Source organism: Natrix helvetica (assembly GCF_964273705.1).
Source record: "Natrix helvetica genome assembly, chromosome: 1".
Taxonomy (NCBI): Eukaryota; Metazoa; Chordata; class Lepidosauria; order Squamata; family Natricidae; genus Natrix; species Natrix helvetica.
In genome coordinates this window covers 39227912-39516269 of record NC_138548.1, presented here as the reverse complement: position 1 = coordinate 39516269, position 288358 = coordinate 39227912, and the positions used below count along the sequence as shown (strand labels likewise).

The window sequence follows — 288358 nt, the reverse complement described above, 5'->3', positions numbered from 1 at the left end:
GCAGTACTTGGTGTAAAATCTTAGGGACAGAGTAAGGAACTCAAATGCATACTATAGAACAGGAAGTTCCTTGCTTGAGAATTGCACTTCTGAGTCAGAACTGAACATGAGTCAGCAATTCAGCCTGGCAGCCAAAGAGGAAAACTTAGTTATTTGGCTGCATCCCTTTCATAGCACAGGAAGTTATTCTACCCGCTCTGTTGGGTATAATATACTGGCTGGGGAAGTCTGGGAGTTGAAGTCCACATACCTTGAAGTTGCTGAGGTTGGGAAACGAACAATGACCTTGGTTCATGGACTTCATACTTGAAAAGGATCCAGGCAAGCTGGAAAAGACATAAAGTGAGGCAATGAAGCTAATTTTGGGACTGGAAATTTATTCCTTCAAGAAGAGGCTGAGGGAAATGAGCATGCTGAATGGAAGTACAGGTCATCCTCTACTTACAACCACACTTGAGTCCAAAATTTCTATAGCTAAATGAAACATTTGTTAAGTGAGTATTGCCCCATTTTACAACCTTTCTTGCCACAGCTGTAAAATGAATCATTGCAGTTGTTAAGTTAGTAACACGGTTGTTAAGTGAAATCTGGTTTCCCCATTGATTTTGCTCATGAGAAGGTCGCAAAAGGTGATCACATGACTCCAGCACACTGCAACCGTCATAAGTATGAGTCAGTTGCCAAGGGTCTGAATTTTGATCACATGTCCATGGGGATGCTACAGTGGTCGTAAGTGTGAAAACGGCCATAAGTAACTTTTTTAGTGCCGCTGTAACTTCAAAGTCACTAAATGAATTGTTGTAAGTAGATGACTACCTGAATAGTTCAAATACCGGAACCACAGAAGATCATGATTTCTTCCCTATTGATGAAGAAGGCAGAACTTGGAAGGCAGGACTTGGAATAACTTGTCTTAAGTTATAGGAAAACTGATTTTGGTTGAATGTTAGGAATGCTTTATATGAATAGCTTTAGTGATTAACCCATAGGGCATATCAAAGCACAAGGTTTAAACACATATCACCAATAAAATCCTATACAAACAATTTAAAATAAAAGTAGGGTAAAATACAACAGTTATAGGATAAGATACAATATATGTCACGTTTCCTAAAAAGGCCCTAATTGAGTCATGAATATTGAGCCAAGTTTCAATAGAAAACTAGTCATTTATTAGGAGGACCATAAGCAAGACCTTTTCGCAGTCAGATCTAAGCTTCGTTGAGTTATAGCTGAACTTTACCCCTGTTCCTTCCCTCCCCCTCAGTTTGTGTCATAAATCACATTCCCCAATGAGGTGCACCCTTCCCAAGCCTGCTGCAGTAATCTGAGATCCAACCTTAGCTGAAAGTATGTGTGGAATGCGCTCTCCCCCTTCTCTCACTATGGCAACGTTAGGTTTTGACAATATAATTTAATATATAAGTATGTTAAATAGAATAGAATGACATACAATTATACTTCTTTTTAGCAATAAAAGCGGTTTGATGGCAAGATCAGTTGCCAAGGGGTGTGTATGTGATTGGCTTTCCATTACTGAACATGGCTAGACACGGATCTTTTCATTTGGACTTCTGCACTGATCAATGATTTGATCTAGTGCAGATTTCAATGTCTTGTACTAATCCTATTATTTTATTAATACAGACTTTATGGTGTACAGTCACAGACATCTGCAGATGAAGGACAAAGATAAAGCAGGTGTTGTAATATTGTGATGGAAACTCCATTCCTTACTTATTTATGGGCTATATAACATCACAAAAGAGCAGTTTGGTGTAGTGGTCAAGGCAGTGGGCTAGAATCCAGGAGACCACAACTTCTGTTCTGGTCCTGCCTTAGAGCTGTGGTGGCGCAGTGATTAGAATGCAGTATTGCAGGCTAACTCTGCTTATGTTTCTAGGAGTTCGATTCCTTTGTTCCTGACCAGCTCTTGGTTGACTTAGCCTTCCATCCTTTTGAGGTCAGTAAAATGAGGAGCCAGATTGTTGGGGGCAATATGCTGACACTATAAACCGTGTAGAGAGGACTGCAGAACACAGTGAAACTGTATATAAGTCTAAGTGCTATTCCTATTGCTTAGGTACAAAGCCATCTGGGTGATCTTGCTGGAAACCTAAGCACAGTCTGACAGTGTAAGTAACCTTCACTACAGCGTCTTCTCTTTCTCTTTATGTATCTATCCCTGAATCATTTACCAGTCATCCACATATTATAGAGTAGGTCTTTATTTTATAATATCTTCATTCTAGAAATCCTATTCTTTTCTATAACCAGAATGTGCTTATCCGTCAGTAAAGCGGTTTAGCATCAGGACAGGAGAAGTGAGCTACTTTGGCCATGAAGGGGCTGCATGGTGAGACAATAGCTGTGTGTTTCACAGTTGAAGCAATTAACACACATGGCAATTTAGAAGCCTCCCCCCCCAAGTCCATTTAGTTCAAGGTCAATATTACTTTCCCTCATCACCACCTGTGCTATCTAATGTGCTGTATCAAAGGAGGCTCACAAATGAAACATGAAATTAAGATGGCCGCTTCTCCAGCTTGATGATTTCCATTGGTTTTCACAATTCCCCTGATGAGTTTCACCTGACGTAGCAAAGCTTTCCTAGCTGTTTCCTGAAACAGAGAAGCAATCCAAGCAATTGGTGATAGCAATGTGCAAGCAGCCTGCTGCTTTTCTTAATAGGGGTCAAGCTGAATGATCGCAAAGTCTCCAGCTTTTACTATTGTTCAGTGGGAAACAGCTGAAGGATACTTGTAAATGCCTCTTAACTTCTGTTGCCATTCCCTTTCTCAAGATTGATGTTATATCAAAGCTCAGAAATTGACCCTGGAGCAGTACAAATGAAGAGGATACTCCAGAAGAGCAAGAGAAGAACAGGTGAGTTCATCTCTCACTGAATGGAAAGCAAGCACCTTCCTGTTTTGTTCAATCTGCAAGCAGGTCTGTGCTTGCCTTGGTCCTTCGACTAAGCATTTGAGCACTACGTTTGATCGTGTACCTCTGAGGTGGTATTTGGGAAGTTTTCCAGTTGATGTTTGCGAGGAGAAAATAAGAATCCATCTTGGGCTCCAAGATCACCGCAGATGGGGACTGCAGCCAAGAAATTAAAAGACACTTGTTTCTGGGGAGAAAAGCTATGGCAAAACTAGACAGCATACTAAAAAGCAGAGACATCACCTTGCCAATAAAAGTATGGCTGTGACAGTTGGACCTTAAGAAAGGCTGAGCACCAAAAAAATTGAGGCCGTTGAACTATGGTACTGGAGAAGACTCCTGTGAGTCCCTTGGACTGCAAGATTATAAATCGGTCAGTCCTACAGGAGATCAACCCTGACTGCTCTTTAGAAGGCCAGATCCTGAAGATGAAACTTAAATACTTTGGCCACCTAATGAGAAGGAAGGACTCACTGGAGAAGAGCCCAGTGTTGGGAAAGATTGAGGGCAAAAGAAGAATGGGACGACAGAGAATGAGGTGGCTGGATGGAGTCACCGAAGCAGTCGGCGTGAGCTGAAATGGACTCCAGAGGATGGTAAAGGACAGGAAGGCGTGGAGGAATGTTGCCCATGGGGTCGCAAGTTGCAAAGTTCGACACAACTTTGCAACTAACAACAACAACAACATTCCAACACATCTAAGAGCACCAGATTGAGATTATCTGTTTTAGATCAACCTACGCCAAGTTATTTTGGGTGTGGTTAATAAATTTTAAGCCCATATTTTAGATATGTTTGTTTTCCACACCATCAGGACATTAACTAATTGTATTGCTTGGAATTTTCTAATTCATCAGATTAAATTCCTGCCTTCTGTCCTGATTGAGGACATTTATAGCCCACTCAACCCCCAAAGAGCTCAAAATGTGTCCCACAAATAACCTTCCCATTTAATTTCATATAGTTATAAGAATATTGTTGTAAGAATATGTTAAATGGTATGACGGTATCTGGCAAAGAATACCAGGTTTGTGGATAGAAATTTGAGACCTGAATAGTGAGTGGAAATATGCACCCCTAGTTCTCTGCAACCCCCAAATTTGAACCACCACACAATACTGTAAATACTTCCAGTGCTAGTGGCCAGTGTGTGTGGCCACTGCATCTCCCACTGGTTATTTCAGCAGTTTTCCTCCTGCGTGCTTATTGTAGCAAAGCTGTAAACTATGTCATTGAGATGATGTTTGGGCTCAGTAAACTGAGTCACAGCTCATTCACTCGTGCTTATGATTTAATTATAAACTACTGCTAGTGACCATCATCACACCTTCTGACTGGAAATCCTTAGTTATGTGCCTGATTCTGCAAGATAACTTTGGAACCTGGCTTCCAACCTGAGTCACCCTGAGATTTTTGGTATCCTTTCCCAAGCTAGCTTTAGATAAGCCTTGATTGATAGATTGATCTGTCTGCTCATCTCACAATGGTAATGTTGGGTGACATGCAAGGATTAAAACACAAAATCCACAGCATTCAAGAACTCCACTCATAGAGAAACACATAACCGCAACAGATTTCTGTTTTCACTGGTGCCAAGGAAAAGTGCTGGATGAGCGCCTGCTTTTCTAAGCTCTTATTATTGCATGATTTTCACTCATGTATGCTCTGATCCTCCAAAGCCTCATCAACTTGTGCAGCTAAGGTTGTTTTTCCATTTCTAATTTGCACTGCTTATTCACTGAGCCACAGAAGTGTAGGAGCTGGAGAAATACCAAGAAGTGTACAGTACAGTGTTCTCTGCTTAGGGTCTGAATTGTAATCTTTGCTCTAAATCAGCGGCCCCCAACCTTTTGGGCCCCAGAGACTGGTTCTATGGAGAAAGGTTTTTCCGTGGACTGGAGAGGACGTAGTTTTGCATGCTGCCTGCATCCACGGATGGGGCTTTGCTTGTTTGTGAAGACCAGTTGCTAGCATGCTGCAGCCCAGTGCTAATCTATGGACCATTTAGACCCCTACTCTAAATGAAACATCTTGCAACTCTGGGCAACTTACAAAAAAAGTTAAAAAGTGCTAGAAAATAGTTAAAATTAGAAAAACTGAATAGAGAACGTAAAAGTTAAAAATCATGATGATGTTAATCCTGGGGGTGAGAATCTTCTCTAACCTGTCAACCACTCTGAATGGAGAAGGCCCCTGTTTGGCCCAGACCAAACAGCAGAGCAATGGCAATGGCACTTAGACTTGTATACCACTTCACAGGGCTTTACAGCCCTCTCTAAGCAGTTTACAAAGTCAGCATATTGCCCCCAACAATCTGGGTCCTTATTTTGCCCACCGGCTCACTACTGCTGGTTCACTCATGGGTGTGCTTTGCTCGTGGGCAGGCTTTGCTCGTGGGCGCACTTTGTGCACTCGCGCTTGATGTGTGCTGCGCGTGCATGCGCAGTGCAATAAAAATTGCTCTGTGCATGCGCAGAAGCAAAAAACAAGAGAACAGGAGAAGCGGTTCGGGTGTGTGTGGCAGGCCTGGGTTGTTGCTGGTTCCAGTGACCCAGGCCACCAAACCATTTCTGGTTTGGCTGAACTGGTAGGAACCTACCACTGATGGAAGGCTGAGTCAATCTTGAGCTGGTGAGATGCGAACTGCCAAATTGCAGTCAGCCAGCAGTCAGCAGAAGTAACTTGCAGTACTGCATTCTAACCACTAAACCATTGCAGATCTCTAGCCACATTTTTAGGTTCCTCTGGAAAGCCAGGAATGTGGGGGGCAAACCTCAAATCTGGAGAGAATAGTCCAGAGATCAGAGTCCATAGCAGAAAAGGCTCTTCTCCTGGACTCCACCAGTTGAAATTCTTTGGCTGACAGGATCTGAAGTAAGTCCTTTCAACTGAAACACGTGGGGTGGGTTAGTCCCACTAGAGCAAGATGGTTCCTCAGATACCTTGGACCAGGCCATAAAGAGTTTTAAAGGTAATGACCAACATCTTGAGTAAGGCCTGAAAGCAAACTGGCAGCCATTGCAGCTCACATAACAGCAGTGTTACATGTGCCACCTGAGAGGCCTCCAGAACTATCTGTGCTACTGTGTTATATACCAATTGCAGCTTCCAAGTACTCGTCAAAGGCGCCCCATATAGAGTGCATTGCAATAATCCAACAGGGAGATGAATAAGGAATGGTGTACTACACGCCTTACGATCCAGGGAAGGGAACAACTGGTGCATAACACAAAGTTCTGAGAAGGCTCTTCCAGCCATGACTACCACCTGCTCTTTGAGCAGGAGTTGCAAGTCTAGGAGAAGCTACAGATTGCGTGCTGCGTCTGTCTGGGGTAATGCAAATCCATCCAGAACTAAGGATGATAAACCCCCAGATCCCAAGGCCCCTTGAACCCACATCCTTTTATTACATTTAAGATACAATCCTCCTTTTTGCTTTTATTAGTTTATTTATATTGCATAATATCTAGCCTTTTTTAAAAAATAAGGATGCCAACTTTTTCATTGTTTTTGCTTTTCAGCTTGTAAATGCCATCGGCATTCCATGCAGAAATATTGCAACTAAAGCATTTCCTAGATGATAATGTGTTGGGACTACAATGGAATCAGAACCTGGCATCACTGGGCAGCTATAGCAACCCCAAACCTTTGGCTGCACCCTCTGTTAATTCTAACCCTAAATTCCTGTCCAATTAATAATTATCGATCTTCAGATACTCTGCTTTTCCTTTGCCCATAATGTCTATAGAGATTCTCAGTCATCCAGGTCATGGTTGTCCCAAAGAACTGAAGAAGTTTCTTGGATGAGAGGTGCTTTTTTTTCAAGAGGCAACTGGACTTTGTTTTTCCTTGAAGACATCTCACTTCTCATCCAAGAAGCTTCTTCAGTTCTGACTGAATGGTGGGGAAGGATTTATATTCCTTGCAGTCATCTGGTTGTTAGCACTCTTTCTCGGAATTCAGAAAGAGTTCTGAGAAACTTACACTCTCCTGGTTTTTAGCTAAGCGCCTTAACTAGTAAACCAAACTAGCGATCCTTGATGTTAACTATATTGGGGTATAGACTTTCAGTAGGGCCCAATTCGTCAAAATCTGTGTTAGATATTAAGACTGGACCAATAGGCTCTACCAAGGTCCTCCATTCTGGTGGGAAAATACTTGAAGCTGATTGGCTGAGCTGTCTGACAGCTCCCTATAAAAGGGCGAGCTGTCAGATAGGCCAGCGCTGGATCTATACATAGTTTGCTGAATAAAGAGCTGTTGTTGTCACTGAAGCCTGAGTCCTGTGTCATCCGTTCACCCTATCTAACACTTTGCAATTTGGAACCTTTATGGAAACAAAGACTTTGTCTCTGAGAAGAAATACAGTTCTCTGCTCCACATTAGCTTCATAGCACTGGTGGGATTCAAATTTTTTTACTACCCGTTCTGTGGGCGTGGCTTGGTGGGTGTGGCGTGGCTTGGTGGGCGTGGCAGGGGAAGGATACTGTACAATCTCCATTCCCTCCTGATCAGCTGGGACTCGTGAGGCAGAGAAGAGATGGGGGCGGGGCCAGTCAGAGGTGGCATTTACCAGTTCTCCGAACTACTCAAAATTTCCACTACCGGTTCTCCAGAACTGGTCAGAACCTGCTGAATACCACCTCTGCTTCATAGCACTTATCAGTGACGTGCAGTCAGGTGAGGCAAGTGAGGCACAGCCTCACCACTCTCATCATGAAAAAAAAAAGTAAAAGGAAAAAGCTGAGCTAGTTGCTGCCTTACCGTGGATGACTCTGCTTAACCTCACTGGTGCTCTCCCGCCCCAAGTGTAGTGACTTCCTCCCCAGGCCCCCATTCATTTCTCTCTCTCACACACACAGCTGGATAAAACTATATAAAAATCTAGCCCAGCTTCACTGATTACAAATTTGAAAAGTCAATGTGGCTCCACCTGCAATCAAACTACACTTGGGGAGGGAGAGCACAAGCGAGCACTGAGGAGACCACAGGAGGAGGCAGGAAGCCAGGCAAAGAGCCATGCTGTAGTACACACACTTCCCCCCAGCCTCTTTCTTTTGGAAGGCTCGGCTCCCCTCCGGCTTCTCTGCCTCTCCTCTCACCCCAGCCTGCCAGCAGGAGGTGGTGGGTGGGCTTTATTGTGTTCCAGGCATTTCCCACCCAGACAGCAGGCTGCATTTGCAATGGTGGAGGTGTTTGGGAAAGGCAGCAGGGGAATGGGGGGGGGGGGGATGGCAGAGGAGCTGCTTTCAAGCCACTGGAAAAGATATCCAATCCAACTTTTGTGTATGTGTGTGGGGGTTTGTTTGAGAGTGAGTGAGAGAGGGAAGGGGTAGGAGAGATAGTCCAATCCAACTTCTGTGTGTGTGTGTGTGTGTGTGTGTGTGTGTGTGTGTGTTTGAGAGAGGGGGAGGAAGGGAGAGAGGGAGGAAGGAGGGGAAGGAGAAGAAAAAGAAAAAGAAGGAGCAAAGGAGAAAAACAAATGCTGTCGCTTTAAATTGGAACTGAGCATGCCTGGCTGTGGAATTCTGGGAGTTGAAGTCCACAAGTCTAAAAATATCTGAAACCCAGCACTGTGTCAGTGCCTCACCAGTCATAAACCTCACCGCACGTCACTGGCACTTATAGTGAAAAAGCTGCAATGAAAGCATATTTTATCTGCTACTAAAGCAGGGCAAGCATCTAAAGCACTTCTCGGGAGAAAAACAATTCAGGTTACCCTGCTTACCACCAGATTTGAAGCTCACGGATGCACAGAGCATTCCCTGAAGTACAAGCACTGATCAAGAGAAGTATGCTTGCTAGGGCATTGATCAAGGCAAGTATACTAGCTAAGTTGATTTGCCAGAGATGAAAGATACTTGGTGTGTAGGTGTGTGCATATGAAAGAGGGGGAGGGGAGAACTCCCATGTTCATTATTTTTTTGCTGAAAACGAGTTACAACTCCCTTTTTTTGTTTTAAGGCTTTTATTTATTTGCATTGCTCTTGTGCGTTTGGAAATTTAGAAGGTCGTGGTTTGCCTGGCAAGCAAGAACGGGGAAGCATCTCTTCCTTCGTTTCTGCATGTCAGCTGCTGTTAAAGGCACAGTGGAAAGTGAACTAAATGGCACCTTAAATGACCTTCTGGAGGGGAGGAATGTGCCTGTTCTCTCATTTTTTTCTCTAGTGGTGTTGGAGATACCCCTACCAGAGAGAGCCTTTTCTCATGGAGGTTTAATTAAGCCTCTTTAAAAAGGAGATACCCCATTGCCTTCACTCCTTCCTAGCAGCTGCAGTGTTTGGGATTAATGATTTCTGTTGACTCAGAAGGCATCCTTAATTAATTGGTTAGCCTGTTTTCAAATCTTACATTTTTTTTATAGAACTGCAGATGGCAAGTGCTAGCTTGGAAGAGACATTCCCCCACTGTGGGTGGGAGAGAAAAAATAATTTCATTTCTGAAATTAAACTCCCGGTAGCACATATGGCTGTAATCAGAAAAGAAAATCTTCAGTATCTTTTTAAATAGATAAGGACATTATGTGGATCTATTTAATGGCATAACATTCTTCACGTGTTTCCTAGATGAAAATCCCAATTTGTTTAAGGGAGGTAACTCAACATAAGCATGTTCAGGACTGTAGTCTTAATTGATTGACAACCCTAATATTGATGGGAAACACTTTTCTTTAAATCTGAGAAAAATACATTAGAGGCAAAAAAGAATTGATTTTTTGTAATTTTGTGGAAGACAGACACCCAGCAAGTAAAAGAGTCTTTTTGGACATATGTCATGCCATATATCAGGGGTGTCAAACTCAAGGCCCGGGGGCCGGATACAGCCCATGAGGTAGTTAGATCTGGCCCCAGAGGACCACCCTGGAAACAGCAAAGGACTGGCCCACAGTACTTCTGCCAGGAAAAATGGAATCCCGAGCACCGTTTTCGACTGTCACAGCCTCCTGCAACCCTCTGCCAATGAAAACAAAGCTCAGGAGGGCTGTTTTCTCTGGCAGAGCACTCGAGCCCCGACAGGAGTGATGTCAAGCTGGCCATGCCCACCCTGGCCACACCCACCCTGGCCATGCCCACCCTACCCTTCCGAGGTCAAACATGTGGCCCTCAATGTAATTGAGTTTGACACCCCTGCCATATATGATAAGGTATACTTGCTAAAATCCATTTTTCTTCGTATCTCTTCTAGGACTGTCTACCGAATAGACAGGTTTGATGACTGGCCGCTTAGTGACTGTTCAAAGTTATGACCCAGCTGAAAAAGGATTTACAACTCAGATTCAAAGTTCTGATGATCACCCCGCCCTCCACAGTGGTCACATGACCAAACTTTGGGCATTCGGCTGCAAAGCCATGTTTAGGGCTGCTTGCAGTGTCCCACAGTCACATGACTGCATTTTACAATGATTTTGCTGAAAAATACACTTCCTTTTTGGCAAAATTGTGCTTAGTAAAGTACTGGTTTGTTTAAGATGGTTGTGTTTACTTATCAACTGCTGCATTCACTTTACAACTGCTTTACAAATTGATGTTTGCTTTACAGTCTCTGCATTTGTTTCACAACCGTTGTCAAATACAAAATTTATGACTGACATGGCATATGACCATAATGGGTTCACTCCCTTACAGTTGTATGTTTGGGACTGAGATTTTAAAAAAGTCAAAATGGCAGCCACAATGGTGTCATTAAAGTTCTGCCAATTGTGGGATATTGACCTGATCTATAGGATCATCTATAGGACCTATGCAAGAACACACAATGTTCCAAGGGAAGTTCATGTTAAATTTCTTAGAAAGACCACAAGAGATGAGGTTCTAGGAGCTCAAAGGGGAGGACCACTAAAATATAAGGATAAAGAAATAACTATTCTTAAACAGATCCCAAAGAAAGTAAGAGATAAGAGGAGGAAATATTCCTTCTTAGCAAAAAAATATATAATAATGGGGTCTGGTTTAGGTGGCTGTTACCAGAAGGCATGTTGATTTTCTGGGAGGGCAGTAGAATTAGAATCAACACAGTGGTGGAAGCGGAGGCTTTCACTAAAAAACACAGTGCTCTCTAGGCGAAATGGGGGATGTTACACAAGAAACATACCAACCAGGCAGTGGTGGGTTTCAAAAAATTTGAACCTCTTCTGTAGGTGTGGCCTGCTTTGTGGGAGTGGCTTGCTGGCCATGTGACTGGGTGGGAGTGGCTTGGCAGTCATGTGACTGGGTGGGTGTGGTCAACTTGTAACATGTGGTGAAACTCACTTAACAACGCTCTTGCTTAGCAACCAAAATGTTGGCTCAGAAACTCTGGCATTTGAAAGCACGCAAGTCTTAAAGCTGTCAAGTTACAAGACCCTTGCACCCCTAACCCTTTAGAAAAAAACCCCAGGGGTGTTCAAACTTGACAGCTTTAAGACTTGTGGACTTCAACTCCTATAATTCCTCCTCCAGTCATGTTGGCTCAGGAACTCTGGCATTGAAATGTGCAAGTCTTAAAGCTGTCAAATTACAAGACCTTTGCACCCCTAAACCTTTAGAAAAAAACCCCTAAGGGTGTTCAAACCTGACAGCTTTAAGACTTGTGGACTTCAACTCCCAGATTTCCTCCTCTCGCTTTTCATCTTGATGATGTACGGACGGGCGGGGGAAGGGAGCTGGAACCGGTTCTAAACGGCACTGTAGATTTGTGGAACCTCTTCTATAGAAGAGGTTAGAACTGGCAGGAACCCACCCCTGCAACCAGGACAATAGAACATGACATTCTTTATTACAGATTTCTCCTCATCTTTGCTGCGCCGTGATAGCAAATCTGAGAAAGACTGAAGAAGCCAATCAGAAAATAAGTTTCCCTTTTCTGAATGGTGAACAATTGCAGAAAGAATAGATGAAGGGCGAAAATGCAGGAAGCACAACAAAAAAGCCCTCCAGTCTTTGGAATTCTGTTATTTAGCCCTCTTCGGTACTTAATTTCTCACTTTCCACTGCTTTTCAATTCCTTCAGTTGGCTTTTTAGCAATGAGCTATTTATGTATTTAGCATACTTACATGGCCACTCAGTGGCACTCAGGGTAGCAAAAAAGTAAAACCAATTTTATAACACACACACAAACACATATACACAAATGAGTCCACCCCCATCTCAATAACAGCATAAGAAACACACATGCACCAGAGGTGGTATTCAACCAGTTCTGACAGGTTTCCGGAGAACTACTGGCGGAAATTTTGAGTAGTTTGGAGAATCGGAAAATAGGCTGGCCCTGCCCATGCTGCCTCCCAGCCGATCTTCTTTTGTTGCCCTGAACAGGAGAACAGAGCTGGAAAGCAGGTTAGTGGAGTGGGGAGGAAATGGGGATTTTGCAGTAACCTTCTCCTGCCACGCCCAAGGAACCAGTAGTAAAAATTTTGGAATCCCACCACTGACATGCACCCATACCAGAGCTCCATTAATATGCTGACCCCAGTATTTGGGGGAAAGCCAGGTCTTTGGGCAGGGTTGGGGGTGTCTGTATCTTGGAGGTGGGGGAGGCTCTTTCGCATGACAAGGTCCATGATAGAGAAGGCACCAAGTGACCCCAGTCTTGTCTAGTTGAGTCACATAATCTAAACCCAATAATGAGAGGCAAAGGAAAGCAACATTCATTCCATAGATTCTCTATTGGCCCTCCCCTTGTTGATATGTTCCTGGAGTAGCCTTTTCCCCAGGCTCTGCATGACAACTGTGAGGGGGAAAAATCCTCTACATGAGCAGGAATGTCACCGCTGAATGAGCTGTAGGGCAGTTCTACTCACAATACACACACAATGCCCTGGCTGTGAGTCCATAAACACTTCCATGATGTTATGCTGATAATAACGTGGAAGAGTTTGACCAAGCTGCCTATTAGGATATTTTTAATGACTTCTGAGACAAGACAGTAGCCCTACGGATTTCCTAGTAGCTTCCCACCCCAGGATTCATCAGAGTTGGATGTGAGCAGCTAAAAAAGTCAAGCTGGCAGCCACAACAATGTGATCAAAGCTGCCTCCCTGCCCCCTTTTTGATGTACATTGGGCTTGTCAAAAAGGGGCAGGGCTGTGATCACATGTTTTGGCTGCCAGCTTGATTATTTTTCTTCAACCACTCTCCTGCTAGTTCTGCTCCTGCTCAATTTTTGTTGTTAGCCAAGCTTGGTTAGTGCTGTCATCTCCCACAGCACCTTCTATTACTGTACGTAATATAACCAAAGTGCATGAAACAGAGTAAAAAATATCTCTCTGCACTGCCTTGAAAGGTTCTTATGTGCTTGTTCTGCAAACTTCATTATAACAGGAGATTTTTAGAGAGACAGGACAATTTTCACATCAAAATATTTAAAACCCTCCGTTTTTCACATTTTATCTTTTAATTTTCTGATGAGCAAGAAATTGGATCTTGCTGATTTTCTTAAAAAAAAAACCTAATGTAATTAGGCAAGTCATATAATTGCACCTTCTCAAGGATTCTCTCACCCGTGAAGGGGATATAAGCTGGATCAGCAAGGTGGTCTTTCTGGATGCAACTTAATATTGTCCACTCAGCATGAGCATCTGAACTGTCCTCCCAACCCCCAACCCCCCCAAAGGAGGGGAAAGTAATTGGGCTGGAGAAGAGAGCAGAACTGAGCAGAGAGATAGATATCTTGGAAGAGAATGAGAGATTGATAGATCAGCAGGTAAAAATCTGAAAGAGTGGATGCAGACTGCTTTATCTGTGTTGTGTGAGTGTGTGCATGTGTTTGAAACTGCAGCAAAACTAGGTTTTCTTTTTGTAATGTTTGGGAACACATTCCCCTTTCCTTACTTGCCTCAAGCTGCTTCCTCAATTCAAATTCTTGAATTGGGGCAAATGAATTTACTGAATTTATTCTCTCTCTCCTTGCACCGTCCTCCTCCTATAACTTCTCTTTCAAGGCAGTTGCTGGGAAAAAAATAATCAAACAGTTGTTTGTCAGTTTGCAGCCAGTGGACTCCCTGCCAAAAAGAAGGGTGAAAAAGAGATTAATGTTGAAGGTTTCAGCCTTGCTCACTGCCAGGCTACAGCACTGCCAGAAAGAGTTGCAAGGATCTGCAGACAAAAGAGCTCACATCAATCCAGATTGAATTCTTCATTCCTGCAGCCACCGCAAAAAGCACGCACTGTTAGAGAGGTTGGGAAAAGCACCCAGTTGCAAAATGCTGACATGCTGTCTTTTTGATTGCACAGGTTGTAGTGGCTTTCAAATGAAAACAAAGGAATGGTGCCTTTGTAATCAAGTTGATTCCCCTCATGGTAACTATTCAGATATATAGCAAAGGTAAAGATTCCCCTCGCACATATGTGCTAGTCGTTCTTGACTCTAGGGGGCAGTGTTCATCTCCGTTTCAAAGCCGAAGAGCCAGCGCTGCCCGAAGACATCTCCAGGGTCATGTGGTTGGCATGACTAAACACCAAAGACGCATGGAAGGCTATTACCTTCCCACCAAAGGTGGTTCCTATTTTTCTACTTGCATTTTTATGTGCTTTTGAACTGCTAGGTTGGCAGAAGCTGGGACAAGTAATAGGAGCTCACTCCATTACACAGTGCTAGGGATTCGAACGGCCGGACTGCCAACCATTTCTGATCGACAAGCTCAGCGTCTTAGCCACTGAGCCATCGCATCCTTCATTCAGATATATAGATATATATATATTTTGCAAATGGCTAGATGAATGTATGTTTCATGGTCTGAAAATGTGGATCAGAAGGTATCCAAGTTGTTTATTTGCTCTCCTTTTGTGTGAAGCAATGTTTTTCAAATTTAACTATTTTAAGGCGTATGGACTTCAGCCCCCAGAATTCCCTAGTGAGCATGCTGGCTACGGAATTCTGGAGTTTGAAATCCACATACCTTAATATTGTCAAGTTGAAACATGCTGGTGTGGAATGTAGGCAGGAGGACTTTTATTTTTCTTGTACCTGAGGAAATTTAGGGGATAAGGCACTTACTGAAAAAATAATTTGGGGATTCCCTGTTAGGTCAGCTGAAGGAAGCACAGATTGCCACATGATGTTTTCTGCCTATTTCTAGCATTTTGAAGTCAGTAGAAGTTTGCTTCAGATTCTTCAGAAACTGAAGAGGAAAAAAAAGGAAGTGAGGAAGGAAAGGGGGTGAGATGGGAGTGCTCCAAATGACAAAAATGGCTGAACGGCCAATTTTATAGGCTCTTTGTAACTGAGAATTGGTTTATATACACTATGTATTTTAACATTGGTAACAAACACATTCTTCTCAAAAGTACAATGACAGGGGTTATAGAAATATAGCTGGTATCTTTTTCTGTCTGCATTGACTGCTGGCGCAGTCTACTTGTCAGCCGTAAAGCAGTAAACAAACGGAAGAATGTGCCTTAATCTAAGAAAGAGGCACTTGAATCTTTTGTTTCCTGCCACCAAAACAAATATTTCATAACCGGGACAGCCATAAAGTAATTTTAGACTCTGGACTTAGTTATTTACACAGCAGCTTTCCTAAGATGGCAACATGAATTGTTTTACTTCATTTATCACATTTTAACTCTCCTCCTACTCTGTTTTGTTTGGGGCCTTTGACTTTATGTTCTGTGATAGGTTTCCTGTCTAAGTAGGGGGTTGGACTAGAAGACCTCCAAGGTCCCTTCCAACTCTGTTATTCTATTCTATTCTATTCTATTCTATTCTATTCTATTCTATTCTATTCTATTCTATTCTTACTCCTTGAATTTATATAACCTAGTCCTGTTTTCATGGAACCAGTGATCTCTAACTGATCATACAATCTTATCTTAATTACAACATAATATCAATATTAATATAGCAATATATATTTCTTAAATGGTGGGCTGATTCACCATTTGGATTGAGCATTAGTCTAGATCAGGGTTTCCCATACTTAACAACACAAAATGTATGGACTTCAATTCCTAAAATTCCTTAGTTAAATTCCTAAATTAGCATGCCTGGAGCACCAAGGAACTACCGGAGGATGGGAAAAGAGCTGATGTGGTTCCCATCTTCAAAAAAGTGACAAAAGTAGAACCAGGAAATTACAGACAAATCAGCCTGACACCAATACCTGGGAAATCCTGGAAAAGATAATCAAGCAACAGATCTGCAAACACCTAGAAGCAAACAAAGTAATAGCCAAAAGCCAACATGGGTTTGTCAAAAACAGATAATGCCAAACCAATCTTATTTCATTCTTTGATAAAGTGACTAAATTTAGTGGATCAGTGAAATGCTGCGGTCATCATATACTTGGATTTCAGTAAGGCATTTGACAATGTAGACCACAACCTAATCTTTGTAAATTAGAAAAATGTGGGATAGACAGCATCACTACCAGATAGATTCATAAGTGGCTGACAAACTGCACTCATTGTGTAGTCCTTAATGGAACAGCATCTACATGGAGGGAAGTAAGCAGTGGGGCACTTCAAGGTTCTGTCTTAGACCAGTATTCTTTAATATTTTCATAACAAATTTCAGTGAGGGAATAGAAGGGGAACTAATCAAATTTGCAGATAACATCAAGCTGACAGGAATAGGCAACACCCCAGAAGACAGGCTCAAGATCCAGAAAGATCGCGACAGACTAACACTGGGCCCTATCTAACTGAATTAAATTCAATGGTGAGAAAAGTAAGATTTTATACCTAGACAAGAAAAACCAAATGTACAGATGCAGAATAAGTGGAACCTGGCTCAATAGCAGTAACTGCAAGAGGAATGTTAGAGTTCTGGTGGACAATCACTTCAATATGAGCCAGCAGTGTAGTGCAGCTGCCAAAAAAGCCAATGCAATCCAAGGCTGCATTAATAGAGGATGGAATCAAGGTTATGTGAAGTATTAGTACTGCTTTATAATGCTTTGATAAAACCACAATAGGAATATTGCATCCAGTTTTGGTTGCTACAGTATTAAAAAGATGTTCAAATTCTGGAAACAATGCAAAGCATTGTTTATCTAGTGAAGAGAAGGACTGGGGGTGACACAATGCCAGTGTTCCAATATGTGAGGGGCTGCCACAAAGAAGAGGGGAAGGTGTCAACCTCTTCCCCAAAGCACCTGAAGGCAGGACAAGAAGCAATGGATGGAAACTAATCAAAGAGAGAAGCAAGGGTGCTAGGGAGAAATTTCCTGACAGAACAATTAACCAGTGAAATCAGTTGACTTCAGAAGTTGTGGGTGCTCCATACTAGAGTTTTTAAGAACAGATTGGACAGCCATTTATCTAGAATGATATATGGTCTCCTGCTTGTGCAGGAGAATCCCTTCCAACTCTGTTATTCTGTTATATCTTAAAGTGGCCAAGGTTGGGAAACATTGAGATGGACTTTAGAGTTTCCTCACTCCTGCCTGTCAGGCCTGGAAGCCATCTTTTACATTAGGCCTTCAGGCCTGGCACATTTTTCTACTGTGGGAAAATGTGAGGGGGGATTATATAGAGCATAGGTGATATATAGTCAAAATAACATTCTTTTCTCAGAGAGTCAAGGACATCTTGCCCTGCAGCTGCAATGATGTGACTGGGAGGAATCTCCAGTTTTGGAGGGTGCCTGATTAGGCCATGTGATGGACCTGTGGTTGCTGGGCAGGGACTTGAATTTTCTTTTGGGTGGGGAAAACCTGGAAACTTTCAGATTCGGGTTTTCCCAGATATGCCAATATGACATCTCTAATAAAATGGAACTTTGCTCAGGCCTTGGAGTCTTCTTTCGTTGGGGGTGTTACTTTGAACCCTGACACTGCCCCTCCCTTGTCTTCAGTCAAAATAATGTGGATTTTTATGTAAAGGACTGGAAGCCATACTGAAACAATTTTAAAAAGGTTAAAAGTTAGATTTAAAAAATAATCATTTTATCTCCATCCCATATATTGAAATAATTTCCCCCCCTCATATAACCAATGGCTATTTTCCCCCATCCTTCTTGTTCAGTGCTAGGTGTGTCCATAAGATATAGTCAAAAGATCAAGATGGCAGCCACGATGGTCCCATCAAAACTTCACCCATGGGTTTTTTTGATGATTCAGTCATACCATCATGACATTTTGTACACATAGTTATGCACACCCCTTTTTAGTTCTCTGGCTCTATATGTATCCATATTCAACAACAGTTTGTGAGTAATACAATACAATACAATAGTAGAGTTGGAAGGGACCTTGGAGGTCTTCTAGTCCAACACCCTGCCTAGGCAGGAAACCCTATACCGAGTAATCTGACTCCAGCAATTTCTAGCCCTCTTCAATTGGCCTTGAATCCAAAGCTTGGAAACTTTCCCCCCATAATGGCTTTAGTATACAGCTAGAGATTATGTCTTGTCCTGAAGCAGAAAAATAACAAAGTTGTGAGAAGGACTACAGGAAGTCCTACACTTACAACCACAATTGAACCCAAAATTTCTGTTGATAAACAAGACAGTTGTTAAGTGAGTTATGCCCCATTTTACGACCTTTCTCGCCACAGTTGTTAAGTGAATCGCTGCAATTGTTAAGTGAGTAATATAGTTGTTAAATGAATCTGGCTTCTCCGTTGACTTTGCTTGTCAGAAGGTTGCAAAAGGTGATCACATGATCCAGGATGTTGCAACCATCAAAAAATACATGCCAGTTGCCACGCGGTCAAATTTTGATCATGTGGCCTTGGGGACGCTGCATCCTTTTCATAAGGATGAAAAACAGCTATGTCATTTTTTTCAGTGCTGATGTAACTTCAAAGAGTCATTAAATGAATGGTTCTAAATCAAAGACTACCTGTAATCCTAAACATGATTAAAATGTTATCCCAGAATGTAAGATGTGATCTTCAAACAGAAGATTAGGGATATATATGGAGAGATTGCCCTGGTAGTTAGCAATTGCAATTGTGCCAGCATTGTAGTGAAAGAAAATACAGCAGCTAATGCCATGAAGAGATCTTCCACACAAAAGCTTTGTGCCACTTGGGGCTTGTCTCAGGACTGGTTTGATCTCATGGCTTGGGGAGCTGAGCCAATTTATTCCTGGCTATGCATAGCTTGTGGGCAGCCTGCTATCCCAACAGCAGGAAATCTCGCCTTCCTTTGCTTCCTGGGCTCAAGCAGCTATTTGTCCCTCCCTCCCTCCCTTTCTTTTTAGCATTCGGTTTCTGGAGCTTGCCTCTTCCTCCATGCATTATTTAGAATCGTCTCCCCATCTCCAGCCACAGTAGCAATACTTAGATATAGTTAGATGATTGGGGGTGGGGGAGTGGGGGAGAGAAACCACCTGGTCGCAAAATTGCTAGAATGCTATTATTTATCTTTATAATTCACAAGGGCTTTTAAATGTGACAGATGAATAACGCAGAGGGGCTGAGAAGCCTTTGCAGGTTTTCAATACTTTCGTTTACATTTTGTTTTTTGATAGATCTCTCAATAGATGGCTTCCCTCTTTGCAATTGATCAGATCGCCTTTTTTTGCAAACAGGCAGCTGGAGGCATACAAATAAACATTTTGAAAGATGTGAAAAGTGTGTGTGTGTGTGTGTTTGTGTGGAATGAAATCCTAGAATATTATTCTCTTTAGGATGGTGTGGGGTAAGGGTGTCTTTGTTTTCTCTGTACCTCCAGTACCTTTGGAGAATGGATCGTTAAATAAAATATTTAATGTTCTTTGTATTCTCCCCCACTGGGCCACTGGAGGGAGTCCTGTTTGGCTCATAGTATTCTCCACATTTTGAGATCAGCTGAAGAGAAGAATCACAGCTTGCTTTCAAACTGCTAGATGACTGATGGTAGAACCTAAACTGTGGTAGAGGGGTAGGATACTCTATCAGTGTTCCTCAGACAGTGGACATAGAGTAGGACTAGGTGGGACACAAGGAAGTCTTGAAAAGTCTCTGTTGCTACAGAGGTGGTATTCAGGCAGTTCGCACCAGTTTGCATGAACCAATGGTGGACATTTCCCTGAGATCGAAGAACCAGTAGCAATGGCTGGCTGGCCATGCCCCCAAACCGGTCTCCTGGCCTGTCCCTCCTCACTTGTCCCACCCAGTCATCACTCGCTCAGTCGCCCTGCCCGCCTGACACTTACTCACTCGCTCGCCACTCACCCTGCTCATATGAATCCCTATATATGCCTTTGCCACATGGCCCAGCTCCCAACTATGTACCTTGCCAGTTGCCTCCGCGTCTCACCTACTTTGCTCAGCTCACTAAAGGTAAGTAAGCATCGCTCACTCTGGGTCAGGGGGCGGGGCCCCAGAGATGCGCCATTCCCTGAGGACCCTTCTTGCTGTCCTGCCATCCCTACAGCCCTGGCACTAGCTCCGCTTCCTCCCCCCCTCCTTCAGCAGCTTACCTTTTGCGGTGGCTGGTCCCGAGTCTGGAAGGCAAGCTGAAACTCCCAGCCAGCCACCATTGCTGGGAAATGGCTGGCTGGCAAAGAAGCCTCCCAGCCACCACCTCTTTGAGAACCAGTGACTGGGAGGCTTTTTTGCCAGCCAGCCGCAAGCCACCAAAAAATCCTCCTGTTGGCGAAATCCTCCGGCAGCTTTTTTGCTGCCGTCATCATCATGTTCTTCGTGCATATGTAACCCTTGGATTTTCAAAGAGGCTTCTTTGCCAGCCAGCACTTCCCCCAGGCAGCCAAAAAGTCCCCAAAATTTTTGCCACTGATTTGATGAGAGTGGCTTGAGGGGGTCATATGAGTGAGTGGATGTGAGTGACGTCAAGTTGGCCAAGTCCACTCAGTCACATGCCCCACCCACCTACCTCTGCCCTCTGAACCGGTGGCAAAAAAATTTGAAACCCACCACCGTGCTGCTGTACTTTCCATGTATGATTCCTCCCAGTTCTGTATTGCTTGCACAACACAACTGTTTTAATAGTGGCAGAAGCTACTTAGAGAGCAGGGGTGTCAAATGTGATTTCATTGAGGGCCGCATCAGGGTTGTGTTTGACCTTGGGGGGCTGGGGTGGGTGTAGCCAAGGTGGGCATGGCCAGCTCTATGTCACTCATGTCGGGAGCACCTGTGGCGGCCTGAGTGCTCTGCCAGTGAAAACGGGTTCCCTAGCTCCTTTTTTTGGCTGCAACGACCTCCTGCAACCCTCTGCCTGCAAAAGCAGAGCTCAGGAGGGCCACATGCAGCCCTTCCGAGCTCCATTTTCACTGGCAGAAGTACTGTGGGCCGGTCCTTCACTGTTTCCAGGGTGGCCTCATGGGCCAAATCTAAGCATCCCACGCTCTGGCTCCCAGCCTTGAGTATGACACCTCTGTTATAGAGTAATAGAACCATAGTCCTGGAAGAGACCTTGGAGGTCTTCTAGTCCAACCCCCTCACCAGAACAACTAGATCCAGGGCTGGGCTGCTGGGAGTTCACACAGTTTCACGCGATCCTCCAGCTAGGATTCTGCCCAGTTCGGTGAACCCCCAAATGACACCCTCTGGTGGGCCTCCCAAGCCTGGGGGAAGCAGTTTTCACCCTCTAGGAGACTCAAGGAAAGCTTCTGGAGTCTGGGGAGGGCAAGAAATGCTGCCCCGGCTGTAGTACGGGAGGCCGACTAGGCCACACCCATCATGGCCACACCCACCCAGCAACAGGGCAACAAACCCATTGGTGCAATTTTTGAAGCCCACCCCTGCCTAGATCCCTCTCATAGGTAGTACTGTTAATCCAGATACAGCCTATTTTGTACTTGAATTGTGCTTTCCCCCACTTACACTCCATCTATCTTGTCCCTTTTGAGACAAAAAGAGGCAAGCTAGCTGAAGGATAACATCTTATTCTGCTGCCATTTAACATTTATAGCCCCTTAATAATTTGTACCTTACTATAAAACACATATTAATAGCATTGTATAAATATAATAACAGAATGTGTTGCTTTCTGGAAGCTTTGGGAGACCAAGATTTGTTAGATGAATTCCTGGTATATAAAGACACAAAATGTTTATTCCCATCTAAATTTGCTGAACATTTAAAAAGCAAATATTATACCAAGAATTTTTAAGAACGTAACGTATTGCCTTTTACCTATACTAATAGACAAATATTCAAATGAAAGCAGATTTTATTTACACAATTTATAAGGAAAAGAAAACAGAAGCCTGTGACAGAAACACCCCCCCCCCCGAAAAATGGAGCGGAATATCCTCAAAGAAGCAAATGTTTGGGGGAAAAGGTAAGTCTTAATCAGGCTTAATAAGTAATTATTGCTTACTAATCTATATTTACTAACCATTATTATCAAACCATGTTTAGACCATCATAAAATGCCCAAGCAGTTTAGGTTGTTAATAAACAGCTAAGGATTTGCTGCTCACAAAAGTTCTTAATTTCATTGTTTTCTTACTTTCTTATTTATTTAAAATTAATATAATATTTTTATCTATATTGTAGTTTAGTTCATTTATTAAAAAAGTTATTATCATTGTTGTCTGCCAGAAATGAAATCGATTACTCAGCTCCTGGTCATAAAAAGCAGCATCAACATCTGCCCTCTACTTTCAGCCAGCTTTAGGACCAGAGGTGGGTTTCTGCCGGATCACCCCCGGATTGGGTGAACTGGTAGTAGCGGGGGTGGGAGGCTCCGCCCACTCCCCCGGACACTTCTGTGGAAGTGTTGCACCTGTGTGTGTGCCCAAACCAGTAATAAAAAAATTAGCAACCCACCTCTAGTCTGAACACTATCTTACAGGTGTTTTCTACAGTATTAGTTTGACACATCCTCCATTGGTCTCTTTCAACCTCCTCTCCTCCCAAGTAGGTATAGAGTCTATGCTAATTTCTAGGTTCTAAGCTGCATAAACAGATGGATAGAATCAAGATCACACAAAGTGTTAACACCACTTTATAATGCCACACTTGGAATATTGCATCCAATTTTGGTTGCCATGATGTAAAAAAAGATGTGGAGACTCTAGAAAGAGTGCAGAGAAGAGCAACAAAGATGATTAGGTGACTGGGGGCTAAAACATATGAAGAACGGCTGCAGTAACTGGGTATGTCTAGTTTAATGAAAACGGGAGACATGGTAAGAGTGTTTCAATATATCAGGGGCTGCCACAAAGAAGAGGGAGTCAAGCTATTCTCCAAAGCACCTGAGGGTAGAACAAGAAGCAATGGGTGGAAACTAATCAAGGAGAGAAGCAACTTAGAACTGAGGAGAATTTTCCTGACAGTTAGAACAATTAATCAGTGGAACAGCTTGCCTCCAGAAGTTGTGAATGCCCCAACACTGGAAGTCTTTAAGAAGATGTTGGATAGCCATTTGTCTGAAACGGTATAGGGTTTCCTGCCTAGGCAAGGGGTTAGACTAGATTAGAAGACCTCCAAGGTGTCTTCCAACTCTGTTATTCTATTCTATTCTATTCTATTCTATTCTATTCTATTCTATTCTATTCTATTCTATTCTATTCTATTCTATTCTATTCTATTCTATTCTATTCTATTCTATTCTATTCTATTCTATTCTATTCTATTCCATTCCATTCCATTCTCTTCTCTTCTCTTCTATTCTGCCAGCAGTAGCAGGAGTGGTTAAGGTGCTGGCTTACAAATCAGGAGACTGTGAGTTCTAGTCCTGCTTTAGGCTTGAAGGCCAGCTGACTGACTTTGGACCAATCACTGTCTCTCAGCTCAACTCAACTCCCAAGGTTGTTGTTGTGAAGAAAATAGGAGACGGGAGAATTAGATATGTTCACCTTCTCGAGTTATTTATAAAGTAATAAAGGCAGGATAAAAATCAATCAATCAAACAAACAAACAAACACTTTAATTTTATTTTATCATATCTTTCTGGGAGGGGAGGGTGATCTCCAGCCTGACCTTACATACAAAATGCTATTGCTGCCATCTTGATTTCCCCAGAAAATCTCTAGTTTTATGCAATAGCCAGCACTGTCGAAATAAAGAGCAAAGACAGAGAGCAATATAGAGAAGGTTATTACAGAAGATCAGAGCATAACCGATTGATGCAACCAGAGTAGCTTTATTGACAAGCCTCTGGATAAAATTGCTTACTACTTTAAATGCCATTCATTAGTGGAAAAGCAAGATGCAATTTCAATAAACCTAAATCTATAAAAGACGATTCATGCCAATTCATAATAAATATCATGGCCAGTTGTGCTAGTTTACCAGAGATTGGAATTATTGATAAATACACCTCCTTTTTCACACAGCTGTTGTTTACTCCCACATTAGCCACTGTAATTAAACACTTCACCCGTATTCCACAAAGTCATTTCAGGTCAGGAGAACCGAGCGATTGCTATGTCTTTCTGGTTCTGCCCAAGGCTGAGTTAAAAAAAAAGAAAGAACAACATCGTCCTTCATTTCGCTATATTAAGTAATGGACGAAGAAGAATACTGGTTCTGAAAAGGGCATTCTGTTCCATTAATTATTGCCCTAAAGAACCAAAGGATTTATACTTTTGCCCTTCAGACTAAGTTCCTTTCACCCAAAGCCAAAAGAAGTGACCACGACTTTCATTTCTCCTGTGTCCACTTTTTCAACAAATATGGGGCTCAATTTCACTTCTTCCAACAGTAGCACAAATGTAATTCCTAAACTATCCTTGTACCTCCAGTCTTCCAATATTCCTTTGGGACTATTAGGATTCAATATATTCATAGATGATGCTGAAGGTACAGAGCATAATTGTCAAAGGACACCATATTTTCAGGAAGGCAAAAACTTTGAAGTAGAAAGGCCTTTGTGCAAATTGAGTGAACAGAAAATAAAATAAAAACCGAAATGCAATCATATCCATTTGTATACTTATTCATTTTGAAAAGTGGTCCATAACATCAAAAGAGCTCAGAGTCACCTTATAAGGGAGAGGGGTGGCATCAAAAGTCAATAAATAAATCTCACATCATAACTTAATAGTTAAATATTACTTATCAACAATTATAAGGCAACATCTAATGCTGTAAACTGCCTAGAATCACCTCACAGTGAGATGGACAGCAGACAAATTTAATAATAATAATAACAACAACAATGCCTCTTTATATAATATATAGTAATATTAATAGACACATACTGTTTGAAAGAACAATAATTTGAATAACAATGAGACAAACACATATTCCACATAGTAGCAAAAACAAAACAACCAAAATGCCAAATGTCTGTGGAGATTCTTAGTCATCCAGATCATAATTGTCTCAAAGGTACTTTTTTCTTCAAAAAGGCAACTGAACTGTGTTTTTTTTTTCCTTTGAGGAAGAAGAATGAAATGTTTCACTTCTCATCCAAGAAGCTTCATCAGTTCTGATAATGGGGGGGATGGAAGGATTTTAAAAAGACCACTTTAACCCAAGTGGGCTTTTGGTTAAAAGACCACTTTAACCAATATTAACCATTAAACCTAAAAAACAAAAACAAAAATTTCTGGATATATTCTAGCCAGCATCTGAAATGTTTTTGTGATGCAATCAGCCATGGGTTTCCCAACTGAGGCCAGAATGAGAAAGACTAACCTTTCCCAATTGGGCACTTTTGGAAGATAACCTGATTGAGAAAAAGTGATCTAGATGAGAAGCAAGGACAACCCAGATGTAGCAGGACTCTGATATATTTTGGGGCCAAAATTTTTAATTTCACATGTACATTAGTGGATAAAAGCTAGAAGTGCATTATTGTGGCTAATCTAGAGGCCAGCTAGTTATGTTTGGAAGATTGGCAAGGAGGGGTGTGTACAACGTGGTTTATTAGCATGGGACATAACTGCAATCTGTCAAAACGTTCCTGGCAGTATAAGAGCCAAACAGAACTGCATCAGCCAAAGCCTTCTGGGTATATATACAAGTATCTACATGTATATATGTAGGTATATATATGTGTATACATATTTATGTTGCATTTTTGCTGATAAATAAATTAAGGGAGATTAGTATAGATCTATTTCAAGCTATTTAGCTCTCATCAGCTAGCCATACCCTTGCTGGGATTTGAACCTGGGCTGTTTTTATATATTGGGCAGTTATATTAACCTCTAAGCCACAAACTCTCCTCCTTTATCAGCTGAGCCAGGGGAATGATTAAGTGTTTTTCTTTTGTCAAAGCACCTGATATGCCCAAATATAGGAGGGAGCATATTGCTTCCCTTTTGCCCTTCAGCCCCACTCCAGGAGCCTTCCAGGCAGTATATTCCCTACCATATTTGGGCATACCAGGTGCTTTAACAAAAGAAAAAAAAACACTTATATATATTTATATAACATGTGTATAAGTGTGTTATGTATGTGTATGAACTTTCTTTTGAAAGGCAACAGAATTTCATTTTTAATGTGTGCCAGTGTGATCACATTAAAAAATGACAAAGATTATCTTAATCAGAGGTGGATTTTACATAATTCTACCACCAGTTTGCTGTGTACTGAAAATGTGAGCGCTGGGGCTTGCATGCATGCACGCGGCTTAGAAAACATGGCTAAATAGGACAGCATAGTGCCGGGGAGGGTGGGTGGGTGGCCACCCACTACCACTACCAGTTCGCCTGAACCAGTCCGAACCGGCTGAATATCACTACTGATCTTAATCTAAATAAAGTCAGAGGAATCTTTGGTGTTTTACTTTGAAAGCTGGGTGATAAGCCTCTGGTTGCAAGAAGGTTGAATATAGGATTCCTATGAACCCAGTTATTCCAGAATTGGACAAGTTATAACAGGCATTTGAAAAAAGGGCATTTCTCCCCAGTCAGAAGTGTTGTGTTAAGGAACTTCCCTCTAGTTAGTTGAGGCCTGTGTCCTTCTACCTTAAGATTATTTCAGAGGATGCTGACTCAGAGTGTTGATCGTGAATCCGCCCTGACAGTCTGTGGAAAAGGAATGCCAGGATATTTCACCCTTGTCTCCTTCCTCATCAATCTGGGTCGGTTTTAGGTCATTTGATTCTGCAAGAACCGATGCATTTTCCAGGCCTCTGCACAGTAGAGATAATAACTTTGCAATTGTTTGCTGCTTTCAGAATGCGATAGAGATTAGAGACACTTCACCAGTGATTCTTTTTCCACTCCAGTTTCTAGCTCACCTCTTGATCGTTAATTATGTTAATTATGGGGTTGAGGCGCCTAAAAATCCTTGGGTTTAACAACATTTTGAAGACCAAGAACTGCACTTCACATTCACTAGAGGTGCTGAAGTTTGCAACATTGTAAAGTTAGACAGAGTGTTAGAGGAGAAGTCTGAGCTTACTTTGTCTTTCATCTTTTATTATAACAAAATACTTTTCAGATGTTTCCCACTTCAAAATGGTTGGAAATTATGCCTTCAGTTTTCAGCAATCATCATTAAATGGGACACAGAAGATCAAACTAAGAATCAGGTCACAGGTTTTCAACCCTCTTTTTTATGCATCCGATTGTTCATATTGGAGATGGTTTATTTGCAAACTTCAACAATCAGAGTGTTCTTTAAAGGCATTTAAAAGAATTTGCTGTAGGTATTTTTATGATGTGTAACAAGCATGGGGATATTTTCCTTAGGGACAGGAATGTTTTAACTGGTGGTCTTTCATTCAGGCCTTTCCTCACTGCTGAGTTGAAGTGTCATCAACCCGCCCTTAAAGTAGCTGAAAAATCCCCTAGCATAAAATTTGTCACCTCGTCACTGAACCCCATCCTGCCGGTTTCAAGTCACATCAGTCACTTGCCCCATCCACATCGCCCCACCTACTTACCAGCTCCCACCGACCTTTTGGAGGCCGAGGAGGCCAAAAACAGGATGCATAGAGGCCTCAGGAAGTCAAAAATGGGTCCATTTTGGGGTGGCAGAATGGTTCTGGAGGCCGAGGAGGCAAAAAATGGGCTCGTTTTTGGCCTTCCTGGCCTCCAGATGGAGGGCCTGAGGGAGAGAGAGAGAGAGAGACGCACCCTCCCCCCTAAGGCAGCCACATCCCTTCACTAACCTGTTTTCCATCCCAGGAGCATAACAAATTAAAGTTTAATTTGTGTGTATTGTTTAATGGACTGCTAAATTGGCCATGCTCACTTGGTCACTTGATTACCTAGCCAAACCCACCCAGTCACATGACCATCTAGCCACACCCACCCAGTCACACAACCACCTAGCCATGCCCACCCAGTCACATGGCCACCTAACCACACCCAGCCAGCCAGTCCGGCCCCCCAACAGTCTGAGGGACCATGAATTGGCCCCCTGTTTGAGGTTTGAGGACCCCTGCTTTAGAGATTACTGTCTGTATTTCAATCTGTTCTTCATTGCTGACTGGAGGTTTTGTTTGGATAGCTGTTATCAATTGGTTGGTTCTCTTCTCAACCATGCCAGGAATAAAAACAGTATTCTTTCTTTTTGGTGGGTGCTTTTCACTGATATTTATTTATTAGATTTTTATCTGGCCTTTATTATCTTTATAAATAACTCAAGGTGGCAAACATGCATAATGGGCCTTCCTCCCCTTATTTTCCTCATAGCAACAGCTGTGTATGGCTGTGAGAGAGTGACTAGTCCAAAGTCACCCAGCAGGCTTCCATGACTAAGGTGGGACTAGAATTCATAGTCTCCTAGTTTCTAGGCTAGCACTTTAACTACTACACCAAACTATGCATTTTGTATGAGTCCTCATCTACTGACTTCACCACCTGCTCGACACCTTCACATCTAGTGCAACTGGGCAGGGAGACACTGGTAGAATGTGTGCCAGTTTCACCTGGTCTTAAAAAGAATTGCTCCCATGGTGGACAACAACCGGTTACTAGAGAAGAAGGGGTATTCCTGCCCAGAATGGGACAACTTACCGCAGCCAATTCACCATGCAAACTCGCCACAGTCAACTTACCATAGCCAATTGGCCTTGGTCAACTTGCCATACCCAACAGGACAATTCACCATTCTGTTGGTTGCAGAACAACTCAACAATTCAATTTAATTATTAATTTTTTTCCCATTTACATTTTATTTTGTCCCTCCTTTGGATTTCTTTCTTTAATTATTCTATTCCACTATGTCTTCTATATTAGTGTTATTCTTGTTCCACAGCAAGTTGTCCCATGGCAAAATGGTTGTGGCGGGTTGCCCATGGCCAATTGTCATAAACCCGTATGTGTATTGGGGTTAGTTAGTTATGCAAATCAGCCCATATTACAGGAAGGTTTTGTGTTCAAAGAATCAGCAGAAAGCTAAGGAGGGGCAGGAACAATGACATTACAAATGCTGTAGGATTATAATGCCCCGTCATGTGCCCCTTCCAAATGATCTCAATGGGTGCCAAATCACCACAAAACATATATCTCGTTTTCCCAACCTTTAATACAATACAATACATTACAATAGTAGAGTTGGAAGGGACCTTGGAGGTCTTCTAGTCCAACCCCCTGCCTAGGCAGGAAACCCTATACCGTTTCAGACAGATGGCTATCCAACATCTTCCTAAAGACTTCCAGTGTTGGGGCATTCACAACTTCTGGAGGCAAGCTGTTCCACTGATTAATTGTTCTGTCAGGAAGTTTCTCCTCAGTTCTAAGTTGCTTCTCTCCTTGATTAGTTTCCACCCATTGCTTCTTGTTCTACCCTCAGGTGCCTTGGAGAATAGTTTGACTCCCTCTTCTTTGTGGCAACCCCTGAGATATTGGAACACTGCTATCATGTCTCCCCTAGTCCTTCTTTCTCTTAAGCTAGACATACCTAGTTCCTGCAACCGTTCTTCATATGTTTTAGTCTCCAGTCCCCTAATCATCTTTGTTGCTCTTCTCTGCACTCTTTCTAGAGTCTCCACATCTTTTTTACATCGTGGTGACCAGAACTGAATGCAGTATTCCAAGTGTGGCCTTACCAAGGCATTATAAAGTGGTATTAACACTTCACGTGATCTTGATTCTATCCCTCTGTTGATGCAGCCTAGAACTGTGTTGGCTTTTTTGGCAGCTGCTGCACACTGCTGGCTCATATTTAAATGGTTGTCCACTAGGACTCCAAGATCCCTTTCACAGTTACTACTACTGAGCAAGGTATCACCTATACTGTACCTGTGCATTCCATTTTTTTTGCCTAAATGTAGAACCTTACTCTTTTCACCATTGAATTTCATTTTATTAGATAGTACCCAATGTTCAAGTTTGTCAAGATCCTTCTGTATCTTAAGCCTATCTTCTGGAGTGTTGGCTATTCCTGCCAGCTTGGTATCAACCATCCCCATGGTTGGCTGGGGAATTCTGAGAGCTGAAGTCCCACACATCTTAAAGTTGCAAAGGTTGGGAAACCTTGTCATATGTATAGCTAGGCTTTTGCTGGTAGAAGGGGGGAAATGTCACTTTCACTCCAGATCAGTTATTCTGACAGACAATTTGGCTAGAGATGAAGGATGAAAAGTATCATCATAAAATGATGTTAATATCATGTTAAAAACTTGGAACTGTTTTACAGTAAATTTTATATTGGGAATATTAAAGCATTTATGTTCTTCCCGCCCACGTCTTTTGGAATTTTGTACTTACAATTAAAATTCTACAATTCAGCAAAACAGATTGTCTCTGTGAGACAAATATTCCCTCTTCTTCCCTTTGCCAAGTTCTTTTTGTTATAAACTTGCCTTTTTTTTCCAGACTTCCTTCAGTCTATATGTGGAGCAAAGCCTAGGCCAGTGATGGTTAAACTTTCTGTCCTCGTGTGCCGAAATCATGTGCGCATGTGCAATAGCACGTGCATGTATGCTCACACCCACAATGCAATGCCCCCTGCCCCCTGCCCCCTGCGCATTCGCATGTGACCTCCTCTCCCATATGCATGTGCAAACCCCACTCATGGCAAGGGGGGGGGGCAAGTTCTGGAGGCTTTCCTCGAGCCTCCAGAGAGGGTGTGAAAACGGCCTCCCCTAGGCTGCGGAGACACTCCAGAGGCTGGAAACAGCCCGTTTCCAGACTTCGGGAACTTCCAAGTGTCCTGTTTTTCACCCTCCCCAGCTCCAGAGGCTTTTCTCGAGCTTCTGGGAGGTCGAAAACGGCCTCTTCCAGGCTCCGGAGACCCTCCTTGAAGCCTCCTGGCACCAAAAATGGAGCGCAAGGGGCCCCCCTGAGGTGGGCGATTGCTCGCGTGCCCGCAGAGAGAGCTCAGCATGCCACCTGTGGCACGTGTACCATAGGTTAGGCATCATGGGCCTAGGCCATCTTCAGTTATTTCATGCATCATTCCTGTAGATAGGGACTAGACAAATTAATATATTTTCTACAGTAAAAATATTGATATACTCTAGTTTATCTGCTTCTTTTCTTTTCCCGTGGAACTTTCTTTGACAAAACTATCATCACCATCATTCTAAGAAAAGGGAAAAAAACAACAACCCAAAAGCTGTTATGATATTGTTCAGCATTTCAGAATTTATATGCCTAATATTTCTAATTGCACTTACCATGTTTTACTAACTATGGGTCATTCTAAAGCCAATGGCAGAAGGTATATTTTAACCATTACTAATCTTCAACTAGCAAAATTCACTCCTAAAGATTCTCAGTTCCATTACTGTGAGCAAGAACGGATATAACCTTACAAGGGTTATTTAGATGGGCCCTGGCATGGTATTTTATTTAAAGCCAACTTCAAAGTGAGAAAACGGCTCCTCTGCCTGAAAAGGTTTTTTAGCGTTGCCTGATAAAAAATACCATGAAGAAATGAGAGAATGTGGGTTTTTTGGTGCCTTAGAGTCATTTTTAACTCTTGGTGACTGCCTGCACTAGTCCCTGCAATTTTCTTCCCCCCTCTCTCTTTTTTAAAAAGTATCTTTATTAAATTTCAGAGTCAAACTTTAAAATACAAATTAACATACATTTTCAGAACTAGTTTGTCATTGCCTTTTTACTTCCTAGGGGTGAAAAAGAGTTATTGCCCCAAGATCACCTAGCTGGCTTCGTGCCTAAGACCGGACTAGAACTCACCGTATCCAGGTTTATAACTTGATACCTTAATCACTACACCAAACTGGCTCTGAGGCAAACTTTATCTGGTCTCAAAAATTATTAAAATTTATTTGGCAATCCAGTTCATAATTTCCCTTTGGCATTAATAAGCCGTGCTAATTAATGGGCAGTTAGACTAAGAGATTTCATAGGCCATCATAAAAATGATGTCATTCTTTATGAAGTGGAAAAAGCACAGTTAAACTGGTCTGACTAGCTGAATGAGAGACCTTTATGCCAAAACAGATAGAAAAGGAAACAGTTTGAACTACTGGATATCCAGATTGCAGAATGAATAAGCACCGGTATTTCCTTCTTTAAAAGGAAATTGACCCAATTAAAAAAAAAATCTTGCTATTCTCAACAATTGCCTTTGACCAAGTTGACTGGGAATTTAAGGAGTTGGACAAACATATCTAGATGTAACAGATTGTGGAAGCTGTATAACAATTAACTCTAGCTAAGGATATGTACAGCAACGAAACTAACAGTTTTTATGAAACTTACTGGGATTTTGACAAGTTTAGCCAACTTGTGGCCCAGAGATTGCATATAATACATCCTTATTTACAGACTCAAAGTACCTTGGAATATTATGTCAAAATTCAGCAGTGCAAATCCTTCCTTCCTTCCTTCCTTCCTTCCTTCCTTCCTTCCTTCCTTCCTTCCTTCCTTCCTTCCTCTTTCTTTCTTTTTCCTTCCTTCCTTCCTTCTCTCTCTCTCTCTCTCTCTCCCTCCCTCCCACCCTCCCTTCCTTCCTTCCTTTTACTTACTTAGTATATAAACTGTTGTAATCAAAAGGACTCTGAGTGGCATCTGATCTCCCAAATCCATAATTTGGATTAAAACCAGACAAGATAAATAGGAAGATAATTGTAACATTAACAATGATGTTATCAAAAAAAGAACTTTTAAAAATGCCAGAATAAGCCTGGAAATAGGTTTAATTAAAGTTGGGTGAAGTAACAGTAATAATTATTGCTACTCTTTAATCCCACTGAAATTTTCAAATTGTGAAAATCTAAATCAGAATTTCCATGTTATTAGAAGGCTTTTTGCAGCTTTTTGCCAATCTAGGAGGTGAATCTCAGACGTCTCGCCAGAAACCATTGTAACTGCTATAGCCCAAGGAAGATTTAGGATTAACACTGTTTAGGAGGCAGAACTGTGGATAGAGTGCCCAGAATACATTTGTCCACTGAAGCTTAGTTTTATTTGACACAGGAGTTGCTCTGCAAATCCCTACAAAAGAAAGATACTCTGAGTCTTTGGCAAGGGCTCCTCCACATTCTTCTCAGTTGCTTCCACCTCAGCTGGAGGTCTTGTCACTTGTGAAACTTCCATATGGCAGGCTGCCAGGGGTGGGGTTCAACCGGTACGGCCGTACCGGATGGTGAAATTTAGCGTGCCTTCCCATACCCGTTGGTCAGGAGGCCCCGTACGGGAACGCTCCCTCCCCTCGTTCGCTCTTTCATTTGCCCCACCCATTCTCACCATGCTGCCGAAATGTTCTCAGAAGAAGAACCAGAAGAAGAAAGAACTGGTGAATGGCTGGGGTGGGGAGGATGTTGGGGAAGAGGGAAGAGGCAGAGGGGCTGCAAGAAGAATGAGTGCATCTGCACAGTCTGTGAGTTTTAAAAATGTCTGAGTGAATCCAGGAAGAGGGAAGAGGCAGAGGGACTGGAAGATACTATAGGAACACAGGCTTCCAGCCCCTCTGCCTCTTCCCTCTTCCTGGATTCACTCAGACGTTTTTAAAACACAGCCTGTGCATACGCACACACTCTTCCACTCTTTTAAAAATGTCTGAGTGACTCCAGGAAGAGGGAAGAGGCAGAGGGGCTGGAAGAGTGTGTGCTGTGCACAGGCTGTAGGTTTTAAAAACGTCTGAGTGAATCCAAGAAGAGGGAAGAGGCAGAGGGGCTGGAAGTATGTGTGTAAGGTGGTCAGTAATGTTTTTTTTTTCAAAAAAATTTATTGGTTTTTTAAAACATTTATAGGGAAAAAGGTAGGTGGAATGGTTACAAATTTTGGCAGTTGCAAGTGTGGCAGACGCCCCCTCCCTCCAAACTCATAGGTTACATCTAAATATCAAACATTAATACATATTCATAAAAGGTCAGCATATTAATTCTAGAAAAAATAATTTTCAATCAGTTTATATAGTTATGATATATAGTCTAGATATAATTTCATTATTACTTTCGGTCTGTTTATAATATTGTGGTTTTCTTATTCATTTTTGTGATCTGAGCGTTCTTTGTGTTGCCCCTTCACCCCCCGCTGGCAGAGCTCCGGCCCCTCCCGTGTCCTGTGTGACCGTAATAGTGTCTTCTGTTTTTTCTAGGTTCGCTTTATTTTTTTCCATAAAGGCCTGTGCCTCTATGGGTGTGTTGATTCTGATTCTTGTCTCCTCCCAGAATATCAGCATACCTTCAGGCATCAACCATCTAAACCACACCCCCTTCTGGTATAGTTTATTCGCCAATTGCGAATAGCTTTTCCTTTTCTCCCTAATTTTTTTGGGAATCTGCTTTTGAACGGTTATCTCCCTGTCATGGTATGTCAGTGTTTGCCCCCTTTGTACACCCAGAATTTCATCTCTTGTGCTTTTCCTAAGGAATTTAATATGAACCTCCCTGGGTACATTGTGTGTTCTAGCATATGCTGAGTTTACTCTATAAGCCAGATCTATCTCCCATTCCATCTGCTGTTTATCTTTGTGTATGTATTCAGCAAGAATATTAGTCATAATGTCCCTTATGTTTTCCCCATCTACTTCTATTACATTTTGAAATCTAAGATAAAAGGACATTCTCTCAAACTCTGTTTTCATTTGTTGGATATCAAGTTCTTTGTTTCCCTTCTGTAAGGCCTCTACCCCCCTCTCGCCTCCGCCACCCCACCCTCCACAAGGTCCAGTCTCTGTGAGTTCTTATAAATTTGGACTTGATTCTCTTTAATTTCATCTTTCATCTCCCTTAGCTGTTTCTTGATTTCCTCCTGGCCCTGTAAAATTTGTTGAAGCATTTGTTGAAGGTCCGTCTCTGTAGTCTTAGGTTGCATCAGTTCTGTTATCTTTGACTGTGTAGCTGGACTAGATGTTGCAGATGTTGGAGCAGAAGTGGCAAAGCCAGGTTTTCCAGGAGGTGGTCTTTTTGGAGACATGATGTATGAAACAAAGAGATCAGTCAGTGTAGAAACTGGGCGGTTGGGGAGGTAGAGCAGGCAGGCGAGTCCAGAAGGCAGAGGATCCAAACAGATGGGAGTTTCTTTAAGTCACTCTAGCAATAGATGAAAGTTTTTTCTCCAAAGAGTTCAGGAAATAACAATCCACAAGAGATTCCTCTGGGTGACTCGGAGACAAAGACCGGAAGCCTGAATTTTAAAGGTGGAGTCAGGTTTCACAATTCATGAAGACAACGGAAGTGTGCCATCTTGCCCTGCCAGCTTTGGGCTCAGAGGCATAGAAAAAATTTTAAAAGTTCAAAAAGTTCTCAGGTCATCAATAAGTCCTGGAACTAAGTCCCATGAAAAGCACTTTTACTGGGGTGCGGCATCGTTGGTTGGCTCTCCCCCCTCCTCCTTCCCCTGGGGGTGAGAGCAGAATTTTAACAAGCCGCTTGTCCAAGGGGGGGGGAATCCCCCTCCCTTCTAGCTGCTCCTCAAAGAGTAAATCCGAAAGGTTAACTTTTAAAGTTACTGAAAAGTCTGTCAATTCAAGAGTAAGGGAATAAAGAGAGGAAGCATCTCACCGCACCGCCGCTGCTTCCTTCAGTTTTGCATTCTCCGATCAGCATGGGGCGAGACGCTGGCGCGTCCTCCGAAACTGCTCCCTGGTGCCTGGAGCAAAGCGGAAAAGCCCCCACCAGCCGCCGCCGGTGCCAGAGCCTTCCGCGAGCCGCTCCTTCGGCAGGGCGCCTCTCCGGGGCGTCCTGTGCCCCCCCGAAGACGGGGGAAGCCCACCAAAGAGCGGGAGCGGGCAAAGTCCTTGCCCGTCGCCGTAGCCGCCGGAACCGGAAGTCAGGTGGTCAGCAATGTTGAAAACCGGCAAGGCCAGCCATATTTCCCCTGTAAGTAGCTGTTTTATTGTTTTGTGTACTTATTTTATTCTTATTTAAGTAGTAAGTGCACAAAATAATAAATTTCTTTTTTATATATCTTCTTTTTGTAGGTCATTCTTTGGGGCAAAGAATTCAGAGACATCGACTTGGCCACTCCCACCCAGTCACACGACTGCCAAGCTACTCCCACCGGGTCACATAACTGCCAAGCCACTCCCACTCAGTCACATGACTGCCAAGCTACTCCCACCTGGTCACATGATCACCAAGTCATTCCCACCCGGTCACATGACCACCAAGCCACTCCCACAAAACAGGCCAACCTACAGAATAGGTTCTAAAAAAATTTGAAACCCATCACTGCAGGCTGCCCATAGTGAATAGCAACTACTGAAGGATGTCTTAACTGGGAGTATCAAGAGAAGTAACAAGCAGGAGGGAATAGGAGCAATAGATAGCTATGACTAATCCTGCAGCAGAATGCAACTTCCTGGGGCAGCTCCCATGAACTTGCCAAAGATGCTTGCTCTCTGTGGCTTTTCCTAGAAGTTGCAATTTTAATTTTCTAGTACAAATCTCCTGATGCAGCAGTTTTCAAAAGGCATCTTCAACACATTCACCTCAGCCAGGCACAAGAACAGCTCCATAACTTTGAAACTGGTTATCTGAAAGAGTATTTTCTCATATATAAACGCCAACATCTTTTTGAGACCTTACAGTGGCTACGTTCACATGACATACTGATTTGCAATATGGTCAGCCACATATACATATCACAGCAGCAGAAAGGTACAAAGAGATTGATAGGCACTGCAACAAATTAAATTTCTCTGACATTTATCTTTTAGTCTGGCTGTATGTCTTTTCCCACTGTCTCTTCACTATTTTTCTGAAATTTACATAACTGTTTCTTCCAAAAGTGATTAATGTATTAGGAAACTGGCACCCAATAAAAGTAAAATGGCTTTGTAATACCATATTTTTTGGAGTATAGGATGCATCTTTTTCCCTAAAAAAAGAGGCTGAAAATCTGAGTGCATCTTATACACTGAATACAGCATTTTTGCCTCCCGAAACCTCGCCCCTTCGCCAAAATGGCCGTGCATAGCCTTTAGGAGGCTTCCAGAGTGCTCCTGGGGGCTGGGGAAGGCAGAAATGAGTGAAAAATGAGCCATTTTGCTCAGTTTTGCCCCACTAGTCCCCAGGAGCACTCCATAAGCCCCCTAAAGCCTATGCATGCCCTTTTTTTTGACAAAAAATGGGCCAGTTTTCACGAAAAATGGGTCACTTTTGCTCGTTTTTTGGGGGGGAGGGAAGCATCACCCAGAAGCACTCTACAAGCCTCCTAAAGGCTATTCATGCCTTTTTTTTTTTTGAAAAAAAAAACCGAGTGAAACAGCGAAAAGTGGGGCCATTTTTGGGAGGTCTGCAGAGTGCAAAAACTTTTTTAAAAAATTTGCCTCCTCAAAATCTTGGTGCGTCTTATACTCCGAAAAATATGATAGCTTGCATTTCTGTATAGCATTTCTGAAGTGGTGGTGGATTCCTATCGGTTCGGACCCAGTGGGTGGTTCCTACCAGTTCAGACCAGTTTGGCTGAACCGGCAGTGGATTGGCGGCCCTTTGTCGCTGGAATTGTCAGCAACCCAGGCCTGCCATGCCCCTGAATTGGTTCTCTGGGTGGCGCTGTAGGCACCGCCATCTTGTTTTTCAGTTCTGTGTATGCGCAGAACAATTTTAATTGCACTGTGCATGCATGCACTAAGCCCGCACTCACGCACTGCAAACAAGAGCAAACCAGCAGTTGTGCCTGCCAGAACTGATCCCCTCTAACTTCCCAAAACCATTTGCAAGAGTATCCAGAACGCATTCCTCAGATTCCAAAGATGCTCAAAGGAATTGTAGAGCTATTGGTCATCTGAACCTAGGCAATTGCTTGCAGGATTGAAATGAGTAAATTAAACAGGTCTAAGCATGAGAACAAAGTGAGTGAACTTTCAGACAACACTGAAGCAGGCAACTACCTCAGAGAAGGTTTTTTTCACAAGTGAAATCTCAATTATCTATGTTGTCCAAGGTTTTCTTGATACATCCCTGTTGTATGATTCTGTATTTTATTTCATGTTTAAATTGCACTTCTGCTTATTTGTTAGAAGCCATGCAGGGAACTATGTGACAAGAAAACATGTGAGTATGGAATAAATATAAATATAGGTTGTGTCTGAAAGCACCTTTATGGCTATCAGCACAAGAAGCATTCTATAGACAAGAAATGATAAGTTAAACATGAATGGTTAACATTGTGAGTACTAGAATTTTCTCACAGGAACTGTAAAATAAAAATCAAGAGAATATTCAATAAAAGAAAGATGTATCTGCCAATGGTTTTCTAAAGTACAATTATCAGAAAGGTTTAAGCTGGATCAAAGATTTTATGGTTTTGAAAAGGGTAAAACTGAAGCAGAACTCTTTATTAATGTTATTGCTAAAATGTATACACTTTTGTTGAAATATGAGAAAGAAGAACAAGTGAAAGAATCCATGATTACATTGACTAAAAATACCATTTATAATATACTAATGAATCAGTGGGAATGTGAATGGAAGGATTAAAATTTACATTATATTCTAATTTTAAAGAGAATTTTTTATAGAATGATGTATCATTGAACTTTGAACCAGATAAATTGTCTAGAATGTATAAAACTTCAATTTCTTGCTAAAAATGTGAACGATATGAAGGGAAATGTTTAGTGAATGTGTAAAGAAGGTTAACAATTTTGAATACGAGTACTGCACATACATTGATTCTGAAAATTTTAAAGTCTGAAGTACAATTGAAACCAGAGAGTTATCTTTTTAGACTGGTGAACAGCAACTAGCAAAAAGAAATGAATCTTTGTTTTTATATACGACAACTACAGCAAGATTATTATATACTAAACATTGGGAAAGTTTGACACTACCCACAATGGAGCAATGGTTGGTGAAGAAGATGGAATTTGCAGAGATAACTAAAGTTCTTTGATGAGAGAAAAGCCAATATCCACACTTATGTTGAGTACAGATCCTTTATATAATTTTTGCAGAAAACAGAAAAAAAATACACTTGTGGTTTGTTGCTTCAATGATTAGAAAAAGACTGGATAATAGGAAAAAAAATGAGTTTTTGTAATTATAGAGAACTTTGTAATCATACTGAATTTGCTGCAGATGAAATTGGAAGCTGCTTCTTCCTGTTTCTTTTTATCTTTCTGCATCTCTCTCTCTGTCTCTCTCTTCTCCTTAATCTGTACCAGTTGGCTTTTATGTTTTCTACACACACACACGAAAACACATGCATGCCAAAAATAAGAAGTATAATACTCCCCCCCCCCCCCGCAAATTAGCATGACAGCAATGGCTGCTGTGAAGTTAAATAACATCTGTATTTCCACAGTATACCGTAATTCTTTCAGTTTCTTTCACGGCTACCTTGCTATCACATATCACTTTTACCTATGTAATTCGCAGCTTGCTTATCTCACACAAGGATAAGCACACATTATTGTTGCTAATTAATGAGGGCAGAGTTGAACCACTGTTGCAATAGAAAGAGAGCATGTAAATATGTGCTAATGAGCAGCTGGAATGAAGCACAAAAACCTTTATCTATTTAAGTCCAATAAGTATAATGGAAATACAATATAATCAAGATACTGGCTAAAGTACTGATCTAACAATACAAATATAAATTATTTTTTATAATTACTGCCCTTAGTAAAATAAAAATCAACCTACTTACCTACCTATAATATCTACCTACCTGCCTAAGGTACCTATCTACTTATCTTTCAGATTGGAAAGTATGAGCCTGAGAAATAAGAAACATAACATTTTAACTTGTGTCCATAATATCATAAAGCATGTGCAAATGCGTGTAACATTTAAATATTACAATATGGATTTAATACAATATGCAATATCTTTGTAGGGATGCCTACATATATTTGATGTTATTTGTGTAATATTATGTTATAATTATGTATATTGCTTTTCTTCTGGATAAGAACTTAATGTAGTTAAGGACTTTTGTTTAAAAGTTAAAAAACATTTCAAAATATATCATTTAATGCACTTTTTAAAATGTATACTTTTTAGGAAGAACCATGCAACTCCCTGAGAAATTTGTACCTCACAGCTAAGACAGATCCATCTACCACTGTATATAACACATGGATTGATCTTGGGAAATGGTGCAGAAAAGTATTTTTAGAATGTTAGTCACCCAAATGTATCAATTCCTATCATATCCATACAAACATTCCAGAAGGTGATGACATTGACAGAGAAGGTCACTGGATGATGGCCAATTCAAACATGGAATTTTGAGGAATTGTGAAGAAATCCATACATTTCTAGGCAAATAGAGCCGATGAATGCATTTTCTACAAACGAGGACAAGATTTTAGCATACCATATCTTGGCTCAAAAAATTCAGACTACCATGAGATGGGAGCAGATGGTTCTATGCTATCAGTGGTGGGATTCACTTACCTTCGCTACCGGTTTGCAAATGTGAGTGTGCTCGCATGCACAGAAAGTCACGCATTACGTCCGGGTGGGTGGGAAGAGCCTCCAGCAGCCACCACTACTGCCTCGCCAGAACCGGTAAGAACTGGTAGAATACCACCACTGCCACATATGGCAGGCCTAACAAAAATTAGCATAAATATCTTTAAACACCTTAATCCACTTGCCTTCAAAGAATACCCAAGTGAAACAAAAGATTTCTGTATGGTGATAGGTTGGGAGCGTTCCTAGATAAGATAGAAATTGCACAATGTCTTTATTGTTAGAACTAATGCAGAGGGTAAGCAATCTCTCTAAGCCACTGATCATATAGGTAGTATTTGACTTATCACAATTGAGTCCCAAACTTCCATTGCTATGCACATCAGTTGTCATGTGAGTTTTCCCCATTTCATGATGTTGCTTGCCACAGCTCTCAAGGGACTCACTCAGTTGTTAAGTGAGTAATATGAATCTGGCTTCCTCACCTCTTTAAGGTGACTCAATCTGTGCTGTAAAAGAGATAGTAAAAGCACTGGCCTTTTGTTGTCATCTGGATCACTGCAACTAAGATCTGTTAGCTGAGTGTGGCTCAGTGGTGAGAGTGCAGTACTGCAGGCTACTTCTGCTGCCTGCCGACTGCCTGCAATTTGGCAGTTCAAATCTCACTAGGCTCAAGGTTGACGCATCCTTCCATCCTTTCAGGGTCATAAAATGAGAATCCAAATTGTTGGGGGCAATATGCTGACTCTGTACACCACTTAGAGAAGGCTGTAAAGCACTGTAAGGCGGTATATAAGTCTAAGTGCTATTGCAATTACTATTCATTGCAGATCTGTGATATAGTGATGGTCTGTATTCAGGCAGGGACAATGGACATCACCTACCCCTTAGTCCTGTGAACTGAAAATGAATCTGGCACTTTATATGCACAAAGCATATGCTCTATTAATCAGCTGACAGAGTAGAGCAGAGCAACTAAAATGGAACCATCTCACTGGACTTCCCTAGAATCACAGAGGATTTTTGACAAATTGGAATTCTCAAATGCTCCACGCTGCAACATATATTCTCATGGTCCATTTGTGAACATGTGGAATTGCTGAGTCAGTTTGAAATAACTGCAGCAAAAAGAATGCACTGTATTAAAAGATAGACAGAGCAGCTTTGCTTTTTGCAAAGTAAGATCAGTTGCAAATTTGATGGGAGGGTTAAGGACAGAGACATAAGCAGGATGGCGGCTCAGAAAGCAAAGCTCTTACCTACTACTCCCTCTTGCTGCGCACTGAGCCTTTCAACAGTGCATTTATTTTATTATATACAAGATGCTATAACATAATCCTGTTCCAAGCTAGTGGAACTGCATAAAGCCTTACCGAAAGACAATAAAAATTGTACTCAGAATTTACATGGACAGAAAGGCAAGTGATTAACACAAATCCAACAAGACCAGATCTTCTATTGTAACTGATGTTAATTCTATCTTGCTTTATACCTTTTTATGTTAATACTGTAAATAACTAGAATTTTTATATAATTATGGCACGATAAACATGTAATAAACACATATTTTATTATTGCTAATCACTAATTTTACTTCCTGCTGGGAAATTAGAACCATTCCAATTGATTTTCAATCATTATGAACTACACCTTTCACTCTATCCATTAACAGCTCTCTTTTTGGCAAGGAGCCCTTATTTTGTGCTACAGTATAGAAACATTTGCAAATTTGTGCAGTTTCATAATTAGTCTTTTGAGCCAAGGAGCAGAAACTTGGGTGTATTAGGTTTTCTATTCCTATCTAGAACCCCCACCCCACCCCCGAAATTTCCACTCCTTACACTTTTTTTGGCATCCATCCCACAGGTGGCTTTTGCTCTGATCACGCCATGCATTGGTTTCAGAGAACCACAAAGAAAAGAAAGACAAACTACTTGTAGAGGAACCTGTTCAAGAGCTCATGCAGTCCTACTGCTGTTCTTCCACTCACGAAAGTTTTGCTCCAGGTTTTCACTATCTTTAGTTATTAATTTTTTAGTGTGCAAAACTGTAATCTGAAATAATGCCTTTTACATAGGGAAGAGTGCTTTTGGATCTGCCAGTACCCACCTTATAAAGATAAAGGTTCCCCTCGCACATATGTGCTAATTGTTCCCAATTCTAGGGGGCAGTGCTCATCTCCGTGTCAAGGCCGAAGAGCCAGCGCTGTCTGAAGACGTTCTCCGTGGTCATGTGGCTGGCATGACTAAATGCCGAAGGCGCACAGAACACTGTTAACTTTCCCACCAAGGTGGCCCCTATTTTTCTACTTGCATTTTTATGTGCTTTCGAACTGCCAGGTTGGCAGAAGCTGGGACAAATAAGGGGAGCTCACTCCATTATGTGGCGCTAGGGATTCGAACCACTGAACTGCCAACCCTTCTGATCATCAAGCTCAGCATCTTAGCCACCGAGCTACCATGTCCCTATTCCCACCTTATAGCATACTTCATTTTGTTTGGTCTGTTTTTTCAGGTTCTCCCTATTTGTACCCTATACTTTTGAGCACTGGTGGCAGGCATCTGAATTGTTTAGCACTGCTTTTCTCAAGATGCCTGTTGCATCTTCTGGTGATTTATGAGCACCCCTCCCTTCTTAGCACTTCCTTATTTAACATTTAATGCTTTGAGATTACACTGTGAGTGTGTTTCTGGGTATTGGTCTTGCACTCTTCAGTTTTTGTCTAAAATCCACCAGAAAACTTGAGTAAGGTGTCTTCCAAACATTCTTCCCATACTTTGATGAGATTTGTCTCTCACCAAAGGCCCTCCCTATAGTTAATACAGGTAGTCCTCAATTTACAACAGTTCATTTAGTGACCGTTCAAAGTTACAACTGGATTGAAAAAAGTGATTTATAACCATTGTTCACTCTTATGACCATTGTAGCAGCCCCAAGGTCATGTGATCAAAATTCAGGTGCTTGGGAACTGACTCATATTTATGATGGTTGCAGTGTGCTGGGGATCAGATGATCCCCCTCTGTGACCTTCTGACAAGCAAAGTCAACGGGGAAGCCAGATTCACTTAACAACCGTGTTACTAACTTAACAACTTCAATGATTCGCTTAACAACTGGGCCAAGAAAATTCATAAAATGGGGCAAAACTCACTTAAATGTTTCACTTAACAACAGAAATGCTGGGCTCAATTGTGGTTGTAAGTTGAGGACTACCTGTATAGAGCATGTTCCACGAATCCAAAGTTTTTCAATAATATTTTACCTTTAACTTGTAGTTCTTTTTCAGAATTCTCCATTCTTCCTTTGGATCATGATCTTCAGATGGAATTGTGGACAAAGGTGTCACCTGTGCTGCAAATTCTTTTTCATTTCTGCCTAGCTTTTGCTGTCTTTCAATTTCTTTCCAGGTTCTTTTTTGGTAGTTCATTTATTCCAACATGACACAAGAAAGGGATTGTGGTCAATAAGTTTAATTAGTCAGATCAGCCTCTTCATCATATTCTGCATCTTCGCTCTGGAAAGATAATGCCCTTCCCTTGAAAAAATGTCAGGGTTCCAAGTAACATCCCCAACGAAAGAAAGAAAGAAGACTCTAAGGCTTGAGTTTCCTCAAAGTTCCATTTTATTAGAGATGTCATATTGGCCCATCTGGGAAAACCCGAATCTGAAAGTTTCCAGGTTTTCCCCACCCAAATGAAAGTCCAAGCCCCTGCCCAGCACCCACATGTCAGTCACATGGCCCAATCAGGCACCGTCCCAACTGAAGATGCCCCCCAGTCACACCACTCCAAGTGGATGGCAAGTTGTCTTTGACATGCAGCGAAATGAATGTTATTTTGACTATATTTATCCCACTCCATACAATCCCCTCTCCCAGTTTCCCACAGCAATAAATGTGGCCAGCCTGAAGGCCCAGTGGTGGGATTCAGCCAGTTTGCTCCACTTTGGAAGAACCAGTTGTTAGGTTTCTCAGCAGTTTGGTGAACTGCTTGTTGGAAGAAATCATTAGGGCACAGAGCGGGTTGTTAAATTATTTGAATTCCACCACCGTGAAGGCCTAATGCAAAAGATGGTTGCATTGGGCTTCACAGTGGCCTGACAGGCGCCCCCCCCAGATTAGAAGATCAGGTCCTGCAATGAGAATCACACAAGGGGTTAACATTCAGGCTTGACAGTCCGATCTGCAGACAGCTGTTCCGCTCAACACCAAATTGCCCATTTCCTCCACATGCTTTTTCCTCATTGGGTCAATTTTTGGATTCCTCACCTTCTTCCCATCCCAGGAATGCTGGAAATAATCTTTCCCTACGCAACTGTGAGCCACCTCCTGGGAGAGGACCTGAAATTGATTGTGCAGATTCAGCACAGTCTCTCTCAGTTACATGCAGACAACCCTCCTCTTTTAATAGCTTCAAGTTTTCTTTGTAGTTGTCTCTTTCTTCCTGTGCTCATTTTGCAGACATCTTCCTAGAGAAGTGTCAGTGTCACTCAACATGCCTCCAGACCCCTCCGCTTTCTCCCCCAGCAATATAATGAACTTGGACTTAGTGCAAACGTAGCTGGAATCTTCTTCTGGCAGGAACAAATACATGGCATGTCATCTTGTAGGTCATCACGATACTTGCCTCCTTGTCTATGTCTATATGTTTCCTGAAGATTGTGCAGCTTCAAACAGCTTCTTCTTTTATACACTTTCTTTTCTAGATTCTCCTGCCAAAAAGAAAAAAAAAACTTGAAAAGCATCAGCTGATAAAACGAACTCTAATAACTGCCCAGTGTTGCGATGAGATGGGCAGTAAATAAATGTAATAAATAAATATATTAAAAAATAATAAAATAAATATTTCTGCCGCCAATGGTGACCTTCTGCTCATTTCCCAGACTACTCTAGGAGTATGGAAATTATCCTGATGAATTAGAATAATTTCCCATCTCTAAAGGGAAAGTGGGCACTAATGATGATTCTAGATCCGGTGCAAACAACACCAGCTGCCTTGGGGACATCAGCTCTTTATTTAGAAGTTATTTTTATTTTGAAAAGAAATGTTACATTAAGTGGAACAAACTCACAGCATTATATTTATAACTAAGAATGTCAATATGCCAAAGATAGCACATATCAAGTCATTACTCCCACGTTGGTTATAATAGCAGACGGTTACAAACTATTATTGTTGTAGAAATTAAACAGCATATGATTTAAGGAAAGAGAGGCTCTGTGAAGCTTTATGGGCCTACCCTGAAGAGGGAGGAGGGGGGAGAAAATGGAAGGAGGGAGGAAGATTATGGGAAAATGGGAAACTTTGGGGAAAATAAGAAAAAAGAAGAGCAGAAGCAGGAGAAAATGGTCTTGCTAGGGTTAAAATTTTGCTTGTGGCTGCAGGAAGCCGGGTATGAGCTGTGGTGAAACAGTGGTTAGAATGCAATCTTGCAGGCTAACTCTGGATTCCATTGCCAGGAGTTCAATTCTGCCTGTCTCAAGGTTGACCTAGCTGTCCCTCCTTCCAAGGTCGGTAAAATGAGGGCCCAGATTGTGGGTGGCAATAGGCTGACTCTGTGAAACCACTTAGAGAGGACTGTAAAGGACTATGAAGCAGTATATATAGACTTATATAAAGTCTAAGTGCTATTGCTATTAATTCACAATGACTAACACATCTAAACATCTCAAATGCCTAATCAACTACATTTGCCTCTGAACCCACCAAGATGAAGAATCCTGGCCCTACCAACTTGCTCTCTTTCTATTTACCAGGGGAAATGGAGAGAATGAGGTCTTGGGGGCATAGTGGGTCCTCAGTGTCTGCTGAAGCATGGACCAGGCGGCTGCAGCGGTGTCAGAGAGGTCTTTCGTTGTCTCGAACACTTCCCGGCCACAGTACCCAAGGAACATGTTCTTCTTGCGGCCTTCAGAAAGGCCCATGAGGTTGTTTGCCTCGAGGAAGCAGTCAAATCGTAGCATGTACGAATCCCAGTGCTCAGTGACTGGGTCATATAGAGTTGGTGGGGCGTGCATGGCCATTTTGTGTTCTGAGGGCGTTTTGAGTTTGCTGCTCAAAAATGGCTGCTCAAAGCCGCGCTGAGTTCCAGGCTGGATGTACTTGCTGGATTGCTATGCTCTTTTTGGTTCGCCTAGTTGCCTTCCAATCCCATCGTCGTTGCCAGTGTTAGATTGGGTAATGGATAGGCACACACAGGCTTAACGGTAACAACAGCTCTTTATTAAGTACAAGAAGTGAGAACAATCCAGCGAAGGTTGAGTCTGACAGCAGCCCTTTTATAGGGAGCTGTCAGGCCTTTCGACCAATAGGATTAAATCTCTGTTCCCACCGGAACAGAGGATTTTGGTGGAAACAAATCCACCAAGTATCTAACAATTTGTTTTGTGCAAATCTAACATAGCTGCATCAGACTTTGCCTCTTTTTGTATGAGATAAATATAGTAGACAATGGCTACTATATAATTATGCATTACAAAACTGAAATTTGTAAACACAAAGTCTAGTGCTGGATTTTCATGTACTATGACATTCAAGTGGCATTAAATATGTACTTTCACACATATGATTTGTACTTGCAATTCTATTCTGATGATTTTGCCTAACTTATTATACAAGTAATACATGCTAAAATAAGGCAGAATACATCTCATGAGGAATTGTACAGATACAAAAACAGACACAGTTCCTGCGACAAAAAAAAAGGGAGAAAGATTAGTCAGGCTATCAAGGAAAAATATAAGGCTGACAATTGTAGCTTAAGGATGGAGTGTAGATCTATATCAAGAGAATCCCAGACAAAATCCTTGACACTTTGAGTTAAAAGAACATTGGGTCAATATATATTTATTCCATCATTGTGACATCTGGCTGACTTAAAAATTCCCAACATATTATTCAACCTGTTCTCTGGGCACTATTTTATCTCAATATTCCTCAATGGGTTTTTATGACCATTCTATTAGCTTATGGTCGTTCTTCCTCCTAAGATGTGTTCCAGTTTTCAATAAGCAATAGTTAAAGGAGAGGGGACCTGGGGTCATGTGATCACCTTTTGTGACCTTCTGACAAGCAAAGTCAATCGGGAAGCCAGATTACTGAACAACCACGTTACTAAGTTAGAAACTTCAGTGAATCACTTAACAACTGTGGCAAGTAAGATCGTCAAATGGGGCAAAATTCAGTTAAACAACTATTTAGTTTAGCAAATTAGCAAACATTTTGGGTTCAATTGCGTCACAAGTCGAGGACTGCAGAAAGAAATAGTGCTAGTTAAGGTAAGTAAAGTATCCCCTCTCCAAATGTACGTACCATGGGAAAAATAAACTGCCAGCTAAGTTTAGTATAGAGCAAGGGTGTCCAAACTTGGGAACTTTAAGACTTGTGGACTTCAACTCCCAGAATTCCCCAGCCAGCATGGCTGGCTGGGGAATTCTGGGAGTTGAAGTCCACAAGTCTTAAAGTTCTCAAGTTTGGACACCCCTGGTATAGAGCATTTAGACTCAAATAATGTGATTAGGCCACTAAGAGATAGAACAACACTGGGAAGCAAGCAAGATCATTGGGAAATAGAAGAAAGTGCAACACATCAGTCGTGACTTTATTCAGAGAACATAGTCTTTGTCTACCTCAATGAGCTATTGTCTGTGTGTCATCTTCATTACCTCACTATCTTTACCTCATCAATGTGCATATCAAATCAAACTGTGTCGCTATATCCAGTAAATTAATCTACCGTACTGATTGTATGTATACCATAATTAGAATGTGTCTACATAATAAGATTGCAGCTCCACCCCTCTTTAGATTAACCTCTGCTGCCTTTGGTACCGTAATAAACAATAGGTGCTTCAGTGAAAGGCTACCTCTGATTCCCCATTGTTAAAGGATCTATTAAGACATTTCTCTTACAATGATCTGACTGGGAACCCGAGCTGAATTACTCCACAATATCCTACTCCCTAGGATTCTTGGTAAGCTATAAACAGTGTGCAGCAATATATTGTATAGCGATTGTTTGTGTTAAACAATACATATTTCAAAATTTATATTTCAGAAATTTATTTATATTTCAGAAAATACTGCTTGAAAATGTGGGAAACAAGATTTAAGCCTTGTATTCTAAGTGTTGTGGTGCCTGGGAGCTGTATTGAGAAACTTGAATGTCTTTGATTAAGAAAAATGAGTTGCTAACAAGAGTTGTAGTCTTTTAATTTGATTGTTTTGTTCATATGCATCATCACCTTTGGTTTGGAGTAGTTAATATTTCCACCCAGTTTCTCTATACATTTTATAAAATTTCAGTTTTTTATACAGACATCCTCCAATAATTTAAAGCAATTAAGAACTCTTATATATAAATAAATAATTATATTGCTCCAGCATTGCTTAGGGTATTTTACAGGATAACATTAATATTAGGATTTTGTTGTAAGTATTTGGGCCAAGATACACAGAGGGATACTAATGCTATGCTGTTGGATACACCTTTTTCTTTCAGATTTTTGTTTTGAGATTTCTGGAGGAAAAACGTACCCACTGTTTTCTTCTCTTGCAGGCAGATTTTCAACTACATCTGGTGACATGAAAAGGAAACACATTTCTGAGTCTTCAGTGAAATATATAGTTTGTCACATTTTATAAAATTCAAGATTTGTGCTGATTTCGGTTCAACGTAATAGAACTAACGAAACTGTGAAGTCCGGTTGGACATTGGTATAATCAGTTTTGTCCCTTTGATTTGGGGTTCTTTATTTATTGTTCCCTTTATCTCCTGTACTGTAAGTCACAAATGAAACTGAGAATATTATACATACATACATACATACATACATACATACATACATACATACATACATACATACATATATACATACATATATACATATTTGTATGTTGCCAAACTATTTTATGCTCTTTTCATACTTTCAACTGACCATAGTGCAAGCATGTCCTGGAAACATCTTTTTTCCTACCACTTCTCTAATATTGCCTTCTTCTTCTCTTCAGCCATGAGTGAGAAAGGATTGAGTCATTCCCCTAATTCAGACACCATCCAAGGGCAACATGAAGGTGTACTAAAATCTATTACACTTTGCCCTCATTTACTTTGAAGGGAAATCAGATGATTGCAATGACTGAAGACAAAAGAGGCAGCATGCGGTAGAGATTGGCAGAGAGGACTGCAAATGTCATGCTGGGATAGCTGTCTGATGGCTCAAGCTTTGGTTGATCAACCTTCAACTTAGGGTTAGGAGGAATGGACCTGAATCAAACGAACAAGGGAAGTATCAGGTCCTTTAAGCGTCCCCCGCCTTTCCCCCCCAAGTTAATAGTTTTATGGAATTACAAAATGCGAATAATATATTATAGTATACAGATACATCACTAAGTACAGTCATATTTGTAGAATAGAGACTAGTAATTGTTAACACTGATAATTTAATTAACGAAACCTTTCACGATAAGGAAAAATTATAAATATGATTTCTAAAATATGAACATAAGGTTGCTTAAATTGGACAATTAATGCTGAGTATGGTATTGACAAACAGTTGCAAAATGGATTATTTTATAATATAAAGGTTTTGATCTTCATGCTCAATACTGAAGTATAGACTATAATATTTATTATTCATAAATAATAAAGGAGAGGGAAAACAAAGGAAGAAGTAGATACAGGTAGTAGTTAATTTCTAATTACCTTCTTTATGTTCTGATTGTTTTTCAGTGTTTATAAATATTTAGACTCCCTTAAAATCCACCCTAGGTATTTTCCTTCTCCATGATGTACTATGCATTCAACTATTCTTGTTTGAATTTAGTGCAACCTCTGCTGTGGACATATGTTGTTAGTTTTGCCATTGTTACATATTCTCCCAGTTTATTTTATTCATTAAATTTATATGCCCCTCCTTCACTTTCCAAAGCTACTCTGAGCGTCTGAGTTCCCAATCAAATATCATTGGTAGTATATTTTTCTTCTAATGTTGGGGAAAGTTTATCTTCACTGCTATGAGCAAATACCTCAGTAAATTATGTGTTACTTGCTAATTCTGATACTGCACTTACCAAAAATAAGATTTAATCTCAAATTTAATTTTTTTAAATTATCTGGATAGTGCTATGTACATCTTTCCAATCATTTTGAGAGGTTTTTTTTAAAAAACATGTCTACCACTGTATAAAACTTTCCTTCTGTTTCATTACCAGTGTTTGTTACTGTAACATTTGTCTATCTTGGAACTCATTGATAGATCTATATACCATCTGTGAAACATTTGTACCCGTTTTCTTTTAGATTATAACTAGGAATAAAAGTCTTCAGCAATCGTAAAGAGAGATTTCAAGAGCTGCAAAAAAAATAAAAAATAAAAAAGGCAGTTGGGCCTTTGTGCTAAGCCTCATGTCCTGTTTATGTTTTTGAATACAGAGGTTTGGAAATGAGGAAAAAGGCAGTTTTACTCTACACAAACATATGTAGCATGATTTGAGTCACTGCAAATTCTTGAACTTTGAAGCAATTCTGTTTCCCTTTGGTAGGAACTCTCCCTCTCCCTCAGATCCTTGGCATTTTTCCACTCCCTGCAGCTCATACTCTGATAATCAGAATTGCCTCAAATCAGACAAAGTGCCCCTGGTATCCTTACATCTGGATTTAGACAGGCAACAACTTCATCCTTGCCTACCCGTGTTGGTTTAGGCATTAAGACTGTTGGTCTTAATGCCTAAACCAACACGGGAAGGCAAGGATGAGGAATGGGGTGTTGGAGTTACTACGAATAATTGGATTTAATATGCAGAAACCGAGTTCGTGAGTTTCATTAGGCACATTTTTGCTTAGTGTATTATTATCTTTTAAATGTTATCATATTCATATAGCCCCACATATCACAAAAGGTGACTCTCAGCAGCATGCAATAAAAAAAACAAACCATAAAATAGACCATACTAAAAACATTCCATAATTAGAAAACAATTTGGAGAACTTCTTCCTGATTCACCATTTTGTGTAGCAGCCTGTCTGATGAAAGCTTCTCGGGAATTCCAGTACTCTATGCTGTTTTTTTTTCTTTGTCATTTGATTGATCCTAATACAAATATTATTGCACGATGAGTTTCGGATTGATTTTACTTTAGTTTTCCTGATGGATCATCAGAATTATTATTTATGGAAGAAGGAGAAACTTCATAGGTGAAGCCTTTCTGACTTGGAGTGAAACGCCATACAAACAGTTCAGGTTTCTAAATATCTCTGCATTTGTTAAGTGGCTGTCAAACAGCTTCGGAATAGTGCAAGAGATAGTGAAAAATGTGGGTAAATCCTGTACAACAGGCCTTTTTTTAGAGGACTATTTTTGACTCAGATTCCACGTGTATTCTCAAATCGTCCTTGTGCTTTTACATTTCTGTTGGTTAGGAGCAATTTCAAATGAAAGAGACAGATTGCCACCTTCTGTGGAAAAACTTGTGGGAGAAGGGAAATGCCAGAAGCAGCCTCCTCCTCTCTCTGAGAGGCGCCAGTTCCCAGACTGAAAAAGATTGGAACGCTGAATCCCTCTGCTGTGAATATGCCGGAAGGAGTTTTGCAGTGAGGGAAATGTCAAGACTTTTCTGGCTCCCCCTGTGGTACATTTGTGGTCACTTTTGAAATTCGAAAGATGGAAACTGAAGGAGTCTCTTTGCTGTATCTTTACCATGAAGATTTTACCCCTTCCTTCCTTCCTTCACCTGAGTTCAAAATTAGACTTATATTTGGATTCTTTCTCGTCTTAAGCCTAATGCTAAAGGCAACATTTTACATTAATGCTCAAAAGATAAACAAGAGATCTAAGCTTGTTGTTATTATAATGTAACATTTGAGGTTGGAAACCAGGATTATCTTTAACTTGTCATAATTCATGCTCAAGGCATCGCTGGTCATATAAAGGACTGGTATGTTTTAGCCTGAAGAGATAATAATTGCAAACTTATAGTTTACAATATTGCATCACAATTTACTCTTTATGTGCGAGAACATTTTAACTTTGTTATAAAGTATGGATCATGGCAAGTTGAGTTAACAGTATAAACATAATTGGGCCAATCACTTTCTCTCAGCCGAATCCACCTCACAGGGTTGTTGTGTGAAAAATAAGAGGAAGGAGTATTATGCATATTCTCTGCCTTGAGTTAATAATAAAAAGAACAAAGGTGGAAAACCAACCAACCAACCAACCAAATAGTATATTCTCTTCTTCACATTCAGATAACATCAACAGGAATCCTAAAAACTCTGCCTAAAGTCAAACCCTACTTTATTGCTTTGCAACAGAGCTTTGCAACATAGAAATTTGTATAGAATATTATTGGTAATGTGCCGATATTTATAGAATTTAAGTGCCATGTAAACAATATATATATATATTAAATATACATATATTAACAGTTTGCAAATATAAACTCTGATTCTAACTTTGAATTTTTATTTTCATAGCTGGAAAGCAGAAAGGAAAATTTGTAAACAAAATTGAAAGTAATTTTAGATAGTGTGCTAGCGTAAATAAAAGATAATAACAGTGAAAAGGAATCTAATACTTGAAAGGGAGGGGATGGATTTCAGAGACTAACATTCAGATTATATAAAAGAGTACTAGCTGTACCCGGCCATACATTGCTGTGGCCCAGTCTGGTTAAATGGAAAAGAAAGAAAAGAGAAAGCACAAGTTTCTAATATGTTTAATTTCACAATGCTTGTGGGTATACAATATTTTTTGTTGTTCCATTGTCTGTGCAGATATAGAGATTGTCTGGTTTGCCGACTCTAAAACATGCAACATATAATTGTCCATGTGAGAAACAATTTTCAATTGCTGGAAAGACGTTGGACCAGGCACATTTACCAAAAGCATGCGAAGAAAGAAACATTCCCAGGGTGGTTCCCTCCGGTCAGGGCCATGCTGTTACCAGCAGTGGCAAGGTTCGTGAGGGTCTTGCCCACCTGGCGGGCCCTGCCACTTGCTGCACCGGCCACGGCTCCCCCAGCAGAGGCATGGAAGTGAGCCACGGTGGCCCCTGCAACAGCCGCCATGGAGGACGCTCCCGCAGGCCCCAGCTTGGCACCCTCCAAGCTCCCCGCGATGGGCAGCCTCTGGAACGATGGGCTGGATGGGGCCCCTCCAGACCCCAGCGTGGGAAGGAGGCTGGGGGTGTCTCCCGTGGGCATCATGGGCCGGCGGGTGGGTGCTGCTGTTGGTCAGGCCTCAGGGCTGCTGGGCTGGGCGAGGCTGGTTGGGGGAGACGGCATCGGGACTGTTGGCCTCGTGGAAGTTGTTGAGCATCTCCTCAGAGGAGCTGCACTCGGGCTCTCCCAAGTCGATGACCCAGGAGATCGAGATGTCCAGGATCTCGGAGGAGGAGAAGTCCTCGGTGTGCGACTTGTTCAGGTCATCGTAGCTCTCTGTGTCTTCGGCGATGCTGTTGTTGGAGCTGAGGCTGGCCGAGATCTGCGCTGGGGTCACGCTGGTGACCTGGAAGCCACTCTTCTTCTTCAACTGGGTGCCTGCCAGACCCTGCTGCTTCCTCTCTGCGAGAGCAGCACCAGACTCTGCGGCGGAGATGCCCCAGGAGGGCAGGAGGAGACCAAGATGGAGGCGGCATCGGAGGCCGGGGGAGGTGGCATCGGCTGGGCCAGCAGGTAGAGCGGAAAGTCCTCCAAGCTGGTGCTGCTGCTGCTGCTGCTGCCGCCGGCCCACCGAGGCAGCATCACGGGCTGCGCCATCTTCTTCCTCTGCTGTGCCTCCGCCGCTGAGTCAGGCTGCTGTGGCTGCTGCTGCATTGGGGCTGGCGGAAGGCCCGCCACCGCCATCGACTATGACGACACCTCCCACAGGCGCCAGCCCAGCCAGGCTGAGGAGGAGAGGAGGAGAAGGTGGCCGCCGCCCTGACTCAGCTTCCCTCAGTGGCGATGGTGAGAGGAAGCGGCCGGCATCCCCTGAGGAGCAGGATGAGGAGGAGGTGGAAGGACGCGAGACAGCCCCCGCCAGCTGCGGCCCCATCCATAGATGCTGCCGCTGCTGAAGCCACTGCCTCATGGGGCACCCAGTGGGCACCCCAGTCCCACTGCGCCTCAGACTGGCACCACCGCCCCCCCATCAGAGCCGCCTTGGCGAGGCCATAGCTGGCTCGCTGGGAAGGGGTGGTGGAGAGCACACACGGCCGGCTGGGCTGAGGAGATGCTCCGCCTCTGCCTTCTGTGGAGCTCCGCTGGGCTGGGTGGGGGGAAGCTGGCTTAAGGGCGGGGGGAGGCGGCCAAGGGATGACGCAGGTGCCACCCCGCCTCAGACAGCAAAGGCCCGGCGGTAGGAGAGGGGAGAAAAGCATGTTTTTACCTGTCACAGGTGTGACATCTATATAATATATATATATATAAACATGCGCGTATTCGAATGCAACATTGTGTCAAAATTTCAAAGCAATTGGTGAAGAACCTTCGGAGATTTGAGATTTTGAACAAACAAACATTACATTTTTATTTATATAGATTCATAAAGTTATTTTCCTAATAAGGATTTTGGATTTCCCCCCCTTATGATCAACATGGCTATCTTTGCTTCTGTGGCTTGGGAAGGTTGGGGGTGAGGATGAAGCTGGTAACCAGAAATTCTCACATTGGTTTGCAAAGATCAGAAAGCCTTTCAGAATGTGTTGACAATATCACTACGGGATTGTGAGGCCAGTTTATTTTTATTTATTTATTTATTTCTTAGATTTTTAGACCGCCCCTCTCCCAGAAAGGGACTCGGGGCGGTGTACAGTCAATACAAATAAAATCGGTCATAATAATAAAATACATTTAAGATACATTTGGAGGGGGAGATAGGCTGTACTAAGAAATAAATATATTCTAATCCTAAAAACATCACAATTAAAACCCCAAACCCAATTAAAATAAAATAAATCCCCGGGAGGTAAAACTAAGAAAGTGCCAGGCCAGCTGATTGAAATAGGTGAGTCTTTAACTTTTGCCGGAAGGAACGGAGGTTGGTGGTAGTTCGAATGTCTAGTGTAGCTTGAAATGACAATTCTAAATCATAGCTACTCTGTTTTCAGAAACCAGTTAAGAATGTAAAAAAATATTTATCTATAGAGGGAAAAAAGACTGTGCTTAACTTAGAAATTTAAATTTAAATGGTTTACAAATAGAATCCATTATAACTACAGATGTGTCTAAAAATATTAAAGCTTTCACTCTTTAGGGGCAAGTTAATTTAGCTGAGGTACATTTAGCATTCTATTTAAAAACATACTAACTTGCAAAAAAATCCCTCTCTGCCACACAAATAAACAACATTTTAAAACAAACCCTTTAAAAAAATATCTTCATGGCAGGCATTCCTCAGATACCTTGAAATCTCACCTCATTACAATAAAGAAAGGTTAATCCTACTGAACTTCACATTTTCATATAGATGTTCTTAAAGGACTAAAACGTACAACAAAGTTGAAACCTATTGAGAATTAATTAATCCATATTATATGCAACTTGCATTCTAGCAAGCCAATTTTCCAAAGCCTAAATTAGAGAATAACTTTGGATTTCGATCCTGGGAAATATTTTGCCCATAAAAGTGTACGAGTTAGGATTCTGCTCCTATTAATTCTATCCTGATTGAAAAATTTGAGTACAGGTGGTCCTCAACTTACAACCATTTGTTTAATGACTTTTCAAAGCTACCACAGCACTGAAAATGTGACTTATGACCAGGGGTGGGTTCCGGCTGCTGCTACTGCCGGTTCGTTCAGGGATGCGCATGTGCAGTACTAAAAAAATTGTGCATGCGCAGAAACAAAAAACAAGATAGTGGCACCTATGGCGCTGCTGAGAGAACTGGTTCGGGGGTGTGGCAGGCTGAGTTACTACCTACTCGGCCGAACTGGTCTGAACCGGTAGGAACCCACCTCTGCTTATGACCATTTTTCACTCTTACGACTGTTGCAACATCCCCATGGGTCATGTGATCAAAATTTGGATGCAAATGGTTCATATTTAGAATGGTTGCAGTGTCTCAGGATCATGATGATCAACTTTTGCGACCTTCTGACTAGCAAAATCAATGGAGAAGCCAGATTCACTTAACCATGTTACTAACTTAAAAACCGCAGTGATTCACTTAACAACGGTGGCAAGAAAGGTTGTAAAATGGGGCAAAACTAACATAACTGCTTTGCTTAGCAATAGAATTGTTGGGCTCAATTGTGATCAAACGTCAAGGACAACCTGTACTCCAATTATGTTACGCAAATCAGTCTTAGTGGCAACTGAAGCCCGGTTTCATTCTGATTCCTTAAACATAAATACAATAATACAATAATACAATAGTAGAGTTGGAAGGGACCTTGGAGGTCTTCTAGTCCAACCCCTGCCTAGGCAGGAAACCCTATACCGTTTCAGACAAATGGCTATCCAACATCTTCTTAAAGACTTCCTGTGTTGGGGCATTCACAACGTCTGGAGGCAAGCTGTTCCACTGATTAATTGTTCTAACTGTCAGGAAATTTCTCCTCGTTCTAAGTTGCTTCTCTCCTTGATTAGTTTCCACCCATTGCTTCTTGTTCTACCCTCAGGTGCTTTGGAGAATAGTTTGACTCCCTCTTCTTTGTGGCAACCTCTGAGATATTGGAACAATGCTATCATGTCTCCCCTAGTCCTTCTTTCTCTTAAACATACCCAGTTCCTGCAACCGTTCTTCATATGTTTTAGTCTCCAGTCCCCTAATCATCTTTGTTGCTGTTCTCTGCACTCTTTCTAGAGTCTCCACATCTTTTTTACATCGTGGCGACCAGAACTGAATGCAGTATTCCAAGTGTGGCCTTACCAAGGCATTATAAAGTGGTATTAACACTTCACGTGATCTTGATTCTATCCCTCTGTTGATGCAGCCTAGAACTGTGTTGGCTTTTTTGACAGCTGCTGCACACTGCTGGCTCATATTTAAATGGTTGTCCACTAGGACTCCAAGATCCCTTTCACAGTTACTACTACTGAGCAAGGTGTCACCTATACTGTACCTGTGCATTCCATTTTTGTTGCCTAAATGTAGAACCTTACTCTTTGAAATGAAAATGTAACTGCTTGGATCACTGTTTTGGAATAATATAAGCTGAGCTTTTGGTAGAGATGGCTAGATTTTATGGACAGAAGGGATAGGTGAGGTAACCTCTGCACCACATTTAAAACTAGACGGCTGCATTTATTGTGATCCTCATGGTCTTCTCAGTTGCTTGTATAATTGTGTTGTGCACTCCTGGTCATACTCCCCAAATATCATAATGAACGATATACTTCTAGATATGCCAACTCAGTTGAAGCATAATATTAATGACAGAGAATACTACACAATAACTGGTGAACTTTTAAAAATCTCCAGTATCCCACCTAATTAGGCTTGAAGGAGAAAATTTGAAGCAGCTGGAGCAGCTTTATGAAAGCCTTATAAATAATCTGCCGGTCAGCAGGTTTTAAAAATTCCATCACAATTAAGCAAGAAATAGATGCAGAAAAATTGCTATACTTCCTAATGTTTATTATTGATCTATTATTTTTTTAAAAACGTGTTTTTGCCTACTCAAGGCTGATTAGATAGCACTTTAACTCAGTAATGAGGCCCAGAAAAACGTTTCTTTCAGGAAAATCAAGATCCCTATACATGCAGGACAGTCAATCTTCAGTATTTTTAGTTCTAAGAACTATACAGGTAGTCTTCTCTTACAAACAGTAATTGGAACTAAGATCTCCATGCTAAGCATAAGGTCATAAGGCGTGATGTCACAAGATCACACCAACTTATGATGGCAGTTCTTGCAGTCTCAGTTGCTGTTATTAGACAAATACTGCATGGCTGCAATATCCTGCAGTCATGTGATCACCTTTTCCAAACTCCTGCTGGTTTCCCTATGGCAGTGATGGTGAACCTTTTTGGCACCGAGTGCCCAAACCGAAAAGTGCACGTGCCGGAGTGCCAGAAACCCGAAGACCAGCTAGTTGGTGAGCATGCACACAATGACCACCTGTCCTTCGGGTTTCCAGCGCAACATGCTTGCCGGAGAGCTGGTCTTCACACACACCGGAGTGCCAGACAGCTGGTCTTTGGGTTTCCGTCACTCCAGACTAGAAGAGCAGGTGGCCGATGCACGTGCCCACAGAGAGGGCTCTGCATTCCACCTCTGGCACCTATGCCATAGGTTTGCCATCACGGCTCTATGGTCTTTGCTTGTTGGAAGCCAGCAGCGAAAGTCACAAATGATGACACTGTAATCTTGGAACTGGTTGCCAAGTATATAAATTGTGATTGTATGACCATGTGAATGTTGCTGTAGCTGCAGGTATGAGGAGCAAGAGTAAGCCTCGCTGTTCAACACTACCACAAAGTCTGAACAGTTGTTAAGTGAGAACTACCTATAGTTCAATGAGTAGAGAAATTGTACTGTATACAAAAAGGTCCTAAGTTCAATTCCTAACATTTCCAGCTGTAAATGGGAACAACCTGCCCCATTTGTAAAATATGAGGGAACTAATCCTAGTTTATGAAAAAATCAGAACTGCTGGATTTGCACAACATTCTCGGCTAAAGTCAATCAGGTACTATGAAAGGTTTTACAACTCAGTCAGAATAACTATGCACCTTTCCCCACTGCTGAGCTTAAGTAATTTTCCATTATTGAGTTGGCAGAAAACTGCACCAATGGCAAATGTGCTATACTGTCCCTATTGCTAGTTCTTACCCTGTCTCTCTTTAAAATCATTGCAGTTACCTATTTTCTTCTAAGGTAATGGATGCCAAGGTCTAATAGATTTTGCACACCTTGAAGCTGTCCTTGGACAACGTTGGAATAAGTGGAAATATGCTACTTTAATACTGGTACAGCTAACGATGGAGCTGTCTCATTCATCAGTTGGGGAAGAGATGGAGGCAATGTCATGAACATACTGAAGAAAAAAGTCACTTCCGGTTTGCTCGGAGGGTCGTTTTAAGTGTTCTGAAGGCTTCAGGGACCGTCCAGAGGCTTCCCTGACGCCTTCAGAGCGCTCAAAACGACCCTCCGAGCAAACCAGAAGTGACTTCCGCTTTGCTTGGAGGGTTGTTTTGAGCACTCCGAAGGCTTCAGGGACCGTCCGGACAGTCCCTGAAGCCTCCGGAGGGCCTCCGGGGAGGGGGGGGAGGCTCTTTTCGCCCTCCCCAGGCTCCTATAAAGCCTCTGGAGCCTGGGGAGGGCGAAAAAATGGCTTTTAAAAACTATGAACTCAGCTGGCCAGCGTGCGCATGCGTGCTGGCCAGCTGACAGGGCAGCGCCTTGCGGGCCCTGACAAATGGCTCCGCGTGCCACCTGTGGCATGCATGCCATAGGTTCGCCATCACTGGCCTAGGTAAGATGCTTCTGATGTTGTTTGTTGTTCAGGAGCGGCTTGACAAGAGGAATATGACATTTGAAGCCCATGTCCAGGATCCGTCTGTGTGTGGTGGTCTTGATGCACTGACTCCAGCCTCAGTCCACTCCTTGTGAAAGTCCCCAACACTTTTGAATGGCCTTTTCCTGACAATCCTCTCCAGACTGCGGTCATCCCTGCTGCTTGTGCACCTTTTTCTTCCACACTTTCCCCTTCCACATAACTTTCTATTAATGTGCTTTGATACAGCACTTTGGGAACATCCAACTTCTTTTGCAATTATCTTTTGAGGCTTTCCCTCCTTATGGAGGGTGTCAATGATGGTTTTCTGCACAACTGTCAGGTCAGCAGTCTTTCCCATGATTGTGATTGTGGTTAGAAAGCAGTATAGCAGGCTAATTATGCTGATTGCCAGCAGTTTGATTCTCCCCGGCTCATAGTTCAGCCTTCCATCCTTCCAAGGTCGGTAAAATGAAGACCCAGATTGTTGGGGGCAATACACTACTCTGCTTAGAGAGGGCTGTAAAGCCCTGTGAAGTGGTATATAAGTCTAAATGCTATCACTATTATAGTTTATGCTCAGATATACGACTATGGACTTTCCCCACTTGGACCCAATCGCAGCACAAATGTGTGTTAACAGCATCCTTTTTCTGCTGCAGCCCAAATTATTGGCATGTATAGCAACATGTATAAAACTAGACATACCGTACTTCCTAGTCAATGGCACAGGCAGGATTAGCTCACACCCACTGAATATTTTTGGTTGGCGTGAGCACTTCTAATCCCCCTGCTGTCTTTGCATTCTGTTTTAGGTTCATTCATACTAGACCTTTCTAAAGCATACACAATAGCTGTTTGGTGGACGTGAAACAGTCTGATTCTTCTGCTGTCCCAGGCACTTCCTTGAGCATTCTGGCAAGGTATTGATGGCTCAACCTGTAAGGGAACAGGGGGTGCAGTGACAAAAGCACTAACATGATACAAGCTCCCTTTTTTGTGTGCGCGCACTGTGATATGAAAGGGGCAGAGCTCGCAAAACTCCCCATGTTGTTTTGATAGAATTGCTGGATCCCTATAGACCAATGGTGTCAAACTCAGAAACAGGGTCACTAAACTGTACATAAGGATCCTTCAGGCTGCATTTTAATTTGGAAAACCATGTGTTTAGATATGTCTTATTAATACTTCAGAACATTAAAATCAGATAGGATCTACAGAAACTATGACTAATTACATAAAAATGTATCACTACAAATTTGACTGTTTTCAATATTTATCTCTGGGTATATGTCTATTTGTGTTTGTGTGTGTACACTCCTGGTTCCCCCCCCACCCCGCCCCACTCTGAACTTACTCCTGGTCTAGTGCCAAATGTTTGCACAAACCACCACTTTACTTCCTACTCCCACTGATCACCTCCCTGCAATGTTTTCTCTCATTTTTGATGTGCCTCATGTGGGTGAAAAAATTGTTTTGTGCAGCTTTTCCCAGACCAAATATAAAATTGTGCATCAGAAGAATATGAGTAAATTAAAAATACATACAATAGTGGCATGTTATTTATGTATTTCTTTCTTAAACTATAGTATATACTATAACATACATAATATTATGTCAGTCAGATACACTCTTGGAAGTTCATGTCATTTTGGGCTCCTGGCAATTGCCCCCTGCACTTTCCTTGGCAGCTTTTTTCAGAAGTGGCTTGGCAGTTCTTTCTTCCTAAGGGTGACAGAAGTGACAGGCCCCAGGTCACCCAGCTGACTTTGTAACTAAGGTAAGACAATAAATCATGATCTCCTGATTTCTATTCTGACACTTTAACCACTACACCAAACACACTGACAGATTATAATATAAACTCACTGGTCGCTAATAACTACAATAAATATTTTATAAGCATTAACATTATTCCCACTCTCTCATTCTCTCTCTCTCTCACACACACACAATTGATATTATAATAAAAGAAAGAAAGAAGAAAAGCATTATTCATAAAGCATTTAGAATGCTCCCTTTCTTTCATTGTCATTTTCTTTTTCTCTGGATATATTGTGAACTTATAACTTTAATTATTATTAATTTAAACATGGAAAGTTTATAGAGTTAACAATGATCACAGACCTTGTGCAGCCTGGAATTCAACTGATATTATTTAAACCTACTTTGGAGGGAGGAAAGAAGCAAATTCAGTCTGTTTTGGAGAGAGGTGCTGCTTCCTATGCCAGAAGTTTTGGATCTGAAGGAAGTTGACTGTCGGTGCAAGTCATTCACTTAATGACTATCCAGGAAAGGGCAAAAACTCTCCGCCTCATTTAAACACAGCATCAAGGTTACTTGACACTGGTGCATCGCAGACTGAGGGGGAACTCCCTGTCATCTGATGCACCTACTCCAGTCACACCGCAGAATTGCTAAAGGAATTCTGTGTTCTACAATTAAACCACGGCAGCAAACTTGCATCAGATTGATATCTGCTTGCAGCATTCCATGGACATCTGATTGCAATTTTAGCATTTTCTTTTGCTAGTTTCTGGTATTTACTTTACATTTTCAGCAAAACAAAAACCTACTGGGAAAAATGGATTTGATAATGATGGCATTTTGATAACCACAGTGCTCACTTAACGCCCACTGCAAAAAAGGTCATAAGATAGGCATGGCTATCTCAAGTCCTTGACTTACAACCAAAATTGGGACAAAATTTCTATTGCTAAGCAATGAATTCATTAAGTGAATTGCACCCAATTTTACCCAACTTTTTGCTGCAGGTGTTAACAGAATCATCTGGTCAATTAGTGAGCCCAGTTTCTTCCACTGACTTTGTTTATTGGAAGCACTACTGGGAAAATTGTAAACAGCAATCATGTGACCCCAGGCTATTGCAACCATTGTAGAGATTTGCCAGTTGCAGAGTGGTCAAATTTTGATCACATGACCTCAGGGGCATCGTGATGATTGTTAGGACCAGTTTCAAGTCACTTTTTTCAGCACCGTCATAACTTTGGTCATTAAACAGAATAACAGAGTTGGAAGGGACTGTGAAAGTGTTCTAGCTCAACCCCCTGTTCAAGCAGGAAACCCTTTACCATTTCAGACAAATGTCTGTCCAATCTCTTCTTAAAAACCTCCAGTGATGGAGCACTCACAACTTCTGAAGACAACCCATTCCACTGGTTAATTGTTCTGTCAAGAAATTTCTTCTTAGTTCTAGGTTGCTTCTCTCCTTGATTAGTTTCCATCCATTGCTTTTTATCCTACCCTCAGATGCTTTGGAGAATAGGTCGACCCCCTTTTTTGTGGCTGCCCCTCTAATATTGGAACTGTTATTACATCGTTTCTAGTCCTTATTTTCACTGGACATAACCAATTTCTGCAAATGTTCATATGTTTTAGCTTCAAACCTCCAATCATCTTTGTTGCTCTTCTCTGCACTCTTTCTAGAGTCTCAACATCTTTTTTACATTGTGGTGACCAAAACTGGATGCAGTATTCCAAGTGTGGCCTTACCAAAGGATTATAAAGTGGTATTAGCACTTCTTGATTCTATCCCTCAATGCAGCCTAAGATTGCACTGGCTTTTTTGGCAGCTGCTCCACACTGTTGGCTCATATTTAAGTAGTTGTTTACTAGGGCTTCAGAAGCAGATTGGATCAATTGAAGCTGAAGTTGATAAAGAGTTTTGATGGATGGCTAAACCCATCAGTGCTATGATTGGTAGAGGGTTTCTCTTCAGCTGGTCAAAAGCAGGAAAGCCAAAAGGTTAACTAGTAGCTCTATTTAATATGGACAACTTAGACAACACTATCTGGCAACAAGCCAGAACAGAGACTAAAGCGACAGGATAGGGATCTGGAATGGGAATAGCAGATTTTGCGCTGGTAAGCTTTTCGATGACTCAAGGACATATGGATAGCACTTTAACCAAGCTGGAAGGAAGTCATTTGTCATCTCTTACCTTGGAGGAAAGTCAGGTGACTGCAGTGACTTGAAACAGAGGTAGGGTAGAGATCAGTAATGGGAAAAGTAAATTACTTGTTGGGATAGTTGTAGTGACTAAAGGTTGAGTTGAGAATGCTTTTATCTCAACCCTGGGAAGGCCCTAAGAAATCTTTCGCAGTACTCAAGTTTACAAAAGAACAGAGCAGAAATGTCTCTGCCTAAACGGTGCAGCCATAGAGAGGCAGTAGTCCCCACCTTTGTACCACTCGATGTCTTGCTAACTTTGCTAACTCCACTTTGAAGAGGGAAGCACAGCGAAAGCAATTAGTTTCGGAGGCAGCTCATGGCTAGGAGGCTCCTGAGAGCAGGACTGGAACCCAGAGGCATCTTGAAAAATAACCACCATCTTTGTTTTGCTACTTCAATTTTTCTCTTTTTAAGTTTCACTCTCTGCTTTGCAGCTAAGTCAGTCTACGATACATTTAGCTGGCTTCTTTGTGTGAGTGTGTATATATATATATCTAAAGCCTTTGCAAGGAAAAGATGAGGCATTGGCCGGCTATAACTTCATTCCAATATAAATCCTCAAAGCTGCTTCCACCCCCCCCCCACCTCCCCGCCTTTCTTTAAGTAGAAAAAATGGTTAGATGTTGGCAAGTTCGTTCTCGGAGATTCAGCACACTTCCTCCTCATGGGCGAGGAGGGGGGTGGGTGGAAGAAGCTGAGAAGGGGCTGTTTCCCCCCCACCCCCGTTTGGGATTCATATTAACCCGTTTGTGTCATTAGCCCCCGTCTGTGACTCTCTGGCCCTAGCGGCGGCTTCCAACTAGCAGCATTGCCTGTCGGTGGATACACATTTCAAGGAGACATTTCAAATACAAAATTCAGGGTTTTCCCTTTTCTTCACTGGATATTGTCATCTCGGTGTCCTCTTCCCGTTCCCAAAGTGACACCCCCCCCCCGACCTCGGAAAACCAGCATGGAAAGTTGTTTTCCTTTTATCCCTTCAAAAAGCCCTGGCTTCCCTCGCGCTCTCTCAACTCGGCGCCGCGAGACAAACCCGGTTTGCTTAAAAACTCCGGCAATTCAGAGTTCATTCCTCCCCTCCCCCAGCACCTCTCCGAAGCCCTAACTCGCTTTCTCTCGCGACCTCTCGCTCTTCCCCCCCCCCCCAACCTCGCTTCCTTCCCCGAAAAGGACACATCGCTTCAGTTACGGAGGGAGGTTTGGCCACTTGAAAGGGGTGGGGGGACGGAGAGAAAAAACCCGTTTCCCCACGAACACGCGTGGGAACACGCGTCGAAACTGCACGGCGGAGACACTTGCGCTGTGTTCTTTTTAGTTTCTTTGTATGGAGATTCCATTCAAACTGTTCAGCGTATCGCCGGTAGCCTTCCGCCAAGGAGGAGGGATGGTGGAAGAAAATAGTCCCAAGCTACTTTTTTTTGCCCCTCCCTCTATGAGGGCAGAAAGCGAGAGGAGGAGAGCGAGTGGGGACCCCCGGATTGCAGCTCGTCCCGCCGCGCCCCCCCCGAGGCCGTGCCTTTGCACCCGCGCCCCCTTCCTAAGCGGGGCCCTAAGCCGAGCTATAGGGCAGCTGCCCAACTCCCCCCCCTTCTCCCCTCTATATAACGATACAATGTAGCCTTGGAACAAGCTGTATCATTGGGCGTAGAGATTGCAAAGCCCTCACCACGTAGAGCGGGCGAATACGCCTCTCCACCTAACTTAACAAACGGAAGCGCCGGGCCGGTTTGATGGACGTGGAGGGAGGGCCAATTGGGAGTGGGGAAAGCTTCCCAAAATGTGCGGGCGGCCAATGGGCGGAGCGGGGGGGCAGGCTCGCGGGGAGCCTAGCAGCTCAGGTTGACAGTGACTAGTCCCAGTGCAAGGGAAGGGATGAGCCTTTAAAGTTCGGGGGTTCATCTCATTGCAGGGAATTTGAAAAGAAGAAGAAGAAGAAGAGAAAGAAGAGGAGGAGGGAAAAAAAAGGGGACGAGGAAGGAAAAGTCCCGCAATCTAAAACTTGCAAATAGCGCGAAGCCTTTAGTTGCGGCCAACTTCCCCGGAGCTGTTTTATTTTTTAATTTTTTTTATTATTTTCCCTTCTTCTTCCGCCCCCCCTGCCCTTTTTTTTGCAGAAAGAGAAGAGTCCTGCCGTTCTTTCTCTCCGCTTTTCTCACCCAATTCCGAGTCCGCGCTTTTTTTCTTAGCCGCCTCTCCCCCTCCCCCCCATCCGCCCCCCCGTTTACCCCCCACCCCCACCCCCAATGCCAACCATGATAGAAAAGGGCCCGGAGGTCTCAGGGAAAAGAAGGGGCAGGAACAATAATTCCAGCGGCGCGGCCAACGCTTCCAACAGCGCCTCCGCCAGCGCCAACAACGCTAACAATGGGAATAATAAAAGTTTGGCAGCGGCAGCAGCGCCCAATGGGAATAGCAGCAGCAACAACTGGGAGGAAGGCAGCTCTGGCTCTTCCAGCGATGAGGAGCACGGTAAGTCTTTTTTGGGGGGGACGGACGAGAAGAGACGACCCACAAAAACCCACAACTCTTTTATCACAACTGCAACCCGCGCAGAGGGAGAGGGGGAAGGGAGGGAAAGCTAGAATTGGGAAATAACAATTCTTTGTTTTTCTTTTGCCGTGTCAGGAGGAGGAGGAATGAGAGTGGGACCCCAGTATCAAGCGGTTGTTCCTGACTTTGATCCTGGTGAGTCATTTTCTCTCTCTCCTTCTCTCCCCCCTCCCAAAAAAGCAGAAATCTCTTCCTTCTTTCACGACTTGTCCATCGAAATTTTTGAAAGACGTGCCGCTCTCTTTACACCTTCTTTACACCCCCCCCCCGCAACACCTGATGGCGGTCTTCCTCGTGGGCAAAGCTCACCAGTGCCCTATAAGAGGCTAGTCTCTTCGCTAAGGGTGCATAACCAAGGTGCCCAGCTTCTCATAATGTGGACTTTATTCGGGGAGGGTATCTGCGTGGAGTTTAATGGATCTTCATCCCCAAGGCAAGGGAGAGTCTTGTCTGGATCACTACCAGGCTTGTGTAATTAACTTGTGTTGTCCCCCCCCCCCAATATTAAAAGTGACACTAAAGGACACTTCCTTCCTGTTGTTTTAGGTTTTTTTTTAAAGTGAGTTTTCAATTGAAGAGGGGAGAAGGAAAAAATGTCCCCCTCCCTGCATAGATTTCATATCTGTCCAGCAATTCAAAGAAAGAAAGAAAAAACGGGAAGGTGGAGTGGGGGGGGGGAGAGAAGAGAATTTGATGATGGATAGATTGAAATGAGTTCAGGAAAGGTGGCAGCAGCACACTTGGGAATGGCTGGGGGAGGGAGGGAGGAAGGGGGAGAGAAGGACAGTGGAGTTATTCTGGGGTTTTACTTCCTTAAATGAAATCCATTTTTAAAATATTTTTTTTCCTTTTTTGTCCTTCCCTTTGGTGGTTTGGAAGATAACTGGTTAACATAGCAAGGGAAAAAGAAGCTTTAATCTTAAGTCCCCCACCTTCATTTTTTGCTGGTTTTCAGGTGTGGCTACTATTTCCATATTCACAGAGTTAGAAAGAGCTGGCCCTTTATGAAAATCGGTGCCAGTCTACTCCCTGAGACTCCTCCCCTTCCCCCTTGCACATAATTATTTTAGATGCAATTGACCTAAATCCAATTAGTTTTTTTTTTAATGAGTGGTTTTATCCGATTAGTTTTTTTGAGGTAGTGGGGAGAATAAGGCTCTTTCACTTCTTGCTTTCTTAATGATGAAATTTAGGGCAAGTAAAGGGCAAAGAAAGAGAAGAGGAGAGCAGTTAATAAAAAGCAGCAGAGCACTTTCTAGGGGGCGCTTGGTAGACCTAGTGACAAACAGGAAAACGAATTTGTCCATTAAGAAAGAAGCATTCCTGATTCTCTTCCTGTGTTTGCAAATATGGTACTATTGTCAGGAATGGGGCAAAAAGCTTCTCTTTCTTTTGTTCCTTTCTTTAGGATTTGCAGTTTCATTAAACTCAGCCTTGCTTCTTGGAGAAGCTACTCTGTAATGTTCTACTTGGTTATATTTTCTTTCCAATTTGAAACGTTAAGGAGGCACTGAATAAACAAAGGGATTCAAATGTTCTTGTAAAACATTTTTTTAAACAAACTGTACCTCTTGAGTGTATTGGAAACCATACCTGCAATTTGTTTAAGGGGGGAGGGAGGAGAGGTCCATTTCCTTAGGTTTTAAATGCTGGCTTTTAAATGGTTTCCTTGTAATTACAAGTTTTTTAAAAAAACAAACAAAAAAAATCCTGTTTAATTTGCCATTTTAAAATTCTTAATAAGATTTATCCAGTTAGCTGATTACCATAATAGGTGAATGTACTTATATGAAGCTGCCAAACCTATGAATCAGGACATCCCTGGTTTTCTGCCACAGAGTTAGGCAAGGGCCTTGCAATCCATCCAGTTCCCTGTTGGTAGTAGGAAATACACAATTGGAGCATCCTCAGCAAATGGCTGTTCAATTTTTGTTGGAAAACTGACAAATGAAACCCCTCCCATTAGTTGAAAATATTGAACTGTTAATTGCTGTTTCTTAAAAAAGTTACTTCTAACAGTCAACCAAAATCTCCCCTTAAATAGTCCATTGAGACCTTGCCTTGTTTTTTGGAAGTGGAAAACAAGCTTTTTCCTCTCATATAGGACAGATATTTCAAGGGTACTGACCTTATCTGTCATTAGTCTTCTGTCTTTTCTAAATAGTCCTATTTCTATTATCTTGTGATGGATATTTCCTCAAGAGTTTTCCATCTCTTGAACTTCTTTGATTTGTACGTATCCTCCTTAAGGTGAAATGCGAAGACTGGACACATTATTTCACCATGAGGCCAAGCTGCAGAGTAAACTCAAATTGTTTCTCATAATCTGGGAACTATGCTGAAAATTGCACTCATGTATTTATTTGACACCTATTTTTCTTGTGGATCCTCATTAAACTTGTGATTAGTTGAACTCAATTGTTTAGATGTATATATTTGATTCTTTCCCTCCTCCCATGTGAAACTTTTTATAAGTGTTTGAGATTAACTAATAAAACAGTTTCTTACTTTACAAATATTATTTTGAATTTCATTCTTATCTTCTATTTACTTCCTAATATGTGCGTAGGTGGCTATAACATACCTGTGCATCCTTAGACTGAATGTGGCCTTAACAATCTTTGGATTATTTCCACTTAATTTCCACTTAAAGCCTGCAACATAGAGAGTAAATGATTTTGATTTTCCTAGTTAGGGTATTGCTTTATTCTAAGTGAATCTTAAATATGAGAACTTGTCTGCATGTGTTAGCACTCTATGCTATATAAAATTGTGAAGCTTAGAAAAAAACACATTGACCTCCTTAGGAAAATTAAAGGTGGTATATTATTATAACAGAATATTTATATTTTCTCTCTGGATTCTTTTTCCATTCCAGACTACTGTTTATCTAATTATTACATCCCTTCTTTTTCTTTCTTTTAAAAAGTGACGATTGTATATGCAGTTTTTTTCTTTACCTGTTCTGTTCTCATGTTTATTGGAGGTTAGTCTGAGAGTAATTCCAATAAATTTCATACAGTTGATTGGAATCTATGTTTTCTTAAGTCTAGCAGGATGCTATGGAATATATGCTTCTCTTACACTAATGTTAGCTCCCTTTTTACACCTAATATATATCTGTCCAGGAAACTGCAGTACATGAATTCCACATACAGCGTAGTCATGTGACAAATGCCTAACTTCAGAGTTGCTATTTTTACATTTGTGTATAGCTGCTTTCAGGTGTTTGAATCCAAAAGTATGGAGAGGAATGGGAAGGCATTCTTTGGTACTAGCCCTGCCAATTGACGGTAAAGAAGTGAATCTATAGCCATGTTTTTATATGAAAGTAACTAATCTGTGTGACCACAGTTCTGAGTGTTGGAAGGCAGGAACCACTTTTTGGTGACCTTTTATTTTGGACTGTTATGAGTGATTAAATCATAATTAAATCATGTGTTAGCATGATAAATACACCCCAATTGCTAAAATATCAGTGGTCAGAATACTAGAAATGGTGGCTTCCATGTACTTGGAGGACATCAGATTGAGGAAAGTTGTTCATAGATTAATTTGTTGAAAGCAGCATTGAGTTTTATAGAATTTTCTTGAAAAACATCAATGTATGTGTCAAAACAAGTCCCAATTCCCCATGTTCAATTAAAAAATTTCCTGTTCTTTTAAATCAAAGTTGCGTTTGTAATAAAATTTTAATTGAATTCTAGATATTTGCAGATGGTATGCTGAAGTTAAGAGCAGGGGAATCTTAATGATTTTGAAGGAAATGGATTGTGCTCTGAGTTATTGTACACATCAGTGGTGGGTTCCTCCCGGATCGCACCGGATCGCGCGCGCTCCCTTTCAGCGCTCCACCTGGCTTGCGCGCTCCCTTTCAGCGCTCCACCTGGCTTGCGCGCTCCCTTTCAGCGCTCCACCTGGCTTGCGCGCTCCCTTTCAGCGCTCCACCTGGCTCTCGTGCTCCCTTCCGGCGCTGAAACCGGAAGTACAGTTTTGCCCGGCCCTGGCGAAGCAACGACGCCTGTCTGCGCTCCACCAGCTCGGCTGGGAATGGAGATGTTTCCTCAGCGGAGCGGAGCGCCTGAAAAGTCTTTTCAGGCGCTCCGCTCCACTGAGGAAACATCTCCGTTCCCAGCCGAGCTGGTGGAGCGCAGGCAGGCGTCGTTGCTTCGCCAGGGGCGGGGCAAGACTGTACTTCCGGTTTCAGCGCCGGAAGGGAGCGCGAGAGCCAGGTGGAGCGCTGAAAGGGAGCGCGCAAGCCAGGTGGAGCGCTGAAAGGGAGCGCGCAAGCCAGGTGGAGCGCTGAAAGGGAGCGCGCGCGATCCGGTGCGATCCAGCAGGAACCCACCACTGGTACACATGTACTAGAAATTACTGAGGTTTTATGCAAAGAACAGTAAATTACTCTTAAGGTATTTTTTTAGATATATTTTTTAGTTTGTGCTAAGGAATTTGCAGAGCACTGTAATTTAAAGAAACCATTCTTTTCATTAAAAAAACCTCTTATTATTAATGTTCTGTGGTAATTAAAGGTATACATTGTCAAATTACTTAGTAGAACTTCACGATGGATACTGCTTTAACTCACAGAAAAGTCAGCAATGTCAAGTGAATCTTTGCTAGAAGTATTTGTGTTAAGTAGGTTCTTAGTGTCAGCAGCTCCTTTTCTTTAAAAATGAACAAAGTTTCTTTCTTCCTAAATCAGTAAGTAAATTGTGCTGGAAATATCCCAGGTAGGTTTTTTTCTCCTACTTTTTTTTACCTTTTTCCTGATTTTCTGTGCCTATCTTGAGAATTCTTTTCTAGTCCTGTAGTTCAATCTTCATGACATATCTTTTTTTTTAAAATTAAATGTCTAAAATAATCCAACCAGAAAAACAGGACTACTTTGGCTTCTAAATATTTTTATTGACCTGTTTTCTGTTACGTACCAGTGCATATTATTGTTTTTACTGTTTTAATAGTCCAGAGAATGCTGAATATCCATAAGTTTAGAAATGTAATAAAAGCAATAGGATGATGACACTTGCCTAAAGAGTGAATAGGTTTGCTATAAATGAGAAACTTCGATAAATCACTTTGATCAGCAGTGTTTGTGAAAACCTGTATTTCATGCTGTTGGATCAGGTGCATTGCCATATTGTCTTGGGTTCATCAACAGTTGGTAAAAAAAATCATGTGATCTTGACTTCCAGGGAATGTCACCACCAGGGACATAAGGGCACACCTCTACTGTTGCTCCTCTTCTATGGAAGAGCACCCCATTGGAAATGAGGGCAGCACTGACCCTGCTAGTATTTGAGGCCACGAAGAGCTGGCTTTTCCTGAGGATACTTGTGGGATGGGTTCTTATGGAAAATCAGCATCAGTGGTTATTTCTTGATGCTGTGCTATTTTAATGGGTTACTTGTTTTGGAGAGTAAGGTGTTCAATGTCTCTTGCAATTGGAGCTGCATATATAAATCTCAGTAAATAAGTAAATGTATTTTATATGATCTCAAGACTCATGGTTTATTTTAAAGCGTATTCAGTAAGCAGTGACTAAATCTGATATTTGAACCCCATCATTTATAGGTATGTGATACACAATTGAGGCTGCATGATGTCCAATTATTTTAGAATTAGGAGTGAATTTCTCAATGATCTTCTGATAATCCTTCACTGTTTTTTGTGAGTTTCCTTTCCTGCTTTTCTGGGACATTCAAGAGAACAGTCTAGAGATCCTGCCATATATCCTACGTGTTCAGCAAACACCTGAAATTTATTTGCCAAGTTTTTCATTATAGTGGCTTATAGTATACTGCTTGCTTCCAACTGTGTTTGTGATGTCTGGTTAGAAAGTTCAAGGTTAGAGGCATGGTGTGAGAGAGGAATTGGTTAATGGGAGGAATGATGGAACCACTGTTGTGATGCAAGCTTTGCTGAAAGCATTTGTGACATATGGGGAAACGGTGGATAAACTTATGATCACAATTGGATTGGAATCTCGGTTCTTGAGTGATCTTGTCATTAAATGAGATCCATTCACTGCTTCATTTAATGACTTCAGTCCCAGTACTCTGAGTTGCAATTGTTAAGCAATCTCGCAAGTTATTAAGCAGTCATAAGTAAGGAGCTTAGGTTGTCTTGGAGAGTGGGGCTCCATTTTTTTTGCACAGTTGTTAAGTGAATCACACAGTCATTAAGAATTCAGCTTCCCCTATTGAATTTGCTTGTCGGAAGCTGGCTGGAATCAAATGGTGATCACATAACCCCAGGACACTGCAAGTGTCATAAGTGCTTGTTGGTTTCCTGGTGCTCAAATTTTGATTGTGTGACCGTGGGAATGCTGCAGTTATTGTAAGTGCAAGACTTGGTTATAAGTCGCCTTTTTCAATGCCATTGTGACTTCAAACAGTTGCTAAATAAATAGTTTTAAGTGGAGAAAACCTGTAGTTTATTTTTAAAAACCTAAATTAAAAAAAGGCAATGAATACAGCTGACTGAGAACTGGGTTCAAATCTCTAGTCACATTTAATTTAATTCACCCAGTAAACTGCCATTTCTGGCCTAGCTGTGTGTGAAAAATGCATGAGATTTTGAATTATTTAGAGGAGGATTATGATGACAATAGTAATAATAAAATCTTTTCCAACTTCCTCTTCCTAACTGAACAACTAACATTGTTTGAAAAGAGCTCTTTTGAAAGTTTGCTTGTTCATTTTCTTCTTTGAAAATATTTACTGTTTTAATCTTAATATCTGCTAAAGAGAGAAATGTTGGTGAATATGATTAGATCTGTTTTAAAGTGAACTGATTTAATTCACATTTCTTTGATTAGTACTTAGAAAGTAAGTATAGTACAGTTATCTTTTGTATTGTGCTCAATTTTGGGATTTGAAATGTAGTTCTCAGCTAAAGAATATGTGCAGAAATACACATTTTTTTGACAGAATAGTGCTGAAATAGACTCATTTTTACAGCAAAATGTGTGCAGAAATATTTGGGATTTAAAATTTCTATACATGTATAACTGAACATAAATAAAATGACATAGACTTGGGGATAAACGGATTCTTCGACATGCAGAAATAAAGTTAATGCTGACCAGCATTTTACATGTCAAGGATTTAGGCTTAGTGAGCTGGTAATACATCAGAAATGTGGGAGAACATTAGCAACAAATAGGTAATATGTATTATGAATATTCTAAGAGCATTTCTGAGAATTGTCTTTTGATATGAAGTGTCATTTTAAAGACAATAAGCATTTGCAGGAAGTGAAAGTATAGAAAGAAAGGGAGTGGCAAAAGAAAGAAACTATAATCATAGTTCCAGTTTCTCATGTACTAACTTAGCTATACCTGGGTAGGAATTTGCAGTGCAAGGAAACTTATTTATGTAGAATGCAACCAACATTGGAATCCAGATTCTGTTTTAGGAAGGAGCAGGATTACAATTGAAGTAAAAGAGCCTCTGATTGTCATTCTACCAAACCCGTCAACATCTTGCCTGTGTGTAGCATGCAATTGATGACAGTTTGCTATCCAATTTTTGAAAAAAAGTAGAACCCACAGCCCCAAAGTTCAGGGGATTGCAATTGGGTCAGTAATTTAAATTTCATCTAAAAATGTCTCCCAACTTATGTTTGTGCAATATACAAATTTTATAATATTCCACTATTCATATTTGTTTGGCTTTAGGATTTTATGTTGAAATGCCTGAAGATCCTGCATTGCACTCTATTATGACTAAATACTTGGCTATACCAGAAGTCTTAATGACCTTCTGAATTAAGCAGTCATGCTGGCTGGAAATTACAGGGGCTGAATTGTCCAATAAATTTTAGGGCATATCCAAGTTGGATAAAACTAGATTTATCTCCCCCTCCCTTGCAGTTTATCCATAATGTATATTATATGGCATAAACAGCCAACAAATAATATGTTTTAAGATAGTGGAGGAACTTAGAATGGCAACTGGAGAAGTCAGAGTTCAAACCCTTACCTGTTTTTGAATCTTATTGGTTGACTTTGTAGCTAGTTTCAGGGCCTTCAGCCCAGTTTAATACTATAAAGATAAAATTGGGAGACAAAACATGTTTCTCTAAGCACTTTGGGGATGAAACGGGGTATGTACACGTAATAAATATAAGAAAGTTGTGTTGGGAAGGTGGTTTAAATAAGGTAGATTTGATGAACAAATCTAAGGCTTGCATGGGCCAACTTACCATTGTAGAACACAGTTTATCCTTGTGTGTGTATTTCCCCTGGTAATATGCTTCTGTGCTGGAAACCCCCCCCCATATCAAAATTAATGGCAGATGCAGTTTGACTCTTCCAGATGTTTGATAGGATTATCAAAACTTTGAGCAAACGTAACTGGAATTTGTATACCTAACATAGCTAGAGGGACCAAGATAGAGAAGACTACTTAAGGATAAGTTAATTAATATTATCCTGAAAATGAGGAAGTATTACACAATTAAAAATTGTGTTGTTCTTCTGTCATTTTAAAGCAGATGTAAACAGAATATAGGCCTAGCCCTAATAATAGAAGTTTGGGTGATTTGTAGCAAATCAGCAAAGAATTCTGCCTTGCAGGTATTTTTAATCAATAATACATTTCCCTCTCTCTAAATTATATAGCTCTAAAGTGAAGCAAACTGAAATGTTGATTTTTATGTAGAAAAACCTATAATAAGCTGGTAGAGTTTAAGATTCCAGCAAGCAACAACCATGTATACCTTGCAAGCTTAAAGTTTTCCTCTGTTGCTTTTAAAGTATGTGTAAGTAATAGACAACATATTTAGAACAAACAAGCCTGGCATAATTAAAAGGATTTGTCATCTGAACTTGCAATTTTTTTCAAGTGGGAAGGACTTTACAAAACAATTTTAAAGATCATTGCAACAAATAGTTAGGAAACATTTGTTTTTTGTCTTAAGTATATTAAATGCTGGATAAATTGGGGAGCAACTAGTGAATAGAAGATAAAGAGTTTCCCTCCAGCTTTAAGCATTCATTTTTGTTGCTTTGTACCAATGTATGAAGTGAAGCTACAAATAAAAGGAAACATCTAGTTTTTCTCCCATGTCTGATTATTTATATATAAGTAGATTTGAAATGAAGCAAGCTCACTATTAGACCGCATTATTCACTTGTCATTATTTCTTTGTTTAACTTCTGTGAAGTTATCTAATCATTTTTAAGGAGAAAATGAAAATAAGATAACAGTTCAAGGATATAAAAAAATCTCAACCTTCTGTAAACACAGTATTTGAGCACCAGTCCCAGTTCACTATATGATTATCTTTATAAACTTCTCCAAGTTGGTATCCTGATTTGTGTAGATTCAAGTCCTATAATGAGAGAAACATTGCATGCAGAAAATTAAAAAAACAAGCAAACCAAAGGTCAACTATTGAATTATCTCCAGTGACACAAAGTAGAGTTGCTGCTTTATTCCTAATTTACATCTGTATGTAGATTTACATAATAAATGGACACTTAGAAATACAAATTAATCAAGGCATTTTGTACTGTAAGCAAATAACATTTTATGGCTATTGCAAATCCCTGCAGATTTTAAGTACTTCAGGAATTGGTCATGAAGGCTAGACTTTTCACTCCAACTGTTAATGTTAAGCATCTATGCTTCATAAGAAAACTATGGATATAGACTAGAATATATATCCTGTGAGTTCACAAGATGGTTGGCATATCTGTTTAAAGTTGATTTTTCTTTTCCTTCTAACAATTGTATGACTTCTGGAAATAAGTTTAAAAATTTTATGATTTAAGATCTTATTATCAACCCAGAAACCTTGCTTCTGCTCAAGATATGCTAGAAAAATAAATGGTTTACTTGTTAGATTTATGCCTTGTGTTTCCTTCCTGTGCTTAAAGTAGCTTAAATAGGGATCTCCTTCAGTTTTGCTCCACAACAATAGAACTGTAGTTAGATGAGGCAGAGGGAAAAGGAATGACTGGCCCAAAGTCATCCAATGAATTTTCATGGCTGACAGGACGCTTAAGCCTGAGTCTCTCCAGTCCTAACACCTTGACCACTAGATCATACTGGTTGTCTTAGTGGGTCCATGCCCAATTTCATACTTGAGTGTGAAATTTCCGAACTTGCTGTAGGCCTGTGGGGGCTGCTTTTCGCCATCCACAGCCTCTGGAGGCTTTCCTGAACCCTGGGGAGAGCGAAAACAACCCAACGGGCCCACTGGAAGTCTGGAGACTTCAGTGAGACCTGTGCGCATGTGTTTAGGGAGGGCATTGCATTATGGATATGGACACGCATGCATGCGCGCGTGCATCCTTTAGGCACCCGAGCAGAAAAACATTTGCCATCATTGCGCTAGGCACATCATGACTCCTTATGGTGTTCTAAAAGCATAAAGATGATTAAGGAAATAATAATTTTTCGTACTACACAGTACTAGGTCCTGGATGTTCCAGTTCATGGCAGTCTTTTCCTGATTGATCTTTTAGTAGGAATCTTCTGGCAGTCTAGATGTTTATGAAGCACACCAGCCAGGAGTCCCAGCTAGATGAAGTCAAAGTGAAGGAGTTTGAAACTATAATTCGGCAATCTCTTGAGGACTACAGATTCTGTATACTTGTCTTAAATTATATACTATTTCTGGATTTGTGTGCTGCCTTTTCTTTCAGACATTATTTAAGGTGGTTTAGTTAACGGGTGGAAAAATATATTGTTTATATCAATCCAAACATTTTTCTTTCTTGTAGAGGGATTATATGCTTTAACACAGATGAGCAACATGAAATTCCAGAAAATCAGTGCCTCTTCCTGACTCAAAGAGCCACAATTGACAGTGTTTGCATCATCTTGAAGTGTAAAAACTGGAAGTTTAGTGTGTCTAGCAATATAAAAACAAAATGCAAAACCGAAAGCTGGAATAGCTTTGCTCATTCGTGTGAGCGAACTCTACTTACTATTCCTCATGACCCCTCCCATTTTTATATGCCCTCACTAGACTCCAAAATATTTCCCATTTGTGATATAAACTTGTTAGTTACTCTATAATCATTTAGAGGCCTTGTTTTATCTTAGTTACTAATAATTTGCACCAGAAATTCTATCTTCATTTTCGGGAGCTAGATTGATTTTTTTATGAATAATTATTTTTCATCCCTCTGTTTCCAGCTTATTAATTTTATATGCTTTTGTTGAATTTTACATTAGATTAATAGTTTATCTGTTTTTTTTTACAACATTTGTTCTTACAAGCTACTTAGGATTCTAGTGATCCAACATATATATTGCTTTTTCAAATATGACTAGTTCAAAAGTATGCAGTAGAAAAGAAAAGGAGAGGTTTAAACCAGTGGTGGGTTGCTCTTACCGTCGCTAACGTTACGCTGATTGCAGTCTGTTCATTCATGCACCTGACGTGCGCTGCATACACGTGCAATCCACCACCCCTGTGATGGCTAGCTGCTTGTTGGGGCTCGTGCAGGCACCACACGCTGTGCATGTGTGCGCACTTAGCCCTTTCCCATAAAAACAGCTATAGAGCACAGGTGGGCAGGTGGGCCAAATGAGCCACCGTATCGGTATGCTCTCAGCTGCTCCCGGCCACTACCAGTACGGCCGTACTGGGTCGTACCCGCAGCAACCTACCTCTGGTTTAAACAGATCACAACTTGTTTATGAAAGACATTTGTATGCTTCTCAATAACTCAGTAGGGGATTGGCAGCTATGTATTTATTTGTAAAGCTAAAAGGAGGATCATGATTAGTAGAGCCGTGGCTCATATCTTTACTTGGCTATGAAATTTGTTGAATAACTTTATATCCCAGTCTAACCTACACAGAGAATTATTTTGTGGTTAAAATGATGCTACAGTTCCTGGAGGAAGGTAGATGAGAAAGGCCTGTTGTTTTTCAAATATTTCTGAATTGTACCGTGTTTCTTCGAAATTACGACATGTCCTGATAATAAGACCATGCCACATTTTTCCTGTGGGCAAAAATATACACCCTCCCCCAATAATAAGCCCCCTGGACAACCTACCCCTCCAGCCAGGCAGAGCGCCACTCACCAACTTAGCGATATCCCAAAGGCGCAAAGCCGCAGGAGCCGAGGGAGAGGGGGCAAAGGCGCTCACATTGCTGGAAGCCTTTGGGATACTACTGGGTCATTGAATGGTGCTCTGCCCCGCTAGAAAGGGTTGCCGGGCGGCTGCTCATGAGCATAGTCATCTCATGGCGGCTTTGTTGCGCTGCTGTGACAGAGCAACATAGCCGTTTGTCCCTGAGGCTGTGTCTGGTTGTTCGGGCGCCCGCTTGCAAGAGAGCAGCCACCCGGCAACCCCAAACCAATAAGCCCCCCGATAATAAGACCCAAGCAAAATGTGGGGGGGGGGGTCAAAAGAAAATAAGACCCTGTCTTATTTTCGGGGAAACACGGTAGTTCTCAGCAACTCCAACCACCGAAGGCTTCAGATTTTCCACTTCTGTCCTAAAGGAAGACTGAGAAATGAATGTATTAGTGGGCAGAAAGTTTAATATTTCCTTCTTGATGGTCCTCCATAAATATGATTTTCCTATTCTGTACCTCACCCTTGAGGCTCTGAGAATGATGGAAATCCTGCTGTAACAAAAATAAAGAGGCTAATAACAGGTAGTACCAATAAAGAAGAACATTTATAGCTCAGGGCTGAAATGAGGACCCCTCATTATAAAAGGTAGGATTAGGAAACTGAAGAGTTAAACAGCACTACAAGCCTCTCCCCCTCCTCAGCAGAAATGTTCTACATTTCTGCTGAGACCAAAGTGCTATGTGGTCAACAGCTGCCCAAGGTAGGATAATTTCTCTTCAGATGGCAAATGTATGAATTACAATGGCTGGTGCTGACTTTCCATTACAATATAATTTTTGTCTATTGGCTGATACATAGATAGTGTATACCTATAGTAGCTTGAATTAAAATATTCTAGCCTTGCTTACTCTTAAGTACTGTATGAGTTCCAAAACACGTCAGTAAATGCAGATTAGTCCCTATAGTTAATAATGATCATCACATTTGTGTTCTTGGTTGTATATTTTGTGTGTGTGTAACTTATAGATTATCATTTAGAATAGATGACAAATAGTAAGAAAAATAAAAATTGATGATGAGTCAGAAATCACAAAACTGATTTAAAACATCAATTGTCATGTTGGAAGTCTTGCCAGAATTTTATTGTGTGATTCACGTGCCCGCCCCCCCCCCCCCGCAAGTCAAGTGCCTACAGTTTTCTTGACAAAAGTTTTCCAGAAATGGTTTTCCATTGCCTCCTTCGTAAGGCTGAGATAAAATGACTGGTCCTGGGTCACCTTTTATGCCTAAGATGACACTAGAACTCACGGTCTCCCAGTTTCTAGCCTGAAGCTTTAACATTATACATCAAACTGGCTTTCTTATTATAATAAATAAAAAGCTATTGACTGAATAACATAGGGATTCTCATTTATTTATGCTTCCTTAATTCATTTACACATTCCTATGTTCCTCTATAGTAAAGCATTCAGGGCCGTTTGATAGTAGGAATGAATTCATCTAAGCAACAATTTAATTTTGTATTATTTTGCCTTAGTCCTTTGTGTAAGGCTATCCATTGCTGTTTCTAAATCATTGTTTGTTGCTAAGCATATTGTGTGAACCCAGTATATTTAATGCAGCACATATAAACAACATAGAGCTCAGTGTAATGCATAAATCTGGCATAATTTTACCCATGAAATTCCCTTGTTAAGTTAGCTCAGCTCATTTTGTTTAGTAAATGTGCAGTATATGCAGTGTTTCCTATTACTAATGAAGTCAACTGGGACAAGAATGGGCCGAGTTAGTGCTGGGGTAATAGTTAAAGATTATAAGGGGTTCTTTTTAAACATTATTTGGAATTAGTTTTTAATTGTATGTTTTTATTTTATTGAAAAGCATAATGAGACACGAAAAAACCTTTAAAAATTACATAATTTAAAAGAAATAAGCCCCACCTCCTGCCAGCCTAGCAGTTTGAAGGCATTCAAATGTGAGTAAGTACCACTTCGGTGGGAAGGTAACAGTGCTCCGTGATATCATATTGGCCACATGACTGCAGAAACGTCTTTGGACAGCACTAGCTCAATGGCTCTTGAAACAGATTGAGCAGCGATGGCTAATCTTTTAGGCACCGAGTGCCCAAACTGCGCATGTGTGTGTGCCCAAACTGCAAGGCACACCCATGCGTGAACATGCATGCATGCGCAGCAGAGACCCGAAGACCAGCTGGGAGGCGGGGCATCCCAACACCAGCAGTGCTGCCAGAAGTGAGATCTTTTTCTTAAGTGTGCTTCTATTTCGTTGTTTGCAGGGAAACAGAAGCTCATGAAAGAAATGCCACAAAGATCTGACCTGGGGTGATGGCACGTGTGGCCATAGAAGGGCTCTGTATGCCACCTGCGGCACGTGTGCCATAAGTTCACCAACACGGACCTAGAGTTAACAACCAGCAGAGTAAAATTCACAGGGACTCCTTTATCTTTTTAGATGTAGTAGGCATGACTTTGATACGTATTACTGCTCGTTGCTGAGGTATATGTATGTGTGATATTAACTTTTCGGTTGTTGTGCAGCACCAGGCAATCCAGAATACATATTGTTGGGAGTATACTCCTAGTGTTGGGCAGGCAATATATATCTATCTACCATGACAAATGGTCGCTGAGCAAAACTGAAATAGATCTATATTCCACATCTGATGCTGTCCATATAAATTGGGACTGCAACTCATCTGAATTTCTATCTATTGTTCTGGGAATTATAGTTTCAGCATTTCTAGGAGAATCCAGGTTAAAGGAGGATGTTGTGAGTGATGGATTGCTTTCCTTTCTTGCTAGCTAGAAATAATTAGTCACGATAAACTCTACTATAGTACACATGAGCCATATTTTTACAGAATATAGATCATTTAATCTCAGTGGTGATGCTAAAAACAATTTTAAGATGGTATTTCTGGTTTGGATAAAAACTGATCCCCATTTTTAACAGTAACATCCAGGTTGCAAGATGCTGGGTTATAAATTCTATCTGAACAGTTTAAAAAAAAGAAAGTTTTTTTTTAAAAATCCCCCTCTGCTTTATTCTTTGATATGAAATGAGAAATTGAGTTAATTTTACAAAGCTGTATTTGAAATAGACAGTGAAGCTGTAGTGTGGAACTTAAAGTGTCTTAGTAACATGATACTAATTACAACTAATTGTGTATGATGAATATAAAGATAGGTTCTTTTTAAAAAATCTTTCTGAACCAGACTGATAGTAGTAATGTAGACACAGAACTTTAAGCTGTACCTGCAAAAAATAAAAAAGAGAGAACTTCCCATAGGAAAATGAATTGGATAAGCTGTTTGGAGATGGTGTGGAATTTTGGCTCCTTTAATAGGCTATTCTGAGTGCACTTAGATTATGTCAGCTTTTCCCAATTTGATGCCTTCCTCAGATGTCAGAATCTAATTTTTATCAAAACTAACACACACACACACACACAGAGAGAGAGAGAGAGAGAGAGAGAGAGAGAGAGAGAGAGAGAGAGAGAGAGAGAGAGAGCAAAGAAAATGTGATCTTTCAGATTTAAGGAGTCCTCACTTCTATATTATGTAGTTAGAACTCATCTTTATCTACTGGAAAAATGAATTTTGTAATGTTTTTTAATCCTTTCTAAACCTAAATCATTTAACTAGGTGTCTCAGGAAGGTTTCTATTCAGCCCAGGGACCCAATGCCAATATTTTTAAAAGTGAGTCTTTCTATTGCTAATTTTGTTATTCTGTAGCTCAGTTTAACAGATTCCAAGACTAAACTCATGGTAATAAATGCCTTAATCCCTAGGAATATACTGATTGCCTTTTCTCCTTAACAAGTTATTAGCATCTGCCTATACATATCTATGGTAAGAGAAAGACTCCTGAACGAGCGTGCAAACTTGTGAAAGCGTATCCCATGTTTGCTTTCATTTTAATATTCAATCCTAGACCCTATTCAGCAACTCTTTAAAAATATTAGGAATATGGTAATTTGTTAGCTGGAAAAAGTACTATCAGACTTTGGATTTTTGGCTCCTGCACATTTTTGCTGATTTTGGCACCTCCTATAGTATCTACATAGTAAAAAATACCGTACTTTGTACTTCATCTTTATGTAATTTCAGATTGATAACACTGCAGTGCTCATGGCAGATGACCTCTATGTGAAGGCAAATAGTATAATGATGGAGTTCATGATTTGAATGTAAAATTCCCAGCTTCAGTGCTTGGGACTTTCATATAAGACTTAAGAAAACCACTGTCTGAAGAGCTATTGGCCATTCAAATAAGCCAAGGATCCCCAGGTTTTTGGCTCTGTGCACTAATTCATAACATTGAGAAAGTATTGAAGAGCTGCCAAGAAGTGGCACAAATTACCGTAGTGAGGCTAAAAAGGTATCATTTGCACAAGAGCATTACTTTGTCTGAATTCTAAACGTAATAATGCTATTTTGAAACCATGATTTTTTGCGCCAATAGAGTATAGGTAGTGTTTGACTTATGAGCATAACTGAGTCTACAATTTCGGTCAAAAGTTGTGATGGGTGTAAAGTGGGTCACCACATGAAACCCAATTTTATGATCTTTTTGCAGTGGTGATTAAGTGAACGCTGCGATTATAAAGTGAATGCTGTGGTTGTTAAGCTGTGGTTAATGCTACAATCATTAAGTGAACCCGTTGTTTGCTATGGGGCAGTTTTTGCGGGGAAGCGGAAATAAACATTGGTTTCCAGCAAAAAATGTCATAAATCGCAACCACATGATTGTGGGGTGCTGCAAATGGCTGCAAGTGCATGCAAGTTGCTAAGCACACAGAATACAATCACATCACCACAGGAGGGCCCGGACATCTGAACTTTGAATTTGAGTCCTAGTATATCTTTTTCAGGGTCCACCATAAGTTTGAACATTTGTTAAGTGACCTGTTATATGTTGAGGACTACCTGTATTTGTTTTATACAATACAAAAACATTTAACCATGGTCTGTGGCTGTAACAAAAGATTGAGTGAAAACACTCATTTAGCAGAAGAAAAGGTTTTTTTCTATGTACTAGTTAAATCCTTTTACCAGCCTTTCACCCTTTATTCATTCCAAGACTTGCATGAAATCATGATTCTTATTCTCTTAGTTCAGGGATCAGCAAACTGCGGCTCTGGAGCCGCATGTGGCTTTTTCCTCCCTCTGCTGCGGCTCCGTCACTGGTTGGCGCCACAATTTTGAGAGGAGCTTCCGGTGGGGGAAGAAAAGCACAGTGCGCCAGGAGACAACTCTATGGCAAGGGGAGGGTTTTCCAGTTGTCTCCACAATTGATAGGGCTTTTGGTTATGACAGGTAGAGGAAAAGGTATGCTGTGCTAGGAGGAGACTCTATGGTGGGGGAACTGAACTTCTAAACAAGGGGCTTCCGGTTAGGACCTTTGTGGCTCCTGGTGTTTTCTTTTCTGTGGGAAACGGGTCCAAATGGGTCTTTGAGTGTTTAAGTTTGACGACCCCTGTCTTAGTTGATGTAATCCATTTTCCTCCACCACTTTCTTTTCCTCTTTGATCTTTGGACATAGCGTGAATGTTCCCTTTCGTTCTCTTCCAGCCAACTACTGCTCACTTTTAAAATCAAAATAAACCTCATGTGAAAGAGTGAGGATAGCCTGGCAGATTGTAGAATCCATAGGTATCCCACTGAGCATCCCAAAAGTAGAAAAGGTTTTAAGGAAAGGATGGACAATGTGTGTCCTTCCAGATATTCCTGAACCACAGGGATGCTGGGAGTTGTAGTTTGCCGACATCTGAAGTACGTGGTACAAGATTTTTCTGTGTTTGATATATCAATTTTTTAGGACTGAAATGGCTTTCCCCCTCATTCCTTTTTCCTTCTTACAGAGTGAATTTTAAATCTTAGTAAATGGAAGATTTTTAAATCTTAGCTGGTTATGCTGACAATCCTGTGTAAACAGTATGTGAAGCTGATTTTGAGCTTTTTCTCTGTACTTATGAAAGATGGGTACATACCTGTTAGTTACTCATGGTACTACTGGTATTTTCTTTCTCCTCCATTAAATGCCCCCCCTCCCCCCCGGGACCCTGCAGCTGATTGTGCTTGGCTGCTAACTTCACTGTTGGTGACAGTAGCCATGGGAACACAAGAAGGAAGATACGAGTTAGTAACTTCCAACTTGTTGCTAGGCAGGTCTAACTTGGTATAGAGATCAAGGAGTCTTGATAAAAGCACTTTGTTTTTTTTTTCTATTCTCTGCGATCACAAAGTCCTGAGACAGAGGATTTTTTAAAAAGAGAAAAGACACTTGAAGAACTAAACAATTTTATTTGAACATCCAGCAGCTGAACAGTAGGAGCAGGTTGCTTGAAGAAAGTGGATGAATGAGCCACATTAAAGCAGAGCAATTTGTTTGTACATTTCTCACACTCTTAAGAGTCAATGTAGTTTTGTAATTAAAATGTTAAATGAAGAACAGGAAAGCTCAGATTCAGATGCCCAATTAGTTGTGAATTGATTCATTAATTATCCTAACTTACCCTGCAGAGTTGTGAGGATCAAGTGATTTTTGGAAGAAAAACTAGGAAGCTTGCTTTGAGTTCCTTGAAGGAAAGATCTCATGAGATTTGTATTCAGAGCTACCATCAATTACATTTATAATAGATATTTGGTGTCTCTCGTTCAACTTCTTCTCTTCACTGATGATATTTTCATATTTATCATATCCTCATATTAGTTCATAGGAAAGCATTTTCTCCAGAAAAACACATTTCTATACTTCCAAAAGAAAACCCAAAAGACTTGTAATAATTAATGGCTAGTGGCAAAATGATTAACAATCCATTTGACAGTTAAAAAAAACATGGGGTTATTTTGGGAGATACTGGCAGAGGGTCACCAACCTTTTGGACCTCAAGGACCACTAAATTTATAATTTTAAATCCTGCAGACCATTGATATGAATTTTTAAAAAGATAAATAGTATTCAGTGCAATATGAAAAATGCAAATAATTTTTCTGTGGGCCAGCAAAATTTTCTCACGGACCACCAGTGGTCCACAGACCACCAGTTGGTGACCACTGGACTAGAAGATCTTTAAATTCCCTTCCAGTCATGTAATTCTGTGATTCTAGGCTTGTCCACTGGAAAGATTTGCCCTATAGAATAAGGAGAATGATGAGTAGAACTGGTTGCCGTGATAGTTACTGTTTCCCCCCACTTGATGCTGGCAAGAAGAGGAGGTCTTTTGGTTTATCAATATTAAACTTCTTTAAGAAGAGTAAAATTTCTTTATGTACAGTCAGGGTGGATTTGATTTAAATCAAGTCAATTTAAATCACGATTTAAACCACAGTTTAAAAGGCTTAATTTAAATCAAGTCATAATTTTTAAAGAGCAAGTGTCATCTCTGTCCCACAGCGGCGGCTTCTCTGACCTGCTGTTGACTCACTGACAGTCCCATTTTCCAGTAGAGTGGAGGGAGGGGTCACAGAAGGGTTATTACAGCCTGATTGGTCCATTTGACTGAGAGAAAACTTCTTAACCTTCGGCTTCTCCCGTTGGTTCCCAGTTTCCTCTCAGTCGGTCCAAGACTCAGGTTTGGTTCCTAGTAGGAGTGTTTTATGGTTTTCTAGTTAGTCAGTAGCATGATAATTGATCTTTGTAAATTTAGAATTTTTAATTTGATTACTTTAAAAAAATTTTTGTAGTGGGTCTGCCTTGCAGGGCTGCTGTTCGCTGCCCTCAGAAGGCTGAGAGACTCAGTAGGGGGGGGGCGCTGGCTTCCTTCCCCCGTCTCGAGGGTTGCTCCGGACTGATGCCTGGTGTCTCGGGCGTGCCGGGCGACCCTGCGTTCTCTGCACATGTTTTAAGCGAAAGTCGCAGCGCGCCGGGGCTTTTCAGCGCGAAAGCGACAGATTGGCTTCAGATTTGAATTGCTTGCAGTCCGGGGCCAATTACAGCCCGCAGCGGCGGCGCGGGGCCGTTTTTTTCTTGAATTTGGAGATCTCCTGGTGATTTAGGAGCTCCAGCGACGTTCTTGGGTGCCGTTGGGGGCGGCGAGCGTGCAAGCGGCCGCCCGCAGGCAGAGGAAGCTAAGGGCGAGGTCGGCGGCCATTTTTAGTTGCGCTTTTGCCAGGGACCGCCCAAAGAAGCCGGCAGCCATTTTGGATCACGTGTCTGGGCATTGCAGCACGGAGAGGCTGGATACAACGTGGCCGTGCAGTTTGTAGTTTTACCGGAGGCCCGGAGCAGGCGATTCCCACCAGCTGAAGGGCTGTTTCTACTTCGAAATTCATTTGGTGCACGTGAGTGGGGCGATGGCTGATAGAACAGAGGCCCAGCAGGCCGCGCCGTCTCAGGCAGGCGATGATAAGGCTGAACCCACTCCCCCTGTTAGGCCTCAGGCTTCTAGGCCTTCGGCAGAGGACAGACCTTCCAGAGCTCTGCAAAGGGATGAGCTCAGGCGATCCAGGGCTATAGAGAAGGTCATCGAAAGAGCTGAGAAAAGACAGGCCCGGGATCCTGGGCCTAGATCCAGATCTCCATGCCCTGTGGCTTCCTGCCCTTCCCCACCTGTGGCCAGGGGGTTCAGCCCTTCTTCTTCTTCCTCTGCTTCCTCATGCAGATCTGATAGGAGTCAGCAGCGGGGGGGCCCTCGCTCTCCTTCTGTTTCCCTGGGGACTAGAGAGGCAGATAGGGGGGACCCGTTGGAAGGTACCTCTGCAGGTCCCGTTAGGGGTAGGAGATCCAGCAGGGCCTATGTGGCACCAGACTATGATTCAGAAGGTGATGAGGAGGATCTAGAACACCTCCCTGAGAATCTCAAAAGGCTTATTTCTGCAGCCATTTCTAGGGGCATTTCTCAAAGGGACAGGCCTTACCACCACAGTCGAGTTACTCCCTTTAGTAGGTCCAGATCTAGGGCTTCTTCTCCTTCCCTCATGAGTGAGGTCTCCTCTAGGGGGGAGGCACGGAGGGATGATTGGGGGTTCTCTGAGGAGGAGGATGCGGCTCCTGAGCCGCCTCGTTCTTACAACCTTTTCCTCCAGGCCATGTTCAAACCATTACTTAAGAAGGCTAGGAGGACCACCAAGGTGGGCACGGGGGACCCCACGGTCCCACCACCCACGGATCCAGACATGGTCATGTTCTCAGCGACGGCCACCAATAAGGAGGAGATTCCTGCTCCTCCTCTTTTCTTAGAGGTGGCTACTAGCCAATGGGCCCGTCCTTCTAACTTTTCCCCCCCAGGCAGCAACGACCGTCGCGCCTACAACATGGAAAAGTCCTTTGTGCAGGCTATTCAGCTTCCAGTTATAGATCAGCCCATAGCAGCTCTAGTCTCCTCTTCCCCAGTGGTCTCGGGGGACGCGGCAGACAAACTTAAGCCAGAGGACAAGAGGGCGGAGCTCACTTTACGTAAGAATTATAAGGCCTCAGCATGGGCGGTGCGGGCGGCGGCTGCTACCTCATACTTCAACCGCACAACGGTCATGTGGCTCCGCCAGCTTCAGGATCGCATTCCGATCCAAGATGAGCGGGTACACCAGGATTTAGCTAAAATTATGGCAGCGTGTCAGTATTCGGCTGATGCGACACTAGACGCTGTTAGATTTGGTTCTAGTGCCTTGGCCACCTCTGTGGCCTCCCGTCGGCTCCTGTGGCTCAGGAACTGGCAGATGGACTATAAAGCCAAGTGGGACCTGGTGGCTGCCCCCTTTGCAGGTCCAAATTTGTTCGGGGCCTCCTTATACCCGATTTTGGTGGAGAACAAAGACAGTGATAAACTCCGAGTCAGGGAGGGTTCGCCTATCCCCAGACCGCTTGACCAGCCTACGTCAACTGGTCTCCTCCGTAAGAAAAAGAAGGTCTGTTTCCATCCTGACCTTGTCTCAACTTCTGGGGAAGATGGTCTCTTGTATAGGGATAGTGCCCTGGGCCCGGCTCCATCTGCGACCTCTACAGTGGGCTTTGATTCCAGTCCAGAGAAGGATGATGAGCAACTCCTTGCGGCCAGTTCCTCTACCAGCGGAGGTGAGGCTCTCTCTTCAGTGGTGGATGTCCCCGGCGCTGCAACAGGCGGCTTGCTTTTGGGAGCCCGAGAGAGTCTCCGTGACGACGGATGCCAGCCTCTTCGGCTGGGGGGCCGTGATGGACTCCGACATGACCCAGGGACGTTGGTCTGCCTCGGATCTCCGCCACAACATCAATTGGCTGGAGCTGAAGGCCGCGAGACTTGCCCTCAGGACTTTTCGTCATCACCTGCGGGGGCGCCATGTCCTCCTGCTCACGGACAATGTGGCGACAAAGGCCCATGTCAATCGCCAGGGGGGCACTCACTCCCGTTCCCTTTGGCAAGAGGCGCAGGCGTTGGGCTTGTGGGCAGAGAGACACTTAGCTTTGATAGTAGCGGAGCACATCTCGGGGGTGTCCAATCTTCAGGCGGATTGGCTGAGTCGCACGACCCTAGACGACGGCGAGTGGCAACTGGGGCCGGAGTTGTTTCTGCAGATATGCAGCAGATTCGGCACACCCCTGGTGGATCTGTTCGCCTCCCCCGACAACGCCCAGCTGCCGCGGTTCTTCACCCATTTCCAGTCTCCGTCAGCGGAAGGAGCGGATGCTCTCAGGAGCCGGTGGCCCCCGGCCCTTCTTTATGCCTTTCCTCCCCTTCCCCTTGTTCCCCGTACGATAAGGAAGGTAGTCACAGAGAGGGCTCTCGTTATCCTGTTAGCCCCGTACTGGCCGAGGAGACCCTGGTTCGCGGACCTGGTCCAGCTGTCGGTAGCAGACCCCTGGAGGATTCCCCCAGGGGAGGTCGTTCTGAGTCAGGGGGCTTTGCATCACCCAGGGCCTCAGTGGCTTCATCTGACCGCCTGGCTATTGAACGGGGGATCCTGAGGGGGAGGAGACTATCGTCGGGAGTTATAGCCACCTTAGAGGCGTCTAGGAGACCGTCCACGGTTAGGATTTACAATGCCACTTGGAGGGCGTTTGCAAAGTGGTGTATTCCGTTGGGGTTGGATCCCTCTAGGGCTACCGTCCCGGACGTATTGGAGTTCCTTCAGAAGGGGTTAGAGGACGGTCTGTCGCATAATACGCTCCGGCGACAGGTGGCGGCTTTGGCCACCATTCTGGGGGGGGGAGGGTTCCCCCACCCTTTCTCGTTCTCCCTTGATTAAGCGTTTTCTTAAAGGGGCGGCTAACATCCGCCCGCCTCCGGTTCATAGATTCCCGACCTGGGACCTTACTCTGGTCCTCAAGGCTCTGACAGGCTCCCCGTTCGAACCACTTAGGACGGTGCACATGCGCCTTCTCACCCTTAAGGTGGTGTTTTTAGTGGCCATTACATCGGCCAGGCGCATTTCAGAATTGGGGGCTCTTTCTTCTCGCAGTGATCTGTGTATAATCCACCAGGACAGGGTTGTCCTGCGTTTGGATCCTTCGTTTATTCCGAAGGTGAATTCTCAATTTCACAGGGCCCAAGAGGTTGTGCTTCCAAATTTTTGTCCCAATCCTGCAAGGGAGCAGGAGTTCGTGTGGCACAGGTTGGACGTCCGCCGCGCCGTCCGCATTTACCTGAAACGGACGGAGGGCGTTAGGAGGACCGAGGCGTTGTTCGTCTCTTTTCAGCCGGGCTCGTTGGGACGTAAGGTGTCCTCTTCCACTATCGGGAGATGGATTAGGTTGGCCATAGTTGAGGCCTACAGTGCTTCCGGGAAAACTCCCCCGTCAGGAATCACTGCCCACTCCACCCGCAGTGCCGCTACCACTGCGGCCTGGGCTACCAGAGCACCCTTCAAGGATATTTGCAGGGCGGCCACTTGGGCCTCTCCTACGCCTTTCATTAGGCACTACCGTTTGGATGCGTATGCCTCGGCTGAGGCATCTTTTGGGCGGCGGGTCCTCCAGAGGGTGGTGGCCGATCCTTCACCTGGGACCCAGTCTACCCGCCCGGGGACGTAGCTTGGGTATGTCCCTTCTGTGACCCCTCCCTCCACTCTACTGGAAAAAGAACGTTGGTCTTACCTGAACATTTTTTTCGGTTGAGTGGAGGGAGGGGTCACATTCCTGCCCTAGTTAGATAGACAGGGTCCGGGAGGTGTAGGATCGGGTGGCCCCGGGGGAGCTTTCCCTTGTCTTTGTTTGTTGTTACAGATGCATGCAACGACATCACGGAAACTGGGAACCAACGGGAGAAGCCGAAGGTTAAGAAGTTTTCTCTCAGTCAAATGGACCAATCAGGCTGTAATAACCCTTCTGTGACCCCTCCCTCCACTCAACCGAAAAAAACGTTCAGGTAAGACCAACGTTCTTTCACTTTAGTGGGATGGCAGGTGATATGGCAGTGACACCACAAGGTGAGGGGCGTGCCAGGCAGCAAGTGAGTGGATGCCCGCTAACAGGCGGGATCTGAAATGATGGATCTGAAATGGCAGGTGATCTTTAATATTATAGTTATAAGCTGCTTAGAAGATTTCATTTTTACTGCTTGCCCTTCCTCTTCACACTTAGAGCCTGGTGATACAGATGTATTTCTCTTCAAACAATCATAGAGTTTGCAGTGTATATTGATTTGCAAAACAATGGGATAAAGGAATATTCTTGAACTTTATTTTATGATTTATATCATGGCTACTGTGAAATTGTGTGAATGCATCAATGCAGTGCATGTTATCTCAGCTTGCAGAACTTGGATTCATTGAATGAGTTTACAAAAAACGTAAATATTGCAGAATATACAGCCTAATGCTACATTACTAAGCTCCATTTCATGCTGAATAAGTTAAATTATTAATGTATCTTAAATAGAAAACTATCTTTAGATAGATTTTTACTCCCAAAGCATTTTATTAAAATAAATTTGATTTAAAAAATCTGATTTAAATTTTTTAAAAATACATTTTTGTTTCTTTGATTTTTAAAAAAAACTATTGGTTTTTATCCACCCTGTTTACAGTAAACATAGTGCTTCATACGTACCCACATTGTTCACATTGCTTTTCAAGCTAAACAATTTTATGCACATTGCAGAAATAAGTGAAAAATAGTCACATATAAAGTAAAAAAAAGAAAAAGCTAATTCTCATTCTATATGACCACACCATTTTAACTTACTTATTTTGCTGTAATAGTCATTTCTGTTTCAATCCAGATTCATTCAGTATTCTTTCTTTCATGTCTTATTTGCTACCTACAGTCTTCGAGTATCACATTTCTAATGCATCCAATTTATTCCATGTTTCTTTTGACATATAGCTCTTCAGCTCTCATTCTCATATCACAAAGAGAGCAGAAACATGGTTTTATGTGTATGCATGTTCACTTCTCCCTACTCTGGAAGTGAAGGGCTTCAATTGGGAATCCCTTCCTGTGCTCCGGGGCCTCATCTCAGCAGAATTTCACTGGCTTTTAGGATTGAGGGCCTCCGTGCAATGGGGCAGGAGGGAAACTTTGAAAGGTCACTAAATAAATTGTTATGAGTCAAGGACTACCTGTACAGAGAAATAATTCCTTGTCTAAGGAGGTCTTGATAGTATGAAGAATGTGTAGCTTTAATCCCTGATTTTTTTTTGCAGTCAAGCTTCATATCAGTTATCTATGTCGCAAAAGAAAATGAAAAAATCCCAGAGTAAGAATAAAAAAAGCAACCATAACTCTTTTGGCCATAAGGTAACTACAAGTAACCAACATTCTTTGAATAAATTATTTCAATGAGAATTCTATAGAAATGGTGCGTTGTGATATGCACCAATCCTGAACGGTGAAGGATCATTGAAGGATAAAAGTTGATCCCTTAATATTTGAAAACTGGAAAAAAACTGGATTTGATGTATGTTTCCTCTGCTAAACCTCCACAGATGCTATAATTTACCCCTTTTAACTTTGCACTAATGTTATTACCAGTGTTTTTTTTATGCTGTAGCCCTTCTTGCTTGCTAAATTTACAGCATAAGAGCAGTTATGTTGCAATTCTGTATCATGGCTACAGGGGTGAGTCTTTGCTCATTTATTATTGGCCTTTCTATCTAATGAGAGTAACTTCTTAATCCAAAATGCAAGATTTGTCTAGAAACTGATTTTACATACATATACATCTGTTTGGAAAATATTATGTATTTTTCAGAGTGGGTTTGCAGTGATGGTATTGTCACAGCCAATTGGCCTTGAGAATCTGAAGCCACGCCTCTGGGCTCCTCTCTTCTGACTCCAGTTTCAATCCAGTCTGGCCAGCATAGAGACTGAAAAAAGATTGACTCCTGAAAGAAAAATGCATTACTGGACCCTCCTCAAACTAGCACGGCTTTCTGCCTTCCAGGGACCTTACCTCCTCCTTTTCATAAGTTCCCCGTTGGTGGTTGTGGTTTTCTAGCTGCCTGGGGCTTGATTTTTTCTGAGTTTGGGAGGCTCCGGTGGCTGGGTCGCTCTTCTGGTGGCCATTTTAGCCGGCGACCACGTGGAGCCTGGAGGCCTCGTGATCGGCACTGGAAGAGGCTAATGGGCTCTGGTTTCCAGCCCGACAGCCTCTAAATCCTGAGAGAAGCACCAGTGACCTGGCTACTAATTGGTGGCTGCCTAGCTCTGTTCGCAGACGCCTGGGCGGAGATATCCACGGATGCCTGGGTCCTTAGTACAGTGACCCATGGTCTCCGCCTGGAATTCCTTCCCTTCCCACCAATTGTTTCCGGGTGTTTCCCCCGGCCAAGAATGTTGACAAGCGCCAGCAGATGCGGCATGCCATCCAGCACCTGCTCGACATTGCGATCATAGAGAGAGTCTCTGCGGACCAGGTGGGCAAGGGGTTCTATTCAAACCTGTTGCTAGTGCCAAAATCATCAGGGGGATGGAGAGCCATCTTAGACCTAAAGCTCTTAAACCAATTCTTAGTATAGAGATGTTTTAAGATGGCATCCCTCAAGTCCATCCTGGCAGGGATTTGGGAGGGGGACTACATAGCATTCATTGATCTCATGGAGGCTTACCTGCACATCCCCAGCCTCCCCGAGCATAGGCGTTTTCTACACTTCTCCTACTGCATTCAGTTCTGGTCGCCACGATGTAAAAAAAATGTGGAGACTCTAGAAAGAGTGCAGAGAAGAGCAACAAAGATGATTAGGGGACTGGAGACTAAAACATATGAAGAACGGTTGCAGGAACTGGGTATGTTTAGTTTAAGAGAAAGGAGGACTAGGGGAGACATGATAGCATTGTTCCAATATCTCAGGGGTTGCCACAAAGAAGAGGAAGGCACCTGAGGGTAGAACAAGAAGCAATGGGTGGAAACTAATTAAGGAGAGAATCAACTTAGAACTGAGGAGAAATTTCCTGACAGTTAGAACAATTAATCAGTGGAACAGCTTGCCTCCAGAAGTTGTGAATGCCCCAACACTGGAAGTCTTTAAGAAGATGTTGGATAGCTATTTGTCTGAAACGGTATAGGGTTTCCTGCCTAGGCAGGGGGTTGGACTAGAAGGCCTCCAAGGTCCCTTCCAACTCTACTATTGTATTGTATTATTGTATATCAAAGTGAAAGCAACCAAGATCTGTTTTAATGCATGTCCATCCAAAGAGTCCCTTAGTAATGGGTAATGGGTGGTTACTTAGGGCTTCACTACCAGTGCAGGGCTCTACCATTTGGGTTGGCTTCGGCCCCCAGGACCTTTACCAAGGTGTTAGCGGTAGCGGCCGCCCATCTGAGGGAGATTCCCATCAGGCTCTTTTGCTACCTGGATGACATCCTCGTCCAGGGGGCGTCTCCTGTTCAGACTAGGTCAGACCTTCAGCAGATCATTGACACCCTCCAGGGCTTAGGGTTCTCGTTCGAGAAGAGTACTTTCTCCCCATCCACCTGAATCCTATACCTGGGGGCGGTGATTGCTTCCCGGTTGGGTCGAGTGTTTCTTTCCCCGAATCGCAGGTCCAGCTTGTTGAAGTTAATTAACCAGATCCGGAAGGATTGTTGTGTCCCTGTAGCCCTTCTTTCCAGTGGGCGGGACCATATGCCAGGACGCTCCAATGGAGACTGCTGCCATATCAGAGGGCCGATTCAAGCAACTCGACGCTCAAGGTACCAGTGACGCCGCAGGTGCTGATGTCTCTTAAGTGGTGGATGTCCCTGGCATTGCTCAAGGGCTGCGAATTCAGGGAACAAGAGCGCCTCATATTGACAACGGATGCCAGCCTGTTCAGTTGGGGGGCAACCCTAGGCTCCCAGCTGGCACAGGGCCGGTGGTCAAAGAACGACCTTCAACACAACATAAATTGGCTAGAGCTCCGGGCAGTCCACCTCGCCCTACGACGGTTCCAAACCTCAGTAGAAAGTCATCATGTCCTCGTCTTAACAGACAACGTTGCAGCAAAGGCGCACATCAATCGACAGGGGGGCACACGATCCAGAGCGTTGCATACCGAGGCAATGTTGCTGGGATACTGGGCGGAGAAACACCTGTGCTCCATCCGAGAGGAACACATCACTGGTGTCAACAACCATCAGGCGGACTGGCTGAGCCGGGAGCCGGTAGACAATGGAGAGTGGAGTCTGTCCAAGGAGCTCTTCCAAAGGATCTGCCAGAGGTTTGGGAGACCGGTGGGGGACCTGTTCGCCACTCAGTCCAACGCTCAGCTGCTGCAATTCTTCTCTTGGTTCCCAGCTCGGGGAACGGAGGGGTCAACGCCCTTTTCTCCAAGTGGCCGGTCAGGCTGCTGTACGCTTTTCCCCCCTACCTCTCCTTCCCGGGGTCATCCAGAAGGTAGTCAGAGAGCAGGCCAAAGTAATCCTAGTGGCCCCCTACTGGCCCAGGAGGGCCTGGTTCGCGGACCTGCTGAGTCTGCCGGCAGGGAGACCGTGGAGGAGGTGAGATTGCTACAGGGGAAGTTGGTCCATCCAGATCCATTGAAGCCTCCCGCAGACAGTCAACCAACAGGATTTGCGATACCACCTGGGTGACATTTGTCTCCTGGTGCCAGGCCGCCCATGTGACCCCCCTCCAGGCCATGGTCCCTCAAGTCTTCCAGGAGGGTCTGGACAAGGGCCTGTCCCTAACCACAGTTAGGAGACAGTTGCTGGCACTGGCCACTCTGCTACCTGGGGAAGGGCCCATCCCGCTACCTTGTTTGCCCTTAGTTAAGAGGTTCCTCAAGGGGGCGGTCCACCTTCAACCACCACCAGTCCACAGGTTTCCTACGTGGCACCTTCCCACGGTGCTACGGGCCCTTATGGTCGAGCCTTTTCAACTGTTCCGGACGGTCAGCCGGAAGCTACTCACTTGTAAGGTTGTGTTCCTGGTGGCTATCACCTCGGCTAGGAGAGTCTCGGAGCTGGGGGCTCTCTCCTCCAGGGAGGATCTATGCATGTTTCACAACAACAGGGTAGTGCTATGCCTGGACCGGGCATTCCTGCCCAAGGTAAACACGGTCTTCCATCAGGCCCAGGAGGTGGTTCTCCCGGACTTCTGCCCAGACCCGGCCAGGGAGCTTGAGCACAGTTGGCACCTCTTAGATGTAAGATGGGCCTTACAGATCTACCTAAGGCGGACGGTGGAGATCCGTAGGTCTGAGGCTCTGTTTCTATCGTTCCAACCCTCGTCGCTAGGGAAGAGGGTTTCTCCGTCCATCATTAGCCGATGGATCCGTCTGGCCATTGCCCTCGCCTACGAGGCACAACACTTACTGGTTCTGGCCGGCGTCACGGCCCATTCCACTAGGAGCACGGTCACTTTGGCAGCCTGGGCCTCTCAGGCTCCTAAAGAAGACATCTGCAGGGCAGCAACGTGGGCCTCCCCGTCGCCCTTCATCCGGCACTACAGGCTAGATGTCTTCACATTCGGCCGCAGGTCCTGCAGTAGGTCCTGTCGGATCAGCGAGAGCCCACCCTATGGGACGGAACTTGGGTATGTCCCATCACTGGCCCATCCTGCAAACCCACTCTGGAAAATGACAGTTGGTCTTACCTGAATTGTTATTTTAAGAGGTGTTTGCAGGATGGGCCAGTTCCCACCTAAGTTAGATAGACAGTATTGGGGGTGGAGGTGTCTCCTTTGTGACTTGTTTTCAGGATCTTGGGAGTGCATACTGCATTGAAATTGGAGTCAGGAGCCCAGAGGCGTCGCTTCAGATTCAACCCAGTCTCGAGGCCAATTGGCTGTGACAATACCATCACTGGCCCATCCTGCAAGCACCTCTTAAAATAACAGTTCAGGTAAGACCAACTGTCATTCTCAGGTGCTTTCTTGTGGAGAAGATGAATGTTTTGAACTACTTAATCTAGGGGTCCTCAAACTTTTTATACATCTTTCTAAAAATCTTTCTTTAAAAAAAAGGGAGTATAGGAAATTACTTTCTTTATTTCCAAACTCTTTCTAGACCCATAAGCTTTATTTTTTAAAAAATGTAGGTGGTCCAGCCTGGATATGTAACCTCTATCAATCAGAAAAGGTAAATGAATTTGAATTTGAACATTTAGTATCTTATTAAACATACTATTCACTTGTTACTTCCAAACAAGTCTGTTACTATAAATCAGGTTTGGATCATGGTTTAGGAATATTGATTTTTTAAATAAATATTAAGCCAATAATTCCAATGTGGCAATTCACCAAAAGTTGGATTTCATATTAATTTAACTATTTCTGGATTAATTAGCAATTTAATTTACAACTGAGTTGAAAAAAAGCTAACTCTGCATGATAATGTGTTTTGCAAATAGCTAGCTAGGAATCTTTGGAATTTTGCTTGGGGTTCTATAAACACACACACACACACACACACACACACATATGTAGCTCTCTGGTATAATAGAGGTATCGAATGAACAACCAACATTTTTGCACAAACTGTTAATATAAAAATAAACTTTATGTATTTTAATTGTAATCCCAACCAATTAATATTTAAGCTTATTTAGAGAATACATGAATTGGGAATTATTTGATTTAAATCCATTAGTACAGAGCCAAGTTAATTACCCCTTCACTTAGCTCAACTTATTCACTATTTATAGGAAATAATTAATTTTGTCAATGGAAAATTATTTCCCTCTTTTTATGTACTTAATATAGAAAACAAGAACCCATCAAAATGAAAAAGATCAAATTTGTTTCTTCATACCCCAATATAAATATAAAAAAACAGTGAAAGGTTTCTGGGTTGTAATAGGCAAACTTGATTTTCATTACAAATTTTGAGAAATAATAAAGTTGAGTTACCATTTGAGCTGCATGGATTCTGGTTAATTAAAAAACACCAAAAAAGCAATGATTGGTAGAGGTATCTTGATGTCATATAGTACATATGCTGTTAACTGACATGTTTGACTTGAAGTAAAGGTGCTGAGAAACTGAAAAGTGAATAAGGTTATGAAACACTTCAGAATTTAAGATGCAATGGAGACCTCTAGTTTGATCCTCTGCAGCCTGATTTAGAAACTGTACAGGATTAAGCCAAAATCAGGAAAAACTTTATCAAAAAGTACTCAGATATTTCTCCCCCTCCCCATTTGATATGGTAGTAACTGAAGCAGCTTTCCCCAGTCTTAATTTTCTAGGTTTGTTACTGTAATTTATATTACCTCTGGATTAAAGCATTGGATTAAAGCATTGGATGCTCATCTCCTTTGAAGTTTATTAATCTAGTGCAATGTTTCCCAACTTTGAAATTTTAAGATACTATATGGATCTCAAATCTCACAGTGGACAATTGAGTTAGCATGCTGGCTAGGGAATTCTGGGAGTTGAACTCCACACATATTAAAGTTGCCAAGGTTTGAATACTGATCTTATGAGAGACTTCGGCACACTAAGATTGGGCGGAAAACAAAACTACTGTACTCACATAATGTGTGATATCCAAACCACTATATTGTAGCTAAAAGCATCCTGGCCTGCTAAATTAACGTCTGGCTATTTATAATTTTAAAATAACAAACTACTCATCATGTTTAACTTGGTCTGAATTGTGTAAACTGAATCATAAGATTGGTGAGGGGACATACAGTTAAAATGAAGCTGAGTAATTGTAGCTTCTCTTGTTAATCTACGTATATATCTATAGATACAATATCAAGGCTTCCAGATATGATGGATTTAATTCCAGTTATATTCTGAGAATGAATGGCGTGCTTGTATAACACATGTGGAAAACACCAGATTGGGGAAGACTGTTTCTGTTTATACACAATGTTCCCTCTAATTTTTTTTCGAGTGAGCAGAAAAGTATAGTGTTTGAGCGGCACATTTTCATGCCTGAGCACCCGAATTTTTTTCACAGATGTCACCTAAGACAACAACGAAATCAGTATTATTTGAAACTCAGTTATGTTTCTTCAAGGTACCCGCTTAATTCAAAGTGTTATATAATATCAGTATCACTTAACAACGCTCCTGCTTAGCAACCAAAATGTTGGCTCAGAAACTCTGGCATTTGAAGCACGCAACTCTTAAAGCTGTCAAGTTACAAGACCCTTGCACCCCTAACCCTTTAGGGAAAAAAACCCCCAGGGGTCTTCAAACCTGACAGCTTTAAGATTTGTGGACTTCAACTCCCAGAATTTCTCCTCCAGTCCTGTTGGCTCAGGAACTCTGGCATTTGAAGCATGGAAGTCTTAAAGCTGTCAAGTTACAAGACCCTTCCACCCCTAGAAAAAAAATGCAGAGCTCTTCAAACCTGACAGCTTTAACACTTGTGGACTTCAACTCCCAGAATTCCTCCTCCAGTCATGTTGCAGCGACGTCATCTGCGTGGATCTGCTCCATCTCTGCTTTCTTCATTGTGGGCAGGGCTGCTGCTGAAGTTGCCGACGAGTTGCCACCAGAATAACTGCTGCTACCTCCTCCTCCTCCAACAGCACCACCAGATTTGCTCCTGAGCTCAGCGCTGGGTAACCCGTGCCCGCTCCTCCTCCTCCGTGCTTTTGAGGAGCCATGAGGCTTTTTTTCCCCCTGCTCCCTCCCCGCCTTCCTACTGTCTCCCGCAGCCTCATGGCTCTTCAAAAGCACGGCGGAGGAGGAGGAGGGGGCAGGCAGGGGTAACCCAGCGCTGAGCTCAGGTGCTCCGAGCAGAGGGGAGGCGCCGCTGCCACGCGCGGAGATGCCGGCTGGAGCTTTGCCGGCTTCATCTCAGCCGCAGCGCCGGGCGGCAAATCCGGCAGTGCTGCCTGTTAGAGGAGGAGGAGGAGGAGGAGGTGGCAGCAGTTCTTCCAGTGGCGGTGGGGGCTTTGGGGCTTCACAACTAGCCTCAGTCGCCCCGTGCTCCTCAAAGCAAGTCTGGGGAAGTCCTTTGCAGGCGGCCCGTTCTAGCTGCCTGCAAAGGACCTCCCCAGCTTCCAAAGCCTGTGGCAATAGAAATCACTGCGCGGCAGTTGAAAACTGCTGCACGGTGTTTTCTTGCCACCTGCGCGCTAGCGCAGCCGCGCACCTTAGAGGGAACGTAGTTTATACAATATGTTTCTGCTGCAGACAGAAGAGCTGGAAGGCTTTTTAGATATAATATTCTAAAATTATATCTTAAAATCCCCAAGCTAAAATAAAATTATGTTATCTACTACATGTGTCCTGCATCTTATATCAAACTGAAGAATGCAAATTGTAATTGATCAAGACATGTGGAAGATTCATGGGAAAGAAAACATACATCATATCACCTATCTCTTGTTTCTCAAATCTGTGGACTTCTTAAAAGTAGGCACATTTAAATGGGGTTTATTTCTTGCTTCTTTCAAGATGTTGTATGAGAAAAGACCAGCAGCACTAGTGCCTCTTAGAGAAATCTTTTTTCAGATAGAAAGGAAAAGAGACTGTCCCTGGCAGATCAACAACTGCTGCCTATAGGCCAGTGATGGGAACCTATGGCACGCATGCCACAGGTGGCACATGGAGCCATTTGTCAGGACATGTGAGGCACTGCCCTGTCAGCTGGCCAGCGCACATGCCAGCTGAGTTCACCCATTTTAAAAGCCATTTTTTGCCCTCCACAGGCTCCAGAGCCTTTATAGGAGCCTGGGGAGGGCGAAAAGAGCCTCCCTTGCCCCCCCGGAGGCCCTCCGGAGGCTTCATTAGCTTTCCTGAAGCCGCCGCAGCGCAAAAAACTGGCCCTATGGGCAAACCAGAAGTTCAGGAATAGACTTCCAGTTTGCTCGGAGGTTCGTTTTGACTGCTCCGGAGGCTTCAGGGAAGCGTCCTGAAGGTCCGTCAAGCCTTTGGAGCGCTCAAAATGACCCTCCGAGCAAACCAGAAGTCACTTCCGGTTTGCTCGAAGGTTTGTTTTGACTGCTCCGGAGGCTTCAGGGAAGCATCCTGAAGGTCCCTCAAGCCTTCGGAGCGCTCAAAACGATTCTCCGAGCAAACCAGAAGTCACTTCCGGTTTGCTTGGAGGTTCGTTTTGACTGCTCTGGAGGCTTCAGAGAAGCATCCTGAAGGTCCCTCAAGCCTTCGGAGCGCTCAAAACGACCCTCCAAGCAAACCGGAAGTCACTTCCGGTTTGCTCGGAGGTTCATTTTGACTGCTCCGGAGGCTTCAGGGAAGTGTCCTGAAGGGCCCTGAAGCCTCTGGAGGGCTTCCGGGGGGGCGGGGGAGGCTGTTTTTGCCCTCCCCAGGCTCCTATAAAGCCTCTGGAGCCTGGGGAGGGCAAAAAAAGCATGCAAAAAATGGGGGAGTGCCTGTAGTGCGCGCATGCGCACTGGGGGAGTTGCGCATTGCGTTATGGGTGCGGCACGCCCGCACACTACCCCCCTGCGCTCCCCCATTTATGGCACGTGAGCCAAAAAAGATTAGCCATCGCTGCTATAGGCAATCAAAAATAGAATGTTTGCTTTTGATGGAAACTGTTGCATATGGATAGAATTCTGTTTTGCTGTGGGAAGTTTGGAGCATTCTTGTATGATTGGGAAACTTAATGAAGTGACAGAATATAAGAGCCTTTCTTTAAAAAAAAAACCTCCCTGCCTATATATTAATGCATGTGGAAACGAAGAATTACGATTGCCTTCTTGATGTGCCAACTTCCTCTATTTTGTGATCATGTCTTCAATAAGGTGACATTTGCACTTGGAATTAAACATAGTGCATCCAATTTCTTGCACATCCTTGGTTATAGTGGGTAGATAGATTCTCCATCCTCTCTTTCATCCTCACTAATTCATATAGTTTGTTTTTTAGTGGGTTTTAAAAAGATTTTTATCCTACCTTTTTATATATATAACCCAAAGTGGCAAACATACCAATATTCTCAATGATGGAGAACGGAAGGTGCTATCCTGATTGGTCCATAGACTGAGAGAAAATGTTGCAGCCATGCCTCTACTCCTTCTGCCCAGTTCCTCTTAGTTTATGGTCCAATTAGGCTGGTAGTTTTTAGCTGTTGGTAGTTATTGGAATTATTCCTTAAATTGACAAAAATAATTTGGCTAATTTGACTGTTTCCTCTAAATTTCACTTCAAACTAAAAATTGCATGTAGCTGTGAGCAACGGGGGCATTGGGCATCGTAGCCGCCTCGCGAGGCACTGGATTGCGATCGGCTTGATCATGTAGTAAAAAAAGGCTCCACTGCAGACTCTGAGGTAAGAGGGTGGCTGATTTCTTAGCTAGTTGGCTGGCTCGTGCGGCTGTAGCCCCGTATATTGGGAAAAGCCATGATTTACTTTTAAATCTGTCTGATGAGCCTTTCTCTTCCCTTTCAGCAAGCCAGCAGCCACTGCCCCACCTCACGGCAGCTCACTGGGCGCCAGTAGTTGCGCTGGCGTCGACCTTGGTAGGGGGCTCCATGCAAGGCTTGACTGGGTGCAGCATCATCGTCGTTGCCCACAAGCGATTGAGTTGCCGCCCGCCATTTCTAACGGGCCGGCCGTTATTTTAACTGAGCGGCCATTTTGAATTTGGAAGAAGAGCGGTGGCCATTTTGTCTCAGCCACGAGGCTTGACGTGTTAGTCAGTACAGAATTGAAAGAGACTAAATTGAATTTGCGGCCACAAATTGATTTAGCAGAGGGAAAGGAGAGCCCATTGAGCGGATTCCTGGAGTGTGCCTGATAGGGTCATCGTAGTAATGGCATCCAGAGCTGAGGAACCATCTGAACCTCAAGGGTTTGAGGCTTCTGCTGCCAAGCCTAGGCCCAGGACCAAGGCCACAAAGACCACAGCTGCACAGAGACCTTCCAGGGCCACGCTGTGCAACGAGGAGTGCAGACAACGAGCTCCCGAAAATGAGTGGCCTGTGCTGAATGCTTGTTCCAGGATCAGCAGGAGCGTGGATTCAGGTCTCCCTCCAGGGTTTCCAGTCCTGGATCCTCCCTAGCCCCATCTCCTGTCGGGGGGGGGGGGGCAGGAGTTTCAGGATAGACATTTCCCCCTCTCCCTCTGTCTCGCTTAGGGCCATCAGGAGTGTGATGGGGGACCTACTCGAGGGCTCCTCACAAGATTTTTTTTCTGGTTCCTCACCCCACTTTGGCACCTCAATCTGACCTCTCTGGGGTAGAGGGCCTGGATGAGGATTATGAGGCCCTGCAACGTTGCCTCCTAATATTCAAAAGTTGATTGCCTCGGCAATATCTCATGGCATAGCTTCAGTATGAAGCATCAAGATAAGCAGGATCAAGTCCCCCAAAAATCTCAGCCTCATCCAAGCATAGCTACTACTGTAGACAAAACAGCAGGTGCGGCCCTCCAAACGGATGAAGGCAATAGACCTGCCTCACCTTCCTTAGCTAGCGAGGGTTCAGTGACAGTGGGTTGGGGATGTCAGATGATGAGGATTCAGGGAAGCCACCTTTGCTGGCCTCTTCCAGCCCTGCCTTTTTAAGCAGCTGTTAGGCAAGGCCAAATCAACAACCAAACTGGGTGGAAGCACTGCAGCTCCCGCTTCGGACCCTCGAAAGGATTTGACGCAAACTATGTTTGCTAAGACTACCTTAGACAAGGAGGAGGTTAAAACGAGGGTGTTTTAAATACTTTGTTGCCACAGAAGTTGCTTATTTTAAAAAAAATGTGAAGAGCGGTGGGGTTTCTGAATGTTTGATGGTAAGCCCCATCACTTCAGCTGTATAATAAAGTCTAATAAAAAAACCACAAATTCTTTGAGAGGACTAAGAATTTCCCCCCTTAGTTTTTTGCAGAGAGAATAGGGTTTTTTTTATTTATTTTGCCTCAGGCTGCTATGGAAAATTGCAAAGGACCAAGGACAAAGCAAAACAGCAGCCCCACTCTCACCCACAAGGGACTAACCCGTTTCCCCCCCCCCCATTCACTTGCAGAGAGGGTTTCACCCCCTTCCCAAACCTGCAGAACCCATTCAGACATAAAGGAAATCAATCATTTCTTGCTATTGTTCCCCATTGACTGATATTAGGTGGCTTGCTACCCTTGACCCTGGAAACACAATATTGCCATCATAGGTAGTAATATAAACAGGATTCTACTACCTGAATTTGCCTAGTCTGCCTTTAAAGAAATGCAAAGAAGTGACTGCAACGATCATATTAAAATACACCATACACCTTGGATAGTTTTGGAATCTTCCTTCCGTCTCACCATTTATGATTTAATTCTTGAGGTCCACTCACTCCTGCGTCATTTTTACAAATAATATTTGCATGTATAAGAGAATCTGGCAAAAGCAAAACTGGAACAAAAAAGTATAGGGAGAGAAGAATATTCATTTTTGAAAGTAATCACCGTGGGGATTAATGTTTTTCATCTTGGATGCTTTTACATTGCGTTTTAAAATATATAAAGGTCATTACAAAGACATTAGCAGAGGTTTCTTTGGAATACTGGTAAGAAGGCTAGGTTTTACCTGCATTTTAAGCTTCTTGGTGGCTTAAGTCACTATTCCCCTCCTCTCCTTTTCCTACTTCATGGCACTGTTATCGGGGTCTCCAGATATTTCCTGTGATTCTCAGATGAAAAATTGAATAAAAATGCAATACTAGTGCACCCTTTCTCAAAAAGATGTATTTTATGGACTACTCAAATGCGTAAGTTATTATAAAGTAACTTTCTTTAAACTTACTGAACTGCCTATAATTAGGTTAAAAAAGATGGTTGACAAAAGAAATATAGGATTACAAATTTTATAATTTCAAACATGGCAGAGAATGATGTGAGAGGGTGCCAAATGTTTGGGACTCCTACCTTAATGGAGGACTCCTGCAAAGGAATTTTTTTCTCAGCTTTTTATTGAGGGTACTTTTGTGTTGCAGTGCCCTTTCCTCTTGAGGCTTTCAACACCAATTGAATAGGTGTTCAGTGATGGTTTGATTAGATTAGAACTGGATGGGTTGGGCATTCTTATGCTGACTGAATTGCTGAGATATGGATGAAAGCTCTAGAAGCAAAAAGCACAAACACTGCTTTTACAGCTGCATGTATAGAATATAGCTTCTTTGCTCTAGATTTACATATACCTCTCTTTGATATGCATTTGTGGCACACTGAGGGTTGATAATACCGATAGAAGATTCTCTCCTGGGCATACAGATCTTTCTTATTTAATATGATGTTTGACCAGTTTTATCAGAGTTTTTTCAGAAAATGGAGCAGCAGATGTTATCTGAAATAGTCTTCCATAGCACATTCCAATTCTGATGGATTACAACCCCTGTAATCCTAATTAGCTAGTACAATAAATTTAGGGTGGAGAATGTGGTAAACGGAAGCAAGACATGTATGAAAAATTAGCAAAGTAATTTCCTTAGTTTGGCTGGTAACATACATAATTTGCTTTCTCTTGTGATTGAATCTACATCCTCAAGGTTTAATGCTTATTAATGAAACTTTTGTGTGTTTTTACATTACTTTTGTCTACATAGCCTGGGAAGTTAAAAATGAGTGAGAGATAAATTGTGTCCTCTCCCTCTGTTCTTTCAGTGAATGCTAATGAGTGGGTGATGAAGAAGAAGTTATAAAAAGATTTTTTTTTGTTTCTCTCGTATTAATAAACGTAGAAAGAAAAGGTTGTTACTGAGAGCATATCCTTGAAAAGGATTGCAGCTCTTCTGGTTTAGCAATGGATACAGTATTGAAAAATGATCCTTATGGTGTGTTGTGTCGTCCCCCCCCCGTCCCCCCCCCGTCTCTAATATCATTAGGAGAAGCTGGCAAGAGATTGATCCTGAGATACAAAACCAAAAATCTCCCTTTTTATCATGAGGAAATGTGTACATGTAAACAGTGGTGGGTTCTAATTTTTTTTCCTACCGGTTTGGTGGGCGTGGCTAGGTGGGCATGTGACTGAGTGGGCATGGCCAAGACCAACTTGATGTCACACATGCCCACTCAGTCACATGCCCCCCCCACCTAGCCACACCCACTGAACCGGTGAAAATTTCTGTTTTGCCAGCTGGGAGGCTGGTAAAGAAGCCTTGTTTTCTCTGCCGCCACAGCTACTTCTACCTCAGTGCTGAATGGTCCGTGCCCCCCCTCCCCATGGACTGACAGCACAGGAGGGCAGGAAAGAAGCCAGTATTGGGAGAGACCTCCCCTGCCCCTCCAGAGAACCCGTGTGCAGAGAGAGGAAGTGGGCTGATTTGAACGCGGGTATGTGGTTTGTGGCCAGTGCTTCCTTCTCTCGTTGGGGCAGGCACAGCAAGATGCATATCTTTTCTTCCCGTTCCTCCGCTGCTTTGCCTGGTCACAAGGGCCGAAGAAACAACAGCGGACAACAACAACATTAACCACATTAAGCAGAGACAAGAGGACTCCTGGAGGCTTAGTGGCAGCGGCTGCTTTATCGTGCACCTCCTTTCCTTCTTCGGCTCCTCTCCTTTCCCGGTGATAGCAATCGAGTGACGGAAGGAGACGTGTGATAAAGCAACCACCACTGCCAAGGGCAAAGGGGGGGGCGCCCCTCTGGGTGTCCTCTTGTCTCTGCTTAATCCCCTTCCCTCGTTTCTTCGGCCCTTGTGACCAGGCAATGCAGGGGAGGAAAAGTAGCAGGAGGAGTGTGGGCAAAGAGAGAGAGAGAGGAGAAAGAAAAATTCACCCACTTGCACGCTGTCTTCACCCAGGCAGGTGGTGCAGGTGCTTCTATGACATGCATCTTGCTGCGCCGCCCCAATGAGCGAAGGAGGTGCCAGCCACAAACCACCCGCCTGCTTTCCAATCAGCCTGCCTTTCCCCGCACGGGTTCTCTGCAGGGGGAGGGAAATTCTCTCCCAAGACTGGCTTCTTTCCTGCCCTCCTGCAGCATCAGTCCATTGAGTCATGCGGAGCCTGCCGAGTGACGGGAGAAGCACTCTCTTCCCCTTTCTCAGGGTGGGCGCCCCTGCCGGCTCCAGCAGGCACTGAACGTTCCCAGGGGTGAGAAGGTGACATGATTGGTCAGTCGGTCTGGCGTGCGTCAAGCAGAGAATCCCCGGGTGCTAATCCTTAGCAGTGCCCCCCACCAGCTGCAGCTTGATCTCTGCTTCTACACAGTGCTGAACGGTCTGTTCCCCGGTGGGCCAGTGAGGAGGGGGGCTACTGGTGGAGAGGCAAGGAAGGCTTATGCCTGATTTGGGACCATTGCATGTGCCTGAGAATAGAGGTGGAACATATTGGGAATGTGCAAAGACATGTATATTTTCCCTACAGCACAAATGAATTTTCACTGGTGAGCGTAATGCAAGACAAAATCCTCTTCGTAAATCACATTATGCAATGACTTGGTTCAGCTGTAAATTGTGTCGTGTGATTCTAGTCAGTCTGATTTGCTAATTGTGGTTTAAAGCCTAGATTACTAACCATGGTTAAATGGGTTTTGTTAAATTCTGTTCAAAATTTCTCACAAACAATTCAGAGCAGTCTGTAAAGTCCTTCCAGTATCTCTTAAAATAGTATCATCCACAAAGTCAAATGACGCTGAATGTGACTGGCTAAAGCATTTTACCCCTTAGTCAGAATTTCCAACATGATTTTCCAATCTTTGGCATAACCATTCTCCTACCTAATGATTGTGCTAGCTATGCCTCTCAGTTTGAGGACTCTTTTTGGTTAATTATTCTTATATTCTTGCAATTGGGATCTAACATACTATGCAAATATCGCTGCATTATAACACTGAATTTGGGGTTCATTTTTTAAAGCAATTGACATGGCTTTTTTCTGTAATAGAAATATTATAATTTTTCATGGGACACAAAACCAATTTCCAACAGTTAAAATAACTTTTGTCTCTTGTAAAAGGGAAGGTCAAAGACATGAAATCCAAAAGAGCATTATATATTTTTATAATATTTTGTATTATAAGTTTCTATTCATAGTGGAATGGTTTTCAGAGGAATGCAATTCCTAATACAAAGCTTTACCTTCCAAACAGTATTGTCAGACCAAGTGTGGATTAATCTATACATCAAGCATATCAAGCATATCACCAACACTGTATGGTTTGGGGCATTTTTGAAACAAATCCATTTGTTGAATTTTTCATCACTATTTTCAATAGCTTTTTATCATGCATAGACGGCAATATATCATAGCATGGAATTTCTACTCTATCTTCATGTAAATGCAGCTCAATTTCTTTAATTTCCTGGTTTCTAATCTACTGCTGGGTTATCCCACATACTGTATGTTCAAGTTGACTTTTCTAGTCTTCAGAACAAATGGAAGCTGAAATGATCTGGGTGCTGGCTGAATAGTTTTTGGAAGCCTACTCTTGTCTGATACCTGGATGACCCAGTGTTTGTGCTCAGGATAGGTTATAGGGCAGCGGTGTCAAACTCAAGGCCCAGGGGCCAGATCCAGCCTGTTGGGTGCTTAGATCTGACTCGCAGGGCCACCCTGGAAATAGCCCATTTTCGCTGGCAGAGCTCTCGGGCCACCACAGGCAACCTTGACACAAGTGACGTAAAGCTGGATACCCTCATTCCACCTCCCGAGGTCAAACACAACACTGATGCATCCCTCAATGAAATCAAGTTTGACATCCCTGTTATAGGGCATGATTTGAATGGAAAGACCTTTTAAAAAAATATTTTAAGAGGGAGAGATTCAGACTTTTTTTCCCCACCAGTGATACACCTATTTTTTAAAACTTAAACTCTATTTTTTCCCCCACCTATAAATGGTAAGAATTTGCATATGCTGAAATTTGGTTTGGGAAAGTTCTTTGGAGGTAGGAATAAAGGATTTGAAGGCTACTAGTCTGCGGTTTAATATCATATAAGGTGCTTCCCTAATAATATGCCATAGTTTGTTTCCCAGGAGTGTTACTAATTTCTCTATCTGGAGAGCGATGTAGTCTGTTTTTTAAAAATTGTTTTCAGAAGAGAGCTTACTTCTTGAATATTTATGCATGTTCACAATTCTGCAAAATGCACCTGTCTTAGAAATAACTGGCTTTTGCTTGGCTTCAGTGCCTACCCAGGTACTTCTTTAGATTCTGGCTGGCTCTACATTCCCATTTAATTTTAATGAGGGTGTATAAATGTTTCTTTTTTGTTTAAAAGTCTATGACGAAGGATGTTCTTAGCCTGAGGATGACTTTGTAGTCTTGTACTTTCATAGCTGTTGATTTTCTCTAAGTCTTGACTACCTGCCTCCTGTTTCCTTTTCTGCTTTTGTTACAAGCATGCAAAGTAGTATCGTGTTTTTTTTGGTTTACATGAAATGGGGAAAATAAGTAGGAACCAAGTTAAATATTTGATTGTGGTTTAATATGGGGAATTACACTAAAAAGCAGAAATAGGTTTTAAAAGGAAAATAGTGAGTGCACCTGTAATTTCTTTAAAAATGCAGTCTGCATTTTAAACAATCCCATTATAACTCTAGAGAATATAAAATATATTTAAACAATAAAATACAAGAATAAATAAAACAGGGTTTTTAAAAGCTTAAAGCTAGCCTTTTGGGGGGGGGGAGAGACAGGGGATAGGCTGCCATAAATACCATCTTTGAGGAAAAAGGTTTTTTTTTTCCTATTCCAAGACTTGGGTGAAGAGAGTTCAGTAGGCAGCAGAAGGTGGCACAGATTTGTTCAGCTCTTTTCTAAACTGGCCTATATTACCTCCTCTCTGTTTGAGGCAACAAATAGACAGAGCAAGACCTTGAGTGGCGTTTATAGCGATTCTCTAGTTCCTTGATGGCGAACCCATGGCACACATGTCAGAGGTGGCATGCAGAGCCTTCTCTGTGGGCACGTGGACCGTTGCAAGCTGTTCTTCTGGGTTCCGTTGCATGCATATACGCCAGACACGTGATCTGGCACACATGCGCACTGGCCAGCTGGTATTCGCGCAAAGACCAGCATGCGTGCTGGATCCCGGAAGAGAGCAGCTGGCCGCCACATGCATGCACACCAGCCAGGTGCTCTCTTCTGGGTTCCAGCGCTCCGTCCGCACTCCAGTTTTGTCACTGCCAAAAAGGTTAACTATCACTGCTCTAGTTAGTGCCTCCCCTCTCTTTTCCTTTGCCTAGATTTGTGGCCTGATATCCCAATGGAACATTTCTAAACCCTCAACTGAAGGCAAGCTGTGAAAGATCCAGGGTGGCTGTTTGCTTGCAGGAGAGAGATTGCAAAGAGATCGAGATGAGGTCTCTGGCTTGTGATCTGGCCACTTTACCAACCATAAGCTGATTTCCTGATTTTTACTCATAAATGTACTATATTCTGAGTTAGTTTTGACGCTGGAGTATTATTGGTTTAAAAAAAGCCAACCATGAGAAACACTGGTTTTAAATGTTATTATCACTCTTGCTGCTTTTACTAGGAGTTCTCAGTTTCTAAAAGTGCCGTAAACTCTTGTTTTGAATGTTGCCCACTGTACATTTGTTTTTAACAGTGACTGTAGAAATCTGTACTAGATCATAAAAAACGTACGGGGTGAACTTTGTCCCAGTGACTTTCTTTCAGTCTGATCTAACTCATTGCAGTTTTGTGGGTGGGGGAAGAAGTGGTTCTCAGTTCATAAAGAAAAGGTGAAATATAAATTGAACAAGAAAAATATTCTGATGCCATTTTCAGTCATATCTTCTTTTCTCATCTTTACAATGGAGCCTGGTCTGCAGGTCAAAATTCTTATTCACAGCGGATGTGAATTATAATTATACCTTAGCAGTAGTAGAATGAAAAATTATCTTTTAACACTTTTGCTAGTCTAGTATGTGAGTAGAATTAATTGTAAAAAAGTTCCAGTCCAGATGACATTTCAAGGCATTTTATCATTTTAACTTTGGATAGAGGGCTCTGTAGTATTCCTCCTTAAAAGTTCTGAATGGACAGAAACAAAAGTTGTCTGCATAAATAGTTACTGGCTCTGAAATCCTTTGGAAAGGAGGAAGATCTAACTATTTTCAATGCAAGCACACACTTTTGGATTTGTAGTTGATCCTAGTTCAGGTAGTTAGATGATTTTTTTTCTTCTGATTTTTCTTTTCGTAGTGGGCTGTCACAGAACTCTAATCATAATTACAGATACTTTGGAGCCTGATTGAAATGCAAAACGCCTTCTTAATTTTTAATAATAGTGTGTGCCAAACCCCTCTGATGAATCTTGCGCTATTGAGAATTATTTTTCCTGTATCTATTTTAAATAGTGTTTGCTCTAATTGAACATTACTAAACCCATGTTTTGGTTTTATATTTTGATATTGATTTATCTTGATACTAAAATTCAGATGATTCAGCTAAATAGTGTATTGGTACTAAAACTTTATTTTGCCTTCATTCTGAAGAGCTCAAAAGTAGTGCAAAATCTGACTTATCTTGGCTGGGCTGGGCTTTGAAGCTAACCAAGATCATACTTGTTTCATATTTAGGAGTTCAAAATACGGTTGCTACAAAGCCTTACATTTGTTGCAGAGTAGATTTGATTTAAATAAAGTTGATTTAAATCACGATTTAAATCACTGGTAAAAAGGCTTGATTTAAATCAACTCAATTTAAATCATAATTTTTAAAGAGCATCTCTCATCTCTGTCCTGCAGTGGCTTCTCCTCTGACCTGCTGTTGACTCACCGACAGCCCCAATATTGCAGAATATATAGCCTCATGCTACATAACTAGGCTCCATTTCATGCTGAATAAACTAAATTATTAATGTGTCTTAAATAGAAAAATATCTTTAGATAGATTTTCATCCAAAGCATTTTATTAATTTTTTTGGGATAAAAAACAATCCGATTTAAATCAAAACAATCCAATTTAAGTAAAAAAATATCTGATGTTTTGATATTTTTTTTAATTATTGCTTTTTATCCACCTTGATTTGTTGTACTGAACATGAGGGCATCCTTACCTGGCAGAAGAGTGGGTATGTTTAATTGCAATGTAACATCATATCAAAACATTGTTCTTGGAGTCCAAAAAGGCCCCAAATGTGACAGACTAAAATTTATGAAATATTGGTGCCTGCAACAGAGCAACATCTCTGATATTCTGAAGTTATTCTCATCATCCTGCAGCACTACTTATTTTGGAAGCATTACCAAATTTAAAGAAAGGAGAGCCCTACATTTTTATTAATGATACATTTTTAATAGCAATGCTGCCTTCATTTAATACTTGATAGCTAACACCCCCCCTCCCAAATCTCTGCTTTTTTAGCTATGGCACTTCTCAGCAGTGGTAGTAGCGCTGGAGCTAAAATAGAGACTATTTTCAGCTGGCTCCACCACTCTGCACCTCTATTTCAGCCCCAGCACCACCACCACTGTTGAGAAGTGCTACTTTAAGTCCTGCCCCATGGTCAGCCACGCCATGCAAGGCCTTAGCCGCCACTCTCATCCTGTGCTCTGTAGGTCCTGCCCTTGTCTTCCTGAGGCTGCTCACACCATTCTTCAAATAGCGCACACCGGTCTTGCAATGCTTCAAAAAACTTTCAGAAGCTTTCTGAAGATCAGCTGGGTGTAGCTGAGACCGCTGAAGGCCCTGGGCCTCTAATTTTTTAGCCCCAACGCCACTGCTACAGCTGAGGATTGTCTCTGTGCAGAGCAGCCAAAAGGGCAGAGGTCAGGTGAAAGGTAGGTGGTGTGAGTTGAGGAAGCAGTCCCTTACTTTACCAAAGCTCAGGGCTGGAGGGGCCAAGCTGGGAATGGCTTGGCTTGGATCTTTATCTAGTGGGATTTGGTTAATGATGGCATAGGGACTACCAGGATTTCTGTCACTAAACAATGGTTAGGTTACATTATACTTTACAATCACATCACTTATTGATGGAAATTCTGCTCCTAATTATGTAAGCTACTTTGACAGTGCTATATATGATAACCTTTAATAAGATAGTCTCTTGTTCTGACTCCCCCACTCTCGTATACCAAGTCACTCCGACACAAAGTCTCTTCAAGATGTTTATTGACATACAGGTTCAACCTTGGCAGCAATCCAGCCTGCCAAGGTCAAGATAGCACTTTGGGCAGCAATCCAGCTATAGGGACACCCCTTGGCAACAATCCAGCTACCAAGCTCCAGATAACCACCTTAGCAACACTCCTGCCTGCCAAGGTCCAGGGAACAGATTGGCAGCAATCCAGGTAAATCCTTTGGCAGCAATCCAGCCTGCCAAAGTACGACGCAGATCTGAGAGCTTCTCCAACTCCAATGATCAGTTGATTCCTGCAAAGGGTGTGTCCACAAGCAGTCCCTTTATAGTCTGGAGAGGAGTCTAATTATCAGCAGCTGAGAACAATTACCTCCTGTAATTGCTCAATTGCTCCTTACACGGGTAGCACGCCGGTAACGAGCATCTAATAGTTCACTGCTGATGTCTGACTCACTGTCCCGTGACTCCGCCCCACTGCCCCAAGGCATGACATCAGGAGCCCCCTTCCTTTGGCTTTCACCACTGCTCCATGCCTCAGGCGCCTCCTGGTGGTCAACCAACCTCTCTGCACCCTGCTCAGAGTCGGAACCCTGTCCAGGGTCCTCCACATCCTCCTGAGACGACTCAGAGGGACCCTCGTGTCGGAGTCTGGTGGCAACTCAAACGGCTCCTGCTGGGCCACAACAGTCTCTAATAGCCAAAAATGTTTTGTTCATAAAATTAATCAAATATCAAAGATACAATATTGCATACATTTGTCTCTTTAGTTTTGGCTTCTGTTATTATACTGAAAAGCTGTTGGTTTTGTAGTTAATAAAACCTAAGTTACAACTGTTGCTGATACAGCAGGTACTATATACAATAGAATATCTTTAATAAAAGGTTTGCTTTTTAGATGTAATGGGTATTATTAAATATAGGAAGATTTAAATATTGCTTAGCTTGCAGGTCTTTTTAAAGACAGACTTAATTTTAATGGTTTGGTCTGGAGGTGTTCTACCATACTGTTTTAACAGGCTGTCGCCCTCTTGTCTTCCTTTATTTATAAGAACATCAGAATTAAATTTACAGGAACATTAACATAAAATACTGGCATTTGTTAAATTTAGGCTTCATCTCTGATTGTAAATCCATTATGCAGGTGAATAATAAATTGACCAGTTTGTATAAAAATGCTGAATCAAATAACTCCTGCAAATTTGCTTCTTTATTTCTTTTCTACAATTCCTGATATAACTTTATTCTATAATGAATCTCCAAATCCATTTGTAGTTTTACTTTGAAAATCTCAATTAGAACCTAGAAATGCACAGAAGCTTTCAAAGTCCTACTGATCTTAGAACAATTTCAGAATTCTTTATTCCTGCTCTTTTAGATAAAACCTCTCAATTTACTTTCAGTTCTGATTTCTGTAATAATGCTGAGGGGAAAAAAATCCCAAAGGCACAGATATACATAACACATGATAAGTACATTATTAAGAATTAACTAACTGTAAGAAAACCTCTGAGTGACAGATCATATTCATAAACAGGCTACAATTTAGCAGAACAATAAATTGGGATTGGTTACTTAAATGAATTTAATAATTCATAAATTTCACATGATCCTATCCCCAGCCTGGTAATGAAGAACTGTAGATTCCTATAACTTTTCTATCACCAGCTGATCTTTGGGGAAAGTCCAGCTCAACAAAGCACGTTTCACTAGGCATTTCTTTAAGGGCAGCTCCCAAATAATACAGTATCTGCTTCAAAACATTTCTAATTTTTTAAGAGTTCTTCCTGGAAATGGAATGCCATTTATGGAGGATTTCAAGGGCTTGGAGGCAAAGGTCTTAGTCCCATCTAATGATGCCTGGCCGTAGAATAATTCTAGAAGGATCTGAACTTTGATATAGATTTTGAATTATGGTTGATTTATGGGGAACTGATTGACATTTTTTTATGTAGCTATAAACATACCCTTTTGTTTACCAGCTGTTTGGATAAAATGTTAATATTCTTTTCAGATACAGAAATGCAGACCTACAAAATAGTTTTCAGTTTGTTGTTTTCAACATTACCCTACTTTGGTTAAATGAGAAGTATGGGAAATCTGCATATAGAAACCTGAATATCAGACGTTATTTCTTTATCTCACTTGTCTCATCATATTAATTTAATAGCTTCCAGAATGAGCTTCGTATCCACGATCATCTTTAAAAACATGAGGCAATTGTACAAATAAATGATTCATAACTATCCTTGGATTCGTTAGATTTGCTTTGCTACTTCTCAGTTCCCTTGAAAAGTAAACCAGTTCTCGAGTTGTAATGTTATGACCTCTAATCTGATAAATGAATTTATGTAAACCCCACTTGTAATAAAATGTATTAACAAATACCTTATTAAACAATAAATATCAGTAACTTCTGTAATTGGCTGAGGATTTTTGAGAAATGACTTAGACACCCATGTTTAACCATTAAAACTAGCTGTGAACTTGTCCAGGCAGATCAGGAACAACTTTTGACAGGGCTTCTGCTTTACCGTTGCAAAACTGTTCAACCACAGTCTGAAATTTCCTGCATGACAGCACCCATTTATAGAGACCACCTTAACAAGTCACTGGGCAAGTACTGTGCCATGCCAGTCTTAAATAAAATGAAACGTGATAATATAGTGCTAATTGGGTTATATTTAGCTTGGTGACTTAAATGAAAACCATTTGTCTCTAAGATCAGTATGAGAAGCCATGCCTTCTGGCCATTCACTAGTAAGAATTTGATTGATGCGTCAAAGAGATGTATGAAAGGAAGTGATCTTTTCAATGGTGGTACCATAATAAAACCTTTTAGAAGTGGCTTGAAAGTCACTTCCTTTTCCACTTTCAAATAAGTTCCAAAAACTTTTTTATTGCAGAAAACCTTGTATCAAGATTTTTGTTTTTGTGAATAATATTTTAGACTTTTATTACACACATGGAGCCAATTTATTTGTTATATTTGTGTAGCCGCCCCATCTCATATTGTCACATACCTCATCGTCTACTTCCCATTTTCCCCACAACCCTGTAAGGTAGGTTGGGCTCAGAGAGATTGGCCCAAAATCCCCCAGCCATATTTCACACCTAAGTGAGGTGAAGTATTTATAGTCTCCTGTTTCAGGCTAGCACCCTAACACTACATCAAACCAGCTGTCTTTATATTTTTTTCTTTTTAATACTGATATCACTTTTCTTAAATTCAATTTTTTAAAACTGTGTTTAATTGCAATCTTGATTTTTTTGGTGAACTGTTGTTAAACATTGTTTTCTTTTATGCTACCTTTTCAGTTAAAGGAGATATTTAATTTTTTTCTAGTATGTTCTTTAAAATCTTCTGAAAACTGGTGACCATTTTCTTGAAAAGTCTGTAGGCAAAAAAATTGACTTCCTGTTTATTTGGTCCCTGGCTTTAATACATTAAATATCTTTCTTTCTTTCTTCTCTCTCTCTCTCTCTCTCTCTCTCTCTCTCTCTCTCTCTCTCTCTCTCTCTCTCTCTCTCTCTCTCTCTCTCTCTCTCTCTCTCTCTCTCTCTCTCTCTCTCTCTCTCTATCTATCTATCTATCTATATATATATATATATATATATATATATATATGAATGTTAATATTTAGTTGTATATTGATTAGAATTTATTTATGTAAGAGACTACTCAGTCAACCAACTACTTGTTGATAAATTCTGTAAATCTGCTGATTTCATAGTGATCATATATAATAAACCCGCTGTCTTTTAGTTCTTGGAAATATGCAATACTGTACTATTTTCCTTATTTAAAAGTTGCACTTTGTATCTTGATTGATTCTCTTGAACAATTTCTTATTTTCCACTTTCTATATAAATGTCTCTGGTGCAGGTCTCTACTACTAAAGTTTTATGCTGCTTAATTTGTTTGGCCTGACAATTTCCAATTTGGAACAGACTTCCTTTTTCTTTCAGCCAAGTCAAGGCGTTCTCTTTAAAATCCTTCCGAGACCACATCTTGAATTCATGAATTCAAACTGTTTCACCTCTCTGCCTCTGCTCTTCAGCTGCCACTTGATTGTCTCTGTACCATCTTTCCCTTTTCAATTTCTGCTTGTTTTATGCCAATTTTGTTCATTGTACTCAATAGGAGTTTAATTCAACCTATCTGAGGGATGCCAGATGGGTATAGTACAGCTTTCTTTCCCAATCAATTGTTCTATGTTCTTGATCCTTATCTAAAAATGGAAGCCTTGGAGAAGGAAAGTATTTCCCTCCCGTGTTCTTTCTCTAAGACAATGCTTCTCAAAGCAGTGTTGGTGTTGGGTCTTGCAAGACTGGTAGGAGGGGGGTGGGCTTAACCAAGAGAACACCTCCAGTGTGCTGTGGAGAATCCAAGGAATGGGCAGAAAGACAGAGTTAACCCATTCCTTGGATTCTCTCTCGGCACACCGAGAAGGAGCGTATCTTGTAAGGTGAACGGCCCTTCTGGCAGACTTATCAGTTTGATGCAAAAATGTTAAATGCATAGTATCCTTACCTTTCCAAAGCTTTAGCCTGAGTGTTCCTTTTCTTCATTTTAATACATTATCTTTGTTTTTCAGGGGAGGGATAATAATTCCTGGAGGATACTAGGCTCTTGTGCAAACCTTTGACCTTTTGACCTAACAGTTACTGTGCCTAGGGATTAATCTCTGAGGTGGAGGGGGGGGGTTGTGAGGAGGGTTTGCGAAGCTTCAACAAGGAGGAATGTGTTAAGAATGGAGTATGGGATTAACAAGCAACAAATATATGTCAAGGACATGAGATGATGGTGCTATGATATTATTGCACTGCTGGGGGAAGATGTCTAAAAAACTGCCAGTATTTTGCAAGCTGTTGCATTTTAAGAATGTTGTTTCGGAGAAGCTGATTTAAGGCAAGGGACACTCACTATTTCATCCGGGACCCCAAAAAAACCTATTTGAAAGAAATGTCCCTTCTTTTTTTCCCCCTCTGACTTTCTTAGTGAACAAGTGATTGGAACATAAAATCTAACTTTTAGGAGCTAGGGAAAAGTAAGTGCACTCATCCTTACCATTTAAAATGGTTAAAAATGGTTTTAAATTGGTTTTATTTTTTTCCAACAGTTTTGCTGTATAGTGTTAGAGTTTTATCATTGTCTTATTTGATTTGATTGTTTTCACTATTTGATTTAATAATTAAACTAAATAATAAATAAACAATAAAGCGAACAATAAAGCCAAAATAATTAAAACAAATAGAACAATTAAAATAAGTGATGTATTTCTTGTCCAGTTGTTACAACAGGGAAATTACTAGTTCATGCACGGAATGGGATCACCCTAATTCATGTATCATTTCAAAGATTTATAATACTTCAGAATTTGAGAATTCCTTCCATAAACTTTTCCTTGTCCTTTTCTCGAAAACAAATGCTGAAATATTGTTTGTTTTTTAAAAAAGAAATATACTAAATCAAGAAGACAGCCAATACAGGTAGTCCTCGACTTATGACCACAATTGAATTCGAAATTATGTTGCTAAGTGACAAATTTGTTAAATGAATTTTGCTCTTTTTTATGCACTTTCTTGCCACTGTTGTTAAGTAAACCCCTAGCAGCTATCAAGTTAGTAACCTTGCTAAGTGAATCTAGCTTCCCCATTGACTTTCCTTGTCCGAAAACTGCAAAAGGAGATCACATGACCCTGAGACACCGCAACCGTGATAAATATGAGTCACCTGCACATGCATTTTGATCATGTGACCATGGGGATGCTGCAATGGTCCTATAAAAATGGTCATAAGTCACTTTTTTCAGTGCCTTTGCAACTTTGGTCACTAAATGAACTGTTGTAAGTCAAGGACTACTTGTTCATGCAAAGATAAAAATAAGTGGAGAAATTGCTAGCAGTCCTATAGTGATATCATTGCTTCGAGGTTTTGTTCCCTTTTGTTAATGTTTCTCTTATTGCTAATAAATTTGGGTCCAGACCTCAGAATATGCATTTCTTTGAAAGGTCTACCCTGAATTTAGCAAAAGACTCATGCTGTGCCTTGCCTCTTCTTGCTTACCTTCTTTGATCCTCCCTTCATCTCCACCCAACCTATTACTCGTCCCTGCAACTGGTAGCAACCACTTACTACCTGTGGGCCTGGGATTTGCAAGTTTCTGCTGCCTTTCCTGCTAACTTTGGTTGTGGGAAGCCAGAATGAAGTTGTGTTGCCTAACAGCTATGAGAATCAGCTCCATGGTAATACAGTGTATTAGCTGTGCTCCCTATGTGATTCAGTTAACAATTTATTTATTTATTTAACCAAAAAGATCAGTTAGTGAATATGCTATGCTTATGTTCTCCACTGTTTGTTCCTCCACATTCAGTAAGGAGCAGAACTATCTGTTCCCTTTGTACAGATATTTGCACAGTATCTGTACATTTCATCATATTCTGCCCCCAAACAACAAGGAGAAGAGTTACAGGTGCTTAAAAAAAGGAAGCATTTAACAATAATGTAGTTCAAAATATTCTGTTAAGTAGATCAGGAGATTGACTTAGTATAAGGCAGTTTCCTGAATATCTATATATTTGTGATGGCTGGCGCCGCCAGTGTTAATAACTGATCCTGCTGTTTGTGCTGACACAATGCAGGCAGCATTGTCTTTGCTGGCTTTCTGTTTTCCCCTTGGCTAGCAGTACAGGACGAATAAAATAGCAGCCTTTGCTGCATACCTGCAGTTTAACAGAGAGGGTCTTTGAGATATCTCCCTACAGTGCAGAAAATAAAAATGCACAAACTTAAAACAAAAGAAAACATTTCCCCTTTTTATCATCTTCAATTGATCTTCCAAAACACTGTTAAGACGCATTTTGGTTATTTGTAGGAATGGAAGGATGCTTTGAGTCTAAAATCTTTTTAAAGATGGTACATTTGTGTTTTGGCATTTTGGATTTTTCTGTTTCAAAATGCTATTCCAAAAATAGAAATCCTATTTCTATTTTTCTATAGGAATATTCCTATTTCCTATTTCTTTTGTTATGTGTTTTAAAGAGATGAGCATTAACATGGGGAGGTTTTCTTTTAACACATTTCATATCTATTTTCTTGTCAGCTAAACTTACCAAGCGATCTCAGGAGAGAGAGAATCTCGGTATGCTGGTTTGGTCACCCAATCAGAATATTTCAGAAGCAAAATGTAAGTCACTGCTTTGTTTCTCTTTTACTTACTTTTCCCCCGATAGTGCTCTTTACTATATAAATGGTTAAAGAATAGAATGAAATGCCTCCAAATGTATTTGAGTGTTCATATGCACCCTGTGACACAGTGATGTTTATTTTTAAATAGACATGTGCAGGATTGCTCTCTTAACTTTTTTTTTTTACTCATCACATGTGTCATAAAAATGATTGGAAAGAGGATGACTTGTCACAATCCAAATTTGAATTAACTCTAGAAGAAGCAAGGATATACCATAGACATTTTATAAATGTTAACAATAGGTTATTTGCTACTTTTGTCTTCATTTAGCATTGACCTTTTATCTTTATCATTGCACGCTAGAATTTTGAAAAAAGTATTGCCTGGCATAAATGAAATGAAGTGATGGGAAGAATTGGATTGGCGGTTGATTTCCCCAGGCTCATGGTCCTGGGGGATTTCAATCTGCCTTCCATTGACGGGACATCCGAGTCAGCTCAGGAGTTCATGGCTTCCATGACAGCTATGGACATAACTCGTTAATTCAAGACCCCACCCATAATGGGGGACACATGCTCGACCTGATTTTTGTCTCTGGGCAGTGGATAAATGATCTAGATTTAGGGGATATTTCTATTCAACCCTTGTCATGGTCTGATCATTTCCTCATCAGGCTTGACTTCCATACCGCTACCCCTCGCTGCAGGGAGGCGGAACCGACTAGATGGTTCCGCCCCAGGTACCTGATGGACCCCGAAAGGTTCCTGATGGAGCTTGGGACTTTTCCTGAATCCCTTGCTCACAACTCGTCCGAAGCCCTAGTGGAACAGGCTCAAGCTCAATCCCTCCAAGACTGAGTGGCTGTGGTTTCCGTCATCCCGATTTGTACATCTTGTCCCATCTTTGACGATAGGGGGAGAAATGTTAGCCCCCTCAGAGAAGGCTCGCAATCTGGGAGTCCTCCTGGATACGCGGCTTAGTTTAGAAGAACACCTGACGGCCGTGACCAGGGGGGCCTTTTACCAGGTTCGCCTGGTACGTCAGTTGCGCCCCTTCCTGGATCGGGATGCTCTGTGCACAGTCACTCATGCCCTCGTCCTTTCTCGCCTGGACTACTGCAATGATCTCTACATGGGGCTGCCCTTGAAGAGCACCCGGAGGCTTCAGCTGGTCCAGAATGCGGCCGCGCGGGTTGTCATGGGGGTACCTAGGTGCTCCCATGTTACACCCCTTTTAGGCGGCCTGCACGGGTTGCCGGTTGTTTTCCAGGTGCGATTCAAGGTATTAATTATGACCTTTAAAGCGCTCCATGGCTTAGGCCCAGGGTACCTGCGAGACCACCTACTGCCACCAGTAGCCTCCCACCGTCCAGTACGATCCCACAGAGTTGGCCTCCTCAGGGTGCCGTCGGCCAGGCAGTGTCGGCTGGTGACCCCCAGGGGGAGAGCCTTCTCTGTGGGAGCGCCTTCCCTCTGGAATGAGCTGCCCCCAGAGCTCCACATAATCCCTGACCTCCGGTCCTTCCAATGCGCCCTAAAAAGTTGGCTTTTCCAGCAAGCCGGCCTGGCCTGTTAATTTTAATTTTAACTTATTTTAAATGTATTGTTTTTTTAAAAAAATTGGTTTGTTTTTTTGGAAATGGATTTAATCTTTTTTAACTTTTGAGATGTGTGTTTTTTAATGTTGTATGCTGCCCTGAGTCCTTTTGGAGAAGGGCAGCATATAAATCCAAATAAACCAAACCAACCAAACATAAAACCGCTGGGCGAGATCATCCGTGGTTTTGGTGTACGGTATCATCAATATGCTGATGATACCCAACTTTTCATCTCTACCCCAAACCACCCAAACGATGCCCTCGACGTGATATCCCGATGCCTGGAGGCTGTGCGGATCTGGATGGTGAGGAACAGGCTCAAGCTCAATCGCTCCAAGACTGAGTGGCTGTGGTTTCCGTCATCCCGATTTGTACATCTTGTTCCATTTTTGACGATAGGGGGAGAAATTTTAGCCCCCTCAGAGAAGGCTCGCAATCTGGGAGTCCTCCTGGATACACGGCTTAGTTTAGAAGAACACCTGACGGCCGTGACCAGGGGGGCCTTTTACCAGGTTCGCCTGGTATGTCAGTTGCGCCCCTTCCTGGATCCGGATGCTCTGTGCACAGTCACTCATGCCCTCGTCCTTTCTCGCCTGGACTACTGCAACGCTCGCTACATGGGGCTGCCCTTGAAGAGCACCTGGAGGCTTCAGCTGGTCCAGAATGTGGCCGCGCGGGTTGTCATGGGGGTACCTAGGTGCTCCCATGTTACACCCCTTTTAGGCGGCCTGCACTGGTTGCCGGTTGTTTTCCGGGTGCGATTCAAGGTATTAATTATGACCTTTAAAGCGCTCCATGGCTTAGGCCCAGGGTACCTGAGAGATCACCTATTGCCCCCTGTAGCCTCCCACCGTCTAGTACAATCCCACAGAGTTGGCCTCCTCAGGGTGCCGTCGGCCAGACAGTGTCGGCTGGTGACCCCCAGGGGGAGAGTCTTCTCTGTGGGAGCGCCTTCCCTCTGGAATGAGCTGCCCCCGGAGCTTCGCATAATCCCTGACCTCCGGTCCTTAGTACCAAAATTGCCCAAAATTATGGGCAGTCTTTTAAGATCATTGAAGCTGGATGGAAATAAACCACAGGCTGCAGAATTGGAAATTAATGGCAATATCTTCTGCTGCTTTTAAGCCTTCTTTCGCAGCACAGGAAAGGGGCATTTTCTAGAGCTGTTTATAGGTTTAGAAGGATTTGGTTTCAGAGCTTTGAGCAAAGGACCATTTCAGAGCAGTTGCATTCTCCCATCTGCATTGTTTCACTTTCTATTGCTTCAGAATTCTCTCACAGCATTTCCAGTAGTCGGAATAAGCTTCTGCAGATTCAGTTGCATTAGTAGATGAGGCACATTCATAGAAATTTGTTCTGGCAACTGGATATACTATAGGAAAGCACCTGAAATGTCTCAGCTAGATGGAAGTGAGTTGCAAAGCACCTGAAAGTAAAGTACTGTTGCTTTCCACAGAAAGATACTGTAGTCCTCCAGTTATGACCGTAATGAAATTCGCTGTGGTTGTAAATCAAGAACAATCTGTACCTAGCTTTTAAAATAATGAGATCAATGGGGAATTTCATGGAGGACAAGGTGGTAAATGATGGCTACATATTGCTTATGTATAAAATTTGGCAAATCAATTTATGGTATTTTGATGCTTCCTGTATGCGTCATCATTTATTTATTGACTGCTATGCAACCATAGGAAAATTAGCTGTCCTGTACATCAGGGCAAGCAGCTTATAATGTCAAAGGTGCATGCGGTTCCTGAATCTCCTTTTTGATTTTCTGAGTTACTGTCTCACTGAAAATCAGAATTATAACTTCCTGTTATTGTAAAGTGGAGAACGCACAACAGAAAAACTGAATACAGCTCCTGTAATTACTTTATGATCAATTAAGAAAAAGGAAGAAAAAGAGAACACTTCTTCCACACCAAAGAAGATCCTCCAGAACAGTGGTTCTCAACCTTCCTAATGCTGCGACCCTTTAATACAGTTCCTAATGTTGTGACCCCCAAGCATAAAATTATTTTTGTTGCTACTATGTAACATCGGGAACCACAACACCTGGGTGGGTGTGGCCAACTCAACATCACTCCCACCCAGTCACATGACATCCCCCCCCCAAACATGCCTATCAAGCTTTCATGGCTCACTGTTTTCTGTGAGAATAGGGTCTCTCTTCTCTCCCCCTCCCCCTCATTTCTGTTTTTCTCTATTTTTCCTTTCCCTTTCTCTTCTTCCTTCCTTTCTTTCTTTCCTTTCCTTTTCCTCTTTCTTTTTCTTTCTCATTGAATACGATAGCAAATCCAAAATAAAGTTATTAATTCTAGGAAATTGCTTCTCTGTAATCTTTTCATAGTGAACTCTTAAGTTGATAGAAGCTGGCAAGATTGTACTCACAGCAATAGGGTATATATTTTGATTTCTTTTGAGTTTGACAATATAATACATTATCCAAAATTATAAATAATCTTATTTTCAGATACATTTTTTTTGCCATCTCTGTTATTTTCTTTTTAAAAAATCAGACTTGCTTCCAATTTGTGCCTTCTGGCAAACTGCAGTTTTCTTAGGAAGAGATCTAGCTTGCCATTGCTTTCATCATAGGTCTGAGAAAGTTAGTTTCTTTCTTTCTTTCTTTCTTTCTTTCTTTCTTTCTTTCTTTCTTTCTTTCTTTCTTTCTTTCTTTTCTCTTCCTTTCTTTCCCCCGATTTGTTTTCCTCTTTTCCCTCTCTCTCATTCTCTCCCTTCAGCGCTCTTTTATTTCTTTCTCCCTCTCCCCTTCTTCCTCTAATTTGTTTCCCTGTATTTTCCCTCCCTCCCATTCTCTCCTTCCAGCTCTCTTTCATTTCTCTCTCTCTCTATCTCTCTCTCTTTCTCCCCTTTTCTCTTTCATCTCTTTCTTGCGCGTGCAAGCAAAATACCCTCCTGGTCTGGGATCACGGCGGCGGGGCAGCGACTCCTTCCACTGCTGCCACTGAGAAGTGAGTAGCTGGCTGCACTGTGCAGGAGACTCCTCAGCGCCAGACTCAGGTCGGTCCCCTTTGTGTTGACTCAGGAAAGAGCCAGAGTAGCCGTCTCTGGATGCAGAGAGAGAAGAGTTGCAGAGCCCTGCGCAAGAAGAGCCCTGTGCAGCGCAGGAGAATTGGAGCTCTTCCCTCCCTGCACCCAACCAGCTGCTGCTCCCCATTCTCCTCGTTCCTGAGGCAACATGAAGGAGACTGCGGCTTGCGCTGACCTGAGTCTGTCGCTAAGGAGTCTCCTGCGCTGCATGCCCAGTTACACACCTCATTGCACAGTGGTGACAGCGGGAGAAGAGTCATCCCCTCCGCCTTGATCCTGGCCCAGGAGGGTATTTTGCTTGCGCGCTCAAGAGATGACCGCGAGAAAAGGGCTGGAGCTCTTCCCGACACTGAGTTGCCTGCGAAGGACGCGGAATCGCAAAAGCAGGCGAGAGGCTCGTGCCTTCTCGGGGTGGAGAGCAGATTGTGCGATTGGGTTAGCAGGGAGCCACAGGAGAGGGGCCAAAGCCTATTAAAACTGTTACCCATGCTAAGCATGGGTAACAGTCTTAATAGGGAATCTCAGCGTACGTGCATCCCACGTTCTTTTATTTTATTTTATTTTCCCCGCCTTGTTTTATGCCTCAGAAATGGTACCTCTTGGCTTCCATAGCTCTGCCCATCAACCTCCATCACTCGGAATGAGCTGCTTTCCCAGCATCCACTGTGCTGCACGCATCTCTCTTTTCTCCCTCCTCACCTCCATTCCGGCTCCTACTTTCCTTTCTCTCCCCCACACCTCCTTCCGCCGCGTGGGGAACCCGAGCCGCTCCTTCCCTTTGGGCCGGCTTCTCGCCAGCCTCTCCATGGGAGGCTCCTCAGCGACCCCTGTGAAAAGGTCGTTCAACCCCAAAAAGGGGTCGCGACCCACAGATTGAGAACCGCTGCTCCAGAAAATCTTGATCCTCCCATGAGTTTCCTGTGGTCCTATTGCCCCACTAACTGCACCCTTTCAACATCAAAAGGTGGCTGACACAGTACAGGTAGTCTTCAATTTACAATCACAATTGAGCCCATCATTTCTGTTGTTAAGTGAAACATTTAAGTGAGTTTTGCTATTTCATTATCTTTCTTGCCATTGTTAATTGAATCATTGCACTTGATAAGTTAGTAGCAATAGCACTTAGACTTATTACCGCTTTACAGTTCTTTAGAGCCCCTCTCTGAGCAGTTTATAGTCAGCATATTGCATCCAACAAACTAGTATCATAGTTTTTAAGTGAATCTGTCTTCTCCATTGATTTTGCTTGTCAGAAGGTTGCAAAAGGTGGTCACATAACCTTGGGACAGAGTGAATGTCATAAGTATGAACCAGTTGCCAAGCATCTGAATTTTGATTACATGATCATGGAGATGCTACAAAGGTTGTAAGGTTGAAAAATGGTCATAAGTTACTTTTTCAGTGTCGTCGTAACTTTGAATGGTCACTAAATGAACTGTTGTAAGTCAAGGACTACCTACATGACAGTATTGTGACACAGCACAGTGGCACAGTTAAAGTTTGGACTAGCTTCAGGGAGGCGGAACTCTTATCTCTGCCAGCCATAAAATCTCCCTGGATGACTTTGGGTCAGTTGCACATCCTTTCTCAGTCCAACCCACCTTACAAGGTGGTCGTTGTTGGGAAAAATAGAATACTGTGCATTTCACTTTGTACTTCTGTATGAAAGATGGGATGTAAATCAATAAAGCATAACACTCACTGGACTCTCTAAATTCAATAAAACGCCCGCTCTACAGAAGACTTTAGGCATGGCTCCCAGCTCTGTCAAAAATGTGAACATTTGAAGGACTGCACTTCTGTTCTTCAAAATTGTTCCTTTTTATACTACTGTAGGAGTCTTTTGAGGTCATGTGAAATTTGCATCTGTAAATTAGTATATGTGCTAATTGGGACAGCACAAAAATAGTGTACAGCTGATGTTCTCAAAAACATTTTGTTATAGTGAACTTTGCTAAGTCAAGAACAAACGTGTTTATGCTGCCTTAAATATAACGAGGCCAAAGTTTTTTTTAAAAAATAACTTCAGTGAATAGGAGCAGAATTGGGGCCATACAGATGAAGGGCTATCATAATAACATTACTGCTCCATTGTGTAGCAGTAGGGAAGCGAAAAGATTGTATTCATCTATCACTTTAAGACATATCTTAGTTTAATAATCACATCCTTCCAGAAATTAGCCAGTCTTGCACCTGAGCAAGTCTAGTCAATTTTAGGTTTGTGGGGTTTTGGGGGTGTATGACACTTTGTTTTTTGTTCATTTTCTGTTGCAGCTGTGTGAATCTCTTAGACGTTTCGCTGGGCAAATTGTATTATGGCTAGAATGGAACTGAAATATGGCCAGAAATCTTTTATATAAAAAGCTAGTTTCTTGGCATTCATCAAATGGGATCAAGAGATTGTTACTGAGATTGTCAAATATCATATCATAATTTTAATTTTTGAGATGCTGAAATTTTATTTCTTCATTGCCAAGAACTAAGTTAGCTGCCATTCTGCAAATTAATTTCAATTACTTTGATTATATGTGTCATGGTGGTTCAGTGGTTAGACTGCAGTACTGCAGTTACTTCTGCTGATCGCCAGTTGCCAGCAGTTTGGCAGATCAAATCTCACCAGACTCAAAGTTAACACAGCCTTCCATCCTTCTGAGGTCGGTAAAATGAGGACCCAGATTGTTGGGGGTAATATGCTGACTCTGTAAACCACTTAGAGAGGACTGTAAAGCACTATGAAGCAGTATATAAGTCTAAGTGCTATTACTATGTTCTAATTCAGCGGCCCCTACAATTTGGGCACCAGGAACTGGTTCCACAGGAAAATTGTTTTCCATGGACCTGGGGTTATGGGGTTTCATTTATTTTATTTATTTATTTCTTGGATTTCTAAACCGCCCCCTCTCCCAGAAAGGGACTCGGGGCGGTGTACAGTCAAATGCAGATAAAAATGCAATAGTAATATAAAACAATTAAATACATTTGGATGGAGGAGATAAGGCTGTACAAGAAATAAATAGACTATAAAAAACCCTAAAAACACCCCAATTAAAACCCAAACCCAATTAAGATATATCCTGGGAGGTAAACTAAGAGAGTGCCAGGCCAGCTGATTGAAATAGGTGAGTCTTTAATTTCTGACGGAAGGAATGGAGGTCGGTGGTAGTTCGAATGTCGGGGGGGGAGGTCATTCCAGAGGGTTGGGCCCATCACAGAGAAGGACCTACTCCTAGGTGTCGCCCGCTGGCATCATATGCTATTTAAATCCCATGCATGTGCAGATGATGCGTTGCCAGCTTGTATGGCTCTGTTTCCAAAGGGCCTTGGGGTTGGGGACCCATATCCTAATTGACTTGCAAGATTAAAGCGCTATGAGAAAAGGATAGGATTTTCTTCAGGAGCTATGAAGAAGGAGCTATGAAGGAGCTCTGTGAAAGTAGTATAAAATTTGACCCTTTTTTATTATGGCTGCCAAAGGAGAATTGGTAGTTCTGGCATTAAATGGCATTTTATTTTGCCAGACATTTTGAGGTACAGATTGCTATACTTTGGATGAATTGAATCTCCTACTTTGTATTTTACTTGTCTTTTATTAGGGCTTATTATAAAAATCACCTGAAGAACTTTTGGATGGCTGTGATAGGAAGTTGATGTGTAACAAATAATAAATGAATCCATCCTGAAGCTGTATGACAGATGCATCCCTTTTGCACAAGGAATGCTTGTGTTTATTACTTGAATTTGTCACCTACCATGAATTTGTCACCTACCATGAATTTGTCACCTACCAAAACTCTATTGTTTTTGCTTTGTTAGTTTAACACAGCTAAAGCTGCCTGGAAATTTATGCAGCAGAAAACCATTGCTTATTTTGCTTTAACCCCAAAGCCATATTAAGAAGGCCTTTGTTGTTTGGCTAAATAAATGCTTGAAGTTGAGAATTTTAACTTGAATTTAGCCTTTTTCGTATTGTTGGAATAAAAAACTGATTGAAGTCACTGGTATATAAATTGTCAGAAAGAAGCGCTGGGGCCTTAAGGCACACATAGTTCAATTCCCATTGTTTTGAGGAAATGATAGACATCCCTGTTTGCTTTTTGAAGTAGTATATTCAAAGCTTATTTCCTAACAAATCTCTTAGAAACAGTTCCAAGGCCAAAGGATGGGCTAACTTTATAAATAATTTTCATGTAAACATATCTCACTGTTTTTATGTTATCTTATTTCCAGTTATTCAATTTCTACTCTTGCAGGAAGCTTTAAAGATGTCCGTAAGCACATATTAGTCAGAAAGATTTCGACCTATAATATTGTATCTTTAGGAGTACTGTGTTTTCCCAAAAATAAGACAGGTCTTATTTTCTTTTGAACCCCCCCCCCCGAAATAAGCGCTTGGCCTTATTTTTGGGGAGGTCTTATTACTTTTGAGGTGCAGGAGGCCCCTTAACCTTGGCCCGTGGCCTGCAGATCAGCTGATCCAGAGAGGGCCGGAAGTTCTGTCTTTGTTTCTGGCACACTCTTGCCAGCCCTAACATCGCTGGGTCTGCCACTCTTTTTGTGGCCGCCACTAAGAGAAAGGGCATAGTAGTTGGGTTCATGGGAGCAGCCTCCTTGAGGCCGTTCCATGTGGATGGCAGGTGCATGTGGGATGCATGGGGCATATTCCCCCCTCCTCCCAGGAAGTGGCAGGGACCGGCTGCGCATGAGTTTTAATATTTTAGAGGAGGGCTTATTTTTAAGGGGAGGGCTTATTTTAGTGCATGCACAATTTTCGGGGAAACAGGGTAAACACTGTTAAAAGTGATGGGAAACATGTCACTGGTCCAATAGGTTGTGTTTTGCAGTCCTGCAAATTTTAAGTGAAAGGTAGGAGCAGCAAGACCCAGGTTGTAGTCCTCCTCAGTCATGGAAATACATTGAGTGACTCAAATGAGACTACTGTCAACTTGTAAAGTGTTTCCATGACTATTATCAAGTTGACATAGAAAAGAGAGAAAAGGGAGGAGAATGCCATGCATACCTTTGGCCAGAGTCAGGTCTCATATTTCTACAAATTCATAGCCTGCCGCAGCACCTTGTTGGTGGATGTGATTTATGACACAGACAGAAGGGAGGGATACAGGGGTTCAGATGCCATTAAGCGGAAATCAGTTTCAGCTCCGCAGAAGAACATGCCAAAATGTTGATCCTAATAAATGAATGGATTTCTTTTGAACTTTGTCTCGAGGCTCGTAAATTAATTAGGTCATCTTTTGGAAACTTCACAACTACTTTGCAGGATCATTGTTGTGAGGGAAAATAAGAGGATGCAACACTATGTACACTGCCTTGAGCTCCTGTACAGAAGATATATAATGAAAGATGAACTAGAAATGTGTCTGAATCAATTGTGCAATGGATCTTAATAATAAGTGCACTTGATTTTCAAAAACAATAATATAAAGGCTTCTGTATAAAACATTTTAAGATAAGGCCTGTTAAGTGTCAAACATGTGTGTTAACATGTTAATATTAATTGGAACCATTAATTTTTATTTTCTTAAGCCAAATTGCTATAACACAGAGCAATTTAATCAACAAAATCTCCATTATATCATATAGTAAAATGTGACATCACTACAAAAATTACAAGTGCATGAAAATGCTTGTAGAAATAATATAGGTATAAAACATGGATTAAAACATTATTGCTTTAAGACAAAACGTACAACATTTTTTAGAATTATATACTGTAGGTACGTTCTTGATAGAGAAAAATGTTTTTGCTTAAAGATGCCTCTTTAAACTCCAGGTCAGTTAATGGGACAACCAAGGGCCATTCCTCTTGGTATCTTTTGAGTCTAGCTCAACTTCAGTGACTTGCTGAAATGATTTGCAATAGCTTTATGGGATTTATTTTTTCAACTTCTCAATCCAGTTCATGGTCCTGATTTTTTTTTCCAAATTGCTTTTCATCCAGTAGCAATCAGGGCCAGCCCAATTTGTTTTTTGGGATGGGTAAAAATTCAAAACCTTTTTGGAGGGAGTCAATAGTTATAAAATGCTTTGGTGGAAAAGCTACACAACAGTTGAAAGATCTGAATATACTCATCTACCATGGTAACCTTGTTCATTTATCAAGGTACCTTATATGCTATTTAAAATAAGTGAAAAATTATCAGTGAAAGTATTATTATTATTATTGATAGGCAATACAAGTAGTGAAGGAATTCTTGTTGTATTTTAATAGTGTTTTGCAATAATTCGCAGTTCAGAAATGTGTGGATGAACAACATGATTATTTTTAGACTAATATGGAAGTGGAACATGTAAGTATTTTAAAGAGGTATGAAGTATGAAGTATGAAATTAACTGAAACAATAACCTTAGTAAGAGATTCTTTGAATTGTTATTTTATTCAAATTGCCACAATTTTTACAAAAAAAGTGTAGGGTGCTAAACAGATAATCTTGAGTTTTGATGACTCCCCAGATGAAAGCATATTCCATTCTAGTAATTTATTTATATGCTTACATGATTTTATTAAATAGGTGGTGTAATAAGCCATATACAGGTAGTCCTTAATATGCAACAGTTCATTTAGGACCATTCAAAGTTACAATAACACTGAAAAAAGTGACATATAATCATTTTCCATGCTCACAACCATTGCAGCATCCCCATCGCCACAAGATCAAAACATCAGCTTGGCAACTGATTTATGATGGTTGCAATGTCCTGGGGTCAGATGATTATCTTTATGCAACCTTCTGACAAGCCAACTCAATGGGCAAGCCAGATTCTTAACAATTAACAACTGCAGTGATTGAATTAACAGTGGCAAGCAAGATCGTAAAATGGGGCAAAACTCACTTAACAACTGTCTTGTTTAACAACAGAAATTTTGGGCTCTATGTATTTGTAGATAGAGGACTACATGTAAAAGAATGGACTTGAAGGAAGTGAGGGAGAAAAGTGGAAGTTTAAACATGAGTGAAAATATACCCACAGCCTTGAAGCTAATCTTGAGCCAAAAAAGTATGGTACTTTCCTATAATATTTCTCAGAAGCAAAACCTCCCTAACATACCATAAATGTAGACAGATCATAAATAATAAAATACGATTACATTTGTTTAGTGTACAAAGCCTGATCTAAAGGGAATATTTGCAAATGCATACATTCAACACCTCTCCCAATTCTTTGGATTGGCCTTCCAAAGCTGTTTGTTAAATTATGATCTTTAGTTTAATGGAATGGGAAATAAAGCATATGACTATATTAATTTCATTTTAAATCATGTCATATTACATTTATCATGCTTATACTCCCTGATTTGGACTACAAAGGCCAAAAGATGCCCTTAATCTGAAAAATTTATATATTACTGGTTTTTAAATACTTACCAATCAATATCAATCAATCTGATCTTATTCATCTATGCATGTGAAGCATGCAAAGTAGGGATCACTGACTTTATGTAGAAGAAATTGTCTTGGGATATGCTGCCACTTCAGATAATTTAATGGCAATTTGTTTTGTAATTGAAGATTATAGCAGATAGTTTTATACCAGTAAGTGCTGGCTACAATGAAAATAATGCACTATTAGATAACTCGTGTCCTGTTCTGTCATTGTTTCAGAGGTGTTTCCTTACCTAAACAGAGAAACAGAATGACTATGGGTGGGCAAAAAAGCAGTGGGAGTGGGAGCGACTTTCAACTTCCTGCCAGCTTTCCTTTGAAATTTCTTATGTGAATCTGGCAGAGACTGTCAGAAATCAATCCCTTCCTTCCCTCCCTTCTTCCCTCCCTCCCAATCCATGAATAAATTTGAATAAATTGCCTTCCTGATTGGGATCTGACATTAAATGTCTGATGTAATGGTGGATTTGCCTTGAATAATCACAGAAGGACTTCTTTGGCACCAAAATATATTATTTGGAAGAGGCAGTTGTATTGTCTGATGTTCTTTCTGAACTCGTTTGCAGTAGGTTCATCATTGCTATATTAATTAAGGAGTTTATTAGGCAAAGATAGATAACTGCCTATCCCAGGGGTAAGCAACCTGCAGCTCTGAAGCACCATGTGGGTCTTTCATCCCTCTGCTGTGGCTCCCTGTCGCTCAAAATATGTGTCACAACCAACAATATGCAACACACAGGTGGGTTGCTCCCGGTTCAGCTCGGTTCCAGAGAACCAGTAGTGGAATTCAGGTCTGGGTCGCAGAATCAGCAGGGACCCAGGCCTGCCACGCCCCCGAATTGGTTCCCTCGCTGCCGCTGGATCACCGCCATTTTGGTTTTTATTGACTGCCTGTGTATAGTTCACTGTAAATTGTTCTGCGCATGCACGAAGAAAAAATTACATTGAATAGTGCACATATACTCAGCATACATCTGGCACATGGATTGCGAACTGGTAGTAAAACCGGCAGCAACCCACCCCTGATGCAACACCCACTGGCACGCAATTTATTGAGCTTTCCGACCTCTGGTAGGTTTTGTGGTTCCCGGTGTTTTCTTTTCTGTGGGAAATGGATCCAAATGGCTCTTTGAGTGTTTAAAGTTGTCGGCCCCTGGTCTATCCTGACCTTTCCCTTCATAAAGCAGAAATTTTCAGTTTCTTCAGGGAAGAGGAATGCTTGACAGTGAGGATAGGCTTTGGCCATGTCACCAACATCAACAGAAATATTATGTCATGTAAGACATGCATTTTGTCTCACCGTTTCTCAAATTCCATTCTGTCTTAGCGGATCCATTCTGTACATTAGTCCATTTGAGGTAGATTGCTTCAAAAATTGCCTTGTGATGTCCCATTTTGCCCAGTTAATAGTAGTGGCAACAAGACATTTAGTAATATATAATTGTAGATCTCGGATTTACTACATTATGGTGAGAAACAAGATTATTAAGTCAATAATGCCTTGCTTGTATCCTTTATACAGGTGAAACTCGAAAAATTAGAATATCGTGCAAAAGTTTGTTTATTTCAGTAATGCAACTTAAAAGGTGAAACTAATATATGAGATAGACTCATTACATGCAAAGCAAGATAGTTCAAGCTGTGATTTGTCATAATTGTGATGATTATGGCATACAGTTCATGAAAACCCCAAATCACCATCTCAGAAAATTAGAATATTACATGCAATCAATAAAACAAGGATTGTACATAGAAGAATATCGGATCTCTGAAAAGTATAAGCATGCATATATACTCAGTACTTGGTTTGGGCCCCTTTTGCAGCAATTACTGCCTCAATGTGGCATGGCATGGAAGCTATCAGCCTGTGGCACTACTGAGGTGTTATGGAAGACCAGGATGCTTCAATAGCGGCCTTCGGCTCTTCTGCATTGTTCGGTCTCATGTCTCTCATCTTTCTCTTGGCAATGCCCCATAGATTCTCTATGGGTTTCAGGTCAGGCAAGTTTGCTTGCCAATCAAGCAATCCCACGGTCATTGAACCAGGTTTTGGTGCTTTGGGCAGTGTGGGCAGCTGGAAAATGAAGTCAGTATCCCCATAAAGCTCGTCTGCAGAAGGAAGCATGAAATGCTCCAAAATCTCCTGGTAGACAGCTGCGTTGACCCTGGTCTTAATGAAGCACAGTGGTCCAATGTCCTGTTGCTCAGTGGTCCAAAATCCTCTTTTCTGATGAGAGCAACTTTTGCATTTCATTTGGAAACCAAGGACCCAGATTATGGAGAAAGAATGGAGAGGCCAATCAAACACAGTAATCCCATGGTCATTGAACCAGGTTTTAGTGCTTTTGGCTCCAGGATTGCTGTCGATATGTCTGATACTGAATGGTCCTTTTGGACCTAAACTGTTCTGAAGGAACAGTGATAGAGAAGAGCATGTCCTGCTGATGTCACGGACATCACAAAGTCCCTGATTGATCCGGGAAAAAGCTCTTTTTGCCAGCTACAAGAGAAGCAGCCAAAATGGCTGCAGAAGGTTGGGACAAGCCCCTAAAACAGAAGCAGTACAGGAGAAACAGTGTGTCAAAATGATGAGAAAATTTTTTATTATTAGAGAAGAGAAAACCCAAAAATTTGGAATTAAAATAAAACTGAAGATAGAAGAAAGCAGGGGGCGAATTAACTCTGGTTTAAAACTATCATGTTATCTCTTTTACTTTAATTTTGTTTGTTTTATATGGATGGACTTTTTACAATTGTCTCTAACTTTTAAACTGGACTGGTCTCCCCCCCCCCCCCGGTTCCTCTATACTTTCCCCATTTTTTGTATTTGTGGATTAAAAGTTTCTACCTTTGTAAGGCTCACTCAGATCATAATCTTTAAACATTTTTTTTCCTTCCCTCTTCTGGAGTGCGGAGTTTACAGAGAAGAGGCAAAAACAGAGGAAAAAGATGTAACACTGCCATCTAGTGGCAGGAGGCTTGGCAACATCTGATAGTACAAAGGCTTTGTTTACTGAAAGGGCCAGTGGAAAGCGTTTTGTTTATGCAGGTGTTACTTTGAAGGAAAGAGAAAGCTTTGATCTGAAAAACTTAACTGAAATTGTTTGGAACCTAGCAAAAAACCTTGGATGTTCTGGCAGTGTTTATAATCTAAAAATGGCGCAGAAAATAACATTGCAAAGAATTATATTAGAAATCAAAAAAGTTTTAACAATCACAGAGAAAATTGAAAAGAGACTTGAAATTATAGAGCAAAATACAGAAAGTACGGAGATAATGATGAAGTTTGAGAACAGAGCTCAAAAAAATCAAAGAGACATATGAAAGTGATAAGAAAATGGTTGATACTGACAGCAAATCGAGAGTGGAGGGAAATGACAGGTGTAAAATATGGAAAAGAGAGATCAATGAACTGGAACTTTATCTCAGATGTCAAAACATAGATGAAGAAAGGGGAGAAAGTATGGCAGAAATAATGAGAGTAATCTCGGCAGAAGCACTAGTGATAACAAAAGTTAAGCTGATGAAAAGAGCAGAAGGAGGGTTTCGAAGCCTTACAAGACGTGCAATGAACAATAAATTCTCAAGAGAAGTCCACATAAGACTTATCAAGAAAACACCTAGAATACAGACTTTACAAATGGCAAGAGATATTGGACTACACTATTCCTGGAAGGATACAGGATGATGAAATGAAATGTCACAATAAAACTTAGTTTAATGTAGTTAAATTTTGAGTACTATCTATAAGACAAAGTAATAATAGCTATAGTTAAATAAATGATCAATAATGATAATAAAGCATTTATATATATTAGATTGATAATATGAAATTTTATACAAACTGAGGATTATGGAGAAGATGCTGAAAAGCCCTTTTATAAAAAAAATAATTCTATATAGAATAGAATATAAAGATGTAATATCTTTGGATGATTTTAGGATGATGTAATGGAATGCCATAATATAAATTTACTTCAAATTTAATATACCTTATGTTGAAAGGATGCAATAATAGCTATGCTTAATGAATGTTTAATAATTATAACAATTTGTATACATGTACATTAAATTGATGATACTAATAATGGAAAAAACATGGAATTGAAAATTATTAGAGAATGTTAATAATGCTAAAATAATAGAATGACTTAGAATAAGCTATTAAAAAATCCTTTATTATTGGATATATTGAAGATGATATATTGAATTATTATAATTGGTTACATATCTAGAATGCCTTATTTAAAATGGAGAAACAATAGTGATAATCAAACAAAGGAAGTATGATAACAATGTATACAAAAATATTGGATTGATAATATGTGATTTTTGATAAAGTTCAAGCGATAACTATGGAAAGGACACAGAAAGACCCTGTAACCAATCGACACACTGTATGTACTTGAAGAGGTTTTTATGTTATATGTTTTGTGTGTTTATGTTTGTTTATATAAAAAAGACATTTACCACTAAAGTTTGTGTTGCAAGATTGTGTTGACAAATTACCTTATTTTTTGGAGTACAAGACTCATCTTTTCCTCCCAAAAAAGAGGTTGAAAATCTGGGTGCGTCTTATACACTGAATACAGCATTTTTGATCTACCAAAACCTCGCCCCCTTTGTAAAAATGGACGTGCAGAGCAGTGGTGGGTTGCAAGCGGTACGCCCCGTTATGGGCATACTGGAGCGAGCCCTGAGCACCGGATACCGTTCCGGTACGGTGCTCCGGAGGGCCCACTCGCCCACCCAAGCTCCTTACCTGTGTTTTAAAGTTTCTGCCGTGCATGTGCATGGCGCATAGAGCGCCTGCGTGATGCCCCATGGAGCAGCTGGAGCGTTACGGAGGCGCTAAGACGCATGCATGTGCTGCACACGTCCATGAGGACGCCGCCGGCCCCGTTTCAACCGTACCGGTTAGAACGGGATTTGAAACCCACCACTTGTGCAGAGGGTTTGGGGGGCTTGTTTTTGCTTGTTTTTGACCCCCCAACCCCCAGGAGCACTCTACAAGCCTCCCAAAGCTCTGCATGCCCCTCTTTTTTGTGTGCAAAAAATGAGGCGTGTAGGGGGTTTGGTAGGCCTGTAGAGTGGAAAAACCTTTTTTTAAAAAATTACCTCTTCAAAATCATGGTGTGTCTTACAGTCCGGTTCGTCTTATAGCCGAAAAATACAATAACTGCAAATCATTTAACATTCATTTAACTTGGTTTTAATTTTCTTAGTTTGTAATAGTCAGTGTGAAATTTGGAGGACTTCTCTTAGCACCTGTAAATCCTACTCTACCTGATCTTAATTTTCTGCATTTTTTTCCAATGAAAAAAATTAAATAGAAGCTTGCATTTCAAAAAGCAGAATACTAGCTTCCATTATATGTTTTATTTATAGAAATACCTTTAGACCTCACACAATCTGTATAAGCAACTTTAGCCATTGAAAATACTGGATGGTTTCTTTTCAATTCATTTTTTGTAAGCACGTGCAGCTGTCAAACATTTAACGAGTGGAGGAATGGAAAGAAGCATCTGGAGCATTAGAAATAAGTGATACGGAGGAACGTCAACACTATTTTGTGATTGCACACAATCACAGTCACATTTTATGAGGAATAAAGTCCTTCAATGATCATCTTTTGTTTTGTTTTATAGAACATCATCTTAGAATTTGCCCTTTCACCCAGCAAAAATGTTCAACTGCCACCGTAGCTCTTGAATTACCACACTTATCTTACTCTGAAGAGGTGTAAAGAAAACTAGCTGTTTGTATTCATTGTGCAACATGTTTTCCGAGAGTAAGATTGCACTAAACTTTGAATTTAATTACATATTTTTGGAATTTGCCTGACCTCTCTTTTGCTGATTTGCTTCTTTTCCATATAGCATGCTTCAAAAATGAGATGGGTGGGTGGGTGGGATAAGTTCATTTTTCTACAAGGTTTTTCAGATTTCCCATCTTCTACATCCAACTGCTGTTGTTACAGAGAGATTTATGATAAACTTCTTATAAGAAAATAAAAGAAACAAATCAGGACCATCAGTCTCTCATCCTAGCAACCAATACTGTGGTAGGCTGTGCACGGCAAAGAGAGTTAATAGTTTCTTTTCATGAGCACAATAACACACCGATGCAGGCTCTGAACTACATAGAACTTTATAAGTAATGGCCAGCACCTTGAATAACCTTTGGAAACACACTGAAAATCATTAAAGCTCCAACAGCAGTAGTTGAGCACATAGGTTGTTGCATTTTGTACCAGTTGAAGTTAGCAGCTAATTTTTAAAGGAAGCATATGTAAGCAGTAATAATATGAGGGACATGCAGTAGACACCATGAAATAACCAACTTGTGGCAAATGACCTAAGTGGGCAGCAAACAAAGCAGCAAACAGGTGTATTCAATTGGGTGATGTTTGTCATGTTTACTGCCATTTCTTATTAGTTATAGGTTTTGTACTATTAGTACAAAATTGAAACTTGGAAAATTGAGTAAACATGTTTCCTGCTATATAGACTTTGACCCTTATTGTACTCACATGTGAGCAAATTTGAGCTGTAAAATGTGAATGGACTGTTTTTGCTTCCTAGAAGTGTTGCTGACATGGGAAAGAGAATTGTTGCAGAATTTGAGGATGCTTCTCAAATGAATGTTTATAAATCCACCCACTGAGAGCATTGGAGTGATTTTAGCCCCTCTCTCCCCCCCAATTTTCCTCCTTGTTGATCAGTGCCAGATAACAATGACAGTCTTGTTGTTACTTAAACTTGTCACTTTTTACATTGTCTGGTAAATTACTGCAAGGGAAAATAATAAATTTCTACATATTCAGCAAATATTGAACAAGGAAACTTGGTTGCTATTGTGGCGCAATATACATAATGACTGAAGAGGGCAGAGAAGAGCAATAAATATAAATATAGGCACAAATGTGCATTCTTATTGTTTTCCCTCTTAATCTACCAGCCCTTTATTTTTAGCACCATAGGTTCATGAACTTGGAACATGTAGATCATTGAGTCCAATTCCCTAGTGCAATGATGGCGAACCTATGGCATGCGTACGGAGGGGGTGGGGTGCATGGGAGAGGTGTCGTACGTGCATTGCATTATGGGTGTGGGCACATACGCACATGTTGAAGTGCACACGAGCACACTTTCCGTACGTGAGGCCAAAAAGGTTAGCCATCAATGCCCTAGTGTGTGCGGGAATGCAAATTGAAACAGTCCTAGAGATGGCTCTTCTGGTTAAACACATCCAGTGAAAGGGAACACATCACTTGAGTAATTGGTTCCATTATTCTTTTCTAGAATTCAATCAAGATTAGGCTAATTTAAATCCATTATTTTATGTATTGGAATCTGGTGGAGGGGAGGGAGAGGAAAGTTCATGAATGTGTTCTGTATGGCAATAGTTGAGAATGCTATCACATATCTTCCCTAATTTCTATACAATATGCCAAATGTACATGGAAATATTTATCCAAAGGAGGTGAATATCGGGGGGGGGGGGGAAGGGTGAGGAGTATTTTTGCTGACTGCTATTTTTTTTAACCATGGAGATCCTACATCTATTTTGCTAGTATAGCATTCAACTGATTTACAGAAGAGACAACTGGATATGTAGATGACAAAGAAAATATGGTGAACTTAAAACACTCTTGGACTTCATCAATAAATGAGCACAGATCTCTTGTCTCCTCCTTTCCTGTTATTTTTTTAAAGTAAAAAATGCAGTTTACAGTTCTTTAAGCCAGAGGCCACCAACTGGTGGTCCACAGACCACTGGTGGTCCGTGAGAACATTTTGGAGGAGCTGCTCCAGGATGAACAAAGAGGCAGTCCAGTGACTAGAGCTCTGAAATATGGGACAGGCCAGGCAGGAAATCTCCGCTGTAGAGGGAGGTACGTGCAACTTGCAACTTTGCTGGAGGTGCAACATGCAAGGAGCAGGGCAGCCCTCATTGGCCGGAATGAGGTAATGGTGCTGTTGCGGCAAGGGAGGGTTGTGGTGCAGGCAGGCCGAAGCAACAGGTGTTGGCAATCCGCAGCTCCTTCGCCCCCTGCTGTGGCTTCCTGTCGGCTGAACCCACCACTGGCTGGCCCAGCCCTCCATTCCTACTCACTCCTTGCCTGGTCTGAGAAGGGAAGGGCAGGGGATAAAGATGCGCTCCATTTTTCAGAGCGGGAGCGAAGCTTTATCTCTTGCTGGATCTTGCAGGCATTTCTTCCATCCCTTGTTGGTGCTGCATGACTGGGACGCATGACCCAAGACACTGGCTGCCTGTGAGATTTATATATATACCCAAATAACACAAATACATACCTATTTCCCTGGCTCAGCTGATAAGGAGGAGAGCCTGTGGCTTAGTGGCTAACATATCTGCCTAATATGTAATACAGCCCTGGTTCGAATCCCAGTAAGGGTATGGCTAGCTGATGAGAGCTAAATAGCCCGAAATACATCTATACTAGTCTCCCTTTATTTATTTTTCAGCACAAATACAACACACACACACACACACACACACACACACACACACACATGAAATAGAGAAAAAGAGATAGATGAGAGTAAGAGAGAGATGAAAGAGATACTGAGAGAGAGAGATGAGAGAAAGATACAGAAAGAGAGCTATGAGAGAGAAAAGAGAGCAATGAGAGAGAGATACAGAGAGAGATGAGAAAGATACTGAGAGAGATGAGAGAATGATGGGAGGGAGAAAGAGAGATAGAGAGATGAGAGATCCTGGTGTTTTGTTTTCTGTGGGAAACTGGTCCAAATGGCTCATTGAATGTGTAAGGTTGGCAAAACAGGCGGCCAAGCTAAGTGCCTGAAGGACCCCATCCCATCACTCGGACTCCAGGCACTTCAGTGAGTGGCCCGCTGGATTCATATTAGTGGTCTGCGGGATTTAAAATTATGAATTTAGTGATCCCTGAGGTCCAAAAGGTGGGTGACTCCTGCTTTAAGCAATGGAAAAAAGGATTAGTAAGAATGGTAAATGTATCCTACTTTTTAGAGTGTGGTAAGCTTGATAATTAGAGGAGAGTTTGAAATAAAATTCAGAAATAAAAAAAAATCCCATTCTTTTAAGTGAAAAAAGCACCCAATCCACAAAATAGAGGTAAATGATACAAAACATTGTGGGAAAGATATTGTAACTATGATCTTTTGTGCTGTAACACTTTGTGGAAAGCCCTCGTGTCTATATCATACATAAATATCCAGCTTCCCAACATATCACATTTCTGATAGGAAAGAAATTTGGCTTTCTTCCAATCTCTGGAAAGTTTTCTTATCTGATTGTCTGGAGAAAATATTTGCCCCAAGTGATCTAATTATCTCAACTCAAAACAATGTGAAAATTGTTGCAACTATTGGAACAAACATAACAAGACTTAAGTCATCTATAGTTGGCCTAGTGTTCCCACAACTCCTTTTTATGCTGTTAAATCAGTGCTTTGTTTTTAAAGTTATGCTAGGGAATAGGACTAATAAATCATGTTGTAACACTTTATGCGTATGGGCATGCCCTTGTAAAACTAGTTAGCTGCAAGTTTTTGAAATGGAAAACTAAACTCTGAGGATATGCATATTGCTTGAGGGGTCATGAAAGTGAGGGGAACAAGCCCTATGTATTGAAAACCTGCTGTGATTCAGCTGGTTGTCATTTTCATGTATTTTATTCCTCTCAGAAGTTGTTTTCAGGCAAATCTGTCCTGAATGTATTATATCAGAATTGGAAGACCTCACAATTTTTCTTTTATATTTAATTTGTCAGTTCATTCATCTTACCAGCCATCCAATAGGGAGATTTTTCTGGTTGATGTCCAAAACAAGCAAAATAATATGATAGATTAAGATGCAACAGACAGAAAATGTAAAGATGTATAGATTAAGATGCAACAGACAGAAAATGTAAAGATGTATAGATTAAGATGCAACAGAACAAATTGCAAAGACTGCAGCAATCATCATATATAGACATGTTAAAAAACAATTTTCATAAAATGAAACAATGGCACTAAAACTGCAGTACAGTATAAAATTTAAAAGCTTGAGAAAATAACATTGATACTTAAGATAGACACTGCCTGTATACCTTTCTAGAAAGATTTCACAGTTGAGATGCTTTGAAGGAACACCTGTTTTCCTGTGCACTGCTTGGAGAGTCCAAGCATGGGTTAAATTAGTCTGGTTGCCCTAAGACTGAGGAATCTTTTTCCTTGGCTACGCCTCCTGGTGCTCCTTAATGCCAGATTTTTTCCTCAGTCTGGTCCGATTAAGGACTAAAATTGGGAGGTCCAGCTTTTATTTAAACCAGGCTTGGAGACTCCTCTTTTCTGTTTTACCTTCATAATTTTTCCTTGCCACTTATCTTTTTTTTTTTTTTGGTGTTCCTGAAGTTTATTTTTGTTCCTTTCGACCTTATTTTTCTTTGTTTTCCTCCTTCTGCGTCGGACAGCATGTGAGGTAGGAGCGGACACAAGGGGGGGTATTCCGCTGACTGCGCCGCTTGAGGATGGCAGCAGGGACGCTTAAAGAGCTTTTTTCCTTCTTCCTGAAGAGCGGCAATGCTCTCGGCAGCTGCTGAGAGCACGTGGTAGTCTATTTTTAGCTTTTTGAGTGCCGCCAAGCTGTGAAGAGCCTGGCGGCCGCATTTTAACTTTGCGACCACCATTTTCTCCTCCTCCACCCTCGCACCAGTGCGACGTCCATTTTGAAGAGCTCCTTTTTCGTGCTCTTTTCTTCTGGCCTCATTTGCTGACTTGTCTGACTCCCGCAGATTTCCGCCGAGTGGTCAGCTGGCCCTCTTCAGGGCTCCGGAAGGGTCGCTGCCACTCACCTTTGGAGCATTGGGCGGCGCTGGTGTCTTTGGCCACAACCCAGTCATACACCGGCACCGAGAGAGTTGATTACATTTTTGCCTCTCTCTGGCTGATCTGCACAGACTGCGCAGCCACCCTGGTTCGCGGTACTTGGCTTGTTTGCCACCTGTGAGAACACGCAGCTACAACGGTTTTTCTCCTGCTTCCACTCGCCCGGGGCAGAAGGGACGGATGCCCTCTGCTGCAGGTGGCCTCAGGAACTGTTATACGCATTTCCTCCACTTCCGCTTCTGTCACAAGTTATCCGCAAAATCATCGTGGAAAAGGCGGAGGTCCTGCTGGTAGTGCCTCACTGGCCCCAGAGGTCCTGATACACTAACCTCATCAGCCTCTCGATGTTCAGCCCGTGGTGAATCCCTCAAGGCCAGTTCTCCCTCAGCCAGGGGGCCATCGTCCATCTGGATCCCCAATGGCTCCAGTTGGCCATCTGGCACTTGAGGGGGACCTTCTGAGGAGTGATGGCTTTTGGAAGAGGTGATATGTACCATCCAGGCCACCTTATAATACAATACAATACAATAGTAGAGTTGGAAGGGACCTTGGAGGTCTTCTAGTCCAAACCCCTGCCTAGACAAGAAACCCTATACCGTTTCAGACAAATGGCTATCCAACATCTTCTTAAACACTTCCAGTGTTGGGGCATTCACAACTTCTGGAGGCAAGCTGTTCCACTGATTAATTGTTCTAACTGTCAGGAAGTTTCTCCTCAGTTCTAAGTTGCTTCTCTCCTTGATTAGTTTCCACCCATTGCTTCTTGTTCTACCCTCAGGTGCCTTGGAGAATAGTTTGACTCCCTCTTCTTTGTGGCAACCCCTGAGATATTGGAACACTGCTATCATGTCTCCCCTAGTCCTTCTTTCTATTAAGCTAAACATACCCAGTTCCTGCAACCGTTCTTCATATGTTTTAGTCTCCAGTCCCCTAATCATCTTTGTTGCTCTTCTCTGCACTCTTTCTAGAGTCTCCACATCTTTTTTACATCGTGGTGACCAGAACTGAATGCAGTATTCCAAGTGTGGCCTTACCAAGGCATTATAAAGTGGTATTAACACTTCATGTGCTCTTGATTCTATCCCTTCGACGACCAGAATTTATGATTCCACATGGACTACCTTCACCAAGTGGTGCGACAACTTCCAGCTTGATCTGGTCACAGCACCAGTTCCCCGTATATTGGACTTTCTACTGGAAGGCCTCGATAGGGGACTTGCTCCCAACACCCTTCGATGCCAGGTCACTGCGTTATCCACCGTTTGGTCTGGGGCTTTGGCTCAGCACATCAGCAGATTACCAAGAGTTTGGTGCTTCCTCAAGGGTGCCTCCAATATGTGCCCTCCAGTGGTCCACTGGTATCCGACCTGGCAGTTATTGGTGGTCTTACAGGCTCTTGCTTCAGCTCCTTTCGAGCCTCTTCGTACGACTTCTCTCCAACACCTCACTCTTAAGACAGTCTTTCTTATTGCTATAACATCTGCAAGGAGAATATCAGAACTGGTGGCTCTATCTGTCCGAGAGGACCTCTGTATCATACATCCAGATAGAGTTGTGCTTTGCCTGGACCCTGCCTTCATCCCAAAGATTAACACTTGGTTCCATAGGGCGCAAGAGGTAATTTTACCAAACTTTTGCCCGCGCCCCAAACACCCGAGGGAATGCGTCTGGCAGACTGTGGACATCAGACGGGCCCTGCGAAGATACATCAAATGGATAGCAGAATTCCGCAGGTCGGAGACCCTCTTCGTGTTGTTCCAGCCAGGGTCCATGGGACGAAAAGTAACATTTTCCACTATCGGCAGATGGCTAAGAGCATGCATTGCAGCCACATATGAACACCAGTCCAGGGCAGTACCTTGACATATCACCACTCATTCTACAAGGAGCGCCGCCACCACCACTGCCTGAGCAACCCAGGCTACCATAGATGAAATCTGCAGAGTGGCTACGTGGTCATCCACATCGCCCTTTGTCAGAGACTATAAATTGGACATGTTTGCCTCAGCTGAGGCATCGTTTGGCAGGCGGGTTCGCCAGGATTGTTTCCACAACAATTCCCAGGACAGACCTTTTTTCCGGCCCTATTGACATGTAACTTGGGTATGTCCCATGCTTGGACTCTCCAAGCAGTGTACAGGAAAATGACCATTGGCTGACCTGAAGGGTCCTTTTCTGTGCACTGCAGGAGAGTCTAAATCCACCCTGGGTCTTCAGGTCCAGGGATTCGGGACCATCACGTCAACATGGACTTCCTTTTATTGTATCATCACACCTTCAGCCTTCACTGGTTCCAGAACTGATCAAAATTCTGGTGTTAAGGAGCACCAGGAGGCGTGGCCAAGGAAAAAGATTCTTCAGTTCTAGGGCAACCAGACTAATTTAACCCATGTTTGGACACCCCCCCCCCCCCGTGCACAGTAAAGGACCCTTCAGGTAAGTCAATGGTCATTTTCATGGCATTTCAGTTGTTGGCCATACTTAGAAAAAGGGATGCAGAAAAGATTGGGTGGGTCAACTATTAGACTACTTGTAAGCATAATTCAAAGAGATTTCTATAATCAAATCCAGGAGATCTGATTCTCTGTAAAAGCAGATGAACCTCGGATCTGATTCTTGAGAAACATGTCTCTCATGTATGTTCAAGGACATTAGGTTAGAGCTGTTGTGCCCCCCAGTGGCCAATGGAGCTAGCAACAGATTCAGACAGTGAGGAGGTTGGAGAGAAACATGGGCCAGTCCTGGAGTATGGGGAAGGCTCTGATGAGGCCTCAGGAGCAGAGAGGGGGCCAGAGCCGTATGCCAGTTATCAGCTGCTTTCAGTCACACCTCATTGAGGCAGACAAATAGCTGAAACCTGTTCCCAGTGTGCACATGTGCATAGTTGAATTGAATTGAATTTATTGAATTTATAGACCGCCCCCTCTCCCCGAGGGGACTCGGGGCGGTGTACAGACAACAAAATAAAAACCATATACAAAATAAATAATCTTAAATACCCCTAAAATCAGATTAAATGTTAAGCTGTACAGTAATAAAAATTAAAAAACAACCTAAAAAACATACCCCTAAAAATTTAAAATACAGGCTAGAAAGATTAAAACTACGGTTAGGCCATATGAAGGGAACAGCTAAAAAACGGGTCGACTTGGGAGTAAAACCACAGGTGGATGATGAATGGCCACTCCCAGAGGAAATAAAAGAGGAGTGAAGGGGGAGTGGAATTTGCAGGAGACAATTAGTTCGCCTGATTGATTTGTGACTCTCTGAGACACTTTGCCAGGTTTTGCAGATATTGGCCTGGCCTTATCAAGCCAGATAAGGTCTGTGACTGTAAATCCTCCCTTGAAAGACTTTGCTGGATGTGAAAGAGCGGAATTCACAGTAAATTAATAAAAGGTTTTTTTTGTCAGGACAAGGAGTTTGCTTCATGCTCTTGGGCAGCTTAGGTGAGAACAAGACCAGTGATGGTGAACCTTTTAGACACTGCCCAAACCGTGTGTGTGCAAATGTGTGCATGCATGAACATTCATGTGTGCGCATGCGCAGACGTGCACATGAGGAACAGAGACCCAAAGACCAGCTGGCCAGTGGGAGGGGGGCATCCCAACAACAGCAGCGCAGCAAGAGATAAGATCTTTTTCTTTCGTGAGCTTCTGTTTCATCGCTTGCAGAGAAACAAGCTCACAAAAGAAACGCCATGGAGATCTGACCTGGGGTTATGGCGCGCATTCAGCAGGGAGGGTTTTGTGTGCCACCTTGGGTACGTGTGCCATAGGTTTGCCATCACCAGGGCTAGACTGTGAGGAAGGGCTTGTTGGAGGCTGTTCTAGCTATTGCTGGTCCTTGCTTAGTTTAGTTCAAACTTTTGCAAGCAGTCTTTATTGTTACACATGTTAGAGTGCATACTTTTATAAATGAAACTTATTTTAAGCTGATGGATGGTGTTATTTTTATTTGGATTAACTACTTTAATTGTACCTTCTTTTTTATCTCTATTGGTTTCGTGTCCTGAGCATTCTTTTAAGTAGAAAGTTGGGGTAAATTTAAATAAACAATCTGTGCTCTGATGTGAAAGCAGCATTTATGCAAGGAAAAGAGAAAAAGAAACTGTATTATTTGTATGTCTTTAAACTTTACAAGCACTTTTCAGAAGAAAGCAGAAATATTTTTATTGATTTGTTCAATTTTGTTTACTTGCTACAATCAACTTCCCTAAGTAAGAGACATTTGTATATGTACGTTTGCCATATATTTAAAATATGTAAAGCTAGAATTTAAAGCTAAAGCAGTGTCCAATAATAGTTTTTAAAAAACTTATAGCCTTGAACATGTATATTAAATCAGTGTCTCATTGTTTGCAATTGATAATTACTGTTTGTAGGTGCCTGTTTTCTAGAAGCACTGCAGAAAAAACTCAGAGACAATACAATTATTAAGTGATAAAATTTATCAACAAACAATTTTAAAATATTCAAAGTACATTAAAGTGCCAGACATAATTTGAGACACCAATTTAAGAGTGACTGCCAGAAGGAAGATGAGTAGGGCATCCAAGATTTTGGTTAGGAAATAATTGTTAGTTACAGTGCTGAACTACATTATTGCAGGGTTTTTTTTGCTGATAGTGAAAGCTGTAAGACTGGTTTGGTGAGACGCTGCTAACAGCACAGACCCAGTAATGATTGTGACCAGCTCAAGTCCGTTGTGACCCCAGCAAAAGCTTGAGCAATTTAAGCACGTAGCAGAATGTGCTTTTTGCCTGTTGTTTCCTACTTTTAAGCAATTGCTGGGTGAGAATTGGAATGTTGGAGAATTGGGCTGGATTGTTTTTAAATGTCTTCATAAAGGTTGAATATAAATTTAAAGCCTAACCCACCATTGCAGTTAACAACAGTTTTTAAACAGTTTTTTTAAAAATGTAATTTCCATTTCCAAATCTGTATTTCTGCCTCTTTTTTGAGGGAAAAGAGTGCATCTTATACTCCGAAAAATATGGTACTTTTAAAAGTAGCTATTCTTAGACAAAATTCTTCTGCACTGAAACTGAGTAGAGTACAGTAGTTCCATTTTTAATTATCTACCTCTGAAGAACTTTGTAGCAAGCCATGTGTTCTGGCAATTTCAGTATATTGTTGACATTTTCTTCGCTGTGGTGGCGCAGTGATTAGAATGCAATACTGCAGGCAACTTCTGCTGACTGCTGGCTGCTGGCTGTTTGGCAGTTGAATTTCACAGGCTCAAGGTTGATTTGGCCTTCCAACATTCCAAGGTCGGTAGAGGAGACAGATTGTTGGGGGTAATATGCTGACTCTGAACAGCTTAGAGAGTACTGTAAAACATTGTGGAGAGGTATATAAGTCTTAAGTGCAATATTTGTTCCATATATTTCCTCCACCCTCCTGGTAAGCTTCAGCAGGTGGTAGAACTTGGCTGACTTTGTCTGCACTCAGAAGCTAAGCATGATCGGACTTTGGTTGGGTAGATGACACTAGGGCAGTGGTTCTCAACCTGTGGGTCGGGTCCCCTTTGGGGGTCAAACGACCCTTTCACAGGGATAGCCTAAGACCATCCGAAAACACATATTTTCGAGGGTCTTAGGAACTGAGACACCAATTTTATGGTTGGGAGTCACCACAACATGTGGAACTGTATTAAAGGGTTGCGGCATTGGGGAGGTTGAGAACCACTGCACTAGGGCAATCCAGGACTGTAGTTGAAATGTACTCCAGAAGGAGCAGAGGCAAACCAAGGGTGAAATCCAGTAGGTTCTGGAGAACCGGTAGCAGTATCCTTCCCCTGCCACGCTCACCAAGCCACACCCACAGACCTGGTAGTAAAAAAAAATGAATTTCACCACCGAGGCAAACCATTTCCACGCTATTGCCAGAAAAGCTGCACGAGGTATCCATGAAGTCACTAGGAGAGAAGTTTGATTTGAAGATACCATGTTTTCCCTAAAACGAGACCCACCTGAAAAGAAGCCCTATCATGGTTTTGAACTCATGTGCTCAAATTAAGCCCTACCCTCCAAAAATTAGCCCTAATTAAGACCCTACCCACCCCAGGGTGCAGGGATTGGGGTGAGGTAAAAAATAAGCTGATGTGGGGGTGGAGCTGCCCTCCTTACCAGGCCTTGGACAACTAGATACATGCCTTGCCTTCTTATGCAGCCCACTTCGGCAGCCGCCTGCCACCGCTCACATGCATTGCCCTTGGCCTCCGTTTCACCTTCAGAGTCCTTCTGGAAAGCTCTCTGCAGCTGAGAAATGGGCTCTGTATTGACGCACGCAGCGCCCCCTGGCTTTCGTTTTGCCTTCAGAGGCCGCCTAGAAAGCCTTCTGCAGCCGAAACAGATCTCTGAATCAATCCGGAGCTCTGTTATCGGCTGCAGAGGGCTTTCCGGAACGCCTCTGAAGGTGAAATGGAAGCCAGGGGACAATGTGTGTGTCAATCCGGAGCCTATTTCTCAGTTGCAGAGGGCTTTCCGTAAGGCTCTGACGACGAAACAGAGGCCAGGGGCGACACATGCGAGTGGCGGCAAGCGGCACAGAAGTGGGCCAGCAGTGGGTTCTTGCTGGGCGGGGTTGTTGGTGCCCACACCTTGAGGTGAGTCAATAATTAGACCCCCTGAAAAGAAACCCTAGCTGTTTTTTCGAGGGTCAAAAGAAAACAAGACCCGATCTTATTTTCAGGGAAAAACGAGTATCTTTTACTTTTTTTTTTTTTTTTCAAAACCTTCTATTAATGTGCTGATGCTACAATTTCTCCAGTACATTTGTTCTTCAAACTCTAACCCTGTGAAGAAGCTTGTAAGAGGTATAACTGGGGTTCATTTGATCCGACACAAGGAATACAACAATTTAGGGTCTTTATGTTCTGTATATTCATTGTAGAATAGGCTGTCATAAACATAGCACCACATATTTGTCACCAAATGCCAATAAGAATGTGAGTTGATATAAAGGTCTCTAGATTTTGGTCAAGGAAGAGTATCTGATGCCCCAGGAAACGTATGGGGCAAGAGACAGATAAACCTCATCTCACTTAACTTCTTTTTGTAAATTAGGGTCTTGGAATTGAGAGCATTCCATTGGAGAAAGTGGAAGATAACTGGAATGGACAATTTTGGCTAAGTCCTGCCTTGAAGAGCCCTTTGTGAACAGGAAATTTAAATCTCTGTTGAAAGCACATTTTAAAGCCTTTTGCACAGGAATGGAGAGAATTACTGTATTTTTCGGAGTATAAGATGCCCCTTTTCCCCCCCAAAAAGACGGTGAAAATCTGGGTGCATGTTATACACTGAATACAGCATTTTTGGCCTCCCGAAACTCCACCCCACGCATCCTATTATTCGCAAAAGGGTTTTGGAGAGGGCAAAAAGGAGCAAAAAAATGGGCCCATTTTTCACAAAAACGGGGCTGTTTTTTCTCTCCCATGCCCCCAAGAGCACTCTGTAGGCCCCTCAAACTCTCTGCATGCCCCTTTCCCACAAAAAACAGGGTGTGCACAGGGTTTGGGAGGCCTGCAGGGTACTCCTGGGGCCCAGGGAGGGCAAAACCTTTAAAAAAAAATTACCTTCAAAATCTTGGTGCGTCTTACACTCTGGTGCATCTTATAGTCTGAAAAATATGGTAGCAGTGTCATATAGCAAACAGGGTCCCTGTCTCTTTGGGGATCTTTTTCGTTCATGGTTTGCTTAAGTACTGGAATACACCTCATTTCCACATGCAACAAGTTTGGATACACAGGCAAATGTTATTTTGCAAGTATTACAACGTTAGCAGACAACCTTTCGTTGGCCAGGAATTCTTAAAAGGTGTGAAATGATGATGATTCAAAAGTGGAGACTCTCTTTTCTCTCTTGTGTGGGTTTGTTGGTGCTAGTTTAAACTAACATTAAATCTTTTAAAGCTGTATATGACTTTTTTTTTCTGGCTTAAGACAACAAACGCACACTGCCAGCTTTTATACTGATGACTAGAGAAAGTTTGAAGCCGTAGAAAGATGGTTATGGACCAGGTGCATCTCAAAGGCTGCGTTACCCACCCCTGGATTGAAAACAGACCATATCTTATGCTTCAATTTATCTTTGTCCTCTTAAATACATAGAGAGGAAGTAGCCTGATAATTTTTCCCCTTCTGACTAAAAATCTTGGTATCAGAGTTCAATATTAATTATTGATAAAAATTAATTTGCCAATTTTGTACTTTGTGTTGCATAAATATATTAAGTTTTATATTGGGGTTCTTGTGTCTCTGGAATCTTCTTTCATTTCCTGTGAATGCAAAAGCAGATTGCTATGTTTTTATAGTAGTCTTTATATAGTTCTGTAGAGGAGGGTCAGCATATGACCTCTACGTTGTAGATGAAGTAGGTGAGTGAAAAAGTAGCTTGCTAAGAATGTCCAGCAATTTTAAAGTTTGGGAGGGAGTCTACTTCTTGCAAAAAGCTTAGTCACTTATACCATATTATAGCCCATTACATTTGTCTTGTCAGTTTCCCTTCCCAGTTCATTATAAAGCAGTTCATCTATTTGCTCCTTTTTGTTCTTATGCATGCCAGGAGGAAGACAAATTGTCCGCTACTTGTGCATCTTCAGCAGTTAGATCTATGTGAAATTCATTCTCTTGCAAAAGGCTTAATTGTGCTCAACCTTCTTGATGCAATTTAATCTGAGTGCTAGCCTGCCGCACCCACATCTTGTTCTCCCACTTTTTCCTTTCTGAATATGATGTGCCCTTGCACAATGTAACATACTATGTTTTGGAATAATGGATTTGCTCTATCAACTATTTATGAAGCTAGTCTCCAATGTTGAATTTTCATTTAGAAACATAGAAAACTGACAACAGAAAAAAACCTATTAAGGTTTAAGTCTCCTCTTTGAGTTTGTTTTTTGTTTACTTATTTATTTATTATTTTCAAAATTATTTTTATATTTTATTTTTAATTTTTGTGAGATGATGGACATGTGTTTATCCCAAGCATAGTTAAACTCAGTTTTCAATCTCAATTTGAGAAAAGGAGAACAATTTAGTTTGGCTAAAAATGAAAATGGAATTAAATGACCTATATTTGGTTATCTAAAAAGGAACTTGAAAAAATTAAGAGTATGTGTATGGGATGCATCTTAGACATTAAAAAGTAGGCTTTGCTTTAATTGCAGATCTGTGGGACCCAGTGTTTGTTGTAAAGTGATCATGAGAGGATGCCAAACATGGAATTGCATCTATGTAATATGTGGCATTTAAAATTCAATCCTTTTCCAGTTCATGTTTTATTACTATTTTATATTTTTAAAAGCAAATGTTACTTACAGTTGTGACATTTAAAAGATGTATATAATTCAGAAGCAAACAAGGATGATACTTACCAATAGCAAACAACTCAAAGAAAGAGTACAGATAAGTGAATGTGTGGGTTGGTGGATGGATGGATACAGTTTATGTCTGTTTATGTTCTTGTTGAATGCTTTGTGGTAGAAGAGAACAAATGGGTGCCTGGGTCATTTGGTGCAGTAGAATTGATGTGCACGACAGATAGTCCTTGATTTATGACCACAATTGAACCCCAAATTTCCATGACTAAGCAAAACAGTTATTAAGTGAGTTTTAGCAATAACACTTAAACTTATATACTGCTTCAAAGTGCTTTACAGCCTTCTCTAAGTGGTTTACAGAGTCAGCGTATTGCCCCTAACAATCTGGGTGCTCATTTTACCGACCTCGGAAGAATGGAAAGCTGAGTCAACCTTGGGCCTGGTGAGATTCGATCTGCCAAACTGCTGGCAGCCAGCGATCAGCAGAAGTAGCCTGCAGTACTGCACACGTTTGGCAGCTACACATTGTATTTAATATTTGGGATACTTAAGATATGCAAAATGGAGGGGGCTGTATCATATGTTGGAGAATGGCAGAGCTGGATGTGGGTCTCCTTTCTTAAAGCATGTATACTATGCATATATTAGGGATTAAGTATACTTTAAATATGGTTCCCATTTCAAAATAGCAAAATCCCCCCCCCCCCAGCAATATCATTCAAAAAAGGATCTATAGCTTCCAGAAAGGATTTGGGGCTGCACATGCAATCCTGTTACCATAGGTTGATCACTTAGACTTTGCAGCAAGGGAGTGTTGGATTTTTTTTTAAAAAAACCCTCAAGTAGAGTAGGGAGCTTGGTAACTATATAGAAAGATGGTGTCCACGAAAACCATCTTGGTGTCTCCTGAATTAAGCATCTTGACAGAGCAAAGCTGTCTGCTCACTAAAACAATATACCCTATTTTCCTGAAAATAAGCCCTCCCCAAAATAAGCCCTAGTTAAGAGTGTCATCAGCAGGGGGCATGGTCGGCACTGGAGGCAGTGAAGGCATGGGCTGATGGTGTCCAGCAGCAACCGCAACTTCTGCAATGCAGGAGAGTTGATTACCTGTCCAAGCAGCAGACGGCGGCAGAGGCGTGGGGGAAGGCAGGCCATCCCGATAGACTACATAGGCTGAGGGAAAGCCAAGAAACATGAAGACAAACCTCATGTGGCCGCCTGCCACTCCATCCCATTGTCTTTCGACTTGCCTGCTCCGGTTGCAGCCATGAGCAAGCAGAAGAAGTGGGCCAACCCTATTTTGGGGGAAACACAGCTAGGTAGCCATTGTTAATGAAAGCCTCATGTAGTGCCCATAAGCAGTTATGATAGTGATGAAAATGTACCTTTATGATGAATCCTCCCATTTATGACCTTTACAGATCTGTACAGCAAAGGAAAGTTGAAGAAAGATCCTAAGCACAGTTGTGGTTTCTTTTAGCAGCCACTTTGCTTAATGATGAAGTTGCTGACCTCAATTGTGGTTGCTACATGAGAACTGCAATTGTTATTTTTCTAGTGATGTTTAGTCAAAATGCTTGGCTAAATATTTCTTTCCAGGTTTGATCCATTGCATCTAGTTTGGCTCTGGGGAGTATAACATTTATGCATATAGTTGCCTATACATCAATAAATGCAAACTGGCATTTTGCTTGAGCACATGATAAAAACTATATTTATGCTGGGCTCCCAAATTGCTTACTGTCTATTCACTGGTTACTGTGAGGGTTTTTTTAGCTTTATATGCTTTCATATTACAGCCATGAAACATGTTATTTGCAGGTCATGGGCTATTTCTTCAAGCAATTCTTACTTTTTTCTTCCAATACATTATATTTGTTTTGGTAAACATACAGTAGATTTACAATACAATACAATAGCAGAGTTGGAAGGGACCTTGGAGGTCTTCTAGCCCCGAGTCCCTTTTGGGAGAGGGGGTGGTCTATAAATATGAATAAAAGTAAAGTAAAAAAAGTATTGTAAATTTAAAACCACCCTCATAAAATAGGAATAAATAAATGTTCTTACTTAATCCAATATATATATAGAACAAAAATGTAATTGATACTCATTAGGGTGCTATCATTTGAACACTGAAAGGAGATTCTGAGGTGATAAAGAACTAACAAAGTCAGCAACTTATTTTGCTTTCCTAAAATGATCTCTTTCTATTCTATACAAGTTAAAGGAGAATTACTTTAAATTATTTTACTGATGGACTCATATTTAAAGATCTCTTTATGCAGTAAATAAAAAAATGGGTGTAACTTAAGCTTCTTAAACATACTGGAATGTGGTATGATACATATCCATAGCATTTGACCATAAACTTCTGGATGACAAAAATAATTGCATGAAGATTTAACTAGATTGAAATTAGTCTATCCATACCTGGTTCTTAATATAATATTCTTGACATGAAAAGGTTGACATGCTTTACAGACATTTATCCAATTTTTAAAAGATGAACACATTTCTGATCAGTTTCATTCTATTTGTTCTCCTTGGCAAAATGTATGGTTGCGTATTCTGTTTTACTTTCCATTAGGGTAAATAATGAGTTGTGTGATAAACATTTTTCTTTATTTTTTGATGTTTGTTTTAACAATTGTAATGGTAGCTTGGCCTGAGAAAAGTAGTCTTCAAGTATAATTTAAATCCTTCCTAGTCCATATTTTGCTGAAGTACCTAAAGGCAATGCAGGTAGTCCTCGATTTACAACAGTTCATTTAGTGCAGGGGTGTCCAAACTTGGGAACTTTAAGACTTGTGGACTTCAACTCCCAGAATTCCCCAGCCAGCTGGCTGGCTGGGGAATTCTGGGAGTTGAAGTCCACAAGTCTTAAAGTTCCCAAGTTTGGACACCCCTGATTTAGTGACTGTTCAAAGTTACAACAGCATCGAAAAAAATGACTTATGACCATTTTTCACACTTAGAACCATTGCACCACCCCCATGGTCACATGATCAAAATTCAGACATTTGGCAATTGACTCGTATTTATGACGGTTGCACTGTCCCGCGATCATGGGATTCACTTTTGTAAGCTTCCGACAGGCAAAGTCAGTGGGGAAGCCCGATTCATTTTGCTGCCAGATTTAACAACTGCTGCGACTTACTTAACAACTGAAGCAATGAAGCTCATAAAATGGGGCAAAATTCACTTAACAAATGTCTCACTTAGCAACAGAAATTTTGGGCTCAATTAGGGGGTTGTAAATCGAGGACTACCTGCAGTGTGTTTCCCAATTTGGCTCCCACTATGAAACGTGGAAAGCATTAACTGAAATAAACTGGCTTAAAAGTTAAAACATCACATTACATAGTCCTGAGCAACTTGTACTTCTTGTATCAGAAACTGCTTACCCAGGGCTTCAGAAATATAGTGGTTGTTTTGCAATTGACAGGTTCCAGTACAGCACTAACGATTCTGTCCATCATGATAATTTGCAAGTTGCGTGGCCCGGATTACCCTTTTGACTGTCTTGGTTTTGGCCTCAATCCTTAACTGTGGCTTTTTGAATCAAGAGTCTGCCTCCTAGCCATGAGATGGCAGCCTTGCTCTACTAAAACAGTTCTGAATCGAGCCTCCTCCTCCTCCTCCTCCCTCCTGTTGCAAGGCAATAGCACTACTCTGTTTTTTTTCCCACAGCAAAGGTTAAAGCTTCTCCTGATATTTGTTTTAGGCTGTCACCGTCTTCTGGAGCTTGAGGATATTTCAGATTTGTATGCAAGCCATCTACATTGGGTCTCCTGCATGATAATGGATTTTGTAAGGGGGAGGAAAGGAGGAATGAGAAATCCTACTTGCTTCTGTTTTAGCCTCTCATTGTTCCATCAGTGCTAGAACCCGCATTAGGCATACTAAATGCAGGAAGGCTGTGGAAACTGCTGCTGTGTCCTGAAGTCACCCTGTTCTCTCAGTGCATTTTGGCACGTAACAGACAAGGTGCTTGGTGCTTCCTTGCAGTACCTCATCAAATAATGGTGCCATGGTAGCTTAACTTCAGAATTATTTGCTCTCCCTTTGCATTTGGATGTTTATGGACACTCAGATCTTAACAGCACACTGTGGGGAGTAATCTCTAGGTCTTCGGCAGGGTGAGGAGGAGGATTTGGTAACTGGATGAGGGTGGGTGGGTGGGTGGGTGGGTGGAGGAAACGAGAAGACACTTTGCACAGGCTTAACTTTTTAATCAATATGTTGGACTATACATTCATTTATAGTTCCCCACAAGTATTGTGCAGTCATCTAAAAGCATAATGGTGGTTATTATTTAATATTATAAGCTATTATTATTCAAATCTGGAAAGCAGAAAAGCTCAGAAAAACACATAATGAGGTTGTGCTGTAAAAATATACAATGGATGCAGGAGCTAAAATCTAGCTACAGGGATTATTAAAACATTGAATTTTCTAAAATTGGGTAGCAAGAATTAGCTTGGTATCTAAAATTTATTTATTTATTATTTAGTAGGTTTATATAACTGCCTATCTCATTGAACATGATTCTGGGCAGGTTACAACCATTGGAACAGTTAAAACAGTTAAATGTGAAAATTAAGATTGCGGGAGAATAATAACTATCTAGATAAAATCCAATCTTCTCACGGGCTGCTCATGGGATCACCAGGGTTGTTGGAAAAAATATATTTTAAGTGCTTTCTGGAAAACTACCATGGATAGGGCTAACCACACTTTGAGGGAAATGAATTTTCAGAAGTGAAAGCCACAGTCGAAAACGCATGACTTCGGGATTCTGAGAGATGGAACTCTTCAGTAGATGGAACTCTGCTGGACTTGATGTGGCAGTAGATGTAATTGAGAAGAGGTGGTCCCTCAAATAATCTGATTCCAAGTCATAATAGAGTTTTAAAGATTGCACCTTGAATGACACCCAGATTGTCTTCAAAGGTAGCCCCTTGTAGAGCATATTACAGTAATCCATTCTAGAGCTGACCAGGGCATGAGTCATTGAGTAAATGGTACCAAATGTTCAAGGAAGTCTAGAATGACATTGAGCCTGTAGAGCATGGGTGTCAAACTCACGTAGTCATGGCACTCCCCCCCCTTCATTAAACTGGGTGTGGGCGTGGCCAGCGTGTGACGCATCCAGCCTGCGGATAGCGAATTTGACAGCCCTGTTGCAGAGCGAAACAGGTATCAGAGCTTTCCATGAGCCCTTGTCTTAACTTCCCATCTTAGTGTAACAGCTTGGTAGTTACTGCTGTGGAGATGCCATTCACTGGTGTTCTCTCAACTCTAGCGTGTGAGAGAGATTGAGCTCCCATACTATATTCACCTTACAACAAGAAAAAGGAAATTGATTTCTTTGGGGAGAGTGCATCATTGCTGTCAGGATCCTCTGACTAGGACTCAGCAGTGAATCATAGATCTACTATCAAGTAGCTTGACTTTATAACTCCTTAAATTTAGTAAACAACTCAGACATAGCTCAGCTACAGATTCTGTATTCAACACTTGAGGAGATGAAAATTATTTTGATAGCCTGCCTTGAGTCTTAAACTAACAGCCCCCCCCCCAACCCCGGCCGATCTTTCTAAATAATAGATACTTGATGAGTCATTTGGTAGTCATGTATATTTGGGATATGTACAAAACAGAAAATGTTCTGTTTCTTATCTGGAACAAACAATTCTACTCCAGAAATTGCCACTGAAACCATGGTATCTGGTTGATTGGTTAGTACTTGCCCATCTATGTGGATTTGGAAGTCCCACAGCATCTTAGCCCTCTTGTTCTCTGTGATCTTCTATGGCCGTGATGGTGAACCTATGGCACTGTGCCACAGGTAGCAATTGAGCCATTTGTTTAGGGCACGCGAGGCGTTGCCTGTTAGCTGGCCAGCGTGCATGCGCGCACTGGCCAACTGTCTTCGGGCTTCTTTTGAGGCCATTTTTCGCCCTCCAGAGGCTCCTTGAAGCCTCCAAAGAGTGAAAAACTACCCCTACGGGCAAACCGGAAATTCAGGACCAGACTTCCAGTTTGCTCATAGGACTGTTTTTTGCCTGCCTTAGCCTTCAGGAGGCTTCCCTGAAGGCTCCGGAGGGTGAAAAACGGTCCTACGGAGAAACCAGATGTCACTTCCGATTTGCTTGTAGGGCTGTTTTTTTTCCTTCAGGAGGCTTCCCTGAAGGGTCCAGAGGACAAAAACCAGTCCTACGGACTTCCGCTTCCGGGACTGAATGGTGACGGACATGTAGTCTGCCGATCGCTCCCTTGGCGGGCTCCAAAAGGAGCACAGGAGGCTCGAGCGAAGGGTCTCCTGCCGAAAGGCGGCTTGCTGGGACCCCCGGCAGTGACGGCAGCCGGTGGGGGTGTTTTTCCCAGCTTCGCCTAGGCGCCAGGGAGCAGTGGGGGGGTGAGTGACATCGCCTCTTCGCCGGACGGCCCTGGGAGGCTTAAACAATTAGAACGAAGCAGCTGAAGAGCGGTGAGCCTAGGGGCCTCTCCAGGTCTTTTACTATTTTTACACTTCTGATGGTTTTGCAGTTTTCCTGCCTTGCTTGTTTCAACCTCTGGAGGAGCTTAGATTGGAGGGGGGGAAATTCCACCCCCCTCGGAAAAGCGGCGTTTGAAAAATCCCTCCCCTTCATGGGGGAGAGAGAAAGTTTAAAAACTACTTTCACTTCCCTTAAATAATGGGGGAAAAAATCTTTTTCTTTGGCTACAATTGCGAGAGAAAGGATGGCTGAACTGATTCTTTTTTAAACTACTTATGGAAATTTTGACTTTGTTGTTTTCCTGATCACCTATACTGGCTGACCCAAGATGGCCAACTTCCTCCTTCGTCTTTGTCTTTATGAATGAGAATCCTCCCTTGGAAAACTTTATGGCTTTCAACTAATTTCCATCCCAGAGACCTCCAGGAGCCTCTTCAAATATGTTACTCCCCTGGACTTGGAATATTTTGACTCACCTATTTGTTTTAACTTCTCTGCTAGAGGACCTATTCTTCTTTGGACTTACTTGTTTGGTGATCCCTGCCGGCTGTGCTCTCCCACAGACGCCATTTCTTTGTACAGAATAACAATTAACTCTGAGCCTTATGATGGTCCTAAGAAATTACCACCTGGTAAGGCCTCGTCGGCCCCAACATCTTCAACATCTAGCCCTGCACACCAGTCACAAATGGGATCTTTCCTACAACCCAAAGCCTCTGAAGAGAGTGCAAAAGACCTGTCTACCCAGCAGATGCTTCAAAACATCTTAAAGGGACAGGACGAAATCAAACAACAATTGCAGGACTTAAAGGAAGAGCTCAGAGAGACGAACCAGCAAACCACATGGAATGAACAGAAGATTGGTGTGCTGGAGGAGGGGGCGGTTGGGATTAGAGATGAGATGAAGACAATCCAGAGGGGGAATACAGAATTTGGGAACCAGATGTTAAAAATGGAATTTGAAAGGATGTCTTTTTTTCTTAGGTTCCAAAATTTGCCAGAAGTTGAGAATGAAGATCTCAAGGAGATTATGACCACGATACTAGCAGAGTATATTAATAGAGAGAAACAACAGCTTTGGTGGGACATTGACCTGATTTATAGGGTTAATTCGGCCTACGCAAGAACACATAACGTCCCAAGGGAAGTTCATATTAAATTTCTTAGAAAAACTACAAGAGACGAGGTTCTAGGAACTCAAAGGAGAGGACCACTAAAATATAAAGATAAAGAGATAACCATTCTTAAACAGATCCCAAAAAAAGTAAGAGATAATAGAAGGAAATATTCCTTCTTAGCAAAATATATATATAATAATGGGGTCTTGTTCAGATGGCTTTTTCCAGAAGGCATGCTGATTTTTGGGGAGGGCAGCAGAATTAGAATTCATACACCAGTGGAAGCAGAGGCTTTCACTAAAAAACATAGTGCTCTTTTAGGTGAAATGGGGGATGTCACACAAGAAACAAGGGAGGGAGGGGCTGAGGCTCAGCCGGTGGATGGGAGAGAGGATGCAACAGCTAGAAGACTCAGATCACAAAAGTGATTTGGAATACTATTGCAATTGTTGCTACAATGTATTTTTATGGAAGTGATACAAAACAAATGATTGAAACATAATGATGATTTTGTGTCAAATTTTAAACTGCTAATACTTAGGTAAATGCTGATATTTTTCTATCATTGTTTGTAAGTTGCAAGTCCTGGGGGGGGGCTCCTCCCCCCCCCCCACGATGTAGCTGTCAAAATGTTTTATACCCTATAACCCTTTTTCCCTGAAATCTTTTTAAAAACCAATAAAAATTTGAATAACAAAACAAAAAACAAAAAACAGTCCTACGGACAAACAAGAAGTCACTTCCGATTTGCTTGTAGGGCTGTTTTTTGGCCTCCGGAGCCTTCATGGGAGCCTCCTGAAGGCTCCAGAGGGCGAAAATCGGCCCTACAGACAAACTGGAAGTCACCATTCCTGAACTTTCGGGTTCCCCATAGGTCCATTTTTCACCCTCCGGAGCCTTCAGGGGCCTTCAGGACGCTTCCCTGAAGGCTCCGTAGGGCAAAAACAGTTCGCAAGGGAGCAGCCGCCCGGCAACCCCAAAACAATAAGCCCTCCCCTATAATAAGCCCAAGGCCATATTTTGTAAGTAAATAGAAAATAAGACCCTGTCATATTTTCGGGGGAAACACAGTAAGACTTTCCATATTGTAGGGAGGAAGGCTATTCTGATAGTGGGATAATGCTGTTCCCTTGTGGGTAGACTTTCATGATTAGCACTGTTCTTCCTTATTTTAGCCAAATTGGGTGGAGCCTCCTGTTAACTCTTGGTTTCTTTAGTCAAAAGGTGTGGCTCATGTCTGGCCTGATACTGTTCAGCTCTTTATGTTCTTGACTTCTTGTTGGATATTTGTACAGTGTTTGTGAATGGTTTCTGTTTTGGGAGATTGCTGTGATCTGCTTTCAGGTCCTGTAGCCACTTTGCATGATGTGTCTTCTCTTTCTCCAATAAGTTCCTTTAGTACTATTGTCTTTCTGCTCTTCTTGATTGTGTAGCCAAGCACCTCCGAGATTACAGCAGCACATATCAGTTCCTTGATTTGAGTAATGATAAAAGGGATTGTTGTGAGGCCTCTATTGGCATCTTCTGACATGCTGTTTGTGGGTTTTCTCCACTGAGCCTTGGTAACTGGTCTTGAAGTTTGACTGTACCTAGTTTATCCATGATCTTATGTCTCATATCAGCAGCTGTGCTCTGTAATGGAGAAAGTGATAGTGGCATTCCAGCTTTAGGTATTGGATGCAAATCCAGTTGTTCTTCTGGGTCTTCTTGAGTATGGGCTGTGTAGTTGGTGTATCTCAAGTTGCAAGAGCAGCTTCCTCTTCACTATGTTGAAGCATTGGGTAACTAGCTCTTTCTCAGTTAATGTAGATGCAGGTTGTCTGTCTATCCATAGCTCCTTCATATATTTCATACATTCATACATCCATACAATTTGTCTTTCTATGGTATCTTGAAACCAAGGTGATTGCTGGAAAGGCCCAATAGGGAAGCATCATGCTGGAGGCAGTTGATGGACCAATAGAAGATCCCACCTTCCCTAAGCATCCTGCCCCTTCCTTCCCCATCTTTAATTATAATTTGTGTTTTTATTGTTATTGTTCTGAGGAAAATCTATGTTTCATGATTTCATTGTTTTTAATGTTGTAAGCCACCTAGAATTGCTTGTCGATCAGTCAATCAATCAATCAATCAATCAATCAATCAATCAATCAATCAATCAATATTTGTAAAGAACAGAAGCCAATATTAATAGTAAATAATTATTTCCCTTTACAATGTATCATCCTTAATAATAACAAAAATAAATAATATATAAAATATATCTGGAACAAATAAAAGCAGAGATAGGTCCAAATTTTTCTCACCTTGCTTTGCTATTAAATGCCTATTTTTATGAGTTGGAGAATGCCAAGAAAACTGGAAACAATTTGTTGGCAAGATTTTATTTCACAATGGTGTAGTTTAACTGATTGATTGCAAATCTCCAAATAAATAGCATAGCAATAAAAAAATGGTGGAAACAAGGGGGAATATTGAGAGATGTCACTGAATTAAAAAACCTTATAATATGTAGTTTGAAGTATTCGTTACATTTGATTTATAAATTATTGGTGCAGTAGAATTCAATATCTAAATAATATAAAGATTGCCTGATTAAGTGGATGTAGAATTAGCATGCAGTAATACAGATGCAACAATAGGATATTTCAGTGGAAGCGGAATATTAAATTTATCCCAAATAATGTATTTAGAAAACTGTTGGGAAAGGCAGAGACTGAAGGTGGAGTTAAAAGAGGGATTAACCTAGAATCTCTATGTAACCATAAGTGAGCTAAATCCAACCTCCTTTAAATTCTGTTGACCGATACCTAACTCCAAGTAGATAGCAACTGTTAGTTGAGAATATTCCTGTGCACGAGTAGGCATGAGTAACAGTAAATCTGTTTAAATGGACTTTCATGTGTGGACCTGATCTTTTGCACCTGACAAAGATACTGATATGTTTTATTATTAGCATATCACCCCAGTTTTAATTACTAAAGGGGTAATTCATTTTATGAAAAATTGTTGGAAAATTAATGAGCAGGGCAGATTTTTTTTCCTCCATATTTGGTGGCATTGCTTATAAAGCTGAACGATTCGAAACAAATTTTAAAAGTTAAATTTTTATTTCAACCTATATTATTATAATATTTTATTAACCCATATATTTCTTCTAAGTATATTCAATTAACTTTGTACATGCTAAACATTACCAGGATATTATATGCTTCTTAATGGAAATTCCTCTCTTGGGAATGATAGTTAACCAAGTTGTGGGAGTATGCTTTTATGTCCAATATAACTTTACACCATGAAAGCAAATGTGACATAGAATTTAATTTAAACTGGAAACCTTTCCCAGACTACAATTTAATATATGGATCTACGTGTAAAAAATTCAAGATGACATATTCACTTTTTCCCATGATTCCCACTGCTCTTCAGCCAGCTCTTTCCTATTGGTAAGGTTTAGTTTCAGAATAATGGATTTCTTTGTTTCTTCTTAACTTTCCGGAAAATAAAATTGTTATCAGGAACCAACAGATATTTTTTTTCAATTTGATTGGGTTAATTTTCCAACAGATGCTCGGATAGTTAAAGTCTTTCATTATTAGTATGTCTTTCCTCCTTGAAAGTTCAATAGCTAGGAGGTCATTATTAGCATCATCTTCCTGATTTAAAGTCTATCTGTAGTCTGTAGTTCACCATCCAAATGTTGTTTCTTCTATGTATTCTTATTCAAATATTTTCAGCTTTATCTTTGTGCTCAGATTTCTGTATCTTTACGTATGATTACACTTCCTTCACATATGCCTTCACATTCTCCAATTTTATGGTGGTCTGTTTTTGTTGAAGAAATTACACTATTCAGGTTTGACCTTCATCCCTCTAATTTTCACAAATGTGTATTAAATAATATTTGTCCTTCTGTTTGACTTGTATGCTCCCCAGACTCTGTGCGTTTGTATAGGGACACTGGAATCCTTGAAGCATATAATTTAACCTATTCTTTCTTATATCCAAATTGTTAGCATTGAATGTCTCTATGTCTTCTGGATCACTCTCAGTTTTGTTCCCATTACTTGATGTTATAGATTTTCTGGCTTTCTTTTCCATACTCCATAGGATTGAGCCTAAAACAGAAAATACTGGGCATTCTGCACACAGATAAGTACCCATTTTAAAACAAAATATATGTGAAATGACAAATGAGTCAGTGTTGGTGATATAACTAGTGCATTGTGTATATTAAGATGGATTCTGATGTTTGATTCTGAGATGCTATGAATGCTGATCTCCAATTTTTTGGCCCTTCCCATTATCAAAGACTACAAGCTTCACCATTGGTCAGGGAGGTACTGACTCCTGGGAATTGTGGTTGATACCACCTGGAAGAGCAAAGATTTGGGAAGGTAAAAGTTAAAGGGATTGAGCTCTGGGCAGAATAGGACAAAAGGATATTCTAAATCAGTTAAAAGGAGCAGAAGTTATAATGGGTACAGGTAGTCCTAGATTTACGACCACAGTGGAGCCCCGAATTTCTGTTGTTAAGTGAAACATTTGTTAAATGGCTTTTACCCCATTTTAAAACCTTTCTTGCCACAGTTGTTAAGTGAATCACTGCAATTGATAAGTTAGCAATCCAGTTATTAAGTGAACCTGGTTTGCCTATTGACTTTGCTTGTCAGAAGGCATAAAAGGTGACCTTGGGACCCAGCTACGGTCATAAGTATGAACTAGTTGCCAAGCATCTGAATTTTGATTGCATGATTAAGGGGATGCTGCAAATGTCATAAGTTTGCAAAAAGAGTCATAAGTCACTTTTTTCAGGGCCATTGTAACTTTGAACGATCACTAAAAACTGTTGTAAGTCAAGGAATACCTGTAAAAGCTGTGTTTATAGTTTGGTACAGAAGAAAGATGTTGACTGAAAAATATCATAAGAGTTGCAGTCTAGACAGCAACTCCTTCAACTTTCCATCTCCCAAGGCAAAGCAGAGAGCATTTATTGTCCCTTTCTGAAATTAGTCCTTAGGCAGCCAGCTCTTTGCAGTAGTTTTTTTAAATTAGTGGGGACTTGTGTTTATGAAAAATTACTGATTATTCCTTAATTAATCTCAATGGCTGATGGTTACTTATGCTTTCAATTTTTCATAATTAACATAATGAGCTAAAAAGATTAGAGTGAAAAAAGATGGTATAATGCTAACAAATGAGCTTAGACAATCACTGAAAATGGATTCGAATGTTTGTAAATGTGAAAAAAACATTTATTATGTGACATGCATGCCTGGCATCTTGAATAATGAATTCAGTGCATATCTGTGCAGGCATACTTGCAACCCTTTTAAACTTCCCATACTGTGCTCCCCACTGCACATAAGAAAGAAAATATCTGTACCTGCCAATTTGGCTTTAACTTCTACCAAGAGAATAATTGTGTACACAGCACTTCATCCTTCATATGTGTTTAAAGATGTTTAGGAATGTTGGCCCAGATTTTAAGCAGATTAGCTCTGCTTCCTTGGGTAGTAACGTAGACCAGTGCTTAGTCTCCTTTTGATACCTTTCTGAATTTTGCAGTATTGCTCTTTGGTCAGAAGGTATATCAAAACATGCATGGATGGAAAGTTCAGAAAAAATGTGTATTGTGCTGAAATACATTGATAATTTTGTGCAACATTTAAATAAAAAACTTGATACAAGTAAAACAGATAGAAAGCAACTGCTATCCATGTTTTAGTTCCAAGGAGACATTTGTTGCAAATAGAAGGTTTAGAAGGATACAAATAGCAGGGTAGAATGTCTTGTTTCAGCCAGAGAAAATCCTAATTTAAAAAATCTTGAGGTAGTAGTTGGTATTGATAAAATCTTTGTAGTCTTAAAGAGAGAAACTCTCTTGAATTGTGAACAATTAATACATTCGGTCTGTGAAGATTCTCAGTCATCCAGATCATGGTTGTCCCAAAGGTGCTTTTTCAAGAGGCAACTGGACTTTCTGGGTTCAGTCCTTTGGCCAAAACATTATATTCTGTTTGGGTAAGCTCTCTGTCAGACAGATTTCTCGTAGAAACTCTGTTTGCCTCTTGAAAAAGCACCTTTGGGACAATTGGCACATTCCAATTGTTACAGTTATTTGGAACCCAGATTAGGTCTAGAAATCACAGATTTTAAGTTGATATGATGTGGCTTTCTGGTGAATGTGTCTGCTTGTATCACCATGGTTCTCTGGTCAAGTGGCATTGCTCTAAAAAAGTGCATTTTAAGCATAGCAAAATATGTCTGAGTGTAACTAATCCAATAATTATGGAATGCTCCCTGGATGTCAGTACAGCTTAAATTTCAATCATAAATTCAGGGCATCATCAGGTCAATATAAATAAATAATAATAATTAAAGCTTATTGTGTTGATGGGTATACAGTTCATTGCAGCACAGTCATGTGGATAAGAGTTGGACAATTGGTAGCCTTTAAGTTGCTGTTTACTCATCATGCAGCATGACCAACTAGAATTCTTTATAGATCAATAGAATTTTTTATTGGCCAAGTGTGATTGGACACACAAGGAATTTGTCTGGTGCATATGCTCTCAATATACATAAAAAAAAAAGAAATAAAACCGTTCATCAAGAATCATAAGATATATCACTTATAGGTTACTAATAAGCAATCAAATCATACTAGGAAACAAAAACAATATAAATCGTAAAGATACAATCAACATGGTTATAGTCATAAGTGGGAGGAGATGGGTAATAGGAACGATGAGAAGAATAATAGTAATACAGTCTTAGTAAATAGTTCGACAGTGTTGCGGGAATTAGTTGTTTAGCAGAGCGATAGCATTCGGGGAAAAACTGTCCTTTTGTCTAATTGTTCTGCTGTGCAATGCCCATATTTTCACAGCCCTCTTTTTGACTCGTGCAGTATACAGGTCCTCAATAGAAGGCAGATTGGTAGCAATTGTTTTTTCTGAAGTTCTAATTACCTGTTGAAGTCTATGCTTCTCTTGTTTGGTTACAGAGCCAAACCAGACAGTTATGGAGGTGCAGATGACAGACTCAATAATTCTTCTATAGAATTGAATCAACAACCTCTTTTGGCAGTTTGAGTTTCCTGAGTTGGCGCAGAAAGACCATTCTTTGTTGTGCGTTTTTGATGTTAGGTGTCCATTTAAAGTCTTGAGATATGCTAGAACCTAGAAACCTGAAGGTCTCTACTGTTGATACTGTGTTGTCTAGTATTGTAAGTATTATAACTATCATGTCAGAGGCACAGTTCTGGTGAAAACTGACTCTGAAGGTTCCCATGGTTTTCACTAATTAAAAGTAAAAGTTTTCCTCCCTCCCCAAACAATTAGTCACATGGTCCAATCAAGTTGCTGTCTGGTTTCCTGGTAACATCACTCCTCCTTCCTCTGACCGGGTGTGAGAATGTTCTTGGTTCCCAAGAGAAAGTATTTTGTTTTGGCTACAAACTCCCAGCTATTTCTATTCCCCCCTCCCTATCCCTCAGCTCCAGTGTGGCAACATTGAAGCTCCAAGGTGGCTTCGGTCAGGTCAGCTTCAGGGTTGACACTGAGTTTCTCACCATTGTAAGAGAGAAATGTAAGCCATTGTGCGCTATTCTGTATTAAAGTACATTATTTGTAGGCAAAAGTTTTCAAATTCAAACCTTTCTATTTCCATTTAAAAGGTTCTCAGGCAGCAAAGCTGGAAGAAAGTTGTTTTTTTCCTCAGACAGCAATGATCCTTATAGACTGGTTTTTAAAGCCAGTTTTCATTATTTTAGACGACATTTTTGAGAAGTAAGACTTTGCTGTTATATATTATTCTGGATTTCTTTTGTACTTTGGTACATGGCATTGGTTTTTAGTTTGCCTAAAGCTTTGGAGAGCTCAGATGTTAATAGTATTAAACAAGGTTCCTGTTGTCTATCTTTTAAGTATTGCAACTGGCAACTCTCTCTACTAGTTGCAGAATAAATAATAGAGAAAAGCATTTCCGTTCAGATAAAACAAAGAAAATGCTGGATAAATGTTGCAAAAGATTAATCTCTGTAATGTTCAAAGTCTATTCCAATTCTGCTTTTAACACTGATAACTAGGGGAAAAATACATGAGAATTGGCTGGCTCATATTAAAAGTCTATATTAAAAGCTCTTGATTTTTTTTGTCTCTTAGGATAGCTACTAAATGCCTTTACAGGTAGTCCTCAACTTACAACAGTTCATTTAGTGACTGTTCAAAGTTACAACAGAACTGAAAAAAGTGACTGATGACCATTTTTCACGGTTACAACCTTTGTAACATCCCCATGATCATGTGATCAAAATTCAGATACTTGACAACTGGTCCATATTTATGACCGTTGCTGTGTCCCATGATCATGTGATCACCTTTTGCGACCTTCTGACAAACAAAGTCAGTGGGGAAGCTAGATTCACTTAACCCATGTTACTAACTTATCATCTGCAGCAATTCACTGAACAACTGTGTCAAGAAAGGTTGTAAAATGGGGCAAAACTCAGTTAGCAAATGTCTCACTTAACAGAAATTTTGGACTCAATTGTGGTTGTAAGTTGAGGACTGCCTATATACCATAAATAAGTAAATATTTTTAAACATCTAATCTAAAGCCTTCATACAGATGATAATCATAATTTACATATATTGTTTTAGTGTTATTCATTTGTAGGGTTTGGTTCAAGTTAGGTACCATCCCTTGCTTTAATCCTAGGAATCAAGTACTCTTCTAATTGTGTAGAAACAATAGATTTAAAGTCCGTGCTGCAGACTTCAAATTCAGAGAAAAGAATCCTGTCATGTTTTAAAAGAAGATCCTCTGTCGAAAGCAACCACGGGAGGAATAATTTAGTTCAGTCTTTATCATGTCTTGCTGGCATTTTATTTGAAGAGGTTTTCATGGTCATATGTGCATATGTGTATTCATGTTGTCTCATGCAGTCCAGCAAGTAGGTGCCATTCATCCTGGTTTAAACTAGACTACTATATTGTAAGGCTACCTTAACATAATCTTGCAAGTCTGAATGTACAAACTTCCCACCTTTATTTTTAACCATCTGATCAATTAGGGTGGCTCCTTCGTGAGATTCTTTCTTTGACTTTGAGCCACTGGGGGCTCCTCCCTATCTTGTCTGGTTCTTTCCTAGGCAGCCTCTCTTCCCCCCTCATCCTGCAAGGTCATCCACACATTCCATTACAGGGTGCTTCATGGGCTATTTTGACATGCTGATGTCAACTCTGAACAATTGGATGACAACTAGAAGCTTCGACAGAGTAGGAAAAGCTTTAATATTTTGAACTCTCTTTCTATGCTGCAATACATGTTCTTTTTAATATTGCTCCCCTTTCTATTTCAAAGAGAAGTTATACAGCTTCAATTTTTAATTTCATCCATATAACCTAACAGCAGCCAGTAACAGAGCAAGAAGTTGTTGCAAAGATTTGCCTGTGGAATTCTAAAAAAGCTGAACGAAGTGGTCTAATACATTATCAGTAATCTCCAGGTCATGAAAAAATAGATGACAACCCTGTTTTTCTTCCAAGAGATGTTTCTCATTTCATTGCTTATTCACATATTCAGCTTCAACTATGTCTGCTACTCACTATAGCCAGTAATATTTTATGGAGAACAAAAGTATTTTGCAGTGGGATCCCTGAAATTTGCCTTAAGGTTGTTATTGACATAGAAGGCTTTTCCCTATTTCCTCTTAAATACTTGAGTTACATTGACAGTGAGATTAGCTTTAATGGACAGTAAACTTTATGATTAGTTGCTAGTGAAATTAGAATTTTAAGAGTTTAATTTAGAAAAGCAAATCTTTAATCTCAAATTTAAAAATATTCCGCAGAGCAAACAAAATCTACAACACATGGCTTAGCTTCAATGTTAAAAATCAGTGATGACACTTTTATTTTCCAGTAGAGTGGAGGGAGGGGTCACTGAAGGGTTATTACAGCCTGATTGGTCCATTTGACTGAGAGAAAACTTCTTAGCCTTCGGCTTCTCCCGTTGGCTCCCAGTTTCCTCTCAGTCAACAAGGTCCAAAAGACTCAAATTTGGTTCCCAGTGATTGTGAGTACTAAATTTAAAAAAATTAATTGGTTCAATTGGACACTCTAAATCAAACAAATTGCTTCGTAAAATAGAGCTGGCCCAATAGGACAAGCTATCGCAGTCCTAAATAGGCAGGGAAAGCAGCGCGGAGCAAAGCTCTTCCCACCTTACTCCCTGCGGGCTCTTTTCCCCCCCGACTGATTCCTGGTGACTCGGGCGTGCCGGGGGGCTTGCAGCTCATTTATCCTCCCCCGAGACGATTCCTTGCCTTGAAGCCGCAGCGCCGGCGGCCCTTTGCCGCGCGTGAAGACCGGCAGTCATTAAACGAGACCGCGCCGTCTCTACCGAGTCGGCGGTGCCCTCGGCGGCGGCGCGGGAACGAGACCGGAGCGCCAGCGGCTATTGCCGGGCGTGAAGACCGGCGGAAGTAGCTAAAGGGCCGAGATCACTTGCCTTTTTAAACGGCGAGCCCTACAAAGTGCGGGGGAGGCAAGCGGCAAGCTCGGGCGCCATTTTAAACGGCCGCTCGAGAAGAAGACCAGCAAGCCTCAGCGGCGGCCATTTTGAACACGTGTTGGGCCTAGCCCTTCCACCCTCTACCGAGCCTCCGTCATTATTCAAAGCTCAAGTTGAGAGTTTCTCCCAGCAAGAGGCTTCTAACTGCGACTGCTTCTTCTTCTATAATCATCGGAGCACGTGAGTGGGGCGATGGCAGCGAGATCTGAGGCAGTTCAAACCGCAACTCCCCAGGCCCAGGAAGATAAGTCAGGCCCCACTGCCCCAGCCAGGCCTCGTGTTTCTAGGCCTTCTGCGGAGGATCGCCCCTCCAGAGCCCTACAAAGGGATGAGCTTAGGCGTTCCAGGGCAATCGAGAAAGCGATTGAGAGGGCAGAAAAGAAGAAGGTCAGGGATCCCAGACCTAGATCTAGATCTCCCAGACCTGAGGCTCATAGTCATTCCCCTTCTGTCAACAGGGGGTTCAGCCCTTCCTCTCCCTCTTCCTCTTCATCCAGATCTGTTAGGAGTGAAAAACGGGGGGCTTCTCCCCCTCCCCCAACTTCCCCTGGGACAGGGGGCTTGGATAGAAATGATCCTTTAGAGGGCCCCTCTGCAGGCCCCTCCCGTGGTAGGAGATCCCACAGGGATTCAATTCCTCATGACTATGATTCTGATTATGACGAGGAGGATCTAGAACACCTCCCTGAAAATCTAAAAAGATTAATTTCTGCAGCCATTTCTAGGGGAATAGCTCAAAGAGACAGACCTTCCCGGCATAATAGGATTACTCCGTTCAGCAGGGCCAGGTCTAGGAATTCTTCCCCCTCCCTCATGAGCGAGGTCTCTTCTAGGGGGGAGGCCGGTCGTCAAGACGACTGGGGTTTCTCTGAGGAAGAGGATGCGGCCACTGATCAGCCCACCTCTTCTAACTTATTCATTCAGGCCATGTTTAAACCCCTACTGAAGAAGGCTAGGAGAACCACCAAGGTGGGCACAGGGGACCCCACAGTGCCCCCGCCCAGGGATCCAGACATGGTGATGTTCTCAAACACGGCCACCAACAAGGAGGAGATCCCTGCTCCTCCTCTGTTCTTGGAGGTGGCCACCAGTCAGTGGGCCCGACCTTCGAATTTTTCCCCTCCTGGCAGCAATGATAGGCGGGCTTATAATATGGAGAAGGCCTTTTTACAGGCAATTCAACTTCCGGCTATAGACCAACCCATAGCTGCCCTGGTCTCATCCTCCCCGGTGGTCTCCGGGGATGCTGCGGACAAACTTAAGCCGGAGGATAAGAGGGCGGAGCTTACCCTGCGGAAAAATTATAAGGCTTCCGCTTGGGCAATGCGAGCGGCGGCTGCCGCCTCGTATTTTAATCGCACAACAGTGATGTGGCTCCGCCAACTCCAGGATCGTATCCCGATCCAGGATGATCGAATCCATCAAGATCTGACCAAAATTATGGCGGCCTGCCAGTATTCGGCCGACGCGACCTTGGATGCCATGCGTTTTGGCTCCAGCGCCTTGGCCACCTCTGTGGCCTCACGCCGGCTCCTTTGGCTTAGAAATTGGCAGATCGATAATAAAGCCAAATGGGATTTGATAGCTGCCCCCTTCACGGGTCCAAATTTGTTTGGGTCTGCCCTAGACCCAATTCTAGTGGAGAATAAGGAAAAGAAAAAGGTAATGCCTACTTCCACTAGGAAATCCGAGACACGCAGTCACCCATATCGCAGGCCTCCTTTCAGAAACTATGACAGGGACCAGGAGTCCCGTTTCCAACAGTACAGGCAGGATAGGCCATTCAATAGACAAGGCTTCCAAGACCGCTCCAGATACCAGTCTCAGTCCAAGCGGCCCTTTCGCGGGGGGGGCGGCCGCCCCTTCCGCAGAGGGAAATGACTCAAATCCGAGTCATCCCATAGGCGGCCGCCTGGCATTATATGCGGACAAGTGGGACCAGATTACAACAGACGGTTGGGTCCGGGCGACCATTCGCCACGGCCTAAGGTTAGAGTTCCTCTCCTATCCCCCGAGGCGCTTCAAAGTTTTCTCCCCATCCCGGGATCCGGAACGCCGTCATCTCATGGACCTCGCCGTTTCACACCTTCTGGAAATCAGAGCGGTGGAGGTCGTTCCGGAAACGGAGAGGGGGCGGGGCTACTATTCAAATCTATTTGTAGTCCCGAAGGCCTCGGGGGGTTGGAGGGCTATTCTCGACCTGAAACGCCTGAATCAGTATCTAGTTTACAGGCGCTTCAAGATGGCCTCCCTAAAATCAATCTTGCAGGGCATTCGAAAGGGGGATTACATGGCCTCGGTAGACCTGACGGAGGCCTACCTACACATCCCCATCCTTCGGTCTCACCGTCAATTTCTGAGATTTTCCCACAAAGGCAGACACTATCAGTACCGGGCCCTGCCATTCGGCCTGGCCTCGGCCCCTCGGACGTTCACCAAAGTCCTGGCGGCACTGGCCGCTTACCTGAGATCCATCCCAGTCAGGCTCCAGTGTTACCTGGACGACGTCTTGGTGCAGGCAGGGTCTCTTCCCAGGGCCAGGGCAGACCTCCAGCTGACCATCCAATGGCTCCAGACACTAGGCTTCTCAGTGAATTTCCCCAAGAGCCATCTATCCCCATCCAGACAGATTCTGCACCTAGGGACAGTGATAGATTCCCAGTCGGGGTGGGTCCGCCTGTCCCCAGACCGCTTAGACAGTCTGACGCAGTTGATCAGGTCAATCAGGACAAAAAGGTCCGTTTCCACCCTGACATTATCACGACTCCTGGGGAAGATGGTATCCTGCATAGGGATAGTTCCCTGGGCCCGCCTGCATCTGCGTCCCCTTCAGTGGGCCTTAATACCAGCCCAAAGGAGAATGTTGAGCAACTCTCTACGACCGCTTCGCTTAACGTCGGAAGTGAGACGCTCGCTCAAGTGGTGGATGTCCCCAGCATTGCGACAGGGGGCCTCTATTTGGGAGCCGGAGAGAGTTCAAGTCACGACGGACGCGAGCCTTTACGGCTGGGGGGCCGTGATGGGGTCCAACATGGCCCAGGGACGTTGGACTGCCTCGGACCTCAGACACAATATAAATTGGCTCGAACTCAAGGCCGCGAGACTGGCCCTCCGGACTTTCAACCGCCAGCTACAGGGGCGACATGTCCTACTACTTACGGACAATGTAGCGACGAAAGCTCATGTAAATCGGCAAGGCGGGACTCACTCCCGAGCCCTCTGGCGGGAGGCACAGACATTAGGCCTATGGGCGGAGAGACACTTGGCCTCCATTATGGCAGAACATATTGCGGGGACGTCCAATCACCAGGCAGACTGGTTGAGCCGGGCGACTCTGGACAACGGCGAGTGGCAGCTAGATCCAGAGTTGTTTCGAAAGATCTGCCTCAGGTTCGGCAACCCCCTTGTGGACCTGTTTGCCTCCCCCAGCAACACGCAGCTGCCGAGATTTTTCACCAGATTCCAGACCCCAGCTGCAGAAGGAGCGGATGCTCTCAGGACCCGGTGGCCTCCGGGTCTCCTCTACGCCTTCCCTCCCCTTCCCCTCATTCCCAGAACCATTCGGAAGGTAGTCACAGAGAGGGCTTCCGTCATTCTGTTAGCCCCATATTGGCCGAGGAGACCATGGTTTGCGGACCTGGTCCAGCTCTCGGTCGTAGATCCCTGGAGAATTCCACCGGAAGAGGTAGTCTTGTATCAGGGGGTCTTAGTTCACCCAGAGCCGCAGTGGCTGCATCTGACCGCGTGGCTCTTGAGAGGGGATTGCTGAAACGGAGGAAGCTGTCATCGGGGGTCATAGCCACCTTAGAGGCAGCTAGGAAACCGTCCACAGTGAGGATCTATAACGCCACCTGGTCGGCCTTCGCGAAGTGGTGTAGCCCCAGGGGGGTGGATCCAGCCAGGGCCACGGTTCCAGACGTTCTAGAATTTCTTCAAAAAGGATTAGAGGATGGGTTGTCCCATAATACCCTCAGGCGACAGGTAGCGGCCCTATCCACTATATTGGGAGGGGAGGGTCCCTCTACCCTCTCTCGCTCTCCGTTGGTGAAGAGGTTCCTTAAAGGGGCGGCCAACATCCGTCCGCCTCCGGTCCATAGGTTCCCTACATGGGACCTTACCATCGTCCTGAAGGCACTGACGGGGTCTCCCTTTGAACCGCTCAGGTCGGTCCACATGCGCCTTCTATCACTGAAGGTAGTATTTTTAGTGGCCATTACATCGGCCAGGCGTATCTCTGAGCTGGGGGCCCTTTCTGTTAGAAGCGACCTTTGCATGATTCACCAGGACAGGGTGGTATTGCGTTTAGATCCTTCGTTCATACCGAAGGTCAATACTATTTTTCATAGGGCCCAGGAAATTGTCCTACCAAATTTTTGCCCCAATCCAACAAGGGAGAGAGAACAGGCGTGGCATCGGTTGGATGTACGCAGGGCCCTCCGTATTTATCTGAAACGGACGGAAGGCATTCGTAAGACCGAGGCGTTGTTTGTCTCGTTTCACCCAGGTTCCCTAGGCAATAAGGTCTCGTCCTCAACTATTGGGAGGTGGATCAGGTTGGCCATCGTTGAGGCCTATGGAGCCTCAGGCAAATCTCCCCCGTCGGGGATTACGGCTCACTCTACTCGTAGTGCGGCCTCCTCAGCGGCCTGGGCCACAAGGGCGCCCTTCGAGGACATCTGTCGCGCGGCCACCTGGGCCTCCCCTACTCCTTTCATAAGACACTACCGCCTGGACGCTTATGCCTCGGCTGAGGCATCCTTTGGGCGGAGGGTTCTCCAGCGGGTGGTGGCCGATCCTCCCCCTGAGACCCAGTCTCCCCTCCCTGGGACGTAGCGTGGGTATGTCCCTTCAGTGACCCCTCCCTCCACTCTACTGGAAAAAGAACGTTGGTCTTACCTGAACGTTTTTTTCGGGAGAGTGGAGGGAGGGGTCACTCTCCCACCCTAGTTAGATAGACAGGGTCTGGGAGGGGTAGGATCGGGTGGCCCGGGGCGGCTTTCCCTTGTCTTCTTACATCATGCAGACGCTGACCTGACATCGCGGAAACTGGGAGCCAACGGGAGAAGCCGAAGGCTAAGAAGTTTTCTCTCAGTCAAATGGACCAATCAGGCTGTAATAACCCTTCAGTGACCCCTCCCTCCACTCTCCCGAAAAAAACGTTCAGGTAAGACCAACGTTCTTTCTATCTAAGAGTGGAATGAAATCATGAAAACCAGAGTTTTTCATTTTCATTCATCTGTCGCCTCCAACTATTGTTTCAACTTCCTTACTTCACTTTTTGTATTGAAACCAAGAGAAATAACTGGAGAATCTTTATTTATTCATGTAATTATTTAGTGACTTGAAACTAAGGGGCTTATACAATTTACAGTGTAAAAATCTAACATAAAAACCAGCATTATAATTACTTAAAATAATAAAAACCCAAACCTAATTTTCCATATAAATGCTAAAATTAATAAGTTATCTTTGTTTAATATGGTGCTGCTGGTTATAATAGCTCCCCAGAGATCTTCTAGAACAGAGTTCCCCAATCTTTCCAGTGGGTAATGCATCTGTGTGCATAGCTCCATTTGGGTGAGTTTCCGCAAGTGGTGATGCACGCATGCTCATCTGCCACTTCTGTGGCCTGATTCTGAAGGGCTCTAGGCCTGGTAGTGGGCCACGGCCTGGGCATTGGGGACTGGTATTTTAGAAGACTTTCCAGAAGAAACAGATCTTTCACTTGCTTCTGAAAAATTATGAGGATGGTGAACACCCTTGCTTCTAGGAATTAGCTATTTCAAAGGTGGGAAACTATTGTAAAGAATGCTTCCAGTCAGCCCCCGTCTTGCAATACTTCCAGCTAGGTGGGGATTCTTAGTTGCGCTTCCTGGTTATTTTGGTGAAACAAGCAGAAATTAATTATGGAAAGGTAGACCCTAAGACATTTAGCATCTAGGCCTCTATAGCTACCAATCAGGCCTCTATAGCAGAGGTGTCAAACTGAAGACCCAGGGGTTAGATCCTGCCCGCGGAATACTTACATCTGGCCTGCAGGGCTGCTCTGGAAACAGCAAAGAAGTGGCAATTGTGGTCATAAGTCGAGAACTTATGACCACACAGTAGCTTTAATACAACTGAAGGATGAAGTTTATAGATGTATAATGTGCAGTGAGTAAGAGACAGCACACATAGAACTATGCAGTCTTAGATTGCCTTTAAAGCTCCTTCTATGAGAAAGCCACTTTCTGTGATAAGTTTATTTTTTTTTAAAAAAAAGGCTTTGATGGAATCAATGGTTAATTCTGTTCCTGCTTACCTTGTGAAGTAAACCTGGGGTTTTGAGGTATGAAGGCACTTTAATGCAAAGTTAGTCCATCGAAAGCTGCCATTATATTTTGTTACCTGCCACAAATTTTTTATATGCATTTTTAAATTTCTTGATGAAATGGTAGAATGTGGGCCCTTTAAAAAATGTGAACTTAAGTACTTGGGCAGATCTGTATCATGCCAATTTTAGTTCTTTGGACACACTCAAGTCTTTTCTTTTTGCTTAATCCTTACTGCTGCTTCAAATCTTGAGGAGAAACCATAAACCGAAATGTTGGGCCGTGTGCACTGCAGTGTGGAATTAATGAGATGATATTAGATGAAGGAAACAAAGCCTTTTTCTTTGATATCACCCCAGTAAAAATCTGTTCACTCAGCTGACTCTTTTGGATTTGTTTCTGTGAGCTTGCAATGGTTAAAATACTTTTCTTAAATGCAAACTTGTAATTTTGATTTGATGAGTGGCAGATTGTGTATGTATGAGATTTTCCGCAGTTAGAGTAGGGTTGAGGGAGAGATTTTTTCCCCTGAGGATCATCTTATCACTGTGCCAGTCCTGTTGATGCGTCTTTCTACTAGTAGGAAGTTTGCTCTTCCTTTCCTTCTTTAACTACAAGGCATAAGGCAATTTTCTTCCTTGTATTTGGTAACTTGTATTAGTTACAATAATGACAAAGAAATTCTCCTAGGCACTGCTTGGCGTGTCCACGCATGGGTTAACTTCAGCTTGCTGCCCAAGGACTGAGTTCAAAGTTTGTGTAGCCACGCCTCCTGCTCCCTTTAGAGGCTCAGTTTAAAAAACTCAGTCGCCCTAAAAAGACGCAGTTGGGGAGATCCAGTTTTTGGACAGCAAGTTGTGCTCTCCAAACAGTCTAGTGTAGCCTAATTTTTTATTTTTGTTGTCAGTGGATAGTTTAGGAAGCATTAGGGTTTTATTATTTCTCCCTGCAGGTGAAATATTTCTCATACAGCCTTCCTGACATGCAGAACAGGCAGCTTGGAGCGAGGCTGCCTTCCGTGACCACCACGGTCGATGAACCACTAGGAGGCTCGTCAGCAGCTGCTGGCGAGCTCAGGGGGCCGGTAGGAAGGATAGGGAGTCCTCAGACGCTGTCAGAGGACTGTTTCTAGCCCCGGAGGCTCTACTGAGCTATCCTGATTGCCGACAGTTCCCCGGTGCCGCTCCAAAGCTTGCGGCGGCCATTTTAAAGGAAAAAAAGTGGTGCACTTTATTTCCCAGCCATTTAAAAAGCCGCAGCCTGGTTTCCAAAGCAGATCGCCGCTGGGAGGGCGTTTAACATTGGAATCTCGTTCTGGGGCCCCAGGCAGGTTCCCCCCTCCCCAGGTAGACTATTGAAGGCGGCCACAGGGAGTTTGGCTTTGCTCTGGCCATTCCCTGTTTTATTATAGCGCGGATCTGCGGGCGCTCTAGGACTTTTCAATTTGGCACCAAAACCTTGCACTGCTGTTGCTCCCTGTCTGGCCCTTCCCTCAGAACTGTGACTGCATAAGGGGCTCATCATTTATATCCCAGGCACTTCCAAGGCTTAATTATTCAACTTGCCTGTGTTATAGCTTGGAGTGGACCATGGCCAGCAATAGTGTGGCTGAAGTCAGTGATCAGACAGGTTCTTCCACCAACAAACGCAGCAGACTTAATCCTGCTGCCAAGGGGGACAGTGCAAGTCGCCCTGCAAAAGGGAAGCAGCCCAAAAACAAGAAGGCTTCCAAAGCAGAAGAAAGATTGGCTGAGAGGCTACAAAAGGTATTGGAAAGGCAGTTTCAAAGGGCACGATCTGCCCAGGAGCAAACTGCCCAAGCCAGGGAGGCACCACCAGCTGAGGTTCCTGCAGCTCCTTCCACAATTACCAACCAGTAGGATAGATCTACCATCCCTGGCAGAAGAAGAGAATTTCGTTTTTTCGCCCAACCCTTCTAGGGCATCTCCCAGGTCCCTTGCCTCCTCCCTGGAGGAGGATTACATGGAGGAGGCCTGCTCTCTGTTGAAGGAGGAACTATCTCCTCCGGAGCCTAGAACCAGGGTCACACGTCCCTCTCAGGGTCCAGGCTCTGAGCTGTCCCCAGCAATGCAGGAGATGGTTGCATATGCGATTTCTCAGGGCATCGCAGATGGCATCCAGCAACTAGGCCTCACCTTGCCTCCCAATAGCTGAGCCAGAGCTAAGGCACATGCTGCTGCCGCTCAGGACCAACATAGCAGGACCTCTCCTCCCGCTTCCTCAGCTGTCAGCAAGGCGTCTGAGGATGAAGAGGGTGTTCAAGACGCCCCAGACCTATCTGAGGATGAGAATCCGGCTCCTGCCTTTTGGTGGTTATTCAAGCCTTCCATGTTTAGGGCCATCCTCACTAAGGCGAGAGCTTCATCTGTCCAGATGGGACTCCCAACTCAATCCGATAACAACAATGCCACAGAGCAGGGTAATAAGGAAACTGTTGGTTCCTCAGATCTAGGCGCTGGGCTCTTCAAGGAAAGCACCCACCCTCAGGATCTGGTTCCAGCTCCCCAGTTCTTTCTGGATGTTATTCAGCGCCAATGGGCCCAGCCTGGATCTATGGCTAATCCCAGTGGGGTACATAAAAAACTCTATTTGATGGAAAGTGGCATTGAGGACCTTCTGAAGCTTCCTCAGGTAGATGACCTCATAGTGGCCCTAACCTTGAATTCGGTCCTTCCAGCTGATCTGCTGGAGGGACTCAAGGCGGAGGACAAGAGGGCGGAGAAGGCCTGTCATAAAACTCATCTGGCCACTGCGTGGGCCATGAAGACGTCCTCCTCCTCCTCGTACCTCAGTAGGGCAGCCCTGTTTTGGCTTCGTAAGCTGCTAGCCAACCTTCCAGCTGGCGACACTAGATCACGCCAGGACATCAACAAAATTATTGGAGCGGTCGAATATTCAGCCGACGCCTGCCTTCACGCCACCAAATTCTCCTCTAGGGCCCTGGCCTCTAACGTGACTTTGCACCGACTGCTGTGGCTCCGTCACTGGCAGGCGGACATAAAGGCAAAGTGGAAACTGGCTTCAGCTCCCTTCAAGAACGGTAAGTTCTTTGGTGAGGCCTTGGACTCTGTCTTAATTGAGTCCAAGGACAAACACAAAGCCTTGCCGGTGGTTACCAAAAAACCGGACCGCAAAGGCCATTCGTTTTTTCGTAGGCAGCCCTTTCGGTCTGCAGACTCCCCTTCCACTTCCGGGGGATTTACCAGACCTTATTCCCAAATGCAGGACCGCTCCCACAACAGGACTTCATTTAGGGACAAAAGCAAGCAGCAGGGTACCTGCAGGTCCTTTAGAGGCGGGTTCTCCAACCACTCCTTTCGAAGAACCAAGTGACCGTCACCGGTCCCCTCCCATAGGGGTTGCCTGCAACTCTACACCGATCAGTGGGAGGTGACAACGACAGGAAATTGGGTTTTGAACACGATCCGTCACAGACTTACCCTGGACTTTCTGTCCTTACTTCCGCAGACATTCATCTGCTGTCCCCTTCCGAAATCTGCCCACAAACGACAACTGATGCGGGCAGAGATCAGGCATTTGCTGGACATAGTGGCCATCAAACAGGTACCACAGGGTCAGGAGGGCAAAGGATTTTACTCGATCCTCTTCCTCGTTCCCAAGGCCTCAGGAGGGGTAGAGCCATACTGGACCTCAAGAAACTCAACATCCATCTAGCGTACAAGTGCTTCAAGATGCAATCGCTCCAGACCATCTTGGGTTGCATCAGGCAGGGCGACTTCCTGACGTCAATCGACTGAAGGAGGCGTACCTGCACGTTCCCATTCATCCAGCGCATCGCACATTTCTGAGGTTCCAATTTGCAGACCAGCATTTCCAGTACAAGGCTCTACCCTTCGGACTCTCATCAGCCCCCAGGGCATTTACCAAGCTTCTGACCACTGTCGCTGCATGTCTTCATTCTCGTCCAGTGAGACTCATTTGTTATCTGTACGACAGCTTGCTGATGTCATCATCCAGGGAACAGGTGTGTCGGGATCTCAGCATCACCATCCGCACGCTTGAACAACATGGCTTTTCCGTAAATCTGGAGAAAATCCACCTGACGCCAATCTCCAGAGTCCAGCATCTGGGCACGGTGATCGACTCCAGAATATGCAAGGTGTTTCTCACATAAGAACAAGTGGACAGCATCACATCCCTCGTGTGTCAGATTCGGAGGTCCAGGTCAGCGCCTCTCGTCACGCTAGGCCAGCTGCTGGGGAAGTTGATCTCATGCATCGCAGTGGTTTCCTGGGCACGACTGCATGCACGGGAGCTTCAGTGGTTCCTGCTTCCGATTAAGCGACGCAAGGCCAGCAACTCCAAAAGGGTGGTGAGCATTCCTCCACCGGGATTCTGGTCGCTCAGATGGTGGCAGACAGCAGTGCTGAAGAAGGGGTCCCTCTTCAAGGAACCAGAGCACCTGGTCATTACAACAGATGCCACCTTGTACGGTTGGTGCGCCCACCTGCAGATGCATGTGACGCAGGGCAGATGGTCTCCAGCGGAGCTCGCCCACAACATAAATTGGCTGGAGCTCAGGGCCTCCAGACTAGCCCTGCGCCACTTCTGGCAGTTCATCGAAGGGTCTCATGTCCTCCTACTGACAGACAATAGCGCCACCAAGGCCTACGTCAATCACCAGGATGGAACTTGATCGAAGGCCCTGATGTCGGAGGCAAAAGCCCTGATTCGGAATAGAGGCTTCATCCGTCTCTGTTTCACCAACTGACACAGAGGTTCGGACTTCCAATGGTAGACCTTTTCTCCAGTCCCAAGAACACACACCTCCCCCGGTTCTTTTCAAGATTCCAATGCTCCGGCGCGGAAGGGACGGATGCTCTTCAATGCCGCTGGCCTCCCGGCCTGTTATACACATTTCCACCCCTCCCACTGACACCTCAGGTGATCAGGAAGATCTTGCTGGAGGGTGCCAAAGTACTGCTAGTCACCCCCCACTGGCCAAAGAGGTCCTGGTTCGCCGACGTTGTCCGCCTGTCAGTGACCAAGCACTGATGCATACCTCAGGGGCAAATCTCCCACACCCGGACCCTCAATGGCTTCAGTTAGCTGTTTGGCACTTGAGGCTGGACCTCCTGAGCTGGGACAGCTTCTCTGACAAGGTCATCCATACCATCAAGGCATCCAGGCGACCTTCTACCATGCTGATCTATGATGCGACTTGGGCTATCTTCTCCTCTTGGTGTCAGTCCCATCATATTTGGAAGGAGAGTTTTATAGTGAGTTCTCGCGGTTCCTGCTAACCAGGGCATTCCTTCTTCCCACCTTGGGACTATATAGCTTGGGTATGTCCCATGCTTAGACACTCCAAGCAGCACCTAGGAGAATGACCATTGGCGTACCTGAATGGTCGTTCTCTAGGCACTGCAGGAGTGTCCAACCCCGCCCTGAGGTCACCTACGGGTGCGTGAATTATCACCTCCATGGCATAGGCCTTACTCCTTACAGCATCCTTCTAAGTCTCATACCTTCTTTTTTTAAACTGAGCCTCTAAAGGGAGCAGGAGGCGTGGCTACACAAACTTTGAACTCAGTCCTTGGGCAGCAAGCTGAAGTTAACTCATGCTTGGACACTCCCGCAGCGCCTAGAGAACGACCATTCAGGTAAGCCAATGGTCATGCTACACCACGACTGCAACAATATGTAGTTGGACACATCCTCAAACTATTGAGTCTTTTTGATTTACAAAAATCTCACATTTTTGTAATGTATGAATGGTTTATTCTGCATTACTACAGGTGGGTGTACTACAGTATAGAGCAGTGATGGCAAACCTTTTAGGCACAGAGTGCCCAAACTGAAAGGCGTGCGCGCCAGAGTGCCTAAAACCCAACAACCAGCTGGCCAGCATGCATGCACGCCTCAGAAACCTGATTACCAGCTGGTTGAGCTGGGGTGATGGCACGCATCCCCACAGAGCGGACTCTGTGTGCCACCTCTGGCACATGTGCCATAGGTTCATCATCACAGGTCTAGAGTAAAATACCTATCCCTCCCAACCTCTTAAACAGGCGTCTCTTTCAGCTACATTTGTTGATCAATCTTAGGATGGCAATATCCTAAGGACATTCTTTCATCTGCAGATTTAAACATGTCCCAGAAGAGTTGGCTATCCCTTACCAATAGACCACTGGAAATGTCTAGTTCCTGTCGCTCCTGAAAAACAATGATGATGTAGGAAGTCCAGCTTGGCTCCATCTGTGAACAAGTAGCAGCAGGAAGCTCTGTTCTTTTTTTTTTTGCAATTTGGAAGAACACACAAAAGAAGATATGTCATGGCTCTATCCATCTACTAGGAAGTTAAGAGTTGTGAAGTTGTACTGAAGGCTAGAGTTATCCAATCAGATAAAGTAGCAAAATTATGAAATGTCTAGCATGCGTACCTGTATTTTTTTTCCTCCCTCTTCCTTTCCCCTATTATGCATGTTGTGTTTTTTTAAAACTGGAAATTTGACTGTTGAAACCATTATCATAATTTGTAGAGTGGTTAGTAATTCTTAGACATTAATGTTAACAGTTATCTCATTCTGGTATATGCATGGGGGAATAGAATTACAATATGGAGGGGAGGAGGAGCTTCCGAGGCAGATGGCGGCTGCCGTGTGAGCTCCGCAAAATTGCGGAGGGGTTTTCCATCTGGGAGAGGTGCTGCCGACCCCTAATGCTACTCTGAGGGTCATGCTTTGTCGACGACCACCCCCCGACTCTGCCCTGGCCAAGAGGGGTCGGGCAGGGCGTTTGGGGCGGTCAGCTGGCTAGCGGGAAGCTGAAACACCGAAGGACGCCGAGGACGCCGAGCGCGGATTAAACGTGATTGCGCTGAACGCTGAACGCCGTTTACCTCTTGCCAGCGCTTAGGCGGAGAATGGAGTGGAGAAGGAGTTGTGGAATTGTTTGCTTGGCTGTGGCTTCCCATCTGGCTAGTAAGAGCGCCAGATGTGGAGCGTGGAGCGCGGAGCTGAGTGTGGAGTGTGGAGTGTGGAGCTGAGCTGAGCGCCAGGCGGCTAGAGAAGAACGGAGAAGAACGGAGACACGAAGTGGGTGCTCGTTTGGCTGTGGTTGCCCGTCTGGCTGGTGAGAGCGTCAGACGTGGAGCATGGAGCGTGGAACGGATCATCTGGCACCAAACAGAGAACCGAGTGTGGGAGGCGAGAGGCGAGAAGCGCGGAGAGGCTGGAGAGACAGGAAGATGACGAGAAAGATGGCAAACATGTCGGTTTGTTGGCGTGCTGGCGTGTTGGCGTGTGGGTGTGCTAGCCGGGGCGTTGGTCAGAAACCTGGAGGACTGCCTCGTTGTGTGAGAGGCGAGAAGGGAGAAGGGGGAAGATCTGAACGAAGCAGCTAAAGGAGGGGTGAGCCGGTTAAAGTATCTCAGAGCAGAGCAGACACAACTAAATGGCAAACCTAGAACCTAGGTTTGAACCCTTGATACTATTATCGCATCTCTGACTTTGACTTTGTCGCTTGCTTTTAACATCTTTTTAAACATCTTTTTAAATATCTGCTTTTTAAACATCTTTTTTAACATCTGCTTTGCCGGCTCCTACACCATTTTGAAACCCTCCTGAATGAAACCCGGTTAGGCGATTAGCCCATTAACTCACCCTTTCATCTTGGGTCAGGAAAACCTTCTCGACAAACAAATGATTTTACATCTATTTCTTCAGCACCTGTTACCAACCAACTGTACCCCATGATTCCATTTCTATGTACACGAAGCCGGAATTACTGCGGCTGCGGGAATCCCCTTTCTCGCAGGTTTGGCCTCCAGCCCTTACGAGGGCCCACCTTGAGGATGGGTTTATTAACCCTGAGAGGTGGAGGAAGCGCAAATTAAGGGGTTTTTTAGTAAAATATTTTTTAAGAATTTGTAGGGACCCTGGGTTTGGGGGGTGGGAGGAGGGGGGGGGAACAGGTCAGGAGGGATGGTAGAGCCAGGCACCTAGGTGTGGTCGAAGGAGGAGGGAGCGGAGTGGGGGAGGAGAAGGAAGATAGCATTCCTGTGCAGGGCTCTTTGATACCAACGGTCGTGGGGAGGGGCAGGTGCGAGGACAGATCAAGAGCGCGTAGTCGGTTGGGAGACCGGGGTTTTTGGTCATACCCGGTCGTTTGTACCAACCCCTGCATACTAGGTGGTCAGGATCTACAGACCCAAGGCCTGAGACTGCTGTTATGCAATGCGAGGTCCGTTGTCAATAAGGCCCCCCTCATCCACGATCTAATTTTGGAGGGGGAGCCGGACCTCGCAGGAATAACTGAGACCTGGTTGGGCCACGAGGGAGGCTTACCCCTCGTGGAAATGTGCCCGCCGGGTTATCAAGCATTTCACCAGCCTCGGGCCCAGGGAAGGGGCGGTGGGGTAGCAGTGATTATCCGGGAAGACTTGGAGCCGAGAGAGTTCACGGTGCCGCAGACATCCGGGTGTGAGTCCCTTGTCGTGAGATGGGGCCCTGGGAGGCAGTTGGGCCTGCTGATAGTATACCTGGCTCCTCGCTATACATCAGCGGCCCTGCCTGAACTCCTCGAGCTGATCTCATCGGTGGCGGTTGAGACCCCCAAACTTTTAGTGATGGGGGACTTTAACCTGCCGTCGATGGGAGAAGCATCTGAGGGGGTTCGGGAGTTCATGGCTTCCATGACAGCCATGGACCTGACCCAATTAATTCAGGGCCCTACTCACGAGGGAGGCCACACGCTGGACCTTGTCTTTGTCTCTGGCCAGTGGACGAGTGATCTGGGAATAGGGGATCCAACTATTATTCCCCTGTCATGGTCAGATCACTCACTTCTCCGGCTTGACTTCCCTGGTGCTACCCCCCGCTGCGGGGAGGCGGAACCGGAAGGTATTAGATGGTTCCGCCCCAAGCGCCTGATGGAACCAGATAGGTTCCAGACGGAGCTTGGGCCACCTCCTGTGGACTTGACCCGCCCCCGAGTGGAGGACCTGGTAGACGCATGGAATAGTGCGACTACCGGGGCCCTAGACCGGGTGGCGCCTTTGCGGCCTCTCCTGCGGCGACGAACCACCCTGGCCCCTTGGTTCACCGAGGAGCTAAGGGTGATGAAACGCCACAAGAGACGCCTAGAGAGTCGTTGGAGATCCTCCCGTTCCGAATTTGACCGAGCACAGGGACGAGCCTATCTGAGGACGTACCTTGTGGCATTAAGAGCGGCCAAACGTCAACATTGCGCTGCTCTTATTGCGTCCGCAGATAACCGCCCTGCCGCCCTGTTTCGGGTGACTCGCTCCCTCTTGTCTGAGAGACCGCGGGAAGCCCCTTTACAGGGCAGAGCAGAGGAGTTTGGGAAATATCTACAGGACAAAGTCGCTCAAATCCGGATGGGATGGGCCCCTTTCAGTGGTCCAGTAGAGACGCCCGTGGCGAGTCTTGAGGGACCGCTTTGGGAGGAGTTTGACTCGGTTGCCATCGAGGATTTGGACAGGTTGCGTGGACGTCTGCGACCCACCACATGTTTATTGGACCCGTGTCCCTCCTGGCTTGTACTGGCATCCTGGGAGGTTACGCGCGACTGGCTCCTGGGCCTAGTGAATGCCTCGTTGGGTGAGGGGTCTCTACCGGCCGCCTTGAAAGAGGCGGTGGTGAGGCCCCTGCTCAAGAAGCCTTCCCTGGACCCAACGGACCTAGTCAATTATCGTCCAGTCTCAAACCTTCCTTTTTTAGCGAAGGTTGTAGAGAGTGTGGTGGTACAGCAGTTCCCACGTCACCTGGAGGAAAATGATTATCTAGACCTGCGCCAGTCCGGCTTCCGTCCCGGGCACAGCACGGAGACGGCCTTGGTCGCATTGGTTGATGATCTCTGGAGGGCCAGAGATAGGGGTTGTTCCTCTATCCTGGTCCTATTAGATCTCTCGGCGGCGTTCGATACCATCGACCATGGTATCTTGTTGCACCGGCTAGAGGGGTTGGGAGTCAGGGGCACCGTTTTACCGTGGTTTGGCTCCTACCTCTCTGACCGGACGCAACGTGTGTTGGCAGGGGAGCAGAGTTCGACCCGGAGGTCACTCACATGTGGAGTGCCACAGGGATCGGTGCTCTCGCCTCTCCTGTTCAACACATACATGAAACCGCTGGGCGAGATCATCCGTGGTTTTGGGGTGGGATATCATCTGTACGCTGATGATACTCAGCTATACATTTCCACCCCGAACCACCCCAATGAGGCCGTCGAAATGATGTCCCGGTGTTTGGAGGCCATACGGGTCTGGATGGATGGCAACCGACTAAAACTCAACCCTTCCAAGACGGAGTGGCTGTGGCTTCCGGCCCCCCGGTTCAACCAGGTGCTTCCATCTCTGGCCATTGGGGGCATGCAACTAGCCCCCATGGAACAGGTGCGCAATTTGGGCGTCCTCCTAGATGCCCGGCTGTCCATGGATGACCATGTAACAGCCGTGGCAAGGGGGGCGTTCCATCAGGTCCTCCTGATGCGCTAATTGCGCCCCTTATTGGACCGGGATGCCCTACGCACAGTCACCCATGCGCTAGTGACGTCTCGCCTGGACTACTGCAATGCTCTCTACATGGGGCTTCCCTTGAGATGCACTCGGAGACTACAGTTGGTCCAGAACGCGGCCGCGTGGGTGATTATGGGGAGGACTAGATACTCCCCTGTAACACCTCTCCTGCGCGAGCTGCACTGGCTTCCTGTGGTCTACCGAGTGCGTTTCAAGGTTTTGATTATGATCTTTAAAGCGCTTCATGGCTCAGGACCTAGTTACATGCAGGATCGCATCCTGCCCCACACATCCCTATGACCAATTCGCTCACACAGAGAGGGACTTCTCCGGGTGCCGTCCACCAAACAGTGTCGGGGGGCGACACCCAGGAGCAGAGCCTTCTCTGTGATGGGCCCAGCCCTGTGGAATGACCTCCCCCGTGACATCAGGATTATTTCCGATCTCCGCTCCTTCCGTGTACAGTTGAAGACCCACCTTTTTCAATTATCTGGCCTGGCTCAACCGTAATTTTTTCGTATTCCCCGACTGTCTTTTAAATTTTAAATTTTTATTGTATATTGGGTTTTATTATTGGGGTATGTTAATGGTTTTAATTGTCTAAATGTTGTAATTTATTACCTCCTCCGTACATGTATGTCTTTGTATATATGTATGTTTATGTGTTTGTACACACGTGTTATGTTTTATATGTTCTAGTGTACGCCGCCCCGAGTCCTGCCTGGAAAGGGAGCGGCTAATAAATTCAATATTATTATTATTATTATTATTATTATTATTATTATTATTATTATTATTATTATTATTATTATTATTATTATTATTATCATCTTTATAGCATCTTCAAACTGGAAACCCTTGGTTAACAAATTCTAAATAAGACAAGTTATAAGTTGACTTCAAGTATTTGATTTTGGAGCTATAGCCATAGTTTTTAAGCTTTCCAAAGATTTTATTATCTAAATGTAATTATTACCTTTACAATGTGATAAGCAATTTTTTTCTTTATAGATTTGTTTTTCTAATTTTTATTTTTATTTTCTCTTCTCAGTGGATGAATACATTGCTATTGCAAAAGAAAAACATGGGTACAACATGGAACAGGTAATAAACAGTTGGCAAATGTTTAAATGTGTTCTCTCCCCTTCTCCAGATGGGATAGAGGTGGTTTTTTTTTTTGACAACTTGGTTTATTATTTTCAGTAAATACAAAATATGATGTAAAAGAAAAGCAGAAGTAGCTATAGAGACTTTCAATATGTTGATTTTGGCTCTAGGTGATTTTTATTAACCATGTTACTGTATTTTTAGTGTGTGTGATATTTGCATATATAGAACTTCATGCAGTCATTTTAATTCTGCCTATTCAAAATGTCAAGCTGGATTCTTACACAGAAATCTTGATTAAAACATATATGCAGAAACTAAATGAGTTCTTCCGGGATAAAATAAAAGAGACAGCCAAAGACAAGGCCAGTTGTGCAGCAGAAGCTGAATGATGATTTTATGTCTAAACACAGACTCCTTATATTTATTTCTGAATAATAATAAAAAATATGCACCTCCCAGATAAATGCAGAGAATTATTCTAAATGGAATGTTCATTTTAGATTTCTTAAAAATGTCAAATTAGAATTTTTAATGCCTGCCTGATCAGAAGTAGCATGAAATAAACCACCTGATCAGATGTACAGTTGCAAGAAAAAGTATGTGAACCCCTTGGGATTACGTGGGGTTTTGCATGAATTGGTCATAAAATGTATTCTGAACTTCATCTAAGCACGACTGGCAAAATATGCTGTGGACAGATGAAACCAAAATTGAGTTGCTTGGGAAAAACACACAACACTATGTGTGGAGAAAAAAAGGCACAGCACACCAACATCAAAACCTCATCCCCACTGTAAACATGGCAGAGGGAGCATCATGGTTTGGGGCTGCTTTGCTGCCTCAGGGCCTAGACGGATTGTTGTCATTGATGGGAAAATGAATTCCAGAGTTTATCAAGACATTTTGCAGGAAAACGTACGACCATCTGTCTGCCAACTGAAGCTCCGCAGAGGATGGGTGATGCAACAGGACAATGACCCAAAGCATACAAGTAATTCAACAAAAAAATGGCTTCAACAGCACAGAATACGCCTTCTGGAGTGGCCCAGTCAGAGTCCTGACCTCAACCCGATTGAAATGCTGTGGCATGACCTTAAGAGAGAGATTCACACCAGACATCTGAAGAATATTGCTACACTGAAACCGTTTTGTGAAGAGGAGTGGTCCAAAATTGCTCCAGATCGTTGTGCAGGTCTGATCTGCAATTACAGGAAACGTTTGGTTGAGGTTATCGCTGCCAAAGGAGGGTCAACCAGTTATTAAGTCCAATGGTTCACATACTTTTTCCTCCCTGCACTGTGAATGTTTACATGTTATGTTCAATTAAACCATGGCAACATCTAATGTTTGTGTAGTATTATTTTCAGCAGACTATGTTTTTCTATTGTTGTGACTTAGATGAAGTTCAGAGCACATTTTATGACCAATTCATGCAAAACTCCACGTAATCCCAAGGGGTTCACATACTTTTTCTTGCAACTGTAGCATGAAATAAACAAAGCAATGGCTAGAGTTGTGATGGTGAACCTATGGCACGCATGCCCGAAGTCGCATGCAGAGCCATGTTGCCTGGCACACATGGCATTGCCTGTTCTTCATCTGGGTTTCTGGTACGCATGCATGCGCAACAATCATCTGACCTTTGTGCGTGCGGCAGTGCCGGAAACTGTAAGAGCTGGTCTACTGTTTTCCTGCGTGAGCATGCGTGCTGACCAGCTGATTGTTGCGCATGCATGCATGTCAGAAACCTGGAAGATTAGCTGGCTGGTGCGTATATGCGCACCAGAAACCAGAAGTTCATTTTCAGGGGTGTGCATGTGGCCTGGGGAGGTCCTCTTCCAAAAAAGTTGCCGAAAAGTTTCACCATCACTGGGCTAGAGTCACTTCTGAGGTTTGAAAATACTTTCTATAGAAAATTTCCAAAGAAGATTTCTTAACAGACCTAAACCTATTTATGTTGTGAGGGAGAATGAATAATCTTCTATTTCTTAAGCAGATCATGCCCTAGGTTTTAAGAACAGTCTTCATATGTTTGGAAACCAAGTGGGTTTCAGATGGAAGGAAAAGCTATTGCGTGCTTCTCTGCCCCGGGAACATTGTGTTGTTGAAAGGTGAAGGAAGAGCAAGCTGGCAGCCAGGCCCAAGTGTGCCCAATTACAGACCATCAATTTTGTGTTGCTCTAATGCCACACACTTTAAGTTATAGATAGTCCAACTCACCTATGACCTTACTTAAAGGAATGTACAGCTGTTATCAATCTCCTGCCCTTCTCTAATTTTCTTTTAATTAAAAAATAATGAATTGCATTCAGCAAACCGCCAGCCTAATGTTATATTTGCAGTAATGCATTCACTTAGAGCTCAGAAGAATTTCATTGACTTCAGAGATTGCAAAGACCCCACTGGATTTGCATTGTTTGGTTTGCCTTCTGTATGGGTGCTCTAGGATTGGCTCAACTCACCATATTCATGACTTTGTGAGAATGCCCATCATGTGTTCTCAACAGTCTAAATGAATCTCTAACACATAAAGGTTGGAAGTTTTTAGGCAATGCACTAATATACTTGGAGGTGCTTCTTTTTAGCCTTTTTGTTTTTCTTGCCAGCTGTTCTGTTTTCCTCACTCTGAGTTGGAGCTTATGTCTCATGTAGGAGTTCTAATGTGGGGTCAGGAAAGTACTGGGGTTTGTGTGTAAGAGTAGAATAACAAAATAGATGGTAAGGGAGGGTGAAAGATAATGGAAGGATCAACAGGTCAGTAGATGGACAAATGTGATACGTGTTATTGTTTATTTGTGGACTGACTGAGGGAACAGAAGTGAAGAGCATTTTCTCACATATTGACCTTAACATCTATCAACATGTGGTCCCCAAACACTTTCCACTAAAGCAACACAGCTCTTGGCTACAAAATGTTTGCTTGCCCCTGTGTCCCTCCAGACATAAAAGCAACAACTTTAATCAGTATGGTCAGTGGTAAGGCATATTGCAAGCTATAGTTGAACAAAAGTTGGTCCACTGTAGTATGTTTTCTGAGTCTGATACAATAACATATTATAATTCAGACAACACAGTTAAAAGAAATTAGCCTTAGATGAATCTGAATTCCTTTATTTTTCAACTTTTAAATCTGTCTAAAGAAAATGGAAGGAAAGGAAACATTATTGCTTTAAAAAATGTGTCACCCTATCCACGTCATTATGTTGTCATTGTTGAACATCTAGGGAGTTTCCATCTTGGCATTTTCTTAGCGTGATTTATTGCAAGTATTCTACATATAATTAGTCACCGGAAGGATCCTACCCTTTTCATATATCCAGTAAGGCATGCCTCATAGAACATGGAATTACAGGCCCTTTATTTGGGTCATTTTCCAGTGTTTCAAAAAGGACGGGCTTCTCAATAATCTTCCCTTCCCTTCATAACAAAATTGGTTTGGAGGACTGGGAAACTCCAATGGCAGAGTTATCATTTCACTTTGATGTATCTGTGTCAAAATTTTAAGGGTATCTGGATTTTCTATATGACTGCAGAAAGTAAGAATTGTTCAGCTAAATACTTTAGCTATTGATTGAAGTAGAAAATTTTACTTGAGTAAGCCTGAATGTCTGCTTAATTTTATTTAAATAAGTAGCCCCTTTTCATATAAATTCATTGATTTGCAGAATTAAATAGATTTGCAGAAACTGTTGTGCACTAAAATAGAGCTATCTTTTTGTGCTGCTCTGTACAGGAACTAACAGACTTTTGAAATTAGGTTAAAATTTAGAATGGAGTGGGGTTTCCAGGTATCCTTTATTCACACTTCTCAAAAATAGCCCGATGAAACAGAATAGTATTTCTCTTAATTAACTAGATAAAATAATATAGAACAAAAATATTTCTTGGTTAGTTTATGGATTAATTACTTTTTTTTGCAAAAGTGGTCATTCAGTCTCACAGAATATCCATTTTTCTTAAATTCAAATTGTAGGGGGCTATTTCATACACTACATTATACTATTAAGTTGCAGATTAACAACTAAGTGATGATGTCTACTTCTTTATCCGCTGTAGATTTAATGTTCCTAATCAGAATGATGTCAAAATGATGCAGTAATTTGCACCAGTGGCCTCAAGACATCGCACACACAAAAAGTCCATGGATACTCACCATACAATAATGCACTGGTGGAGGAGAAAGCATTCTTCACAGCATTCAGACCCTTTTGTGTTTTTTGCAGCATTTCTAGATTGAAGTGTTCTGTATTATTCATCACTTCAAAACAAAGCATTGTAATGTGCTTATAAAGAGTCCTACGTCTACAAATTCACAAGTGATATTAAGTGATAATCTCTGTGTTACTTCCTTCTTCACTGTAGTTTTCTTTGTATTAAGAATGTGGTGTGTGGCTGTTGTCGCAGAGAACAATTGGGAAGTATCTAAAACAGACCAGACCACTAAAACCTGTGCTATGATTGCCTATTTTAAATGTAAACATGCCATACTATTTTCCTTTAATTATGGGCTTTTCTTTTTGCTCCATCTTCCCCCATCACAGGCTCTTGGGATGCTGTTTTGGCACAAACATAACATCGAGAAATCTCTGGCAGATTTACCCAACTTCACCCCCTTCCCAGATGAATGGACAGTTGAAGACAAAGTATTGTTTGAACAAGCTTTCAGTTTCCATGGGAAAACTTTTCATCGAATTCAGCAAATGGTAAGGATCGTCAAGAGTATGAGATTGCAAGTGCAAAGGTCTTAAAAACAAATGAGGGAGTTAAAATATACTTTAATGATGAGCTTTTATTATCCAAATACATGTATCTTTCATGTTATCCTTGTTTATTATTTACAAAGTTCAGAATGCAAGCACCCAGTATTGATGATAGCCAGGAAAAAAAATGGGGCTGAGTGAATTTGGGAGATGATAATGTGGTATATTAGAAACTTCTCATTGTACACAATAAATAGTGTCTGCATATTAGCAATATAAAGGACCATTTCATTATCAATTTTTGTAGATCTTTAATAGAGGGCAAATAATGTCAAATTATTGTAAAATCAACAGTACGTGGAGAGTTTTGCAGTAATTGTCTGTCAAAAGATTCCATATTTTCAGAATATAGCGCCATATATGTTTGTATAGCTGAAAACCTTAGCAGCAGGCCGGATTAAGCAATTTTCTGAGATAAAACTCAGAAGGTGGTAGAAGTTTGAGATGTTTAAATATCAGTTTTACTTGCATTTAATCCTATCTTTATCATCTGAGTGACAGAAGCACTGAAAACATTCTCTTTCCTCCAGATCTCTTTTTATATGAAGATATTTAAAGAATAAACTGTTGTATATTGATAATCTCTGAAGTTTAAGGGGCACACTTGTAATTGCAAGCTGTTAATTGGATTAAATAACCACGTTTCCTCTTTTTGTGGCCAAGACATCTCATTTAGTACTCTACCTTTAAGGACTTTTTCCAGTTCTTCAAACCAGCAAATTGGTTTGTTCGGGGTTATTTAATGTTTTAAAGAGTTAAAGAATTGTGCTTCTGATATCCATAAAACAGTCTTATTCAAGACTAAGCTGTCCTTCTTTTGAGGATAATTTGATTTGAAACTCTGTGCATCTTTGGATTCCATGGTCTAAATTACCCCTTCCATCCCTGTGATTCTATGACATGACCTATGATTCTACTGCTGATTTGCCTTCTGATAGCATACAGCTAGTCCTTTAATAGGCAGGAAATAATCTTATGGCATAAAATATTTTTGTTATAAGAGTTAGGTCTATGTAGACTTTTTTTGGAAAGAAATGATGTTATTGGAAGAAAAGGAATGTCTTATGGCACTCCACTTAACACATTCCAAATAAAAATCCGATTTCTTGGTCACTAGAAAGAAAACTATTGCATACTGGATTACTCTTCTAGTATTTTTCTTTCCCAGTACAACTTTCTGGACAAGCAAGTAGTAATTGAATTCAGGCAGTCCTGCAAATCATGGTCTGGAAGATAAATGAAGTGGAAGCAGCAGATATTCTCTCTGAGACATGCCTTTACTTGCTTTTTATTGTTTAACAGTTACTTTTGTTTGTCATAATGTCTACATTTGCCTGAGGAAGCACATCAGCTCAGCGGTTAAGACACTGGGCTTTTTGGCTGAAAGCACGCCACGAAGTCATGATGGCCACATGACCGCCGAAATGTCTTTGGTTGGTGCTGGCTCAATAGCCTTGAAATGGGGATGAGCACCACCCACTATAGTCAGCATTGATTATCGGAGTAATATCCGCAGGGACTCCTTTACCTTTTTTTTTAACCTATATTTGTCATCAATACTTAGCACTGTATGTATTGGAAATGACTTAGGAGCCAAAATTCCTAGAATTGGAATGTGCAGAATGTCAAGTAGGCAATTGCCATGTCTCCCATCTATCAGGTGTAAAGCAAAGATGAAACATGAAAGAAAGAAGGACCAAAATTAAGGATGCATAAGATGAGACAGCAGTCTTACTGATCAGCTATTGTAGCAAAGTTTCAGATGATTCATGTCTTCAGAAGCTTCATCCTAGTTCTTTTATCCTGTGGGAATCTTGAGAGTTTGCATTTATGTACGTGTGCTTCTTGTTCAGCATCTACTACATGTAGTCCTCGACTTATGACCTCAATTGAGCCCCAAATTTCTGTTGCTAAGTGAGACATTTGTTAAGTGAGTTTTGCTCCATTTTGCAACATTTCTTGTCACAGTTGTTAAGTGAATTACTGCTGAGCTTAGTAACATGATTGTTAAGTGAATCTGGGTTCCCCATTGGCTTTGCTTGTCAGAAGGTCACAAAAGGGGATCACGTGATTCTGGGAAAGTCATAAATATGAGACAGTTGCCGAGTATCTGAATTTTGAATATGTGACCATGGGATGCCCAACAGTCATAAGTGTGAAAAACAGTAATAGTCACTTTTTTCAGTGCAAATTATAACTCTGAATCAGATGTAGGGTATTCAGCCAGTTCTGACCGGTTCTAGCGAACTGGTAGCAGAAATGTTGATTACTTCGGAGGACCGGAAAATACCATCTCTGGCTGGCCCTGCCCCCATCTATTCACTGCCTCCGGAGTCCCAGTTGATTGGAGTCCCAGCTGAGGTTTTCTTCTGTTGCCCTGCACAGGAGAACCAAGCTGGAAAGCAGGTTAGTGGGGTGGGGAGGGAATGGGAATTTTACAGTATCCTTGCCCTGGAGTGGGGAGGGAATCAGGATTTTGCAGTATCCTTCTGCTGTCACTCCCACCAAGCCAAGCCACACCCACAGAACCGGCAGTAAAAAAAATTAAATCCTACCACCACTATGAGTGGTCACTATAAATGAACTCTTATAAGTCGAGGACTATCTGTACCATATATTTTATTTTGTTATAGAATTCACACACAAAATGGTCTAGAATAAAAAATAAGCAGAGTTGCAGATGAATTCCCTGAAAGCTATAGGATGCTCTCTTTGAAATTGCCAGCTTCTGCTCATACTAGATCATAGCTCAGAAGCATCAGTATTGGGCACATTATCGCTATTTGTACTTTTGTCAATAGTTATTTTGTGTTCCCCAGCTTCCTGACAAATCAATAGCAAGCTTGGTAAAGTTTTACTACTCCTGGAAAAAGACAAGAACCAAAACAAGTGTCATGGATCGTCATGCACGAAAGCAAAAAAGAGAAAGGGAAGAAAGGTAAGCAGAGGCAATTGTGAACATGCACTTCACATTTAACTTTTGATGAAATATTGAAGGCTTTTATGCTCCATAGGCACAGAACTCCTGTTATCAATCAGATCACAGTCAAGTAGCTGATCTAATCTGACAGTTAGAGTGGAACATTGTTTTTAAAGATCCACATAATTCTAATGGTTATTTCCCATGAGTTTAATAATGTTCACTTTCTTTTGCATGAAGAATTAAAATATGGCAGCAACTTTTGAAGAATCTCTTTGAGGACTGCAGGCAAGGCTTTCAGGACCCGTTTGAAGTGATGGAACCATAATAAAATATAACAAAAATCTGTAAAACATATCATGTTGGCAGAAACTCACATCTTATATATTAAAACAAGATCACAAAGCATCCTTTCCGAGTGCATCTTCAAGACCAATGACTTAAATATGGTTAAACTTGCTGGAGAGATATTTGATGTAGTAGATAAAAGTCCACCAAAGTCTACTACACCAAACTGGTGCCCTCTAGGTCATGTGTGGATAGTAGGTTGGGGAAACATGGATTATGCTACAATAATTTTATTGTGCTTCTTTTTCTTTTTGTTCAAAGCTAACTCTTTGAAAATTAACACCCGGCAAGGCTATTTCGCTTTTCAGAACAGGCAAAAGAAAAGAGCTTGTAAACTGCTGACATTTTGGGTACAAATGCTACTTTGTTTGTCTCCATCAAATACTTTTTTAAAAAATGTCGAGCTTTATTTTGTAGCTTATTCCATTCTAGTGGTAAATAAGAATAGGTGTAATTACTGTATAAGAATGTGTCTAAGGTTCCATGTTTTATACAGTAATTGTACCTGTGCTATCATTTCCTGAAATAAACATAATTACCATGTCGACTTTAAAACTACTTAGAAATTTGGGAATATGTATTGGTTTTTATGATCATGTATACAGATGTTAGAAAGATACTCTTCTATAATTCACACTTGTGCTTAGCTTATTGTGGTAAGCAGTGTAACGCTGATACGTTTGTAGTTTTCCTGGTTGAACAAAGCACTAGCTGAATGGTTTGTATCCTAATTCATAGAAGCACATCACATATTTGATGTTCATATTCATGTTGATTGCAGAAACTATGTGCTTGAGTATGGTGCAGGAAGGATTTCTTGTTCTCCATTCCTTCCAAACAAAATGCAACAAAATATATTCCCTAAAGTCTTGTGTAGAACTGTTTTCAATAATACAAACAAATGAATAGTGCTTGTATAACATTATCCAGAACATTGATTCAATACCAGTTGGTATTGAATTGCCCATGTGGATTGTCAGCAGGTTTAACTCAACCAATTTATGGATTTTCTGATGGATGGAATCCTTGTTTTAAGGTTTGTTATGATTTTTCTCCATATTATTTTTTCCAGTCATGTGTTTTATTCCTGAGCCAAAAATGCTCTATACAAAAAGAGCTCTGTGAATTGTTGCTCAAACACCTTTATAGAGTATATTTAAGAGTCTTTAGTTAGTCTGATTAATTTAAGAAATGAACAAACTCCTTACTCTGCAATGTTTCTTTTTTTCCTTTGTATTAATGCATCCGTCAACTTGTATCTCCAATAAACAAATTCTTGTTCATCTAAACTATGATAATCAGCTTTGGAAGAAACCAGGTTATTAAAAAGTATTTTAAATGTTGGTTTAAGGCCCTAGATTGTTCTGGGAGTTGTTAGCCGCATGGGAAATTATGTTTAATTTGACTTCTGTATTTCATTTTATCTTCATTATGTATACCATGAAGAGAGGGAAGGGGAACTTTATTTGGGGGATTAAATATTAGGCATGATCAAGAACAGTCATAACCTTTTTAAAAATATATATCTTAAAATTTATCACAGGCAAAAGACTTAGTCCTTTGTATTTTTAATTCTGCGTAATAATTATACCAATGCCTTTTTCATGGCAATTGAAGGCTTGCATTATATAACCAAAATTTTGAATGGGAATCAACTTAATAAAACTTGATTGTCTCCTGTGGGATTTTTTTCTCCGTGTATTCTGCTCATTGTGTAGAATTAAATTAGTCTCATAAATTTAATTTGATTTACGAGCAATTTGATATAGGTTTGGTCTTAAAGAATCCATGAAGATCTGCCAGAACCTGGACTTTATATTAATATGTGTTCTCTCAGTGCAGGAATATTGATTCAAAGTACTCTGAGAGCTTGTTGCTATGGAGATGGTGATTCCATTTGTACAGTTTTGGGAAAGGGGCCAACCTGGCACATGTATGCTTGCATTCATAAACTACATAAACTGCAGGCTTAGGATGTACTTGGTTTGGTAATTGAAAGCCACATTCAGCACATGAGAAACAGCAAGTTATAAATATTTTAAACATTAAATAAGCTTGCAAGGAGGTCTGTTTCTGGTTTAATTTTTCGATAGCTGAAATTCATCAAACAAGCCAGTTTATCTGAAAACAAATATTGAAATTGGCACTGTTGTCCTTAAGATTGTAGTCTGTCATGTATGGTTGCTAATCACTGAAGGAAAAATCTGTATAGAATTGATAATTATACTGTTTCTTTTAATACTAATAAATGCATCTTCCTAGATCATTGAATTGACGCTTCCTTTTATCAGCAAGAATACCTAAAAATATCACAAAATAAGATTCCCATTAGGCAGGTCAGGACACATATTTTCTCAGATTACTAATATAAGAGTTAGAACACAAAGTAGAAGTGGGAAAGTAAGCCATTTGAGGATTTAAATTTTAATAGACTAAAATGCTTTGCATTTGCTAAAATATGGATGATAGTTAATCACCACGTTAAACTATTTTTAAAATTTTGAACAATTACCTCTTTTTGTAATTTCTTTAGACTTTTGGAACAGAATTGATATTCCTATTTTCAGTAATATGTTTTGTGTTTATTGGTTATATTTCTTTAAGGTTATTTGAATTGCCTCTCCATGAGAATTCTTGGGAGTTGAAGGTGTAACAGATGAATCCAGTGACATGTGGAGCTGAAAGTCTGTTGAATCCACTGCTCAATGCAGGGATCCTAGTTAAATTCTCTAGTATATGGCTTCCAGCACTGTCTTCCTCAGTAATTAGATCTATTATACAGCTGTTCATACCATTCAGAGTTTGACTTATAAATTAATATACATCTGCCTTGTATTTCTCATCAAACAATTATCCTGAGAAATAAGATACCTGGATAGTTTTATGTTGCATTTTATTATATTCAACTTCTTGTAAATTTAGAACTATGGTTCAAAAATACCAATTCCCCACTACCATATTCCCTGCTTACTAAGCTCATGGTTATTGGTTATCGTAGAGGAAAATGGCAGACTTACATAGTATTCTGTGCTTTCATAGATCAGCAGGCAAAGTTTATTCATTACTGCCCACGTGAGTCCAGTAGGACAAGACCCCCCAAAAAATTGCCCAGATTAAATTGCAGAATATGTTAGTTATAGCTATGGTCTTTAAACATAATCTGTAAACAATTCTGCAAATGCATGGTTAAATATACAAGTAGTCTAAATTAATCCAGACTGTACAAACAAAAGCACTTGTTTGTCTAACCCATTTTGTTGTATACATGATGTACAATGACAATAAAGGCTATACTGTAAATGGAATGTGCAGTTTTTGATTTTTACTTTATAGCCAGTCACTTCTCAGGTTCTTCAAGTTGCTCTTGAGGAGGCAACTTGGTCTGAAGAAAAAGGACTATTTATTTATCACATTTCTATACTGCCCCGTTACCCTTGCAATAGCAGCAGTTGATGAAATTTGCTGTTTGAAGGAATAGCTCTTCCCATGTATTTTGCAATTAAAAGTTAGGCCCATTTTTTAAAAAAAATAAATAAAAATGAATTGTTAAGTTAGTACAGTGATGAAGTAAGATAGGGAAAAGTGGTGTTAAATTGTTCATTTATGAAGGCTAATATTAGTTAAGTTTAACCTTTAACTATTTCCTTCTTAACCACTGCTGTATGAGTCATTACCGGTTTTCATATTGGACTGAAAACCTAAATAAGAGCTTTAAAAGAGCAGCAGTAAAAATTACAAATATTGTAGGTTGTGGAAGCAACTATAAAAGATTAATTGCAATAACTGTTAACATCATATAGACTTCTGCAAAATCTTTTTAATTTCATGGGTTGTTAGAAAGTTGTGCTTGTTCATTGAATCTGAACCTTACACATATATTACAAATAGAGCTGTTATATTTCTTATGCTTATGAATGCTCCCTTCAACAGTATATCTAGGATAGAAGTGCTGTCTCACAGATTATATATATATATATATATATATATATATATATATATATATATATATATATATATATATATATATATATATATATATATATATATATATATATATATATATATATATATATATATATATATATATATATATATATATATATATATATAATTTAATGCAAAATACAGTTCAGGATAAAAATTAAATTAACTTAGACAAGTGCTGCATCTTCCTCAGATTTTGAGGCATCCCTGAAAATGTTTAGTGTGTCAAATCTGAAAAGTTCACAATATAGCCATCTCTTTAATTGAAGCTGTTAGTGGATTGAAATAGTCAATTAATCATGTTAATCTCAATGTAATAATCAGCAAAAATTACCCAGACTGTCCATAAGAAATAATTTATTATTTTAAACAAAATTGTTAGTAAATTCTAGAGGTTTGGCTAGTTAGCTTGGTTGTGTATAACACTTATTATTTGTATTTTAAAGTTAAATTTGGTCCAATGGAAAACTCCTTTATATCAGATGACATTATTAGTCTTTTTAGCCCAGTGTTTGTCTGTTCTGATTCTTGAGTTAGGACACTGATAAACAAAAGTCAGGGATTATTTGATCTTGTAATGTTTCTCAACCATAGGAACCAGAAGATAATTTGCTTCTGGGAATTGAAGTGCACACACCTTCAAGTTCCCAAGGTTGAGAAACGCTGCTTCAAATCAAGATGCCAGGAATTATATCTGGAATGTGCTCACTAGATGATTCTGAACTTGAAAAGATACAAATGATTTTGAAGAAATTATTATTTACTTTAACTAAACTTATAGAGTTTGTTTCTTTCAATAAAAACAACTTCAAGATTTGATCAGTTTGGGCAAAAATGAGATTGTGCTTTTTGCCAAATTATATGAAAATTTTTTAGAATTGATTATTGTGTATAAACTTTCGCTTTATCAAGCATGAGATATAAGAAAATGATTATTCTCTTAAAATCAAGCAACAATGTTGCCAAGGACTTAAATCTTAAACTAATTATATTTGCTGTCTCTCTTGATTTTTGAATTGGCTCTGTCAATAGAATGTGTATTTTATTCCATCAACATCAATAGGAGCCCTGTGGGGTCTAGGAAAACTTGCCCGGGACAATTTGCCATGGCTAATTCGCTGCAGGACAACTTGCCATTGGACAAAAATTACATAATGTATAAAAAATGGTGAAATAGCATCATTAAAGAAAGGATGCAAAAGAAGGGACGGAATGTGAATGACCAACATTAAAATGATTTTAAAATTTATTTGAAATAAATTGTTGAATTGTCCTGCGACAAGTTTTCCCATAGCAAATTGGCTATGGTGAATTGCCCTGGGCTGAGTTGGCCACGGCAAACTGGCCATGGCAAGTTGTTAATGGCGAATTGGCAGTGATGATTTGGCCATGGTGAGTTGTCCCACTCGGCTTGGTGGCTCAGTGGTTTGACTGCATTATTGTAGGCTAACTCTGTCCATAGCCTGGAGTTCAATTCTGAAGAGTTCACTCAGTTTTCCATCCTTCCAAGGTTGGTAAAATGGGGGTCCAGGTTTTGGGGAGCAATATGCTGACATTGTAAACCATCCAAAGAATACTGTAAAGTACTATGGGGCGCTATATAAGTCTTAAGTTCTATTGCTATTGCTATTGCTATTGATAGAGTGAAGAGACAGGCTAAATGTCAGGGCAGCCTCCATCAGTAACCAAGAAAGAAACCACTCAACTCCATTTTCCAGAATTAAGAGTACTTTTACTGGTTATGAGTAGATAGCAGCTAGGCAAAGCAAGATCTGAGGCAAAAGCGTGCGTAATCATAGATATCAATATGTGACCCAACTCCCTCCCCCTGGTAACCCCATCCCCCAGTCCAATCCGCACACCCCACAGGTGTCATGTGGGTTGCATCTTCAAAAACTATCATCAGGTTGGTATGCTGGACAGTTGCCCTTGGCGGCAATTCCACTATCTGCAACATGCGCAGTAGATGGTGAGAAAAACACTCCCTTCTTCATTCACTCCTGTGCTGAAGCTTCCCCTCCCAAATACCATGTCATCCCCCCTCCCCGTTTCAATGGCAGCCGAAAGCAAGCAGCAAAGCAGAGGCTGACACTAACATTACTCTGTGTCAAGATTTAATTTTGCCTTTAAAAACACAACAATTTCATACATATTTGATCATATACTTTGGGGTTTTGTTTTTTTTTTCATTTTGGAAAGCAAGCAAAAGTATGTGGGAAAAATGAGGGTGGAGCAGAATTGAGCTTCATTAGCAAATTATCTATAATTTATATCTGGCTTCACAATCTCAACAAATAGTTTTTTCTAAGAAATAACATAGTGAGGTGGTTTTTCTCCAAAAATACTTCCGAAAACCAAAATATACGCAACTTTCATCATACTTTCTTGACATAGACTTATTTTTTTGGCACTACTGATGCATCAGTCATGTTTAAACTTGCCTTATCTTACCTTTGAAGGCTTTATCCCTTTTAAAAGTTACAAAAATAAAATAATAATGAAAAATCTAAACTTGATATATTAAAGTTTACCAACTTTATTAATACTGAACTTCATTAGACAGAAATTCCAAAAATTGCTGAAATAGTATATGCTTCAACAAAGGTCACCCCCCTGTATATGAAACCATCTTCTAATCACAGAACTCCACTCAGTTGTACCTGTGGATACTGCTCCTCACTCTGGCTGGGCGAGTACAGGCAGAGAGCAAGAGGAAGTTCTGAGTACAGATAGTCCTGAACTCATGACCATCTAGAATTTTGATCCCAAGTCATTGCAGTCTTAAATTGAGACGCTACACGACTGGACATGATTTTATGTTTTTTACAATTGTCATAAAGTGAATTAACATGGTCGCTAAGTAAATCGCATCGTTAAGCAAATCCAGCATATTCAGTGGGTGATTTTCTTTTGCTAGAAATTGGGGGGAAAGTCACAAATTGAGGTGGTCTCTGAGTTTGGTTGTTTTCTTGCAAATGTTTCCTTATCCCAGGGGTGTCCAAACTTGGGAACTTTAAGACTTGTGGACTTTAACTCCCAGAATTCCCCAGCCAGCATGGGAGTTGAAGTCCACAAGTCTTAAAGTTCCCAAGTTTGGACACCCCTGCCTTATCCAAACTAGGTTACGTCAACAGTGCTGAAGATGTTACCTAATTTGGGTAAGGAAATGCCTGCAAGAAAACAACCAAGTTCAGAAAATACCAAGAGCCCCTCAAATTCAACCCTGAGCTACAAATATTATTTTTTAAAGTCAGAAATTGCAGTCACATGACTATATTTTTCATTGGAAATGATGAGCAATCCCTTCCGTAGAAAAATAGGAAATCTTGAACAGGCCTGTCAAACTGGCGGCCTGCCGGCCAGATGCATCATGCACAAGTCACACCCATCCCGGCTCTGCAAACGCAAAAAACATCACGATAAGTCATGATATTTCACATGATGCAATCAAGTTTGACACCCGTGTTCTAGAAGTATCCCTTGGTATGGATTGATTCATACCGTGTTCTATTTAATTATAATTTTAGGAAAAAGCTTGCATTCTGATTCTCAGTTCTGTAGGACCTTATTGGTTAATATCAGAACTTTAGACCTGACCATTTGGTAAATTCAGCCTTGGCAGTTTTTTCATCAGACATGTTATAGCAATCTGTACATATAATATTGTGGATATTACATAAAGTATGCTTACAATAGACTTGTGGCAGGAGTTTGCTCTAGCTGGATAAGCAGGATGATATGATGATGATGATATAAATAACCATTTTGTTATAAATGCTTATTTGCCAAGGCTCTATTTTTCAGCCATTTATGGTAATACCATGACCTACTATGATAATTATCCAAGTGCAATGTTTAAAGTACATTTAAAGCAATTTACTTTGTGGTATTGATAATTTTAAAATGGTAATTAATCCTCCATGTAGGTCTATATACAACAGATTAAAAATCTAAATAAAACATTCTAATCATAGGCTACTTGTCCTCTCAAAATTGGCATTGTTTCTGTTTCCTGAAACTGGACTATTATTTCTTACTTAGTATTAACCAAACATATTTTTCTCAGCCAAAAGTAACACATGTGCATAACTGGGCATATTGTTGAACATATGCTCCCTAGCAGGTATAATCTGACATTTATAAAAATGAAGAAGAGAACATATGTGATTTTAATAAATAGGCCATTCCGCAGGAAGACATTAATTCATTTTGTTTTCTTGTAGATTGTTTTATTAGATTTATAGACTGCTGGAATTGAAATACTTTTAGTAATAATAATAGCAATAGTTGTTCTGAACTCCTGTATTCCATTTATTCAAGAAGATAAAATACAAAGTATTTGGGTGTTTATGTGTACTTGACACATCCCTTTGGGGGAAAAAAACCTCAGAAGCTTGTGAAGTAGTAGTGCAAGGAAACGTTTTATAAAAGTAAAACTAATAGACGATAAAAGCAACTATTAGTTGTTGTAGGCTGAAAACTTCTGATCTGAATCAACACTTGACCACTTTTCAGCACTTTTATATTTTTCCAATATATAATAGAATAGGTGATCAATTAAAAATTCTATCTGTGGCTATTTATTGTAAAATTATCAGAGTGACACTTAGCCTATCAATTGTGCTTCCATTTTAAGGTTGTTTTTCTTATGTTCAGTTATGTCCAATTCTCAGAGACTGCTTGGACAAGTCCTTGAAGTTTTCTTGGCAAAGTTTTTCAGAAGTGGTTTGTCATTGTTTCCTTCCTAGGGTTGCGCGAAAGTCACTGGCTAAAGATCACCCAGGTGACTTTGTGCCCAAGTCAGGACTAGAACTCATGGTCTTTCAGTTTCTAGCCTGATGTTACACTACACAAAGTTCCTCTCATTTTATTATTACATCACTTTAAATTATATTATTATATTCTCAGTTTGGACCTCTCCTCTGGATGCTTATTCTGATCACACTTTTTTATTTGGTATGTTGAAATATGTAAGAAGGGAAATTATGCAACAAACAATAAAATGTAGATTTTTTTTGGGAAAAAAAAGTATCTACCTGGAGACTTCTGGCAGTCTTGACAGAGAAATAATTTGGTATTGTCTTGTTTATTTTCAGTGAGGATGAAATGGAAGAAGCAAATGGAAATAACCCTATTGACATTGAGGTTGAACAAAACAAGGAGAGCAAAAAAGAGGTATTTTCCCTGATAATGCTTTAGTGCATGAAGTATTATGAACCTATTCTTTAAACCATGTTTCTCAATCTCAGAAGCTTGCTTATTGGGGAATTCTGGGATTTGAAGTCCGTATATCTTAGTCGCTGAGACTAAGAAACACTGCTCTAAATGATTTATTTAAATATTATTAAATTGCTTTTGATAATAGCAATTCTGTGATCCAAGATGTCATTCTAAGTACTTTAGTGTATCTGAGAGACTTTTGAAAAAAAATCCATATTTTATTCCATACATGAATTCTTTATGTAGCTCTATTTGGTGTACATATTTATACTTCAGAAAAATCTCAGTTTAAGAATATCTGTTGATTTGTTTCTCAGTGTTTTGGCTGAATGTGGAGGACTTACTTTCTCGTTTGCTTTTTGTTGTACTGTCATTTCTTCCCATGCTTACTTAATCAGCATAAAATCACCATATAACATGGTGAAGGATGCATAGAGAATAAGCGAGTTAAACGTTTATCCTGATAAAATGGAAGCACTGTGCTATTTCAGGACTGATTGTTGATCTTGTTTTGGGTTCCCTTTAACAATCAGATGCCCATTGTGAGCTTTTTAAACAAGATTTTGCCCCCAGATACCCAGTTAATAACAATGGCCATCAGCCTTCTTCACTTATCAACTACTTTTCATCTTGGATAAATCAGTCGGCTCAAGTGGAAGAATCCATATGACCAGAAATATTCTGAACAATCATTTCAGGGTTGTTAAAACTCTAAAAACTGATTTTAGCAGATCAGACAGATTGTCCTTCCAGTTTGGAATTGTGTGTTCCTATTAATAGTTATCTCAGTATCATCTCGTCATTATCTCTTTATTTCGCAATGAAAGGATGAAACAAGGACTTGCTACATGCAAAATAATATATTCCATCATTGTGACTAGTGCCTGCCTTGGCTAGCTTGATTGCTTCTTTGCTTTTGGGCACAATTTGATATTTTAATCTTTAAGACTGAAAATGGCCATAGATCATAGTATCTTAAAAATTACCTCCTGAATGGAAATTTGTCTGGATATTTCATTCAGCAATCAAAGCCTTACTGATTGTACAGTTCCTTGTCCTCTGGGTTCTTGGTAGTTTTTGGCACACAGTCAAAAAATGCTTTTAAAAAGCCTAATTCAGTGCTGATTTAGAAAAGGATGTATAGTATGTTGTTAGTGCCAGTTTAGTGGTTAAATATTGTAAGTTTGGTGCCTGTTTATTATACAATTTTAACTTACATTTTCTTGCAAGCCTCTATTTATTTATTTTTATTTAATTCAATTTAGAGTCCATCTTACTTAGGGTAGGTCACAGCATAATGAAAATAAATAAATAAACAAACTTAGATGGGATCTGGTTGCGCTATTCAAAAGAATAGACATCTTACAAAGGTTATATCCATCTAGCCTAGGACAACAACCAAGACTTCAAGGCCTAACCATACCAAAAGGGTGGGAGCCAGATAGGTTTCAGTGAAGGGGATCTTATTCGGGTACCATGACAGAAAACACACACTTCCTAGGTTCCAGTAGATGCAGCATCTAATCAAGAAAACCTAAGTACTCCAATTATGTCAGCAGAAACCATGGGGATTAGGTAATCTATCACATAACCTGACCTATGCCAGGTAGGGCTTTATAGGGAATGACCAGGACTTTGATCTGCACTCAGAAGCATACTGACAACTAGTACAATTTGTGAAGCATGGGTGCCACATGGGCATACCAAAACATACCTATCACTTTCCACATCATTACATTCTGGACTGGTTGAAGCTTCTGAGTGATAAGCAAAGTCAATGGAGAAGCCAGATTCACTTAACAATTGGATCACTAACTCAGCAACTGCAGTGATCCTCTTAACCACTGGAGCAAGAAAAGTTGTAAAATACAACTTACTTGACAAATGTCTCTCTTAGCAACATAAATCTTGGGCTCAATTGTGGTCGTAAGTTGAGGAGTTCCTATATAGATCAGCAGCAAATGCAGCAGTTATCTAGGGCTAAACCTCGGGCACATATCTTGTTTTATGTGGAAGTGAGTATCTGAGATCCTCTGAGACTCACGGATGATAATCCTATCTTCCCTGGGATTTCAGTGATACTGAATTTAAACTCCGGTGAACACATTTCCAAGAGGGGGTATACCCCCTTCTGAATTCAGCCAGGTCTCAGTGATACATATCAAGTTGAAATCCTTATCTGTGATAAGGTTACTAGTGAGAGCTGTCTTGTTACAAGTTGACTTGGCATTCAAAGCAGTTACAGCTCAGGGCCAGCAAAGATGTGACAGCTAGGTATAGAGCAGTGATGGCAACCCTTTTTCTTATGGCACACGCACGTATGACAACTCAATCTCCCCGCCCAACTGTGCACAAGGAAAGTCTCCAGAGGCTGGGGAGGGCGAAAAACAGCCTCAACGGGCCAACTGGAAGTTCAGAAATGATCCATTTCCGGCTTCCGGGGGAGACCGTTTTTACCCTCCTCAGACATCAGGAAAACCTCCGGAGGCTGGGGAGGGTGAAAAACAGCCCCAACAGGCCAACCGGAAGTTTGTTCCCAAACTTCTGGTTGGCCCATTGGGGCCATTATTCACCCTCCCCAGCCTCCAGAAGCTGTCCTGAAGTCTGAGGAGGGTGAAAACAGTCTCCCCTGGCTCTCTGGAAATGTAAAAAATCAGCATGCCAGAGCTGATAGCCACCAAATATGGCTCCGCGTGCCATAGGTTCGCCATCACGGGTATAGAGGGTGAAAACCAGGAACCATATAGTGAAATCACTTTCAAATAGCACATCCAATTTCCTCGAGTGTTGGAGTGGAAGAAAATGATTTAAATATGATTTAAAAGGGAAGAAATCAATAATCTGCACTTTACTGATGACACTAGTCTAATAGTTGAAAATGCAAATGATCTGCAAGGATCATGTAATGAAAGTCAAGCGAAAGAAGTGGGACCAAGATTAAATATAAAGAAGATAAAAATAAAAGCAATCAACCTTAGAATTAGCAGCGAAGGTATGAAGTAGTGGACAGCTTCTGCCTTTTAGAACGGATGATCAAGAGTTAGATAATAAGTCAAGAAATGCAGAGTACACATGGTGAAGTAAGAATTAATATTCAGAGACCATAATGCATCCGTACCTACAAAGATCAAAACACGCAGGCAGTGGTTTTCACAATATCTCTTATGGAAGCAAAATTTAAACTGAAAAAGCAGGACTGAAAGAATATTCATATTCTTGAACTGTGAGGCTGGCAATGGATACACTGTTGGAAGATCTGAAAGATTAGATGGGGACATATAATTATGGAGGCTATCTGTTCACTAACAGTTGGCACTAACTTGATGGCACATAATTACATCTCTAATCAGGGTTTGCACATTACCTTAGATTAAAGTTATCAATCGGCATAGAGAATAATGTTAAGTGGACTTCTTAAGGTGCTACTTATCTCATAATACCCGATAATGAAAGTAAATCAATTACTTTATCAATTGGATAAATTCTGAGAGTGCTACAAATTTCCACGTTTAAAAAAAAACCTGAATCCTTGCTATACATGTTGAGGGTCATTACATGTCTGCATTCAGCCCATCTTATAGGATTTTTGCTGACAATTTGAAGGGTCCTTTGAATGTATATGGTCTTCTTGTGAGTTGCAACTTACCTTTTGAAATCTAGCAAGAAAAATGGTGGTTTGCTAGAAACTTGTCAGCTCCACAACTTTTGCTTCCATTTACAGCTCCATTTATTAAATTTCATATTTAGTCTCATAAATCAAAAAGAAAACACATACTGTTAATTATGCTTTCTTACTGAAAAAATATTCAAAATTATGTGCAACAGATAGACCTTGACTTACAACCATTTATTTAGTGATTGTCTGAGGTTACAATGGCACTGAATAAAGTGACTTATGACTGTTTTTCACACTTACGACACAATCTCCATGATCGAAATTCAGATCCTTGGCAATTTATGACAGTTGCAGTGTCCCAGGGTCATTTAATCAACTTTTGTGACCTTCTGACAAGCAAAGTCAGTGCGGAAGCAAGATTCACTTAAAAACTATCTAACTCACTTAGTAACTGGTAGTGATTTACTTAACAACTGTAGCAAGAAAGATCATAAAATGGAGCAAACTCATTTAATAGCTTAGCAATGGAAATTTGGTGCTCAATTATGGTCTTACATATAAGAATATTTCAGACATTTCTAGATCACTGATCAGCCTATTGTACCTGCTTCATTAGATATTTAGTACCAGTCTCCATTTATACTATTGGTCTCTTTTGGATAATCCAAGATTATGTAGAATAAACAACAATGCTTAAATAACAAAGGTTTATTGGGCGATAAGAAATTGGTATCCAAACAACATCCCATCTGCAATTGAACTTTAATTTCGAAAACTCTAAGCAAGTAATGCTTTAAATTGTTGCTAAAGGTTAGTCATACATAGGGAAATTCCTCAGGTTGAAGATAAGGGATTTTTTTTTTTTAAAAAAAGCAAGATTATGTCATTTCCTTTTTTTAAAATAGTAACAACAGTCATATTACAGCATTCATATGCCTATAATAATAATAGCTGGATGCAATAAAACTTTTAATTTGCTCTTAACTATTGTAGGAAGCTAATTGTCTTCAGTTCAAGCAGGGATAGGTAAAAAAAAATCAAATTGTGGCACTAGTTTTGCCTCTTGCAGTGGACAGCATTTTACAGACTCCCAGAATGTCTTTTCTGCTTTTGGCATCTGATTAACATTGACGGGATCTGTCAACAACAGTTCATAACTAAAAATGATAGAAATAAACTCCTGCAAGATTACAGCTTAATTGCATATTATGTCCATGTGCAATTGTAGATGTGGAGAGCTCCTCTGCCATGAGAAAAATAGATATGGGCATTTTAATTTGAATGTCATTTTGATAGTGCTTTATTTTACATTTTTGCAGCTTGTGTTCAAATTTTATGTGCTTGTCATAACTATTAGTGACTTCTTGGCATTATTTTTATGTAGAGTCAAGGGTAAAAATATCTGTCATAGAAAATATTATTTTACTTCTAGCTGAAATTTGAGAGACAACTTGATTCCTTGAGACAAAAATGAATGGTGTGTTCACTTATAATTATATAAGTTGCATTTGAATTGGTTCTCTTGTGTTGTGATTCAAAAACACTGGCAAAGTGGGTTTAATACAGAAAGTACAACATACACAGGTAGTCCTCGACTTTACAACAGTTCATCTGATGAATGTTCAAAGTTACAACAGCACTGAAAAATGTGACGATCATTTTTCACAATTACGACCTCTGCAGCATAATCATAATCATGTGATGAAAATTCAGATGCTTGGCAGTTTTTTCATATTTATGACGGTTGCAGTTTCCCCCTTTTCCGACCTTCTGACAAGCAAAATCAATGGGGACGCCAGATTCACTTAACAACCAGTTACTAACTTAACAACTGTGGCAAGAAAGGTCGTAATATGGGGCCAAACTCACTTAACAAACATTTCACTTAACAACAGAAATATTGGGCTCAATTGTGGCCATAAATCCAGGACTACCTGTATTATGCCCCTGACTACTTTTTTTTTAGATCAACCCTCATATGGGTTTTTGGTGGTGTGACTTGCAAATAAATAAGTTGCCTAGTTATGCCAAAATGTAAGATGAATTTACTGTTGATTTATTTGAATCCTTACATACACATAAAAAATTTGTGTGTCCTTTTCTTTGTTTCTAACTCAAGGGCTGGGTGGTCTATGAGCCCCATGAGAACGTGACAGCACATTTGGATTCTATTGCTGAAGTTTGGTAGTGAAATGGCTAAATTTGAGCAGTTACAATCCCCACTCCCCATTTTTAGCAAGAATAAAAATAAGGGAGGACATGAATATATTTTTAAAAGGCAAAATGCATCCATTCCAGATTTAAAATTCACCACTTTCCTTTTTCAAGAATGGAAAGGGGAAAAAGGGGATCCTGCAATTTTCCAATTGCACATGCTAAACATTTCTTTACTTTTTTTTAAAAAAGTGCCTCTGTCTTAAAAAAAAATGCAGATTATTATACTTGCACCTCTTTTGAGTCATCAGGAAATCAAATTGTATTTTAATGGGCAAATTTTAATAAAAGCTTCATTAATATATAAATATCCAAAGACTTCTACTATAAATAAAATAATATAAACACAATTAAGTTAATGCAAGACAAAGAGGCTACCATATATCAGCTGAAATACAACAGCATTATAATACAGAAAGTTTCATCTGCAAAAGCATCCTTATACTGATAGGCAAAATCCCAGATTTCTGTTGCATTATACATGATTTTATTGTAGTGTGTGACTACTTATTTTGTGTACCTTTTCTTGGCTTCTAGTTTGGTACCTAAATATAGTCTGAAAGTCTACTCCCTTTATGGACGTGGTACATTAAGTTTTAGTAAAGCAAATTCATTAAGACTATGTGACAGTGAATAGTGCAATAGTGTTGGAAAGTGATGGGTGAATTGACCCCAACATAATTTGCAGTTTGTTCACTGACTTGAGAATCCAGTGTTACGAATTTAGATGTAAAACACTGGATTTTCAGATTTCATTGAATCTTCAAACATTCATACATAAATGATACCAAAATGTACCTGGGGAATGTGGCATATATAATTGTATTACTATATGCATTAGTGGCATACTGTTTGCCAAAAATGTGTTATTATCCAAACAGGAAGTAGGGTTCTCCCCCCCCCCCCCAATATGATTTATTATTGAATGGTTTCAGAACCAACAACTTAAAAGAGGTTAATTTCTTGAACAGAGTGAATTTAACAAGCTGGAATAAAGTTATACCACATTATCTACATTGCAAGTAGGATTTTTTCCTTTATTTTAGAAACTTTATGAAAGTTTATGGAACACCTATCAATTTTTTTTCTGAATATCATTTACCTAGTTTGGATAGTCATATCTGTTTTAAATTACAGGTATGTATTATGCTAGATATTGTGAGTTGCCCAGACACATTTTGGAGTCAGGCAGTCCCCAAATCAAACCTATCAATAGCAAATAGAGGTAACTTTGAATAAATGCAATGATTTAATACTGGGATGTTTAAAGGGAACTGAAACTGAAGATGAATGTAGTTAGACATATGCCTCGAGGTTCAAGAAAGCAGATTGTGATAAAATCAAATCCATACAAAAAGAAACTGATAGAAAAAGGAGCCCGAGATGCATGGGGATTTCTAAAAAGGAGGTTGTGAAAGCATATTTGCAATTTTTTCCAACAAAGGGAGAGGGGAAGTAGGTAAAAGATGAAATCATGCATCTCATTGAAGATATGAAAGCAAAAAAAAAATCACATAGGAAGCGGAAAGAATAGCAAGGCCACCCACAAATGGCTCTCAAGACTTGGAAAGATAGTGTCAAGAGAGAATACGGCTAGATTAATGAAGGATGTAAAGAACAACAAAAAGATCTTCAGATACATTCAAAATAAAAGGAAGAGAAGAAAGGGATTGTACCAGCTGCTCAGTAAGGATAACAATGGATAAGAAGTATAAAGATTGTGTATCAGATTTACAGATGATACAAAATTGGGTTGGCTATCCAGTGCCCAAGAAAACAGAAATAAGATTCAAAATTAACTTGACAATTTAGAGAAATGGGGTGGGGGGAGAATGAAATTTAACAGAGACAAATGCAAAGTTCTTCATGTAAGAAAAAGAAATCAAAGTACTTGTGTAAAAAAGCTTATCAATTATAGTTGATTACAAACTAAATATGAGTCAGCAGTGTGACATAGTTGCTGAAAGGGCAAATGCAATTTAAGGCTGCCTCAATTGAAGCCTAGTTTGTAAATCACAGGACGCAATCATTCCATCTTATTTGGTATTCTTCATCTCCCATCTGAAATACTGGACACCATATTTTATAAAAGATTCAGAGAAACTAGAACAGGTGCAGAAAATGGCAAAACAAGGATGATAAAAGACAATTTGAGTCTTACAAAGCGATTGTGACAACTTGGCATGTTCAGTTTTGAGATAAGTCAAATGTGTGTGTGGGGGGGGAGGGGTTAGGGTTAGGGACATACCATAGCACTTTGTAAGAACCTGCAGGTAGTGAAGAGTTCTGGAGCACAGGATGAACTAAATGTCTATGGAGTTTCTCAGTCATTCAGGTCATGGTTGTCTCAAATGCTTTTTCAAGAGGCCAGTTGCCTCTTGAAAAAGCACCTTTGGGACAGGATGGACTAAATTCACAAGAAATCAGATTATAGTGAATGTTACAAAGCACTTCCTATAATGATGGCAGTTTTAACACTAGAACCATCGGCTAAGGGAGCTGGAGAGCTTGCTTTCAATGTTTGTGTTTAATCAGTGTCTGGACAACCAAATATTAGGGAATGTGTACTTTTGTCCTCAACAGGGAGTTTCTCTCTCTGTTTTAAATTAAATTAAGAACTGTGGTGGTGCAGTGGTTAGAATGCAGTTCTGCAGACTAATTCTGCCAACTGCCAGGAGTTTGATCCTCACCAGCTCAAGGTTGACTCAGCCTTTCATCTTTCCGAGGTCAATAAAATGTTAAAATAAAATAAGATGCTGTCTCTGTAAACCACTTAGAGAGCGCTGTAAAGCACTATGAAGTCGTATATAAGTCTAAGTGCTGTTGCTATTAAATTGCATCTTCCAACTCTATAAATTTATGGTGAATGTGTGTGTGTGTGTGTGTGTGTGTGTGTGTATTATTTAATAAAACAGAACAGAGAGGAAAAAATAAGAGGAAAAATAAAACAAAAATAAAAAATGCAATAGTGACAAGATAAATAGGATTCTTATGCATATCAAGATATATTTTATATAACCATTTCAATAATAGATAACCATATTTCACTGTAATTTTCCATGCATAATCAGCATCTATAGGCATTTCATTCACAAGATGCAAGTAACTTCCTCTTTTCACTTCACCTGGTAATTGATGTCATAAATTTGTTTCCTGGCAATAATAAGGGCACAGAGAATCAATTAGGGTAACCCTTCAGTTATGCTGTGGGAAGAAATAATTATGTATATTCATTTGACTTTGAAACAAAGTTTAATATTTTCATAGCCACTACTTGGAAATTGATTCACTGTTTCTTTATATGAGAAATACAAATTACACCGGCTCCGACCATCAAAATTATTTTACAATCTTGACTTGGATTACGAAATTTGGTATGACTGTACTAGATGCAACTTAAAAACTGACTATTTAAACATTTAAACATTTCAGTGCCGTTACTTCTGACTCAGCCAATCCTGATTTCACTATAACACACAGTTCTATTTTATAGTAGAATGATACCTCATGGTTCAAGTCAACAAAGTAATGTGCGTAATAGAATGTGTGGATGACTTTGGAGAGTGAGAGGAAGAGATGCTGCCTGAGAAAAAGAAGCCCCATTAAGTGGCTTAATGGTCAGAAGAAAGAAACTTAGGAAGCACCTGTCCTAATTAGTCAAAATGGTAAATGTGATGGGGGGAAATTTGTATCTTCAGATTTGCAAGTTAATGTATAGCGTGATAATAAAATGGAAGTAGTTCATCTAGTTTTGTTTCACATCAGGCTTCCTGTCTAGTTCACATATCACTATAATCGTAAAGTGACTTTTTGGATTCATGTTGTATGAACCAGCCATTTGTAGCTTGTTTGTATCTTCAAATCATAATCCATCAGAACATGGATTAGTGCAGTGTGTAAACTATCATTTTGTGGTGAAATGGCTGATGTAATCCAGGTTCAAATCTCCATTCAGCCATGAAGCTCGCTGAGTGACCTTGGAGTAGATATTACTTCTAGTGCCTCTCAGCCTTACCTACTTGGCAGGATTGTTGAAAGGATGAACATTCAGTGCTGAGAACTAGGATTACTGCATTGAACAAGAGGATATAAAGAAACAGATTTTTAATGCTGAACTCTGGACATTTTCCCTGTATCATTGTGTTTTTCTCATAATTTTTACAGTGCTATTGCCGAAGTGACATGAGTGAATTTCTCTGATATTCTTAATACTGTAATGCTAAATAAAAGCTTCCAGTTTGGGACTTCATGTGACAATGGTTGGTAATTAAAGACACATTTAATATAGTTCAAAACAAGTTAAATTGTCTTCATGCTAAATCCTCAGTCCACAAATCTTAAGTGTATATTGTATTTTTATAATGCTGAGAATGTCCTTGTCTGTACACCCAGTCCCAGGTGCCTACAAATATAATTTTGCATTAGCTATTTCTTCCTTCACGAAACACGCACTTATAATCCAGATCTTTTAACTAAAGGGCAGGAACAGCAGGTTACACCACAACACTGCATGGGAAACATCTTGAGCATTCTGGAAATAGAAATAGAAATCGTTGTACTCCTTTTGTATCTTTTTTATATTCCAGGTTTAAAAAAAGTAAAATTCTTAAATGAGGCAAAATAGAAAAAAGGAAAAAACTCATATAGAAATAAAAAAGACTTACAATCCATAGATTACAAAAATAAAAAGTAAAAGAAGAAAAACGAATCCATTCACTTTAAAAAGCTTTGTGCTAATTCTATCCATAATATAGCATTTTAAAAGAAAGATAACACACTGTCCAATGCAATCCAATGTAGCTTAATTTCGCCGCTTATTTCTTCTGTTCTCAAATTTAATTTAGCTTTAAGTTTTTTCGGGGCAGTCTCTTTTAAAACAGTAAAATTTCCTCACCAGTTGTACACACTTTCTCTTTCCGTTTCCTTACGTTCCGGATCTGTCCCAACTTCATCAGCTTGTGGCTGCGCTTTTGTCGCCGGCTAGAAGAACTTCTCTGGGATCAATCAGGGACTTTGCAGGGTCCCTGAGATCAGCAAGACGTATTCTTCCTGATCACCATCTCTGCGGGATGATTTAGGTCCATAGGGACCATCCAGCGGCAAAAGTATCAACTGCAATCTTGGGACTTCAAGTGCAGGTCATGTCGTCGTGACGTCAACTCCTCCTCTCAGAAATAGAGCTTTTTAGCTTGATAATCTTCCAGAACTGCTCACAACAATCTTGAACAGCTCTTTTTTCTCAAAATGGGTATTTTGAATATAAAAGAATTGGAATAAAAATATTTTGCACATGCTTACACAAGCAGTAAGATGGCCAGAGAATCCATAGCTCTAGTGACACAGCTGGGAAACTGGATTTTCAGTGAAAACGTGGAAGACTCACTTGTTGAGTATAGGAAGGAGGTCGCTATCTATAAGAAAAAATATTCCCTGATTGCAGGACAAAGTATGTACATCTGTAAGAGAGCATCAGCTTTGGATATGGAAGGTGATATCTGTGAAAGGAATCTTGGAGTCCTAGTGGACAACTATTTAAATATGAGCCAGCAGTGTGCAGCAGCTGCCAAAAAAAAAAAGCCAACACAGGGTCTAGGCTGCATCAACAGAGGGATAGAATCAAGATCACGTGAAGTGTTAATACCACTTTATAATGCCTTGGTAAGGCCACACTTGGAATACTGCCTTCAGTTATGGTCACCATGATGTAGAAAAGATGTGGAGACTCTAGAAAGAGTGCAGAGAAGAACAACAAAGATGATTAGGGGATGGAGACTAAAACATGAAGAACGGTTGCTGGAACTGGGTATGTGTGGTTTAATGCAAAGAAGGACTAGGGGATACATGATAGCAGTGTTCCAATATCTCAGGGGTTGCCACAAAGAAGAGGGAGTCAAACTATTCTCCGAGGCACCTGAGGGTAGAACAAGAAGCAGTGGGTGGAAACTAATCAAGGAGAGAAGCAACTTAGAACTGAGGAGAAATTTCCTGGCAGTTAGAACAATTAATCAGTGGAACAGCTTGCCTCCATAAGTTGTGAATGCCCCAACACTGGAAGTCTTTAAGAAGATGTTGGATAGCCATTTGTCTGAAACGGTATAGGGTTTCCTGCCTAGGCAGGGGGTTGGATTAGAAGACCTCCAAGGTCCCTTCCAACTCTTGCTATTGTATTGTATTATATTGTATTGCATATTGCAATACATTTATATAACCAAACATTTAATCATATTTTGCCAAATAAGGATTGGTTTGTTTAACCATATTTCACCATATATTTCTTTTCCTCCCAAACAACCTTAACAATGTTAAAAACTCAAAATCCCTTTTCCCCCACCCCACCCCGCCCCATCCCCAAAACCAAACCAAACAAAACAAAACAGACCAGCTTTCTAAAAATAGACAATTCAGGCTTGATAATATTAGCAACTACCAAAAGTTGTCTCTTTCATAAACAATTGCTTATTATGTATTGCAGTGGCTGAGTTTTCACAGTACACTAATCTAGGACCAAACTAACTACATACTGGTTTGGAACAAACTTCACAGGTGTGCTTTTGAATGTCAGTTTCTGGGGAATAATAAATTGCAGAAAGTTTTTGCAATTGTATTTTGCTTGTGGGCTTCCCAGAGGCATCTGGTTGACCACAATGGGAAACTAAGTGATGGATTTGATCAGTTTATTTTTGCAGAGTTATTTTTATCTAGATTCAAAGAATGGTGGAAGTGTAAATATAGAAGATGTATTTCACAAGACCAATATTTCAAGTTCTTAAAAAAAAGATGACAATGTTTTTTTTGTTTCGTATCAGTTTTTGGCACCACCAAGGTTACAACTATATTAGTTAGATGGTTGTTCAGTGAGAGGTGTATAATTAGCTAAAATTTTAATAGTCTTTACATTTGACAAATGGGAGCTTGGGAACTTTCAGGGAAGACATGGCAACTGAAAATGAAGAGCCAGCAAGTAGACTGTCTGTTTATAATTCCTCTCTGGACAAGAGAGGACTTGAGATCGTCTACACATTCTCCACACAGTTGCTTCTCATAAGGAGACTGCAACATAGCATCTCTAGTGGATTTGATCTCTGGGAGATGGGGGAATAGCCCTCTTTTTTACAGAAGCCACTGTTGGTACTTTCAAAATGACACTGGGTTGCATACTTCTTTTCTAGTCACTTTCAAAAATGGCTTTGTTAACTACTTTATATTCATGGGTAATTGTATCACTGGGTGTATTTCTTTCAATCTTAGTGTAAAAGATTTAAATACAAGCTTAAGAACTTAATTTTTTATTCTATGGGAATCAACAACAAAAGGGTGATTCAAATTTTGATTTTGGAAAGTTTCAAAAAGAGAATGATCCAGATGGATTCGAAATAAGATTTTGAAATTAATTATAAGAATTCTTCCCAGGGGAAAATAGTTTTGTTTGAATTCTCTTTTTAAAAAAATGATAGGATGAGGAGGTTGTATACTAGGGGGAACCAGAAGGAACTAATTATTACAATTAAAGGATAAGAATGCTTAAATGGAGCAAAATATTTTTAACATTGTAAATATTGAGGAATATTTTTGAACAATGAACCGAGAAATTAATTTTAAGTGGGTTTGCCGTTAGTTTTTTTTAAAAAAAAAAGACTAAGACTGATCTGAAAATGGATTTAAAAATGACAGGGTACAAGAATGGTATAGAAAAAAACACTGTCATCAAAAAGAAACTGGCTGATACCTTAATGAAAATGGGTATACAAATAACATATCAGAAGAATGACTTGGATAACTTTCTTATATTGGGAGACCTGTTAAAAGTATTTTGTGAAAAGGGGCAAAGGAAAAAGGAAGAACATTATTTGAAGGGATTAAAGCTCAAGATTGTTAAAAGTAAAGGGAAGAAATATAAAATTAGTTTATTTAATCACGGTTAAAATAACCGTTGTTATTTCTGGTAATATTTAGTGGATCAGAACTGAATGAGTTTGGTTTTAGTTTGGTTTGGTTTATTTGGATTTATATGCCGCCCTTCTCCAAAAGGACTCAGGGCGGCGTACAAAATTAAAAAAAACACATCCCAAAAGTTTAAAAAGATTGAATCCATATCCAAAAAAACAAACCGAATTAAAAAAAACAACAATACATTTAAAATAAATTAAAATTAACAGGCCAGGCCGGCTTGCTGGAAAAGCCAACTTTTTAGGGCACGTCGGAAGGACCAGAGGTCGGGGATTATGCGAAGCTCTGGGGGCAGCTCATTCCAGAGGGAAGGCGCTCCCACAGAGAAGGCTCTCCCCCTGGGGGTTACCAGCCGACACTGCCTGGCCGACAGCACCCTGAGGAGGCCAACTCTGTGGGATGAGAAAGCTTTAAGGATTAGATACATAGATGATAGATAGATAGATAGATAGATAGATAGATAGATAGATAGATGATAGATAGATAGATAGATAGATAGATAGATAGATAGATAGATGATAGATAGATAGATAGATAGATAGATAGATGATAGATAGATAGATAGATGATAGATAGATAGATAGATGTAAGACATGAGATACGAAAGCCAGTTTGGTGGCTTTCGTCCAGTCAGTCAGTCATTCGCAGTCCCAACCCATCTTACAGGATTGTTTTAGAGAAAATAGGAGGGAGAAGGTGTGTTGGATATGTTCGCTGCCTTGAGTTGGGTGTAAAAATAATAAAGGTGTGATATAAATTGAAAAAAAAACCAAAATATGGGAAGAAGAAATGATTTATTATATTTTAAGATAAGATAAATTGCTAAAGTTGTTCATACTTGTGATGAAAAGGGAAGTCATTTCTTTGTTTACTATATTCTTATTTTTTTCTGTCTTTTTTATTTTCTATTTTTATTATTTTTATTTTCTGCACTTTATTTTTTTTCCTGGTAGTAGTTTTTAATCTTTTAATTATAATTTTAATAACATTACTATAAAAAAGATAAATGCAGGCTTTGGTTCTGCCTTTCCCCATAAGCTTTGATTTGCCATTGATTCCCTGCAATGCTGTTCAGAACAGGGGACGTAGCCATGCATAGTGAAAGTCAAACTTAATTTGTATTTGCTGTGTTTTCCAAAAAGAAACAGATGGTTGTAATGTTTGAGTTTGTCCCCTTTCCAGATAGTATAAGGTATATTGACTTACACTCCTTTGTATTTTACACACTCCTACAACCTTCCCAACCCTGTACCCTTCAAATGTGTGGGACATAGAATCATAGGCAAAAGGGGGCCTTGAACATTATTCAGTCCCTCTCCCCACTCACTGCAGGAATCTACTGCTGTAGCATCACTGACAGATGGCTGTCTAACCTGTTTAAATCCTTGCGGTATAAAAGATCCTGCCTGTTCCCAAAGCAGTCTATGTTTATTATTAGGAATTTCTTCCTAATGTCCAACTGAGATCTACTTCCTCATAACTCTTTTGGTGTTCTGCAACAATTATGAACAATATACCTGTTCATAAATCCTATTATACTCAGTGCCCCCATGAATCCCTAATAGGACCCTCACCACCAGCCCCTTCTTTGTCTTGGTTTCTTTCTGGATAGGCTCCAGTTTCTCATAGTCCATCCTAATTTGTGGTACTGAGAACAAGTTGCAATATTTTAGGCACAGTCTGGCAAATGCAGAATAAAGAAGAACAATGACTTTTGACCTCAATTATAATAGTTCCTTAGAATTGCTGTAGGCTGTGCTCTCACTGTAGATCAGGGGTGTCAGACTGGCGGCCCGCGAGCCAAATGTGTCATGTGCAGACCATGCCCACCCTGGCTCCGCAACGGCAAAAAACATTGTGATACATCATGTGATGCGATCAAATTTGACACCTGTGTTATAGATGTAAGATTTTCATTTCAAAACCCGAGATTAGGGTAATAATAATAATAATAATAATAATAATAATAATAATAATAATAATAATAATGCAGTGAGTGCAACAAAATCGCACAAACTGATTACAAAGTTAGACATGACTGAGATGCTAAATTAATCCACTGGTCATTATGTAGAAAATATAACTTACCTGTATCCGAAAAGTCATGGGAACATAAAGTGGAAAAAGTTGTAGAAAATGAGAAGGTGACGATCTTGTGGGGCTTTTGAAAAGAGACAAATTGTCATTTGGAACACAATATGCCAGATATCAGAGTTGTTGAAAACTGAAACTTACAATTTATTGATATCGCTGTACCAGGAGACAGAGTCAAAGAAAACGAAGTGGAAAAAATCATGAAATATCACGACCTGCCCATCGTGATTATGGAAGGAGCATGTAACAGTGATACCAACTGTCATCGGGGTACTTGGTACCATGTTCAAAAAATTACATCAAGAAATTGTAGCTTCCTGCAACAACACCAGTGGAACTGCAAAAAACTGTGGTACTCGGAACATTGTACATTTTAAGAAGATACTTGGTCAATACCAATGATATTTGTGATACATTTTAAAATGTTCAGTTGACTTGAGTTTTATGTTTAAATAATAATAATAATAACTGGACCACCTGGTAAGCTGCTGCAAGAAGATCGCACACACTGACTACAAGCAGTGGCATGACAAAGTAGCAACAATGGTGCATTGGAAGATCTGCGAGAAATATCATTTGCCTGTAAGCAAAAACTGGTGGGACCATAAAATAGAAAAAGTCATAGAAAATGAAGAAGTTAAATTGCTCTGGGACTTCAGAATCCAGACAGACAGGCACCTACCACATAACACCCGGACTTCACAGTTGTCAACAAGAAAGACAAAAAAGTCTGGATAGTAGATGTGGCAGGAGTCTCAGACAGCGGGCTAGAAGAGAAAGAACTGGAGAAGACAACAAAATACAAAGACCTACAAATAGAAATAGAACGACTATGGCAAAAGTAGGCAAGGGTAGTACCAATGGTGAGTTGCAGGCGGTACGCATTACAAAATGCATTACAAATACCAGTGACTGGTGCTAATACTTGATACGGTTTGCTGCCAGCGTCCTAGGTGTCAACCAAGTACCTTCTTAAAATATAAGATGTTCTGGGTAGCGCAGTTTTTTGCAGTTCCGCTGGTGTTATTGCAGGAAGCTGCAATTTGTTGATATTTCTTGTTTCTTGTACGGTTTGCTGCCAGCGTCCTGGTATCAACCAATTACCTTCTTAAAATATAAGATGTTCCGAGTAGCGCAGTTTTTTGCAGTTCCACCGATGTTATTGCAGGAAGCTGCAATTTGTTGATGTATGTTGTAAAATTCTTGGACATGGTGCCAAGTGCCCTGATGACAATGGGTATCACTTTGTAATCAATTTGTACGATTTTGCTGCATTCACGTATTAAATGTGAAACAGTTTCGACTTCATTATTGCAAAGTCGGCAGTTTGGGTTGTCAGTGGATTTTTGTATCTTCGCTTTTGTTGTTGTTGTTGTTGTTGTTGTTGTTGTTATTATTATTATTATTATTATTATTATTATTATTATTATTATTATTATTATTATTATTATTATTATTATTATTATTATTATTATTATTATGTTAATCTTTGGTGAGATTCACAGCCTTTGGGACTGGTTGGTAGCTCAACAGCTCGAGTCCTAACCGAGGATCTAGGAACTATTAAGGTAACGTCGGAGGATATAAGTTGTTCCAAGTAGGGTGTTTTTTTGTAAAGTCAGAATGTTCAAGTCAGGTAAATTTAGAATTTCCAAATAGCGAGGTAGCCCTTTAGGTATTGCTCCAAGGGCACCAATTACAATTGGGACAACACATGATTTCTTTTTCCACAGTCGCTCAACCTCAATTTGCAAGTCCCAGTATTTTGTGATTTTTTCTTGCTGTTTATCTTCAATTCGTGCATCACCAGGTATTGCAATGTCAACGAACCATACTTTTTTCTTTTCAATTATTGTTATGTCAGGTGTGTTGTAGGCCAAATGCCTATCAGTCTGGATTTTGAAGTCCCACAAGATCTTGACTTTCTCATTCTCTGAAACCTTCTCAATTGATGGTCCCAGTAGTTTTGCTGTACTCAAATCCAAACTTTTGGCGCAATTTCCAGTGAATAATCTTAGCAACGCGGTCGTGGCATTTTAGATAGTCAGTTTGTGAAATTTTGCTGTACCCGAGTCAAGTGGTCGACTGTCTCATCTTCAAGTCCATTCAACTATTGTTATGTCAGGTGTGTTGTAGGCCAAGTGCCTGTCAGTCTGAATTCTGAAATCCCACAAGATCTTGACTTTATTATTACTCATTTTGCCTATATCTCTTTTATCCCAAATACTTAGGAAAACATTTATAATATCTCTTTTATGCAAGTAATATGTGCATGCTTGCTTGGTGTCCAATGATGATATAATTTGAAGTAGAAGGATGACCTATTTCCCCACTTCCTGCTTTCAAGAAGTGATGGGTTTGTGTTGAGGAAATAATTAGGCATGGTTCAGCCCCTTTCTTATTAACCATTCTACCATCCACTTTTACTTTATAGGTTTTGTGGTGATGCAATTCAAAGCAGCAATCTTTCCTGAAAAAAAAGTTAAAACAAAGGCAACTGGTCTACAGCTCTGTAATCTTGTAGGTGATATAGCTGATTATCCAAAATTATCCCAGAACATTAAATCTATAAGAGGATGTAAATTTCTTTCCTTTACTGTCATATTTTTCTAGAAGTAACACGGCTACGTTTTCCCTCACCTGCAAAATTCATTGCTTTATCATTCAGTTAAACAGTATTAAACATTATTATGTTAATAGGCGATATTTTAAAAGATTCTGTTTCTGTGTTCACATCACAGTTTTCTTTAAAAAAAATTTTTTTTTAATTTGTGTATCTCATTATGGCTTAACATAAAAAATAATATTTCAATATTTGCACACCGGAGGAAAAGTAAGTTTATTTTCCTACATAAACATAATAACAAAACATGGATCTAAGTAGAGTTCTTTAAGTTCAGTTACTGAACAATACAACAATACAATTACTGAACAACAAAGAAACAATATAGATTGTCCTTGCTTGGCAAGGTTGATTGCCAATAGCACTTAGACTTATATACCACTTTGGAGCCCCCTCTAAGCGGTTTACAGAGTCAGCATATTGGCCCCAGCAAACTGGGTCCTCATTTTACCGACCTCGGAAGGATGGAAGGCTGAGTCAACCTTTAGCCTGGTGAGACTCAAACTGATCCATGACCGTTTGAAGTTATAACAGTCTTTTAAAAAGGCTACTTATAACCCATTCTTGAAGTTATGATTGCTGCATAGCATCACCACTATTTTGGCCTCATGATTACATTTTAGGCATTTGTCAACCATCTCACATTTGGAAGCAATATGCTGAGGGCTGTAAAGGTCTGTGAAGTGGTATATAAATCTAAGTACTGTTGCTATTTAGAAATGTTTGGCTCGTTCTGTGGTCAGATGATCATGATCTACCATTTTCCATTTACAATGTGTAATGAGAAATATCTTACAATCCAATCCAATCCAATGCAATACAATACAATAGCAAGAGTTGGAAGGGACCTTGGAGGTCTTCTAGTCCAACCCCCTGCCTAGGCAGGAAACCCTATACCGTTTCAGACAAATAGCTATCCAACATCTTCTTAAAGACTTCCAGTGTTGGGGCATTCACAACTTCTGGAGGCAAGCTGTTCCACTGATTAATTGTTCTAACTTTCAGGAAGTTTCTCCTCAGTTCTAAGTTGCTTCTCTCCTTGATTAGTTTCCACCCATTGCTTCTTGTTCTACCCTCAGGTGCCTTGGAGAATAGTTTGACTCCCTCTTCTTTGTGGCAACCCCTGAGATATTGGAACACTGCTATCATGTCTCCCCTAGTCCTTCTTTCTATTATACTAGACATACCCAGTTCCTGCAACCGTTCTTCATATGTTTTAGTCTCCAGTCCCCTAATCATCTTTGTTCCTCTTTGCTGCACTCTTTCTAGAGTCTCCACATCTTTTCTACATCGTGGTGACCAAAACTGAATGCAGTATTCCAAGTGTGGCCTTACCAAAGCATTATAAAGTGGTATTAACACTTCATGTGATCTCCAACTCACCATGTTTTCAAATTTACAGAAAGGTTGAAAACATGAATGGGGACCACCTATCTTTGTGCTGAAGTGTCACAGCTAAGAACTAGAAGTCTCTTCCATAGCTTAGAAGATAAAACTGGAATTTAATTTATTCCATACTATAGAGAGATGAACTCTTACCACTTGTAAGCTGTTGAGAGGTGTTGCAGATGCTTTGATGTTTCAGTGCAAAACACAGTCATATATAAAACTGTCCTTAATCCCTATTACATTATTGACCTATATAGATCAAGTTATTTTCTGCTAACAATAGCTAAGATTTTCTGGCTAGACCTTTGCTGGGAAACACAAATGTCCTTATAAAGGCATATCTCTACTCCCTCATACGTTGTTTGTTTTGAATACCACATTATTTTTCTCTTCCATTTAGTAGTGTCTGATTCTCAGAGACTGCCTGGACAAATGTACAGTATGTACATATAATGTCTTGAATAAACTGCAGTTAGCAAAGTCCACCTTAACATGCTAAACCTAAACCAGATAAACCCATATAATACAGCTTAGTGCAATAGTGCAATATATGAAGTCAGTCTTTCAATTTAAGTACTAGATGAATGTTGTGTTTAGCTTTGAATATGCTTCAGTGAATCAGTGTGGGCATAGGATCATGTCTAAGGAAGACAAGGACCCCAATTATGGTATATATATTTTAACTCTGGTTGAGGGAAATTGTCTTGGGAAGTGTTTCTTTTCCTCTTTCCTGCCAGCCCTTCACTGAATGTATGCCCAGTCCATTACTGAACATTCTCTATTCAGTCCTTGATGCTAAAACTAGAAAAATACTAATTAATGCTAGATCAAGCTAGACCAGGATCAAGATTGAAAGCTCCTTTAAGATCAAAGGATGATTAAAATCAACTCGTAATCCTTCAAGGTACATATTGTAATAAAACATGGTTATCACCAGTGGTGGGTTCCGGATCCCGTTCCAACCGGTACAGTTGTAATAGGCCTGGCAGCATCCACATGGACGCGTGCAGTGCGTGCGCACATGCATGCAATGCACGCATGTCTCTTAGCGCCTCTGCAAGCCTCTGTGATGCTCCAGCTGCTCCGCAGAACATTGCGCAGGCGTTGTATGCGCCATGCGGAAGCGCAGAAGCCTTAAAAGACAGGTAAGGAGTTCAGGCGGGTGGGTCCGGAGCACCGTGCCGGAACAGTATCCGGTGCTCCGAGCAGGCTCCGGTACGCCAGTACTGGGGCCTACCGCCTGCAACCCACCACTGGTTTTCACTGAGCAGACATGGAAATGGACAGAGGGAAGCAGGCAGCATGACTGCTCAGGTAGAATGGACTTGTCAAAGTAAGGTGAGGCTCATGCACCTCCCCCCCTCCCAGACAGAATCTTTTGGGAATTCTGTGTATACTGTACAATTTCCGGTTAAGCTTGGAGGTTATTTTCCTCAGAGTAGGAAAACTCTGTAGTGGTTGCTTGATCCCTCTATGCTTTGCTGTTTTCATTTGAAGAAAGGCAGAAGCAATTATGGCTTTCCCTTAACAGGGAGCTTTTTAAGGGTCTTTTTCACATTCTGGAGACGTGTCCTTAGTGTTATCAAAAGATTCAGAAGAAATTTTAAAAATTACATTGCTAGTGGAGTGGCAGGCAGATCTAAGTGTTCCTTTGCAGGAATCTAAAACAGTGTCTCAGATACATTCTTTGTGTTTCATACTTGTCCCTGAAAGACCTTTTTCTAGGGCAGATTTCATACCAATGCAAAAAATCTTTATCCCTCAGTTTTGCAGTGCTGCATATAAAAAGGAATGAGCTTTAAGGATTAGCCTGCAATCATCTGACCCTTCATGTTTTGTCTTAAATTAGTTTCTTCTTCTTCCCCTCTGGCTGACACACACGAAATTGCATATCAAACATAATTTTTAGATTTTTTTCACCCCTAATTCAACCATCCCCATACTCAACTGAGATATATTTTTTTAAATTTCTGATACACTATTAAAACTGAGGTGCTGATGGCAGAGGTTGGAAAGAATGCTTTTGTTGGCTTTCAAGTGGCCTGCCTGGAACGTGTGGTGGATGTTGTCACTTCAGTCCTCTATGGGGGCGTTGAGTCCTTTTCACAAGATGGGAACTATGGATGGAAATCTTTGGTAAAAGATTAATTCTCATATATGTTGGAACCATTGTATTATGTGTGTTGTATTTGGGTTAGTGCATTTATCTTCTGTTTCAGTAATAAAACTTAAGGAAGATACTTAGCAGACTTCATCTTACTTAGAGCCGTGGTGGCGCGGTGCTTAGCATGCAGTATTGCAGGCTTATTCACTGTTCACTCCAGGAGTTCGATTCTAAGTGGCTCAAGTTTGAGTCAGCCTTCCATCCTTCCAAGGTTGGTAAAATGAGATTGCTGAGGACAATATGCTGACTCTGAAAACTGCTTAAAGAGGACTGTAAAGCTCTATGAAGCAGTATATAAGTCTAAGTGCTATTGCTTTTGCTATTACTTCATTCTAACAAGATAGGTGCATTTTGTGCGCTTGTGTCTATCCTCCCAGTCTTGTTGTTACTTTAGCAGAAAAGTACTTGGGCAGCACCAACAAACCATCCCACAGCTCAATGTACAGAGAGTCTTAAATGATTTTTAAAGATGAAGCCAGAAGAATGATGCCATGATGCCTTTGGACTAGACAGGCATACTGTGCAAGTTGACCTTTTTTGAAGAACTTTGAAGGGTCAAATGGATGCCCTAAAGATTAAAGAACTCATATTCAGGTGACCTCTGTGTTCTGGGAAGATTAAAATTAGATGCCTCTTTCACCCATTAAATTGTGAAAATGTAGACTCTATCCACTGGTTTAGTAAAAAAGTGAAGCAAGACAGTACATCCCTTTTGTAGTTAGCTTTTGTAATGCAAGATCTTGGAAAAAGAATACACGTATGACTGTCCATCTCAGGTTTGGGGCATGTTTGAAAGTGGCAGTAGTTGTGGATGGCTTCTGGTTGAATCATCAGGCTTACATATGGTAGATCTCTCCTTTGCAGATTCCTCCCGTGGAAACAATTCCTCAGGTAAAGAAAGAAAAGCACAGTACCCAGGCTGCTAAGAACAGGGCCAAGAGGAAACCTCCCAAAGGAATGTTTCTCTCTCAGGAAGACGTGGAAGCCGTGTCTGCCAACGCAACCGCTGCCACCACTTTGCTCAGGCAACTGGATATGGAGCTCGTCTCCATCAAGCGACAGGTATGTGTTTTCTCCTGGCAGCAGAGCGAGGCTTCTTTTTAATCATCTGATACATATTTTAAACAATCTCAACTTCACAGCTCCCTGGGAGGATTTATAGCTTGGGTGAGATGTTTTGCATCAGGATGAGACCTGATTAACAAGCTGTCAGTTGCAGTACATTTTAGAGGAGAATTATTTCAACTTGGCTTTCTATTTACAGTGCAGCAAGATGAATTGCCAACTTCCTGTATCTTACTCAGGTCGTCATTACGGATTTCCATAAATCAGTTTCCATGTTTCTCCACACTTTGGGCTTTCTAGTTTCTGAAAACTTTTATATTAGTAATCAATTACTTTATTGATTTCCATCTAAATTCTAATTATACACATTCAAGTATAAAAGAATATTTTTCCTCTGCCTTACCACTTCTATGCAGCTAGCTTTTATTCTTCTATTTCCTGTATTGGTTAGAAGGTTACTGCATTGGTTGTTTGTTTGGTTCCATGGGCATCCACTTAACCATATCCATGTAACAGTGATCAGCTCCCATTTGCCACATTGTCTATTCTACTTGACATTTTAAAAGATTATTTTAATTTTAAAATACATGTAAATGGAAAACCGTGGATTGCAAAGCACAACTTCAACTTTCAGCATCGCCAGTGTCATACGTTCCACTGGCAGGTAGATAGATAGCTTTTATTATGATCAGATGTTGGGGGAAAAAAACTCCATAGGTATATTTACAAAATAAAAATAATGAGTGGCTGCAGTTCAGAGGGTGAGCTAAGGTTGTTGTTTTTTAAATGCTGTGATGTTCAAAAGAAAGACATAGGCAAGCAATTGGGAACACAATCATTTTAACAATGTAAAGGTTCTGTTGGAAATCATCCAACTTAGTATCTTTTTTTTTACAAGTATCAACCTTAGAAAGTCCTCAAAGAGGCTAAGAACGAAAGAGCTTGTTCCCCATTATTGCTTCTCAACTACTAAGTTATTGGATGTTTGGGTGGGAGAGGAAAAAGGGCAAGATCCCCAATCTTAGTTGGGAAGGGAACTGTGGTTCTTGGAGGAAGCGGGGCTCTTGTTTAAATTATTTGGGGGGGGGGGTATAGATAATATTCACCCCATCAATGTTTTAGAGAATATTTGACATTAGATCAAATTTTATGCAACCTTTGTATATTATCCATACTGAAAGAGGAACCTTTCTTTTCAGATCCAAAATATCAAACAAACAAACAGCTCTCTGAAAGAGAAACTTGAAGGAGGAATAGAGCAATATAGGTTACCAGAGGTAAGCTTATGTTCTAATGGGAAATTGTGTGTTTTTCCTTCTTTTCTGAAGTTTATAGAAGGGCACCTGACTAAGTTGATCAAATTTGCCATTTATCCCTATAATTACATTGGGCTTCAGAGGTCCTTTAGGAGCTTCTGAGGCCCAGTGCAATTTGGGGAATTACCCCAGTTCCTTTTCTAGCTCCAGTATTGGAGTTAGGATGAGAAGAAGTGCACAGTTCACGATCAGGAAGATACCAAAAGCCACAGTCCAGATGCCCTCAAATTTTGACTTAGTTGACGAAGCCAACCCAGTCATGGACTCTTGTAGCTAACTTTGTGCTAAAATAATTGACCGCTTCCTTTATCTCCTTTTTACTTTCTGCTCTTATAAATTAAATGTTGTTAACTAAATAATGGACTACCTCTATAATTTCACTTGAAAAGGGAAATTTAAAAAAAAAACATGCTGAGAAGAATAATGCAGGCTTTATTTAACAAATGACTGCTCAAGCAATGCATTCACTTTTTCATTTGTATACAGTTTGGGGGCTGAGGTTTAAAAACACATCTGTTATCTAAGTAAATTATTCTCTTTATGTTTCATAATGCTTAGGTAACATTGAAATTTAATGCACGCTGGACCACAGATGAACAGCTTCTTGCAGTGCAAGGTATGGCGTTGCAAATATATTCTTGTCTGTAGGGAAGATGACCCTGTATCTTGATTTCTGATGGAGCATTTCTGCTTCTGACTTGTGTCTTAGGGTTGATGCTAACCTTGGAGACCTGAACTGCATTTACTGTAGAGTGGTCACACTCATTCATTTTTGCATTGACAGTTTCCCATATGCCAGGTGATGACTGACCCAGTTCCTCATATTCCAAGTCATGATTGTTGGTTGAAGTGGGTGGAGTTTGACTGGATATGCTAGCCTTATTCTTGTATTTATGATGGTGTGTGTGTGTATTGTGCGTATTTTAAACATAAGAATAGTTTCTCTCTGTATATGCATGCACTGTATGCAAAATGTGCCCAATTCCAGCCACTGCAGGCATACTTACAAGGGTGTGCTTACAAGAAGAGGTCCTTGTTTCTGCTTTTGTCAGGTTGTGGAAACATATTTATGAAATATTTAGAAATATGGCTTGTCCGATCAGTCATTAGCATTCATTCATTTATTTATTATATTTGTATGCCCAGGGGTACTGAACGTATTTGAGACAAGTCATAACTGGCTTGTCCAGGCAGAGGAGGCAAGTCTTCTCAAACCTACATTCTGTTCTGCAGCCAGTGATGCTGTTTTTATACGAATAGAATAGAATAAAATACTTTATTGTCATTGTACGTATATACACAGTATACCCATACAGTGAAATTCACATAACACCCAGAGACGGGGCCCAACACACATGACAATCCCCAAACACCCACCCACCCACCAAAAATTCCCCGCCTCTAAAACAACCAAGCATCCACACAACAGACGAAGTAATTCTGTCCAACAGCTCACTGACGGCCATTCTTTAGCTCATTGTTGAGTGCAATTATAGCTCTGGGATAAAAACTATTCAGAAGGCGGGTGGTCCGAGTTTTCATTGTTCTATATCTTCTGCCTGAAGGCAACAGTCCAAAAACATTGTAAGCAGGATGAGAGGAGTCTCTGAGAATGTTGTGCAACTTCCTCAAACAGCGAGATGCGAAGATGTCATCCCAGGGCTTGTAGCTGGAGCCCAATGATATTCTGGGCAGTTTTAGTGATTCTCGGCAGAGCTTTTTTGTCCGCTGCAGAGCTGCTCCCATACCATGCAAGAATGCCATATGTCAGGACACTCTCAATGGTGCTGCAATAGTAGGACAGAATAGATGCTAAGATAGATTTATCTTCCGGAGCATTCTCAGGAAGTATAGCCTCTTCTGTGCCTTCTTCGCAAGCATGTTATCATTCATAGTCCATGAGAGGTCCTCCGAGATATAAATGCCCAGAAATTTAAAACTACCAACCCTCTCCACCTCTCCATCACCTATATGTGATTCCCTTCTGAGAGCTCTGTTTCTCCTACCCACTATGAGAAATATGAATGTCCCAGTGATAAGTTGAAACAGTGCTCCCATTCCTGCAATAGAGGTTGGCAACAAATCTGCAGGGAAATGGAATTGTGGCTGAGTAGATTCAAGTATAGCAACACATCTGATTGAGAGATGATACAACTAGCATTAATGCAGACTAGGAAAGGGAGGGCATCATCAAGGCCATAGGATTTTGCCATTGAAGAAATGCAGTGGTGGCATTTGGATCTTGCTCACAATATGCCAAAAGGAAAGGAGAAACTTCTGGAGTAAGAGGTATATTAACCACTTAAACAATCCAGCCAGCATGTCTTGAAATTGATAATCAGATTATTTAATGATGTTATCACTGAGGTTTACACAAAGTCATTAATTTCAGGGGATCATTGCATGCCCAGATTTGAGAAGCTCTATATTAATCAATTAAATATTTTAGGAGTAGTATAGTTGCTTGTGCTGTTAATATTGTGTTTCATTTTAAAATGATTTTGGAATATTTAAATCAAGAATGTGAACATACTTCTATAGATAAATGTACCAAACAGACTGAAAAGGGGAAATAATTACACAGAGTATAGAGTTTAGTTTTTTTGCTGCCTTTAAAATAAACAACGAACAATTAACATTAAAATCACCATATTCACCTTGCCTTGATATCATGTTTTTCATCATTAGAGCAGCATACTAGATAGCATATTATACTGACTGGGCTACCCAATGGTGAAATCCTTCACAGTACTCTTGATGCTTGATGGTGTATCAAGTTTTCAGGATTGCTTCACTTTTAAAAGATTGTTGCTGGGTTTTAATTTGTTGTTAACAAATTCACCAGCTAGGCTTTTGAATTGGGTGGCCTTAAATTAATTTACAACTATCATTTTATTTACACTTTGTGATAAGCAGTGATAAGCAAAGTACACAACAGAAGAAAGAATTAATAGGGGGGTTGGGATCTCAAAGTGTGGGATAAGAAAAATTAAAAGGAAATATAGCTAAATCTATATTTGGCCATAAGAAATATCAGATATTTTCAAACATATAGTTTTAGTAACATAATTGCCTTAATTGGTTTTATGATGAGTGTAAATTGTTAATTTTATTGTAGAGTTGTCTTGCATGAGGTTGGTGGCCATGTTTGATGAATAAAATTCAGTAATAAATAAATAACCATATTGAGGCAGAATCTTAAGAAAGCCATGATTTACCACTCTTCTATAAACCTATAATTGGTTTAGAAACAGTGTGACCCTTGATGTATCCCTTAAATTTAGTTGTTGACTTTGAAACTATAAATAGTATATCCATTCAATCTCAAGGAGGTTCATTTACTGTGTCAATAGATTCTCTACAGCCTCTACAGCATGCATTTTTTGCAGTACTGTTGATGCAAATACCCGCTCATCAAGTTTTATTCTGACTTCTCCTCCAAGGTCACAAGGGGATCTAGGCTAAATTTTCACAGCCATGTCTACTGGATGAGCTTAGGCCACTCATTCTAATTTAGCTCCCTGCATGCTTGTGAAAGTACATGCTACTCTGAACACAATTCCTTAGTATGAGTTTAAAGGTTATATATACATTGTCTTCTGGGCTTCAGAAATGGTCTTGATAGATATGTTTTCTTTTGTAGCAATCAGGAAATACGGTCGTGATTTTCAAGCAATCTCTGATGTCATTGGAAACAAATCTGTGGTGCAAGTGAAAAACTTTTTTGTAAATTATCGGCGGCGTTTTAACATTGACGAAGTTCTACAGGAGTGGGAAGCTGAGCATGGGAAGGCCGAGACAAATGGAACCAGTACACAGAAACCTGTCAAATCCCCGGATAATACTATTAAAGTATCTGAAGAAGAAGATGAGGTAGTAGTAGGTTTTATTTTATTATTTGAGAGCAGTATGTATTTATTGTCCCAAACTGGATTATAGTGTTTTTGGTAGTATCAACTCTTTGGTTAGCTTTTGGATAACTCTACTACATAACCTTTGGGACGTGGTGGCTCAGTGGCAAAGACGCTGAGTTTGTCAATCAGAAAGGTCGACAGTTCGGCGGTTCGAATCCCTAGTGCTACGTAACGGAGTGAGCTCCTGTTACTTGTCCCAGCTTCTGCCAACCTAGCAGTTTGAAAGCATGTAAAAATGCAAGTAGAAAAAATAGGAACCACCTTTGGTGGGAAGGTAACAGTGCTCCGTGCACCTTTGCCGTTTAGTCATGCCGGCCACATGACCACGGAGGCGTCTTCGGACAGCGTTGGCTCTTTGGCTTTGAAACGGATATGAGCACCACCCCCTAGAGTCGGGAACGACTAGCACCTATGTGTGAGGGGAACCTTTACCTTTACTATATAGCCATGCTGTTTGGAAATGGATGTCTTCACTTAAGGTCATGGTTGTCCCAATTGTGCTTTTCCAAAAGGCAACTTGTTTTTGTTTTTTTCTTTGAAAATGTTTTGTTTCTCATCCAAGAAGCTTCTTCAGTCCTTGGATGAGAAGCGAAATGTTTTCAAACAAAAACAAACTCCAGTTGCCTTTTGGAAAAGCACCTTTGGGGTCTCTCAGGGGTATCATAGTGTAATCTATAAAATCCTCCTTTTCAGCCATATTTGTTCCCCTGGTTTTCTTTTCATACTTTTTAATATTACTATGCATTTGTAGTGTGGTTATAGACTGATATTACTTGTAGTTTTTAATTTATTTTGGCATTATTTACAATTCCATATTTATCTGAAGCAGTGAAACAGAAATGTATAAATTTGTGGCAAAAGTTTGACATTTGTGCTAACATTTTTTCCTCTTTCTCGCTTCATTGAAAATAATGCTTCTGATGATAGATCTTGGTGTTTCAGAATTCTATTTGTTTTAGACTATTGATTGAGAATTCCAATAATAGAATCTGAGGAGAGAGAGAGACTTATTAATGTATTGCTCTGCGTAACTATCTGTGGGTTTTCCTTTCTTTAATGTCTGCTCTTCTTTCTTAAACCAGAAATGAAATGAAATAAAAGGGGTATGTGCACCTGCATAAGAAAATAATTTTAAAATGTTGCTTACGGCTACCATCCTTTTCTTCTATTGCAGGCTACTTCGGTTTTGGATGTCAGATATTCATCCACTTCATGAAAAACTCAGATAGCCTAGAACAATGTTATGTTTGACTACTATGCTATCTGAAATATCAGGTATTAGCAAAACTTCGGACAGCCATCTGCATCATAACTCTGTGGACAAGCAGCTATTACCAAAAAAGAGAGAGAGAGAAAGCGAGAGGACAGATCACAAATTTGGGCAAACACTTCTGTTCCTGTTCTGTATTTGCCTTAACTTTCTCTTCAATCTTCCCAACCAATCCAATCTCTGCAACTCCTGGAACAAGCTCTCAGATTTCAACACCATCCAGTTTTAAAGCATCAATGACTTCTTGAACCACCTACATCCCTTTCTGTAAACTTTGATTAGCCAACCTGGCTCCTCGTCATGTTCACAAGTTACCTCCTGACATCAGGGGCATTTCTAAAAAATACTCTGCATTAAGATAATAGTATGCATTTCTATATGCCCTTGTATGATTTAAACTTATTTTTTATGATATAATCATTGCTGATAAGGTAACCTTTTATTTTATTTTTTTAATGAGTGAGTTTTCTGTTAAGAAAAGTTTTGTGTTTAGGCTAATTAATCCTTTCCAAAGTGATGTCCTCCAGTGGTCCCAATACTTGGAGGAACGCTGTGCTAGTTGGTCTAGTAGTTTATTTGAAATTAATGGTGGGGGGGATGATGTGATTCTCAGAATAGAAAACAGATTTTTCCTGCGTCTTAATTCTGTTCTTATAGTCAACTCCTCCTTAGAAAGCTCACTGATATTAATTGTGATTTTTATTATTATTATTATTATTATTATTATTAATGAACCTTTTTATTTAGTGCAAAAGGGAATGTGCAGTGTGTAACCTTGCTTTGATTCTATATATGCATATACTTTGCCATTCAGTGGACTTGCATTATAATCTCTAGGTGAGTAGCAAAATAAGTGATTTGATTGGATATCCAGGGGTTTAAGACATAGCAACAGCTGTTCTAATTTGAGGTGCTTTTAGACGGCTGCATTGGGGACCTCATTTTCTATTGAGGTGAGTGGAAGCTACCTCTTAGCTTTCCATGGTTAATTGCTGGTCTGGATGGGAGCTTAGTAGCAGTAATCACAAATCCAAAATAGAGTACATCAGTACTTAAAATGCCAACAAGTAATCTTCCAGTCATACATTTTATTTCATTTCCACCCAACTATAGCTCTCCTCAGATGACACTAGGTATTTGGCTTTGACAGCATGAGAGGTCCATTCTTCTAAAAGATGCACAGATGTGGGGGTTTTTTGATCAGTGAGTTAGTTCTAACAATAGAAAGTTAAGTTAGTATTTTAATTGGGCATGCAGCAATATCCCCCCCCCCCACATTGACTTTGATATCTTCTCAATTCAAATGCACAAATCAGATAAAAATGAACTTGTAACTACAGTAACGTTTTGAGTTCCTGAAGACAGTGTGTGAAATAATTTACCCCAGCAATTGATTTAACAATTAACAGCTGTAAAAAATGTTTCCTTCACTCATAGTTTATTATGTTACGGCTTGCCTTTGTCAATTAGGATTGAGTCACCTATTTACCAATTAATAATGAAATGTTGCAATGACACCACAACAAGTGCTAGAAAAACACCAGAAATGTTTGAGTTGGGTGAGCCTGGTCTGGACATAACCATTAAGGAAATCTTTCTCTGTCTGTAAGAGGAGAAGCCATAGAGAAGTCTTAAGAATCAATAGAGAATATATCTTTAAAAAGAATGACAAACAGCTGGTCTAATATAGAACAGAGAAGTGGAAAAGCCCTAAGATGCATATGGCAAAACCCATGTCCCTGTCCTGCCCCCACTCAAATTATCTTCCAGTAATACTGCTTTATGTTTATGAAATCTGACTCAAATTATCAGCTCTGGGAAATTGTTATTTTCTGTATTTTAAATACCCAGTTCATGCTTCTCCAACTTGGCATTTCAGGATGTGTTGATATTTTAGTCTTTAGTTACGCTGTTTGGAAATGTAGGCGTCATCTGGAGGGTGCCAGGTTGAAGAAACAGATTTATTCTCTTTATGTGAAGTTGAGTGTTTGCTAAACACTTGCAAATGTTTTGATAAAGAATTGGCATATTTTAATTATGTTATAAGGCATACTTGGTATATGATCCAGTCCTTTTGGGTGGGTGGGGGGGATGATTTTTTAAATCTAGCTACAATGATAGGCAGTGTGCAATTTTATAAAATCTGAAAAATATCTATGTAAATATTTTATATTCTATTAGCAAAAAAATTAGAATAAGATAGAGCAGCTGAAGTGGACTGCCTGAAATCTATGTTAGCTAAGAGCTAAAATGTATGATAATTGCTTTATGTGATATGTGTATTGTTGGGTTGTACCATTTTAGACTGCAGCAGAAATTAAATGTTCATAAGCTTCCCCATATTTTTATAAACAAAAATTTGGAAGAACCATATGCACAGCTTTGTACATTGTTGCATACACACATTCTACTTAATTTCCTTGGTCACAAATGGGTTGAACCAACTTTAATGGTTGGGCTAGCACATCATGCTAAGCCATAACCCATGTTTCACAAATAACAGTGGTTATAACTATGGGTCATACTAAACCAAAACAAAATGAGATATATTCCACATTTTTGTATATCTGGAATAGATATTGCATTGATATTCAGTTTGCCAAAAAACAGTGATCTGAGTCTTTCTACATTACTGTCTTTTAAACAAGTTATAACAATGTTTGCACTTTTTTAAAAAAAAACATTGATATGTAGGTTTCTTAAAACAAATTTACAGTTCATTTCTTTCATCCCTATTTGTTTCAGTAACATATAAACAACATTCCTTCTTCTTCAATGACATTACTAACCTCTTCTAGTGACCCTAAAGCTGTTTAATCCTAGTGAAAAACAGATGAATACAAAGAAAGGGTTCCTTTTAATGTGGTGCTAATAGTAAGTAATCCATAGAAGTGGTTTGTCCTTCTTCTCCAAACAGGCCCCAGGGACCTCCTGAATAGAATGAGAGAGGAGGAGGAGGAACTGGGCTTAGGAGGTCATAGTAACTGAACAGAAATCTCTCTCTCATGAGCAGAAACATCATCTGTATACCATCCAGGTTTTTCTAGAACAAAGGTGAACAAGACAAAAGTTCATTAGGTAACTAGTTCCTTGAACATAAATGAATTAAATCATATTTTCATTACGACATTGTTAACATTTAATCACTGCTCCAGCCTCAAGTGGTACAATTAAATGATGAATCTAATAATCATGTGGCTTAGCTCTGAATACTAATATGTTGCATTGCTCTCTTTTGTGAATTTACCAAACAATATGATCAGAAAAAGATTCAGTTTTGGCTCATTCCCCTGAGGAAATTGACACAGAATCCCTCTATGAGGACGATAACTTATGTATATTTTCTCATTGTTTCATTACTATCATATTGTAGATTTCCCCCCTGTTAACTAAACTATGCCTGTAATTGTTCCATTGTGAAATGGAAAAACCTATTTAGCTTTTAGGGTTTTTTTTTTAAAAAAAAATCTGATGTTTTTGTATGGGACAAACCAGATTTGTTGTTCAAGCATTATTTAATCAAGGCTCAATGTACTGATTTCGAAGGGTCCACAAAGATTGCTACATAGTATGTAAAACTCACATTTTGTTTTCTTAAACTAGCAATGTGAATGTCATAGTTATATATATTTTGTGGAAGATGAAAATTTTTATTTCTTATTAGGTATAAATTATTGTGCATAACTATAGTATCACAAAAAGTGATACTTCTTTTTAAAAAAAAAAAAACCCAGCAAAACCATAGTTTTAGAAATCTTAACCAATGTATTGTATATGTACCAGAATTTTACATTTGTTCTATTTAATTTTTAAATGTAGTTGTGTAACATGACAGTAAATTTTTCATTTTCCCCGCCTCCTTGCTCCATTAGAATACGTTATTACTTGAATATTATATCTTAACTAGACTGAAATGCAGCAATTAAACATCTGTAATCTAGAATGAAGGGAACAGAGGAAGCAGTCTATATGATTCCATGTATAATACAGAATTTCTTGTAACATACATGTACAATCATACATGTTCAGTAGTAGTTATAGTGGTAATCCTGGCAAACAGGCTGTTGTAGACATATTTCAGGGATTTTTAAATACGTTTTGTGAAGTGAGCCTCTTTTACTGCTTCTTTCTTGTTAATAATAACAGTTACAAGATAGTGGGATATTGCACCCACTGGTTTGAGGTCCTGACCCATGTGTGAGTGTTATCCCATGTTTCCTCATTTTTAACAGAAGCAGTGAAAGGAACCTCTTGCCATTTATGGCTACACAGCTGTGAAGTCTTCAACATATTCAGGAAGTCTGCATTTTCTGATGTAGGTGAATCTGGTCTTATCTCTGCCTTTCATGTCTTCTGCTAACCAGGCAGAGATCAGACCCTGCAATGAGCGTTATGCATGGAGGGTACCTGTGGAGAGAGAAGACGTTGGTCTTATATCACTCTGGAAGTGAAATTAAATCAATGAATTAGTAAGTCTCTTTGGCTATGTGTAATTCTCTAATAGGGAGAAAAAAGTTCCCTCTTTTTTAAAACCCAGTAGTTTTATTGCAGTATCAGCAGATCAAATTCAAGAGAGAGCTGCTTCTTGGGGTAGGCAGGGGGAGAAATCTGAAGGTATCTTGAGCTCAAGGAATTAGATGGATTGTTCTGTGGCTCTTGCTCTTGGGTAAATCAATACCCAGATTTTCTCTGCACTTTTTTTTTAAAAAAAGGTGTTAAATTATGATCTTGGCAATTTCCCCCATTTTAGATAGCTTTTGGCTAAAACATTTTAATTTAAATTCTCTTCTCCTTTCCATCATTCTAATAAGATATTGGTATTCTTGCACATCAATCGTTTTGTTAGGTTAATAGCTCACTGCATAAAAGGGGTTTATAAAATTTGGAATTTAACATTAATTTAAAAAGCAAAGGGTGCAAGCAGAAGTTATAAGAAAGTTATAACTCCTCCCTCCAGTCTATTTTTTGTTTAAATGTAGAAGACATGGGCCAAAGTATACAGCTAAGGGCTGCTATTGTTAACGAAGATCAGAATTTCAATTTGATTAGCTCCACAATGGATAGTAGCTAGTTGAAACCCAGCATCTTGTGTGATGTTCTACTCCCTAGAAGCGATGCAGTTCTAGGCCCAATTTGCTGGGCACTGAGACTGCATAGCTTTCATTCATTTCTAGAGGGTGAGTGGGATAGAAGTACAGGAATTCCCTGGCTGCATGTATTCTTACAAAGGAGAGGAATTATACATCAACAGTGCCTGTTAGATTGATGCCTCTGTGGACGGTAAAGCACAATTACTGCAAAAGCTACAGTTCTGAAACAGAAGGTCAGTATATGTCTATGCATGTTGTATATTAATGAATGTTTACATTCATGTTCTCATCTAAATTTATATTGGCGTGTATATTATTGCATTATTTAGACCATCCTCCTAGAACCTATTGTATTCCAGATTTGTTGGTGCTTCATTTCCCAAAATTCTCAGCCAGCATGATTATATATTTTGGGAGTTGTAGTCCCATAACATTTGGAGGAGACCAAATTGAGAAACATTGATATAGTTTTTATCAGCTTATGTTAAATTCTCATAGACGGCTTTTATAGATCTTTTCCCTCCTTCTCCAATATTTTATGATGTATAATGTTACGTTTGCAAATATAATAAAATTCTGTAAGGCCTTTGAACTGATAAAATACTTTGCATCGGAGCGGGTTTTTTTTTTAAAGTATTATAATGCTCTTGAATAATATTTTTCATATTTTTTCTTTCACATTTTGGCTTGTTGTTTTCCCTATTTAGTACATCGCTGGTAATTAATATGTTGTATAGCAGACATATTGGAATTGTAACAATTCTCCAGGAGTAGAGGTGAAAATTGCACTCACTGGGAACCCTAGGAATCCGTGTAAACATATCTGAGGGATACCAGGCTAAGAAAGGCTAATAGAGACAATACTGGGTTAAAAAGATGTGACAGCTCTATGCTATTTACAACAGAGGTGGTATTTAGCAGGTTCTGACCACTTCTGGAGATCCAGTAGCGGAAATTTTGAGTAGTTCAGAGAACCACCTCTGATTGGCCCCAGCCCCCATCTATTCTCTGCTTCCCGAGTCCCAGCTGATCGGGAGGGAATGGGGATTTTGCAGTCACCTTCCCCTGGAGTGGGGAGAGAATGGAGATTTTACAGTATCCTTCCCCTGCCACGCCCACCAAGCCAAGCCACACCCACCAGGCCATGCCCACAGAACCGGCAGTAAAAAAAAATGAATCCCACCATTGGTTTACAAGCCTGCTTTTCATATATCTAGTTGCCTGTAGGACTCCCCATTGAAAGAATTCAATCTATGCTGAATGGAATTATTTTTCAGTTCTATGTTTCCCTGATTATTTTTGCTTGCTGGTCCCAGTTCTCTATATTGCATGGTTTCCTGCAATGTTGACTCAATGAAATACACATTTAACTATAGTATCACTCTTTTTTTCAGGCTTTTTGTAATTGTGGCATTTTGGATCATGAATATACCAGTTTCAGCAATCTGTCTCTTGTAAAACTGTCCTAGGCTTGACTAATGTGATAATCCACATCCTGACAATTAATTTGATAAATTCTTGCAAACAATTGTTAAAGTTCACAAAGGAGCAGAAGCAATGATCTTTCCTAACATGTAGCTGAGAAACTTGAAAACTAATTTGATGGAAGTTTTCATGAACATTAATCGCTATTTGTAAGATAGTTATTTTCTTATTTGAAAAAAACCATGTATTTTTACACTACATGAATGAGTGCGTGGTGGCCTAATGGTGAAGATGCTTCCCTCCCATTTGGAAAGTTGTGAGTTCAATCCTAGATAGCAGCAGATGTTTCTCAGGGTGCAAAGAGAAAATATCTGCTGAGAACTCCACATAGGCATTTGGAAGGGCAGCCAGCCAGTAAACGCTCAACTCCATTCAATCATCCCCCACTCTACCCCGAATTAAGGGTTTACAGGGTCATAAAAAGAAAGAAAAAACCAACTTTAGGTGAATTGTGTAGACATAATGACATTTGTATAGAACAGGGGTGTCCAAACTTGGGAACTTTAAGACTTGTGGACTTCAACTCCCAGAATTCCCCAGCCATGCTGGCTGGGGAATTCTGGGAGTTGAAGTCCACAAGTCTTAAAGTTCCCAAGTTTGGACACCCCTGGTATAGAACATGAAAACAACTAGCATACAAGTTAGTCCTTGACTTATGTATGTCTATAATGGAGACTGCCAATGTGTCCTAAGTTGTGGCAGTCATAAAACATGACAAATCTTTTTGGCTTTAAGTCATTAAGCAAATACAGTAGTCATTAAGTGAAGACTGCTGCTGTTGAATGAACTAATGGTTCGCTATGGCACAATTTGCTGAAAATAGGAAGTAAATGCTGATTGTGGAGCATCCAAAGTTCACTTACATGACTGTAAAAAGACCTCAATATTGGAACTTTGAAACTGAGTCATAAGTAGCTACCAGGTAAGGTCTTCTTAACCAATAGTTGCCAAGCGACTGGTTGTAAGTTAAGGACTACCTGAACCAAGTAAGGTGGTGTAAAGTATATGACAATTATCAAATTATTGTCTTTTTGTATAACATCTTTTTCTAATTTTTAAATTGAAGCAGCCCCTGGATTTGTTAAATGAAACATTTAAGGCTATAAAAATGGCACTGGAGTTACTGCTACTTCAGGTTGCTTGGTTCAAATGCATTTGCACAGAAGTACAGCAAGTACACAATTAGTTTCTCAGGGGAACCATGAATACTAGAGGCTGTACATGTTTGTAGCTATTATCCAGAAACAGATTTGCTCTCCTCTTTCTTCAGCTTAGGAAGTTAATGAAAGAGAGAACACACGCAAGAATAAGCTAAGTAGATGCTGTACCACGCATTGGAGCGAGGCTGTATGTTTTAGAATTGAGCTGCCCTATTTCTAAAGTTGAAAGGGAACAAGAGGACCACAAATGGGTATGTAGATGAACTTGGTGACCGTAGCACTGATGGAAGACCTGAAGGACCAAATTGGGGGGAAATCGCCATGGAGAAAATCTACTTTTGTTGAGAATCCATAAAATCTTCAGTTCATCAACCCTTTCATGAAGATTCAGATTGTTCATTGGAACACACACACCCCAAAAAAAAATTATTATATGAAAATAATATTACTTTAATAGTACTTTGAATAACAACCGATAATAGGTGATTTCAGAAAAATAGGAAATATTTAAAAGAGGTAAAATTTAAACCTCAACATACTGATTGAACTCCTAAATCTCCAGATATCATTGCCCTTGTTGACACTCATCAGTCTTCTCACTAATGATACCAAAAGTTTCAGTTAAAAAAAGTTATATTAAATCTTTAATTTTAAGATATTTAATATAACTTTTTTAATGGGAACTGGTGATATATTTAGTGAGAAGACTACAAGGAGTATCAGCAAGGGCAATGATAGCTGGAGATTTGGGGTTACGATCAGTATGTCAGGAACAGGAATGCTACATATATGTTATTAGGCAAGTGGCAGAATAGAGGATTATAAACACATAATGCAAAACAGGCTGGTAAGCGAGACCAATAACAACACATGGCTAATAGAGACAACTCAAGGCCACTCTTGCTGACCGCTGATCATCCAACTCTTGGGTAATGCTGTTGTGCCACTAGCTACACACAGGACTAGGGAATGATAGCTTTTGTGTTTAGATTTATATATAGCCCCATAACGATTTATAGAACTCTCTGAGTGGTTTACAATGTCAGCATTTTCCCCCCAACAATCTGGATACTCATTCTATCAACCTCAGAAGGGTGAGTCAACCTTGAGCCCCATCAGGACTGAACTCCAGGCTGCTAGCCAAGTTTGCCTGCAATACTGCACTTTAACCACTGTGCTACCAGGGCTCAGCATGATGTGGAGCTCTGCAGAGATCCCAAAAGATTAATTGCCCCGATCACCCTTCTATGACTTCTTTTGATCTATTGACCCCCCCCCCCCACCATCCAGATGTTTACTGAACCTCTAAGGATCCTCAGCTATTCATTGACCTCTTGGGTAGTCCCATCAATCAGTATTGATCACTTTGGGGGATCTTGATCTAAGTGGTCACTAAGAATCGACGTCAATTTAATGGCACAGAACCAATCGGTTCCAACGTGTATATAGCCTGACTCCAATGGACCTTTTATCACAAGTTAATGTAACTCAATGAAATTATATTCCCCTTAACATTCAAGACGCGAGGCTCTTTTGGCTCCATGCCAGAGTTAGAACATCCTGGGCACACAGCTGTGCAACTCCTGCTTGGGATGATAGAAAACATTACATTCGTTTTCATCCCAGCCCACCTGCCCCATTCAGCAATCTTTGAAAAGGCTTTCAAGAATAACAGGAACCTTCCTAAATGAAGAATTAGAAGAGGACGCTGAGGAGGAACAAATATAGTCCCAGTAAGCTAGAAGTTTGCCCTTCTTTTATGATTAGCCCCACAGTAGGGTACCAATGCCCCTACAATTATTGAAGGAATTGCCAGAAACCTGAGATTTGGAAGGCTGCGAAGAGTTGCAAGGAGAGGGTGCTAAAATCTTTCTAAGATTTATTTGGCTTTAGATCTTATATATAAGATAATAAGAAAGATGGTTATATAAAAATAGTCAATATTATTGATAGAGGTCCATTTGTTCAAAGTGTTCCAACTTCACCCAAAAGGAAGCAATTGAGCATTGATGAGAATTGTAACTCTGCTGTTGAGTCAATCATTCACGTTTTTGCTGCTTTCTGGGCGGAAAACCCAAAGGATTTGCAATAAAAACAGCAAAGTCATAATTGCATGAGTAGAGACCGGTATTTGGCACATTAAGAAGGAACGTTCCATGGGAGTACCTCTTTATTCTCTGCATTGATTGTGTTACATTTAACAAGTAGGTTATAAGCCCCACTGTAGAATTCTCACTATTTGAGTGGAACAAAAGCTTGGTGGCTTGTAAAGTCTTTTTTCCTGTAGATACAATTATTCTTTCAACAATTTAAAGCTTCAGTTTGATTGTAAAATGCCTTTTTTTTTTTTTTTGCATAAGAGAACATATTACCTGGGGGGCCTTTTGTAATGAGAATTGCTGTCTTAGTGGATCCAGCCACATTGTGACAACAAACAACCCAGCAAAAACAGGTTGTTTGCTTTGGCAATGCTTGCATTGAAATTAAGGAGCTTTTATATTTTGAATGCTGTACAAGAGTGTCAATTGTGATGTTTAGAGGACTAGGTGGTAGATGGTGGGGCCCAAGTTCAGTGGTGGGAGCACGTATTTGCCATGTATAAGGTCCCAAGTACTATTTCTATTTGGAAGGAGTCAGAAGAAGGTGATAGGAACCAACCCCCAAGAAGCTATTGAGATCAGAGTCTCAATACGGACAAGTATTTGGGGTTGGTTCAGATGGATGAGTGGCTTAGCATCTATCTCTGGCAGATAACTACCCATTCTCTGATTGGGAAATGCATTTGCTGCAGGTGCATTTGGCAGCAAAAATAAAATAAAGAGTATAAGCAAGTTATAAAAAGAATGGTTGCTTTCAGGAAAGCAGTTTTACATTTTGATGGTCTGGCTTAGAGGAGTTGAAAACTCTACAGCAGGGGTGTCCAATCTTCGCAACTTTAAGATTCGGGGATTTCAATTCTCAGAATTCCCTAGCCAGCATTCTGGAAGTCACCAAGGTTTGACCTCCCTGCTTTACAGCTTTCAGGCGTTCAGCTGAATTTTGATCAGGGCAGAAACGTGTTTTGAGTGTTGCATGTTTCCAACAAGTCTCAAGTAAAAAGTAGCCTAGGGTGAGGGACGAGCTATGAACTCCACTTCCTTTCCTCATTCATCAGCTTCTCTGTTTCTGTGGTCTTTTTGGTCATGGGGTAGAGAGGTCAGTAGCCTAAAAACAATTCACAGACTTCTCTGACTGTAGGAACCCTGACTATCTGGGTCTTTGGTTCATTTTCAAGGACTTCTATGTTTTAGAGTCTGGGCAGATCTAGACCCACTAGGATATATTTAACGATTTAATACCGAAAAAATTCCATATTTGGGCAAAGTTTACATATGCTAAGATTAAACACTACAATACTATCCATATGAAGCCTACCTTCAACTCACCCATCTGTGAAGGTATCTTACTATTTACTTTAAAAAAAATCTTAAGGGAGTATTCTTTATATTCCTGCTTCCTACAATATTGAAAGGAATTCCTCCCACTAAGGGTAAACACTCCCTAAGGGAGGATATTATATTTGATTATTCTAAGTTATGGCTTCAAACTCACTATTAAATCCCCCATTTTAATTCAGTTTACATTATTCTTGCTTTCAATTGGTGCAATTTAGTTTCTGTGCCACAGCTATAGATTCTTCCAACCCTTTTTCTTTCTCTGGATGTGAACAATACAAGCGTAGGAGTTACTGGATCATACAAAGCCTTCCCTGACATGGTAGATCAAGATCCCTTTCCCTACTGAGTGAAAGATCAGAGAAAATCATATAAAGACAGTGAAGCAGTTATGTGTGGATTGGATGGCATGACAATTAAGTAGATAAATAGGTGGCTTAAGATCTCATTAGTGTTGCTTGTCAGACTGAAGTGAGATATTGAAGAGCATCACAAGATCAAGTCCTGGGTCCTATACACATTTTTATTCATGACTTATTTGACCTGCCTTGACAAGAGTGTTTGTGAAAATGGCTTTGGAGCAGTAGGTGCTTAAAAATGCATAGCAAGAAAAAGGAGGAGGATGAATGCCTTGGTAAAACAAGGAGGACATAAGATGACTGAATAGCCAGGGGTCCTCAAACATTTTAAACGGGGGGCCAATTTATGGTCCCTCAGATTGTTGGGGAGGAGCGGACTGGCTGGCTGGGTGTGGCTAGGTGGTCATGTGACTGGGTGGGGTGGGGGGCTAGGTGGTCATGTGACCAGGTGCGCATGGCCAATTTAGTAGTCCATTAAACAATACACCCAAACTTTGCTCTTGGGGCGGAAAGCAGCCTGGGGGAGGAGAGTTTGCAGGTCTCTGTCTTTCTATCTCTCTCTGTCCCCCTCCCTCCCTCCCTCCCTCCCTCTCTGAATGATGGGGAGGCCAACAAAGGACCCATTTTTGACCTCCTCGGCCTCCGGAACCATTCTGCTACCCCAAAATGGGCCCATTTTTGCCTTCCTGATACCTCCCATGTGTCCTGTTTTGGCCTCCTCAGCCTGCAAAGCGGGGGTGGGGAGTGGGTAGGTTGGGCAATGTGGGTGGGGCAGCCTTGTGGTCCCTCGTGGGCTGGATTAATGGCTTTGGTATACCATATTGGTTCCCAGGCCGTAGTTTGAGGACCCCTGGAATAGGCTAAACAAGCAAGAAAGGATCCCCAATGAATGAACAAAGGACAACAAGAAATAAAAGAAAATGAATTATGTTTTTAAGATTTAAAAAAAATCACAGGAAAATTTAGTATTAAGTTATTATGAGAACTCAAAATATGATCATGAAAGAATTAGAACAGGCAAGTGAGGTTAAAGGAAGAAATATTATAAGTATTTTTTGAGAATAATTATATAATGGGAAATATTCACAAAGTAAGAAAAACTGGGAATGAACTCCTTTAAAAAGGGAAGTTCGACAGAGATGAGGCCAGCTTCAAATAGGAAAACATCAGATATTTATTCATTGAGGCAATGGAAAGAGGTAGTCTTTGACTTATCACAATTGGAACGGGAACTTCCATTGTTAGGCAATGTGATTATTAAGCGAGTCACGCTTAATTCAATAACTTATTCTGCTGCAGTTGCTAAGTGAATAACTTAGTTGTTAAGCAAATTCTGCTTCCCCCATTGACTTTGCTTGTTGGAAACCCCCTGGGAAGATCGCAAGTGGTGATCATGTGATCCCGTGCTCCTGCAGCTGTCAAAAAAGACATGTGGTGGAATGCAGTCTGGATTCCCAGGAAGGAGGGGCTGCTTTCCAGGGGACAAAGAGATAGTAGAGCTTGAAAAGTTTGGTCAGCAAGAAGAGGGTTACAACAGCTGCAGTGGTGGGTTCCTACTGGTTCAAACTGGTAGTAGCTGGAACCAGCAGTGACCCAGGACTGCCACACCCCTGAACTGGTTTTCCGGGTGGCGCCATAGGCACTGCCATCTTGTTTTTCAGTTCTGTGCATGCGCAGAACAATTTTAATTGCGCTGCGCATGCGTGCGCACTAGTACCTGCTGGAATCCACCCCTGAACAGCTCCTTCCTAGCTACTCCCAAGTATATCTGTAATTATGCAAGTAGTTGCTTTAGACTGGCAAAATTCTGTCTGTAGATGAAGAAAGATCAAGGAAACTATTCTTAAGTAATTCCACATGTCATTCTTGTTTCCTGATAATAAATGCTGGTTGTCAAGCACCCAAATTTTGATCATCCCCATGGGGATGCTGTAACTGTCATAAATGTACAAGGACTGGTCATAACTCTCTTTTTGGCACATCATAACTTTGAATGATTGATAAACAGTCATAAGTCAATGACTACCTGTACGCCAGCAGTCGTGTTTTAATGCTTGTTTTAAAATAAGTTGTTTTTGTATAGTATCTTCTAAACTTTTTTAAAACTTTTTTTACATTCCCCTCTTTCTGGATACTTCCTAGCATGTTAAGTCTGTCTGTTGCTCTCTCTACTGTATCTCTCTAACTCATATTACACTGAAATACCTGCTGAACTATTTAGAGCTACAAGCAATTAAACTGATGACAGCTGTATGACAACAAACAAGGAAAAAGACTTGTGTCACCCAGAAATCAGAATGAAATTGGTATGCACATACCAAAGAAGGAATATGCCAAAGAATGTGCAAACCATTGAATAACTGCACTTAAAAAGAAGAATAGAGTCATACATGTTGGAGAGGATGGTGAATGAACAGGCAGGCTTCCGAAAAGTCAGATAAGACACAAGATCAAACAGCTAAGAAGGATAACATAAGGAGCAAGAAAATATAAGAGGAGGTGTACCTTTCTTTTATACTCTACAGCAAATCCTTTGTTTAAATCATGCCAGAATATGTCATATAGTAGAGAGTGAATGAGTGTGCTAGAATATCTGATTATTCTCCTAAGGAGTCTAAGAGAAGCTAATGCAAGAATTGACCTTGGAGAAACAGTTTCTCATCTCTATAAAGGAGACCAGACCAAGAAATCAATGCCATAGGTCTAAAACTACTTTTATTGGAACATCTGTAGTAAGGCAATCTTGAAAGTCTGATTGTGCTGCCTCACTCCATCACTTTGTCTTTGTGTGAATTAGGGAGAGATTTATCTGAGATGTTTTATCAAACTAATTTGTTGGGGAGGACTCAAACTCCCGTTTGTCTGATGAGTGCCTTGGTAGTGATTCTTCCTCCTGTCCTTCAAAATTATTCCCTAGACTCTTTACAGTGGTTTCAGCATAAGAAAGAATAAAATGCAAACGCACACTATCTCCATCTCTGTTTATAAAGCGAATATGTTATAAGAATGACAGGACTGAAATAGATGTCTGTGGGACTAAAAATAGAAGGCTAAAACATTTTGAGGGAAGGGGACAACATCACTTTGTTAGCTGAAAGTGCAGATTAGAAGAGCTAATTAGGAAAATAGAGTGGAAAGTATAAAATCTGAGTTAAGATTAAATATAAAGAAGACAAACAACTAGAATGTGTATTAAATTTGTTGTGAAAGGTGAAAAGTGACGGTGGCAGGTAAGTGGCCTTTATTAGAGAAGTGAAGAAGAGTCAATTTCCTGGAAGGAAAATGAAGAGGAATAATTCTACATTAATAAAATGGCTTACCCTATTTTTAAATTAAAGTAGTAATAGTTTTCCATCTGAAGAAGAAAAGCACAAGCCCAAAGTCTGTAACAATGCAACGGATGTGATTTACCACGGGACTTGTCATCCTTCTCATGACAAAGCATGTGTTTTAAAAAGCTGGAATAAAGATTGTGATGCATTTCAAAAACTCTGAACATTAATAGTATGTCATACCTTTAAGTTGGGGCTGATAATAAATAACTACATGGAAGATAGAGTTGCAAAGATCAGTCCACCTTATTAGTGTCAGATTTCACTTTGCTCTTGTGACAGAAATAATGTAAAAACATCTACTGCAGATAATATTTTAATCTCTGCTGCCTAAGGAAAGTGAATTGGCAAAATACATAGGTATACAGCATATACCTATGTTTAAATCACAAAACATGGCCATAAGCTTTCAATGTAGTAGTTATCAGCTTAATGTGAAGGTAGATGCTATATAGCGGTTCTTTAAAAGAAAATGATGTTACTTTGCATTGATTCTTGGTGCAATCCTGTGTATAATTTCTTCAGAAATAATCTTCCTTTTGATCAAAGATACTCCAAGGTAAGAGTATACACCAACACCTGCTTTTTCCTATAAAATAATCTGAAGAATATCATATATCTGTGGCAATCAATAAAATTCTCAGAAATTACAAGCCATTATAATCAACATATACACAATGCACCTAAAATTACAAAGTACATAAATGCTACTATAAATCAGTGAAGGACATCCGTCTCTAATAACTTAGTTTTCAAAAGTTTATGGGAAGCTAAAAGTGCAGGTATTTATGACTTTCCGTTTTGAACTGCAGCTCAAAATATTATTTTGAGCAGGCCTACCATCAGTTCACACCCTGCTGATGAAAGCCCAGACACACTGGGCAGGCCATGTTGCAAGGATGCCAGACCATCATATCCCCAAACAGCTCCTCTATAGTGAGCTGTCTCAAGGAAAGCGATCGCATGGGGGACAAAGGAAGCGATACAAAGACACATGGAAAGCCTCCTTCAAGTCCCTGGATATTGACACCACCTCCTGGGAAACCCTGGCACAAGATCAATCAACATGGTGCATGCTGATCCACCACGGCTGCCAGACATCTGAGGACAGAAGAACAACCATAGCACAAGAGAAGTGAGCACTCCACAAAGCCAGAGCTGCAAATTCTGTAACAATGGTGCCCACACATGTCTGCCCGACATGTGGCAGAACATTTTCTGCCCGCATAGGCCTTACTAGCAATCTGTGGACACATCGTGGACAGCCCACAACCTGTTAGATGTCAAGGTCCTCTTTGAACACAATGGACAAACATCATCATCAAAACATTATTGCTCATCTTCTGTTTCATATTGCAAATGTAATTTGGAAACTCAAAGTGAAATCAGGAGATGTTACAGTTTGATAAAACTATATCCATTGTAAGTGGAGGACGAGATGGTAGAAGTATATTTATTGAATGTACGCAAGGAAGTGTCCCATGTCCCATGCTCAATGTGGAGAAACTGTATGCCCCTTCTAGGCTAAGACCTAAAACTCAAATACTTTGGCCACCGGATGAGAAGAGAGGACATATTGAAAAAAACCCTGATGTTGGGAAAGATTGAAGGCAAAAGTAGAAGGGGGTGGCATAGGATAAGATATTAGATAGTGTCATTGAAGCAGTGGGCATGGATTTGGGCAAACTCTGGGAGATAGTGGAGCCCAGGAGGCCTGGCCTGCTGTGGTCCATGGGGTTGTGGAGAGTTGGGCATGACTTAGCGACTGAACAACAAAATCCCAAGACCTGTACTAAAGGAAGCAGACCTATTGATTGCCAAGACATATTCCTGGTGACTTACAACACTCTATGTGAAAAATAAACAAAATAAAAACACAGCAAGAATAAACAAACAAAAAACCAAGAGCAAAACAGATTAAACATACAATCCTAAATTTTGAAGACATTGTAAGTTTAACCAGCACCCTCAAGGTCAAAATTTCCTTCCAAAAAAGAGCTGCTTCATATTATGTAGGTAAAACCTTCATCTTTGTAATTTGAGTCCACTACTTCAAGTATTTCCCATCTAGGGCAACAAAAAAACTTGTTTCAGCAGCTACAAGACAGCTCATCAAATACTTGAAAGTTGCTATCATGTCATCTCAATCTCCAGGCTAAACATACAGCGGTCTTTCTCTCTTCCCTCACAGGAGCTGCTACTGAGGCCTCTTACCATCTCTGACATCCTTGTCTGTATGTCTGGATATATTTTAGATTTTGACACACTTCTTAAACTGGCAAATCCAAAATTAGACACAGTTGAGCTATGTCTGAAACGAAGTGGAGCTGTCCTATTAGACCTCACAAACTGGAAGTTATACTTCAGTTGATGCTGCCTAGAAATGCCTTTGCCTTTTTAACTGATACACTCCGTTGCTGACTCATACTCAAGCTTGTGTCCTTTTAAATCATTTAGATCTTATTAATGGACACCCCTCTGTGTATGCACACAGTGAACCCTGCTTGCAAACCAACGAGAAGCCCTTCTCAATATGTGAACTGCTTAAAATGTCCTTGTAAGAAAACATTCACATCAAGATGAATGGATCTGGAGGGGCAACAGGAGGAAGAATCAGATGGGGGGCACTAGCCCAGTAAACTAGATGGTTGATGTTTACTGCCCATATCTCAAAGTATAGCTACCATGCTGACCTAGGAGGAAGGTTTTAATAAGGTCACCCTGATAGATTTATCAATAACATTCCAATGTCATTCTGTAGTTTACACTATGTCTGTCTTTGTTGGGTCTTTGAAAAGTAATAGACTGAACACTACTTGTTGAGTAGTATTAGTAAAGTTGAGAGTCTAGAAAGAGTGCAGAGGAAAGCAACAAAAATCATTAGAGGACTGGAGGCTAAACTGTACAGTGAATTGTTATGGGAACTGTGAATGTCCAGTCTAATGCAAAGAAGGATGAGGGGCAGTGGTGGGCTATGACTGGTACGCCCCGGTACGGGTGTTCCGGTGCCTGCTGGGAGCACTGGGTACCGTTCCGGTACGGTGCTCCAGAGGGTCCACCCGCCCACCGTCCTTACCTGTATTTGAGTTCTTCGGGACTTCTGTGCATGTGCATGGAGCGTACGGCACCTGCGCGAGCAGCTAGAGCATTGTGGAGACATCGCGGAGCATTGTAGATAGTAAGTACGCATGTGCATGCGCTGCACGCATACATGTGGTGGACGTCGGGCCCTGTTGCACCGTACCGGTTGCAACGGGATCCAGAACCCACCACTGATGAGGGGTGACATGATAGAGTCTTCCAATATTTGAGGGGCTTTCACAGAGAGGAGGAGGTCAACCTATTCTCCAAAGCATTTAAGGGTAAGACAAGAAATAAATGATAGAAGCTTAAAAAATACTAGATCCAATCTAGAACTGAGGAGAAATTTCCTGTCAGTGAGAACAATTCAGTGAGACAGCTTGCCTCTAGAAGTTGTGGGTGGTCCATCACTGGATGTTTTTAAGAAGAGATTGGACAGCCATTTTTCCAGAATGATGTAGGGTCTCCTGCTTGAGCAAGGGGTTGGACCAGAAAAGCTCCAAGGTTTGTTTTTCTGTATTCTGCATATACACTATGGTTCTGTTTTTCATTTCTCTCCCACCTTTATTCACTAAAAGCTTTCATGGCAGCTAAACCAAATTAAATATTGACTTCCATCTTGTTCTACAGAATATACCCTCTAGGTATGTTGGGAGTGAAACTCCAAAAATTCTCAGCCAGCAGTCTCAAAACACCTAAAGAACAAGCTGGGAAGGTTAATGTAGACATGTATCCCACTCCTTCGTAAGGAAAAGCGTAAACAGGAGCGCAGGATGAACTATTTTGACTTCTTCGGAGGAGTAATTATTAAAATCTTACAAGCAGGGGTTATCATTATTCACAACCCTATAATTACCATGGAGTTTTCCCACATAGGAATGTCCTAAGAAGTTCAGAATGTAAACCCCAACTATCTTTCAATACATAGCCACCATACGATTCGTTGTTGGGATTGGGAATACTTTTTGCTGTCATAACCTCAGGGCTGCATGGGCCATTAAGTGTGAAGAGACAGGATTCCCAGCTAAGGAGCATGGGGGGGGATGGGGGTTTGTATGTGCAGGCAGGAGATGGGACGAATGGACAGGCCAACAACAACATGCAAGCAGCCACTGGGAATCATGGACAGACAGAGGGAAGATGCTACAGAATATGAACTTCCTGGGATCCCATTTTCCATAGTGGGACTCCAGGGGAAAAATCAGCAGGAGTTACAGGAGTGACTTGCAACCTTCCCTACTGGTTTCCCCATTGACTTTGCTTGTGGGGAATCCAGTATAGAAGATCACAAATTGTGTTCCTGTGACTGTAGGGACACTGCAACAGCTGCACCCTTATGGTGGCTGAATGAGCGATTGTAAGTGGAGAATTACCTACAAACAGAACCAATTCATTCCAAAACATAATCTGTTACTTGGAAAAACACCTCCATTCAGTAACACTAACTGTGACTGGAGCAGCGTGTAACATTTTAAATTCATTCTAAAACCTGTAGCATCCATCATTCAGAAATATAGCACCAGTTGATATTGTATATATCAATAATGCTCAAAGCCGTCTCAGATGCACTAACGTTTTCCGGCATAGTCCAGGATTGATAAATGAGACAGCCAGCAGCCTATCACTTTCCCCAAACCATGAGATTTCTTCCATCCGGCAGTCAATAGCTCTTCTATGTCACCCCTCCACCCACCACCCACCCCACTTCATTTTGGAGAGCAATAGAAAGGAGAACAGGGAAAGGCTCCACTCAGCTTTGCTCATGTTTGGCTGCTCCTGCTGACTTGGGCTTCTGCCAGTTTTCAGAGACTCAACCCGCAAGTTACTGAGCCAGTCAGTGCACTAAAAGAAATGCTTCCCTGTAGATCAGTGTTTCTCAAACTTGGCGACTTTAAGTCCTGTGGACTTCAACTCCCAGAATCCCCCAGCCAGCATAGGGATTCTGGGAGTTGAAGTCCACAGGACTTAAAGTCGCCAAGTTTGAGAAACACTGCTGTAGATAAATATCCACATTTTCTCAGCTGAGTTGGGGGATGGAGCAGGGAGGCAGGCTACAAAGGACTTTCTGGAAAGTGTTGATTCTGCAAATCCAGCACCAGATCAATATGATCTAAGAGCCCTCCAAATGACAAGGGATCAGGTTCTTGCGACACTGAACTACGAGCCACATTTTCAGCCATGCGTAGTAGTGTGTCAACCCCAAATAGGGTTATTGAACATGGCTACGCCCGTTGTTTAAATACAGCCAATTGTTTCTCAGTCATTGCTCTCGGCAGGCGGTGGGAACTTCTGGATATGCATCAAAGCCCCAGCGTTTTTTTTTTCCAGAACAATGAGAAACCTTTTACATGGTTTAATTAGAGACTGCTTTTCTGTTAGAAGAGGAACAGAAGCCGGTGCCCTGTCCTTTGCATGTAGCTCTTAAAAGCACATGCAGCAAAGGAGAGCTCATCACCTCCCTTACTTTGGTCTTCCACTGCTCTCACCATTAAAGAGCTTTTCCTGAAGTTCACTCAGAATCTTGTAAGTTGAGACCATTATCCCTCTCCCTGCATTCTGGGATAACAAAGATCCAGTCTCTGCTTCCTTTTTAATGAGATTTTTTGGGAGGGGGAGATACTTGAAGAGCACCGTGTGATTGCCACTCACACGTATTCCTCTCATTCCAGCCAGGTTAGACTCATTCCCAATTTTATCGCCTTTCCTTGCTGAGGTATCCATAGCTTCAGTTTGTCGAAAAGTTCTTTGAGATGAGAAATGGCACCTCAAGGCAAAGAGTTCACCCTCGTTAAAATAATGATTGAAATGGGTACTGTGAAGTTAAAACACAAGGAAGTAATTCATGACAGGACAGTTGAAAGGCACCAGAACTAAAACATTCAGTGGCACTTCTATTCTTTTTTTTTAAAAAAAAGCAGATTATAAGATGAAAAGTTAGATGCAAAGATACCTTTACCAGGTAATAAGAATATTGTATTTATCCAAAAGGGAGATGACCCCATAATCAAGATAATCCCCTTAAAGCAGGGATGTCAAACTCAAAGCCCGGGGGCCGGATCCGGCTCAGGGGGGGGGGGGCTTAGATCTGACCCTCAGGACCACCCTGGAAACAGCCCATTTTCACTGGCAGAGCTCCCAGGCCACCATAGGCAGCCCTGACATGAGTGGCGTATAGCTGGCCACCCACACCCTGCCTCCCGAAGTCAAAGACAATGCTGATGTGGTCCTCGATGAAGTCAAGTTTGACACCCCTGCCTTAAAGGAAGGAGTGAAGAGACATGAAAAATTAAATAAATAAACACTGTGCAATTACCAGCTCCTTACTTTGTTCAATGAAGGATTGTCGGCTCAAGCTGAAACCAATTCCCAGAAATCCCACCCACTCCCCAAAAATGTGCCTGGGTGACTTGTACACGAGAGTTCACATGTGTTTCTGCATACAAATACTTGCCAGAAACCACCAAAAGAGACAGAAAACATACATACAGAGAGAGACTATCCATTAATAGCATGGATTAAAATTAACTGCCTGTAAAATGAGGTAGCCCATTTAAGAAATTAATTGACCCCTTCCTGCACATTCCAACTGTTCTCTCTCTCTCAACCTCAACCTCTCTCAAAGACCGATGCAAACATTACCACCACCTCCTCCTGGCAGAAACAGCAAAAGGAAAACAACAACTTGAAGTTGGACTAAGAAAAGAGAGGGAAAGGAAGGAAAAGCCAGATTGGGTAGTGATATAGTGTGGCCATGGAGCAACGGACAGGAAAGAAAACTAAAGGGAGAGATTCCCTGCTAATGCATTCATTTTTTTAAAAAGGCTAACATAAATAACGTCTCTCAAATCATATTTCACCTTCTGATTAATCTCCAAAGGTGTCTCTGCTGTTTCACAGTAGCCCAGATCTGATATTTTTCTTTCTTTCTTTTTACCTCCTGTCCACGTCCTCCCATGCTTGGAGGAAAAAGTTAGTAAACAAGTGGAATGGATTCAGTCCAAAGGTGGTTCCTACTGGTTTGGACTGGTTGGCGGCCTGGGTCCCTGGAACTGGTGGCGACCCGGGCCTGCCACACCCCCAAACTGGTTCTCCTATGGTGCTGCCATCTTGATTTTCGGTTCTGCACATGCGCAGAACAATTTTCATTGCAGAAATGATTTTTTTCCCTTTCTAAACGTTTTGCGCATGCACAGACAATCTTAGATGCAAATGTGCACGCGCGCAAACCGGCAGTAATGCCGGCAGCAACCCTGATTCAGTCTGAAAGAGCACAGCACAAAGGAGGAGGAGGAGGAGGAGGAGAATTATAAGGAGGAGGAGGAAGGAGGAGGAGGAGGAACAAACTAACTTTATGGCAACAATTGTGGGCACCTGCTTTACAAGAAAGTGAGACCTTCCCTACACTGGGAAGGAAACTCCCCTACTAGGGCTGTCCTTGGATCCTACTGGGAGTGGTAAGGTTCCTGTTCTTTAGGTTAGATGAAATCTCAGTGGGGCTTTGTCCTGGGATAAGAGAGTCAATTTGGGTCTGATAGAATTAGGCAAAGAGGTGAAGTAGGTTCGATCCCAGCCATTTCCAAAAAGCTGGGGGCCGGGGGAGGGAGCAGCTTCCATTTTATTTGTTAGATTTATTTTATCCTCTACCTCAAATTAAGGGATTACAGGGTTGTAAAAAGGGAGGGGTTTTTTTCCCCTCCACTACAGTACATACATATTTTGCATATTTTGAATGCCATCGAGATACTAGCAGCATCCTTTGTGTTTGTCCTTCTGACAAGGCCTCCCAGGAATTGGGGGTATTTTGATTTCTGTCCTCCAGAATCAAGCTAGTCACACAGTTGATTTGTTTCCTATCTTTATAAAAATGTGGATTTATCATTTGTATATCACCCTGCCCCAAATTTGTATGTGCGAAGGCAAAATGAAACAGAGAAATTACCTGTTTTTCCATCCAAGGGAACAAATAAACTTATTATATTAAACACTAACAACTGTTTCCTTGTAAACCCATTTAGTATCAAGACAGGGCAAGAAATGGCAAGGAACTTAATGCTATGTTCCAGTCTCTTGGAATAAGGTGGTTTTAATTGGATCAATAGGGATTGCAATTCTGTGAGCTTTCGTGGCACATCTTTTCTAGCAATCATTCCAAAGGCCAAGGTCTAAGAAGATGCCAGGCTCACTTGACCAGGAGGTAGTGATGTCTCAGCAGGACCCTGAGGGGAAAGCACTTTGTGAAGTCTCACACATGCACCCAGTGCAACCTTTGAGTCATCAGAGGTAAGGTTGCTGGATGGAAGCAACAATGACTGTCTCTGCAGTTCCGCAGGGAAAATGGTGTGCGAGAAGGCCTCCTGTGTAATATAACTGTGCTCTGTATGATAATGGCAGCTTAAGAGAGTTAGCATTTACATTTCATATTTTCCCTTGCTCTTAACAATGCTGCTTTCTATTCCAAGCTCCTATGAACAGGTTGTGAGATTAAATCAAAACCGTACTGTAGCACTGTAACAGTTCAAAGCTTCCTTGAATGATGGCGCTGAATTTCCACTTAGGGAAAATGTGTGTGTGTGTGTGTGTGTGTGTATGTGTGTGTGTGTAAAATATGCTTTCATAATGAGCTTTTTACTATATAGTGGAATAGTGACTATATAGTCACTCTGGACAATCAGAGAAAAGCTTTTCTTAACCCATTTAAGACATTAGTTCTATCGATTTCATTGCAAGGATTGGAAAAGACTTTATTTCCACATATTCTTTTCCTCCTTCTGCTGCTGGACCTCAGTGGCTTCTGTAAGAGATAACAGGAGATAACAGGAGATAACAAGTAGAAGAGTGCAGGAGGGTGGGGTGCAGTGGTGGGTTTCAAATTTTTTTGGAACCTACTCTGTGGGTGTGGCCTCCTTTGTGGGAGTGGCTTGCCGGCCATGTGACCTGGTGGGAGTGGCTTGGCAGTCATGTGACCAGGTGGGCATGGCTAACTTGGAAAATGTGGTGAAACTCACTTAACGATGCTCTTGCTTAGCAACCAAAATTTTGGGCTCAATTGTGGTCATAAGTTCTTTTTCTTTCTTTCTTTCATCTCTCTCTCCCACTTTCTTTTTTTCTTTTTCTTTTTCTCTCTCTCTCTGTCTCTCTGTCTCTCTCTCCTCCTTCCCCCATCTCTGTCACTCTCTCTGTGTGTGTCTGTCTGTCTCTCACTCACTCTGTGTGTGTGTGTGTGTGTCTGTCTGTCTCTGTCTCTCCCTCTGTCTCTCTCCCCTCCCTTCCTCTCTCTCTGTCACTCTGTGTATGTGGGTGTGTCTGTCTCTCACTCATTCACTTAATCACTCACTCTGTGTGTGTCTCTCTATCTTTCTCTCCCTCACTCCCTCTCTCTGTCTGTCTGTCTGTCTGTCTGTCTCACTCACACACACACACTGTGGTCACTTTGTTGAGTGTTCCAATCACATTTGAAACACTCAACAACTGGCTTGCATTTATGGTATTTTGCAGCATTCTGCAGTCATAGGACCAAAATATATGCTTTTAACCATATATTTTGGTCCTATGACTGCAGAATGCTGCAAAATACCATAAATGCAGGCCAGTTGTTGAGTGTTTCAAATGTGATTGGAACACTCAACAAGGTGACCACAGTGTGTGTGTGTGTGTGTGTGAGTGAGACAGACAGACAGAGAGAGAGAGAGAGGAACAGAGAGAGGGAGTGAGAGAGGGAATCAGAGAGAGACTGACAGAGTCTGACAGAATCAGAGAGGTACTTTTAACTACCTGGCAGCGGCGTTTTTCCTTGGGGGGCTCCTCAGAACATCCCAAGACTTCGGAGGGAAGCCTCCAGCCCGGAGCAGGAGCAAAGCCCCTTTTCCAACTGGCCTTTCCTCGCTTGGAGGGCTTTGGAGGGAAGCTTCTGCATAAGCCCGGCCGAGTGACAACAAGTTCCCACCGTTACGAAGCCTCGGAGGCTGTAATTTTCTGAGCTGTGCGCGCGCGCCTGTTTTCCACGGCGTGGAGCAGCAGCGAGGTTTGTGTGGCCGGCAATCACTCCAAATGCCATCCGGGAACACAAGGAACGTGAGGGGGGACCGTTGACGGCCTCCGCAATCATCGCTCGCCTCGCAGAGCCTCGCTGCTGCTCCACGCCGTGGAAAACAGGCGCGCGCGCACAGCTCAGAAAATTACAGCCTCCCAGACTTCGTAACGGCGGGAACTTGTTGTCACTCGGCCGGGCTTATGCAGAAGCTTCCCTCCGAAGCGTTCTGAGCCTCGGAGGCTGTAATTTTCTGAGCTGTGCGCGCGCGCCTGTTTTCCACGGCGTGGAGCAGCAGTGAGGCTCTGCGAGGCGAACGATGATTGCAGAGGCCGTCAATGGTCCCCCCTCGCGTTCCTCATCTTCCCGGATGGCATCCTGAGTCATTGCCGGCCACGCAGAATCTCGCCGCTGCTCCATGCCGTGGAAAACAGGCGCGTGCGCACAGCTCAGAAAATTACAGCCTCCGAGACTTCATAACGGCGGGAACTTGTTGTCACTCGGCCGGGCTTATGCAGAAGCTTCCCTCCGAAGCGTTCTGAGCCTCGGAGGCTGTAATTTTCTGAGCTGTGCGCGCGCGCCTGTTTTCCACGGCGTGGAGCAGCAGCGAGGCTCTGCGAGGCGAGTGATGATTGCGGACGCCGTCAACGGTCCCCCCTCGCATTCCTCATCTTCCCGGATGGCATCCTGAGTCATTGCCGGCCACGCAGAATCTCGCCGCTGCTCCACGCCGTGGAAAACAGGCGCGCGTGCACAGCTCACAAAATTACAGCCTCCGAGACTTCGTAACGGTGGGAACTTGTTGTCACTCACCCGGGCTTCTGCAGACGCTTCCCTCCGAAGCATTCTGAGGGAGGAAGGGCCAGTTGGGAAAGGGGCTTTGCTCCTGCTCCGGGCTGTAATTGCGCCTATGTTTTCCACGGCGTGGAGCAGCGGCAAGGCTCTGCGCGGCCAGCGATGATTCCGGAGGCCATCAGTGGGGGGCAGGGACCCCCCTCATGTTCCTCATCTTCCCGGATGGCCCCCGGAATCATTGCTGGCTGCGCAGAGCCTTGCCGCTACTCCACGCCATGGAAAACATAGGCACAATTACAGCCTGGAGCAGGAGCAAAGCCCCTTTCCCAACTGGCCCTTCCTCCCTCAGAACGCTTCGGAGGGAAGCGTCTGCAAAAGCCCGGGCAAGTGACAACAAGTTCCCACCATTACGAAGCCTCGAAGGCTGTAATTTTCTGAGCTGTGCGCGCGCGCCTGTTTTCCACGGCGTGGAGCAGAAGCGAGGCTCTGCGAGGCGAGTGATGATTGCGGAGGCCGTCAACGGTCCCCCCTCGTGTTCCTCATCTTCCCGGATGGCATCCTGAGTCATTGCCGGCCACGCAGAATCTCGCCGCTGCTCCACACCGTGGAAAACAGGCGCGCGCGCACAGCTCAGAAAATTACAGCCTCCGAGACTTCGTAACGGTGGGAACTTGTTGTCACTCACCCGGGCTTCTGCAGAAGCTTCCCTCCGAAGCGTTCTGAGGGAGGAAGGGCCAGTTGGGAAAGGGGCTTTGCTCCTGCTCCGGGCTGTAATTGCGCCTATGTTTTCCACGGCGTGGGGCTGCGGCCAGAAGACAAGGAACAGCAGTGGCAGCGGGGAGTCAGCCCCGATGCAAAAAACGCCAAGGGGGCGGGGCAGGAAATTACTTCCGGGTTCATTCTTCAACCGGATCACGCGATCCGGTGCGATCCGGTAGAAACCCACCACTGGTGGGGTGGTAGTGGGGAGGACTAGATAATACAGGGTATAAAATGGAGGGAAGGATAATGGCAGTGATGGGCAGGGGAAAATGGGGCAAATCCTTCCAGAGGAAATGTAGTTCCTATCGGTACTTCTTGCACCCTGGACCAAGGGTGGATTCCAGCTGCTGCTACTACCGGTTCGGTCAGGGACGCACTGCATGCGCGCTTCACGCACACTACGCACATGCACAGTACTAAAAAAAGCTGCGCATGGTACAAAACAAGATGGTGGTGCTTACGGTGGCGCTGAGACCAGTTCGGGGGCGTGGTAGGCCAAGTTACTACCTACTCAGCCGAACCAGTCCGAACTGGTAGGAACCCACCTCTGCCCTGGACAAGGAAGCAGCAGTTTTGGGTGCTCCAGACTCCAGATGCTATTAGGAGCGCTGGTAGCACCGTGGTTAGAATGCAGTACTGCAGGCAAACTCTGCCAACAGCCTGGAGTTTGATCCTGATGGGGCTCAAGGTTGACTCAGCCTTCCATCCTTCCAAGGTCAATAAAATGAGGAGCCAGATTGTTGGGGGCAACATGCTGTCATTGTAAACCACCCAGAGTGTGCTGGAAAAGCACTATGGGGCAGTATAGAAATCTACCTGCTGTTGCTATTAAACTCCATGTCTTAGGTAATAAAACCAGCCACTTTCAGAATTTAAGTGTGAGCCAGAAAAAAGACTACTAGCAGATATTATTAAGACCTAATGGGAAGAAGTTGGGATCTTTGTAGTGAATGGTGCTTTCTCTGGCTTTTGGATCTCATATAAATCCTGACCTTAGGGAAGGAGAGGTGAACTCGCAGTTGTGTACTATGAGACCAACCAGAAGTTGCAAGCAGTACTATTTGCAGGTTGCAGGAACTTGAGTTCTTGCTCATATTGCTGGGCCAAAGGACAAGCTGGGGGTATTAGTATTGCCCTCCTAGCTGCACCACAACCTACTTCACTGAACTATTCAATTTTATTGTAAAGTTGCATATTTGCCCAAATGATTGGTACTGAGTGATTGCAACTTCCTACTTCTGGGATTGAAAGCAACGATGACAATATGCTTCTACCAGGTCATCAATGGCCCAGGTCAGACACTATGACACATGTTTCTACCATGTCATCAATGGGATTCATCTGGTGTTCACTTCAGAGCAAATGTGTCATGATCTGATCCTGGAGAACTTTCCCATCAGTACATTAGCAAGGACACATCACTTCCTCATGATAAGGGAATGAACTGGAGCCCCCAACCTCTTTATGGAGGTGGGATCCATTGGTCTGTCCCAGGTGTCTGATGGATTCAACAGGCTTCTTGGTGGTGCTTGGAGAGTTTCATAGCCAACTGGAAGGCAACATTGTTGGATACCTTATTGATCTTTGGAATATAAAGGCAATCAGAGGTAACAGGATCAGCAAAGGCATAAGATAGGCAAAGTCCATTGGCAGAATGCATGCATTCTGGACCAGTTATAGCTTCTGGATGGTCTTTAAGAGCAGCCCCATGCGGAGCACATTGCAGTAATCCAATAGGGAGTTGACTAACAAACGTGACTAAATGGTGCCATAGAAACTATGCCTTCTCTGTTGCTGCGTCTTCCCTGTGGAACAGCATTTCCCTTCCCGCACTGAGGTTTGGGATGGCCCATACCCCAATGGCTTTCCATAAAGTGTTAAAAAACTTGCCTTACCGAATATTAAGAATTTAAGTATATTATATGACCATCATTGTGCTGAAATAATATACTATATTTAAATTGAAAAGATGGAGCAGTAGATTGTCAATTTGACTAGATTTAATAATTTGTTAAAGGCTGAGAGAGTTCTACATTAAAACTTTACGGATATATCTTCAGATTTTTTTTTTAAAAAAGCTACCCATCTAATTACTACATCAGGTATTCTTTTTTGATTATATTAGCAATGTTATATTTTTGGTTGTGCTGCCTCATATCTTTTAATTGTTATACTTTACCCTTGGCTTTTCCTCCAGGCACTGGGCCAGGAAGCAGTTGAGCCTATTTTTAGGGGTTATTAATGTAACACTGTATTTTTGCTGCTCCAAATGTGGTGTGTTTTTAGTTTTTATTGATGTTTTTATTGTTGTCTTTAGTTTGCTGTTCACTATCTTGAGTCATTGGTCAAGTGGGTGGCCATACAAATAGAATGAATGGATGGATGGATGAGAAATGGCTCTCAATACTGTATTGCTGCTACTTGGCATTTTTCACTGGATGGAAAAAGGAACGGTACATAAAACATGGATTTCCTCCAAGTACAAGCAACTCTTCTCAGTGTGCTAGTAATCTAGATACTGTTTAAAAGGATTTAGAGTGCCAACCTGGCAATCCTGTCACTCTTATTAGTCTTCTTTCCTAATCTAGTACCTGGATTAGACCACTTGGCATGTCTTAAGAATTTTAGGAGGGGTGCTTTAATATTTAATATTTCTGGAAGATACACTGTAACTACAGACTTTTAAATACATATAAGAGATATTTACATGTATATTTACACGCACACATATAAATTATATATATGTAACGATCATTTAAACATGAGTCATCAGTTGTGCGGCAGCAGCCCCAAAAGCTAATACAATCCTTGGTTGTATAAACAGAGGCATAGAATCAAAATCATGTGAAATATTAGTATCACTTTATAAAGCCTTAGTAAAGCCACACCTGGAATACTGTATACAGGTTTGGTCACCACATTACAAAAAAGATGTGGAGACTTTGGAAAAAGTGCAAAGAAGAGCAACTAAGAGGATTAAAGGCCCGGAGACTAAAACATACGAAATACGCTTGCAGGATTTGGGTTTGGCTAGTCTAGAGAAAAGAAGGACTGGGGGTGGGGGACATGATAACAGTATTCCAATACTTGAGAGGCTGCTACAAAGCGGAGGGGGTCAATTTATTTTCCAAAGCACCAGAGAGCTGGATAAGAAATAATGGATGAAAGCTAATCAAGGAGAGAAGCAACCTGGAATTAAGGAGAAACTTCCTAATAATCAGGACAATTAACCAGTGGAACAGCTTGCCTTCAGAAGTTGTGGATGCTCCATCACTGGATGTTTTTAAGAAGAGACTGGACAGCCACTTGTCTGAAATGGTGTAGGGTCTTCTGCTTGAGCAGAGAGCTGGACTAGAAGATTTCCAAAGTCCCTTCCAGCTCTATTCTGATTGATTAAAGTATATCTTCCATTATTAAGTGTGATTGAATGGTTGGGTTTCTAATGCAAAGTCTGGATGTAATTCCACCTGGATGTAATTCCACAGAGTAATGGAGTATGGCATTTATATGTATGTGGGTTTCTTGGTTATTTCTTATTGACTAGTTTCTTTTCACTTTGTAATAACCTTATTAGTAACATATGCAAAAGTAACTGGGCCACTTCAGGGATTCCTCCCTGTTTGTATTACAACTAGCACTGATATATTTTTATAGCTGAGGACGAAAGGAGGAAAATGGCTTTGCTAGAACAGGCAAACATATAATAATACAAAACAGTGTATGTAATATGCAACAACACAAAATATTTCTACAAAGTGGAAATATGTAGCATGTTTATGCAATGTCTTTCAATGGTAATTTCTTGAAAAAGCTCGTAGATAAGACCTCCACAATTTTGCCTATAATGTTAGTGGCGTTGGAGAAACAGAAAAAAATAATATTAGAGTGAAAACCACTTTGTGACTTGCTAAAGAATGAATGTAACTAGGATAAGATTTTAATTGGAACCTTATGCACGGACTGCAAATACCAGCCAAGCTGGCTGGCAGAATTCTGAAGATGTTGAATAGACTATGCATTTTTAAATTAAAAAAGGGAGGGAAAGTGATTTTAATGTTCCCACTGAAGACCAGATTAGAAAAGATTGAGATCAACACCGTGTCTACATGATGTTTGTTTGTTTGTTTGTTTACATCATTCTTTTTGGGAATTTACCACTGAGAAGGAAACAGAGTTAATAGATTAAGTAAAAATAAAGGGAAAGAATACATAAAAGTAAAAAGAAGAAAAACCAAGATCTATTGTATTTCTATTTGATCTATTTGATCAAAGTTTAAATAGATACGTTGTTATCAGTGGTGAAATTCATTTTTTTTACTACCTGTTGTTAAAAAAATGTGGGTGTGGCTTGGTGGGAGTGGCAGGGGAAGGATACTGAAAAATCCCCATTTCCTCCCTACTCCTGGGGAAAGGATATTGCAAAATCTTCATTCCCACACTCTGGGGCCAGCCAGAGGTGTTATTTGACGGTTCTCCGAACTACTAAAAATTTCTGCTACCAGTTCTCCAGAACCGGTCAGAACCTGCTGAATTTCACCCCTGGTTATCCCTGATTATTCTTAATGGACTTTTGTGGACCAAACTGAATGATGAAGCTTTCAGGATTTGTTTACAGATAAGGCATGAGATATAGGAAGAAGAGAACAATTTGTTGCCTTTTAAGAGAAGATGATTATTTACTAAAATTGCTTATGCTTGCTCATACCTGTTGCTATGAAGAGAGAATTCATTCCTTTCCTTTCCTTCCCTCCCCTTCATTCCATTCCATTCTTCTAGTAAGTATTAGTTCTTATCTTATTAATTGTAATGCACTATAAAATCATTATTAAAAAACCACTTCCATGTTGTGCACCTAGAGTCATCTATCTGGTAATTTTTCCAGCTGCCTCACTCCTTGGAGGAAGAGCAGCTCTGCTGCTAGTAAATTGACTTTGTTTTCTTAGATTAGTTCACAAACATTGCAGAATGACTGTCACCATCCAGGACCATTTCTGTGGCAGGAAAAAAATTGTACTGTGCTGCCTGAATGAAAAATAAAGCCAAAGTTAACTTGTTTGTGATCTGAATGCAAAAGATAACAATGCGGTACAATGCAGGCTCTCATTTTCAGAAATCTGATTCTTTTAGGCCCGAAGAAAATCTTGTCTAAAGCATGTTAGGAAACTCAAAGGTTATTCATTCAATTATTTGAAAATTAACATTGTGCCTTTCCATTTTCAGTACAAAACCATAATGATGGATTGAAAACAAGAATTGGTGTAACAAGGAAATACTCCAATGTACTCAAATAGCTTTAGCCAGGTCAACTTCCCCACAAGAGAGATGACTGAATTGACACTCCAAGAAAGGATGATTCACAAATTAAGTGCACTTCAAAGATATCATCTCATCAGACAGCAACACATGTGCAGCCCTGGACTTGTTTCATCTGGGCTCAGAAACTGAGCAGGAATAGGTCTGGTTGGTGCTTACCTGGCAGGCTAGCAAGGGGTATAATGCTGTAGGCTGGATTGGGAAGAATATTTTGGAAGATGCTAATGGCCAAACAATGTCCATTTGTCAACTCTAAAGCGAACCTGGCTGGGGCCATTTTGGAGGTTTTAACATTGCCACAATGCGAAGAAGGGGTACTGGGGGCATAGTTTGATGGGGGTTTTGTAGCCAAAACAAAATAGTTTCCTGTGGGAACCAAGGATATTCCAACAGGTGGCTGGAGAAAGGAGGAGTGAAGTAACTAGGCAACTGGCCAGCACCTTGATTGGACAATGTGACTGATTGTTTGGGGAAAGGGGGAACTTTCACTTTTTAATTAGGTGAAAACTGCGGGAACTCTCAGAGTCGATTTTCACCAGTTGGGCCAATAATATATCTGCAATAAAACTGTTCTTTGAGGAATCTGCCTGCCTTGGAGTTCTGCTTTCTCAATGGGGTTATTACTTGGAATGCTGACACCATACTGTTGCCCCAAACACTGCAGCTGCATGAATCCTTATGTCATGACCAGGAGCCAAGCTCAATTTAAGGAGATCTTTACATTTCTTCAGTTCTTGAATTTGGTCCTTTTTAAAACACATGTGACAGGACAAACACAAGCCAGATCTTAGGCAGATTTTTTCCCCTAACACTTATTTTTAAATTTGCATCTTTCTGGTCTTCTGTGAGCATAACATTTTGAAAGCCAAAGATTGGCCTAAAGCAATTTAATTCCATGCTCAAGTGTGAACTTGAATTTGGTTCTTATTGGTTTTAGTTTTAACACCAGAATCGTCAGTTCACGCTGGTGTCTAGGATGATGTGAAAGAAAGCTGCCTTTAATGCATTCCAGTTCTGTTTGATAAAGAATTGTAAAGGTTAATTTGCAAAGAAACAAATAGGCAATCAATAAAAATGATACATGATTAGAGTTATATTTATACCTGAGCTACAGTTCAGACTCTGGTGGCTGTGCTTTGAAATAGTGGAATTTTCTGGAGGGCTTCAGAGGGAAACCTCATGGAGATAGCATTACATTAATCTGAACGTAATATTTCCATTTAATTGTAGTGGCTAATAGCTATTGTAACACTGTAATTTTATTGCTCGTTTCCTGGATAAGAAATTAATAAGGAATCAAGAAAACATGTCTCAGTCAAAGAGAAAATCTGTGGCCCTGTGGAATGGATATCTCAGTTCTGAAAATCCCCAATGAGACTTCCTGAAAACAGAATTAAAATAATGAAAAGATTTGTAGGAAACAGTAGATGGGTAACGTTTTCTCTAAGAAGGAATGTAGAGGTTTGGAGCAGTTAAGGGTCGTACTTTCAGTCCTATTTAGACTCTGCTACTGGGAAAAGCAGCTAATGAATTGATCATTTTAAGTGCCTAGGAAGATTTTTTCTGCTTGCAATGTCCATTTCAAGATTTAACTAAAAACGGATTTTTTTTCCCAAAAATATTTTTTTCTTAGTTTTTCTTTTCTGTTTCATGCCTTTTTTATTCAGGGATTTGTGATTAACATTTAATTGGAGCACAGTGGTTAAGTGCAGTATTGCAGGCAAACTCTGCTCACAGCCTGGAGTTTGAACCTGCTGGGGCTCTAGGCTGACTCAACCTTCCATTCTTCTGAGGTCGGTAAAATGAGGACCCAAATACATATTGGGGGCAATATGTAAATAATGCATCTACATTGTAAACTGCCCTGAGAGTGCTATAAAGCGCTATGAGATGGGGTGGGGTTAAAGATAAAGATTCCCCTCGCACATATGTGCTAGTCATTCCTGACTCTAGGGGGCAGTGCTCATCTCCATTTCAAAGCCGAAGAGCCAGCGCTGTCCGAAGACCTCTCCGTGGTCATGTGGCTGGCATGACTAAATGCAGAAGGTGCACAGAACAATATTACCTTCCCACCAAAGGTGGTTCCTATTTTTTCCACTTGCATTTTTACATGCTTTTGAACTGCTAGGTTGGCAGAAGCTGGGACAAGTAACGGGAGCTCACTCCGTTATGGGGCGCTAGGGATTTGAACCGCCGAAATGCTGACCTTTCTGACAAGCTCAACATCTTAGCCACTGAGCCATCACGTCCCTATGGGGGGGGTATATAAATCTAAATATAATTGCTATTGTTATTTACTACTCCAAGAGCCTTGGTGAACTTTCTTCCCCACTAGACATGTTGCGTATACTCAAAAATGTATGCTTCACAGCACTGACCATTCATATTACAATAAGTTCCAGAACAGAACTGAATTAAATAACAAGTACATTATATACTGCACAAAACCTGCTATACTTCTGTAGGATAGATACTGTTTAGTGGATTCATACTTCATAAGATCTGCCACATCTAAACTGAATGAAGAACTGGTGGGGTGTCTTACCTGAATTCAGACTAAGTCTTGTTCAGCAAGCCTTGACACAAAACAACCTTCATAAGAAGGTGATACCCAGCAGTCGGGGTCTTTTCCAGGTTGCCTCCTCTTGCAGAGGCATTTCTGCTGGGATGCTATGCAAACATAGCCAGGCAGAGACAACCTGAGAAAGCTCTCGGAGGAATTGCACTGAGTTTATTGCATTTGCCTCCACTGTTTGAGGATTGCTGTGCTTGTGCCACCACTTCTCTGCAAAAGCCCCTTTCTCTATTATGCACAACCATACGGTATAACACAGAGATGCCTTAGGTTCCTGCAATATAATGCAATGCAGCCTGCTCAGAGAAGGGGGAAAGATTTTATATCAGGGGAGCCAGATAGAGTGCTGTTATATATCCTCCTACTAGTTGGATCATAGCTGTCCTAGTTTTACAGACATCCATGAACTGAAGGGAACAAATGCAGATGTAAATTGAAAAAGGAAGATTGGGGGCAAGGAACCTGTGTTCTTGTGGGAACATACTGGTTTTTTAAAAAAAAACGTTGCTGCTTTTCTGAAAATATGAATTTAAGGCCAGCAAAAAGTGAACTGAGATGCAGAACAGAGTTCTAGTTAAAATATATATTACAACTGGGGCTTTTTGTGGATTGTACATTGCTTTGGGAAACAAAGTGGGTTCATCTAGGAAGATTCACTAAGCTAAAACTGATATTTTAAAAAAAGAACATCTGATGGCAGCTATTTTCTCCACTACTGCTACAATGTCTATGGAGATTCTCAGTCATCCAGGTCATGGTTTATCCCAAAGGTGTTTTTTTCAAGAGGCAACTGGACTTTCTGGTTTTTCTTTGAAGACGTTTCGCTTCTTATCCAAGAAGCCGAAGAAGCTTCTTGCATGAGAAGCGAAATGTCTTCAAAGAAAAACCAGAAAGTCCAGTTGCCTCTTGAAAAAAAACACCTTTGGGACTACTGCTACAATCTATTTTCTTTCCTTTTCCACATTAGGATGAGGAAGTTTCTAAATTGCCTTAGCAGAAAGCTCTATTTTGTTGATTATTATGAAGTTGCCAGGCACAGTTGTCACACAGGAGTCCTCGGAAGGAGGAAAGGAGATGGGAAAGGTAAAAGTCCTTAGCCAACGGACATAAAACACAGAGTCTGAAATTCTAATCACTGTTAAGGTTGCCAGGTGTCCACTATTTGAGCGGACAGTCCGCTTTTTTCACATTATGTTCACTATTTTTTTTTCACAAAATAGTGGACATTTTTTTTTATTCAAAAGCTTTATGACGAAATGGTACGTGATCTAAAGCTGTACAGTCTAAGAGAATAAGGATAGGGGAATCGCATTTTGTCTTTTTTTTCATAAATTAGAATGAGACAAAGATCGAATATCCATTGAACTCGATTCTCCGAAAAAATTATTAATCATACTCAATTGTTTCACAAGACATTTAATAAAAGTATATAAAATTATTTACATACTATTTTTCTTAACTCGCATTTACCTATTATTTTTATATTATACTTTTTTCTTTGTTGCATACATAGGTTTTGGAACACTCAATAACGTGTCACGACAGCAAAGTAAAATGTAATTTAATATTTTACATATTATTATAATATATTGGATGTTTTGAATTTTAAGTAAAGTTTTGAAGTGATTATTTTAATACGTGTTAAAATGTTTGTAAGAAAATAAAAAATGTAATTGTAAATTTTTTAAAATTTTTTTTACTACTTAACCACCACCACCCCGCTTGTCCGCTATTTTTTGGAAGCAGACCTGGCAACCCTAATCACTGGGACACTGGGAGTTCTAGTCTTGCTTTAGGCACAAAGCCATTCAGGTGACCTTGGGCTAGTCACTTTCTCCCAACTCTAGGAAGGAAGCAATGGCAACCCACTGCTGAAAAACCTTGCCAAGAAAACTGAAGGCACTTCCCAGGAGTTAAAAACTGACTCAAAGGCACATGCACACAAAGCTGGGAATGACTGAAAAATCTGTATTGAATTTTCTTTAAGATAATTTTTCTTCTGGTGTGACCATTACTCAGATCATCTATTCTCCCAAGGGATTAATTAGTACTTGAATTGATGAAACAATCTCGAGGTCTGTGAAATAATGTATAAAGCTTTTGACTCTAGAGATAAGCAGGAGCTCTTAAATGGCTGTATTAAAATAATGGCTGTATTAAAATACCTGGGGATAGCCTCTACAAATGTAGTGCCTTTCAGATTGGAAGGATTCAGTACAGTAATGGAACTGCAGCTCTCAGCACTGCTAACCAATTGAAATCATATTATGAAATATGCATTTTGTGAAACTGGCAATAATGCAAAGTAAGTCAGCTTGTGGATAAGGTCCACGAGCCTTCCATATTCTCAAATTTCAATAGCAGTCCTTAAAAAAATTAAACCAGGGTAAGCACCAGGGGTGGGCTTCAAAAATTTCAGCAACAGGTTCTCTGTCCAGTTGTTGGGTGGGCCTGGCCATGATGGGCGTGGCCTAGCCAGCATCCTGCACTACAGGTGGGGGTGGGGGCATTTTCACCTTTCCCAGGCTCCGGAGGCTTTCCTCAGCCTTCCGGAACTTCCAGGAGGCCCATGTTCCCCCATCCCTGAGCTTCTGCACGGGCCCAGCACTTACCTCACATCCAAAATGCGCTGTGTGGAGACTCCTGGGAGGGGTGGGGTGAGCAGGGCTAGTCAGGGGTGGGATTTGGAGGTTCTCTGAACTGGTCATAACATTAGCTATGGGTTCTCCTGAACCCGGCCGAACCTGTAGCAGCTCACCCCTGTGCTTACCTTGGTTTAATTTTTTTTAAGGATGAGATCACTGGAAATGTAAACTGTTTCTGTATATTTGAGTTTATTTAGAACTATATTTCTACCCTACATCAACTCCTCCCTAAAAATCCCTTTCAGAACACTTTTCCCTTGCTACCTTCTCTCACTTGATCCTCACTGCATTTTTTAAAGGGATTTATTTTTTCCTTAACACTTTTCTGGTTTCCTCCACCATGTCTAAAGAGAGATAGAAGAAGATACCATCTCTCCCCACCTTCCACCCCATGGCTCTCCTTCCATTCAGAATATTCCAGAAAAGTCATCTACATTTGATTTTCTATCACCGAGTGACCTCTTAAATATTGTGGCTCTTTGACATTACTTTGTCCAGTCCCAAATTCAAATCCATTATTGTTTCAGGCAAGCCCTGAGTAGTACAAGTATGTCTCATGACAATGCCCCAGCAATGCTGCAAAATATTCCTATATTTTATTTATTTATATTCGTTTATCACCAGAAAAAATGACTCTGGGCAGCACACAACAATTAATTAAAACAATCAATATATTAAAACAATCACTATTAAAATATAAAAAAACCCAAGGCACAAGAGAGAGTGAATGTCAATCACAATAAGGGAGCCATCTTAAAAGTTCACATCCAGGCCTGGTGATATAACCAGATTTTGGAGGACTAAACTAGACAAGACAAGACAAGACAAGACTAGACTAGACTAGACTAGACTAGACTAGACTAGACTAGACTAGACCAGACCAGACCAGACCAGACCAGACTAGAAAAGAAATTTGGAAGGGACCTTGGAGGTCTTCAAGTCCAACCCCCTGCTCAGGCAGGAAACTTATAGAACATTAACAGGGATAGAGCTAATCTCACTTTGGTTGGCAGGAGAGAAATGTTCCACAGTATGGGCACCATGGCAGAGATAACTTAAATCAAATGTAAGTCTCTAGTAGATAATACCCACAACATGCCTTCTCTGCCAGTATGCTAATGGGACTGACTGATGTAATCAAGGAGAGGCAGTCCATCAGATAAGCTGGACCCATGCTATGAATGGAGTTAAAAATTAAAATCAGCATGTTGAACTGGACCCAAAAGCAAACTGGCAACCAATGCAGCTCAGTATACTGAGATAAGCAACCCCTGGCCTATAGGCACCCTGTTTCTCTGCAGGCCCTAAATATCACCATGTTGAATATGAGCGACAAAGTTTAAAGAATCAGTGCCATGATTTGCCACTTATTTTTTCTCACAACATGCAGTATGTAAGCCTTGTTAAACCGTAGTTTAGTACATCAAAAAACGAGCAAAAGCCAATATGCTGAAAGCCCATCGGCACTCAAAACAATTGTAGCTTTGCCCACTGTTGATGACGTCCTTCTAGCTTTGATCGCTCAGTACATAGAAAGAAGGACAGTTCCAACTATTAAAATGTTGACTGTTCCTGTACAGCTGTACTCCTCTCTAAACAGATGCAAAAAGATTCTAGGCACTCAATGCACTCAATTGACGCGCTGAATTGGTTCCCAACATAAAGATGCGCTAAAAATTCTACAATGGCATGTTGCATTCGTATGCTTAAAATGCCTCTTAATTACACTGCAGAGTTTGTGTCCTAGCAGTAGCATAATTAGAATGAATGGAGAGGAAGCAGCTGCTTTAGGAAATACAGGCCTGTCCAGCAACCCGCTTGGTACCCACACTTTGCCCATGCCTTTATGTGCAGATGTAGAGAGGAAGGAAGATGACCTTGTCAGAGATAGGCAAAATTTGTTACCGAAACCACAGAAAACAGATCTGAAGTCCAAAGTCCGAAAGCCTGCAAGGTTTAAAATACATACTTGTTTTGTCATTTAAGCCACCCTTCACTTTCCAATCCAGAAAAGTGGTCCAAACCAGTGGTGGGTTCCGGCCGGTATGGCCGTAGCGATAGTAGCTGGGAGCAGCTGACAGCATTCCGGCATGGACCACCCACCCGCCCGCATTTTCTATACCTGTTTTTAAAGCAATTGATCAATTGCACGCACACGGACAGCATGCGGCACCTGTGCAACTTCCAATAAGCAGCTGGGTGTCACAGGGGCAGTGGAGTGCACATGTGTGCGCAGCGTGCATGCAAAAACAGAACACCCAGCCCCGTGAGCAATGTACTGGTAGCAACGGGGAGAGGAACCCACCACTGGTCCAAACCATTTGGCCTCACCCACCTGGGGAGATAAAAAGTCACCAACCATACATCCAGTTAAAAAACAAACCTTTATACACAAACATACACACACACACAATCTATCTATAGATATGGCTCTGTGTGTGTGTGTGTGTGTGTGTGTGTGTGTGTGTTCCACCATAACTCTGGAATGCCTTGAGCAATTTCAACCAAACTTGGTACACAGATTACTTACCCGTGGGAAACAAATACTGTGAGGGGTAAGACATCCCTGACACCCCTCGGGGGTGTGTGTGTTCTGTTAAGATACAGCCTGTTGTGCCTTAAATGGCTTCTACTGTACTGCCTTAAAATGGCTTCTACTGTACAGCATTATGGAGTTGCCATGGTAATAGCTTCACAATACTCCACAAGGGGACTCCCTCTGGTAAGGGGGAAAATCCAACATTAGAAATTGCAGTGACGTTCATGGAAAGAGGGTTGGGATAAATAAATACCCAGGCAGTGCAAGGTTATCAGCTAATCTTAAATAACAAAACATAACCTCAAAAAAGCTCTATGGTTGACTCACTATAGTAGGCCCTATCTATACCATTAAAGTATAAACAGTCAGATACTGAATTCAAACTAAATCACCCTGGAATATAATTTTCAACTAATTGTGAATTTATTGATTATTTATTTATCTGGGTTTTTGGTGTCATTGTTATGTTGGACAGCCTTAAAAAACCCATATCCCTTCCTTCTATTTTTAGTGTACCAAACCCAATGGGGTACTTAGCTACCCAACATCAAATTAACCTCCAAGCTCAGTTTGCCAAGTCTACCTCATGTCAAATTCACGGCTGTTTGGCTTTTCAATATCAAAATTTTATTTTGAACAGATTTGAAATTTAATTGAAGAAAAGATTCCTCAACTACGTATTATGAGGTTGCATCAAAACACTTTTGGCTACTTCATTTCAGCAGAACTGGATGAGAAGAGGGGGGTAGTCTATCCTAACCTTCTATGGTAGTAGTAGACACTAACATTGTCCGATTGCAGCTGGACTCCTTTAAGGGCAAAGGCATAATCATAATACATTTTTGAAATAGTCCCTCTGCACCTTTTTTGAAACTAGAGACAGCAAGGAAGAGCATTTACAATGACAGTGCAGCAATCACCAGATTGTCCAATAGACAGCCTAAATTATGCTGAATCAATGCAGAAAGTGTCCTACTTGTACTTAAAAATGAAATTGTTCAAAATCTATTAAGAAGTAAGATCAAAGAATAAACCATCCTTTGGGCTACTTAGTTTTCTAAGCACTGACTACTCTTTCCCCAGTTTTGCGTGCACCAAATTTTGAGTCTGTGCCAGAAATACCAGTACATCTAATCTCCAAATGTCCTTCCCAGCCCCTCTCACCAATAGGTGTCTCTGGGCAGCATCTGTTTCAATTCAACACCTCAAGTCACTTGAGAGTCTTGAGTCAAAGGAGCAATTTGATCAAATGTCCTGTACATTCAAAATATCATACCACTCCACCAGTTGTCATACAAAGAGGCATAAACTTTTCACCTGCAAGCCCTGGCTGAATAGCAGGCAAGACAATAAATTATGGAAAATGAAACAGAAAGCAAAGTTTATTACTGTGATGGTGAACATATAGCACGCGGGCCAGAGATGGCACACAGCGTCGTCTCTGTGAGCATGCGAGCTGTCACGCCACCTCAACTCTGCCGTGCATACGTGCACGCCTTCCACCAGCCAGCTGGTCTTTGGGTCTCTGCCAAGTATGCATGGGGGGCAGGGCGCATGCGGGGGACGGGGAGCATGCCGGGGACATGGGCACATGCATGGGGGCACATACGCATGAGCAGGGGGTAGGGCACATGCACAGGGGCCACATATGCATTGCATTTGGGGGGTTCGGGTGCGCGTGCACACTTTGGGCACTTCGTCCGGAAAAGGTTAGCCATCACTGGTCTAATGGATGGTAGAGCAATCAAAATTGCCTGCAGCTCTTGGTCTTAACCCTCTCTTCAAAGTACAGTTGCCAAACTACAACGGAGCCCTCCCTCCCCATCTTATATTGGATCTTATATGACTATTCTGAGAATATGATCTTAGTGGTTCCCAGAATAACTTTTTTTTTAGATTTCCAAAAACATGCAAAAAAACTTTTTGATCAAATTGGGTGCTCTAACGTGGCACACACCCATTCTGTGGGAGAAAGACTCTTAATGTTGTCCCCTTGAGATGAAGCACTGTGTCGAAGCAGAAGAATTTACTTTCATCTCATGGTTTGGTTTTGGAGTATAATGGTTCAAGGCTGTGGCTGTATCCAGGAATGATAAATTAAGCTTTCAAAAGAAGGGCAAAATGTAATTCCAACCTAATTCCAGAACTTCTGGGTATCACCTTGTGCATTTTACAGGCAGCATCATGTTCTAATTTTCTTTCTCCCTCCCACCTGTAAAATCAGCTTTGCAGTTGTGAACAAATAATTCCCACTTTCCTCTCTGAAGGAGAAAAGTAAATGTTATATTAGCTGTGTGTAATGTGAGAGCATAAGGTTGAGGAGATCTGGGTGAAAGCAGGCGAATAGCAAGTGAAAGACTTGGGTGATGTAAATAATAGAATAACAGAGTTAGGAGGGACCTTAGAGGTCTTCTAATCCAACCACCCCCACCCCTGACTTAAGCAGGAAACCCTATACTATTCTGGAGAAATGTTTGTTCAATCTCTTCTTTAAAAAGCTCCAGTGATGGAGCAACCACAACTTCTGTAGACAGAAGTTACAATACAAGTCTTTCGGTAAGTAAGGCAGAACAACACATATGAATAATATATGCCTGTCAGAGGAAATTTAGTATCTTTCTCCATACCTTTGCTTCTTTGCAATTCATCTGAGCTTGAGCCCTGTCCCTACACTAATTCATACACAGTCATTTGTTTCATAAACCTGTCACCTCTGTCTACTCAACCACATCTTTCTAAAATGTTGCCCTTCTTCTCAACCCCTTCAATCTTCATCAGCTATCTCTCTATGATTTAATTACATCTATGTACTTCTTGTGAACTGGACATTCCCTTTTCTGCTCAGTTCCTTTTGTATCTGCTCATTCTTGATCTCATCTGTTTTTCTTTTACCACACATATTTTGAAATTACATCCATTCCGACTGCCCTGAACCTTTGCTGTTTTCCAGATATACCCGTCACTAATTTGTAACATGTAACAAAGTTGATAGAAACTGGTGTCAAACAAGCTACACAGATATGTCTTAAGCAAACCAGACCTTTTATCACCATCTAAATCCGCAGTCTTATTGTTTCAACATTTTCATAACATTTATGATTTCCTTTAGTCAGTTTTTGAACACTTAAAAAAATGTATAGCATTGTGTCAGTTTCTAGTTTCCGGCATATTGCTGTTATTCCCAATAATTCCCCAGAATACTACTTCCTCCTGTCACTTTAATCTCAACTCATTTCAAGATTTTTATTTATTTATTTAATTGTATTGGCTGCCCAACTCCATTTTAATTCCACTCCCACTGCCGTGTGCTCTTTGTTTAGCCCTCTTTCCTATTTCCACAGCAATTGTTTAAATGGCCCTTTTACATTTTCATTCAAACCACTCTGCATTTTCTCTTTTTTAATCATTCCTTGCCTTCTTTGACCACATTCTTTGGATCTATCTTTTCCCCTCTATTCTCATTATATAATCTTTCTGACTTTTTTTTTAATGCAGCAGGCACTTTTCTGCAGCAGTCATTTCAATATATGCATTTCCCCCCTCAGCCAGTTTTTTCCACTTCATCATTTTACCAAGCAGCCTTTTTCATGCTTCTCATCACTTGAATGTTTTGCCTTTGCCTTTGCTTTTGCCTTTTTGCCTTAGCCTTTGCCTTTGATGTTCCCATTGTCATTGTCATTGTCGTTGCCATTGCCTACCCTTCCCTTTCCTCCTCCCCCAGTTTATACACACTTCTATTGTATCCTATAATATAGAGTAATTGTTTTCCCTCTATTCCAAGTTGCTTCCATACCATTTTTCTTGCAACCCCCTTCCATTCATTCTTTGAGATCATCTTTCTTTCCTTATACTTGTTCACACAGGACTCATACTTCTTCTTCCTGCAGTTGTTCTGTTTAAGTCTTGTTTCATTCACAGTTTTTGTTTTCTTCTAATCTCCATTTTCCCGATGCTTCTTCCTCGCACTACTACAAATGGCCTCTGCTACATTCAGAACTTTTCTGCACTTGTGTATTCTACACAGATTGCAAAACAAACTGTTGTCATTACTTCTGCATGCTTTCAGTACTGTTTGTGCAAATTTTGTATCAATTATTTTAACAACATGTTGTCACAACAGATATAATGGGAGAGGAGGAGGTTATATGTTCCTTAAGAATGCTTCCAGGCTGGGAACATGAAAAAGATGGCAAAGCTTTATATGGGAGAAATTGATTGGTTGATTGTGTTCATCCAGTTAATTGCTGAGTATTAGTGACTAGCCAGATATACGTGTTGATGTTGGCTGTTTATAGTGTGAGCACTTCTCTTTATCTGGACAAGTCTTTCTAAATTTTGTTTGATATTTTTCTATGTCCAATTTGTGTAAATCATTAGGATTCAGTTTTGATCTGGATGGTGTATAAATATTATGAATGAATATCATAATGCAATTTATGCAACTTAGACCCAAGGAGCCCACAAAATTAAAATAGAAAAAACAATTTATTTTAAGTATTTATACCTTGCATTTGTCATAGTCAAAACACTGATACAAAGCTAGTAAAAAATGACAGATAAAAATAGTTATATCAAGAGAGTGGCAGTAGTTGGAAAAATATTTCTCAACCGGAGGAAATAAATGGCACAGGAAGGAATCAGTGGAAATATAACTATCAAGAAGATGTATCATTTCAATCTAGTTATCATTTACCATATTTTTCAGAGTATAAGATGCTCCAAAGTATAAGGCGCACCTAGCTTTTGGGGAGGAAAAGAGGGGGGGGGAATCTGCCTCTGCCTCCCAGCAATTTGCCTCCTTTCAGCAAACAGCAAACAGTGCAGACTATATACAGTTTGTGGTGTTACATTTCAGACTATACTTGTACAGATATTGTTAAAAGTGATGTGGCTTTCTGGAAGTATATGTTATTCTCTGCTATTTAAAAGAAGATACACTAGCACTGGACCTCTTCAGATCAAGCATTTATTTTAAAAAGCTTCTTCATTTTGTTGCCTAGAACAATAATAAAGCAGTCTTTAAAAATAAGTCTAATAATTTGAACATTCTGTAGGCATTTATAGTTATTGACTTACCTCCTGGCAGCAAACAGCAAACAGCCTGTTTCAGTTTAGCCTGGTTAGCACAAGAAAAAAAAATCTGCCTCTGCCTCCCAGCAATTTGCCTCCTTGCAGCAAACAGCAAACAACCCTTTTCACTTTCAATTTCAGTTTCAGCACAGGCCTCCCGATGATCAGCTGTTTCAGGCTGCAGGGAGTGCCATAGCCTATTGCCGCCTCCACAAGCCCCATTTTCCCCATTTGCTGCAAGGTGGTAAATTTCTGGGAGGCAGGGACCAAAGGGTGGGGGCTGGCAGGTGGGCGGGGCTACATTTGGTGTAAAACAGCGATGGCGAACCTTTTTTGGCTTGCGTGTCATAAGTGGGGAGAGTGCAGGGGGGTCGTGTGCAGGCGTGCCACACCCATAATGCAATGTGCGACCCCCCAGTGCGCATGCACGCACTACAGGCGCAACCCCCCATTTTTGCATGCTTTTTTTGCCCTCCCCAGGATCCAAAGGCTTTATAGGAGCATGGGGAGGGCGAAAACAGCCTCCCCCGCACCCCGGGAAGCCCTCCGGAGGCTTCAGGGACCATCAAGAGGGTTCCCTGAAGCCTTCAGAGTGCTCAAAACGACCCTCCAAGCAAACTGGAAGTGTGTTCCCAAACCTCTGGTTTGCACATAGGGTCAGTTTTTTCAGGGAAGTTCATGAAGCCTCCGGAGGGCCTCTGGGGGGGTGGGGGGTGGGGGCTCTTTTCGTCCTCTTTTCGCCCTCCTCAGGCTCCTATAAAGCCTCTGGAGCCTGGGGAGGGCAAAAAATGGCTTTAAAAAAGGGTGAACTCAGCTGGCCAGCACGCGCATGTGCGCTGGCCAGCTGACAGGGCAGCGCCTCACGTGCCCTGACAAATGGCTCCGCGTGCCACCTGTGTCACACGTGCCATAGGTTCGCCATCACTGGTGTATAAGATGCACCCACATTTTCACCCTCTTCTGGGGGGGGGAGTGTGTCTTATACTCTGAAAAATATGGTACTCCCATGCTCAGAATAGAGCATTTCCAAAGACATCTGGCCCATAAGAAGAATGGCACCTTTTGAGACATGTCTTCAGGTGCCCTAGTCTCAAGGAGAATGGCTTACTAAACATCACAGCATCAATATACTGAATTATGCTTCAGTTATGCCATTTGGAAAAGAAAAGTCTAACCAACCAGTTTTGGGAAGTCTTGGACAATTAATCATCCTTGTCCGTTAAATTATCTTTATCCTTTAACTTTATTCCTTAATCAAAGAAATATTTGATGACTAATTAAAATTGAATACATTAATTTTATTTCAATATTTGATTTACTCCTTTTCCTTAAAATTGTGGCTTTTTATATTACATCACTGTTAGTCTCAATTTACAGAATAGAACCAAAAAGTACCTTAACTCAAGTTAAAGAAAATTATGAGTCTATAAGGTAAAGGTTCCCCTCGCACATATGTGCTAGTTGTTCCTAACTCTAGGGGTCAGTGCTCATCTCATTTCAAAACCGAAGAGCCAGTACTATCCGAAGATGTCTCCATGCCATGTGGTCGGCATGACTAAATGCTGAAGGCACATGAAATGCTGTTATCTTCCCACTAAAGGTGGTTCCTATTTTTTCTACTTGCTAGGTTGGCAGAAGCTGGGACAAGTACCGGGAGTTCACTCCATTACACGGCACTAGGGATTTGAACCCCCAAACTGCCAACCTTTCTGATCGACAAGCTCAGCGTCTTAGCCATTGATCTACCACATTCTTTTTATGAGTTTATACAAGCAGGTATATAATTTTGTGAACCATGCATTATTTTCCTATATTCCTTTCACCCATAATTTGCAACTTATTGTACTTCAACAAAGACATTGTTGCCATTAATTTGTGTGTGAACACTTAATTTAGGATTGGCAATATGGTTACCAAAGAACAAGAACATCAGTGGAGGTGCCAGGACAGCAACAAACATTGGAAGTTTATTAAGAAATTGTCTCTGAATTTACTCAGAGCACCAGCAGCCTGTCCTTAATCTGCCAGATGAGCCCAAACAGCAAGGATGGTCTCTAGAATTGGACTCAAAGAGGGGCTACTTTTATTGGACAAGTTTTATAACCCTGTAACCACACTTTCCCTCTGCACACCCAGGTAAATTAGATAAGAGTGTCACAGTGGTTAGAATGCAGTATTGCAGGGTAACTCTGCCCACAGCCAGGAGTTTGATTCTGACTGACTCAAGGTTGACTCAGCCTTTAATCCTTCTGGGGTCAGTAAAATGAGGACCCAGATTGTTGGAGGGCAATATGCAGACGCTGTAAACCACTCAGAGAATGCTGTGAAGCACTATGGAACAGTAAGGTAAAGGTAAAGGTTCCCCTCGAACATATGTGCTAGTCATTCCCGACTCTAGGGGCAGTACTCATTTCCATTTCAAAGCTGAAGAGCCAGCGCTGTCCGAAGACGTCTCCGCCAGCATGACTAAACGCCGAAGGCACAGGGAATGCTGTTACCTTCCCACCAAAGGTTGTTCCTATTTTTCTACTTGCATTTTTACGTGCTTTTGAACTGCTAGGTTGACAGAAGCTGGGACAAGTAATGGGAGCTCACTCTGTTACGCAGTGCTAGGGATTCAAACCACCGAACTGCTGACCTTTCTGATAGACAAGCTCAGCATCTTAGCCACTGAGCCACCGCGTCCCTATGGAGCAGTAGATAAGTCTAAATGCTATTGCTCTATTCATGAGGATTAAATGTCTAGCAGACTGGGTGCATGCTATAACACTGGGTGTCTGCTACAGCAAAAGAGGGAAATAATTATCCGATTGGAGTTAGACTAGAGTTTCATAACCTCAGTGACTTTCAGATATAGGGACTTCAACTCTCAGAATTCCCAGGCCAGTAAGGCTAGGAAATTCTGGGAGTTGAAGTCCACAAAGTTGCTGAGGTTGAGAAACCCAGGGTTAGAGTAAAAAGTTTGTTATCGTACAATTTGTAAAGTAAAGGGGAAGAGCTTGCTTGTCCAAGCATCCTCTCTTCCAAGTGTTAATTGAAAAATGCAAGTCAATCTCAGGACAGGCAGGGTTTCTGCTGTATGTGCACTGTTTGTACTTTTAAGACTCTTTTTATAAAAAAATGCAGAATTGGAACTGGCTCGGAAAGGGGGTGGGATTTTGATCTCAGATAAATTCCCTTGCAAAAAAAATAATAACACAGAACACGGTCAGGAGCCTGTGCATTAGATAATCTGAAAGGCGTCATTAGCTGAGTAAAGTAAGTAATTCGGCCTGATAATTTATTTGAAAAATAAGGCAAGACCTAAGAATGATTTAAGATGGATATGCCAGTTCAGATCCAGTCACACAAAAGAGAAGATAAGAGAAAGGTATCTTCCCCCGTAGATCATATCAGTGGAGAGGATGCAATTTTCTTTTTTTGAATAGTTTCATGTCAGGACTGTTTGAGATTCACTCTTTTATAATTAGCCGAAGGTTTTCAGTAGGTGCAGATTTTGACTGGCCTTTTCAGGAAACACTATTTGCAATGATTGTGCCCTCTCCGGTCTCTTGTATGATTAATTGGCTCATATCCTGAACCACACAATGCAGCCAGTGTTATGTAGGGGATGAGAATGCCTTAGACTGGAACAAGGTCAGTGATTCATACATTACAAAACTGTATCTTGTCATAGTAATGGATCTGAGGGTCTATTGGTGAGCAATGCAATATAGTTCCCAGTATGATTTATGTCTATAGAAGCAGACTCAGGGCCCAGGAAAAAAAAAATATGAAGCCAAATATTTATTTTGTTGAAAAATCTTCTTTTGGACTCCAACCTACAGTCTATTACAGGAGTCAGGCCTCTTAGCTCATTCCTATGTCATCCAAATCCACTTTATCTTTTTATTCTTCTGTCCATTTTAGTACATGAAAGGAAAAAATTGAATTTTAAAAATGCCACCCACTTGCATTCGGGAGAGGCTGATTTACAATAATACAATACAATAGTAGAGTTGGAAGGGACCTTGGAGGTCTTCTAGTCCAACCCCCTGCCTAGGCAGGAAACCCTATACCGTTCCAGACAAATGGCTATCCAACATCTTCTTAAAGACTTCCAGTGTTGGGGCATTCACAACTTCTGGAGGCAAGCTGTTCCACTGATTAATTGTTCTAACTGTCAGGAAGTTTCTCCTCAGTTCTAAGTTGCTTCTCTCCTTGATTAGTTTCCACCCATTGCTTCTTGTTCTGTCCACAGGTGCCTTGGAGAATAGCTTGACTCCCTCTTCTTCGTGGCAACCCCTGAGATATTGGAACACTGCTATCATGTCTCCCCTAGTCCTTCTTTCTCTTAAGCTAGACATACCTAGTTCCTGCAACCGTTCTTCATATGTTTTAGTCTCCAGTCCCCTAATCATCTTTGTTGCTCTTCTCTGCACTCTTTCTAGAGTCTCCACATCTTTTTTACATCGTGGTGACCAGAACTGAATGCAGTATTCCAAGTGTGGCCTTACCAAGGCATTATAAAGTGGTATTAATACTTCACGTGATCTTGATTCTATCCCTCTGTTGATGCAGCCTAGAACTGTGTTGGCTTGTTTGGCAGCTGCTGCACACTGCTGGCTCATATTTAAGTGGTTGTCCACTAGAACTCCAAGATCCCTCTCACAGTTACTACTATTGAGCACGGTACCACCTATACTGTACCTGTGCATTCCGTTTTTGTTGCCTAAATGTAGAACCTTACTCTTTTCACCATTGAATTTCATTTTATTAGATAGTGCCCAATGTTCAAGTTTGTCAAGATCCTTCTGTATTTTAAGCCTATCTTCTGGAGTGTTGGCTATTCCTGCCAGCTTGGTGTCATCTGCAAATTTGATGAGTTCCCCATTTATTCCCTCATCCAAATCATTGATGAAGATGTTGAAGAGTACTGGGCCCAAATCAGAGCCTTGGGGTACTCCACTGCATACCTCCCTCCATGTAGATGCAGTTCCATTGAGGACTACACGTTGAGTGCGGTTGGTCAGCCAGTTACGAATCCATCTGGTGGTGATGCTGTCTAACCCACATTCTTCTACTTTATCTAGTAGTAGGTTATGGTCTACCTTATCAAAAGCCTTACTGAAGTCCAAGTAAACTATATCAACGGCATTCTTCTGGTCCACTAATTTTGTCACATTATCAAAGAATGCAATAAGATTAGTCTGGCATGATCTGTTTTTGACAAATCCATGTTGACTTTTGGCTATTACTTTGTTTGCTTCTAGGTGTTCGCAAATTCGTTGCTTGATTATTTTTTCCAGAATCTTTCCTGGTATTGAGGTCAGGCTGATAGGTCTGTAGTTTCCTGGATCTATTTTTTTCCCTTTTTTGAAGATGGGAACCACATCAGCTCTTTTCCAGTCCTCTGGTAGTTCCCCGGTGTTCCAGGATCTCTGAAAGATATAATTCAGTGGTTCTGAGATCTCGTCTGCTAGTTCCTTCAGAACCCTGGGGTGTAATCCATCCGGTCCTGGTGATTTGAACTCATCTAGGGTAGACAGGTGCTCACTTACCATTTTCTTCCCTATTTCAATTTGTGTTCCTAATCTGATTTTTGTGGTGCTGCTTTTGACAGGTTGGACTGTTTTATCCCTTTGTGTAAAGACAGATGCAAAACATGAGTTAAATAGTTCTGCTTTCTCCCTGTTGCTTGTCACCTTCTTGCCACTTTCTCCTAGCAATGGACCAATTGTTTCCTTAACTTTTTTTCTTGTTTTTAACATGTTGGAAGAAGCTTTTTTTGTTAATTTTTACTTTTGTGGCAAGCCTTTCTTCATTGTGAGCCTTAGCTTTCCTCACTTCATCTTTACATGCTCGGGCTGTTTGCTGATATTCTGCCTTAGTTATGTCCCCCTCCTTCCACTTTTTATGCTTACCTTTTTTGTCTTTCAGTTTGTCAGATAGTTCTTTATGCAGCCATGCTGGTTTCTTTTGGGAGCTGATATTTTTCTTCTTCATTGGTATTGTGCTAGACTGGGCTTTTGTAATCTCATTTTTCAAAATTTCCCAAGCTTCTTGAGTTGTTTTCCCCTTGAGAATTCTCATCCATGGAATTTTTCCCAAGCTCTCTCTAAGTTTATTGAAATTAGCTTTCTTAAAGTCCAAGACTCTAGTTTGGCTTTGTTCTACTACTTGTGTTTGGATAATGTTGAATTCCAATATTGCATGGTCACTTGCCCTCAGGGTTCCTATGGCTTCAACACCTTCTATCATTTCCTCTCTGTTAGTGAGGATTAAGTCCAATATGGCTGATCCCCTTGTTCCCTTCTCTACTTTTTGGAAAACAAAGTTGTCTGCTAGGTTTCTTAAGAACCTGTTGGATCTTCCACTTGGTGCAGAGTTTGTTTCCCAGTTGATGTCAGGGTAGTTAAAATCTCCCATTACTATTGTGGTGTGCTTCCTACATACCTTAGTTAGCTGACTAGCAAAAAGTTCATCTACTTCCTCTGCTTGGTTGGGTGGCCTGTAGTATAGACCTATGGCAGTGTCATTTCCCCCACAACCTTTAATATTGACCCAAATGCATTCAAGATAGTTCTCATCATTGTTGTGTTCTATTTCTGTAGAGATGTAGTTATTTCTTATATATAGTGCAACTCCACCTCCTCTTTTATTTGGTCTATTTCTTTTAAATAATTTAAATCCTTCTAGCTGTATGTTCCATTTGTCGGTTTCATCCCACCAAGTTTCTGTAATGGCGATAATGTCGTATCTCCCCTCTTTTACTTGAATTTCTAATTCGCCCTGTTTATTCCTCATACTCTGTGCATTGGTGTATAGACATTTGAGTCCATTTTGATTGACCCTGTGTTTACTGTCTACATAACCTGTGTTATGACTGACTGCTCCTATTTTCTTGCCACTTGTGTGATTCAAGCACATGGTATGGCAATCACTATTAAATGCTTGGTTTTGCTTGACAGCAGGAGTGATAATCTTACCCACACACACATCTATGTTACATGCACTTATAACCCTATGAATTTTAGTTTGCTGGGGACAGAAATGTTCTGTATCTATTAATTCTCTGTCCCCGCTCTTCAGTTTAAATGTTTATCAAGAAAATCTGTGAATTTAATGCCAAGTAACTCAGTCCCTTTCTTGGATGGGTGCAACCCATCTCTTTTGTACAGTTTTTCATTGGACCAGCTACAGGCATCATGACTAATAAAACCAAAGCCTTCCCTTTTACACCACTCCTTTAGCCAAACATTAAAGTCTGCTACACGCTGGCCCTTCCCTTTTTGTTCCTTATATACAGGTAAAACCTCTGAAAAGATAAGCCTACAACCTATACTATTAAGTTCATACCCCAAGTTCTGGAAATCATTCTGCACAGAAAGTACATCTTTTTGGGACAGATCATTTGTGCCAAGATGTATAATAGCATCAACGTCACAGTCCTTACTTGCATTCTTGACTATCTTAAGAATACGCCTTTCCTTGAAAGCTAACCATGGTTGCTCGATGAAAGGATCAACTATGAAGTTCAAATGAAATGCAGCCCCAATACATATCCAAAGATCAGTCTTTCCAAATGCCATACTGCAGGGGTGAAATCCAACAGGTCCTGAAAGGTTCTGAAGAACTGGTAGCAGAAATTTTGAGTAGTTCAGAGAACCAGTAGCGGAAATTTTGAGTAGTTCGGAGAACTGGCAAATACCACCTCTAGCTGGCCCCAGAGTGGGGTTGGAATGGAGATATAATTTGTCTGGAATGGGGTGGGAATGGAGATTTTGCAGTATCCTTCCCCTTCCATGCCTACCAAGCCATGTCCAACAAGCCATGTCCTTCCGCAAGAAACTCAAGATCCACCTGTTCCAATTAGCTGGCCTGGCCCAATCGTAGTTTTAATCTCCAATCCTCCGGGCTGGTATTTTAAATTTTGGGGGGTTAACTTTTAAGCTGTTCTTAATTTTTACTATATTGTACAGACTCCATATTTAATTTGTTTTTAAGGGGTTTCTAATATTTTCTTATTGTGTATACGGTTTTTTAGCAATTCTGTCTGTGCACCGCCCCGAGTCCCTTTGGGGAGAGGGGGCAGTCTATAAATTCAATTAATAAAATAATAAATAATAAATAAATAATAAGCCACACCATGCCCACAAAGCCACGCCCACAGAACGGGTAGTAAAAAAATTGGACTTTCACCACTGCCACACTGGTTGGGAATTTCTTGAGTTGTAGTCGGATACATTTGCAAGGTTCCAGAGCAGGGAAGGCCAAGAGTACAGTACCAGGAAATCACCAGACAGATTATTCTTGCTTCCATTCACAGGACATTGAAGGTCCATTCTCTTATTCTGTAGTTCCAGGATGTGTTATACTTGGTTTTGGCTTAGCATGTAATGTGAAACAAGCCACTGTGGTTAACAAATCATGGTCAATAACTTGGTACAATAACCCTGCTCGTGTTGGGGCATACGTATCAAATTAACACACTTTGTTAACACACTTAACACAGACCTGGGTATGCAATGTGCAAACCCAGTCTATGGCTGGGTTTTCACAGCATGCCTAATCAGGTCAGTTTGCATGAAACGTAAAAGCAGAGAATG

General features: G+C 41.4%; 1 protein-coding gene across 2 annotated transcripts; it reads left to right on the top strand.

Annotated features, from left to right (window-relative positions):
* The first annotated feature begins 65644 nt into the window (after nucleotides 1–65644).
* RCOR1 (REST corepressor 1) lies at nucleotides 65645–238557 on the top strand. Of its 2 annotated transcripts, none has more exons than XM_081956201.1 (12): nucleotides 65645–66313; nucleotides 66470–66529; nucleotides 119778–119861; nucleotides 188201–188253; nucleotides 192801–192962; nucleotides 195839–195957; nucleotides 205368–205446; nucleotides 228403–228600; nucleotides 229803–229880; nucleotides 230478–230535; nucleotides 233563–233792; nucleotides 235008–238557. In XM_081956201.1, exons 1-12 carry the CDS (start codon nucleotides 66088–66090, stop codon nucleotides 235047–235049), a joined length of 1389 nt encoding a protein of 462 aa, XP_081812327.1. In that variant the 5' UTR covers nucleotides 65645–66087; the 3' UTR covers nucleotides 235050–238557. The 2 variants fall into 2 exon arrangements, with proteins under 2 accessions (XP_081812327.1, XP_081812326.1); XM_081956200.1 differs by having other exon boundaries at nucleotides 228388–228600.
* The last annotated feature ends 49801 nt before the right edge of the window (nucleotides 238558–288358 follow it).

What these genes read in the sequence shown, in the direction of transcription:
- RCOR1 (XM_081956200.1), top strand. Translation starts at nt 66,088, where the DNA reads ATGCCAACCATGATAGAAAAGGGCCCGGAGGTCTCAGGGAAAAGAAGG. An exon ending in GAATATTTCAGAAGCAAAAT is followed by an intron (nt 119,862 to 188,200) that starts GTAAGTCACTGC and finishes TTCTCTTCTCAG; the next exon opens with TGGATGAATACATTGCTATT. An exon ending in ACAAGGAGAGCAAAAAAGAG is followed by an intron (nt 205,447 to 228,387) that starts GTATTTTCCCTG and finishes TACATATGGTAG; the next exon opens with ATCTCTCCTTTGCAGATTCC.